This window comes from Lithobates pipiens, unplaced genomic scaffold, assembly GCF_037356315.1.
Source record: "Lithobates pipiens isolate NorthernLeopardFrog02 unplaced genomic scaffold, aLitPip1_a1.2 Scaffold_3, whole genome shotgun sequence".
Taxonomy (NCBI): domain Eukaryota; kingdom Metazoa; phylum Chordata; class Amphibia; order Anura; family Ranidae; genus Lithobates; species Lithobates pipiens.
In genome coordinates this window covers 228,651,018-228,939,375 of record NW_027507790.1, presented here as the reverse complement: position 1 = coordinate 228,939,375, position 288,358 = coordinate 228,651,018, and positions in this window count along the sequence as shown.

Genomic DNA, 288,358 nt, shown 5'->3' with positions numbered 1-288,358 from the left:
CAGCCAGTACAGGGGAACCCTAACCATAGTATTAGGTAGGAAGTTCTCTAAGTTTTCAGTATCCAGACTTAGAAAGAAGAACAGGATTCCCAGAGGTGACCAGCACAGGACTCATCGTGCAGGTGGGAGGCCTAAGTAAGAAATTTCCCCCTGGGAAAGCTGGGAGCAGGCAGGTGGGCTATCACATTCTAGACTTGACCTTACATTAGTCTAAAATTTGTTAGTAAATTTTAGTTTTAAGAATGGTCATTCAATTTTCTAATAATTGTTAGTAGGGTCAAATCAATGTTTATTTTCAACTGCAGTGAACATACAAAGAAGAAACAGAGAAATATTTTCCCAAACTAACACATTTCTCACAGTGAATGTGGATTCCGATCAAAAAAAGTCCATCCACTGCAAAATCAAATGGTGTGAGCAAACTTTTTAAAATGCCATTCTTCAAGTTATTGAATGCACTTATGCCGCGTACACACGAGCGGACTGTATGGCATACTTAGTTCGTCATACAATCCGACGGACAGTCCGTCGTACTTTCCACTGAACGGACTTGACCACACACGGATGCACAAACAGTCAGTCGAAAGCTTGCGCGATGACGTGTACAGCACGTACGACGGGACTAGAAATAGGAAGTCCAAGACACAGCAAAGCACCCTTCCGCCGTGTAAATCCTTTCTGGGCATGCGCCATTCTTACTCCGTCGAACTAGCATACTGACGACCGTACTGTCCGCTGAAACCAAAGTACGACGGACAGAATTTCGAAAAAACCGAAATACTTAGTACGCCGGACTGCACGCTGAAAAAGTCAGCTGAAGCCCACGCACGAGCGGATTGTCCGCTGAAATGTGTTTCGACGGACTAAGTACGCCATACAGTCCGCTCGTGTGTACACGGCATAACAAGAATTTTTCATGTGAATTTTCACACAAATGTTCCTATGAATGTTCATTTAAAAATCTAGTAGTATAAATTGCTTACAATTGGGAAAACGGCTCTCAACCTCTTACATAGGTGGTATTACACTTCAGTTATTTTTCCAAATGTCCCAGATTTAAGCTTTAGGGGCTGTCAATCCCAGGGTACTCTATATCATCACTACTGGTCCTTAGTGATACTGGTCCTTGATGTGTTCCTGCTGGTATGGCGTAAAATAAATGAGATTGCCTCTAAAACTTCTAGTCAGGCACTTCAATTGACCCCCTCTGTGTCTTCTCTTTATTCCTATCCCAAAGGTAATACACAATGAGGAGAGATTTATTTATACCTTATGTGTTGTGACTCTTTCTCTATTTCTTTGGTTCTGAGCCTAGTTAAGAGTGTAAGGGTCTTTTTTTATTTTTTTACTACTGCTCAAATATAATCATGTTATTTGTCATCTTGATTTATCTTATTGATGCTTTATCATTTTGGCTATTGAAGTCTGTCAACTTGAATGTGTTATGTGTACTGTATTTTATATCTACAAATAAATAGTTTGTAGACAATACAACTCTAGTAGTGTATAGTTTAAGGTGTATGCTTAGGGGGATGAAAGGACTCTGGGTCAGCCCTCTAGAGGTCATTCTACTGGTCTATTATTATTGTCCTTTATTTGTAACTTAAAGCTGAACTTGGCTACTTTCTAAAATGTGCCAGGGAGCACATGGGTTAAGTCCAACAAGGTGCATGCCACCTTGTGGAGTTATCTCTTTAATTTACATTTACTGTGCAGGAAGCTTAGCTATCACTATAATTCTGGCCCTCAGATGCACTCTGCCCAATTAAAAAGTGCCCATTCACAAAATACAAAGCCTTCTGTAAATGGACAGAGGAGGGGAGCAGTAGGCAAAGCTGCTGCTGCTGTGAGTGAAAGCAGCATCTAAACCTGTCATACAGGAGTATAGTGATACCTGCACTTCCAGCACTCAGTAAAACTGTTAGTTTTAAATAAAGTTTGCATGCACTTTGACTATAGTAAGCCAGTACATTTTAGAAGGTGGCTGAATTCCTGGTGTTTAGTATTAATAATGTGCAACCTACATTTGGAAGGCTGAATGAACTGCTTGTGAATATTTTACCTTTTATTTAGTAAAGCAAAGGCCATTGGCATCTATTATGTGGACATTTTGTCATTCTGACCACAGGAGAGATGAACTGGTGTATGGTGGACTGCAATGGAGTCCATTGCTCGGGACCTATACAAAGTAGGGACTTTACAGCTGCAGAGGTGCTGGATAGGCCAGAGAGGGTTATGTGCTGGGTGTCCTCGGATAGGTAGCATATGCTGAGAACCATTCAGGTCACATGCATCGTGGGCCGCATCAGCATTATGCTTGCCCTCAAAGGGCTGCTTATATCTATAACAATAGATGTCCAAACCACCCCACCCCTCTTGCCAAACCAATCTAGATAAAGGAAGGCCCATAGATGTGGTGCAAAGGCATTTGATACAGTTCCCCATAAACGTTTACTGTGCAAACTAAGGTCTGTCAGCATAGATCAAAGGGTGAGTACATGGATTGAAAACCAGCTACAGGGGAGAGTTCAGAGGGTAGTGATAAATGAAGAGTACTCAGAATGGTCTGGTGTGGAAAGTGGGGTCCCCCAGGGTTCTGTGCTGGGACCAATCCTATTTAACTTATTCATAAACGACCTGGAGGATGGGATAAGCAGCTCAATCTCAGTATTTGTGGACAATACTAAGCTAAGCAGGGCAATTATTTCTCTACAGGATGTGGAAACCTTGCAAGAAGATCTGAACAAATGAATGGGGTGGGCAACTACATGGCACATGATGTTCAATGTAGAAAAATGTAAAATAATGCATATGGGTATAAAAAACATGAATACAATCTGCTCACCAGGGGGTGAACCTCTGGAGGAATCTAGGATGGAAAAGGACCTGGGAGTCCTAGTAGATGACAAGCTCATCAATGGCAAGCTGTTGCAAGCAAATCAAACAGAATATTGACATGCATTAAAAAGGAGATCAACTCCAGAGATAAAACGATAATTCTCCTACTCTACAAGACTCAGGTCTGGCCGCACCTGGGAGTATGCTGTCCAGTTCTGGGCATCAGGATGTGCTGGAATTGGAGAGATTCCAGAGAAGGGCAACAAAGCTAATTAAGGAACTGGAGGATCTCAGCTACGGGGAAAGATGGCAAGCACTGAACTTATTCTGTCTGGAGACGCTTGAGAGGGTATATGATTTAAATTTACAAATACCTTATTAGTGACCCCCCAATAAGGATAAAACTTTTCCGTGAAAGGGAATTTAAAAAAAACACGCGGCCGTTCACTAAAATTAGAAGAGAAGCAGTTTAACCTTTAACTGCGGAGAGGGTTCTTTACTGTAAGAGTGGTAAGGATGTGGAATTCTCTTCCACAGGTAGTGGTTTCAGCAGGAAGCATAGGTCATTTAAAAAAACTATTAGATAGGCACCTGAACGACCATAACATACAGGGATATACAATGTAATACTGACATAAAAACACACACATAGGTTGGACTTGATGGACTTGTGTCTTTTTTCAACCTCACCAACTATGTAACTATTTAGCAATGATGGTTGCAATGCATTACTAATCTTTGAACAGACATTGCACTATTAGATGCGTATATGAACAGGCAGATCAGTGGTCCACAGCTATTTTATCGATGAACAAAGATCGCCAGCACACCCTATAAGAGTTGACTTTATTAGAAGTGTGGGAAAAGTTACAGTATGTTTAGACATTATGTTTGACTCAAGCCAAGCCACTGGGTATGCAAACTAATTCATATTACGCAGGGAAGCCAACTCCTGAGGAGTTTAGGATGGTAAACTATGCTTTACAGTTGTTCAGTATCTGAGAGAGGGAGATGAAAATTATTTATTACACTTTTCACACTGCTGTCCTTTCTGAGTTATTCATTTTCCAAAACCTGAGAGGGCAGTGGCACTGTTGGCTTGCGTACCTCCTAACCTTAGTATTTTCAGAATTAACTATTCACTGCAAATAAAATTCCCATATATTTCTATTGCAGTGACTACGTAATTCACAATAATGTTTCTTATAGATTTTCTTTTAAAATGTCAGATTTTTACTACCCATCTGGCATCTGGGCTCAAGCATGGGCATTGGCATTGAGTTAGGGACATTTGGAGAATGAAGTGGAAACTCACACCTAATGCAGAGCATACAAAGTAACATCTGTTTTTAGAACACCTACTTCTGCCAGGCTTTACGAGGGACCAATGGCAAACTATACAAATCCTCCAGGAGATTTTGATGAGCAAATCAGTTTTAAAAAGCCAAGCAAATTGTAAATGATAGATTCTTCTGAACATATGCATGCAATAAAGTTTGTAAAATGTTGATTACTAAACTGCAAATTCTTCACAAAGCAATTCTTTTCGGGAGAATCAAAAAGAGAAAGATCAATAATTGTTCTGATTAAGTCAGTGACTTGTGGAAAGATTATAAACAGATTGGGTACCAGGTGGCACTGGAGTTGTTTATAGCTTCAATATGGCACCCAAATAAAAGCTTCTTATCTAGAGTGCATAAATGGTCATCTAGTCACTGATTTCCAGTGTAAATGTGACTTCTTAATGGGAGTAATTAAAAAATAAACACTTAGCCATGGACCACCCATGTAAAGGAAGTTTACACCTGGCCACTGGCCACCAATGTAGAGAGCTTTTAGTGATTAGTGGAATGGGTATAGAAAAAACCTTAGCACTGCCACTGACCATCAGTTAAATCTCAGCACTTTGTTGGGGGTCTGGGGGGATACAAGAGGTCACTCCCCACTGGCCATCAGAAAACAAGGAACATTTTGTAAGGAGACATAAAAGGTCACCTAGAATGATGCACAAAGAAACAGGGACTATTATCAGTAACACAGTCAAAGCTGCTGGCCACCAATTGTGAAGGGGCCTTTTATTAGGGATGCAATATATTTGTCTTACAACATACAGTGCTGTGTTGTGGACACAAAGAGTTGGGGAGAGGCCTATCGCTATGTTGCAATGTGATCCTCTGACCAACAATAGAGCCAGGGCAACTTATTTGGGGGCTGATGGAATATAAGAGGTCTCTCCCCAGATGGCAAGTATGACTTGCCACAAATTTGTAGGAGTGTTGAATTGTAAGTCTGTTAACTTTCTGCACATTTTCACTGGCAAGTTGTACACTTGCGGAGCACTTGAAGCACAAGTTCTAGTTGACACTTTTTCAATTTGTATCAAATTTGTGTATCAAGTCTCTAGCAAGAACACAGTAAGGGCCGGTTCACACTGCGGGCGATGCGAGGCGACACCGACTTGCCTCGCCGCGACCTGCCGCGACCTCAGCGGCGATTTGCAAATGACTTCTGTATAGAAGTCAATGCAAGTCGCCCTGAGGTCACCCAGAAGTAGTACAGGAACCTTTTTTCTGAGTCGGAGCGACTCGAGTCGCTCCTCTCAGAACGGTTCCATTGTACAGAACGGGGGCGACTTGTCAGATTGCGGCGAGGCAAGTCGTGTCGCCTCGCATCGCCCGCAGTGTGAACCGGCCCTAAGAGTGGGTCTACAGCAAGAACTCTGCAAGTCTATAGCATGAAATTTCAGCCACAGTGACCCCTGTGGTGGTGTAGCGGAAGAAATCCCCTTTTTGGGAAAACCAGGAGCAACAAAGCCAGACACAGACTTCTTAGGCCGCGTACACACGGGCGGACTGTATGGCCTACTTAGTCCGTCGAAACACATTTCAGCAGACAGTCCGCTCGTGTGTGGGCTTCAGCGGACTTTTTCAGCGTGCAGTCTGGCGTACTAAGTATTTCGGAATTTCCCTAATTCTGTCCGTCATACTTTGGTTTCAGCGGACAATCCGCTCGTCAGTAGGCTAGTTCAAAGGACTAAGAATGGCGCATGCTCAGAAAGGATTTACACGGCGGAAGGGTGCATTGCTGTGTATTGGACTTCCTATTTCTAGTCCCGTCGTACGTGCTGTACACGTCATCGCGCAAGCTTTCGTCGGACTGTTTGGCTATCCGTGTGTGGTCAAGTCCGTTCATTCGAAAGTATGACGGACTGTCCGTCGGATTGTCTGACGGACTAAGTAGGCCATACAGTCCGCCCGTGTGTACGCGGCCTTAAGCCGCGTACACACGTGGCGGACTGTCTGGCCAACTTAGTCCGTCAGACAATCCGACGGACAGTCCGTCATACTTTCGAATGAACAGACTTGCCCACACACGGCACTTTTTGAGTCCGCCATACTATCCGCCCTACTTTTGAAATGAACGGACTCGCCCACACACGTGGAGGAAAGTCCACTCATTTCGTCTCCAGGTAGGCGGGGCCCGCGAAGGAGACATCGCTGACCCCGCCGCCTGGTATGGACTTAAAGGGGAACCCCAACGCCAAAAAAAATCGGCGTGGGGGTCCCCCCAAGTCCACAACAGACCCTTGTCCGAGCACGCTACCCGGCCGGCCAGGAAAGGGGGGCGAGCGAGTGCCCCCCCTCCTGAGCCCCACCCCAAAGCACCTTGTCCCCATGTTGATGAGGACAAGGGCCTCTTCCCGACAACCCTGGCCGTTGGTTGTCGTGGTCTGCGGGCGGGGGGCTTATCGGAATCCGGGAGCCCCCTTTAATAAGGGGGCCCCCGGATACCCGCCCCCCACCCTATGTGAATGAGTATGGGGTACAATGTACCCCTACCCATTCACCTGTGAAAAAAAGTACAAAAAAACAACACAGGGTTAAAATTTCTTCTTCTTCTTCTTCTTCTTCTTCGCACTGCGTGGCCACTTATATAGGGAGAAGGGGCGGTGTCACATGGCTTTATGTCACATGGGTTGGTCACATGGGTTGATGTCACATGGGGACTATGACATCGTAAGGGGGCGGGGTCACCATGTGACACCAACCCATGTGACATAAAGCCATGTGACACCGCCCCATTGTCCCTATATAAGTGGCAGCGGAGCACGTCCCTGGCATTCCGGCCAGAGAGATCGTCGAGGCAACATCTCCTGAAGAAGAAGAAGAAGAAGAAGAAGAAGAAGAAGAAGAAGAAGAAGGAGAACGGAAGGCGGCGGCGACAGAAGACCGGGCCACCGCCTGTAAAAGAGCTATAAGAAGGCGCGGTGGCCTGGCAGAAGAACCGAAGAAGGGGACAAGACCCCCGAAGTCGGGAGAAGAGGCCGGCGGCGAGGAAGAAAGCCGGACTCCTCCGCTAGCAAAAGAGCTACAAGAAGATAGCGGAGGAGTCCGGCGAGAAGACCCCCGAAGACGGAAGACCCCCGGAGCTGTGCAATAAAATATTTTAACCCTGTGTTGTGTTTTTTTTTGTACTTTTTTTCACAGGTGAATGGGTAGGGGTACATTGTACCCCATACTCATTCACATAGGGTGGGGGGCCGGTATCCGGGGGCACCCTTATTAAAGGGGGCTCCCGGATTCCGATAAGTCCCCCGCCCGCAGACCCCGACAACCAACGGCCAGGGTTGTCGGGAAGAGGCCCTTGTCCTCATCAACATGGGGACAAGGTGCTTTGGGGTGGGGGGGCCGCGCGGCCCCCCCTTCCCCAAGGCACCCCCCCATGTTGAGGGCACGCGGCCTGGTACGGCTCAGGAGGGGGGGGGGCTCGCTTGCCCCCCTTTCCTGGCCGGCCGGGTAGCGTGCTCGGACAAGGGTCTGTTGTGGACTTGGGGGGACCCCCACGCCGATTTTTTTCGGCGTTGGGGTTCCCCGTTAAGTCCATACCAGGCGGCGGGGTCAGCGACGTCTCCGTCGCGGGCGCCGCCTACCTGGATACCCGCTCGAAATGAGCGGACTTTTATCCGGGCGGGAAAAGTCCGCTCATTTCAAAAGTAGGGTGGACTGGCACACACACGGGCGGATTGTCCGCCGAAATGCGAGTCCAGCGGACAGTATTTCCAACATTCCGAAATACTTAGTCCGCCAGACTGCACGCTGAAAAAGTCCGCTGAAGCCCACACACGAGCGGACTGTCCGCTGAAATGTGTTTCGGCGGACTAAGTAGGCCAGACAGTCCGCCCATGTGTACGCGGCTTTAGGAAAACAGACTTTTTATTTCACACCGGCCGGCGTGACAACTCCAGCTCATGCTAGGTAGGCATATGCCTACATATAATGGCAATTACGTCACAGGCGATATATTTCCTTTGGCAAAAGTTAACTCTTTGTACATCTTAATAGCATGGCATAGACTGTTTGCAGAATTTCTTATGTCTTCAGCAGTTTGGCCTTTGCGGTTAACTTTGTCTGACTCATCAGTATGCAAGCTGCTAGCTGGTTTTGCAGAGCAAGAACATCCTGTCTAAGTTTCCCTAGTTCAAAGGCTACGTGGGTAAAACGTAGGCCGCGTACACACGATCAGACTATCCGTCAGAGGAGCCCGGCTTTCCTCTTCATCGCCGCCCGGGGGTCTTCTTCCGACTTCGGGGGTCTTGTCCCCCTCTTCGGTTCTTCTTGCCGGGCCTCCGCTTTCTTCTTCCAGCTCTTTTACTAGCGGTGGCCTGGTCTTCTGTTGTCGTCGCCGTCGCCTTCTCTTTTCTCTTTTCTTCTTCTTCTTCTTCTTCCTTGAGTTGTTGACTCGACGCTCACTCTGGCCACAATGACAGGGACGCGTTGTGCGGCGACTTATAAAAGGGACAATGTGTGGGGTCACCGGGTGATGTCCCCGCCCCTTATTATGTCACAGTCCCAGCATCCTCTGGGACTGTGACATCATAAGAGTCGGGGACATCACCCGGTGACCCCGCCCATTGCCCCTATATAAGTCGCCGCACAACGCGTCCCTGTCATTGCGGCCAGAGAGAACGTTGAGTCAACATCTCAAGGAAGAAGAAGAAAAGAGAAGGCGACAGCGACGATGACAGAAGACCGGGCCACCACTAGTAAGAGAGCTGGAAGAAGGAGCGGAGGCCCGGCAAGAAGAACTGAAGTGGGGGACAAGACCCCCGAAGTCGGAAGAAGAGGCAGCGGCAAAAGAAGACCGGGCCACCGCTAGTAAAAGAGCTGAAAGAAGAAAGCAGAGGCCCGGCAAGAAGAACCGAAGAGGGGGACAAGACCCCCGAAGAGGGGGACAAGACCCCTGAAGTTGGAAGAAGACCCCTGGGCAGTGACGAAGAAGAAGATACCGGAGGAGTCCGGCGAGAAGACCCCCCAAGACGGAGGAATAAATTTTTTTAAACCCTTGTGTGGTGTTTTTTTACAATGTACCCCATACTCATTCACATAGGGTGGGGGGCCGGTATCTGGGGGCCCCCTTATTAAAGGGAGCTCCCGGATTTCGATAAGCCCCCAGCCCGCAGCCCCCGACAACCCATGGCCTGGCTAGGTACTCCTGCGCTAAAAGGGAATATACATATATTTTATAGGTGCTGCATCCACTGTCAGGGCCAAACTGATACCCAGATGTGCGGAAGAAAGTAAAGGTAAGTGGTGTTGCGCTCCTAGAAGGTTATTTCGAATTGAGGTTCCTAGCAGATGCTGGTTTAGGGAAATATCGACTTAATAAAGATGGGTATTAATTGGGGTTCATGATGTAATTGTCATGTATCCAAATACCAATGGGTCCGGATAAATTACTGTCTGTTTTCAATGAGGTATTAAAACCAGATCAAATCAATAATAAAAAAACAGTAAAATTGATATAAGATCCAAAAGTATATAAAGAAGATATAGCTAGACAATAATTCTGTGCAAATAAACAAAATATACAGATATTGATCAGTGCCACTAATTAATGTGCAAAAAAGCAAACAAGTGCAAATGAGCAAATATATGGCAGGAATGTGCAAAATATGCAAAGTGAATAAATAAATATACAAATAAATTCCAGAGTGAAGTGTGGAGCTCTTATAGGGTCCACTGCGCAAAATAGTGCAAGTGTAGCAGTGTTTTCCAGGGACACTGAGTGATATTGCAATACTCTTCGGTGACAGTGTGACTTTTATAATGTGGCAAAAATCTTCAGTGTCACTGACACTCGTGGCTGTGCTAAATTGTTACCTTACTGCTGTAAGGTAAACAGCATGTAGAAGGGGGGGGGGGGGGTTTAGGCTCCTTCAAACTGTGGTATTCCTGCACGTCCCTATTGGGTATGCAGCAAAGCTGCAGTCGATATTTAGGGGAATGCTAAACCTACGGCCCTCCCGTTGATCCAGAGGAAGGTGAAAAACCCCCTGGCAGTGCCGGGCAATCTCACCAGTGGGGGAAAAATTCCTTCCTGACCCTCCGGAGGCGGTCGGAAGACAGCCCCTGAATGAAATCACTGGGGGGGGGTGGGGGGGGTGGGGTTGCGAGCTTGGTTGCGGTGACCCTGGTTAGCTGTGAGGTGGTCCGGTTGTGGTGGTCCTGGCTTGCTGTATCACCTGGCGCTTCTGGGGAGCGGTACGGTTGCTACATGCAGCGGAGTCTTTGGTATGGAGGGGCCCTACGGCCTGCTGGGAGGATGGAGGTGAGTTGTGTGGGCTGGGGCTCAGCCGCAGCCACCGGTCTACCTTGTCTAGCTAACTAGAACATTGGGGGCGACCAAAGGTGATTGTGGTGTTGCCCACCTTGAGACCGATGGGAAGGGGCTACCGGGTTCCTTAGGATTTGCTCCGGGGAGGGGGTCCTGGTAAGTAAATTGAATATCGGAGGGCCGGGTGGACCAAGATGGCCGCCGGACTAGGCCGGAGCCCCTGGCTAACCTAATCTCACGTCCCGACACCCGGTCCTAATGAGGGTCGGGTTGCGGGGGGGGGTCGATGGGCGTGGGTGCCCGGGTCTGCCGCAGCTCGAGGATGTGGTACGGGAGGAGCTGCCAGGCGGAGTGGCGGAGTGGTTGATGGACCAGACTAGGCCGGAGCCGCTGTGTTGCCTGAGCGCCATCCATTCCCTGGGGAGGGGGTGACACCATGTTTTACTGCACCGGGTGACACCAACCCTAGTGACGCCACCGGTTGAGACCGAGGCATCAATATTAAAATGACTTTCCTCATCTGTAATCTCTGTTGTTCCTTTACATCGGTATTTATATTATTGTAGGCGAGTACTAGAGACACTTATCATGGAGACTGAGAGACTGCTTCTATGTCACATGAGACTGCTAGAGACTCACGTAGGGCAACTGACAGCACCTCCAGACAGACTGGCCGTGGCACAGGAGATCTGAATTGACAGCCTCTGCTGGGTATTGATAGAGGGAGATGTGTGCTGTCAGTGTAGGGACCTGTCTGTGCCCCTCCCCCTCCTGTCCTCTGGGAGGATGAAAACCGTGAGCAGGACATCTTCTATCAATGATATATATTGATGTATGGTGGCTCCATCATCATCATCCTCACGCAGATACCCCAATCATCTCCACATGACACCCCCCTCGTACAATGAGACTCATCATCGCGAACCACTTCACATGGGTCATCTCATATCAGGAACCCCTTCACATGTGTCATCTCATATCAGGAACCCGTTCACATGGGTCATCTCATATCAGGAACCCCTTCACGTGGGTCATCTCATATCAGGAACCCCTTCACATGTGTCATCTCATATTAGGAACCCCTTCACGTGGGTCATCTCATATCAGAAACCCCTTCACGTGGGTCAACTCATATCAGGAACCCCTTCACGTGGGTCATCTCATATCAGGGACCCCTTCACGTGGGTCATCTCATATCAGGGACCCCTTCACGTGGGTCATCTCATATCAGGGATCCCTTCACGTGGGGCATCTCATATCAGGAACCCCTTCACATGGGTCACCTCATATCAGGAACCCCTTCACATGGGTCATATAATATCAGGAACCCCTTTGCAGGGGTCATATAATATCAGGAAGAATAAATAAATAAATAAATAGAAATTAATATCATACAATCCCATATAAACAATCCTATACTCAAAGTTGATCCAGAGGAAGGCAAAAAACCCCAGCAAAGCATTATTCAATTTGCTACAGCAGACTAAAAAATTCCCTTCTGATCCCCCCCGAGAGGCAATCATTTTCCCTGGATCAACTTTGCCTATAAATGTCAGTACCCAAGTATACTGTGCAATGTACATTTTGGAAAGAATCCAGGCCTTTCTTAAAGCAATCTACTGAGCTTCCCAGGACCACCTCTGGAGGGACTCTATTCCACATTTTCACAGCTCTTACTGTAAAGAAACCTTTCACTATATGGACCCCTTATATATTTGTACATGTTGATCATATCCCACTTAATCTTAATAATAAATTCAGTTCCTCTAATCGTTCCTCATAGCTGAGTTCCTCCATTCCTTTTATCAGTTTATTTGCTCTTCTCTGCACTTTCTCCATTTCCCCAATTTATCCTTTTTGAGCTTTTTTTCCTCAGAGAAAATGTGCAGGAACTCATCCCCCTCCCCTAGGTCATGCATATTCTTAGTCCCCAAGTGCATCATTTTACATTAAACTGCATCTGCCACATAGTCGCCCAATTAAACAGTGCATTGAGGTTGGCTTGTAAGTTGGAGACATCCTCTAAGGACGTTATTCTACTGCATAGTTTGGTGTCATCTGCAAAAACTGAAATGGTACTTTTAATCCCAGACCCTATATCGTTTATAAAGATATTAAGCGCTTCAACCCCCGAAGATTTTACCCCCTTCCTGACCAGAGCACTTTTTACAATTTGGCACTGCGTCAAATTAACTGACAATTGTGCAGTCATTCAACGCTTTACCAGGGCTTTTTTCTCAAAGAATAGATGCAGGAACTCAACCATGCCCACCACACACACATATCTGCCAAATGGCATCAAATAGTAGCTCTTCCCTCTGCATACAACACCCTCCCTCCACTGCCCTCATCTTCTCCCTCCTCCTTAAAAGCTCTACCATCTGTCATATGTCTTACCTTTGTTGCAATATTAAGCTGAAACACCTATCCAACTATAGTACCTCCCAGCATACTATACTATACTACAGTCACTTGAAAGGGAGATCATGCAGTAGGAGCATCAACAACTGGTCACCAGGGAAAAAACGGAGACCACAGAGGGTGCAGCCAACCACACACCCTCTCCTGCCCATGACTGCACTGAACCCTGGGTACCTGTTCTGTATCTCCCTTGTCCCTGTCCAGCACTCAGTGGGATCTGCGCAGAGAGATGATCATCCGTCGCTGGATAGCAAGAGTGGATTACCACCGCTGGAATCTTTTTTTTTTTTTTAATAAAGGACTTTTGCAACGGTGTGTGTGTCTTTTTTAACAATTTTTTACACTGTAACGCAGGTTTCTGTCCCCCTCTGGTGTAACGCAGTTTTCCGTTACATCAGAGGGGAGCGGAGTCACCTGCACGTCATTGGGGAATCCGGGCTTTCCCCTTGCATCAGAGGGGGGCGGGGTCAGGTGACGGGTGGCCCCGCCCTCCTCATATAAGAAGTGTCGGGCTGCCTGGATCCCCGCAGTGTCTCCGCCGGTGGAGACAGAGGATGGATGCGCTGCGCTGGAGGGAGAGATCACCCATCGCTGGATCAGATCAGCCATCACTGGACCCCATAGAGATGATCACCCATCTCTGGATAGCAAGAGTGGATTACCACCGCTGGAATCTTTTTATTTATTTTTATTTTTTTTAATAAAGGACTTTTGCAACGGTGTGTGTGTCTTTTTAAAAAAATTTTTACACTTTCTTTGTGAAATGGTAGAGTACATTTTTACCCCCCTACCATTTCAAACGGGGGGGGCAGGATCTTGGGGTCCCCTTGATAAAGGGGGTTTCCAGATTCTGATAAACCCCCACCTGCAGAACCCCACAACAACCAGCCAGGGTTGTGGGGATGAGGCCCTTGTCCTCATCAACATAGGGACATGGTGCTTTGGGGGGGGACCCCAAAGCATCCTCCCAATGAGGGCATGTGGCCTGGTGCAGTTCAGGAGGGGGGCACTCTCTCGTCCCCCCTCTTTTCTTGCGGCCTGGCAGGTTGCGTGCTCGGATAAAGGGTCTGGTATGGATTTTTAAGGGGAACTCCACGCCATTTTTTTTTAAATTTGGCATGGAGTTCCCCTTAAAATCCATACCGGACCTGAAGGGTCTGGTATGGATATTTGGGGGGAACCCCACGTCATTTTTTTTTTATTTGACGCGGGGTTGCCCCTAATATCCATACCAGACCTGAAGGGCCTGGTATTTGAATTTGGGGGAACCCCACGCTTTTTTTTTTTATAAATGACTTTCAATGACTGTTCTCTGTATTATGGGGAGCCGACAATTCATTATCGCCGCGAGTGATTTTAAATGACTTTTTTTCCTGCAGAAATTACACTTTGTGGAGTGACAGTTCTAAGCACGGGAAACATGCGCCCCTTCACAGGCATACTATAGACACCCCCCAGGTACGAACTTTAAAGGAGTATTACACTTTTATTGTTTCACTTTAAGCATTATTAGATTAGATTTCTCCCATAGACTTGTACAGGGTGTTCCACGGCTTTTCAAATTTGCCGCGAACACCCCAAAATTGTTCGCTGTTCGGTGAACAGGCGAACAGGCAATGTTTGAGTCGAACTCGAAGCTCATCCCTAGTGGTAAGCAGGGAGCAGAAGATCTGAGCCAGAGGTGGTGGAACTGAGATCCCCCTAGTTCCTGCTGAAAAAAAACCCTGGCTTTACCCAAACAAATTTGTGTCCTCATTTCCCCATAAATAGAGCTTTCTTTTGGTAGTATTTGATCATCTCTGCGGTTTTTATTTTTTGCGCTATAAACAAAAAAAATGGTGACAATTTTGAAAAAAAAACAACATTATTTTTTACTTTTTGCTATAATAAATATCCCCCAATTTTTTTTTTAAAGAAACACATTTCTTTATCAGTTTAGGCTAATATATATTCTTCTACATATTTTTGTTAAAAAAAATCTCAATATGCGTATTTTGATTGGTTTGCGCAAAAGTTATAGTGTCTGCAAACTATGGGAAAGATTTATGGCATTTTTATTATTTTTTTTTTTTTTTACTAATAATGGTGGCGATCTGCAACATTGCGATGGACAGATCGGAAGACTTTTGACACTTGTTTGGGACCAATGGCATTTATGCAGCGATCAATGTTATAAAAATGCACTGTGTAAATGTCACTGGCAGGGAAGGGGTTAACACTAGGGGGCAATCAATGTGTGTTCTAACTGTGTGGAGAAAGGATTGACTAGGAAAGGAGACATATAGATTTTCCTACTTGGTAGGAACAAACGATATGGCCCCTCTCCTCTGACAGCACAGGGATTTTGTGTTTACACACGCAAATTCCCATGCTGGCGCTCGGGTCCCCCGCCATGCAGCGAGCACGCATGCGCCCTCTGGTGGCCGAAAAAGGGTAGAACGTGGATTTCGCCCAGGAGAGCCATTGTGCCGCAGTATATCTGCGTGACATGGTCGGGAACTGGTCAAAAAGTAAGGGTCCACTGCACTGATCTGGCACGCACTATAGCACATACAGAATGTAATAGGAAAAATTATAGCGTCTGATGATCCAGGATAGCATAAATATGCTTGTAAATATCATTATCATTGTATGCATCTCTGCTCTGAAGAAGGGCGCTATCTGTATAGACCAAAACTATCATGCATTTGACACTGAATGGAATTTGAAATTTCCAAGTACATTTTAAGTGCAGCAATCCCATTTGATTTTCATTTCTATATATGACCTTTGGAAGGGTCTGATTGCTCAGCACTGCTACGTTTGGTTCGCGTGCACTTCACCTTCAACACTTGTGTTATATATATATATATATATATATATATATATATATATATACATACAGTATATATATATATATATATATATATATATATATATATATATATATATATACAGAAACATTTATATTCCATATACAAATATTAGTCAAGAGAATAGGAATGAGATTTCTGAATTCCTATATTCTATACCTTTACCTTACCTAGGCCTTTTAAGTTCTCCACAAACTCCAGAACTCTGAATATCCTGTCTCCTCTACCTATACCCACGCCTGAGAAATGCACCAATACAGAATCCGCACTCGCTTCACTGCTACAGTCACACAAACACAATTCACACCAAACTCTGCCACCCAAAATTACTGACTGACCGAGGTCCATCCAACATGCTCTATCATCCAATCGGTTGTTCCTCCAGGTCCAAGAGGAGATAGGGCTCCTCTTCCCTCGAGTCATCGAGGGGACCTGTCTGACTATTATCCCAAATCAAAAAGTAAAACTCTCACCTGTTCCTGATGTTGGAGCTCCAACAACCACAGTTTGGTTCCTGAGTCCGATTTTTTTTACTCTGACAAGGCGGTCCAGAAGTAGGCAAATGGGATATGACATAGCCTCCAAGATAAATAAGATTCTAGAGCGCTTGAGACCATGCTGCAACCCAAGAGACTAGCCTTCTGGACCAATCCTTGCAGGTCTGTGTTGGAAAGTTGTCTTGTTGTGGCAAAGTCCCACCTGGTATTCCTGGCCAAAATGCATCAGAGAAATGTAGTGGGAGAAATCAGCATTTGGGAAAACCAAGAGCAACAACACCAGACACAGATTTCTTTGGAAAAAATACTTTTTATTTCACACCGGCCGGCGTGACACTCAACTCCAGCAATGGCAATTACATCACAGGCAATATATTTCCTTTGGCAAAAGTTAACTCTTTGTACACCTTAACATATACATCTAGCATGGCATATACTGTTTTCAGAATTTGCTGTGTCTTCAGCAATTTAGCCTTTGCGGTTAGCTTTATCTGTCTGACTTATCAGTATGACAGTATGCAAGCTGCTAGGTGGTTTTGCAAAGCAAGAGAATCCTGTCCAAGTTTCCTTAATTCAAAGGCTGCGTGTCAGGGCTGGGCTCAGCCCTTCCTTCTCTGAGCTGGCTGCTCAGCTGTCGGCTAATTGCCAACTCCTATCTCTCCACAGTTACTCAGCTGATGACGATATCCTGCTTGTCAGTCCTGCCTACTTAAGCCGTCTCTGCCTTCACCTTAGTCAACATCACAGAGACACTCCCCTGCATTCCTGTTAAAAAAAATTGCTTGGCTGGCATCCCTTCTGTCTCCAGATCCTGCTTGCTGTTTTATTGCGCTCATCTCCGGCTCCCTGACGTTTGGCTTGTATGACTATCCGTTCCAGTTCCTGAACTCTGGATATGTTTTGACTGTTTTGTTCTATTTACTTTTATTATTAAACAAGTGTGATTTAACTGTACTTCTGTCTCAATCTGATTTCATGGTTTCTAACACTGCGTGGGTGAAACTTAGCGACAGGTGCCCCAAAGCTAAAGCTTGTCACTTCTCAGAAATATGCTATAATTTGCACAAGTAAAGAGAAACATATTTGCCATTTTGTCTTTGCCTTTATTTTGCTCTTCTTCTTCTTAGCCCCCTAACCCCTCTTACCACAATGGGATGACTATGGCACATATAGCTGAACCAGAACTTGCATCTGGAGTCTTGCACAATGCAGACTTGCTGCAATTGTGCAACAAACTTGTGAAACCTGGCAATCTAGCAATAGAGCAATGGTTTAGAAAGTCATTTTCAAACTTGCAGCACACCACATATATATATATATATATATATATATATATATATATATATATATATATATGTAAAAGGTCATCTACAATGAAGACCAAAGTAAAGGGAACTATTATCAGGAATGCAGTAGAAGTTGCTGGACCCCCAGAATGAAAGGGCTTTTAATACGGCTATAATATTTGCCTTTTACTAAAAAATGCACATTGTTGTTTCCCGGACAAAAATAGTTAAGAGTAGTTCTATCATTGTTTTGCCATGTGATCCTCTGACCAATAGTGGGATCAAGGCACCTAAAGAGGCGCTGGTAGTACATAACAGGTCACACCCCACTGACCATCAGAGAAAAAGGAGCTCTTTGTACAAAAAAGGGTCATCTACAATGACCACCAAATTAAAGGGGACTATTATCAGGAATGCAGTAGAAGTTACAAGTTAGGGATGCAATATTTGCCTCTTACTACAAATGCACAATACTGTGCAATGACAAAAATAATTGGTGGGGAGCTCTGTAAATATTTTTCAATGGAGGGCCTATGATTTGTAGTTATGCAGGCTAAAAGGTAAAAATGTCAGATTATTTTGGGAATCTACTGCTAGAACGAAAAACAAATGTGGTAAATGTTCACAATTCATTCTCTTTGTGGTGGGTGATTTTGTTTGACAATTACGTAATAGATCTTCTTCAAAGGGGAAACTTCCTTTAAATACCCCTTTGTAGTTTAATTTTACAATCTTGCTACATCAGGAAACTAAGATGCCAATGTAGTTAATGCATATTAAATAAAACATTTTTTTTTTACAAACCTACTGGATGGAAAATATGATATGGTAGATACATCGTTCAGTACAATCCTTTTTTTCTCTAATCCCAGTGTAAGAAATTCTTAGAAATGAATGAAACAAATATCCAAACTGGGGCACCAGCAAAGCCGTTTTGCAGAAGAAACACCAATATATTTGCCTTTATGAGATTCTTTGTTTATAACACTAAGTAAGGTTGTCAATCAATCATTTACACTGCAGCTGTGATTCCCTTCAATATTAGGACTGCCCCAGTACATAACCCTGACAGCAATAACAGTGGAGTTGGTAGCTACATACTGGGTCTGCCCATCTGCCATACCTCACTGAGTAATGAGTTTATTTTTCAAGCATCCATCCTTGAACTATGTGATAATAAAATTTCAACTCAAAAAATAAGCAAAGCCAAACTAAATCGCTGCTTACAAATCATGAATAAACAAACGTCCTCTTTCCCACATACAGAGCTCTATGTGTATGATAACCTCTATAGTCACGTATCTTCTTTTTCTCTACTCTAGACAGGATGGTGATAGCAGCGCAAATTATTCAATATAATATAGACCACGATTGATTAAAAGTATTGTAGAAATTCCTACTTTAAAGCAGAGTTCCACCCTTAAAATTAACTTTGCATTATTCAGCAGCATTAAACCTAATAAACAACATTTGGAGTTTTTTTTTTTTTTATAGTTTTTCACGTTTTCATGTCTGTTGCTAAGGGGTGCCTCGAAATCTGCCTCTTCCTCTCCCTGGCGCCTGACATTATTTCCCTTGGAAACCCGTGCTTGCTAGTGCTCCTGGGAGATGTGTGCCATCATTTCCCAGGAGTCAGTGGGCAGCGCCAAAGGCTGTAATTGCGTTACTTCAAAACCGGAAGTGACGTGGGAAAAAGGCGGATTTTGGCGCCATTTTTAAAATGGGAAGATAGCCCTTTGTTGCCATTCACATACATTAGATACAGAGCAGACAGCAGAAGAGAAGGACGTGCATTGAACGGCTCCATCTTTGATGTTTTTGAACAATTTCACCCCAATTTCTGATCTTCAACAACATAAAGTAAGTGCTGATAGCTTAGAGTTAGAGAGTTCTGGTTGCCCATTTTTTTTTTTTAAATGTTTTAAACATTTGTTAACTTTTTTTTGGGTCAAATTATTATTTCTTTAACGTGATTTAAATTTGATTATCTTTTAGCTGCAATATGTTTTCCTTATTATTTATTTTATTTTTTATAATTTTAAAAAAAAAAAAATTCTCTACCATGTATGTGCCTTTACTTATTTTTTAAAATTGTCTTTCTATTCATTTTTTTCCTAAATAAATGTATTTTTGTTTTTATATATTTTTTTATTTTTCTATTACAGATTCATTTTGATTCTGAATGTCAGAAGGCTTGGTCATTTTCATTAAAATAATCGTTTTTTTCATTTTCCAGGTATTGATTTAAAAAAATAACTACTACCTACCTCCCTACTACCTCCTCCCTACAAACTCCCTCCCCCTTAACACCTCCCTCCTCCCTACTGCCTCCTCCATAGTGCCTCCTCCCTACCACTTCCCACCTCCCTACTCTCTCCTCCCTCCTCCCACCTCTCTAAATTAAATTAAATTTAATTAAATAGTTTTTTATAAATCTAATACTATTACATAATTTACAATTAAGATTTTTTTTTTTTTATGTAAAATAATTAACTATGATCCATCCTGCTCATGCATTCACATCTTGTATCAATATATCTATTGAGATATTTCTATACTATTGTGAGCAATGCAAGAGGGGTATTTCTGTCAAATAAAATAATATCTTACCTGAGCTTCTCTCTCCCAACAATGTGCATTCTCTCTCTTTGTTTAGTTTATCTACGTTATCATCACAATGGGGTGGGCACTTCTGAAGATGCCGCCCATTGTGATAGCAACATCAGAAATGTACGGCGATGCGAGCCGTACATCCAGCGCATGCGTGAGAACGGGCGGTGCATGCTGGTCGCTCAGCTGCACCAGAGCCCGGAATATAGTGCTTGTGGGGTTCACATGCCCACAAGCATGATTGAAATTGCCAAGAATGAGGAATAAAACATGGCTTGCTCAATTAAATCGGCAATCGAGCAGCGATTAAAAAGAGAAATGTGAGTGCTATTAATACGTTTTTTTAAAAGATATTCATCCAAAAAAATAAATAATAATAATAATAATTTTTACCAATTGGAACTCCACTTTAAAGTACATGTAACTCCAACCGTTAAAAGTGCTTACTGGGAGAATTTCCTGACCTTTCCAGTGTAGCAACCCTTTAGCCCCCTATGTGCAGATAGGCTTGTAGGCAGGTGCAGTCTGTTTTCTCCACTGCAGGTGGCTCTCAACTGCAATGGCATTGCAGAGGGAGAGAAAGTTGAGAGGAACAAGGTTCTTTTATGGTTTCCTATGTCACCGGGGTAGCTTTCCAATTGAATGCTGGCAGCCCATGTGACACTGGTGGCTTAGGTCAGGCAGAGTCTATTTAGGACCCTGGCTCCCAGGCTTGGATCGCATCTTGTGTGTGGGCAGAGCCAAGACAAGCGAACTGTCTGTCAGGGACAGTGATTAGCACTAGGGAGAGGTTCCAGTAGAGTAGAGAAACTACAGGGACATGCCATCCTTCCCAGAAGCCTCCCCTCTTGGGTATTGACTGGCCAGGCCACATTCTGCCACTCAAGACAGAAGCTGTCGGCACACCGGCAACCTGCTGTTTCTACTCCACACTGTACATTCTGTAAATGCACCTGGTTGGGTTGTCTTCCCGCCGGGCTTGTGCATTACTGGGCTTCAACTTCAATAGAGTTCTGCTTTTTTGCAACTGGAATCTGAGTTTTTACTGTGGCCACATCCCGCTGCACCTACCCACAGGCTGACATTTCACCTCAGGGTAGAGTCCTTTATGTATAGTGGGGATGTGGACAGATGGCCATTCACTTTGGCATGCATAAGGAGTGTTTCCGTCAGTATACCGCTTCCTAAGTCTGAATATAGATATCAGATATTCCAACCACTCACAAGCACAAAACAAGACAACACTTGCTTAGCTGCTCAACATGGACTGATTTATTAGAACCAAAATGCCAAGTATTTATAATACAGTAGAAGACTAAAACCTAACCTAATTAGCATGAGCTAATTATCTAAATCAATACCCAGACTAGTTGACTGAGGGATAATACTTTTCGGCTCCTAGCTCACTAACAATTCAATAAACATTACCATAAACATCAACACAGGGTTAATTAGCCCAAACAACAATGTGTGGAATACTATTACAAGCCAGACTAGACTCATTTACATTATACAAGCCAACAGACAGGTGACTGGAGTTCATGACATTAGCATCCGACAGTGTGTGTCCCAACAGCATGAGGCAACACACATTATATATACATATATACAGCATTGAATCTGACTAGCACAGATTATAGTGGGGTTCTCATTCACCCTGTGCCCCTTAAAATCCAGGGCCCATAATCAGTCGGCAAGAAGCTCACATTCAGTCCTCTCAAAAAGCCTGTGTCCCAGCTAGGTCTGTCACACATTTCCCCTTTTGGCAGGAGACTAACACAGGAGGAGACCCCAGACGGGTTGAGTCCGAAGTTAGTCAGGGGTTCCAGTCCTCTAATGCTTGTATCCACACAGTACCCAAAACAAATTGTCCCAAACAGATTTTTCCTCACCCAGCCAACCTCTGCCTCTCTCAGAGAACATGCCTGATGCTGGGGAGAGGTGTGGACCGCCCCTTCTCCCTGGAGTCCTTTCAGCCACTGAAGAGAAGACAGGGTGGTTGGGCTCAGTCCGCCATGCTGTTGGGCATCTGGGCCAACTGCCCAGAATCCCTGGGGTATACAGGTGGAGACTGAAGTCCCATCTACCTTTACAGGAAATCTGTCCTCTGTTTGCTGTGGGCAGAGGCCAGCAGGGCTCTGTTCCGTTGTCAGCAGTTCAGCGGGGTGTAGGAGCTTCTCTACATCATCTGCTCCAGCTAACTGTTGGGGAGAGAGGCTGACTGCCTGGAACTCTGCAGTTGTTGCCGGTGCTGTGTAGAGGTTGGTAGCACTCTGCCCGGTTACTAGCACTTCTGCTGGTGTTCTGTTAGTGGAGACCACAGGCCCATCCACTGACACCAGATCAAGCTGCAGTTGTGAGGTGATGACTGCATTCTCTCCTTGGATCCTGATCTTCAGCTCGTGATAGACTGCCACCTCCTCACCCTCGGCCTGCAGAATTGCTGCAGGTGTGTGGCAGAGGTATTGGACCCTCTTTCCAGTTGCCAGCACTTCTCCTGGGGGTTTGCTAGGTGGTTCCTCCTCTACAGAAACGTCTATTAAATCCCCAGTCTCTGGAATTGCTAAAAGTGTGGGACAGAGGTCTTGGACCCTCTGTTCAGTTACCAGATCTTCAGCTGGAGAAGTTTGTTGCAACTCCATAGATGCTGCTTACAGAAAATCACATGTCCCTGTCAGTGTTGTGGGAGAAAGGCCGACTACCTCTTCTCTCAAGAAGGCCAAAGCCACTGTTGGTGCTGGGCAGAAGTTAGCAGAACTCTGCCCTGTTGTCAGAACTTCAGGTTTGGGGGCGACAATCTCGGGAGTTTCCACTGCCGATTCTCTGTCATGCTGCTGAACGTGTTCTAGCAGTTTCCTGTATGCCCTTTCCAGAAGCTGTTCCTTCCTTAACAAATGATCCAGATCAGGTTTACGCTCTGAGACCCCTGCAAGACCGAGCATAGCCTCTCTATATTCTCACACGTCCTCAAGGGTAGGTTCCCCTTCATCGCCAAACACAAAATGATCTGTAAGGCTCTCCAGGGCCTCCAAAGTCATATCCCTCCGGAGAGCATTCTGTTGTCTCCGCTAAATATCCCTGCTCTGCGTGCCAATGCAGAGCCCGATAATGATTGTCCAGCTCTATCTCCTGCTGGACCAGCCTGTCCAACTCAGTCACCCATTGCTTCTGGGGCCGCTCTCCCAGGAATGCCATCCGCAATGCCCTTTGGTCACTGGCCCATTGCTCTTGGGTTGGAAAGCACTTGCCCTGTTTTATACCAGCGAGCTGGAGGGCTCCAATCCAGAGCTCCACCCGAATCCGCTGCCTGAGTGCTAGGTATTCATCCTCAGACACAGTCCTGGTGTATGCTGAAAGGATGATCTGCAGCAGCCCCGGGAACTTTGATGCCAGGTCCATATCTCCGCTGGGGTGACTTAAGTCTGCTATCCTGATCCGTCACATTTACCATAAACCATAAACTCACAGGAGAGAAGATTAGGGCTCAGGGCACCCAAAGAATATGATAGACCCCAAGAAAAATCAGTCACCATCTTCACAGGTAGAGGTCCCTAAATATGAAACATTTATATGGAAGAAAACCACCTATAGATATGGTACTGGAAATCTTTAACACATCCCAATACAAAAGAGAAAATTGCAAAAGGGTGCCCCATGGATTTTATGGGCAAAGGGTAGTAACCAGAAATAGGAGCAACAAACATATAAAAAATACAACATTTATTGAGTACAAAGCAATAATAGCATTAATGCAAAAGGTATATAAAAACAAATTAGTCAGACTGAATAGTTACATAACAGCAAGATTCTGAGACACACAGTTGATCTCATGATAAGAGGCCAAACGATGTGCGTGTACAAAGGAGTCCCAAAAATTTGGAGACGGATCTGGCACATAAAATATGTCTATGTAAGAAACATGACATAATAAATACAAAAAGAGAGCCAGAAAAAATATATAGTAATATGAGCTGTATACATGCATCGCCATGGCATGCAAATGCATGCAAAGGGATGCATCACCGCAAGAGGTGACATAGTGTGGGCCTCCCACTCCCAGTGGGTAAGGTGGCCTGTGCAGCAGGATATCATGGCAGTGATAAGGGCAGTGGGATACAGGATCCATAAAGGCACTTACCTATGATTGTCGTTTAGTGTAGATATCCCCAATCTGGGACGATGTGTGGTCCTGGCTGTGCAGCAGCCAAGGACTGAGCTTACCTAGCTTATAAGGGCAAAGGGGTCCCAGGGTGTATGCCCAGAATATGGGCATGGTCCAATGGATCTGACTGGTAGGTGTCAGGTGATCCAACACAGGTGATGAGCTTTACCGATCACCTGTATACCAGGTGTGTGTCGAGACTCGTCTGGCAGACGATCCTCCAGCACAAGCGGCGTCCGGTGCTAACTGTGGAGCACGGCAGACATTGCGAGGCCGCTGACACGCTAGGTGGGTGGTGCATCTAAGGTCGGATGAAAGACCTCACTGCGTACGTGCGAATCAGCGTGAAACGCAGAATCATAGGTTACCAGAAAAGACTGAGCCCAAAGGGATGCCCCGAGATGTAAAAGGCACCAGGGGCCCCTGCGTTCCAGGGAGCCTAGGTGATGAGATGATAGGAAATAGTCACTAAACAATGAATTTCCAAAATACATGCGATGGAACAGGAATGGAGAAGATGAAGCCCAACCTGAACATTAAAAATACAAAAAACACTTTTCTGTTAAAAAAAAAATACAATGTTAATATGGATAACAAATGCATAACGTAATGAGAAGTCACTTTATCATGCATATTGAGCATGATTGAGAGGACCCTTAAATAAGATCAGGATCCTGAATTTCTCAAGCATGCAACTCAGTGGGACTGTGGGAGAGACACTAGGTTCCAGTTAAAGTTCTTCCCTGGTGCTCCTTCCCAGGATTGTTACCACCCTTTCTAGTTGCATAGTCCCATTCATGGAGTCAGGAAGCCTTCGTAGGTATTAATCCTTCATCCCAACATCTGCCTTTCTTTAGTGATTAGATCACGGTGTTGGTGTTAACTATGTGGATATAAACATGGGGTATATTCTGAATCCTGACACTCAGAAAAAAAGTGGCTTGGCTACAAATCACCTTCACAATTACAGAATAAGTCTAGCTGAATGTAACTACTACTGAATATACCATGATCTAGATCACAAGTCTCCAAACTTTCTAAAAAGGAGGCTAGTTTACTGTTCCTCTGACTTTTAGGGGCACCGGATTGTGGGCACTGGATGTAGAAAAGGTCCTGACATCAGTGGGAATAAACACTGCCCCATTTTTAGTGTCAGTGAGAGGAATCGTGCCCCATCGTTGGTGTCATTGGGAGGAATTGTACCCCACCATTGGTGTCATTGGCCCAATTGTTGGTGTCATTAGAAGGAATTGTGCCCCATTGTCGGTGTCATTGGGCCCAATTGTTGGGTCATCAGGGGGAATTGTGCCCAATGTTTGGTGTTATTGGGCCCAATTGTTGATGTCATTGGGAAGAATTGTACCCCATCATTGGTGTCATTGGGACCAATTACTGGTGTTATTACGAGGAATTGTGCAACTTTGTTGGTGTCGGTGGGAGGAATTGTGCCCGATCATTGGTGTCATTTTGCCCAATTGTTGGTGTCATTGGGAGGAATTGTGCCCCATCATTGGTGTGATTGGCAGGAATTGTGCCCCATCATTTTAGCCATTATGCCAGATTGTTGGTGTCAGTGGAAATAATTATGCCCCATCATTGGTGTCATTTTGCCTAATTGTTGGTGTTATTGGGAGGAATTGTGCCCCATCCTTGGTATAATTGGGAGGAATTGTGCCCCCATCATTGGTGTAATTGGCAGAAATTATGACCCATCGTTGGTGTAATTGGGAGGAATTGTGCCCCATCGTTGGTGTCATTGGGAAGAATTGTGCCCCATCATTCGTGTAATTGTGAGGAATTGTGCCCCATCAATCATGTAATTGTGAGGAATTGTGCCCCCTTGTTGGTGTAATTGGGAGGAATTGTGCCTCTTCACTGGTCTCCGTGGGTTGGAATTATGCCCTATTGAGGGTATCCGTGGATGAAATAGTGCCCCAAGGGCCTGATAATGGCAAGGGCCACATCTGGTTCCCAGGCCGCAGTTTGGAGATCACTGATCTAGATAAACGAGAACCTTCACAGATAATAAACACAGGTTTTCATGCTCTTGAAAAGAGATGGAGTTAATTAACACCTGGGAGAACCTTGCTAACTTTTGCAGTTTCTTTCTGCTGGTAAAAGCAAAAACTGCACATAATGTGTATGACAGGTTCTCCTGGCATTGCCCTCAAAGGGTCTAATTCATAAAATTGCATGCTAAAAGTGGCACATGTGGGAATATTACTTGGATCATTAAGGAGGAAACATTACATCAACTCATGAAATAGCTAACTTGTGCTGATTTACAATTTTCACTGGGAGAAGAGGCTATTTTTGGGTGTTAAGATTACTTTAGCATTTAATTTGCTGCTAGCAAGTTAAACCATTACTAATCCTACAGTCCAGCTAGGCTCTCATTTTAAGGGATTATTGCCAGACTTCCTTTTTATGTTACAAAAAATCATAGAAATTATATTTTTTAATGCTCAATAACTCATGAAGCAAAGGAACAAGAACAATAAGGACTAATTCACACTAGCAAGAGAGATAGAGAATATAAGAGAAAAGATAGATAAAGGTAATGACTGATGCTTTGCTGTAGCAAACAGCAAACAGGTTGACTTCTATTGCAGAAGTGACATGCAATGTCTTTTCTGCAATAACATAACCTACTTGCCTACTTGCTGTCATCTCTGGTGATGCAAACTGAGCTGCGCATGCTCAGCTTACATCACTGGGCCAGTCTCTGTGTAGTGAAATAATGGGCTAATGTGCATGCACAGGAATGACGTCATCCCCTTCTATCCAATGATGATTTCAATTTTCTTTCTGTCTTCAGTGAACTACAGAACATCTCCTCCATATATAATGGAGATGATTGGGGGGGGGGTGTTTTTGTCCAAATCAGAAGATTAGTCTGGGGTGCCAGCGCTGCTACTCCCTAGATACAGAATAGGGTCTATGAATAAAATATATGCTGAGATCTCTTAACCATCCACACAGGCACCACAAACATTTACAGTATTGTTTGTAATATAACTATCTACCATGATTAGTAAATGTGAAATCACTGCGTTGGTCTTAGAATGCGGAACAGCTGCTACTCATAAACCAGGAATAGTGTCTGAAAAAATAAAAATACAACTGGTGCGCTATTTCCTTATATAAATCCCCGTAACCACATACTACAAAATTGTGTTACAAGAAATGTGAATTCAATTTAAAGTGACCAGTGCATTATTGCAAAAAATGTGAATTCAATATCAAAGTGACCGGTGTATTGGAAATCTTTAGAGAAAGAAATTCAAAGAAAATTCCAAAGCCTCATACACACGATAGGGCTTTGTACAAACTTTCCCTTGGATTTTTGTACAAAGGGCGTTGGCCCTGAACTTGTATTGCATACACACAGCAGGACTTTTTCAGCCAACTTTCACCAAATCATGTGGTTTTTCTGCTCTTTACCACCACCTTTGGTCAACTTCTGTATGGTTGTCTGATCTTTTGCATTGGTTCTGAGCATTCCTGTTTGTACTTTGTACAAAAGTCCTATGGTTTTCTGTACACATGATCAGACTTTGCTCCATCGGACTTTTGTTGCCAGAAAGTTTGTCCGTTCGCACAGCCAACAAAAGTCTGTCCGATGGAGCGTACACACGGTCGGATGTTGCTCCAAAACAGCTAATTTGCATTTTTGTTGTCAAAAAGTCTGATCGTGTGTATGGGCCTTTAAGGTTCCCAAATGTCCTAAATGTCAATATACCAATGAATAAAAAATTAATACAAAAGACTGTGTATGTCAGGGGTGTCCAAACTTTTTTTCAAAGAGGGACAGATTTAATGAAGTGAACATGCCTTAGGGCCGACCATTTTGGGCTTGGGCGTGTTATTTGTATATATACATTATCTCACAAAAGTGAGTACACCCCTCACATTTTTGTAAATATTTTATTATATCTTTTTATGTGACAACACTGAATAAATTATACTTTGCTACAATGTAAAGTAGTGAGTGTACAGCTTGTATAACAGTGCACATTTGCTGTCCCTTCAAAATAACTCAACACACAGCCAATAATGTCTAAACTGCTGGCAACAAAAGTGAGTACACTCCTAAGTGAAAATGTCCAAATTGGGCCCAATTCAGCATTTTCCCTCCCTAGTGTCATGTAACTTGTTAGTGTTACAAAATCTCAGGTGTGAATGGGAACAGGTGTGTTAAATTTGGTGTTATCGCTCTCACTCTCTCATACTGGTAATTGGAAGTTCAACATGGCACCTCATGGCAAAGAACTTTCTGAGGATCTGAAAAAAAGAATTGTTGCTCTACATAAAGATGGCCTAGGCTATAAGAAGATTGCCAAGACCCTGAAACTGAGCTGCAGCATGTTGGCCAAGACCATACAGCGATTTAACAGTACAGGTTCCACTCAGAACACGCCTCGCCATGGCCGACCAAAGAAGTTGAGTGCACATGTGCATATCCAGAGGTTGTCTTTGGAAAATAGATGTATGAGTGTTGGCCTCGCAACATTGCTTCAGAGGTTGAAGGGGTGGGGGGGGGGGATCAGCCTGTCAGTGCGCAGACCATACGCCACACACTGCATCAAATTGATCTGCATGGCTGTCGTCCCAGAAGGAAGCCTCTTTGAAAGATGATGTACAAGAAAGCCCGCAAACAGTTTGCTGAAGACAAGCAGACTAAGGACGTGTTTTACTGGAATCATGTCCTGTGATCTGATGAGACCAAGATAAACTTATTTGGTTCAGATGGTGTCAAGCGTGTGTGGCAGCAACCAGGTGAGGAGTACAAAGACAAGTGTGTCTTGCCTACAGTCAAGCATGGTGGTGGGAGTGTCATGGTCTGGGGCTGCATGAGTGCTGCCGGTACTGAGGAGCTACCGTTTATTGAGGGAACCATGAATGTCAACATGTACTGTGACATACTGAAGCAGAGCTTGATCCCCTACCTTCGGAGACTGTGTCACTGTGCCAACATGATAATGACCCCAAACACACCTCCAAGATGACCACTGCCTTGCTAAAGAAGCTGAGGGTAAAGGTGATGGTTTGACCAAGCACATCTCCAGACCTAAACCATATTGAGCATCTGTGGGGTATCCTCAAATGGAAGGTGGAGGAGCGCAAGGTCTCTAACATCCACCAGCTCTGTGATGTCATCATGGAGGAGTGGAAGAGGACTCCAGTGGCAACCTGTGAAGCTCTGGTGAACTCCATACCCAAGAGGGTTAAGGCAGTGCTGGAAAATAATGGTGGCCACACAAAATATTGATACTTTGAGCCCAATTTGGACATTTTCACTTACAGGTGTACTCACTTTTGTTGTCAGCATTTTAGACATTAATGGCTGTGTGCTGAGTTATTTTGAGGGGACAGCAAATGTACACTGTTAAACAAGCTGTACACTCACTACTTTACATTGTAGCAAAGTGTAATTTCTGCAGTGTTGTCACATGAAAAGGTAGAAAATATTTACAAAAATGTGAGGGGTCTCACTGTTGTGAGATACTGTATCTATCTATCTATCTATATATATATATATATATATATATATATATATATATATATATATATATATATATATAGATAGATATAGATATATTATATAAAATTATAATAATTAATGGTATACACCAATGTTAATAATGACCTACAATAATCGAAAATCAATACTGTATAAAAAAATAATAAAATATTTACAAAAATGTGAGGGGTGTACTCACTTTTGTGAGATACTGTATATATTTTTTTTGGTGGCCACAATGAATCCCAGAGCGACGCTCAGGACTAAGGATGAGCTTGGGCGTGTTATTTGGATATACCGTATTTATCGGCATATAGCACGCACCTTCAATTTAAGAGGGAAGTTTCAGGTAAAAACGTACATTTTAAATAAAGAACTGTGAAGCAAAATAAGGATCAGTGCTCACCGCCATCCTCACCATTGCCAAGAATGCAGCCTCACCATTGCCATTAATGCAGCCTCTCCATTGCCATGAATGTAGCCTCACCATTGCAATAAATTCTGCATTACCATTGCCATGAATGCAGCCTTACCATTTCCATAAATGCAGCCTCACCATTGCCGTGAATGCAGCCTCTCCATTGCCATGAATGCAGCCTCACCACAGCCTTATCATTATAATCAATGCAGTTTTACCATTGCCATGAATGCAGCCTTACCATTGCCATGAACGCAGCATTACCATTGCCATGAATGCACCCTTACTATTGCCATGAACGCAGCATTACCATTGCCATGAATGCACCCTTACCATTGCCATGAACGCAGCATTACCATTGTCATGACTGCAGCCTCACCATTGCCATAAATGCAGTCTCACCATTGTCATGACTGCAGCCTCACCATTGCCGTGAATGCAGCCTTAACATTGTCATGAATTCAGCCTTACCATTGTCATGAATGCAGCCTCACCATTGCCATGAATGCAGCCTCACATGTGCCATGAAGGCAGCCTTACCATTGCCATGAATGCAGCCTCACCATTGCCATCAGTGCAGCCTGATCAATACCCATCTGTAGCCTCGGAGGGGACAGGGAGGGAGGGAGGACGAGCGCTAACAGATTACATACAGGGGAATCTCCTGTTTACATGGTGGCCTCTTTAATACAAAGTCCCGCCTCCTATGATAGACAGACTTCCTATTACAGACGCCGCCGAGTAAACAGGAGATTCTCGTCCCGCCCCTCCCAGGCCACAAAACATATATATACACACACATACAAATTACCAGGGGGGGGCACATTAAACCGGAACGCAGGCTGCAATTGGTCCACGGGCTGGATTTTGGACACGCCTGGTGTATGTGATGCTATCTGTCCAAACATACAAAGTTTGTATCCATAAACCTGAATAAATGGTACAAAATATCAAACAAAATTCATTAGTGGAACTTTTTGCGTTTTCATTTCAGCATGGATATCCCAGGTGTAGGGATAATACATCCATATAATTCTTAATTGGAGCTCCAAATTTTTGGAAATCATAGAAAGGGAGAAAAAAGCCTCAGTGTAAAACCATAAATAATTTTATTAAAATCTTAAAGGTTACCCTTACACCAAGGCAGAAAATTTAGGCATAAGAAGTTTAAAAGTCTGGCGGTGATGTTACTCGTCTAGCCAGTTGGTTGGCATTACAAAACCTCTCTGACTGACACGTTTACACACAAATGCCGACTTTTTTAAGCACACAAAATTAGCATGCATAAATTAACTTTGTTTGATATTTTATACCATTTATTCAGTTATATGGATACAAAATTTGTGTGTTTGGACAAATAGCATCACATACAGTCTTTTGTATTCATTTTTTATGCATTTGTTGGACACTTGGGATCCTTAGAACTTTCTTTGAATTATTTTCTCTGATTTCCAATGTACCAGTCACATTAATATTGAATTCACGTTTTTTGCAATGATGCACCGGTCACTTTAACCACTTGACCACTGGGCACTTAAACACCCTTAATAACCAGACCAATTTTCAGCTTTCGGTGCTCTCACATTTTGAATGACAATTACTCAGTCATGCAACACTGGACCTATATGAAATTTTTGTCCTTTTTTTCACACAAATGGAGCTTTCTTTTGGTGGTATTTAATCACCGCTGGGTTTTTTATTTTTTGTGCTATAAAAGAAAAAATACAGAAAATTCTGTAAAAAAATGAATTTTTTAAAATGTATAAAATTTTATAAAATTTAGCAGATTAGTAATTTTTTCTTCATAAATTTTGGCCAAAATTTATACCACTACATATCTTTGGTAAAAATAAGTACAAATTGGTGGATATTATTTGGTCTTTGTGAAAGTTTTACTCCTCTTTCACACGGGGCGGATCAGTAAAGATCCGCCCCGTGATGATCCGCTCGCTCAACGGGGATCGCTCCATTGTCCCCGCTGAGCCGGCTGCGGACAGGGTGGTCTCCGCACACTGTGCGGGGACCGCCCTGTCAGCTCTCCGCTCTCCTCTATGGGGATCGGACAAGCACGGACCGTGTGTCCGTGTTCATCCGATCCGCTCTGCAGACGGACAGAAAAATAGGATTTTCCTCCGTCTGCAGAATCGGACATTTGCGGAGGCGGACAATAGCGGGTGTCTGCGGATGCTCATCCGCAGACACCCGCTATCCCATAGGGATGAATGGATGTCCGTATTTCATCCGCAAACGGATGGATGAAATACGGACATACCATCAGCATGTGTGAAAGGGGCCATAGAGTCCACAAGCTATGGTGCCAATATCTGAAAATTGATCACACCTGAAGTACTGACGGCCTATTTCAATTCTTGAGACCCTAACATGCCAGAAAAGTACAACTACCCCCCAAATGACCCCTTTTTGGAAAGAAGACATTCCAAGGTATTTAGTAAGAGGCATGATGAGTTTTTTGAAGTTGTCATTTTTTCCCACAATTCTTTGCAAAATCAAGATTTTTTTTACTTTTTTTTTTTTTTTTTTTTTTTCACAAAATTGTCATATTATCAGTTTATTTCTCACACAGCATATGCATACCACAAATTACACCCCAAAACAAATTCTGCTATTACTCCCGAGTACGGCGATACCACATGTGTGAGACTTTTACACAGTGTGGCCACATACAGAGGCCCAACATGCATGGAGCGCCATCAGGCATTCTGGAGCACCCAGGACAATTCTGACATTTCTCTCCTACATGTAAAAATCATCATTTATTTGCTAGAAAATTACATAGAATCCCAAAACATTATATATGTTTTTTTAGCAAACACCCTGGAGAATACAATGGTGGTCGTTGCAACTTTTTATCTCGCACGGTATTTGCGCAACAATTTTTCAAATGCTTTTTTTTTGGAAAAAAAACAGTTTTGTGCTTAAAAAAAAATAAAACACAGTAAAGTTAGCCCAATTTTTGCATAATGTGAAAGATGAAGTTACACCGAGTAAATCGATACCTAACATGTCACTCTTCAAAATTGCACAGGCTCGTGGAATGGCGCCAAACGTCGCTACTTAAAAATCCCCATAGGCGACGATGTAATTTTTTTTTTTACTGGTGATATGTTTTGAGTTACAGAGGAGGTCTAGGGCTAGAATTATTGCTCTCACTCTAACGTTCGCAGCGATACCTCACATGTGTGGTTTGAACACCGTTTTCATATGTGGGCGGGACTTACGTATGCGTTCGCTTCTGCATGCGAGCACATGGGGACAGGGGCGCTTTAAAAAAAATATATATATTTTATTGTTAATTTTACTTTATTTATTTTAGTTTGACATTTTTTTCCCCAAAAATAAATTTTTTGATCTCTTTTATTCCTATTACAAGGAATGTAAACATCCCTTGTAATAGGAATATGGCATGACAGGTCCTCTTTACAGTGAGATATGGGGTCAATAAGACCCCGCATCTCATCTCTAAGCTGGGAAGCCTGAAAAAAAAAAAAGATTCTGGATTTGATCATATTGGCGAGTCGGTAGAAGCACCGGAGGGCGGCGGGAGGGGGGGTGTCTATGGCTGGGTATTGCAGGGTATCACCGACTATGGCTGGGTATCTCAGAGTATGGCGTTGCAGAGCATTGCAGGATATTGGAGGGTGTTGCAGAGCATTGCAGAGTGTTGCACGGTATTGGCGGGTGTTGCAGAGCATTGCAGAGTGTTGCAGGGTATTGGTGGGTGTTGCAGAGCATTGCAGAGTGTTGCAGGGTATTGGCGGGTGTTGCAGGGTATTGGCGGGTGTTGCAGAGCGTTGCAGGGTATTGCAGAGTGTTGCAGGGTATTGCAGAGTAATGCAGAGTATTGCAGGGTATTGCAGAGTATTGCAGAGTAATGCAGAGTAATGCAGAGTAATGCAGGGTATTGCAGGGTATTGCAGAGTATTGCAGAGTATTGCAGAGTATTGCAGAGTATTGCAGAGTATTGCAGAGTATTGCAGGGTATTGCAGAGTAATGCAGGGTATTGCAGAGTAATGCAGGGTATTGCAGAGTAATGCAGAGTATTGCAGGGTATTGCAGGGTATTGCAGAGTATTTCAGGGTATTGCAGAGTATTTCAGGGTATTGCAGAGTAATGCAGGGTATTGCAGAGTAATGGCAGGGTATTGCAGAGTATTTGCAGGGAATTTAGGGGTTAATTTTCGGTGAGCAGCGATGTGGGCACTGCAGATGCAGCCCACATCGCTGCTGACACCGATCTCTTCCCCCTCCGCTGTTCCGATCGGTACAGAGAGGGGGAGGGAGGAACCGGCGTCATAACATGACGCCGGTTTGTTTACAAGTGATCACTCCGTCATTTGATGGAGCGATCACGTGGTAAACGGCCGCTATGAGCGGGCGTTTACCGTGATCCGTGATGCGCCAGGTCCTATGGACCCGGCGGTCACGGATGCTCTAGAGTGCGCGCCCCAGGGGGCGCGCGAGAGCGGAATTCTGGGAGGACGTCATATGACGGCCTCCCAGAGTTAAGAAACCGCCCTGTAGCCGTCATTTGGCTATAGGGCGGTTATTAAGTGGTTAATATTAAATTCACGTTTCTTGTAACACAATTTTGCAGTAAGTGGTTACAGGGATTTACAGTGCTGTGCAAAAGTATTCACCCCACTTGGCTTTTTACCTATTTTGTTACATTACAGCCTTTAGTAGACATGTGCATTCGTTTTCATCCGAATGCATTTTTGTCCGAATTTCAGGTATTTTCGATATCGTTTTAACAAATGATAACAAAAGTGCAAAATCAGAAAAATGAAAGATCCGACATAAATAAATGCTTTATTTTCGTTGTGACAACAGTTCGTTATAGATAGGAGATTTGACATGACGCTGACAATAACAATCTGTGTCTATCGAACCTGTGTTCGAATGTGCCTAACCTTAAGTTAGTCCAGGATTATTCTACATAGAGAGAAAAGATTCAACAGAGAAAGAAAAGATCGCTGCTGGAATTGGGTGGGGGACGTAAAATAAAAATAATGATGATGATGAATGTTATTGGCTGATTGTAACCGAAGAGGAGGAGCAGTAAAATAGCTAGAACTAAGTACACACGTACAACCAACTTACTTTCACATACGATTGCTAGCAGAGAGAGACACACACACTGAATCATTTCAGAAGACAGTCAATCTTAGCTGGTCTGTTTGTCAGAGAACCTAAATTGTTTAGCAATTAAGCATAAGCACAGCAGCAGAACAATAGTGAAGCAAGCTACAGTTCAACTTAACTTTTTCATAATAATCTGCTGCTATTGTGTTAGTGTTGTGAACTTTATAGTGGTATTAGTGTTGTGATAGCCTCAGAGGCTGCCCGTGTTGTGGGGGGGAATTTATTATTATAGATTCTATATAATAGATTGAGATTCTATATACCATATCTTATTACCTGTCTGATCAGTGATCACTATCACCAGTCCATTTTCTGTTTGAACTATATACATTCAACATGAACGACAAAGATTAGACAAAGCAGCGAAAAACATACAAACGTTGAATCTTTGAATTATGGTGTCTGTCGAAATTTCTAAGAAGATTCGATGGAGCAGCTAAACTATACGGAGTCATACAGTTTAGCTGCTCCGTTGAATCTTCTTTGAACATTCAACAGACACCATAAGCTTTCAATGACAGATTCGACCTTAATTAATTTGGATTTTCGGACTAATGCAATTTTTAATAAAAAACAAAATAAACAAAAAAAAATTTCGGGAGTAACTAAATAAATGTATTTTTTCGGCCGAAAACGAAATTCCGAAAAGGAAATATTTCAGTGTGCACGTCTAGCCTTTAGTTCAATTTTTTTTTATCTGAATTATATGTGATGGATCAGAACACAATAGTCTAAGTTGGTGAAGTGAAATTAGAAAAATTTATACAAAAAAATATTTTTCAGAAATAAAAAAAAATGATAATTGGCATGTGCATATGTATGCTTTGTTATGAAGCCCATAAAAAGCTCTCGTGCAACCAATTACCTTCAGAAGTCACATAATTAGTGAAATGATGTCCACCTGTGTGCAATCTAAGTGTCACATGGTCTGTCATTATATATACACACCTTTTTGAAAGGCCCCAGAGGCTGCAACACTTAAGAAAGAGGCACCACTAACCAAGCACTGCCATGAAGATCAACAAACTCTCCAAAGAAGTAAGGGACAATGTTGCTGAGAAAAGTACAAGTCAGGATTAGGTTGTAAAAAAAATATCCAAATCTTTGACGATCCCTAGGAGCACCATCAAATCTATCATAACCAAATGGAAAGAACATGGCACAATAGCAAACCTGCCAAGAGACGACCGCACACCAAAACTCACGGACCGGGCAAGGAGGGCATTAATCAGAGAGGCAGCACAGAGACCTAAGGTAACCCTGGAGGAGCTGCAGAGTTCCACAGCAGAGACTAGGATGACAATAAGCCGTAAGCTGTAGAGTTGGCAGAGTGGCCAGAAGAAAGCCATTACTTTCAGCAAAAAAAAAAATGGCACTTTTGAGTTTGCGAAAAGGCATATGGGAGACTCTCAAAATGTATGGAAGGAGGTGCTCTGGTCTGATGAGACTAAAATTTAGCTTTTTGGCGCAAACCCAACACATCACATCACCCAAAGAACACAATCGGGACTGGGAAACTGGTCAGAGTTGAGGGAAAGATGAATGGTGCGAAATGCAGGGATATTCTTGAACAAAACCTGTACCGCTCTGTGTGTGATTTGAGGCTAGGACGGAAATTCACCTTCCAGCAGGACAATGATCCCAAACACACTGCTAAAGCAACAATTGAGTGGTTTAAGGGGAAACATGTAAATGTGTTGGAATGGCCTAGTCAAAGCCCAGACCTCAATCCAATAGAAAATCTGTGGTCAGACTTAAAGATTGATGTTCATAAGTGCAAACCATCCAACTTGAAGGAGCCGGAGCAGTTTTGCAAGGAGAAATGGGCAAAAATCCCAGTGGTAAGATGTGGCAAGCGCATAGAGACTTATCCAAAGCGACTTGCAGCTGTGATAGCTGCAAAAGGTGGCTCTACAAAAGTATTGCCTTTAGGGGGGTGACTAGTTATGCACATTGACTTTTTCTGTTATTTTGTCCTATTTGTTGTTCACTTAAAAAAAAAAATCTTTAAAGTTGTGAGCATGTTCTGTAAATTAAATGATGCAAATCCTCGGGGGGGTGAATACTTTTGCAAGGCACTGTTTATAAGGAAATAGTGCACCACTTGTATTTTTATCTCAGCTCCATCTAGTGGCCATAATGTGTGGGGTTTTTTTTGGGGGGGGGGGGGGGGGGTTGGAAAAAATACTGTATTATGGCTACTAGATGGAGTTGACGATCACCATCACGTTTTGGTGATGGTGTGAACGCTTAAGATATCCACAAGTTTTATACATAGGGGGAGACTTACTAAAACTGGTGCACACAGAATCTAGTGCAGCTTGAATGGTAACCAGTTTCTATGTTTTATTTTCAAAGTTTAATTGAACAATCTGAAGTTAGAAGTTGATTACTAATACACAGCTGCACCAGATTCTGTGTGTGCCAGTTTTAGCAAATCTCCCCAATAGACTCCTTAAAACAGAATTAAACTGTATCTGAAATCCACAAACTAAAGAGGCTATTGAATTAATTTTTAATATTCAAAGTAAACATACCAGTCCACCCATGATTCCATGTTTTATTTTGCTATGAAATCACTTTGAAAAACACCCCCTAGCTTTTCTAGTGGTGGCCATCTTGAGTAAGGGCAGATGCTTCATGTAGCATTTACTTCCTGGTATCCATGCAGGCAAGAGGGCGTGTTTAGCCCTCCTCCCCTCCTCCAGATGAAAGAAAGAAAATGCCTATGAAGACTCCTGAGATATATGACATCATTTTGGCCTAGGCCAGAAACCAACTGAAGAAATGTAAAAATGAAAAGTTAGAACAAGTAAATAGAATATACTTTCTTTTCTTTTTCTTTTATAAGGCTAGCAACATATGGATTAAAAGTAGGTAATGCCGATTGAGAGAGTTTAGTTCTGTATTAAGTAAGTGGTGTCACCGTAAAAGAGGAAGTATGTTACTGGCAGGATCACTAGGTGAAAATTAAGGAAGAAAAGTCTGAAAAGGAAAATGAATGGAGCCACCACATCAAAGGACTACATTTTTTTTTGGGGGGGGGGGGTGTAGATATAATTTAAGCACCCAAACCATATTTTTAATCTTTTTTGAAGAAGCAACTCTTCAATCCAATCCAGATCATATTTTAGTTTTTTTTTAAACCCTTTCTTCATGTTAAAAGCTGATGCTATTCATAATTTAATAACTCTATAAATATCATCCAGTTTGTCTGCTTTCTATGGGGTGACATGAGGATCAAGAGGTTGAAAATGAACAAACCATGAAACTGTTGCTTGACAGCAGAGAAACTATTAGCTTTAGGATGAGTCATTGATGGAGTATACTGCATGTAAAGGGAAACATTTTATTCTACCCTTTGTCCGCACTATATCCCTGCTTTGCCAATTTCATTATGCTGGCGACTAGGGATGGGCCAAACGGACCCCTGTTCGGTTCACACCAGAACTTTCAAACACCACGAAAGTTCGGACCCGAATATCAAACCCCATTAAAAGCAATGGGATCCAAATGTCAAAAATCTAAATTGTCCATTTTGAAGGCTTATGTGCAAGTAATTGGGCATACAATGGTTATAGAGGTCCGGGTCCTGCCCTGTGGAACATGTATCAATTAAAAAAAAAAAGTTTGTGAAAAACGTCATTTTTAAATGAGCAGTGATTTTTAGATTTTTAAAGTGAAATAAAGCATAAAAATGAAAAATTCCCTCCTATATAGTGCCGGGGGGGGGGGGGGGGTCCCCTTAGTCTACCTGTAAAGTGGAAGATCTGTACCATGTCTAGAATCTGCTTCAGCAATAAATGCATTTATAAAGCCCAAAAAAATAACATTTTTCCCTACAAGCTGCCTTTATTTTGCCCAGCAACATCTGGGGAGCCAGTGTGTATGATGAGGCTTTGAAGCATGAGGCTGCTCATGCCCCTTAAATTTGCAGAGGCTTGAGATGCAGACTCCTTGTGGTCACTCAGGATGACAGCATCTGAAACTGCTTCCTCCCAGCCACATACTACTCCCAAGAGCCTTGGGGCTGGAAAGCCATCGCTTACAGATTGACGCATGTCTTCCTCTTCTTCGAAGCCTATGAAAGTGCCAGAAAACTCCTCCTCACCCTCCTCTCCTCTCTCCTCTTGTGTATTCTGTGACATAGGAGTGATGGTGTCTACATAAATTGGGCCTTGAGGGGAAAGGAAGTCCTCCTCTGCTCTGCCTCCTCTGCCCTGTCCATAATGCCACGCAGAGTTTGCTCCAGCAGGAACACAACAGGGATTGTGTCACTGATGCATGCACTGTCACGGATCACCATCCTTGTGGCCTCCACAAATGATGACAATACAGCGCATGCATCCTTAATGATCAGTCATTGGCTTGGGAAAAAAAAGGTGAGGCGGCCTGAGGCTTTCGTCGTGCCATATTCGCACAGGTACTCGTTGATGGCCCTCTGGTGCATGTATAGTGGCTGCAGCATTGACAAAGTCAAGTTCCATGTGGTGGGCATGTCACAAATCAAGCGGTTTACAGGCAGTTGGATTTCCTGCTGGAATTCAGCCAACCGAGCACTGGCTGTGTATGACCACCTGAAATGGCAACAGACTCTTCTGGCCTGCTTTAGCACATCTTGCAACCCTGGGTACGTATTTATGAAACACTGCAATACCAAATTGAGGACATGTGCTAGGCATGGCACATGTGCCAACTTTCCCTGTCTAAGGGCGGACAGGAGGTTTGAGCTATTATCGCACACCACCATTCCTGGCTCCAGCTGGTGTGGTGTGAACCACCTCTGGGCCTGTCCCTGCAGAGCTGCAATAATCTCTGCTCTGGTGAGGTTCCTGTCCCCTAATTCTAATTCTAATCCCCTGACTCTGGGAATAACCCTTTGAAAGCTTAGTGGGTACCTGATGTTCATAAGACAATTCTGCAGAGAAGGGCATGGAGGTGGCAGAGGAGGGGGGGGGGGGTAGAGCTCACAAATCCTGGCATCATCACCACCAGCTGTATGGAGACGTGGGGGCACAGCAAGCAGCAGTACTGAGCTTTGTCCTGCATCCTTTCGAGTTGCAAGCAGCTTTACCCAGTGTGCTGTGAATGAAATATTTCATCCCTGCCCATGCTTACTGGCCCACGTGTCAGCAGTGAGGTGGATTTTACAGCTGACTGCCTTGCCCAGTGATGCCAGAACATTCCCTTCCACGTGATGGTAGAGAGATGGAACGGCCTTGCGTGAAAAGTAGTAGTGACTGGGAACCTGCAATTGTGATACAGCACATTGTATGAATTGACGGAAGGGGGCAGAATCCACCAGGCTGAGAGGCAGAAATTGAACAGCTTTAACAAGCTTTCATTTAGATGCTGGGCATGTGGGTGGCAGGGACTGTATTTTTTTCCGCTGCAGTAGATGGGGCAGGGAAATTTGCCGGTCACAGTCTACTGCTGGTGGTCTGCTGCTAGGACCGGGGACACCCTGTGCTATACCATCATCCCTGCCAGCGGAGGCTGCTGAGAGGTAATGACTTTGAATGAATGAATGAATGAAATACTTATATAGCGCACAATGCGAACTGAATCACCTCTAGGCGCTGTGGCGAGCTTTGATCATCTGCTAAAAGAGGAAGGTCTTGAGTTTTTTCCTAAAAGCCAGGTGATTTTCTTCCAGGCGGATGTTGATTGGTAGAGCATTCCATAGCCGAGGCCCTTGGACAGCGAATCTCCGATCACCCTTGGATTTATACCGGGCTTTGGGCACGAGGAGGAGGTTTTTGTTGGCTGATCGAAGACTGCGGTTTGGTGTGTAATGATTTATTTTCTCCATTAGGTATTGCGGAGCTTCTCTATGCACGCATTTGTGGGTGAGGCAAAGGGTCTTGAACCTGATCCGATTTTTTACGGTTAGCCAATGTAAGCTCCTCAGTGAAGGAGAAATGTATTCCCAGGGTTTTTTTCCTGTTATCAGCCTTGCCGCCGTGTTTTGGATCAGTTGTAATCGCGCAAGTTGATATTGTGGTAATCCTATGTAAAGCGAGTTTGCGTAGTCCAGTCGTGAATTAATGATTGTTCCAACTACCACTGCTTTGTCATTCTTTGGGATAAAAGGGATGAGTCTGCGAAGCATGCGCAGCAGATGGTGAGATCGACTGACTACAGATCCTATTTGCGCATCCATTGACATTTGTGCGTCTAAAATAACCCCGAGACTCTTCGCTTTGGTCTTTGGGGAGATAGTCTGCCCAAAGACGGTTGGTGGAGACCAGGAGGTTTTGGTTGCGGGCTTATGATTTGGGTGTAAGATAAGAAGCTCTGTCTTTGATTGGTTCAGCTGGAGGGAGTTGGTGGTCATCCAGTCCTCTATTGATTTGAGGCAGTTTTCAAGTTGTTGTTGGTGATCTTTTTTTCCATTGATCCGGAAATAAAGTTGCGTGTCGTCAGCGTAAGAGTGGAAGCAGAGATCTGAGCATCTGATGATTTGAAGGAGTGGGCGAATGTAAATGTTGAAGAGAACGGGTGACAACGGAGAGCCTTGAGGGACTCCGCAGGTGACTGCCCGAGTTTCGGAGAGGAATTTTCCTAGTTTCACTGTCTGTGACCGATTTCCTAGGAAGGACGCGAACCAATGGAGATCTATGTCTTGGACTCCGGCTACTTCTGTGAGGCGGACGAGTAGAGTATTGTGATCTACTGTATCAAACGCTGCACTTAGGTCTAGCAGTACGAGGAGACACGGCTCTCCGTCATCTGCTGCTTCGAGGGCGTCATCCCAAATCTTGAGGAGAGCTGTTTCTGTTCCATGACCCGGGCGGAAGCCTGATTGCAGCGGGTCCAGGAGTTTGTGAGTATCCAGGTGAAGTTGTAGCTGATGTACTACAGCTTTCTCCATGATCTTAGAAATGGTGTTGAGGCTTGTAATCGGCCTACGGTTGTTTGGATCCTGAGGGTCCAGGTTTGGTTTCTTGAGTAGAGGTTTGACGATGCCTTGTTTGAGGATGCTGGGAACAATCCCTTCGTGGAATGATCGGTTTATGAGGTGGGTTATGGTTGGAGCCACGATGTCGGAGCATTCTTTCAGTAGTTTTGTGGGGATGATGTCAATAGGTGAGGTACTGTCACGCAGTTTATTAATGATGTTTTTTGCGGTGTCTATACTTTGTATAGCAGGGACAGACTGAAGTGGGTAAGGTGGAGGAGGAGGGGCAGATTTATGCCCTTTTGTGTGGCTTTTAGGTGCTCTTGCCATTGGGTTGAGTGGTTGGACGTTAAATGCCTTGTTAAACATGTGGTACCCAAATGGCTGGTGTTTTTGCCATGTTTAATGTGCCTGAGATACAGTTTGCAGATAACAACAGTGTGATCTGCTGCAGAGGTGCTGAAAAAGGCCCAGACAGCTGAGCTTTGAGAGTGGGCCATGAGATAACAGCTGCAGAATGTGATGGAATAGGATGGCTGCTCTCTACTCTTTATTGATGTCAGCCTCCTTGAGGTTGTGCCACCTCGCCTTCAGTTTCATCCTCTACTCTATATGGCACCCAAGTCGCATCAGTGACCTTATCATCATCTCCATCGCCTCCATCTTCATCATTACCACTGGAGACAACTTGGCAACACGCTGCGGCTTGGGGAACATGAATGCCAATTTGTCTACTAGTGTTCCTCCCTCTCTCTAGGCTCATGTTTCTGTCACCCTCAACCTCAGAACCAACATCTGAATCCAGTAATGGCTGGACATCATCAAGGGCAAGTGGCTGACGCTGTGGTCAAATAACTCAGCTGACTCCTCAATGGCTGATGTTGGGGCTATGGCAGGAATATATGTTGACAAGGAGGCAGGTTTATCCACTCTGGCAACTGCAGGGGACTGCACACTTGTCTCCGCTTATGTGACAGAGGATGAGGAAGGTTTAGTAAGCCAGTCCATCACCTCCTCTGCATGCTGTGGCTGGATAACACGGGCAAACTCACTGTACAGAGGAAATTATGCCCTGCCTGAGGACTGACCACCACAGCCACCTTTGCCTGTGGACACATTTGTTGCTGACCCCTTACAGTGCCAAGGGAACATCTGCCTCTCCAGACATTATTGGGAGGGAGGGGCGGTGCTTATAAGCAAATCTGTAGGTGGATGCAATTTAATTAATTCAAAGGGGTGTTTGTTGCACTTTAATTTGAGTACTCACACTACACAGGCACCCTCCATGGATACACTATAATATACTGCAATATAATATAATAAATAAACTATGCTGTTGTGTTTATAATTGGGGTCATTTCTCAGTACCAACACTACCTATTTAAAGTTGTTCTTTTGCATAATTTCACCATGTTTGAATACCCAAAATAGAGGGTAGGGATGAGCCGAACACCCCCCGGTTCGGTTCGCACCAGAACTTTCGAACGGACCCCAAATTCGAACGAACGCTAGAACCCCATTGAAGTCTATGGGACTCGAACGTTCGAAATGAAAAGTGCTAATTTTAACGGCTAATATGCAAGATACTGTCCTAAAAAGGGTTTGGGGACCTGGCTCCTGCCCCAGGGGACATGGGTCAATGCCTAAAATGTTTTTAAAAATGGCCGTTTTGACGGGAGCACCGATTTTAATGACGATTAAAGTGAAAAAAAAAGTGAAATATTCCTTTAAATATGGTGCCTGTGGGGTGTCTGTAGTATGCCTGTGAAGTGCCACGTGTTTCCCGTGTTTAGAACAGTCCCTGCACAAAATGACATTAAACGGAAATAACACCATTTAAAACTGCTTGCGGTTTTAATGTTATATCTGGTTCCTGCAATATGGTTGAAAATCATTGAGAAAAATGGCATGGGTAGCCCTCCCTTCCCATTACCAGCCTATTTGGGTCTTGTACGCATATTAAGGGGAACCCTGTACCCATATTAAAAAAAGGAAATGCGTGTGGCCCCCAGGCCCTATATACTCAGAACAGCAGTATACAGGTGGTGCAAACAAGACAGGGACTGTGTAGGTTTGTTGTGTTAAGTTGAATCTGTTTGTAATTTTCAACTGGTAAATTTTTAAAGTGTAGCTCCAGTCAAAAAAACTATTTTTAAGCTTTTTGGAAAACATAGGGAAGGGTTATCACCCCTGTATAATTTGTTTTGTCGTCCATCTTTTTTCATCTCACTTGCTGTTGTCTCCTTCCGTTTGCAAGTAGGAGATGTTTGTAAGTTGGATGTTTGAAAGTAGGGGCCTGCCCTATATGCTCTGCAGAAATGGCGGAACAAGGTGTTGCTTTTGCCACAACATTGTAAGCCCTCAAAGTGACTCTTGGTGGGCGCTGGAGCGCCCTGCTGTGAATGATTATATCAAGAATTGTAATTACATGCCATTGTTGAACAGTGGTAGAAAAATTGACCTTTGGTGGTTGTGGTGCTGGTGCCACAACACTATAAGTCCTCACCGTTACTCTGGGTGGGCACAGGAAGGGGCCCTCCTGTGAAATATTATATCAAGAATTGTAATTACATGTCCCTGTTAAACAGGGGCAGAAAAATTTGGCCATAGGCACTGCTGCTGGTGCCACCACACTGCAACCTCTTCCATATACTCTAGTTTTATTGCAGGAATTAGCCCTGCTGCAAAGCATTGCATCAAAAATTGTACTTAAACGCCCCTGTTAAACAGGGGCAGAAAAATTGGGCTGATGGCATCAACCAGAACCAGAAATGTTCTTCCAACATATCAGCGGGGGAGGAAGAGGATAGACAATCAACATAACTGGACAGTCACTCAGCATCAGCATAGGCAGTCTTGAAGGGATGTGGTATTTCAAAAAAAATTATTCGGTTACATCAGCTTCAGGTGCTTGGTAGCTGTGGGTGATCCAAGACTGATTCATCGTGATGAAGGTCAGTCGATCAACTGATTCGGTGGACAGGCACACCCTGTGATCGGTAACAAAGCCACCAGCAGCACTGAAGGTGCGTTCCGAAAGAACGCTGGATGCAGGACAGGCCAGTAGCTCAATTGCATACTGTGCAAGCTCTGGCCAGTGATCCATCCTCAAGACCCAGTAAGCCAGAGGATTTTCGGTGGGAAAGGTGTCCAAGTCTGACCTTGCCCCTAGGTATTCCTGCACCATGTAAATCAGACGCTTGCGATGGGTGCTGGAACCGATCATACCTTGGGGCTGCGGACTAAAAAATTGTCTAAAAGGATCAGTCAGACGGCCACCTGCTCCACCGCTCCTTCTGACCGATGCCTCAGCAACACGTTGTCCAGGACCAGGAGTTTGTAACCTCCCAGTCTCTGGGAACGCGTTGCACAGACCTTTCTGCAAGGCCTCCCGGAGATGTCTCATCCTCTGCTCCCTCTGCGATGGCAAGATAAGGTCGGCAACCTTACCCTTGTACCGTGGATCAAGGAGAGTGGCCAGCCAGTAATGGTCCCTCTCCTTGATCCGAAGAATACGAGGATCCTTCCGCAGGCTTTGCAGGATCAGGGAGGCCATGCAGCGTAGGTTAGCTGAGGCATTCGGTCCGGAGTTCTCTGGGTCACTAAGGACAACATGTTCCGCAGCTACCTCCTCCCAGCCACGTACAAGTCCACGTGTTTCTTGGGACTGTAAATCATCCCTACAAGACTGCTGCTGCTGCTGCTGCTGCTGATGCTGAGTGCCAGCCTCCACCTCCATGCTGACACAATCATCCTCCTCCTCCTCTTCCTCCTCATCCTCTTCCTGTGTGATGGGTGGCACAGCAGGAACACTGTCTGGATAAAGGGGGCCTTGAGAGGCAAGGAAGTCCTCCTCTTCCTGCCTCTGTTCTGCCTCAAGTGCCCTGTCCATTATTCCACGCAGTGTATGCTCCAAGAGGTGGACAAGAGGTACAGTGTCACTGATGCATGCACTGTCACTGCTCACCATCCTTGTGGCCTCCTCAAACGGTGACAGGACAGTGCATGCATCCCTGATCATGCCCCACTGGCGTGATGAGAAAAAACCAAGCTCCCCTGACCCTGTCCTGGTGCCGTAGTCGCACAGGTACTCATTGATGGCCCTCTGCTGCGTGTGCAGCCACTGCAGCATGGCCAATGTTGAGTTCCATCTGGTGGGCATGTCACATATAAGGCGGTTCTTGGGCAGGTTCAACTCCTTTTGGAGCTCAGCCAGCCGAGCACAGGCATTAAATGATCGGCAGAAATGCACACAGACTTTCCTGGGCTGCTTCAGGACATCCTGTAAGCCGGGGTACCTGCCCAAGAACCGCTGCACCACCAGGTTAAGGACGTGAGCTACACAGGGCACATGGGTCAGTTGTCCCTGTCGGAGGGCGGAGAGGAGGTTGGTGCCATTGTCGCAAACCACCATTCCTGGCTTAAGCTGGCGTGGCGTCAACCACCTCTCGGCCTGCCCCTGCAGAGCTGACAAAACATCCGCCCCAGTGTGGCTCCTGTCCCCCAAACAAACCAGCGCAAGCACGGCATGGCATCGTTTTGCCTGCGTACTTGCGTAGCCCCTGGAACGCCTACGGAGCACCGCTGGTTCTGAGGACAGAGCACTGGAAGAGGCCATGGAGGAAGAAGAAGAGGAGGGGGTGGAGGAGAGAGGTGTGTCACAACCAATAGTAGCATTTTGGAGGCGTGGTGGCGGAACAACCTCCAACACTACTGCACCTTGTCCTGCATCCTTCCCAGCTGCCAGAAGAGTGACCCAATGGGCCGTGAAAGACAGGTAACGTCCCTGTCCATGTCTGCTGGACCATGAGTCAGCGGTAATATGCACCTTACCGCTGACCGCCCTGTCCAGCGAGGCAAGGACATTGCCTTCCACATGCCGGTAGAGAGCCGGAATCGCCTTCCGTGAGAAAAAGTGGCGTTTGGGGACCTGCCACTGAGGAACCGCACATTGTACAAACTCACGGAAGGGGGCTGAGTCTACCAACTGAAAAGGCAGCAGTTGAAGTGCTAGCAATTTAGCCAAGCTAGCATTCAACCGCTGGGCATGTGGATGGCTGGGAGTGAACTTCTTCCGCCGGTCCAGCAGCTGGGGCAGGGACATTTGCCTGCTATAATCGGACGTGGGTGTACCACTAGCAGAGTTCCCGGAAGCACTTGGCTGTGACACACCTAATTCTACACCTTCATTCCTCTCAGAGCAGGTTTCAGAGGGACTGAAGGTCTAGTGGGGTTGGAGATGCCAGCGGATGAGGAGCAAGGAGAGGTCCGCTTTGTTCTTTGGTGTGGGTCTTTGAGGTACGCTTGCCAATGAGCTGCATGGCAGGTCAACATATGTCTGGTCAAGCATGTGGTGCCCAAGCGGCTGATGTTTTGGCCACGTGAGATACGCTTGAGACATATGTTGCAAATAGCAGCGGTGCGATCTGATGCACTCGTCTCAAAAAAGGCCCACACCAAAGAACTTTTAGAATAACTCGCAGAGGCAGCGCTCTGCACAGGCGGAGCTCTGCGGTGTGATTCAGTCGGTGTGCTGCCCCTAAGCTGGCCCCCGGAGGGCATCCTGCCTCGTTGGACATGTGCCTCCTCCTCCTCCTCCTCCTCCTCCTCCTCCCTCCTTCCAGGCACCCATGTGGAGTCAGTGCCCTCATCATCCCCTCCCTCTTCATCGCTGTAGCAAACCTGGCAGTATGCTGCAGCTTGTGGAACATGACTGCCAGATTGCTGTCCTTCTTGAGCATCCCCTCTCTCTGCGCTCATGCTACTGCCTTCCTCTAGCTGAGTGTCATCATCAGAGCCCACAAAACACTGGGCATCCTCCTGGAGCATATACCCAACACTGTGCTCAAAGAGTTCAGGAGACTCCTCAGGAGGACGTGGTGGGTCTAGGGAAGGAGTCACTGATGATGACATTGAGAGGAGGGAAGACGATGCGTTGGCAGCTGCTTTGCTACTACCCTGAGACTGGGTGAGAGAGGATCAGGAGGATGAAGAGGGCTTGGTCATCCACTCTACCAAGTCGTTGGCATGTTGCGGTTCAACATGTCCAGCTGCCGAAAAGAAGGACAAGCATGTCCCATGGCCACGTGCTGATGACAATGCACCGCGTCCACGACCAGCACTGTTGTCTCTAGACACAGAGCCTGCTTGCCCTCTTTTATCGGCTCGCGCCTGTCTGCCTCTCCTTGCTGGCCTTCCAGACATGGTAATGGCCTGAAGGGCGTTGGGTAAAACAGCAGTTGGGTAGTGTATATTGTGCTGGAGGCACACAACACCCACTAACTCCTGCAGATGCCTTTATTATAGAACACCAGAGATAAAGGGGTATATACAGATGTATACTGTGCTGTGCTGGAGGCACACACAACTTCCAATAACTCCTGCAGATGGCAAGTGGTCTCAAATAGAGAACAGCTATGTAGGTGGATATAGCGGTATGTACTGGGTACAGAGCACACAGACAGCACGCACTATCTCCTAACACTACTGACTGCAAGCTCTATTATTAAAGATAGATCACTAGCTATATAGGTGAGGTGAATATAGCGGTGTATACTGCGATCAGGGCACGCAGACAATAACCACTACACAACAGCAAGATAGAAAATCGTCCGAAAACGATCGGTGTGTACTGTGTTGAAGGTACACAGAACACCCACTGCTTCAGACGCCAACACACTACATGAGGCCGCCGCGATGACGGCCTTATATAGTGTGGGGCGTGCACTACACAGCCTGAGCTATGATTGGCCACAGGCATCCTGCCTGTGGCCAATCATGGCTCTCCTCGCTGCTGGCGCTGCAATTGGCCAAGCATGCGGGGTCACAGTGCATGCTTGGCCAATCATGAGCCAGCAATGCACTGCGTCATCGCAGTGCATTGTGGGCCGTGAGCGCCACTCGAATTTGACGCGAACGGACCAAAATGTTCGGATTTCGCCGAACGGACGAACAGCCAATGTTCGAGTCGAACGTAAGTTCGACTCGAACACGAAGCTCATCCCTAATAGAGGGCTGGAAGAACTTTACGTTCTTAAGTTGCACTCTCTAAAATCAATCAATTTTTTAAAACTTTCTCCTAGTTAATCACCATATATCAATACTGCGATTATATACTTGAAACTGCACTAAAAATATTTTCCATCTTACTAATTATAATCCATATGCAAATCTATCTGAATATCAATACATGTAGAAAAATATGAAAATAAAAATAAAAATAAAAAATAAATAAAAATAAAAATAAAAAATATAAAAAAATAAATAAAAATAAAATGAAAATGAAATAAAAAATATTAATAATCCTCTATGAAACAATTAATACCAAGTTCTGCATCCAATCCATTTAGTTTCATAGTATTTAATTTAAAAATCGAGTAAGTTTCATTTCTTGATATTTCTCTCTGCATATTAGAGTTCCTCCAATTTCGGTTTATTTTATCCATGGCATAGAATTTCAAGTGCTGTGGGTTTCTATTATGAATATTCCTAAAATGTTTTGAAACTCTGGTGTTTAAACCCCTTCTTGATATTTCGAATATGTTCTCCGATCCTAACAGTGAGTGGTCTTGTTGTTCTCCCTACATACTGCAGTGCTACATTCCAATATGTAAGTCACATGGGTGCTGCTACAAGTGATACGTTTATCAATATTATATTTTAATGCAGTTGTGTTTGATTGGAAATCTGTAGTCTTCCTATTCCCTTTGTGACCCTACAGGGTTTGCACTTTCCACATCTATAGAATCCCTTATGGTCAAAGAAGGTCACCATTTTTTGGAGGGTCAGGTACATTCTTTGCAATCAGATCCCTAATTCTTCTTGCTATTTGAAGGTGGGTCATTACAAAAGATTGACCAATTATATTTTATTATTTTCTCTAGGGACCTGTATTCCGTATTATATCCAGTAAGAAATGGCACTTCACTGTTTTCCCTTCTTTCTTTACTTTTATTATTTTTCTTTTGCAATAAATTATTTCTGTTAGTACTTTCCACCTTCTCTCTGATGTACTCCAGTTCCTTTCTGTCATAACCTTTGTCCACAAATCTCTCGATTAGTACATATGTTTGTGTGAGATAGTAGCTTATCAAATCACAGTTGAGCCTGATTCTAATAAATTGGCCTTTGGGTATGTCTGTTTTCTACTGGGGATGGTGGCAACTACTTAAAGGGCTATCCCCATTCTGGTCTGTATCCTTGAAGTGTGTTCTGATGTACAGTCTTCCCCCATTCTTAAAAATCTCCAAATCAAGGAAATTAATGGCTGTGTGGTGTATACTTACAGTACATTTTACACCATATTTGTTGTCTCCTATATGTTTGATGAATAGGTTTAGATCTTCCTGGTTGCCTTCCCGGACAACCAAGATATCATCTATAAATCATTTATATACCTGCATGTGTGGCCAGCAAATCCAAAATATGCAAATATCTCCTAATTTTCCCATTTGTTAAAGTGGACTTCCAGGCTTATTAAAAGTCAGCAGCTACAAAAAGTGTAGTTGCTGACTTTTAATAAACAGACACTTACCCGTTCCATGGTCCAGCGATGTGGCCGAATGGGGTGTCGCTCCTCTCCCCCTCCTCTCCACCGGCGCCTCCATTGCCACTCTGGGCCGCCGGCCCTGACAGCTTTCGGCTTAACGGCCGGGCACGCACGGCGCATGCGAGAGTCGCGCTGTGCTCCCTGAGTGGATAGGCGATCTCCTGGGGCCTGTCGCGTGTCCCAGGAGATCGCCTAAGGGAAAAAGGAGGAGTCGCCTTGGTGGTCCCTGGGTGGAAGGAAGAAGTGGGACAGGAAGTCCCCCTCCTAACGAAGCCCTCACTCCCCCCCCCCCCCCCCAAAAAACGTACATGCCAAATGTGGCATGTAAGGGGGTGAGGACTGCTTAAAGCGTAAGTTCCATTTTTGGATGGAACTCCGCTTTAAGGAATATGTTGGCCACACTCGGGGCGTATTTGCTTCCCATACCCACCCCTTTATTTGCGTGAAGTATTTATGTTTGTGCCAAAAGAAATTATTTTCCATGGCCATCCTAAGACCCTCCAATATGAACCTTCTCTGTTCTAGCTTTAAATCTTACTGTTTTTTTTTTTAATATCCATGCTGCAACTGCTGCCAGGGCATCGGTTTATTTTACGCTGGTGTAGAGTGACTCCACATCTATGGTAATTAACACAGTGGAGTCATCCATATGTACCGTTTTAAATGTATTAATAATGTCCTTACTGTCTTTGATGGATGCCTGCCCTTTTCCTGCCAGGGGTTGTAGGAATACATCCAAATATAGCCCTAATCTGGAATGGACTGATCTAATTCCACTGATGATTGGTCTCCCTGGTGGTCTAGTTTTGTTTTTGTGTACCTTTAGGACTTGATAAATTACTGATACTTTTGGTGCTTCTGGTAGTAAGTACCTACCTTCTTTTTTTATAAATTATTCGGTTTGCAATCCCATTGTTTAGAAATTCCTTCAGTTTAATTTTAAGTTCCCTATTGGGGTTTTTACTTATGCCGCGTACACACGATCAAACAAGCGGGTGGAAAAGTCCGGCAAACTCAAGTCCGCCAGACAATCTCCCCATGTGTAGCCTCCGGCATACTTTTTTGACCCGAAAGTACGGCGGACTTAGAAGGCAGTGTTGCACTCCAATCTTCCCGCCAGACTCGCATTTCGGCGGACAATCTGGCCGTGTGTGCGCCAGTCCGCCGTACTTTTGAAATGAACAGACTTTTCCCGCCCGGAGAAAAGACCGCTCATTTCGAGCAGGTCTGCAGGTAGGTGGTGCCCGCGAAGGAGACGCCGCTGGCCCCGCCACCTGGTATGGACTTAAAGGGGAACCCCAACGCCGGAAAAAATCGACGTGGGGGTCCCCCCAAAGTCCACAACAGACCCTTGTCCGAGCACGCTACCCGGCCGGCCAGGAAAGGAGGGGCGAGCGAGCGCCCTCCCCTCCTGAGCCGTACCAGGCCGCGTGCCCTCAACATGGGGGGTGCCTTAGGGAAGGGGGGGCTGCGCGGCCCCCCCACCCCAAAGCACCTTGTCCCCATGTTGATGAGGACAAGGGCCTCTTCCCGACAACCCTGGCCGTTGGTTTCGGGGTCTGCGGGCGGGGGGGCTTATCGGAATCCGGGAGCCCCCTTTAATAAGGGGGCCCCGGATACCGGCCCCCCACCCTATGTGAATGAGTATGGGGTACAATGTACCCCTACCCATTCACCTGTAAAATAAAGTACAAAAAAAACACAACACACAAGATAAAATAGTTTATTGCACAGCTCCGGGGGTCTTCCGTCTTCGGGGGTCTTCTCGCCGGACTCCTCTGCTATCTTCTTGTAGCTCTTTTACTAGCGGAGGAGCCCGGCATTCTTCTTCATCGCCGCGGCCTCTTTTTCCGACTTCGGGGGTCTTGTCCCCCTCTTCGGTTCTTCTGCTGGGCCACCGCGCCGGTTCTTCTGCCGAGATGCTGCACCGCACCACCAGAGAGAGCGACGCTGCACCGCACCCCCAGAGAGAGCGACGCTGCACCGCACCCCCAGAGAGAGCGACGCTGCACCGCACCCCCAGAGAGAGCGACGCTGCACCGCACCCCCAGAGAGAGCGACGCTGCACCGCACCCCCAGAGAGAGCGACGCTGCACCTGCAGCGCCAGAGAGAGCGACGCTGCACCTGCAGCGCCAGAGGGAGCCACCCTGTACCCGCAGCCCCAGAGAGCAGGTCAGTGTCACTGGGCCATGGACACAATAGGAGACAGACAGTACTGGCATGGCAACAATAGGACTGGGACACTATAATATAAAGGGGACTGCCCCGTAAAAAAGGGCACTGTAATCATTGCAGTGCCCCTTTTTAGTGCAGTTCCCTTTATATCACAGTGTCGCTGCACATTACAGTGTAGAGCACCAACACCAGCCACCCCCGCTAATGTCTACCGAACCCCCCCGGTCCCTGGAAAGGTTGGCTGCTCAATCTAAAATGCCCGGGCCTATTTTTTTTGTCCCAGTCCAGGCCTGCCTGTCACCCAGTGCAGTGTTCATATATATATATTTTTATCACTGTACTGGTGTCATTTGTGACAATAATCAGTATTAGAGTACTTAGTGGTAAGCCCAGATATGTCTAGGGACCACCCTAAACCCCCCTAATAAATATTTAACCCCTTGATCACCCCCTGTCACCAGTGATCACCATATTAGTGTCATGGGTGACGCTGGTTAGTTAGTTATTTTTTTTATAGCATCAGGGCACCCGCCGTATATTACCTAAATAAAGGGTTAACCCCCTGATCACCCAGCGGGTGATATCAGTTAGGTTTTAGCATCAGTTAGGGCCAGTAGCGCTAACATCCACGCACGCACCATACACCTTCCTTAGTAGTATAATGTCTGAATGGATCGATATCTTTGATCAGAATAATATTAGTGTCCCCAATAGTTTAGTGTTCTCAAAAATGCAGCGTTAGCCGGATCAGCCCAGATACCTGCTAGCACCTGCGTTTAGCCCTTCCTCCCAGTCCAGCCCAGCCAACCCCAGCATACCCAAGTGCAGTATCAATTGATCACTGTCACTTTCAAAACACATAACTGCAGCATTCGCAGGGTCAGGCCTGATATCTGCGAACGCTAATGCCCTGTACACACAGTCGGTCATTCCGATGACAAAATCCGTCAGATTTTTTCCGATGGATTCTGGTCCAAACTTGTCTTGCATACACACGGTTGCACAAAGTTGTCAGAAGATTTGATTGTTCAGAACACGGTGACGTAGAACATGTACAACAGGACTATAAAACGGGCAGTAGCCAATAGCTTTCATTTCGTAATTTATTCTGAGCATGCGTGGCACTTTGTCCGTCAGAATTGTCTCGGATTTTGTTGTGGGAAAATTTTAGATCCTGCTCTCAAACTTTGTGCGTCGGAAATATCGAGTCACAATTTAGATGGGGGAGAGAGCCTGCTTGAAATTTAATAATTTGTTAGCAGTGAAGTGAAGGGATTCACTGAATATTTTCATTCTGTCCTCCCTTCATGCAGATAATACAGTCCAAATTCCTACGACAACTGGTGTTGTGGAGAAAGCCCTCTGTTTCCACAAATACAGCCTTAACATGGGAGGGTTGGACCTCAATGACCAGTTGTTTGCACCGTACCTAATTAATTTGCTTATAAGGCCAGACACTGGTATAAAAAAATGTCTGTATATATATATATATTCCAATTGGCTCTGCTGAATGCTTATGTGCTATACAAAGCTTCAGGACGAACTGGATCCTTCCTTAAATTCCAGGTAGAGATCATCACAGCCCTTCTGTTTCCAGATGGTACTATACCCCACCTTCCCAATGCAAATGCAGTGAGCCGGCTGCATGAGAGGCATTTTCCATATGTCTTCCCTGGTACCCTTGCCCAAAGAACACCCCAAAGAAGATGTTGTGTCTGCAGAAAATGCGGATTTAGGCATGACACCCACTTTTATTGTCCCTCCTGTCCTGACCAACCTGGTCTCTGCATCGGTGACTGTTTCAAACGCTACCACACACTAGTGAAGTATTAGCGTAGGGTGCAGCACTACACAGTCCTAGGGCACACTTACACAGGATCTTGAAAGATGAGATGGCCATCACATCACATTTCTATGTTTTATTGTATTTGCTTTTGCATTTATTGTATGTCTTATTGTTATATTGTAATGTTACTGTTTTATCGTTAACCGTTATTTGCTTAGCAGATACGCCATTCAGCTGCAGCACGGGTTTATTTATTCTGACAGCAACAGCGTTTGCTCTCTTGCGTGTGATATAAGCTTCTAAATGTTGTGCATATAATGTCAGGACAATACAAATTACCCCTTTTTGGAAAGAAGACACTATTTGCTGATAGGCATGTTAAGTCCATGGAATATTTTATATTTTGCCACAAGTTTCAGGAAAATTACTGCTTTTTTTTTTTCTTTTGCACAAAGTTGTCACAAAATGATATATTGCTTAAACATACCATGGGCATATGTGGAATTACACCACAAAATACATTCTGCTGCTTCTCCTGAGTACGGGAATACCACATGTGTGAGACTTTTTGGGAGCATAGCTGTGTGCAGGACCCCGAAAACCAATCGCCGCCTTCAGGCTTGCTAAGGGCGTAAAATGGTGATTTTATTTCCTCACTATCTATTACAGTTCCAAATGCTCTGAAATGTCCAGCAGCTCTCATTTCTTTTTAAAAATTAAGAAAGAAAAGAACAAAAATTTGATTTTTTTTTCTTTTTTCAATTTTCAAAACTTTGTGACAAAAAACAAGATTTGCAAAATACTCAACATGCCTCTCAGCAAATAGCTTGAAGTGTTTTCTTTTGAAAATGGGGTCATTTAGGGGGTTTTGTGCTATGTTGGCATTTTATGGCCTTCAAAACTGTGATGGGTAGTGGGGAATGAAATCAAAAATTTACGCCCTTTGAAATCCTGAAGGCAGTGATTGGTTTTTGGGGTCCTGAATGAGGCTAGGCTCCCAAAAAGTCTCCCACATGTGATATCCTCGTATTCAGGAGAAGCAGCAGAATGTATTTTGGGGTGTAATTGCACATATAACCATGTCACATGTGAGCAATATCTCATTTAGTGACAACTTTGTGTAAAGTTTTTTTTTGTAATTTTTCAATCACTTGTGACAAAAAATAAAATATTCAATGGGCTCAACATGCCTCTCAGCAATTTCCTTGGGGTGTCTACTTTCCAAAATGGAGTCATTTGGGAGGGGGAGTGTACTGCCCTGCCATTTTAGCACCTCAAGAAATGAGATGAGAATGTACCCTAGTTTGTAGACACTAGAACCATGGGCGTAGCATAAGGGGTTGCAGGGGTCGCAATCGCAACCCCGCCCCTAGCTTCAGGGGGCCCCAGCAGCCTCCCTGTCATATTATCATATCCTCCACAAAATCAAGCTCCGATTTGCCCTAGGGCCCCACAGCCACGGTCCAGTACTGGGCTTCTACTTTCCACAGTCCACACCCTCTCTCCTCATTGGCTGGGGAGAAACTGTAAGCCATTTCCTCAATGAAAATGTCCTCAATGGAAATGCACGAGGTGAGAACAGCCCAGCATGGTGAAGTGTCTGTGCTGTGTGCTGGCAACATGGAATGCTAACCAAGCTCATCGAGGCAAGAGAAGGAGAGTGCCGTCCTGTAGCCATGATGGGACCGATGTCACTGGTGAGGCATGACACTGCTCAGTGTCTCCAAGTCACCAGCTGGGATTCTCTGTGCCCCCCCCCCCCCACCCAGGGAGGTCTACTTACCCCACTTCCTTGACAACTGGGGAAAAGACACACACCTCCAGGAGGTGACCTTCCCCCAACACTGACAGAAAAACCTTCAGAAATTGCTAAAACAAATCACTTAACACCTGAAGGGCTGCAATCTCCAGGTTTTGTGTCACATAGCTTTGCCCTCCCAAATCTAAGTTGCCCCCTCAAAGCCTCCTAACCCCCCCCTCCACCCTGCATGCTATTCCCAGCTGCTGAGCTCCTTTCCCATTACAGCACTCTATACTGTTCCTCCTCCACAGGACTGAAATCACATTCCTTTACAACAAAGCCAGTTAGCCATAATCTGCACAGGGTGTATCTGCCTACTGCAACTACACTGCCGTTCCGACCAGAGAATTTCACAGGTCAGAATGACAACATAAAAGCCAGATACACCCTGTGAAGGCTGACAGACTGTGTGTAAAGGAATATGATTTCAGCCCTATGTAATGTGTGTGTGTGTGTGTGTGTGGGGGGGGGGGGGGGGGCTGTTTACAGTGCTGGGATGGGAAAGGAGCTCTGCCAAGTATCCTGCCAGGGGTCCCTGTGCTCTGATTCTCCAGCAGTAATCCCTGTCCTCTGGTGTAAAGAGGAACTCTGGGAACTCAAAACTCTTAAGCCCCTTTGAGTATCTTAGCGTGCAGCAGATGTATCTGCACACACATTGGAAGTAGTGGGGGGGGGGGGGGGGGGCAGATCAACTTTTGCATCGGAGGTCCTTACATAAGACAAGGGGGCACTCTTTACATCTGAAGTAAAAGAAATGTATCCTCCACATATAGAAAGGCTTCTTCCCAGTAAGAGCTGTAACAATGTGGAATACACTCCCTTAAGAACTAGTTCTGGCCAGCTCAGTAATTATAAAAAAAAAAAAAAGACCTGAATGCATTTGTAAATACACCAACTATAACTGGATACTAACATTTAGAGGTAATAACACCAGGGGTAGTTGATCCAGGGAATATGTAACTGCTTCCTGGGGGATCAGGAAGGAAGTTTCTTCCCCTACTGGAGCAAATGGGACCATGCTTCCTATGTTTTTTTTTTTTTTTGCCTTCCTCTGGATCGCCTTTGGGCAGTGCTGGGACAAGTTCATATAGAGCCCTGGGCCAACATGCCAAATTGCACCCCCCCCCCCCCCCCCAAAAGATGTATGAACATTTTGTGTGAGAAAAAATCCCCTCCCCGTAAAAAAAAAACTGACAGCTAATCTGCATGCTTTGTTTAAATCCTCTCATTCCACATCTGTCCCAGCACAACTCTCCCCTCCAAAAAAATGTCCCCTTCCAGGCACAAATCCTCTACCCCTCATACAGTATTTCCCCTCCAAGCACAAATCCCCCCCCCCCCCAGCACAAATCCCGCCGCTTGTGCTTTACACCCATGGTCCACTGATCATGGTTTGCAGACACCAATGCCAAAAAAATGAATAAAGTACATTTTGTTTTTGCAATATTGTTGCATTGATTTTTTGATTTTTTTTTTTTTTTTTACAAACAGTGCGATATGCCTTTAGATAAACATAACAAATGCCTAGTAGTGTTTTTTGTTCATTAAAAATCGAAATAGAAAATGTAAGTCAAGAATGAATCGTCTGTTACATGTTATGGTAAGAAATTGGCGCTCCTCGTAACAATGAAAGTCTCCTTCTAGCAGTAAACAGATTATGGATAATTATTAGAAAGTACACGATGAGCACTGCTGAGCTCTAACAAGTCGTGCACATTAAGGTAACAGGTGCAATGGGAGTACTTAAGATCCGACACTAGAAGTACAATTCTCATTGGGAGAACGTTGCCATGGGGCACCCTCCTCCTCCTCCGTACTTGAAAAGGACTTGAAAATCATAGCGTGACAAAGGCAGGGATCTGCTGGGAGACTCTTGGTGCAGAGCTGTAAATAGAGCCAGGGGCATTGCAGATGATCCAAGAGATAAACAAGGCTGAGCTCTGGAGCTGCGGGTTTAAGTCATGCCATTCCTGCCAGTAAATCTCTTTTACTTTGTTTATTTGAAATGATGTGAGCTTCCAGAAATTAAGTAATGGCACAGTGTGAGGCCTGTAAAGTGCACACCTGTCAGCCATGTTTGCCCAGGAAGCCATTTTGTTAGGTGAGAAAATAAACATGTAGCTGCTAATTTGAAACTGGAGCTGGGGAATAGTAAGCTATTGTAGGACTTAGTTGTAAAGGGTTTGTTTACAAGAAAACTCCTTGCTGCCCATAGCAACCGATCATTGGGGCCACTTCATTAACCTCTTTGCGCTGAGAGCACACAAATATGCAGCCTCTCAGAGGCTGGGTTTTGGCGGCGCTGAGCACCGTTATATTTGCATGCAATAGCACTGACAGAGTTGTGCCGAGAGGCACCGTTAACGGAAGCTAATGGAAAGCTCCTGTTTGTGATCAGAAGTTTTCCATTCATGTGACAGCCAATCACAGTGGTCACATGACTATAAGCCCTGCCCCACCTTCCGGCATTCTAAACCCAGTGGTGGCCCCTCCATACAGGGCACAGGGGCACCGCCCTCCTAACCCATGCGCTTGGTCCCTAATCTACATGTAGGGCGCCAGACCCATGGATTCAATGAGGTTTTTTTTTTTTAGAAGCACGTGATTAGAGACGGGGGCTTTAATTGGCTCAAAAAAAATGGTGGACAGTTGTCAGTTGACAGTTGTGTGACAATAGGGAATTAATATTCACTATTGCCTTCCTGATTCTTGTCCCGGCAAACCAGGAAGCTGGTCCTGAGACCCAATTGACCAGGGAATCTACGGACTTCCTGGCCAATCGTGTCTCAGTCAGGACACACTTCCTGTTCAGCCAGGAGGAGAAGCAATGGCCCGGCTCTTCCTTCCCCCTAACTCCTAAGGTCAGTCCATCTAACGCTGAGGTTGTGGTTGGGTTCTTGCAGTGATCACCGCCTTCCTGTCTGCTGTGTGTCTCCCGTGGGGTGGGGGAGGGGGGGTTCGCCGCCTTCCTGTCCGTCTCCCCTGGAGGGCTGTTAGTGTGCCCCCCAGCATATTTTACCAGTGGCGGCTGGTGCTCAAAATTTTTGGAGGGGCGCAAACAAACTGAAAAATACCGAACCCCCCATCATTTGCAGTCAGGGCCACTGGAGGTGCTCACAGGGCTGAAGGAGAAGTGCTGGGACCCCATGGGTATAGGGAGGAAGTGATGTCAGCTTGAAGGCGGACCACCTCTACATCTCTTCCAGCTCTGTGAGCACCTTCAGGGGCTATATTTTGCTATCATTGGCGGACCAGGACACCTATGTAGATTATTTTGCATGTGGCCAGAAATGTACTGTGAGTTCTAAAAAAAATGTAAACTGTCCACTAGATGGGAATCCCTAGATTAAGGGCAAAATCATCCTGGAGAATCCAGCCACAATAGTCCTATACCAGGAAAAAGACCCATTAAAGATTGAGCATAAATAAAAACAATAAAGGCACAGCGAGGAAGGGAAATGTGGAGCAAGGCTTCCCCAACCTATATACTGACCTGTAACACACAGTACATATGTGACAGCGTCCCTGTAGAGCCTGCAAGCTAATGCAGGCTCAGACCAGCTTATAAACCCCCCACCCGATCGGCGTGATGACGTAGCCGATGATGGAAGCAGACAGAACGGATAGCCACTGCACTTGTGCAATGTCCATACATAGAGCCTACAATACTCATAAGGCCATGTGCGACATTAATCGCCTCCCACGACCCTGTCAAACAACACACAGGGAGGGCGGCGGAGAAAGTGCGCAGTAAACCAATCAGATGAAAAAAGTTGGAAACAAAGGCACCAGTAGGGCAGATGACAACAGAGGCAGATGGAAATTAGTGGACATTTAGCAAATGTGTGGTCAAAAGGACGGGCTCAGTCTCCACAGACTGAAGCCCTTGGGTGTCCATACAGCCATGGGTGGTGCATAGGGAGGGAACCATATAGGTAAATCGACCACATCACACCATGCAGGAAGATGGGGATGACACCAGCGCACAAGTGTGGGGGATAGAGAAGAGGCATCCCAGAGGATGCAAGAGAGAAGATCTGAAAGACAGGCAGTGTATATGCAGCGCACCAATGCAGTGACCTGTAACCTGCTCAATTCATTCAATATCCACTCCAAACAGCAACAGCAAGCCAAGAGGACAAAGAAATAACTAAATATTGAGAAATCATATATATAATTATTCAAGATATTGTATCTGGCTAATAAATATGATTTACCAAAACAATATGATCTGTAAAAATGTAATTCATAGAGAATTATATCAACAAACGCAAAAATAATATATTAAATATAAAGAAAGTGTACAGACATGAGACATGAGACCTGAATTTGTCACACATAGACCAGAAAATTAAGGATGATCTATAGCCTTTAAACAGAGTGTCGCCATGACAGAAATTTGCGGAGGATGGTAAAGAAGAGTAATGAAAAAAAAAAAAAAAAGCGAGGAGGATATAATGATGACCAACAGATTCCAAAGCATCCAGAAAAAGAATGAACAGAACATCTAATTAATTAGTAGCAACATATAGTATCTAATATATATATATACAAAGTTTTGTGATATAATTCTTATAACAAAATAAATAAAGAGGAACTTGATCTCTCAAAAATAATAGTTGATTGATAGATTAGTAAATATATAGTAAAAAAGAAATGATTTAAAGCTGATATATTAATTCAAGCCAGGATATTTCATGGCGTCTAAAGTATGTATCCACTTAGTCTCCAATTGCAGCAGAGTAATATCAATTTCTCCACCCCGAGCACGTACAGGTACATGTTCCAGTGCGTAGGAGCGGACCACACTTGATTCAAAATAATGTTGAAGACCAATATGTCTATTCAGGGCTGTAGTACATAAATGCTTAAACAAAGGCATAATATGATCTTTGATTCTCTTGAAAAAGGGGCGCTTGGCCAATCAAACAAATCAATTTAGGCCAATATGTATTCTTCTACATATTTTTGGTAAAAAAAAACAAAAAAACAATAAGTGTATATTGATTGGTTTGCACACAAGTTATAATATCTACAAAATAGGGGATAGATTTATGGCATTTTTATTATTATTTTATTATTATTAATGGCGCCGATCAGTGATTTTTTAGCGAGACTGCGACATTGCGGCAGGCATATCAGACACCTAACTGACATTTTTGACACTTTTTTGTGAACCAGAGACATTATTACAGTAATCAGTGATAAGAATATGCACTGACATTGTACTAATGACACTGGCAGGGAAAGGGTTAACATCAGAGGTGATCAAAGGGTTGTTCCCTGTTTGTGATTACCAACTGTATGGGGGACTGTGCGACTGGGAAAACACACAGATCCATCTTCCTGCTTAGCAGGAAGACAGACCTTAGTGTCATCCCCTGACAGAATGGAGATCTGCCTTGTTTACATCGGTAGATCACTGTTCTGTCTCCACGAGGAACGATTGCGGGTGGCCGGTGGACATCGAGTCCACTGGACCTGCTGATTGGCTCCCACGCTGGCCAGTGGGAGCACGTGCACCCAGGAATGCTAGTGTACTTATCACCATACCAGTATGCCAATTTGTGTAGCTGAACCACCTTGCCGCAGTACATCTTATGGATAATTTCACGTACCGTAGTTTGGCGCTGTGACAGACTCACCCGGGACAGAAGCTTTTGGAGGGGACTGAATGTTAGCCTCTAGCCTACTGACTGTGGGCCCTGGCAGTTAAGGGAGCTACAAGCATTTAGGAAGATATTCTGTTATGTAAAGGGCATTATTAAGGAGGCAATGATGGTCTCTGCCAGCTTGGGGTGGTTGGTATATTGTCTCATTTTGTTGTGTACTTTTTGCTGGGTCGTTTGGGGTCTGGCTGTATTCCAATGTTCTATTGTGTCTGTCAGCCTTCGATAACTTTTTATGGGATGTGTATGTAGATTAGCTGTGAGATGCGAATTCCAACGGCTCTCACTGCTGATTGGACAGTCTACCCCGCCCGAAATGCAAAGGAGGGAGGGGGGTTGTCCAGAGTATTACCTGTGTACATGTGTTTTCACTAAACAGTCCATGTTCAGCAACCAAGCGAGTATTGTCTATATTTAGACTGGGAGGAAGCGCTATATGACGAAAGCACTAAAGTGGAGTGTAGGACGTTTCATTACAGCCGCCATTTTCCAGGGGCATGTACCCCTGGCATGACCCCACAAAACGCGCCAGCTGTCCAACCATTTTTCCCCAGGACATACTGCATTACTCTCCAGCTGGAGCAGATCTGTGTTGTTTGATGTTTTTACTTGGATGGGAGTATCCTTTCGTCCATGCGGAATAAAAAATTACCCATGGTAATGTACGAGGTAATTGTGCCCTCCTGTGTGTTTATTTGCAGATGTCCTCAGTCTTCTAGGTTGGATGGCAGCTAGCATTGTTTAAACTGCTTCATCTGAGTTCAGGCTTTCATGGACATGCCCCCTGCCTGTGACTGCACAGTGAAGGAGAAGCAGCATGGTGAGGAGCTTTCACATCGGCATGCTACTTGTCAGAACAGGAACCAATTGGCTCCTTGTACGTTTAGAGTACTTTACAGTGTTTTGTACCAAACAGAAGAACATCTGCTTTATACTGTACATGTGCAAATCACATGTTCCAAACATGCTCTTAAATAGCAAAAGCTTCATGTAATTGGGGTTTCCTGCAGTGCAGTTTAGATAGCCTTCCAGATTGTATACACAGCTGACTGCTTCCGAATGATTGCATAACATTACCGTAGCAGCTACAGGGTGGGTCTGATTAGCATGGTTCAGATACCAATCACTGACATCCCGTTATTGCTACACATTTACAAACAAAATGTATTCTTTACAATCAAGGTGGTTGACCCATACTTTTTAACAGCTGCTTAGATATTTTTCTGGGTGCATACTTATGGAAGCAAACCTTAAAACACGAGGCTGCCAGTGCTAACCTTCTCCTTCTTAAAGTGGAACTGCAAATATCAAGAATGTTTAAATACAAACAGTTAAAAAGAAAGTTCCTTCTGTAAACTGACTCCTTCCTTTATTCTGTGTGACTCAAAGATTGCACTGCTTTGTGTCCCCACCAGGACTGGTGCAAGGATTTTTGATGCCCTAGGCGAAACCTCATTTTGTCGCCCCCGTTGACTCCACCCCTGACCCCACCCCCTTTGCCCTGCCCATGTGACAGGAGGTGGCGCTTTACAGGAAGCATCGGCTCTGCTGCCTCTAGCGATGGCTCCGGTGCTGCACTGCGCCACTGATCACACTACCGGTCGGGCGGAACAGCTGCCTGAGACTAATTTTGGGATTGGCCAAAGCATTAGGTCATTGTGCATTCTTTGGCCAACCATCATACAGCAGCAATGCACTGCGCCACTAATCACACTACCGGTCGGGCGGAACAGCTGCCTGAGACTAATTTTGGGATTGGCCAAAGCATTAGGTCATTGTGCATTCTTTGGCCAACCATCATACAGCAGCAATGCACTGTGCGCCGCTCAAATTTGGCACAAACGGCCCATGTTCAGTTTTTGATGAATGGGCAAACAGCCAATGTTCGAGTCAAACTCATGTTCGACCCAAACAGAAAGCTCATCGCTATTCACAATGCATTTGTCCAATGCTTGCCGTGCCTTGCCTACATAGAAGGCACCACATTGACACTGCATGAGGTACATCACACCATGTGTTTTGCAAGTGGCAATATGCTTAAGGCAGAAATGTTCCCAGTTGGGCAGTGTAAATGAGGTCCTCTTGCCAATAGCCACACATTGCGAACAGGATCCACAAGGATAAGTACCCCAAGTCTTGCAGGGGTCCATCCTTGAGTTACCTTTGTATTCACTCTGTGTCAGCATTCCACCAATAGTCACAAAATTTCCAAGAAATGGATCTTCAGTCAAAATAGACCAATATTTTGTGAGGACACGAAAAGACAGGATCTCATCTTTTAGTCCAAAGGCAAGAAAAACGAGGATAATACCACTAGAATTATTCTGAGATATTCCAATGAATATAATCAAGTGATGTTTTAGCATTGCTTTTCGGCCACTAGCAGCTGAACACAAGGTTAAATGCGCCCATGTAGCGCTGCTGCCGAATCGGGCGCTTCAGCGGTGGTGCCCATTCATTTCAATGGGCATGGGCGGTGGAGGAGCCATGTATACATAGCTCCAAAGATGCTGCCTGCAGGACTTTTTCTAACATCCAGCACGTGCACTGCCCCAGTGTGAAAGCGTTGGGCTCTCACACTGGGGCTACAGGGGAGGCATTTTTCAGGCACTTTACAGGTCATATTTTTAGCCCCTTAGCACCTAAAAAACGCCTTAATGTAAAAGGGGTCCCACAGTCCTGTTTACACTTTGCTTTGCTTCAGCTTTTCTTCAGATTTGCTTCAAAAATTATACCCCATGTCTCTTTAGAGATCCTTCAAAACGTCTTTAAAGCTTCCATAGAAGTCTATGACAAAGCTTGCTTGAAGCACCTACAGTTTTTGAGAGGCTTTAATTCAGCTTTAGCTTCGCTTTGTTTTGGAGGTATTGTAGAGATGAGATAACAGCACACATATATAGGGTAGCTGCCAGGCTTCAAAAAAGCTTCAATAAAGCATCATCGAAGCACCACCGACGCATCACTGAAGCAACATCGAAGCACCACAAAAGCCTCATCGAAGCACCATTGAAGCACAAACACATCAAAAAAGCATGTTGAAGCAGTGGGCTCTTTAATGTGTTTGGAAGTTGAAGCAAGTGTAAATGAGCCCTTAGTGGACCTGTTGCAATCCCCTGCATAGGCAAGCCACAAGTTCCCTTTAAGGACAATTTTGGAACGTCTAAAAACGCAGACTGCTTTCAGCTATGGCTCCTCTGGAGCAGGACAATTCTAATAAATGAATGCTTTGAATTCCGCTTGATTGAACTTGTTACATTTAACACCACACTTACAAAACTAAAACGTGATCTAATTTACACTATAGAAAAAAAATGCTAATCTGTGGGTTATAAATAATCCGGATGGGGCATTTAAAGCAAGTACAAAATGTACAAATATCCCACTATGTCTAAGGACACCTGCACGAGAAAGAACAAGCGTATCTTTTTTTTTTTTTTTCATAAGGTCATCCAAGCTTAGCTGGCATACAGCACAATGTAATCCTCATTGGTTTTGCTTAGAGAGCACAAGGCTGTTTCCACAGCAACCCAGTTGCAGTTGCTACGGCATCAACTGGCTCATGCGATGTCAAGGTTGAAGTGAGGCCCGGTTTAAGTCTATAACTTAATGGTATTTACTTGAGCCTCCTAGACAGAACGAAGTATCAGTTGAGCAAGTAATACTTTTGGTTTGGCTACAATCCTAATGGTTGTAATCTGTGACTCCCCAATGGCTTCATGTACTCGTCATTTTTTTATTCTATCACGTGTGGAAGCTTTGGCATTGGACTCCAAGATCTATTTGTAGATACTAAGCAGCAGGAGGAAAAAGGAATTGCAGCAAACGTGATAAATGCCCAAAAAATATGTTGTGCTTTAATTAATATTATTTAATGTAGCATTGCTATATTCTAATATCTAGCTAGCATAATGAAATAATCATAATCACATATCCTAATAAAAAATAGTGCCAACATTTGCAAATCCCATGAAGTTAGTGCAAAGTCCAGTCTTTGGGCCAGATCACACCAGAACGTGGTGTGGGAAACCTGCGTTCCGTGGATGCTGGGGGCGGGATATGGGTAGAGAAGACTGGCCTATGTAGTTTGATCCAACAGAGAAGCTACCGTAGCTCAGATTGTTAAAAAAGTTCATGCTGGCTCCAATAGAAAGGTGTCAGAACACACAATGCATCGCAGTTTGTTGTGTATGGGGCTGTGTAGCCACAGACCGGTCAGGGTGCCGATGATTAGTGATGGCCGAACGGTTCGCCCGGCGGTCGTTTCGCGGCGAATTTCCGACTTTCGCCGTCCGCGGGTTCGAACGCCTTTTTCCGTCGTTCGCCCCGGCGGACTTACGTGTTTAATGTATACAAGAACTTTAACCTTTCGTGACACGTTTATCATGTGTTACAGGACAACCAATTGAGACATGACAGCTCATGGACACTTGGACATTCCCCCTAACCTATAAATACACCCGATCCGGTGGCCATTTTACATTCTTTCTTCTGTCACTGTAGGGAAAGGATCCTGTGTGGAGTAGGGACAGAGAAAACGCTAGCTATTTGGTACACAAAAGTTCTTTTCAGGACTGGTATAGGTGTTAGGTCAGCAGCCTGAGTTTCTTTTGTCAGTTTAGATAAAGGGACAGAGCGCTGTATGCTGCTATTTTAGGGACAGCTCAGCCAGATTAGTCTTTCTTCATCATCATCATCATCATCATCATTAGCTGTTACTATCAGGTCCACAAAAGAGCTGTTCCAGCTAATCGTTCCAGCCTACTCTTTTTTGCCAATTTGTATAGGGACAGGCAGGAAGCAGTGTGTCAGGCAGTGAGGATAATTTTAAAGACTTGCTGTTACTATTAGTTCCACAAAGGTTCTTTTCAGGACTGGTATCAGTGGTACGGTAATAGGCTTGTACACGTATAATATTCTTTCTTCCAAATATAGAAAGAATATTATACTTGACTGCTGCCCTTCTGCTGCAGTCTGCTAATCATTCACAACTCACTTGTTCCACAAAGCTCTTTATCAGGACTGGTAACTTGGTCTGTCTAGGGTGCTACGGTACATAGGCTTGGGTGCGGTACAGTCTGCTGTTCTGTAAGGACCGCTATCGGTCCACAATACATAGGGTTGCCGTGCACTACTGCTGACCGCTGCCCTATACTGCAGCAGTCCTTCATTGGTATAGGGACTGACGTACAGTCTGCTAATCACTAACACACAACCTGCTTGGTCCACAAAAGTTCTTATAAGGACTGGTAACTTGGTATAGGGTGCTACGGTACATAGGCCTGAGTGCGTTACAGTCTGCTGTTCTGTAAGGACCGCTATCGGTCCACAATACATAGGGTTGCCGTGCACTACTGCTGACCGCTGCCCTATACTGCAGCAGTCCTTCAGCGGTATAGGGACTGACGCACAGTCTGCTAAACACTAACACACAACCTGCTTGGTCCACAAAAGTTTTTATAAGGACTGGTAACTTGGTATAGGGTGCTACGGTACATAGGCCTGAGTGCAGTACAGTCTGCTGTTCTGTAAGGACCGCTATCGGTCCACAATACATAGGGTTGCCGTGCACTACTGCTGACCGCTGCCCTATACTGCAGCAGTCCTTCATTGGTATAGGGACTGACGTACAGTCTGCTAATCACTAACACACAACCTGCTTGGTCCACAAAAGTTCTTATAAGGACTGGTAACTTGGTATAGGGTGCTACGGTACATAGGCCTGAGTGCGTTACAGTCTGCTGTTCTGTAAGGACCGCTATCGGTCCACAATACATAGGGTTGCCGTGCACTACTGCTGACCGCTGCCCTATACTGCAGCAGTCCTTCATTGGTATAGGGACTGACGTACAGTCTGCTAATCACTAACACACAACCTGCTTGTTCCACAAAAGTTCTTATAAGGACTGGTAACTTGGTATAGGGTGCTACGGTACATAGGCCTGAGTGCGTTACAGTCTGCTGTTCTGTAAGGACCGCTATCGGTCCACAATACATAGGGTTGCCGTGCACTACTGCTGACCGCTGCCCTATACTGCAGCAGTCCTTCATTGGTATAGGGACTGACGTACAGTCTGCTAATCACTAACACACAACCTGCTTGGTCCACAAAAGTTCTTATAAGGACTGGTAACTTGGTATAGGGTGCTACGGTACATAGGCCTGAGTGCGTTACAGTCTGCTGTTCTGTAAGGACCGCTATCGGTCCACAATACATAGGGTTGCCGTGCACTACTGCTGACCGCTGCCCTATACTGCAGCAGTCCTTCAGCGGTATAGGGACTGACGCACAGTCTGCTAAACACTAACACACAACCTGCTTGGTCCACAAAAGTTTTTATAAGGACTGGTAACTTGGTATAGGGTGCTACGGTACATAGGCCTGAGTGCGTTACAGTCTGCTGTTCTGTAAGGACCGCTATCGGTCCACAATACATAGGGTTGCCGTGCACTACTGCTGACCGCTGCCCTATACTGCAGCAGTCCTTCATTGGTATAGGGACTGACGTACAGTCTGCTAATCACTAACACACAACCTGCTTGGTCCACAAAAGTTCTTATAAGGACTGGTAACTTGGTATAGGGTGCTACGGTACATAGGCCTGAGTGCAGTACAGTCTGCTGTTCTGTAAGGACCGCTATCGGTCCACAATACATAGGGTTGCCGTGCACTACTGCTGACCGCTGCCCTATACTGCAGCAGTCCTTCAGCGGTATAGGGACTGACGCACAGTCTGCTAAACACTAACACACAACCTGCTTGGTCCACAAAAGTTTTTATAAGGACTGGTAACTTGGTATAGGGTGCTACGGTACATAGGCCTGAGTGCAGTACAGTCTGCTGTTCTGTAAGGACCGCTATCGGTCCACAATACATAGGGTTGCCGTGCACTACTGCTGACCGCTGCCCTATACTGCAGCAGTCCTTCATTGGTATAGGGACTGACGTACAGTCTGCTAATCACTAACACACAACCTGCTTGTTCCACAAAAGTTCTTATAAGGACTGGTAACTTGGTATAGGGTGCTACGGTACATAGGCTTGAGTGCGGTACAGTCTGCTGTTCTGTAAGGACCGCTATCGGTCCACAATAGATAGGGTTGACGTGCACCACTGCTGACCGCTGCCCTATACTGCAGCAGTCCTTCAGCGGTATAGGGACTGACGCACAGTCTGCTAAACACTAACACACAACCTGCTTGGTCCACAAAAGTTTTTATAAGGACTGGTAACTTGGTATAGGGTGCTACGGTACATAGGCCTGAGTGCGTTACAGTCTGCTGTTCTGTAAGGACCGCTATCGGTCCACAATACATAGGGTTGCCGTGCACTACTGCTGACCGCTGCCCTATACTGCAGCAGTCCTTCATTGGTATAGGGACTGACGTACAGTCTGCTAATCACTAACACACAACCTGCTTGGTCCACAAAAGTTCTTATAAGGACTGGTAACTTGGTATAGGGTGCTACGGTACATAGGCCTGAGTGCGTTACAGTCTGCTGTTCTGTAAGGACCGCTATCGGTCCACAATACATAGGGTTGCCGTGCACTACTGCTGACCGCTGCCCTATACTGCAGCAGTCCTTCAGCGGTATAGGGACTGACGCACAGTCTGCTAAACACTAACACACAACCTGCTTGGTCCACAAAAGTTCTTATAAGGACTGGTAACTTGGTATAGGGTGCTACGGTACATAGGCTTGAGTGCGGTACAGTCTGCTGTTCTGTAAGGACCGCTATCGGTCCACAATAGATAGGGTTGACGTGCACCACTGCTGACCGCTGCCCTATACTGCAGCAGTCCTTCAGCGGTATAGGGACTGACGTACAGTCTGCTAAACACTAATACACAACCTGCTTGGTCCACAAAAGTTCTTATAAGGACTGGTAACTTGGTATAGGGTGCTACGGTACATAGGCTTGAGTGCGGTACAGTCTGCTGTTCTGTAAGGACCGCTATAGGTCCACAATAGATAGGGTTGACGTGCACCACTGCTGACCGCTCACCTATACTGCAGCAGTCCTTCAGCGGTATAGGGACTAAGAGTTTTGTCACAGGGTCATTTAAAAAATGACATGCAGAGGAAGAGGCAGGCCCTTCCGCAGGGGTGGTAGGGGTAGGGCAGGAGCAACAGGCTTGAGCCAAAGTGGGAAGTTGCAGAAGGTGCGTTCAATTACTTTAAAGGATGCACCAGACTTGGTTGAGTGGCTCGCTCAGCCTTACTCTTCTGCACCCTCCTCATCCTCTCGATCTGCACCCTCTTCTTCACTCTCTGCTATGTGCACCCCCAAAGACACTACCACCAACAACACGACCACCACCACCACCACCACATACCTTCCGCTTGAGTCACTGGAATTATTTTCCGATCCATATCAAGAGGACATTTCTGATGCGCAGCCACTCTTGGTATTGGATCAGGAAGAGGAGGTAGCAACAAGCGCTACTCAGCAGTCTGACGCCAGTACCCAGATCAGCCCAAGGAGGAGGTTGGTCCCCGGTGTTGCTGCCTACTCTACTTATAGCGGTGGGGAAGGTGACGTTGATGATGACGTGTCTAGTGATGTCACGTGGGTGCCCACAAGAGAGGAAGAGGAGGGGAGTTCAGAGGGAGATATGGACCAGCAGATAGGGAGGAGAAGCAGCAATGACTTACATTGCACAGCAGGGACAAAGCAGACTGCAAATGTATCAGGAGCGAGTCATCGACCATGTACGGTCACATCTGGCGCTCCCAGGACACCGGCACATGGCTCCGCAGTGTGGGCTTTTTTTAACGTGTCCGCTGCTGACAATAGCGTTGCCATCTGCAATCTTTGCAGTCAACGCGTTAGTCGCGGTAAGCCCAATACTCACCTAGGGACGACCGCCTTAAGAAGGCACATGAGCAGCCATCACCGAGCCCAGTGGGAGCAACGGAACACACAAAGCCACACTGCAGGCTCTCACCGTCCAGCCTCGTCTTCTACTTCTCCTTCTCCTCTCTCCTCACAATTGTCCTCCACTCCACCTTCCATCACGCCAAGCTCACATTTTTCTGCAAAAAGGCAGGCTTCCGTGGGCCTAATGTTTGAGCGTAAAAAAATGATGACGCCGGATAACCCTCTTGCCCAACGGTTGGCGGCTGGCTTGTCAGAACTCATAGCCCGCCAACTACTGCCATATAAACTGGTGGACTCGGAGGCCTTTCGCAAATTTGTGGCCATTGGAACACCACAATGGAAGGTCCCAGGAAGGAAGTATTTCTCAGAGAAGGGCATCCCAGAGCTATATGGCCATGTTCAGCGGCAAGTGAATGTATCTCTGGCACACAGTGTCGGTGCCAAGATACATCTGACCACAGACACGTGGTCTAGCAAACACGGGCAGGGAAGGTATATCAGTTTTACTGCCCACTGGGTGAACCTTCTGACGGCCGTCAAGCATGTAACCCGTGGCACCCGTGTAGATTTGGTTTTACCGCCACGGATTGCATGCAGGCCTGACTCTTCTTCTCCTCCTCCTACTCCATCCTCCTCCCTCTCCTCCTCAGCTGCCTCCTCCTTTTCCGCTGCTAGCGTCTCTTCCACTGCACCGCCCAAGCTCCCCAGAACCTATTCCACATGCCAGGTGAGACGTTGCCATGCCGTGCTGCGTCTGTTGTGCCTGGAAGCAAAGAGCCACACTGGCCCGGCACTCCTTTCAGCTTTGCGTTCACAGGCAGATGAGTGGCTAACACCGCTCAATTTGACAGTTGGTAAAGTGGTGTGTGACAACGGTGCCAATCTGCTTAGCGCATTGAAACAGGGCAAAATCACGCACGTGCCGTGCATGGCACACGTCTTAAACTTGGTCGTGCAGCGATTCCTTGTCAAATACCCTGGGGTCCAGGACATCTTGCGGCAGGCAAGGAAAATCTCGGCCCATTTCAGAAGATCTTACACGGCCATGGCTCGCCTTGCTGACATTCAGCGGCGACACCATCTGCCGGTCAGACGTCTTATTTGCGATTGCCCGACGCGATGGAACTCAACCTTCTATATGCTTGATAGGCTGCTCCAGCAGAAACGTGCAGTTAACGTCTACCTGTATGAACTCTGCGAAAGAAACGGTTCTGGGGAGCTGGGTTTTTTTTCACCGCGCCAGTGGCTGCTCATGCGCGACACATGCAGACTTCTGCGGCCATTTGAGGAGATCACCAAACTGGTCAGTCGCAGCCATGGCGCCATCAGTGACATGGTACCTTATGCCTTCTTTCTGGAGCGTGCATTGCGTCGTGTCATTGATCAGGCTGTGGAGGAGCAGGAGCGGGAAGATGAGGAAGTCGCAATGCTGGATGAATTCCCAGGGGGGGCTACTCTATCTGAGACAAGTCAACAACAGGAGTCTGATGAGGAGTCAGAGGAGGATGGTGCCGGGGCGGATGAGCAGGAGCAAGAAGAGCATGCTTTAAACCTTTCTGGGATCCCTGTTGTGCGAGGATGGGGAGAGGAGAATGAAGAGGACGACATTATCCTGGATGATGAGCAGGAGCCAGGCCACCACACCGCTTCCACTTTAGTGCAAATGGGGGCCTTCATGCTCCAGTGTTTTAATAGGGACCCCCGTATAAAAAGCATGAGGGTCAAGGACCAGTACTGGGTGGCAACGTACTTAGACCCCCGGTACAAACACAAAATGGCGGAAATGTTACCGCCGTCGCAGAGGGCTGTCAGAATGCAGCACTTCCAGGCCTTGCTTCGAGAAATGCTGCATTCTGCTTTTGCGTGCGCTGGCAGAGGAGCAATTCCCACTCCCAGAGAAGGATTTGCGGGTACCAATCCAACAGCGCCTGCAAGAAGAGGCCGGTTTGAAGATGTGTTGGTGACTTCGGATATGAGGTCATTCTTTCAGCCGACCCATCGACAGGTGTCATCCGGATCCAGCATCAGGGAACGCCTAGACCGTCAGGTGTCCGACTACATTGGGTTAACGGCCGATGTGGACGCTCTGAGGAGTGATGAACCCCTAGACTACTGGGTGGGCAGGCTTGACCTCTGGCCAGAGCTTGCCCAATTTGCAATCGAACTGTTGGCTTGCCCCTCATCCAGTGTCCTGTCCGAAAGGACGTTCAGCGCAGCAGGGGGGATTGTGACCGATAAGCGTACTCGCCTAGCTCACCACAGTGTTAACTACCTCACATTTCTAAAAATGAATGAGGCATGGATCTCGGAGGAATTCAACACATGTGATCAGTAGACCATGTATATGTCTATAAACAATTTTTGGAATCAAGCACACAGACCTTCTTAATTCATTTGGCTCACTTCCCTGACCCAAAAAAGCACACCGTACTATATGCCCCTACCCTCCTCTTTGAAGAGGTTGAGCGGTGTCATATTTCTACTGGGGCTGCTTATTATGAGGGGTTCCCACCATCCCTGTGCTGTGCTGACTTCCTCCTGGGTGTTCTTATTATGAGGGGCTCCCACCATCCCTGTGCTGTGCTGACTTCCTCCTGGGGGTTCTTATTATGAGGGGATCACACCATCCCTGTGCTGTGCTGACTTCCTCCTGGGGCTGCTTACGGTGCTGCTGTCAGCGCTGTATGTCACGGAGCTGCTGTCAGCGCTGTATGTCACGGAGCTGCTGTCAGCGCTGTATGTCACGGAGCTGCTGTCAGCGCTGTATGTCACGGAGCTGCTGTCAGCGCTGTATGTCACGGAGCTGCTGTCAGCGCTGTATGTCACGGAGCTGCTGTCAGCGCTGTATGTCACGGAGCTGCTGTCAGCGCTGTATGTCACGGAGCTGCTGTCAGCGCTGTATGTCACGGAGCTGCTGTCAGCGCTGTATGTCACGGAGCTGCTGTCAGCGCTGTATGTCACGGTGCTGCTGTCAGCGCTGTATGTCACGGAGCTGCTGTCAGCGCTGTATGTCACGGAGCTGCTGTCAGTGCTGTATGTCACGGAGCTGCTGTCAGCGCTGTATGTCACGGAGCTGCTGTCAGCGCTGTATGTCACGGAGCTGCTGTCAGCGCTGTATGTCACGGTGCTGCTGTCAGCGCTGTATGTCACGGAGCTGCTGTCAGCGCTGTATGTCACGGAGCTGCTGTCAGCGCTGTATGTCACGGAGCTGCTGTCAGCGCTGTATGTCACGGAGCTGCTGTCAGCGCTGTATGTCACGGAGCTGCTGTCAGCGCTGTATGTCACGGTGCTGATGTCAGTGCTCTGTATTACGGTGCTGCTGTCAGTGCTCTGTATCTCCTGCACCCTCTTGTTTGCCTACCCTGGTCCCTGACCTTCCCTCTCCTCCATTGCCTTCATTAGCTCCATAGTCCTGAATTGTCAGAACAATTTCCCAAATAAAAAAAAAATGCTTGTAGTTATCGATCCCAAATTCACCTCATACATGTATTATGCTATTGTCCAGGTGGTGGGACTACGTGCTACCCCCTAATAATTACCCCGTGGCCGCAAATTCGACCTAAAGGTTTGCGAAATTCGCCTCCCATTGAAGTCAATGGAGCCCGCGGCGAACGGTCGTTTTCGCGAACGTTTGTGTCCGTTCGCGTTTCGCGTTCGCGAAACGTCCCGTCGGAAGTTCGTCCATCACTACCGATGATGAGCCATGTCCACAGCCAAGAGCGCCTACAATGGGCATCAGAACTGGACCACGGAGCAATGGAAGAAGGTGACATGATTCAAGGAATTCAAGAATGGTTTGAGGAACACAACAAGCCTAAGGTGTTGACTTGGGCTTCATAAATCTCCAGATCTAAATCCAATCGGGCAACTGTGGGATGTGCTAAAAGTCCAATCCATGGAGGTCCCACCTCACAACATACAGGACCTAAAGGATCTGCTACTGATGGCTTGGTGCTAGATACCACCTTCAGAGGTCTGCATGTGATTGCTTAACCACTTGCCGACTGCCTCACGCCAAATTACGTTGGCAGAAGGGCTCGTACAGGCAAACTAACGTACCTGTATGTTGCCCTTTAAGAGGCAGCCTGTGGGCACGCGTGCCCGTGGCAAGCTCCGTGAGTCGGGTAGCGGACTCGATCGCCGCGGGGATGTGTCACAGAGAGGAAGAACGGGGAGATGCTAATGTAAATAAGCATCTCCCCATTCTGCCTCGTGACAGTGTCACTGATCTCTGCTCCCTGTGATTAAGAGCAGAGATCCGTGATGTGTCACACGTAGTCACGCCCTCCCCACAGTTAGAAACACTCCCCAGGACACACGTAACCCCTACACTGCCCCCTAGTGGTTAACCCATTTACTGCCAGTGTCATTTACACAGGAATCAGTGCATTTGTATAGCACTGATTGCTGTATAAATGACAATGGTCCCAAAAATGTGTCAAAAATGTCCGATGTGTCCGCCATAATGTTGCAGTCATGATAAAAATCGCTGATCGCCGCCATTACTAGTAAAAAAATATATATATTAAAAAAAATGGCATAAAACTATCTCCTATTTTGTAAACGCTATAACTTTTGCACAAACCAATCAATATGTAGAAGAATACGTATCGGCCTAAACTGAGGAAAAAAAATGTTTTTTTATATATTTTTGGGATATATTTATTATGGCAAAATATAAAAAATGTGTATTTTTTTTTTCAAAATTGACGCTCTTATTTTGTTTATAGCGCAAAAAATAAAAACCGCAGGGGTGATCAAATACCATCAAAAGAAAGCTCTATTTGTCGTAAAAAAAGGACGTTGATTTTGTTTGGGATCCACCCAATTGTGAGTTAAAGCGACGCAGTGCCGAATCACAAAAAGTGCTCTGGTCAGGAAGGGGGGGAAATTCTTCCGGGGCTGAAGTGGTTAAATGAGAATTGGATAAAAAAATTAAAGGTAATGCTAAAATTTCCAAAGTGGAACTGAACATAAGCACTATTGCCACTTATGAGAACGAATGAGATGAGTGTTACTCTGAATCGTGTGGGATATGCACATTCACTTTGGTGGTGGATTTATGGTGTATTATCTCCAGTAAGAAGCAACAAAGCACTTATTATGTGGCGCTTTATGGACTTTTATTTGAAGGACTTATTTTGTTTTTATATTGATATTTTTTGCTTGAATATTTTTATTTTAAATTTGCGCTACTGTGGAATATTATTGATCTTTTACTGATGATTTTTCAATTTTTTGGGTATATCTGCATATACAGTGTGTTGTATACATCTCACTTTGAATAATCACTTGACATAAGAACATTCTAGTTGCTCTCCCTCTCTTGGACCAAAGCCAAAGTAGAAATTTGAAAAGGAAAAGGAAGTTACAATGTTATCTTCCGTTCCTAAAATAAAATTAAAAAGTGAGATAATGATCTTTTATTTATATTTTACAAAGACTCAACAAGAGGAAAGTTTGTGGAAAAAAAAATGCCTTAGACTAGATAAAATCTATATCAAACACAACTAGTATAATGAAGTCAGTGCTCATATATTCTATATTATATCTCAATAGGATTATTATATTTTCCACAGAACTGGGCTGTGGTGCAGCAGTATATAGCATTACTACTGTCACACTCTGCAATGCATTAAAGTTAGGGGATATCACAAAATAAACATAACATACTGGACAGAATAAAAGAGGCTTTCTTTGGATGAGCATGGAATATAGGGACCTAAAGAGCCACCCTGCCATATGAAGGAAGCTAGTCCACAGTTGCATACTGGGCAGCCCAGATATTTTAAAGTTTAACATGTTAACAATGAACTTCCCTTATTTGCTCCCTTTAGGTCTTTTAAATATTCCAGGGGCATAACAGGGGTCACAATTGCGACCCGACCCCATGCTCCAGGGGGCCTGTGCATCTCCCCTGTGCACCAGGATAGGAGGGGCAGCTGGGGCGGCATATAGAAGAACCAATCCCCTTAATTTTCCTTGTGCAGCAACTGAAAGCCTGTTTCTCCTCCTCTACCTCCCACAGGCATTCAGTGGCTGTAGGAGAAAAATGGAGGGGATTGGTTCCTCTATATGCTGCTCCATCTATCCGGGTCACCTGTCTTCTGCTTCCGCCGGGCACCTGTGTGCTCCCCTTCCCCCCCTCCAGCAGGGTGTCAGGATGGAGAGTGGGTAGGGGACTGGTAAGCAGGGGGATCTATTGTTGTAGGGGGGGTCTAGTGTTGTTTGTGGATCTAGTGTTGCTTGGGGAATCTATTGTTAATGGCTGCAGAGGATCGTGCTTGGAGGTGGGTAGGGGGCGGAGTCAATGGGTGACTCGGAAGCGGGGAGTACCTGCACTGTCCTCTAAGAAAAAGAGCTGTGGCTTTAGGAAAGGGTGACAATACTGCTCCTCCATTGATACAGAATAATGAGTAAGCATTGTTGTCACCCCAGGAAAGGAATTTTGTTACTGGTGAGATCACAGGTTGAAAATAAAGGGAAAACTAACCCTATCTAAGGACTAGTGAGCTGCAATATATAACATTTTTGTTTTTTGGATTTAGATACATTTTATTAGCATTTTAAGTATATAATGTAATTTTGACAGGAGCTCTTCACTAATAAAAAGAACATTAGATAAAGCTATGGTTTATGGAAAAATGTTCTTAAAGCATATGTAGCGGGAGGGCTGCTCTATCACCTGTGGCCTTGCACCTCCCACCACACCCGCCGGCGGCAGCCGGGCTAAAGACTGACACAGGCAAGAGGGAGAACATACCTGTCAGTCCCTGCGGGGGATTTCTTCCCCCTCCCTCTTGTCTGTGGGAAGCGTGGCGCTCGCACACAGGCATCCACTCTTTCCCCTGCCTCTCCATTGGTAGAGAAGGGGAGCCAATCATCAGGAAGCAGCAGCAGAGAACCATGGGATATGAAGTCCCAGCACAAAGCCTTGCTGAGTCTTAAAGAGGCAAGACTACAAATCCCAGCTTGCACAGCAGAAAAAGAGTAGAATTGTTTATGAGCTCCAACTTGCCGGTGAACATAGCAAGGCCTTGCACTTTGTACACTACTGTTTAATATTGTTTAATTACTCTTAAAAGGGGACACTTTACGGATATCCATATTATTTTGCCCCCCTCCCTCACCCAGTAGAACTAAAGATATTGTAGGCCGGCCTGGGATTCCCTCTTTAGTAGTAGTAGTAATATTTACGGTAATTAATAGCTTTTTAGAGACACTCCTTTATTACTGTTTATTACTATATGTGTTGGTATCATTTACTTGCTGTTGCTAATTGTTAATCTGTTAATCTGACTTCTTTAACCACTTCAGCCCCGGAAGATTTGGCTGCTGAATGACCAGGCCATTTTTTGCAATTCGGCACTGCGTCGCTTTTACTGACAATTGCGTGGTCCTGTGTGGTTACCTCCTTTTTTTTTTTTTACACAAATAGAGCTTTCTTTTGGAAGTATTTGATCCTCTCTGCGGTTTTTATTTTTTGCACTATAAACAAAAAAAGAGCGACAATTTTGAAAAAACCCAATATTTGTACTTTTTGCTATAATAAATATCCCTTTTTTTTTAACAATTTTTTTCTCAGTTTAGGCCAATATGTATTCTTGTATTCTTCTACATATTTTTGGTAATACAAATCTCAATAAGTGTGTATTGATTGGTTTGCGCAAAAGTTATAGCGTCTACAAAATAGGGGATAGATTTATAGCATATTTATTTTTATTTTTTACTAGTAATGGCGGTGATCTGCGATTTTTATCGGCGACAATATGGCAGACGCATCGAACACCTTTGATACATTTTTGGGACCAATGGCATTTATACAGAGATCAGTGCTATAAAAATGCACTGATTGCTGTAAAAAATGGCGGGGAAGGGGTTAACACTAGGGGGCGATTCCTGTGTGTGTTTCTAACTGTGGTGGGAGAAAACTGACCTAGAGGAAATGATAGATCGTGATTCCTAGCTATTAGGAACTCACCATCTGTCACTCCTCACAGAACAGAACAGGAATTTGTGTGTTTTACACACACAAGTCCCTGTTCTGCCTCTTGTGCCCGCGATTGCTCGTGGCCGGCGGTCATCGCAACCGTCGGCCACGAGCATCAGCAACCCCGCAGTTCAGAGGGCGCGCCTGCTATCCCGCTTAAAGGAGCCAACGTATAGCTACGATGGCTCGCGGGATCGTGCTAACCTGCCGCAGTATAATGGTGGCCAGGCAAGCGGTTAAACTCTTTTCAGCTGAGTCTTGGCTGTTTGTTCATGACTTGGCTGACCGATATCCTTTTGAGTCCTTTCGCTGACTTAGTAAATTTGGGAGAACTTAAACAGTTGTACTGTGTCTGCGTGTCATTACTGTGGTATTCCGTTAATCACATTGCTAGGTGTGCCAGTAGGGGCTGAGACAATTCCTGTAACAAACGTAAGCGTCTCTTATGGGGGTAGCACTACAAATAAATAAAAAGTCTATATGAACAGATTTGTGTTCTTGGCTGTTTACTGAGTGGATCTATGTAGAATATTCCAGCAGTGACTCACATAGCGACCAATGTGAATAATGAAATTCTGGCACCCGTATATTGAACACATGAGTTACCACCCTAAAATGTTTTCTCTCTTTGCTTGGATAAATCATACCTTCTGTTGCAGGATTTGGAGAGCTGCATTTTTAATTACCTTAATTGCCTTTTAATTAGGACCAAGTTTAAACACAGTAACCAGCATGAAATCAAATTATACAAAAACGAGGCACTCTTTACACAGTTACCTTTTCTATGCAGACTGCAATGTCTCCAGTACAATATGTGTGTCATCATCACTGACCTTTTTCTGCAAAATGCTAATTCCCTGACTGCCGTGGTAAACCAGATTTGATCATTTAGTGATTAAGAATGAGGAATGAGTTATTTCAGTCAAATAGATTTTACTGTGAAATTACTATTACTTCTGCCATCAATAAATGCTATTACTGCTATCAGTAACATTTTGCCAAAGTAGAAACTTAGGGGTTGATTTATTAATCACTTTCAGACCGGACCATTTTGCTGGCTTAAGACCAGACCACTTTTTGTGATTCGGCACTGCGTCGCTTTAACTGACAATTGCGCGGTCGTGCAAACAAAATTGACGTTCTTTTTTTCTCACAAATAGAGCTTTCTTTTGGTGGTATTTGATCACCCCTGCGTTTTTTCTTTTTTGCGCTATAAACAAACATAGAGGGACAATTTTGAAAAAAATGCATTATTTTTTTATAATAAATATCCCCCAAAAATATATTAAAAAACATTTTTTTCCCTCAGTTTAGGCCGATACGTATTCTTCTACATATTTTTGGTAAAAAAAAAAAATCACAATAAACGATTATTGATTGGTTTGCGCAAAAGTTATAGTGTTTACAAAATAGGGGATAGTTTTATGGCATTTTTATCCATTTTTTTTTTTTTACTAGTAATGGCGGCAATCAGCGATTTTTATTGTGACTGTGACATTATGGCAGACACATCAGACATTTTTGACACATTTTTTTGGACCATTGTCATTTATACAGCAATCAGTGCTATGCAAATGCATTGATTCCTGTGTAAATGACACTGGCAGTGAAGGGGTTAACCAGGGGTTGGCAGTGTAGGGGTTAAGTGTTCCTAGGGGCGTGTTACTAACTGTGGGGGGCTGGGCTTTGTGTTAGGGAACACTGATCTCTGCTCCAATCACATGGAGCAGAGATCAGCGTCACTTGTTGCTAGGCAGAACGGGGAGATGCTGTTTACAACAGCATCTCCCCATTCAGCCTTCCCGTGAGACGATCGCGGGTATCCCCGCGGCTATCGAGTCCGGACTCACGGGGGTCCCGATGGAGGTGTGCACGTGATGGCAGGGCGGCATATAAAAATGGACGTACCTGTACGCCAATATGCCTGCCCGTGCTATTCTGCCGACGTACATCGTCGTGCGCCAGTCGGGAACTGGTTAAAGGCAAATAGACTGTGCATGTTACAAAGTGCAGTTGCACACTGTAAGAGCAGTTGCCCCAGAGCTTAGTAAATGAGCAGAAGCTCTGCTGACTTTCAGCAACCAATCATGTGCAAGCAAAAATGCTGTTTTTTTTATTTTCCTTGCATGTAATTGGGTATTCTTTGCGAAGTGAAGCTTTACCTCATTTACTAAGTTCTGGAGCAACTGCACTTGCAGAGTACAATTGCACTTTCCAAGGTGCACAGTCTATTGGCCTTTAGTAAATCAACCCCATAGACTTTTACTCATTGAGCTGCTTAGGCGATTTTTGCTTATAAAAAAAATAAAAAATTTCTTTATATAAAAGGGTTGTTTGTACCACTTTTTTTTTTTTTTTTTAGATGTGTTGTTTTCAAGTTAAAAACATTTTTTTTTCTAGAAAATTACTTAGAATCCCCAAACATTATACATTTTTTTTCTAACACCCTAGAGAATAAAATGGCGGTCATTGCAATACTTTCTGTCACACCGTATTTGCGCAGCGGTCTTACAAGCGCACTTTTTTTTGAAAATGTACACTTTTTTTTAATTAAAAAAATAAGACAACAGTAATGTTAGAGCAATTTTTTTGTGAAAGATAATGTTACGCCGAGTAAATTGATACCCAATATGTCACACTTCAAAATTGCGCCCGCTCGTGGGATGGAGACAAAGTTTTACCCTTAAAAATCTCCATAGGTGACATTAAAAAATTCTACAGGTTGCATGTTTTGTGTTACAGAGGAGTTCTAGGGCTACAATTATTGTTCTCGCTCTACCGATCATGGCGATACCTCACATGTGTGGTTTGAACACCATTTTCATATGCAGGCGCTACTCACGTATGCGTTTGCTTCTGCACGCGGGACAGGGCACATTTAAGAAAAAACATTTTTTTCTTATTTATTTTACGTAATTTTTTTTTTTTTTTTTTTTTTAAACAGTGTAAAAATAAAAACTATGTCACATTTATTCCTATTACAAGGAAATAGAAAAAAGCATTACAGGACCTCTTAAATATGATATCTGGGGTCAAAAAGAGCTCAGATTTCATATTTACACTAAAATGCAATAAAAAAAAAAATTGTTATTTAAAAAAAATGATAAAAGCAATCTCGCGGCGGGAGAGGGGCAGCCACAGAGACCACTTTTATCTTGTGTAGCGGATGACATTTTGGACAAAGTGTCATTCATGTGTAAATTTAGTTTTTGTCTCAGAACAGTAGTGGGGTTCTGAGGGTTAATTAGGTAGGTTAACTTTGACATCAGTTTGGCTGGGCTGTGTTAGAAGTTCTGCCTGGTCATGTGTACAGTGAGGTGCACATGACAAGCCAGAACCAGGCCTGGTTGGACGTTTTGGGTATCAGCCTTCTCTGAACCAATCAGTGGGTGTGCCGGGCCCCGCTGAGGAGTCTGGGAAGGGGTACTTAAGATGTTGAGGTCACGTTTTCAGTAGTAGTTCGTGAGGCCCGTGTGGTCTGTTCTTGTTTCCAGGAGCGGGGTAGCCCCGCGAGGGGTCCTGGTCACGGGGTGTTCGACATCCCGCAACATACTTCTGTCGGTTACCCCCAATAGACCCACCTGGTCTGGGGTAGGGATCCGTCTGTTCCCGAGTCTCGGAACCGGCTGGTCCGAGGTGCAGTAACTGAGGGAGGATTCAAGGTGCCCGGGTGTGCTCTCGGCTTGGAGGGGCACCGCAGCTTGTGTAAGTGACCGGTGGCGGACTCTTCGGAGGAGGGCTAACAAGTGGCATCTTGAGAAATGCCTGGTTACTGAGTTGGGAAGGACATTGACGAATCCACACTTTTTCCATTACTATCAAGGAGAGAGAACATTCCAGGTACTGGGGAAAAAGGTTCCTGTTCACTTTCAGTTACAACTTGTTCACGTTCAGAGATGTTACAAGTTTTGAATCAACATGCTGATTGCCATGATCTCTGGCTAGAGATCTGTTGAGCATTGAAGTGCCCAGCTGTGAGTGGCTACTCTCTGGGTGGTATTAGAGACTTTGTTATGTCCGCAGTTCAAGGTGCCTGAGTTCTTCACCCTTGCCCCCTGTTCCTATACAAGACTGTGTTGTGGGATGTTACCCCTGCAAAATAAAACCTTTCAAAAGGACTTTATTGGTGCCAACGTCCAAGTTGTTGGGTATCAACACTGGGAACCCCTAGACGTGGAAGAACAAGCTAAGCAGAGGTAACCGGTAAGCCCAATAAGTCAAGACCGTCCTACAAAGGGTTATGGCCGCTACACTTGTACCGGACCGCCATCCGAACATGGCGATACCGTGGTTATGGCAGCTAGCTGCTGCCATAAAAACGATATCCGTCCTCAAAGTGAGGACGTATATCGGCAGGCGGCGGTCTGGAAGTGGTTAATGTAGTTACTTTTTTTCTCATTTTGTGATCATTATGTGCCCTTTAATGCTGAGTACAGCGGAAAGTATGTCAGAGCTTTATACTGTACCTTTTACTAATTCGGAATGAAGGAAAAAAGTTATTTACTGGACATAAGCTCAGTTAAAGTGTTACTAAACCCAGGAGCCTGCATTCACTATATCTGGTCTCCCGTAGTACACAGAACATGGAAATGCAATTGTAGTAAATATAAACTGCTAAATACCTTTTCTTATCAGCAGTATATAGCAGTCTTGTAACCTCTATGAGTGTCTGGTTAAAGCTTGTAGAAGGAGGTTTCATTCTACTCTGACTGTCCTCTGAGACTCAAAAAACATAAGTTAGATTGTAAACATGTAACGCACTGGAAGCCCTGTCGCTCAGCACGCGCTTAATCGTCGGCGTGCATTCCACTAAAGCTGAGAGACAAACCCGAAGCTGGGACCTGGAAGTGACGTGACCCGAAGGCGCCTCGACATACGTTTAATAATGTTATGTCATCAGGAAGTGCTTCCTGATAATCTAAGATTATAAAACGTACGTTTCCAAGCATCAGGCGGTACACAGTAGGGCATATCACAGGGCATGGGGCACATTAGATGGTACACAGCAGGGTACATCACAGGACAGCGGGCACATAGTAGGGCACATGAGGAGATACACAGCAGAGCACATCACAGGCACAGGGGGTAGAGCATATCACAAGGCACACAGCAGGGCACATCATGGGGCACAGAGCACATCAGGCAGTACACAGCAGGGCATGGGGCATGTCTCAGGACACGGGGCACACAGTAGGTCTGACTTCCAACATTCCCCAGGGTCCACCCACTGGCCATCGGTTCCGCTCTGCAAACACCCTGCAACTGTGTGCAATGTATGCAGTTGCAGCATGCTAGTGTGGAATCCAAGGGGTTAAAGCAGGTAGTGAAAAAGTGATAAAATGCATAATCACTGCCTGCTTTAGTCCCTTGGTCACTGTGCTGCACAAAGTTGTAGGGTACTTGCAGAGCGGCCCCATTTACTTGAATGGGTCATGCTTGGCAGGCACTTTACCTGTTAAGCGTGACAGGGTGTATAATTCCTGTTGCAAAATGTACACACGGGGGGCGCCATGGGGGGAGGACACAGGGGGATGCCGTGGGGGGGACACATGGGGATGCCGTGGGGGGAGAGATTCCTGTGTGGCAGGCAGCATCTCTTTGATTTGGGGGTAAGAGGATTTGTCCTGGGGGGGGGGGTTGCTTTGGGAGGTTAGAGGACCTGAAATCCCCCACCCCAGCACAAATCCTCCCCCCCTCTCCCATTATGCCTCCATGTATGCTGTGCACCTGTTACTTGTCCCCCTGGTCTGTATCCATCCATACACCATAAACAGTGGCAGACCTAACATCATCAGCAGCAGTACAATGCCTCCCCTCCCCTTCTGTCTATGAGAACACCAGAGCCGAGGAGGGGGATTCTTGGTAGCTTGGCGTGGTGTGCAGGCTGTCAGCGGAGGGATGGAGGTGTCGACTGCCACAGAAGGGTGGCAGCCCAGGCAAGAGATGCAGGGAAGGTATCCTGGGTGCCCACACTAGCATGCCCTCTTCAGGCCAGCCAGTTACGGGAACTTGCTCTGGAATTTATCACCAATATGTCAGGACAGAGATACCAGGAGAGTCTTATGGGGCCTCCTGCAGTCCTGTTGGGGCCTGGGCCCCCTACATCTGTACTGGCTGCCATCCCTCCCCCCATGGCGGTGCTGCTGTCTCTAAACTCCTGTAAAAAGAAATAAAGTACACAGCCTTACTGGATGAGTGCAATAATAAGACTTCTCACGGTATGCTGCTCCCTGCTGGCCCCTCTTCTCTTCTTGTCTGTCCCAGGTGATCTCATGTCATCTACAAGCATCTGGGGTGGACGAGAGGGAAGGGTGGGCCAGTGGGAAGCAGCGTGCTGTGTCGAGGTATTATTACAGCTGCTTCCCGTGCTAGATTGCATGTGTTGCAGAGCCTTTCACGGGGCTCCCTAATGGCCCCTGCTCTCTAGCAATGTACACCAAACTAAGCATGTGCAGAGTACCCCCAAGGCTCTGTAATATCAGGATATGGATTGGGGACTGTGGAAGAAGGGGAGGATCAGAGAAGACAGGATCAAACAGCCATTTTACACAATGCAGAGGATTAAACCTTTAGGTTCCACAGTGAGTATACCAAGCATGCTTTACTGCATATGGTGTACAGCAGGCCTCCATGTTGCCATATGACATTTACAGAAAGATACAGCTATAGCCACAGGGCGCTCTGTGATCGCCAAATTCTTCGGACTCGGCTGATCACACAGCAGGGCAAAGGGCCAATCACAGTGGGCCCTTTACCACATGATCAGATGTCAGCCAATGACAGTTAAAGGTTCATTGGTCCCCTAAGTGCCAACCAGTGGTGCTAATCAGTGGCACCTCTCTGTGGCACCTATCAGTGCAGCCTCATCAGTGCCTCCTGATCAGTGCCCATCGGTGCCGCCTCAACAGTGCCACCTATCAGTGCCCATCAGTGAAGCATATCAATACCCATCAGTGCTGTCAATCAGTGCCCATCAGTGCCTCATCAGAGCCTCCTGATCAGCGCCCACCAGTGCTGCCTATCAGCGCCCACCAGTACCACCTATCAGGACCACCTCTCTGTGCCACCTATCAGTGCCACCCATCAGTGCAGCCTCATCAAGGCCTCCTGATCAGTGCCGTCTCATCAGTACCGCATCATCAGCACCCATCAGTGCAGCCTATCAGTGCCCATCAGTACCACCTCACCAGTGCCTATCGGTGAAAGAGAAAAATTACATGTTTGCAAAATTTTATAACAAAATATGAAAAAAGTTTTTTTCAAAAAATGTCAGTCTTTTTTTGTTTGTTTAGCAAAAAAAAATAAAAAACATGGTGTTGACTAAATACCAGCAAAAGAAAGCTCTATTTGTGTGAAAAAAATGATAAAAATTCCATTTGGGTACAGTGTTGCTTGCCTGCTCAATTGTCTTTCAAAGTGTGAGAGCGCCGAAAGCTGAAAATTGGCCTGGGCAGGAAGGGGGTAGAAGTGCCCAGTAAGCAAATGGTTAAGCTTACCACACACAGTCTGATTGTACACTTTGATCTACTAACAACTATGTAATGTAATTTGTACCTGCCTTATTTGACACAAATTGATTGGATAGTTTAATTAGGTCTGGTAGATTTAAGGTTGATTGTACAAAGATTGTGCAGTCAGATTGTAGCATGTATGGTAACGCTTTGACTAGTTTGTGAATTGAGCCAATTGTGTGCATTCTTCTTTTTTCCAGGTGGATGTTGCTGAGATTCCAGATGAGTCTAGATCAGCACGGACTATCCGAGAGCAGGTGATGTATCATGTATCATACATAGGGCTGCTTTGACTTGCTGCATTTTACTCCTCCTCATTGTTCTTTGCGCTGACCCGCTGAATAAACACACATTGAAACCTTTTTCTTCCATTTTAGGGATGAGAATGATTTGTTTTGCCTGGGTTTGGAGATTTATCCATGCAGAGAAACAGTTAATTTGCTTTTAGATCCCAGGGGAATACTCTGGTGAAAAGATCTGCACGCAGAATCCGATTGCTAATCAACACTATAGTCGCCAAGCGAGCAGTTTGGTGGCTTCTCACTGCTACATTAAACATAACTAGACAATTTTCTTGATTGCAGGTTGAATGCTCCGGTCCGGTTTAACCTGCTTGGATCATTAAAAATGCCTCTTTCATTATCTTCTATTGATCCCTTAAGCTTAGCAGCATGATACCATGCAGTAAACGTGATGTATGTTTGATTGCCGATGATGTCTGTTCATTTAACCCCTTCATGGCCAGGGCTATTTAATCCCTTAACAACCAAAGTTTACCATGTAGCGGGAATTGGATTGAACTGGGAATAATAATTATTATAATGGCGAAAATAATTATTTGATCCCCTGCAGATGTTGTAAGTTTGCCCACTTACAAAGAAATGAAGGGTATATAATTGTTATCATAGGTGTATTTTAAATGATAGAGACAGAATATCAACCAAAAATACATAAGAAACATGATACAAATTTTATAAATTGAGTTGCAGCTGAGTGAGTAAAATTATTTGATCCCCAAGCAAAACATTGCTTAGTACTTGGTGGAGAAACCCTCATTGCAGTTGGTTACCAGGTTTGCACACATCTCAGGAGGGATTTTGGTCCACTCTTCTTTACAGATCTTTTCTAAATCCTTAAGGTTTCTTGGCTGTCACTTGGCAACTCAACGTTTCATCTCCCTCCATAGATTTTCTAAAAGATTAGGGTCTGAAGACTCGCTAGGCCACTCCTTGACCTTAATGTGCTTCTTCTTGAGCCACTCCTTTGTTGCCTTGGTGGTATGTTTTGGGTCATTGTCATGCTGGAAGACCCATCCATGACCCATCTTCAGTGTTCTGGCTGAGGGAAGAAGGTTCTCATCCAAGATTTTACAATACATGGCCCCATCCATTGGCCCCTCAGCGCGGCAAAGTCAGCCTTTAGCTTTAGCAGAGAAACAGCCTCAAAGCCTAATGTTTCCACCTCCATGCTTGCTGTAGGGATGGTGTTCTTAGGGTCATAGTAAGCATTTTTCTTCCTCCAAACATGACGAGTTAAGTTAATGCCAAAAAGCTCAATTTTGGTCTCCTCTGACCTCAGCGCTTTCTCCTCTGAATCATTTAAATGTTCATTGCCAAGCTTCAGACAGACCTGTACATGTGCCTTCTTGAGGAGGGGGACCTTGCAGGAGCTGCAGGATTTCAATCCATGGCAACGTATTGTTTGGTGGTCCCAACTGCCTTGAGATCATTCACAAGCTCCTCCAGTTCTGGGCTGATTCCTCACTTTTCTCATGATCATCCTTACCCCATGAGGCAAAATCGTGTATGGAGCTCCAGATCGAGGATGATTGGTGGTTATTTTGTATTTCTTCCATTTGCAAATAATTGTTCCAACGGTTGTCTCCTTCTCACCAAGCTTCTTCCTGATGGTCTTGTACCTGCCTTAATCAGGTCTACAATCTTGTCCCTGATGTTCTTTGACAGCTATTTGGTCTTGCCGATGATGGTGAGGTTTGAATGGAAGAAAGAGATTCTGTGGACAGGTGTCTTTTGTACAATTAATACGTTGTCATTAGGAGCACCTTCTTAAATTGACAGGACTGATCTGTTTACAGCACGAGCACTTACTGTAGCCAGTTTGTGGGAGCCAGAATTATTGTTGGTTGGTAGGGGATCAAATATTTATTTTACTCACTGAACTGCAACTCAATTTATAACATTTGTATCGTGTGTTTTTTTCTGGATTTTTGGTTGATATTCTGTCTCTAGCATTTAAAATACACCTATGATAAAAATGATAGACCCTTAATTTTTTTGAATGTGGGCAAGCCTACAAATTCTGCAGGGGATCAAATAACTATTTTCACCACTGTACTTGAATGTTTTGTGCATTAACACAAAAATGATATATTTCTGAGAGGATATTCTTCTGTAGTACACCCTTCTAGAAGCCGCTGGTAAATTTGGTCCTATTTCCCTCCTCAGCCTCTGGCTGTACTGTACATAATGTTGGCTGCACTTCCCACATGGCTGGCTGTACTTCTGGCTGCATACTGAATGTCCCACAAGATTCCTAATACTGCTGGTGACTTGTACTCCCTCAGGAGGTTAAAAGCTTCACACTGTCTCCTAAGCACTGGGGGTCATTTACTTACTTAGCCATCGGAATACTGCTTGCCTCCTGCCACTATCCACCAGGCTCTTCCTAGTGAGGGAGATGTAGACTCACACCCCCTCAAGGACAGTTGGACTCCTTCACACCAACTTCATCCTGGTTCTCTCTTCTGAGCTTCCTCCTACCCTAGCTTGAACCCTGGACAATTGGATCTGCAATATCTGCAAATCCCCCCCCCCCCCAGCTAAGCCTAGCTGTGACTTTGGTGTCTTTATAAAGGCTACTCTAGCACTCCTGGGGTCTCCTTCTGCAGGACTGGACCCAGGAACACTGCACTCCATTGCCAAAACTATTTATGGGCTCTCCCTCCGCTTTCTGAGTACATCTCCACAGGGATTACTGAAACCCCATAAATAGCCCCATAAATATTCAGGCTGCCTGTTCTGCACTTCCTCGAAGACCAGGGGAAATAGAAGAACAGCAGGGTGTGAAACACTGAGCAGCCCCAAGCAACTAACCTCTGCTCCACCGTTTACAGAGGAGCTAAGCTAAATTTACCTAGCAGCCTACTCTTAAAGCTTGAGGGAGAGCTACACATATATAAAATTAACATTTTTATTTGTTTGTATGAATTAGGGAAAAATAAGTAGAAAATTATCATTAATTTTCTTAAAATTTCTTTTAAAATGTGTCAACAGTAATATTTATTACCCAGATAAACATTCTAGACATATTCTGTTTGTCATTTTGGATTTATCAGTTGGTCTCTAAATATGCATCATATATCAATTTACACAGTGTTCAGGATTAGTTGAAGCATTAACATAATTTTAAAAACTGTATTCAAAGGAAAAGCAATCTTTTTTCTTCTTTTTATATTTTTTGTTTTTTTGTTTTGATAGAGAAGGTAATGCCGCGTACCCACGATCGGAATTCTCGTCGGAAAAAGCTCTGATGGTTTTCCCATCAGAATTACGACGGAATTCCGCTCAAACTGTCTTGCTTAAACACGGTCACACCAAATTCCAACCGCCAAGAACGCGGTGACGTACAACACTTATGACAGGACAAGAAAAAGGAAGTTCAATACCAGGTAGCCAATAGCTTCCATCTCGTAGTTGAATCTGAGCATGCGTGAGTTTTTGCGTGTCGGAATTGCATACACACGAACGTAATTTCCCAATGGAAGAACTGAGAACATGCTATCAAATTTTTGCTGTCGGGAATTCGGCCAACTAAATTCCGATGGCGCATACACACAGTCGCATTTTCCGATGAAAAGCTCTCATCGGTCTTTTGCTGGCCGAAATTCCGATCGTGTGTATGCGGCATAAGAGTTAGCAATCCTACACCAATCGAAAGATTCTCCACTAAGTTTCTGGAAAATTTGGGCTTGCTGGCAGCATTTCCGAAATTCATCTGAATATTCCTCATTACTATCCTAGAGCCTTGCACTTATATATTACCTTGTTCCATTCTTTAGGGCATATCCCTAATTCATTCACCCCTGTCTAATAACTTGTCTATTGGTGTCCTTTTGTTAAGAAAATATTTGAGAATGTGAACACCTATTATCATCGTTATTGGGTTAAACTGCTGTTCTACTCCTTGGGGTCTATATTCCTGTAGAACCTTTTGAGAATCTAAAGCTAGTCAAGTTGTTTCAATGTATTGTACCATTTTAGGGTATTTACCCTCCTCATAGATCTGTCACGTTTGAATGACTTATTGAGTACCTGAGGTACTTTATTTCGGCTCTTCATTCTGTAACTGTTCATACCTTTTTTCAATAAAACTTTTTTTGGAAAAAAAAAAAAAAAAGAGTTAGCAATCCTGTCAAGTTTTACTGTTGTATGTGTTCCTACTGGAAAGGGTCACCCTATTCACCCAGACAGGAACCGATGGGGAATTCAAAACGTAGCGTTTGCTTCACTAGAACAGAAAAAAAGACCAAATCTTCCAATAGGGACATTTGTTGCAACTGTCACTTTGGAGAGATTTTCTCTTATGCCGCGTACACACGGGCGGACTGTATGGCCTACTTAGTCCGTCGAAACACATTTCAGCGGACAGTCCGCTCGTGTGTGGGCTTCAGCTGACTTTTTCAGCGTGCAGTCTGGCGTACTAAGTATTTCGGATTTTTCGAAATTCTGTCCGTCATACTTTGGTTTCAGCGGACAATCCGCTCGTCAGTAGGCTAGTTCGACGGACTAAGAATGGCGCATGCTCAGAAAGGATTTACACGGCGGAAGGGTGCATTGCTGTGTATTGGACTTCCTATTTCTAGTCCCGTCGTACGTGCTGTACACATCATCGCGCAAGCTTTCGACGGACTCTTTGTGCATCCGTGTGTGGTCAAGTCCGTTCATTCGAAAGTATGACGGACTGTCCGTCGGATTGTATGACAGACTAAGTAGGCCATACAGTCCGCCCGTGTGTACGCGGCTTTACTTCTTGTTGTGTCTATGAGGAAAAGTCAAGAAAAGCAACACAAAATAACCTGACATGGGTTTTAATCTTCCAGATTAAAAAAAACGTTTGGGATTTAGATACATGCTAATTGCAACATTGTATCTCAACTTTGTGTCCAAACAAAAATGAAACAAGGCGCAGCAGATGTATTGAGACTGCAGGAGGTCACAAAGCAAGAGGGTGCAGCAGGGCTGATCCGCATAAGGCATCGCGAGTAAATACAGCCTGGTATTTGCACATGAACCAGGATTAACTTAAAGCGGGAGTTCCGCCGTTTTTTTTTTTTAAAAGCCAGCAGCTACAAATACTGCAGCTGCTGACTTTTAAAATAAGGACACTTACCCGCCCAGCATGCCCGCGATGTCGGACCCCCGAAGCCGATCTCTCGATCGTCTCTCGGGTGCTGCCGCCGCCATCTTGGGTATGGGAATCAGGAAGTGGAGCCTTGCAGCTTCATTTCCCGGTTCCCTACTGCGCATGCGCGAGTCGCTCTGCGCAATAAGGATGGTCCCTGCTGTCTCTGGGATCCGTGTGTTTCCCAGCAGACAGCAGGGGACCTGCGGAAAGGGGCGTAGATTCTGCGGAAAGGGGCGTATATTCTGCAGATATCTATGCCGGAAGTGGGTGCAGATACCTGTACTGTACAGGTACCTGCACCCCCCTGAAAGGTGCCAATTGTGGCGCCGGAGGGGGGGAGGGTTCCAATGAGCGGAAGCTCCACTTTAGGGTCTTTAGGTGTAGGCCCCCAACAAGAAGACCCTGAGCTCTGTGGTAGGTAATTAAAGGATAAGTCCACCCTAACACTAAAGACATCTACAGACATCCATGATATAAGCCTAACCTATCTAGCCCTATAAAGAAGAAATCAGCATACTGTACATACCTTTTTTGAGGCCCATACGGTCTCCAGCGGTGAAAGCTCTGCAGAGGATACAGCAACGGCTGTGAAATAAATGGGAAGTGACATCACCCATAAAGTTACTATGGGGCTTCCGTTGTCAGATGTGTCCTCTGCACCCGCCTACACAGTGAATATGCAGATAACAGCTCAGCCTGGGATCGATTCGGAACGGCTTCAAAAAAGGTATGTACAGTGCCTTGAAAAGAATTCATACCCCTTGAAATGTTCCACATTTTGTCATGTTACAACCAAAAACATAAATGTATTTTATTGGGATTTTATGTGATAGACCAATGCCTCATACACACGATCAAACAATTCGGTGGAAATCCGCCGGACAATCTGCCTGTGTGTGGGCTCCGGTGGACTTTTTTTACCCAAAAGTCCGGCGGACTAAGAAAGTATTTTTGCGCCCTTCTTCAGAAACACAATGCGACAACTCACCTCCTTTTTTAAAGGCATGTTGGTGGTTGGGGGGGATTTCAACCTTGCCCTGTCCCCTGCGCTAGATTCCTCCTCGGGCTTCTCCTCTATAACCTATAGGGCACTTCGTGCCATCAAGACTCAACTTTCCACACTGACCCTTCATGATACCTGGCGGACGCTCCACCCGGCAGTTAAGGACTTTACTTATTACTCCCCCCCACACAACAAATATACGAGGATTGACTACTTCTTCTTGTCACAAGCAAATTTAGATTCCTTGATAGCAGCTGACATTGGCCCTATGATATTATCGGACCACCACCCAATAACGGCCACCATTTCCTTTCCCACTCGACCCACGAAGCCCTATACCTGGCGCTTGGACAACTCCTTGCTAAACGACTTGGTCATTGTTCATAAACTCAGAACGTGCCTTTTGCAATATTTCAAAGACAACGCGGCGGAGGAAATACACCCTTCCACTAGATGGGCGGCACACAAATGTGTGATTCGGGGGGAACTCATGTCCCTGGCAGCTCAGAAAAGGAAGGCTAGGATTATAGGTATAGACGAGTTGTCTAAACGCATTCATTTTTTAGAACAGAAACACAAGCAAACATTGGCTGAGAACACACTAGCTGAACTTCAGCAAACCAGAGAGGATCTTCTGGAGGAATTAGGGAAACCGATCAGACAAAAATATGTACTTATGCAAAGGAATTATTATGAATTTGGCAATAAGGCGGGAAAATTATTGGCTAGGGCGATCCAAAAAAAGAAAGCAAGGGCGACGATACATCATATCACTGACCCCTCAGGTAACAAAATAGAAACCCCTTCTGGTATTGTAGATCAGTTTAAACAATATTACTCAAAGCTCTATAATCTCTCACCCACCCACCAGGCAGGATCCCAACAGGACAGAAACCGGTTGATTTCAGACTTTCTGACGGACCATTGCCCGGGACCTATCTCTGGAGACGCGGCAGCTGACATAGACAGACCGATCTCTGGGGAAGAGATACAGGAGGCTCTTAAACAGCTAAAACCGGGCAAGAGCCCAGGCCCCAATGGCCTCTCAACCCTATATTATAAAACATTTTCTGAAACCTTGATCATTCACCTTTTAGACACCTTCAATAATCTCCCAAATTCGCCTGTAATGCACGCGGACCTTTTTGAGGCCCATATCACAGTGATCCCCAAACCAGGGAAGGATGAATCATTGGTGACCAACTACAGACCCATCTCGCTTATCAACGTTGACATGAAGATTTACGCCAAAATCCTAGCGAATCGCATACTCCCCTTACTCCCATCATTGATATCCCTGGACCAGGTAGGCTTTGTCCCGGGCCGTGAGGCCCGGGATAATACCTTAAAGGCAATCAGCATACATCAGTGGCTATCCACATCCCGTAAACCAGGCTTTCTCCTCTCGTTGGACGCGGAGAAGGCATTTGACAGGGTGGCGTGGGATTACATGATGGCAACGCTCTGTAAAATGGGTTTTAGAGAACGCACAATGCAATTCATCACTGCACTATACTCATCCCCCACGGCCAGAATTAGAGCGAACGGCCACCTGTCGGATGCCTTCTCCCTGTCCAACGGGACCATACAGGGTTGCCCCTTATCTCCCCTCATTTTCATCCTTACATTAGAACCCATGTTACATAAACTCCGACTGAACGAAGACATTAAGGGGATCCAGATAAACGACAAAGAGTACAAAGTGGCAGCATATGCTGACGATGTACTCTTGTTCCTTACGGAGCTGATCACCACAATACCAAATCTACTCCAGGATCTGGCACTTTTTAAATCAATAGCCAACTTACAGATTAATTACAGTAAATCGAAGGCCCTTAATATTACTCTTCCTGAAAACGTGCTGACACAATGCAAATTGAACTTCCCGTTCGGTTGGGAAAGACACGCTATAACTTATCTGGGAATTCAGCTCCCAACAAAACTGTCAGAACTCTACCCTCGAAACTTTTTACCCCTATTAAATGCTATCAGACAAGACCTACAAAATTGGACTAAACACACAATTTCATGGTTTGGGAGATCCTCGATCCTGAAGATGAATGTTCTCCCCAGGATCTTGTATCTCATGCAGACAATTCCGATCAAACTCCCTCATGCTTTTTTTGCCACATACAAAGCCCTAAGCTCTCAGTTTATATGGGCTAACAGGCATCCACGCATAAGATGGGGAAAGCTGACTTTGGCCAAATTGCAAGGCGGACTGGGAGTCCCCGACCTACAAAAGTACAATTGGGCATGCCAGCTAACCAGAATCGTGGATTGGCATGTTCACAGGCTAGCCAAAGCTTGGGTGGACATAGAAGAAACAGCCGCCCGCATCCCGATCAGATTTCTCCCTTGGCTGAACCCCCTTTCTATCTCACACACACTTAACTCCCATCCATTGATAGGGTTGACCTTACACACATGGAGAGCGGTGTGTCAAAAATTTTAACTCTCCTCTACTCCTGGCCCACTTTCCCCGCTAGAATACAACCCAGACTTTCCTCCAGGCATCCCTACACGACAGCCAACAGACCAGACACAACAGGATGTCTTATGCCGCGTACACACGGGCGGACTGTATGGCGTACTTAGTCCGTCGAAACACATTTCAGCGGACAGTCCGCTTGTGTGTGGGCTTCAGCTGACTTTTTCAGCGTGCAGTCCGGCGTACTAAGAATTTCGGATTTTTCGAAATTCTGTCCGTCGTACTCGCATTTCGGCGGACAATCTGGCCGTGTGTATGCCAGTCCGCCGTACTTTTGAAATGAGCGGACTTTTCCCGCTCGGAGAAAAGTCCGCTCATTTCGAGCAGGTCTCCAGGTAAGCGGGGCCCACGAAGGAGACGTCGCTGGCCCCACCGCCTGGTATGGACTTAAAGGGGAACCCCAACGCCGAAAAAAATCGGCGTGGGGGTCCCCCAAGTCCACAACAGACCCTTGTCCGAGCACGCTACCCGGCCGGCCAGGAAAGGGGGGCGAGCGCCCCCCCCTCCTGAGCCGTACCAGGCCGCGTGCCCTCAACATGGGGGGTGCCTTGGGGAAGGGGGGGCCGCGCGATCCCCCCACCTCAAAGCACCTTGTCCCCATGTTAATGAGGACAAGGGCCTCTTCCCGACAACCCTGGCCGTTGGTTGTCGGGGTCTGCGGGCGGGGGGCTTATCGGAATCCGGGGGCCCCCTTACCGGCCCCCCACCCTATGTGAATGAGTATGGGGTACAATGTACCCCTACCCATTTACCTGTAAAAAAAAACAAAACACAACACACGAGATAAAATACTTTATTGCACAGCTCCAGGGTCTTCTTCTTCTTCTTCTTCTTCTGCTCGGCCACTTATATAGGGACAAGGGGCAGTGTCACATGGCTTTATGTCACATGGGTTGGTGTCACATGGTGACCCCACCCCCTTACGATGTCACAGTCCCCATGTGACATCAACCCATGTGACCAACCCATGTGACAAAGCCATGTGACACCGCCCCTTGTCCCTATATAAGTGGCCACGCAGCGCGTCCCTGGCATTGTGGCCGGAGAGAACGTCGAGTCAACATCTCCTGGAGAAGAAGGAGAAGAAGAAGAAGAAGAACGGAAGGCAGCGGCGGCGGCGACAGAAGACCGGGCCACCGCCTGTAAAAGAGCTATAAGAAGGCGTGGTGGCCCGGCAGAAGAACCGAAGAGGGGGACAAGACCCCCGAAGTTGGGAGAAGAGGCCTGCGGCGAGGAAGAAAGCCGGACTCCTCCGCTAGCAAAAGAGCTATAAGAAGATAGCGGAGGAGTCCGGCGAGAAGACCCCCGAAGACGGAAGACCCCCGGAGCTGTGCAATAAAGTATTTTATCTCGTGTGTTGTGTTTTTTTTTTGTAATTTTTTTTTTTACAGGTGAATGGGTAGGGGTACATTGTACCCCATACTCATTCACATAGGGTGAATCGGGAAGAGGCCCTTGTCCTCATCAACATGGGGACAAGGTGCTTTGGGGTGGGGGGGCCGCGCGGCCCCCCCTTCCCCAAGGCACCCCCCCATGTTGAGGGCACGCGGCCTGGTACGGCTCAGGAGGGGGGGCGCTCGCTCGCCCCCCTTTCCTGGCCGGCCGGGTAGCGTGCTTGGACAAGGGTCTGCTGTGGACTTGGGGGGACCCCCACGCCGTTTTTTTCGGCGTTGGGGTTCCCCTTTAAGTCCATACCAGGCGGCGGGGCCAGCGACGTCTCCTTCGCGGGCCCCGCCTACCTGGAGACGCGCTCGAAATGAGCGGACTTTCCTCCGCGTGTGTGGGCGAGTCCGTTCATTTCAAAAGTAGGACGGATAGTACGGTGGACTTAGTACGCCGTATTAGTCCGCTCAAAAAGTGCCGTGTGTGGGCAAGTAGCCCATTCGGAAAGTCCGACGGACAGTCTGGCGGAAAGTACGCCAGACTAAGTACGCCATACAGTCCGCTCGTGTGTACGCGGCATTAAGAGCTAGATCTTTCTTTGAGAGGGGAGATTTAATCTCCTTCCATTCCCTCCCGGAAAAATTCCCAGACAGGCACATTCCCTTCTTCAATTACCTCCAGATAAAGCACTTCCTGTCAAGTACGCCTCTTAAGTCACAATGGAGTAGGGAACTCACACATTTCGAAGAAATATGCAACAGACAAGAACCACAAAGGCATTTAATCTCTGAACTTTACGCACTCCTCTTCCCTAAGGCAAACAGTTTAAATGAACCTGCCAATACCAGATGGGTAGAGGAGCTGAACTTAGAGCTAACACGGGAAAACATTCTGCTACATATACACAAGGGCTCTCGGAATGTGTCGTTCCAGGAGAACGGGTATAAACTTTACTCCAGGTGGTACAGAACACCAGACATGTTGCACAAATTTTACCCTAACACACCGTCCACGTGCTGGAGATGCAAGACTATGGAGGGGACGTTATTGCATGTCTGGTGGGAATGCCCCGGTATCCAACCGTATTGGACAGCCATACACCAACTAATTTCTAAAATAACAACCTATATCTTGGAATTTACACCTGCACAATATTTACTCCATCACGCCTCCATACCACAGAAGCAATATAGGAAATCCCTTGTCTTGCACCTTGTGAATGCAGCAAAAATGTGTCTTCCCATTCGCTGGAAATCAACTATCCCCCCCACTGTAGGAGACTGGATTCGTCGAGTGGGGTGGACAATGGAAATGGAAGAACTTGTTCACCAACTTAATGACACCTCGCCAAAGTTTACCACAGTTTGGGCCTGTTGGCTACATTTTCATGCATCCACAGAATGCAAGACATTGCTAGACGAGTTATAGCCTGACCTGAGAAAATAAATGCTCTAATACTGTAACGGTATACGCTTCCCCCAAGTACACTGAGTTCCCACTTAGGACAAAGCACCCCTCCCTCTCCCTGTCTTACCCCCTATACCCTCCCCACTATCCCTCTATCCTTTTGTCATCACAACGCTATGGAGTGCTATGACCAAACAGCTGTGAATAAGAATTAGCTGGAGACGTACCACATTGATGATTGGAATCAGTGGAGACGTATACTGGCGACAGGGCTCTTCTATGCTTGCTGTCCTGCTCCAGCTTTCCTTTCCTCTACTCTCACAGCATGAGCCCTGTAGGGGTGAGTGTAGGGGGATATGAACTACCTGTCCTCTACCTAAGTTCAAACTAGATATACTCCTACATTATACCAGTCTCATCTCACATATTTAGGCCCTATTTTGGGGCGGCTACCAGTTAGTTAATCTTACAAACTTAATCTCACAAATGTATCGGTTTTATACTTTCTGTTATCTGTTTCCAGCTTGGCTGGAGAAAGTTGTTTAAATGTCTCAGGGTTTGCTGTAGTGTTACTTTTGCATGTACTGATATATGAGACTATGTACCTCAGTAGGAAGAGATTGTACACGGTATTTGTACTTTGCATTATTGTTATGTGCTGGATTTACTGAATAAATCATATTTAAAAAAAAAAAAAAAAAAAAAAGTATTTTTGCACTTCAAATTTGTCCGACGGACTCGCATTTCGGCGGACAGTATGGCCGTGTGTGTGCCAGTTCGCCGTACTTTTGAAATGAACGGACTTTTCCTGCCCGGAGAAAAGTCCGCTCAGTTTGAGCGGCCTGGTACGGCTCAGGAGGGGGGGGGGGGCGCTCGCTCGTCCCCACCCACTTTCCAGGCTGGCCGGGTAGCGTGCTCGGATAAGGGTCTGATATGGACCTAGAGGGGGACCCCATGCCGTTTTTTCGGCATAGGGATTTCCCTTTAAGTCCATACCAGGTGAAGGGGCCAGCGACGCCTCCTTCGCTGGCCCCGGCTACCTGGAGCCGCGCTCAAAATGAGTGGACTTTCCTCTGCGTGTGTGGGCGAGTCCGTTCATTTCAAAAGTATGGCAGATAGTCCAGTGGACTTAATCCGCCGTATTAGTCCACCGCAAAAGTACCATTTGTGGGCAAGAAGCTCGTTCGGAAAGTCCGGCGGACAGTCCGGTGGAACCAATTGCCTTCAGAAGTCACCTAATTAGTAAATAGAGCTCTCAGAGGTTTGTTAGAGAACCTTAGTGAACAAACAGAATCATGAAGGCCAAGGAACACACCAGACATGTCAGGGATAAAGTTGTGGAGAAGTTTAAAGTATGGTTAGGTTATAAAGCGTATTCTTTAATACCAGTGTTATATTTTTCTTCTGCTTGCCTGCTCTTATGCATTAACACAGTAAAAAACACAAAAGGAAACATTTATTTTATTGCAGCAAATTCTTAGAAGTGATTTCTTTTTAGGCTTTCTCTGTTTTCATCTAGTGAGCCAGCCAGCAAGTCTTTTTTTTGTTTAATCTTTATTTATGAAAGGCAAGGCACTCCACCGGACTCAGTTCCTATCGAGAAATCCATTCGTGTGTATGCTAGTCTTACGGACAAAAACCGACGCTAGGGCAGCTATTGGCTACTGGCTATGAACTTCCTTATTCTAGTCCGGTCGTACGTCATCACGTTCAAATCCGTCAGACTTTGGTGTGATTGTGTGTGGCCAAGTCCGTTCATTCAGAAAAGTCAGCCGGAACTCTGCCGAAAGTCCTTCGGGAAGACCGTCCGACCTAGTCCATCGAAAAGTCTACTGTGTACGCGGCATTAGCCAGGAAGCTGAATTTGTATGTGTTTGGTGGAAGAGGAATGCTAAAGAAAACCCCTGTGTGGGTAAGCCTTGTGTTAAACGTGATCTTTATTGTAATAAAAATGGTCAAGAAAAGTCTTTAAAAAGAAGATATTTGAGAGAGTCTCTAATGTCCTACCATTTGAGGTTCGTTCTCATAATATAAATATGTTACTGTGTTTGGCCCTGCCACTATGGAGAAAGAGAAAGAGAGTGTCAGTTAGTGTCAGGTTGTCTGCCACAATATCTTAGTCCCGCTATAAGTCGCTGATCACCACCAATACTAGTAAATAAGAAAAAATGTAATAAAAATAAATGAAAATATCCCATAGTAGACACTATAACTTTTGCACAAACCAATCAATATCTGCTTAATGGCCTAAATTTATGAAGAAATTCATTTTTTTTCAAACTTTTTATGCTTTATAGCAGAAAGTTAAAATATTGTTTGTTTTTCTTTCAAAATCATCAGCCTTTTTTTGTTTATGGTGCAAAAAAAAAAAACGCAAAGGTGATCAAATAACACTTGAAAGCTCTATTTGTGGGAAAAAAAAGGACATACTTTATTTTGGGTACAGTGTCACACGACCACGCAGTTGTTAGTTAAAGTAATGCAGTGCTGCATCGCAAAAAATTGCCTGGTCATGAAAGGGGGTAAATCTTCCGGAGGCGACGGTCAAAGAGTTAAGAAGACTCCCAAATACGTCTGTAATGTGAAAAATTCAGCTTTACTCAGTCAATTAACCACTTAACAACCGCCCATTGCCGATTAACGGCTTCAGGGCGGTTGTTTAACTCTGAGAGGCCGTTAATTAACGGCCTCCCAGAATTCTGCTCTCGCGCGCCCCCTGGGGCGCGCACACAAGAGCATCCGTGACCGCTGGGTCCAGTGGACCCGGCGCATCACGAATCACGGTAAACGGCCGCTCATCGCGGCCGTTTACCACGTGATCGCTCCGTCAAATGACGGAGTGATCACTTGTAAACAAGCCGGCGTCATGTTATGACGCCGGTTCCTCCCTCCCCTCTCTGTACCGATCGGTACAGCGGAGGGGGAAGAGATCGGTGTCAGCAGCGATGTGGGCTGCATCTGCAGTGCCCACATCGCTGCTCACCGAAAATTAACCCCTCAATTCCCTGCAAATACTCTGCATTACTCTGCAATTCCCTGCAAATACTCTGCATTACTCTGCAATTCCCTGCAAATACTCTGCATTACTCTGCAATTCCCTGCAAATACTCTGCATTACTCTGCAATTCCCTGCAAATACTCTGCAATTCCCTGCAAATACTCTGCAATTCCCTGCAATTCCCTGCAAATATTCTGCATTACTCTGCAATTCCCTGCAAATACTCTGCATTACTCTGCAATTCCCTGCAAATACTCTGCATTACTCTGCAATTCCCTGCAAATACTCTGCATTACTCTGCAATTCCCTGCAAATACTCTGCATTACTCTGCAATTCCCTGCAAATACTCTGCATTGCCCTGCAACACTCTGCATTGCCCTGCAACACTCTGCATTGCCCTGCAACACTCTGCATTGCCCTGCAACACTCTGCAATGCCCTGCAACACTCCGCAATGCCCTGCAACACTCCGCAATGCCCTGCAACACTCCGCAATGCCCTGCAACACTCCGCAATGCCCTGCAACACTCCGCAACGCTCTGCAATACCCTGCAACACTCTGCAACACCCGCCAATACCCTGCAACACTCTGCAATGCTCTGCAAACCCCGCCGATACCCTGCAACACTCTGCAATGCTCTGCAACCGCCGCCGATACCCTGCAACACTCTGCAATGCTCTGCAACCCCCGCCGATACCCTGCAACACTCTGCAATGCTCTGCAACCCCCGCCGATACCCTGCAACACTCTGCAATGCTCTGCAACACCCGCCAATACCCTGCAACACTCTGCAATGCTCTGCAACACCCGCCAATACCCTGCAATGCTCTGCAACGCAGTACTCTGCAACACCATGCTCTGAGATACCCAGCCATAGTCGGTGATACCCTGCAATACCCAGCCATAGACATCTCCCGCCGCCCTCCGCCCTCCGGTGCTTCTACCGAATCGCTAATACGATCAAAGCCAGAATCTTTTTTTTTTTTCAGGCTTCCCAGCTTAGAGGTGAGATGTGGGTCTTATTGACCCCACATCTCACTGTAAAGAGGACCTGTCATGCCATATTCCTATTACAAGGGATGTTTACATTCCTTGTAATAGGAATAAAAGTGATCAAAAAAATTATTTTTGGGGAAAAAAATGTCAAACTAAAATAAATAAAGTAAAATGAACAATAAAAAAAAATGTTTTTTTTAAAGCGCCCCTGTCCCCATGTGCTCGCATGCAGAAGCGAACGCATGCGTAAGTCCCGCCCACATATGAAAACGGTGTTCAAACCACACATGTGAGGTATCGCTGCGAACGTTAGAGCGAGAGAAATAATTCTAGCCCTAGACCTCCTCTGTAACTCAAAACATATAACCAGTAAAAAAAATGTAAATCGTCGCCTATGGGGATTTTTATGTAGCGACGTTTGCCGCCATTCCACGAGCGTGTGCAATTTTGAAGAGTGACATATTAGGTATCTATTTACTCAGCGTAACTTCATCTTTCACAGTATGCAAAAATTGGGCTAACTTTACTGTGTTTTTTTTTTTAAGCACAAAACAGTTTTTTTTCCAAAAAAAAGCATTTGAAAAATTACTGCGCAAATACCGTGCGAGATAAAAAGTTGCAACGACCACCATTGTATTCTCTAGGGTGTTTGCTAAAAAAACATATATAATGTTTTGGAGTTCTATGTAATGTTCTAGCAAATAAATGATGATTTTTACATGTAGGAGAGAAATGTCAGAATTGTCCTGGGTGCTCCAGAACACCTGATGGCGCTCCCTGCATGTTGGGCCTCTGTATGTGGCCACGCTGTGTAAAAGTCTCACACATGTGGTATCACCATACTCGGGAGTAATAGCAGAATGTGTTTTGGGGTGTAATTTGTGGTATGCATATGCTGTGTGTGAGAAATAACCTGATAATATGACAATTTTGTGAAAAAAAAAAAAAAAGTAAAAAGAATCTTGATTTTGCAAAGAATTGTGGGAAAAAATGACAACTTCAAAAAACTCATTATGCCTCTTACTAAATACCTTGGAATGTCTTCTTTCCAAAAAGGGGTCATTTGGGGGGTATTTGTACTTTTCTGGCATGTTAGGGTCTCAAGAATTGAAATAGGCCGTCAGTCCTTCAGGTGTGATCAATTTTCAGATATTGGCACCATAGCTTGTGGACTCTATAACTTTCACAAAGACCAAATAATATCCACCAATTTGTACTTATTTTTACCAAAGATATGTAGTAGTATAAATTTTGGCCAAAATTTATGAAGAAAAAATTACTAATCTGCTAAATTTTCTAACAGAAACAAAGAAAAATTCGTTTTTTTACAGAATTTTCGGTATTTTTTCTTTTATAGCACAAAAAATAAAAAACCCAGCGGTGATTAAATACCACCAAAAGAAAGCTCTATTTGTGTGAAAAAAAGGACAAAAATTTCATATAGGTCCAGTGTTGCATGACTGAGTAATTGTCATTCAAAATGCGAGAGCACCGAAAGCTGAAAATTGGTCTGGTTATTAAGGGTGTTTAAGTGCCCAGTGGTCAAGTGGTTAAATGGGCAAATTATTCAGTATTGGCAATAAATACAAAGACTTTTCAAGCAACGGACTATTTTTCATGGCAGATTTGCATAGAAATTATAGCTTTTACCAGTAAAGCCCCACTCATTATTAAGTATCAGATTTGTAATGCATAGAAATGCTGTGACACTTTTGCTATTCATGATAAAATAAGCATTGTATCCATTCAATAATACTTTTACGCTACCAAAGCTGTGGATAATGTGGAATTAATATCGTATTCATGTAAAACAAATCTGTTCCCAACTGTGAAATACTGTAAAATAAATTTCTTTGTGCCCAATCCTTATAATGAAGGAAATGTGAGAAAACTATGCATAGTTGGTATATTGAGAGAGAATATATATATATATATATATATATATATATATATATATATATATATATATATATATATATTGTACCATTGGGGGATGTTTAACTCAGTGGCAGATGCCTTTTCAGTAAGTTCACAGCCAACAGGAACTTTCGTTTAAGGGCATGGTAGCCCACTTTTATTAAAAAGGAACAACATAAAGTTCACACATGCACTTGGTTGCCCACACAGAGGTTCTTCTGCCAAAAAAAAAAACAATACATGAAAAATGCCAAGCCACCTGGCTCTCTTCAGCAGCACTGCCACCTAGGCTTTACAATTCAGCCCTCTTGGCCTTATAACAGGGTTCATGCACAACTACTGTACCTCTTTTCAGCTTCCTTGCTGCTCAGGCCTTCCACTTCAGGCTCTTATTTGTCTCAGATGCGCACAGCTTTAACACACACAGTGTCTATCTAGAAAGCAGCCCCTCACTGCTCTGATCCTCAGACTTGGGTCTCTGGCTTTCTCTAGTGCACACCTGCACTCTCTGGACTCCTGGAGACCTCCTGTCTCTCTGGGTGGGGCCCAGAACCCTAATCCTAACTCTGCTATAAGCCCAGGACCCACCTGCTCAATCAACCAGCCAGACTCCTGGCTGTTCCAAAAACTCGGTCCCAGGATTGGAGATTCCATCCCACCCATAACGCTATGGAATCTCTGGGCTCCAGGTCCCCAAGTGGATTTTACAAACTTTGGAGGAAACGGATAAAACAAATTCCTCCACATTAAATACTCCTGGAGCCCCTCAACCTGCCTGTTTGAGAACCCTGGGCGACAAATACTAGGACAGGGAACTGTACTGTCACAATATATTGTGAGGGGTTAGCTCCGCAGCGGGTGTGTGTGACCCCCTGGATGGGTTCACAACACAAAATCAGGCACAGCAGACAGCGTTGTAGGTGCAAAAAACAAAAGATGTGGTTTATTCATGCTATATGCAGTGAAACATATAACAGCCAAACAAAAATAAAACATGAAAATAAATCCTGGTCAGCTTGACCTCTAATTACACACTTAGATTCCCTATCTAACAACTGAGTGCAGCCTTGTGCTGCACCAGTCCCTGTCTCTGTTGTAGAGGTTTGCCACACAGGCGTTAACTCACCGCACAGAACAGGTGTCACACTCCCCAGTCTATACAACACAAAACTGGTTCCAGGATGGAGCATCTCCCTAAGCATGCTGGGGTTTTATTGTAGAGGTCTTAATGAGCCCACTTACTTCAGCTGGGCTCATTAACTCTTCCCCTCTAATTGTAAAAGTCTGCATAAAGCCTGAATCTAGGGCACACATATTTCCCATCCTGGATACAACCAGGTGACTTTACTTGCGTGCTGCCACAATATATATATATATATATATATATATACATATACATATATAGTTTTTTTTCACTTAGGCAGGTTGAGGGGCTCCAGGGTGCTTGCCTGGATATTCACTTTCCTTAGAGGTTGGTAAATCCTGAATTGGGAACTAGAGTCTGAAGGCTTCGTAAAGACTTTGGAAAGATTAAGTCTCCAATCCTGGGTTCAGGTTTTGTAGACAACCAAGACACTGAAATGGGTGTGAAGCTTTTATTAGAGGTAACTATTGTTCCGGGCTCCACGCCGACCCCTGGTGCCCAGAAGAGGAGGCCTCTGTTCAGGAGTCAGGAAGGTCCTGCCTAGGAGACAGGTGGGAGCTAGAGCAGCAGGGATCTGCTAGGTGTATGCACAAAGTTTGTGTGGGACAGCTGTGGATACAGAGGGCATGAAGTGTGAGGCCAGAGCAACAGTGCAAGTGTAATGCCACGTACACATGAGCGGACTTTTCAACAGCAAAGGTCCGATGGAACAAATCCATCTGACAATTCGATCATGTGTGGGCTCCATCGGACCTTTGCTGTCGAAAAATCTGATGGACTTTAGAAATAGAACATGTTTCAAATTTTTTCGCCGGAACTCCGCCGGACCCAGTTCCTATCGAGAAATCTGCTCGTGTGTATGCTAGTCTTACGGACAAAAACTGACGCTAGGGCAGCTATTGGCTACTGGCTATAAATTTCCTTATTCTAGTCCGGTCGTACGTCATCACGTTCAAATCCGTCAGACTTTGGTGTGATTGTGTGTGGCCAAGTCCGTTCATTCAGAAAGTCCATATGAACTCTGCCGAAAGTCCTTTGGGAAGACCGTTTGACCTAGTCAGTTGAAAAGTCCACTGTGTACGCGGCATTAGCCAGGAAGCTGAATTTGTATGTCTTTGGTGGAAGAGGAATGCTAAAGAAAACCCCTGTGTGGGTAAGCCTTGTGTTAAACGTGATCTTTATTGTAATAAAAATGGTCAAGAAAAGTCCTTAAAAAGAAGATATTTGAGAGAGTCTCTAATGTCCTACCATTTGAGGTTCGTTCTCACAATATGAATATGTTACTGTATTCGGCCCTGCCACTATGGAGAAAAAGATAAATGACACACAAGGTTCTCAAAGCTGCAGATTGAGTGGCTCCAGAATGGTTGTTATGACCAGGGAAAACTGGGTTTTTGTTCCTCCCTGGGTTTTTGTGCTGCAAGAGTGAGCCAGGAGCCTAGTGTCAATTACTTTCGTGTGAAAAATGATGGTGGAAACCCCTGCGAGGGCAACCATTTTTTTATAGGAACATTTCCTTTGACATAAAAATGGGCCAACAAGCCCTAAACAATATTTTCTGTGTGGACTGAAATTATTCAAAAGCATTACACTTGAGCAAAACTCCATAATATCATGCTCTCTCTCTCTCTCTCTCTCTCTCTCTCTCTCTCTCTCTCTCTCTCTCTCTCAGTATGGGGGTCATTTACTATAGTGCAAAAAATGATCCTGCCATCCCAGAAAATATCACCCAATTAAGGCCAATTAAGACTTCAACTCTCAGAAACTGGGCGCTAATGCAAATGGAAAGCAGCGCTGTTGCCGGAAAACATGCTTGTCAGATCACATGTGCGGGAATAGTGGAAGTCAATGGGGCTCAAACCTTCAAAATGCAAAGTTCTCACTGAAGGCTTATATGCAAGTTCTTTGCATAAAAAGTGTATAGAAACCTAGGTCCTGCTCCAGGGGACATGTACCAATTGGATTTTTTTTTTTTTTAAACGGCCGTTTTTTCAGGAGCAGTGATTTTAATAATGCTTAAAGAGGGATTCCACCTAAAAAAAAATATTAAAAGCCAGCAGCTATAAATACTACAGCTGCTGACTTTTAATAAATGGACACTCACCTGTCCCGGGTTCCAGCGATGCCGGCAGCCGAGGCCGATCGATCGCTCGGCTCTCGGCTGCTGCCGTCACCATTCTAGGTGAGGGAATCAGGAAGTGAAGCGAATCGGCTTCACTTCCCGGTTCCCTACTGCACATGCGCGAGTTGTGCAGTGCAATAGGAATTGTCCGCGCTGTCACTGGGACCCGTGTGTGTCCCAGCAGACAGCGCGGCAGGACAGGAAATGACATAGACTCCCATGGGAGTCTATGCCCGGAAGTGGGTGTAAATACCTGTCTTTGACAGGTATCTCCACCCCCTCCCCCCTGTAAGGTGCCAATTGTGACACCGGAGGGGGGAGGGTTCCGATCAGTGGAAGTTCCACTTTAGGGTGGAACCCCGCTTAAAAGTGAAATGATAAAAATGAAAAATTCCTCTAAATATTGTGCATGGGGGGTGTCTATAGTATGCCTGTAAAGTAGCGCACCTTTCCCATGTTTATTACTGTAAAATTACATTTCTAAAGGAAAAAATGTCATTTAAAATTGCCCACGGCTGTAATGAATTGCAGATTCCTGGCGATATAGAGTAAAAATCAAAGAAAAAAATGTCTTGAGTTCCCCCCCACCAGTCCATACCAGGTCATTCAAATCTGGTATGGATATTATTATTATTATTATTATTGTTATTATTATACATACATAGCGCCAACATTTTACACAGCGCTTTACAATGTATAGGGGGGCCAACACAATTACAGTACAATACAAAAGGTACAGGAGGGCCCTGCTCATAGAGCTTACATTCTAAAGGGAGGGGGTGGTACAAAAGATAATAGCTGCAGAGATTGATTTCATGGGGGTGGCTTTTTTGGTGAATGGGTAGGGGTACAATATACCTGATACCCATTCACATGGGGGGGCAGGATCTGGGGGCCTCTTCTTAAAGGGGGCTTCCAGATTCCGATAAGCCCCCCACCCGCAGACCCCCACAACCATCAACATGGGAACAAGGTGCTTTAGGTGGGACCCCTACGTCATTATATTTAAATTTTGGCACAGGGTTCCCTTTAAAATTCATACCAGATCTGAAGGGCTTGGTATAGATTTTGAGGGGGACCCTATGTAAAAAAAAAATTTTTGCCATGGAGTTCCCCTTAAAGTCCATACCAGATCTGAAGGGGAGACCCTACACCATTTTTTTCCTTGATTTTTGAATAGCTGAATCTTTTGGATTCCACAACATAATATTATTCAATAATTGCATACCATTGCATGCATTTGAAGAGTTAAAATGATGGAATAAACCAAACTGATATGCATTCGCTAACTATGCTGCTGAGCACAATGTACTTTTTCAGGAAGGGATACCATTGGTAGGATTCAAATCCATGGCTTGAACCTTTGAAGGTAGCAGGGCATACCACTAAGCTATGGAGCTGAGCACAACCATACATAGAAAATACTATTACTAATGTTTGATTCTTTTTCATTCTATACAATAATGTTTTGCATTTGAGGCATTAATATTATGGTACCAACCATGCTCATGTGCCATTGGCTATTGGGTAGGGATGAGCCAAACACCCCTGCTTCGGTTCACACCAGAACTTGCAAACAGGCCAAAAATTTGTGTGAACACTGTTAAAGTCTATGAGACACGAACATGAAAAAAAAATCAAAAGTGCTAATTTTAAAGGCTTATATGCAAGTTATTGCCATAAAAAGTGCAAAAAAAGTTTTAAACACGGCCTTTTTTCAGCAGCAGGGATTTTAAAGTGAAACAATAAAAATTAAATATTCTTTTAAATATCGCGCCGGGGGTGACCTTAGTATGCTTGTAAAGTAGCGCATCTTTCCCATGTTCATAACAGTACTGCAGCAAACTGACATTTCTAAAGGAGAAAAATGTCTTTTAAAACTGCTCGCGGCTGTAATGTATTGTCGGATCCTGCCAGTATAGATAAAAATCAGTATTTTAGTGTGGGGTGGTCCGCTCCGAATCCATACTAGACCCAAAGGGCCTGGTATAGACCTGAGGCGGGACCCCATGCAGTTTTTTTTTGCAATTTTGGCCCGCAAAATGCATAGATGTGAACTAGTACCATAGGAAACCATGTTAAATGGATGGGAAAGTGTTTCTGCAAACTGCACTAAAAATTGCATAGGTGTTAACCTAGGATCAGGGCCAGTTCCCACTGGAGCGATTCAGGAACCCTGCAAATCCAGTTTCCATATCGCATACAACTCGCAGACAGTTCACATTGCCATATGCGAACTGCTGGGAGTGTCAGTATAAAGCTAATGACACCCCCAAATCAGTTTGCATATCACAGAGCGAACTGCAAATTCAGACAACACCCATGAGATAGGATTCTGCTGCGGACCAAAAAAAGGGTTATGTGTGAGTTTGGTCCGAATGCGATGCAAATTCAACCATACAATCTGTATGGCTGAGTTTGCATCACACAGACATCACATGTGATTTGCAGTACGGGGCAAATAACATCCGATGTCGGACAGCACAGCAGTGTGAACCGACTTTAAGGCCCCTTTCACACTTGTGCGACTTGTCCTGCGACTCCTGCGCCCATATACGGTGAGAGGCACAGCTCGGGGGAGAAGACCACTCAGAGCTATTTTACAATAAAGGAATTGTCAAAAATCAGCTATTGTACTTTGTCACATTTCACTGCTTTTTTTTTTGGTGAATGGGTAGGGTTACAATGTAGTACAGGGACTACTTTGAAGTTGTTGCAACTTGAAGTAGCACAGATATGAATAGTTATCATTGAGAATCATGGGGTACAACTTGTCATGCAACACGGAGGTCCAAATTTGCTGGAAAAGTTGCCCAAATGTGAAACAAGGAATATAAATTTTAATAGAAAGGAGCTCTCATTGATATTTGCATAGTCCTTACTGATTTACATCAGTAGAACAAATGCAGGAAGTGATGTGTGCACATGGGCCAGAAGCAAATGTGTGTTGTGGTAATGCCAAACAAATCAATGAACCCCACCCATACCAAATCTAACTACCACATCCACCCCCCACCAGGGCCGGCGCAACCACTAGGCGAAGTAGGCAGCCGCCTAGGGCGCACTACCACCTAGGGCGCAACCACGGCCTCTATCCAGTGTTCTCTCGCCCCCCGTGGTGTGCCGCTGGCGCCACCAATCCCCCATGTTTCCCGCTGAGCGCTCACACGTGTTTATCTCACAGCGCCGCTCCGGGACTCATTTGCTCCAGCCTGTCCCTCTGGAGCAGCGCTGTGTGTCTGTGTGAGTGCAGCGGAGGGCCGGGGCTCGGCGGAGGTGAGAGCATTGAGATGTCGGTCAGCTGACCTCCTGCCCGGCGGGGACATCGTGGAGGAGGGTGGACGGCGCTGGCCTGGTCCCGGCGGGGATATGATGGAGGCGGAGCGGGTGCATACACTGGCATGACACTGGCCCCGGCGGAGCGGGTGGACGGCGCTGGCGTGGACTCCTGAAAAATTCTGCGGAGGAGTCGGAGAGGCCCGGATGATGGTCCCTGAAGGCAGCATCAAAGAGCAGAGGTAAGGAGGAGCCGAGGAGGATGGATCATCCCCGATCTACATTGAGCTGTATGGAGGGGGTTTGTGTGTGAGTAATGCAGGAAGTAGGAGTCAGGTAGGTCAGTGTGATGTGTGTCAGTGTGATGTGTGTCAGTGTGATGTGTGTCAGTGCGATGTGTGTCAGTGCGATGTGTGTCAGTGCGATGTGTGTCAGTGCGATGTGTGTCAGTGCGATGTGTGTCAGTGCCAGTGTATGTGTAAGTGTATGTGTCATGCCAGTGTATGTGTCAGTGTGATGTGTCAGTGTCAGGGTATGTGTATGTGTCAGTGTGATGGTCAGTGTATTCGTCAGTGTATGTGTCAGTGTATGTGTCAGTGTGATGGTCAGTGTATGCGTCAGTGTGATGGTCAGTGTATTCGTCAGTGTATGTGTCAGTGTATGCGTCAGTGTGATGGTCAGTGTATGCGTCAGTGTGATGGTCAGTGTATGCGTCAGTGTGATGGTCAGTGCATGCGTCAGTGTGATGGTCAGTGTATGTGTCAGTGTGATGGTCAGTGTATGCGTCAGTGTATGCGTCAGTGTGATGGTCAGTGTATGCGTCAGTGTGATGGTCAGTGTGATGGTCAGTGTGATGGTCAGTGTGATGGTCAGTGTGATGGTCAGTGTGATGGTCAGTGTATGCGTCAGTGTGATGGTCAGTGTATGCGTCAGTGTGATGGTCAGTGTATGTGTCAGTGTGATGGTCAGTGTATGTGTCAGTGTATGTGTCAGTGTGATGGTCAGTGTATGCGTCAGTGTATGCATCAGTGTATGCGTCAGTGTATGCGTCAGTGTGATGGTCAGTGTATGCGTCAGGGTATGCGTCAGTGTATGCGTCAGTGTGATGGTCAGTGTATGTGTCAGTGTATGCGTCAGTGTATGCGTCAGTGTGATGGTCAGTGTATGCGTCAGTGTGATGGTCAGTGTGATGGTCAGTGTATGCGTCAGTGTGATGGTCAGTGTGATGGTCAGTGTATGCGTCAGTATGATGGTCAGTGTATGTGTCAGTGCCAGTGTATGTGTCATGTCAGGGTATGTGTCATGTCAGGGTATGTGTCATGTCAGGGTATGTGTCATGTCAGGGTATGTGTCATGTCAGTGTATGTGTCATGTCAGGGTATGTGTCAGTGTATGTCATGCCAGTGTACGTGTATGTGCCAGTGTCAGTGTGATGTGTCAGTGTGATGTGTCAGTGTGATGTGTCAGTGTATGTGTTTTCAGGGTATGTGTCAGTGTAGGTGTCAGTGTAGGTGTCAGTGTATGTGTCAGTGTAGGTGTCAGTGTAGGTGTCAGTGTAGGTGTCAGCGTGATGGTCAGTGTAGGTGTCAGCGTGATGGTCAGTGTAGGTGTCAGCGTGATGGTCAGTGTAGGTGTCAGCGTGATGGTCAGTGTAGGTGTCAGCGTGATGGTCAGTGTAATTGGCAGTGTAGGTGTCAGGTGGGTTAGTGTAGGTGCCAGGTGGGTTGGGGTAATTATCAGGTAGGTCAGTGTAGGGGTCAGCATGATGTGAGTAGTGCAGGAAGTAGGAGTCAGGTGGATTAGTTTGTGTCAAGGGGTCAGTGTAGGGGTCAGATAGGTCATGTGTAGCAAGGGCAGGGTAAGGTGGAGTCATGTGCGCAGCCGGGGGGGGGGGGCGGCAAAATTAGGTTTCGCCTAGGGTGTCAACGATCCTTGCACCAGCCCTGCCCCCCACATTGAGTAAGCACAAGAAATTATCCTAACCTTAGCCAGCAAATGAGCAGCACCTCCTCTTTGCTAAAGAGGGAGCTCGTCCACCTACAGTAGATGGAGATTCTGACCAGCACAGGAACTTCCGGGAGATTACAGTGACTCATTTCTGGGTCAGAAGGTGAAACCACGCTCTTTTGATCACAGCTGCGAATATTTGATCTCAACCACATTTAGAATTGTTTTTATTTTTGTTTATTTGCAGATATGCCAATCTGTATTTCTACATATAATAATATTTGAAGGTAAACTTAAGGGAGTTTGATAAGAAATAGTGTCCCTGGGATAGCAACAGGTGAATTACAAAGACAAAAGCCCAGTTTGAGCCCTGGTTCACACTGACGGCGGAAGGAAATCGTGCGAGTTCAACTGAACTCACAGGATCTCATTCCCGTTTGTCAGTTCTGACTGCAGGGGGAATTTCAGAGACATCTGTGCAGGTTTCTGCACAGATGTTAATAAAAATTGCACCCCAAAGTCGCCAAAAAGTAGTACAGAAACTAGTTTTAGAAATTGCGGCATCACACCAATTAGAACGATGTAATTGCCGCCAATTTGACATGTCAAATCTCACCAATTTGAACCAGGGCTGACACATACAACACTGCCTAGCCACCATCTGAATTCATTACCTGCAATTCTCCACAGCTGTTATATAGAAAGATTCCACCTTTATTATCTACTTGCAGGTGTGCTGAAGAGATTCGTTTTTTTTGGTGCACAAATACATATAGAAATTATAAGATATAAAAAGAAAGATATTGCACTTCCCCAAAACCACCACCCCCAAAACGAATTAAAAAGAAGAAAGAGAAGAGAAAAAAAAACACAACAAGCTCAATAGTGTACTTTTATTTTGCCAGCAGAAACAAAATTCTGTACATTCATCTACTAGCTTCAAAAAATAAAATAAAAAAATCTACAGGATACATGGTGCTACATTTAGCAAAGCAGTTAGCAATTGGGTTTTAAAGAGGAAGTAAACCCTGATGGGTTTACTTCCTCTTTGATTCCCTGCAAAGGTAAATCATAATGGACTACTATGTATCGCATAGTAGTCCATTATGTGTCACTTACCTGACACAGGAGCCAGCAAAGTCACCGCTGCCCCCTGTAGTTTTGAGCGTCCATCTTCTTGGTGGATCTCACTGCTCCGGCACTGTGATTCGCCGGAGCAGCGATGACGTCACTCCCGTGCATGCGCGCGAGAGCCAACACTCGCGGCATATCGCCGCGATCTGTGGCTTGCCCAGTGTAAACCCGTATAGGTTTAGGAGATATTAATATAGGCTTACCTGTAGGTCAAAGTGGTTTGTAAGGGTTTACAACCACTTTAAGAGCCATTGGAGCTTACAATCTAAAATTACAATCTAAAATTTGTCTAAACCTTACAGTGGACACAGCTTTACTGTCAGTGTGTAACGAGTAACATTTCATACTACAACTCACCCACCAGCCCACATTTTTATCTGCAAGATTATAGAAACATACTTAACAGTCATTATTCTTAGAACGCAACCATAATATCAAAAAAGGCATATATTCAAAATATAACACCCACCACCAGCCCACAATCCACACACATACTGTACGTGTGTATGTTCTGCTGGAAGCTGCATTTCTGTGCCCATGAGATCAAAGACAACAAGGTCAGCACATGCTCCCAAACCAAGATTGCATGGTCAGACGGGAACAATACACACAAAACATTGACAGCATGGCCACATAAATTCACTTTTGTTGGAAAAAATGCACAAGAATTTCAGCAAATAGCTCTAGTTGGCCGTTTCTCAATATGCACACTATCATTCCTTCTCCCCCACAAATCACAGCAAAAAAACCTGGCCTTCTCAGACCAAACTTTTATACACTTAATTTTTACACATGCGAGTGTCGCTGTAACATATTGTTTTTTCGCATTTATCAAATAAGTGCATTGTTTTAATGTGTTAATTTTTTCATATGCTGTGTTTTTTTTTTGGTCTGTAAAGATGCCTGTGTCAGTTTGGGTAAAGATTGTTGTGAGATGGAGAGTAAGAAGTGAAAGTGACAGAGAAAAATATATTTTACCAAAACATCAAAACATTCCACATTCTATCATTCTTAAAAACAAAATAGATTAAGTAGAAGTGACAATGTTGCAAAGGAAAATTTATTTCAGAGAAAGATACATATTATCTCAACATTAAAAGGGATTTATTTGGGGAAGTTACAATTGTACCATTAGAATCAATGGCTAAAACTTGCAATGGACTATAATAGTGCAGATTTTTACTCCCAAAAAAATGTTCTTTAACACAATGCTCATTTTGTATTTATTATAGAGCCCTGTAAAAAAGACATTGTAGCTAAAATGAGAGCTATTTGCAGGTCTGAGCATGCTCAGTTGTGTTGGCACCTAGTTGTAAAAAAACGGGGAATTTATCTCTTCTCAGACTTAGATATTTCAGTGTAGAAATCTCTTTTTCACACAGTTTAAAAGATTATCTTTAAATAATATACCGCATATTTCAGTACCATTTAGGCAATTATATCATGCTCTAAACATTATTTACATGTGCAATTCTCCATTTTTTAGCAGAGTAATGCCGCGTACACACGGGCAGACTGTATGGCCTACTTAGCCCGCCGAAACACATTTCAGCGGACAGTCCGCTCGTGTGTGGGCTTCAGCGGACTTTTTCAGCGTGCAGTCCGGCGTACTAAGTATTTCGGATTTTTCGAAATTCTGTCCGTCGTACTCGCATTTCGGCGGACAATCCGCCCGTGTGTATGCCAGTCCGCCGTACTTTTGAAATGAGCGGACTTTTCCCGGAGAAAAGTCCGCTCATTTCGAGCGGGTATCCAGGTAGGCGGGGCCCGCGAAGGAGACGTCGCTGGCCCCGCCGCCTGGTATGGACTTAAAGGGGAACCCCAACGCCGAAAAAAATCGGCGTGGGGGTCCCCCCCAAGTCCACAACAGACCCTTGTCCGAGCACGCTACCCGGCCGGCCAGGAAAGGGGGGGCGAGCGAGCGCCCCCCTCCTGAGCCGTACCAGGCCGCGTGCCCTCAACATGGGGGGGTGCCTTGGGGAAGGGGGGGCTGCGCGGCCCCCCCACCCCAAAGCACCTTGTCCCCATGTTGATGAGGACAAGGGACTCTTCCCGACAACCCTGGCCGTTGGTTGTCGGGGTCTGCGGGCGGGGGGCTTATCGGAATCCGGGAGCCCCCGGATACCGGCCCCCCACCCTATGTGAATGAGTATGGGGTACAATGTACCCCTACCCATTCACCTGTAAAATAAAAGTACAAAAAAAAAACACAACACACGAGATAAAATACTTTATTGCACAGCTCCGGGGGTCTTCCGTCTTCGGGGGTCTTCTCGCCGGACTCCTCCGCTATCTTCTTGTAGCTCTTTTGCTAGCGGAGGAGTCCGGCTTTCTTCCTCGCCGCCGGCCTCTTCTCCCGACTTCGGGGGTCTTGTCCCCCTCTTCGGTTCTTCTGCCGGGCCACCGCGCCTTCTTATAGCTCTTTTACAGGTGGTGGCCCGGTCTTCTGTCGCTGCTGCCGCCGCCGCCGCCTTCCTTTCTTCTTCTTCTTCTTCTTCTTCTTCTCCTTCTCCAGGAGATGTTGACTCGACGATCTCTTCGGCCACAATGCCAGGGCCACGCTGCGCGGCCACTTATATAGGGACAAGGGTCGGTGTCACATGGCTTTATGTCACATGGGTTGGTCACATGGGTTGATGTCACATGGGGACTATGACATTGTAAGGGGGCGGGGTCACCATGTGACACCAACCCATGTGACATAAAGCCATGTGACACCGCCCCTTGTCCCTATATAAGTGGCCGCGCAGCGCGGCCCTGGCATTGTGGCCGGAGAGAACGTCGAGTCAACATCTCCTGGAGAAGAAGGAGAAGAAGAAGAAGAAGAAGAAGAATGGAAGGCGGCGGCGGTGGCGACAGAAGACCGGGCCACCGCCTGTAAAAGAGCTATAAGAAGGCGCGGTGGCCCGGCAGAAGAACCGAAGAGGGGGACAAGACCCCCGAAGTCGGGAGAAGAGGCCGGCGGCGAGGAAGAAAGCCGGACTCCTCCGCTAGCAAAAGAGCTACAAGAAGATAGCGGAGGAGTCCGGCGAGAAGACCCCCGAAGACGGAAGACCCCCGGAGCTGTGCAATAAAGTATTTTATCTTGTGTATTGTGTTTTTTTTGTACTTTTATTTTACAGGTGAATGGGTAGGGGTACATTGTACCCCATACTCATTCACATAGGGTGGGGGGCCGGTATCCGGGGGCCCCCTTATTAAAGGGGGCTCCCGGATTCCGATAAGCCCCCCGCCCGCAGACCCCGACAACCAACGGCCAGGGTTGTCGGGAAGAGGCCCTTGTCCTCATCAACATGGGGACAAGGTGCTTTGGGGTGGGGGGGGCGCGCGGCCCCCCCTTCCCCAAGGCACCCCTCCATGTTGAGGGCACGCGGCCTGGTACGGCTCAGGAGGGGGGGCGCTCGCTCGCCCCCCTTTCCTGGCCGGCCGGGTAGCGTGCTCGGACAAGGGTCTGTTGTGGACTTGGGGGGGACCCCCACGCCGATTTTTTTCGGCGTTGGGGTTCCCCTTTAAGTCCATACCAGGCGGCGGGGCCAGCGACGTCTCCTTCGCGGGCCCCACCTACCTGGAGACGCGCTCGAAATGAGCGGACTTTCCTCCGCGTGTGTGGGCGAGTCCGTTCATTTCAAAAGTAGGGCGGATAGTACGGCGGACTTAGTACGCCGTATTAGTCCGCTCAAAAAGTGGTGTGTGTGGGCAAGTAGCCCGTTCGGAAAGTCTGACGGACAGTCTGGCGTACTTTTCCACCAGACTAAGTACGTCATACAGTCTGCTCGTGTGTACGCGGCATAAGGGTTTGAGCACGATTTGGTTTCAGGGAACTATAGTAAATTCGATTTTGGGAGTATTTTTTTCCAGTGCTATAGTGAATATTGTTTTAGCTCTAATTAAGGCTACTTTGCAATAATTAGCGCTGCAGTTCTATAGTAAATGACCCTCTATATCTATAAATACAATATATTTATACACACACCCACGTCCTCACAATAATCAGCATGGATGTTACACCACTTCCTCAAATTAAATCCCTCTAAAACTGAGCTTTTCCATAAAGATCAATAATACAACTATCAATCATTCCCCTCATTCCAGGATATTATTTGTACTCCTAGACTCTGACCTGTCCTATTGCCACCAAATCCAATCACTGTCAAAAGCTTGTAGACTTCACCTCCATAACATCCGTAACCACTAAGCTACTCATTCACTCTCTTGTTATTTCTTACCTGGACTATATCAACTCCCTGCTCATAGGCCTACCTCTATGCAGGCTTTCTCCCTTTTAGTCTGTGGGTTAGGTGCAGCGTTGTGCGGCAGGCAGGAAACACACAAAGTCCAAATTTGGCAGTAATAATGTATTGTAGAACAGTTCAGCAAAACAACAGGCCCAGCGGGAAGCACGCCAAACCCTAGCCACTTACAACTGAGACAGAGGTAGAAGATGCAGAAGATGCAGCATGGAAGATGCCAATATCGTTTGTAATGGAGGAGTGTAATGCGGCCTGGCCCGTCTACACCCAAAAGAGAAGTCTTCCTGGAAGATAGTTGTAGTCCCTACACTGTCCTTACTCTGGAACTTGTCTCTATGCCTAGTACTGTCCCTAAAAGATGGGGTTCCTTTCCATCACCAAGGCCGGGAGCCAGAGTCTTAAATCTTCCTGATCCAAAATGAAACACAGTTAACAACAAGTAATATTACAAAACATAATTAAGGCAATGGCAAAGCATTTCAAACAACAGATTTAGAGTACTTTGCAGGGTGTTTCCTGCAGTTAGGCCATGTTGGGCAGTGAGCCTCACTGTCCTTTTGTGGGGCCACCTTCAGAATCATCAACTTCTGCTTGTGCTTCCTGTTCCCACACAACCGTTTCCACTACAATTTCATTAAAAGAGAGGGAGGATTGTGCCTTTATTCATTCCTGTATGGCTCTCCTGACCGGACTGGTATACATCCCCACCACTAGAGGATCACTCAGTATCTTATATGAGGCACTTATATCCCCACAGCCTTGTATATCTTTCTTTAGCCATTTCCACAGATGAATGAATGAATGAATGAAATACTTGTATAGCGCACAATGTGAACTGAATCGCCTCTAGGCGTTGTGGCGAGCTTTGATCATCTGCTAAAAGAGGAAGGTCTTGAATTTTTTCCTAAAAGCCATGTGATTTTCTTCCAGGCGGATGTTGATTGGTAGAGCATTCCATAGCCGAGGCCCTTGGACAGCGAATCTCCGATCCCACTTGGATTTATACCGAGCTTTGGGCACGAGGAGGAGGTTTTTGTTGGCTGATCGAAGACTGCGGTTTGGTGTGTAATGATTTATTTTCTCCATTAGGTATTGCGGAGCTTCTCTATGCACGCATTTGTGGGTGAGGCAAAGGGTCTTGAATGTGATCCGATTTTTTACGGTTAGCCAATGTAAGCTCCTCAGCGAAGGAGAGATGGATTCCCAGGGTTTTTTTCCTGTTATCAGCCTTGCTGCCGTGTTTTGGATCTGCAGATATTGGAGGGCTATCACAAAGTGTATGAGACTTTTGCCCTCCTGCTGTCTGCAGAAGAAAAACCTATGTCTAGTTCCAGGACTGTCACATTTTCCCCAAATAGGCCTTCCAGGCATGCCACAATCTGTTCTAGGCTGGCCCGGGAAACCGCTGGTAGCTATATCACCACCTGACGGGCATCATCCTCCAAGGAGTTAATTGACAGCTCCACAATCAGCTGGGGCAGGGACCTGATACAGGCATGTGGCCCTCTCCAGGTTCTCCTCCCATAGAGAGATGATTCGACCCATTAAACATAGGCACCAGGGCCAAGTTCGCTCCTTATAGTGTCATAGTGGTCTCCACTACCTTTTCCGCACTTGCTGCAAAGAGAGGCATATCCTGCTGACTGCCACCAAGTGTGGTTTAGGTGCAACATTGTGCAATTGGCAGGAAACACACAGAGTGCAATTTTGGCAGTAACAGTGTATTGTAGAACAGTTCGGCAAAATAAAAGGCCCAGCAGGGAGCACCCCCGACCGGAGCCACTTAAAACTAAGACAACGGTATACCCACAATATGCAGAATGGAAGACACCGACATTGTCTGCCACAGAGGTGGGGATTGCAGCCTGGCCTGTCCACAGCCAAAAGGAAAGGCTTCCTGGAAGGTAAGCGTATTCCCTGTACTGTCCCTTCTCCTCTTGAACCTGTACCTATCTCTAGTACTGTACCTGACAGACAGGGTTCCTTTCCCTGCACTAGCCACTCTCAAAAATGAGCCAAGCTCGGGAGCCAGAGTCTTAAATAGAAAAATGCCTGACCCATGTTGGGCGCAAGAGTTACATGGGGTGTCAGCTTCCAATTGGATGGCTGCCTCAACCATGACCAAGGAAATCATAGAGGAACAGAGTTCATCTCAACTTCTTCCCCACCTGTATTGCCTCTGCAGTAGAATGCAACCTGCAGTGGAGAACACAGACTGCACCTGCCTACAAGTCTATCATGAATGCTGCTGCCAGACTCTTCTACCATGACGACCAGTGTCTGCCATCCCTCTCTCCGAATCCCTTCACTGGCTTCCGATTGCCAAGGGAAATAAGTTCAAAATACTAACAAAATGATGGGGTCTTAAATGATGTAGCACCCTGGGGTTTAGTTAGGGAGCTCCTCGCCAAATTTCCTGTCAGGAGTGTCTACTGTAGTTAATTACTAGGGATCTATTGACTTCTCCCTAAGTTTAGCCTGGTTGTACTTTCCTCTTATACCACTAGGTGACCAGGTACTTGGAAGTATTAGATTGAGAAGAACAACTCATGGCCAGGTTATGGGTATATGGGGTATCTCAGCCAATGGACAGGGGGTTTGTTGAATCCCTTGGCCTGCTGGGAGAACCTATATATTCGGGTGAGGTCAGGTGATCCAGGTTCTTTTGTGCCACCCAGACCACCGTCTGGGTGGATGTGTGTCATATGCTCCGGGCTGCTAGGCCAGAGACTGGGCCTATCCCGGGGGCATCATGCTGCCAGGCTGTTTGATGGCCTAATCAGACGTAAGAGGGCAGTGCAGGGTTGGGACTACGGCTTGCAGTCCAACCAAAAGTGACGGATCTGCTGGCTGGAGAATATGTCAGTGGTTCGGAGGTAGAAGGGAAGTTGTTGCCTGTACCAGGGACTACAGTGAGTAACTGAAGCAAGTATCGGAGCAGTATTCTTACCGAACGTGCATGGTGGGAATTCCGGAAACTTCAGGCGGTTATCAAGTCAGGGACCCAACCAGCGGAGGTGACGCTTGCAGAGCAGCCTTGTGTCTCAAGCTAGGGACTGACTTGATCAGCAGGGGGGAAACTTGTAGGTATCCGAAGTGCCAAACTAGGGACCCAGCAGGGAAGCATGGGTGACGCTTGAGGGAGATACCACTATAAAATCCTTAAGGAGCTCACAGGATTCAGAGATAGTGTATCAGAGGGTCCAGTGAGAGCCCAGGAGCTCAAGGGGCTGAAGAACTACAAGGTGAAGTTGTAGTACAGCTGAGAGAACTGTTACTTTGAGTTAGGAACTGCTTAAGTACTGTTACCATAGGAGACAGCAATCCTGGAGAAGTGGTACCTTGCTGGGGCTTTTCCCTGTTCAACTGTTCTCCTATTGAAGTCTTAGAGTCTGCCATTTGAAATTGCAACTACTTAAGGGTGTCCTGGGCCTAACCCTCTTTCCCCTACAAAATATAAAAAAGGGACTGTCAAAGAAATAAAACCTCTTTTACATTCAAGAAGTGTTTGGCGCCAATGACTATTATCACCTTTGCACCCACTATGCCCCACAACCCACCACATATTGAAGGATGTCAGTTATCTTTGGCCTTGAAGGTTCCTATTAGACTGGAAGAGGTCAGAGATTCTACTACAATAACATAAAGCCATTCAAAATCCTGCCCTGAACTACATCACCATTTATGCCTCAAAATATCACCCAACCATCCTCTCTGCTCCTCCAAAAGGCCTCCTGTTCTCTAGCTCTCTTGTCTTCTCTTCCAATGCTCATCTCCATGACTTCTCCAGAGCCTCTCCCATCCTCTGGAGCTCTCTACATCAATTTGTCTGGCTATCTCTTTCTCTGGTCACCTTTAGGAGATCCATGCAAACGCAACTATTAAGGGAAGCCTATCCAGCCTCCACCTAATAACTGAACTTTTAATTCTTTCATCAGCTCATCCCTCACAGTAATTACCTTTTGTACCACTTGCCCAACCCTATTGGTTTGTTAGCACTTATGAGCAAGACCCTCATAATTCTCTTGTATTTTATTGTTTTGTGACTGTACTGTTTCCCTTTATATTGTAAAGTACTGTGTAAACTGTTATACGCTATATAAATCCTGAATAATAATAATACTTTTTTTTTATTTTTTAGCCTTTATTTGACTTTGATATAATTTCGCTGTTTTTCATAGTAGTACAGGGTTTGGAATGAAGGGTGCTGGGCAATATGAATCCATAACAGTGACATGTTGGCCTGATGGCTCAGCCTGTAAAAATAATAGAGGCCATAATTCTGAGCTATGAATCCTGCACATTGACTTGGTAGTCTGATGAATCAGGCTGTAAAATGAATGAAGGAATGAAGGGCACTGTGCTGTCAAATGTAAACCTGGAACATAAAGCTCATGATGGCTCGGACTAGATGGACAGTGTATTTAAAGCCAAATAGTTGTCAAGGGTTAGAACCCCTGTCGTGTCTCTGCTCTTCTCTCTATTTGTCTTTGTGACTATTGTCACTGGGATATAAAGTGATGAGAAATTCAAACCTTTAGGGCCCATTAACTGGCCGTTTCTGGTCTAGTCTCTGTTTTGCCATAGCTCCTCACTGTTCTGGATTTCGGGGGACTGTCCCTGATTTGGAACAAAGTCTCTCTGTCCCTCTTTCCTCCTCATACAGTGGTGTGAAAAAGTGTTTGCCCCCTTCCTCATTTCCTGTTCCTTTGCATGTTTGTCACACTTAAGTGTTTCGGAACATCAAACCAATTTAAACAATAGTCAAGGACAACACAAGTAAACACAAAATGCAATTTGTAAATGAAGGTGTTTATTATTAAAGGTGAAAAAAAATCCAAACCATCATGGCCCTGTGTGAAAAAGTGATTGCCCCCTAAACCTAATAACTGGTTGGGCCACCCTTAGCAGCAACAACTGCAACTAAGCGTTTGCGATAACGTGCAATGAGGCTTTTACAGCGTCCTGGAGGAATTTTGGCCCACTCATCTTTGCAGAATTGTCCTAATTCAGTTACATTAGAGGGTTTTCGAGCATGAACGGCCTTTTTAAGGTCATACCACAACATCTCAATAGGACCACCATATTTTACTTTTGGTATAATGTTCTTTTTATGAAATGCAGTGTTCCTTCTACGCCAGATATACTTGGACACACACCTTCCAAAGAGTTCCACTTTTGTCTCATCGGTCCACAGAATGTTGTCCCAAAAGTCTTGGGGATCATCAAGATGTGTTGTGGAGAAATTGAGACGAGCTTTGATGTTCTTTTTGCTCAGCATTGGTTTTCTCCTTGGAACTCTGCCATGCAGGCCATTTTTGCCCAGTCTTTTCCTGATGGTGGAGGCATGAACGCTGACCTTAACTGAGGCAAGTGAGGCCTGCAGTTCCTTGGACGTTGTTGTGGGGTCTTTTGTGACCTCTTGGATGAGTCGTCGCTGCGCTCTTGGGGTAATTTTGGGCGGCCGGCCACTCCTGGGAAGGTTCACCACTGTTCCATGTCTTCGCCATTTGTGGATAATGGCTCTCACTGTGGTTCTCTGGATTCCCAAAGCTTTGGAAATGGCTTTATAACCCTTTCCAGACTGATAGATCTCAATTACTTTCTTTCTCAATTGTTCCTGAATTTCTTTGGGTCTCGGCATGATGTGTAGCTTTTAAGGATCTTCTGGTGGACCTTACTGTGTCAAGCAGCTCCTATTTAAGTGATGCCTTGATTGTGAACAGGTGTGGCAATAATCAGGCCTGGGTGTGGCTAGAGAAATTGAACTCAGGTGTGGACAACCACAGTTATAGTATGTTTTAACAAGGGGGGCAATCACTTTTTCACACAGGGCCATGATGGTTTGGATTTTTTTTCACCTTTAATAATAAACACCTTAATTTAAAAATTGCATTTTGTGTTTACTTGTGTTGTCCTTGACTATTGTTTAAATTGGTTTGATGTTCCGAAACACTTAAGTGTGACAAACATGCAAAGGAACAGGAAATGAGGAAGGGGGCAAACACTTTTTCACACCACTGTATGTCCCTAATTTTGACTGATTTTGTGTTGATTTTTTTTAGATTTAGTTGCATATAAAATTCAATTTGTTTATCTTTCAAAAATTGTTTCCCAGTGCTAAACCTTTTATCCATTTTCTAAGTTGCTTTTGTAAAATTCAAAAGCCAGTATAAAGGAATATTAGCAGTAATATAAAGTACTTGTGGGCTTTATTTTAGTTTTAGTTTTGATCACATGTGGGTTTAATTAATATTTTTTTTTCTCCTTAAAGGGGGCTTGGTGGGGTATGTGTCCCATGGGCTGGTGCTCTATTTTTTTTTTTTTGGGGGGGGGGGGGGGGGGGCATATACTGTAGTGTGAATGAGCTCCTAAAGTTGTCATTGGAAAAGGTGGAGAAAGAGAAGAAAAATGTTTTGGCTCTGGATACACTTCAGAGGGTGATTTTTAAGCACTTAAGGGCCAGAAGGTTTTACCCCCTTCATGACCAGGCCATTTTTTGCAATATAGCACTGCATTACTTTACCCGACAATTGTGCGGGCGTGGGACGCTGTACCCACATAAAATCGATTTTTCCCACAAATAGAGCTTTCTTTTGGTGGTATTTGATCACCTCCCCGGTTTCTATTTTTTGCACTATAAACACAAAAAGACTAAAACATTTTGAAAAAAAAAATAATAATATATATTTTTTGCTTTCTGCTATAATACATATCCAAAAAAAAAAAAATGTATGTAATAGTTTCGGTCAATTTGTATTCTGCTATATATTTTTGAGAAGAAAAAATCACAATAAGCATATATTGATGGTTTGAACAAAAGTTATAGCGTCTACAAACTATGGGATAGATTTATGCCATTTTTATTATTATTATTATTATTATTTTACTAGTAATGGTGGTGATCAGCAATTTTTAGAAGGACTGTGACATTGCGGCAGACAGATCAGACACTTTTGAAACTTTATTGGGACCAGTGACATTATTACACTGATCAGAGCCACAAATATCCACTGATCACTGCATAAATGATGCTTGCAGGGAAGGAGTTAACACTAGGGGGAAATCAAGGTGTTAAGTGTGCCCTAGGGAGGTGTTTATAACTGGGGCGGGGGGGGGGGATTGGACTGACTGGGAGTACAGAGAGACATCGATGTTCCTGATCACTAGGAACAGACAATCTCACTGTACTCTCCTGTCAGAATGGAATCTGCTTTGTTTACATTAGCAGATCCCCATTCTGCCTCTCTGAGGAGCAATTGCTGGTGGCCGGCAGACACGGGACGCCAGATGCACAAATCAGTTCCCCTGTTGTGGATACTGAAATCCTGATTTCCTGGCACTAAGTTAGTCATAGACTGGTGAGGACATAATTGACCCTGAGTGCGTTATTTGAGTTCTGGGGACATAATGTCAGACCTCCTCTTTGGCTGAGATGAGAAACCTGAGGATAACTGTCTGTGGTTCTTCAGAGGGTGGCACCCATGGGGCAGAGGGTCTCTGAAGCCACGGCTGCTATGAAAATCATGCATATATATCAGTCATCAATGGATTTAAGTACTGCGGATCAACCAAAAGGAGAAGGAGGGGGGATGGTGTGGGAATCAGAGGGACTGAGTGTGGGAACTGTAACAATATCACATACTGGATACACAAAAGCTGTAGCTAGTGGCCATGTTGTTTGGGAACCTTAGGGCAGCTATGACAGCTTGGTTAACAGTTTAACATTACAGAAAAAATCTGAACTTCCTCCCTCCTCCCTGGTGTTCAGGAATTCATAATTTTAGACTTCAAACGACTTGTTATCACATCAGAGAAAGCAAAACCAGGCTAGGTCTGTAAAAACAGCTAATGTCGGCCTGGCAGGATGTCCAGGCTTATCGTAAAACTGTCACCCTCTCCATTCAGAGAACCAGCAGACACCGGTCGTAAAAATACTTTAGTGCATACAAAGCTTAAACAGTGGAAGAAGTATGAAATGTCAGCATGTTTCAAAACTTCCAAAGTAATAATAGCACAGCTATAATATGGACATATATTTCGTTTCCTCAGATAATTTGTAACATTTCAAGTCCAGATACCTCTATGTCAGGGCATATGGAAAACCACTGGTACCCCTTATTCCTCCTAGGTAAACTAGACATTGGAGACATGGCATGTTTATATCTGTTTTAAAGGAAATATCACGCTGAACAATAATATGGATATTAGCTGTCTGTAAACACTATAGATGCAGAGATATGAATATGTATCACAAAGTGTACCTGGGAGATAGTCATTGTCAGGTCACCTGAGACCAGGTGTAGGAGTCAGGAGTGCACACGCTAAGATAGAGGACCCTAGGACTGACTGCTGCAGATTAAACCCAGGGAGGTTTAGGAAGCAGGTCTACTGGATCACAAACACAGATCCCAGTGGGAGCTAGAGCATAGATTCCTCAGGGCGCGGAGTCTAAGAGCCAGCAGGTGTTCGCCAGAGCCTCTAGTGGTGAAGATGGACTGCACTGCAGTCTGGATCCAGGTCATGGCCCCTAGCGTCTCACAGCTCACGCTCACGGTAGACTACAAGAGAAGGAAGCAGTAGGCTGGAACAACAAGGATAGTAAAGGGATAAGGCAGAGGTCAGGGAGACTAGCAGACAGGAACAGAGTACATGCCAAAGAAAAAAAAAATGTGTCGGGGACATGTCAAAAGGTTAGGATCACAAACAGGCAGGAATAATCAAGAACACGCCAAGGTCAGTAACAGGGACAAACGTAGAGCACACGGCAAGCAGGAAAGAGGAAGCCCCAACAAACAGTGAATACACAATGGTTGATCAGCAAGGTTGGCTTGCAATGCACAGGTAATATAGTGTTCCTAATTAGGAGCTGAGGTGGAGCTATACTCGGGGAAGATTATATAAGCAGTCAGATGAGGGTGGCTGGCCTCTAAAGGTGAACACATTGAAGAGAGGTAAGCTGACAAAGACACACATTATTGCATAACCATGACAGTCATGTGTGTAGACACCTCTCAATCAACCTTCTAAACAAGATGACCAGACAATTGGTCGCTGTCAACACCCCTTTGATCTGACATAAAAGAGGAGAAGCCAAGACAATGGTCAGTTCTCCTTTTACCATCCAAGCAGGAACATCTGCCAAGTTTGAGAACCGATTACCCAGCTCATCAATTAAACTCTGGTCAACCCTCGGACATTAATTGTAAGTATTCCCCAATTCTACCTCATTTCTTTGTGGCTGTATATTATCTTTATCTCTTTAAAACATCTTTTTTCTGTAAATGTTTTATTTGCACCAACTTTTACTTTTTCATAAGAAACCCTTATGTTGAAAAGTGTTAACCTTGTCGTTAAAGCTCTTAATGCAAGCTATAAATGAATCTGCCTCTTAAAGAGCGCTACTGTTGTAGAGTAAGGCCTCTGAGCAGACCTATCGGTGGTGGCAGTGTGTGTTGCAGACACGTATTCTAAAATTATAATTGGTATTGCTAAAATAATGAGTCTTCCCCAGTCCGTTCTTTTAAAATGGGGGTGGTGGCAAAGGGTTAATTGCATAATTAGCTCAGTGACAATAGCTCTCAGGCTGCTGTCACCCAGATTGTGGTCCCGCAAGCTGGAAAATCTTTGTGTTGGGCGCAGCTGAAAGTGGCATTGTTACATAAGTGACAGCGTGGTGTGAGGTTGGCCGGTCCTTCATCGTGGGTTAGTGAGGAGGGCAGGGATCGGACACCCGCGTTTGTCACAAGGACTGTTTGTGAAAAGAACACCTCAGGTTAGACATAATCTCAGATGGATTCATCCATATTTACATGGTACTTTACCGTTCCCCTTGGATCCTCAGTCCTCAGTCCATGTCCATCAGCCAACATTTTCCCAAGGAATATATCTTACTTCCATGCCAGTCCCACCTGGGACTTTGCAGTCAAGGCACTTCAGTGGGATGTAAGGCTTGGTAAGTTTGGTCAGTAGCGATCACTAGAGCATCCTGGCACTACGCATTTAAGCTAGTCAAGCCAGCGGCCAGGGAGACTCAAAAGATCCCACTCAAGATCAGCGGAATCCACTCGTGTGCTTGCCAAGACTATAGGGGATGAAGATGTGGCATCAGGGCGGTTATGATGTCAACACATTTCGCTGTGCGGTTGCGTAGCTTCTTCTGGACATCAGGTGGATATCCCAGGGCTCCTTTTCAATGTATCTTCAACTTTGATAGAGCCACCTCTATGCAATTAATTTAAAAGGAGCCTGCTGTGTTATATCGTACTGTGATCATGTTAAAGTGTTAGGGTCCAGGTGTGGAAGCCCGACTTGTAGGAGGAGACCTCTCTTACAACGCTGGTTCAGGAGCCGCTGGAATGGAGACAGCGGTCTCGAGAGCACAGTGGGTAGGAGTGCCTGCTGGATAGGACCGCTGGAGCTGGTAGTAGAGCAGAGGATCCTCTGGAAAGGCTGAGCGACTGGAGGTTGCTGGAAGGCTGAGAAATGCAGACAGTAGCTTCGGAAGCCGATCACTGAACAGGCAGAAGGCTGGAGCAGAGTCAGACGGTCCGGGTCAAGGTAAGTAGGCAGGTGGCAACAGGAGGCAAGAAGTGTCGGTAAAACTGGCAGAGGTCGGCAACGGAATCGTAGGCAGGAGAGGTAGCGAGGTCAGGCAAGCCGGGTCGGGTTCGGAGAAGGCAGAGAAGTCAAACAGGCCGGGTCGGTAACGGTAGCAGGTAATCAGGTTCAGAATCAGGTATTCAGGCACACAGGAGCTGAGACGAAACAGCGCCGCACCAGCGCGCTTGAGGAACCTTTAAACGTTCAGTGGCGGGAAGTAGCGCACGAACGCCACTCACGACCACGCGAACGAGCGCGCACACGAACGGCACACACGACGATACATACTAACGTGTAAACGAACGCGCACGCGAACGCGTACGCGAACGCGCAGGGAACACGCGTCGACGCCTGTGTGAACGCAGCTGTGCCTGTCTATTGCTGGTAAGTTCCTGACATTGCCCCCTCCCAAGGGGCAGTTCCTCTTTTCTGGATGGGCAGACAGGTATGCACGAATTAATCGCTTGGCATGGATATTGCTATCCGGCTCCCAGGAATTGTTCTCCGGCCCAAACCCCTTCCATTTGATCAAAAACTGAATACGTCCCTGTCTTCTTCTGCAGTCGAGGATGGCCTCTACCTCGTATTCCTCATTTCCATCCACTAGGATGGGCTCTGGAGGTCTAGTTCCTCTATCAGGAAAAGGATCAGGGACGGCAGGCTTCAGCAGTGACACGTGAAACACAGGGTGAATTCTAAGCGACTCGGGCAGGGTTAACTCATAGGAGACCTCATTAATTTTCCTCTTCACCGGGAAAGGTCCCATAAATTTAGGTGCAAGCTTCCTGGAAGGACAAGCCATTTTAATGTTATTGGTAGAAAGCCATACCTGGTCGCCCGGTTGTAGGGTCAGTTCCCCTCTTCTTTTCCGGTCAAAGGCTCTCTTACCGTCTGCCTGGGCCTTGGCCACTGCCTCCTGCAACACCCGGTTATTGTGGCTGAGGAAGTCCACTGTCTCCTGGACCGCTGGAACTGAGGTTTCTGAAAGAAAGTCAGGCAAAAAGGTTAAATGAAAGCCATAATTGGCGAAAAAAGGGGATTGACCGGTGGCCGAATGACAAGCATTGTTATAGGCAAATTCTGCCAAAGGCAGCAGGGGCACCCAATCATTCTGCACGAATGATGTGAAGCACCTAATATACTGCTCAAGAGTCTGGTTGGTCCTTTCTGTCTGCCCATTAGTTTGGGGATGATAGGCCGAGGACAGGGCCAGCTCAATTTTCAGGATTTCACACAGGGCCCTCCAGAAACGTGAGGTGAACTGCACTCCTCTGTCGGAGACTATATTTGCTGGAATTCCGTGTAGCCTCACAATCTCCTTAATGAATACGTGGGCAGTCTCCACGGCAGATGGGGTCCCTTTTAGGGGTAAGAAATGGGCCATTTTGGATAGCCGGTCTACCACCACAAAGATAGTCGAGCACCCCTCAGAACATGGGAGCTCGACAATGAAGTCCATGCTAATCATTTTCCAGGGTCTGTCGGGCACGGGTAAGGGTTTTAGCAGTCCCCAAGCCTGATTCCTTGGTGTCTTGTTCTGAATGCAAACGGGACAGGAGCTGACGTACTTTTCGCAAAAGTCCTTCAGATTGGGCCACCAGAACGTGCGTCGCACGAGCTCAAGGGTCTTACGGACCCCAAAGTGGCCTGCCAGCGGGTGGTCATGAAGAAGGGACAACACTTTGACTCGGACATCTTTGGGAACGAAAACTTGACTTCCCCTCCAGAACAGGCCGTCTCTGGACACTAGGGTGATTCCGGGGGGTTTTGAGGAGTCAGAGGATGCTTCCTTGATCAGGGAAAGTAGGTCTGACTGTAAAAGTAAAAAATTTCCGGCAGGCAGGATTGTATCAGGGACAGATGAGTCTTTGGGGTTGTCATACATTCGTGACAGCGCATCTGGTTTCACGTTCTTCGATCCGGGCCGGTACGTGATATGAAAGGAGAAACGTGAGAAGAACAAGGCCCAGCGGGCTTGTCGGGGTCTTAGTCGCTTGGCAGACCTTAGGTACTCTAAGTTCTTGTGATCTGTATATATTAGTACCGGGTGAGCAGCGCCCTCCAACAGATATCTCCATTCCTCCAAGGCAGCTTTAATAGCAAGCAATTCTCGGTCGCCCACGTCGTAATTTCTCTCTGCGGAAGAAATTTTCCTGGAGAAGAACCCCACAGGGTGCATTAGGTCCTTGTTGCCTCGACGTTGGGAAATGACCGCTCCTATAGCCACTTCAGAAGCGTCTACTTCGAGGATGAAGGGTAGAGACGGGTCCGGGTGACTGAGAATTGGGGCAGACGTGAAAAGTCCTTTAAGTTCTTCAAAGGCACTCTGGGCCTCCTGAGTCCAGCAGAAGCGAGAGTTCTGTTTGGTCAGTTGCGTGATGGGCGCAATTATAGCTGAAAAGCCTCTTATGAATTTTCTATAGAAATTTGCAAAGCCGATGAAGCGTTGTATGCCCTTCTTATCCGGAGGCGCTGGCCAGTCTAGCACAGCAGACACTTTCTGGGGATCCATCTTGATGCCCGTTGGGGAGATCACTAGTCCCAGGAATCGGATGCTCTGTAATTCGAATTCGCATTTCTCAGCCTTTGCGTAGAGTCGATGTTGGCGAAGACGGTTTAGGACCTTGCGGACATGTTCCCGATGCTGATCGAGGGAGCTGGAAAATATTAAGATGTCGTCCAGGTAGACAATCACAAATACATCAAGGAAATCCCTGAATACGTCATTAATTAGGTGTTGGAACGTGGCCGGGGCGTTGCAGAGCCCGAAGGGCATTACTAGGTATTCATAATGCCCAAATCGGGTCCGGAAGGCTGTCTTCCATTCGTGCCCGGCCTGAATGCGAACTAGGTTATAGGCTCCTCTTAGATCAAGCTTGGTGAATATGATAGCGGACCTCAGTCTCTGAAAGAGTTCGGGTATCAAGGGTAAGGGGTAGCGGTTCTTAACCGTAATCTTGTTTAACTCCCTATAGTCCACACATGGTCGGAGGGTCTGATCCTTCTTGGTGATGAAAAAGATTCCAGCTCCTGCTGGGGAAGTTGAAGGGCGAATGAACCCCTTCTCTAGGTTCTCGTCCAAGTAGGTCTTAAGTGCCCCCTGCTCCTTTTCTGATAGAGGGAAAATGCGTCCGAAAGGGATCTCGGCCCCAGGGAGTAGTTCAATCGGACAATCATAGGGGCGGTGAGGAGGTAGAGTGTCTGCTCCCTTCTTACTGAAAACATCAATAAAGTCGTGGTAATGCTTGGGTACAGTCCGAAGTAGATCTTGGTCAGAGTCTACACATAAAAGGGTGGCAGAAGGTTTGGTGGAGTCTGTTAGACAGTGATTCAAACAATAGGAAGAAGGAAACGTGACTTCTCTAGTAACCTAATTGATGTAGGGGTTATGGGCTTGGAGCCAAGGTATGCCCAGAATGATCGGGAACATTGGAGAAGAGATCACATCAAGGGTCAGGAATTCCTTGTGCAGAGAGGAGATGGTGACAGGCAGGGGAAGAGTCTCTTGGATTACCTTCCCAGAACTGATGCTGGACCCATCGGCCAGGAAAACTGAGAGTTCATGAGCCTTGCCTCGTAACGGGATGCCCTGTTGGCCAGCAAAGGTGGAATCAATAAAGCAGCTGCACGCCCCGGAGTCAATGATAGCGTTGACTGTCACCGTCCTTCCTTGGAGCTGTAGTAAAAGAGGAACAGCAAGGTGGGTTGAATTGGCAGACAATGCAGAGAGACTGGCAGAAGCAGGAGATAGACACTTACTTGTCTTGACAGGGCAGTTGAAGACATAGTGGCCCGAACCACCACAGTAGAGGCAGAGATTCTGCTGCCGACGACGTGCGCGTTCCTCCGGGAGTAAAGCAGGGCGCATTAGTCCCAATTGCATGGGCTCAGAGGTGTCAGGAGTCGTACAAGGCGGAATGGAGCTGGTCGGAGGCACATAACGGGAAGCAGGCATTGGGGCCTTTGCTGTCATCCAAACTGGGCGGCCTTGCTGAGCGGAGCGCTCTGATCTTCGCTCCCGGAGACGACGGTCAATCTGGATTGCCAAGGAGATCAGGGCCTCCAGAGTTTCTGGTATGCCAACTCGAGCAAGTTCATCTTTAAGCCCCTCGGATAACCCCATGCGAAATTGATGTCTCAAAGCTGCATCATTCCATTCCGTGTCTGCGCTCCAGCGTCGAAAGTCCATAACGTAATCCTCGGCCGGTCTGCGGCCCTGCTGGAGCGCAAACAGGGCAGACTCAGCCGTGGCAGTCCTTTGGGGATCCTCGTAAAGCTGGGCCATGGCCTCGAAAAAGGACTGCAGAGAGAAGGTCGAGACTGAATCTCCTTCAAGTAAGCGGTGGGCCCAGGTCTGGGGTTCTCCTTGCAGGAGGGAGATTACAAACCCTACTTTAGTAATTTCTAGGGAAAAAGTCCATGGTTGTAGGGCGAAATACAGTTGACAAGCGTTCCGAAAGGCCCGAAATTTGGTTCGATCCCCAGAGAACCTCTCTGGGATGGGTACCCTTGGTTCAGGTGGAAGCATGACAACAGATGGTGAGGCGGCAGGCTGTACTGGTGGGGAGGAAGGAGCAGGAGCCGCGTGACCGGTATCAGTAAGGTTCTGGACCTGTCCTTCAAGTCTGGCATAGCCATCCTGCAGTGATTTTACAGCTTGGGTAAGGGCCGACAGATGCGTGCAGATCTCCTTCATGGGAGAGGTCTCTCCTGCGGGCTCAGTCATGGCTGTTTCGTACTGTTAGGGTCCAGGTGTGGAAGCCCGACTTGTAGGAGGAGACCTCTCTTACAACGCTGGTTCAGGAGCCGCTGGAATGGAGACAGCGGTCTCGAGAGCACAGTGGGTAGGAGTGCCTGCTGGATAGGACCGCTGGAGCTGGTAGTAGAGCAGAGGATCCTCTGGAAAGGCTGAGCGACTGGAGGTTGCTGGAAGGCTGAGAAATGCAGACAGTAGCTTCGGAAGCCGATCACTGAACAGGCAGAAGGCTGGAGCAGAGTCAGACGGTCCGGGTCAAGGTAAGTAGGCAGGTGGCAACAGGAGGCAAGAAGTGTCGGTAAAACTGGCAGAGGTCGGCAACGGAATCGTAGGCAGGAGAGGTAGCGAGGTCAGGCAAGCCGTGTCGGGTTCGGAGAAGGCAGAGAAGTCAAACAGGCCGGGTCGGTAACGGTAGCAGGTAATCAGGTTCAGAATCAGGTATTCAGGCACACAGGAGCTGAGACGAAACAGCGCCGCACCAGCGCGCTTGAGGAACCTTTAAACGTTCAGTGGCGGGAAGTAGCGCACGAACACCACTCACGACCACGCGAACGAGCGCGCACACGAACGGCACACACGACGATACATACTAACGTGTAAACGAACGCGCACGCGAACGCGTACGCGAACGCGCAGGGAACACGCGTCGACGCCTGTGTGAACGCAGCTGTGCCTGTCTATTGCTGGTAAGTTCCTGACATAAAGGAAATGTTAACAGTTATGATGATAAACTTCATATTTCATTTTCGTTCCGAGTTCTGAGTGTAATGGCTTCAAAGATGATTTAGATATTGTATTGGCTCCAAAGACATGTCAAGGCAGTTTCTAACATTCTGTTCACAGAGCCATATATAGAATAGATTCATTAAAGAGATCATATCCAACCACTATATGCTGGTTATATCTTTGCAGACAGATGGACAGATGCAGCTATAAGGGAAAGAGCCAGGTGAAGTTGAGAAACACATAGAACAAACAGAATACAATACACACTGAACAGTGACCACACATACAGCCAGAAGTTGTATGCATAGATATACATAGTCCGGCAAGGAGAGTAATGTATATAGCATCTACATTGGCCATGTATATGTGTTTATGTTGATGAGTAGAGCACTAATAGTATATGAAAACCCCTATTATTGGGAACTGCCAAGAAGGCTACTATTGGGAGGTGGGTGATGGGAGGGAAGTTATTTTTCCAAGAAAATCTGCAAATGTAGTTCAGTATTAAGACCTTTTGGCATGAGTGATCTCAATCTGTATATCCACCACTTTTCTTTCTGTAGTAGTATCAGATTGAAATCACCTCTTCTTGGGGACAACTTCATTGAATAGATGCCCTTAACCTCCATGCCTTCCAAGCTGCCTTCATGAAATTGGGCAAAATGTCTTGCTAGAGGTTTGTCTTTTTTTTTTTCACTGATTTCATGCATATGTTCACCTATGCGTATCCTAAGCTGGCATTTTGTTTTCCCTATATGGAACTTGTTACAGGGACAAGTCAACATGTAGATGACTTTGATAGTGGCACAGTTTATGAGGTCCTTTATTTGAAAACTTTGTTCACCTGATGCATCATTAAATGTGTCAGTCCTATCCACATAATGGCAAACCTGCACTGCAAACGTCTCCCAGAGCATCTGCAAAGCGCTACCATAGACTTGAATGGGAAGCGTTGAAAGGCTTCCAACGCCACCTGACTCAACATGAGGCTCCTATTTTGAAGCAAAGCGACGCTAACGCTTCATGTTTTGATAATATGAGCAGCACTGTGTGCTGTTGTAAGAGAAGCCCAGTTGACAAGCATGCATTAGTGCGCAGGCGCGGGCATACCAAGGTATGCACAAGAAGAGGCATGTATTGGTGTATGCACGAGCGCATACAGGCGTGCGCACGCAACCATGTGCACGCACTGGCGAAAGTCATTTAAACCAAGCAATGACACACACACATTGCTGAGTGGTCTTTCAGCTTATTCCTGTTAACCTGTGCTTTGATCTGTTCCAGTTACCTGTGTTTGACACGGCTTCGCCTGTACCTGCCTTTGGACTTCCGCCTGCTTACCTGTGACCTCAGCTTGTGTTTGATTTTGCGTCTGTCTCATGCTCCTGTACCTCGCTGCCCGATTATGTACTGAACCCAGCCTGTATCCTGTCTCCTCTGCAGCCTCCTGTTCCTGTACCTGCTCTGCCCAGCTGTTTATGACCCACTGGCTTATGTTCCGGCAACACTTCTGCCTGCTGATCCAGTGACACGGTGTTCCAGTACCTGTCCATCGGGTTCCTGTCAACCCTCAGCTTGTGTCACCTGCTAAACCGGCCCTTGTGCCACTCTGTGTCCTTCAACTCCCTGTCATCTCTATCAGGGGCGTTGGACAGGAGGTGCAAGAGAAGCCCTCTCTACAGCTTGATCTCCATCAGGTACATAACAGCTGTCCATTGTATCATTTGTATAGGCATTTAAGGGGAGATTTTAATGCCAGTGTGAGCATAGCCTTAAATGGCCAGCTAGAAAATGATGTGCATTGGGAGTTCATTCAATCCAGTGCTGGGGTGGGTCAAGAATATACCCCGAGCTTCACATATGTAGCTGAGTGTGCATTCTAAATAGGATTGGGAACAGACAGGTAAGTTTGTTTTATTGCAGCAAAGACATAGCATGCTTCTTCTGCAATAAACAGCCTGCCTGCTCACAAATTTTAATTTGTTGATTTTATTTCCACTTTAAAGCTTTGTGAATTGAATCTAATATGCGGATAAAACAAAGAAGACAAACTTTTATTTTTTTTCATTATGGACTGTGCTGCTTTTTATGTAAAGAAGATTTATTGTAGTATTTGGAATCCAGTGTGTGTCCTTGCAGGGCATGACATCAGGATTGCCATGACCCATTTAGGTATCAGATGGAACTAATAGATTGCATTTTGATGGGTCTGACAAGCTGAGTCATGATTCAATGTCAGCGCTGTCACATAGCAGACATATCCTGTTCAATACATGGGAAAAGTTACTGCCCACAGCTGACTGATGGAACCAATTCTGTGCCCCGGGATGGGGCTGTGTGCTCCATTTTTAGCCTTTTGGATTCCAATAGATCAGTGAAGAGATTATATGAGCTGTACTGTTATCTGCCTTTGATACATGATGATAATTTATAACAAGAACCAAAGACACTGTCAGAGGGATGTTATAGTGATGTGTCTGCAGCGCCAGAATTTCTTGTTGCAAATGTCTCTTGTTACTATATCCAGGGCTGCTGTTAGAAATTATATGGCCCTGTACAAGCTACCTGACAGCCCCCCCCCCCCCAGTCACCAATCATTAGCGCCACAATATTTATTTTTAGAATATTGTTTGACGCAAGGTTTTTCTTTACATTTTTCAACGGCATTATATTAGCACAACATTTATGAAACATATTTCTGAAAAAATACGCACATACATAGAATTCATTATCAGGCAGATAATGGCAATACATTGCACAATATTTGGTAAAATATAAAATATGAGGTTTTTCCGGGTACATAGATACTGAATATGTCAAGTCTTAAAATTAATATGGGAAGTTCCTGCGCTGTCTGCTCAGTAAAATATATAGAATCAGAAAAAATAGTCTACAAAATCTACCATATAATCAACAATGTCTGCTATAACAAATGACAAAGCATAACAATAAAAGCTTATATAGTGCTGTGATTTTTCAATATTGCAATGATTCCTTTAAAGTGCTATCCATGCAGAAAAAGTTATTTTAAAAGTGCAATCCGTGCAATAATATATGGTAAAGGTGATGAAAGCTCTTGTACCCTCTTTCACTCTATGTAAAGATCGCCTGTACTGGTGAAATATATCTTTCATAGATGTGTCTTTCTGCTCTTCCACATGTCCCCAATAGTTAGACGTACTCATAGGATAAGAAATAGAGGATACATGATGTGATATTGTTTAACCACTTGCCACCTATCCACCGTCAAATGATGGCAGGACAATGCGGCTCTCATTCTGGGTGGACGACATATGACGGCCACCCAAACGGCCACTCCTGCATGCCCATGGGGGCACGCGGCGATCACGGTTGCGCCGTGTTGCTAGAACACGGTGCGACCCCAATCTCTGTAAAGAGCCGCTTACGCGGCTCTTTAATTATGTGATCGGCTGTGTCCAATCACAGCCGGTCACATGTAAACAAGGAAGTGCCGGTAATTCCGCTGTCTTCGCCTCACACTGACAGAGTGTGTTGTGAGGAGAGCAGATCAGCGGCATTTTCTCGCAGGGGAGAGTGAGAGATGTAATCAGGGCGCTGATGATCAGTAACCTGATTACATTAGAGTGCCACCAGTGCCAGCAACCAGTGCTAACCAGTGCCAGCAACCAGTGCCAACCAGTGCCAGCAATCAGTGCCCATTACTGCCATCAATCAGTGCCCACCACAGCCAGAAATCAGTGCCCTTTAGTGATGCCAGTCAGTGCTGACTTTCAGTGCCGCCTATCAGTGATGTCCATCAAGGCCCATCAGTAAAGCCCATCAATGACCATCAGTGCCACACATTAATGCCCATCAGTTCCCATCAGTGCCGCTTATCCATGCCGACTATCAGTGCCCACCAGTGCCAGCTATCAGGGCCTGTCAGTTCCACCTATCAGTGCCCACAAGTGCCACCAATCAATGCCCACCAGTGCCACTCATCAGTGCCATCTATCAGTGCTCATCAGTGCCACCTATCAGTGCCTGTAAGTGCAGAATATTAGTGCCTCCTTATCAGTGCCACCTCATCAGTGCCCATAAGTGCTGCCTCATCAGTGCCCATAAGTGCCACCTCATCAGTGCCCATAAGTGCAGCCTATTAGTGCCCATCAGTGCCACCTCATCAGCACTAGGGATGGCTGAACTGTTCGCCCAGCGTTCGGTTCACGGTGAATTTTGCGTGTTCGCGATTCGCCCGTTCGGCGGACTATTGCCGCTGTTCGCCCGGCGGACTTATGTGTTTACAGTGTGAAAGAAATTTGACCCATGATGACACATCCATCATGGGGTACAGGACAGCCAATAGAGACATTTCAACACATGGACAATTGGACATTCTCCCTAACTTATAAATAGACCTGATCTGGCGGCCATTTTACATTCTTTCTTGTGTCACTATAGGGAGAAGCTGCTGTGTGGAGCAGCGAGAGACTGCAGTGACACAAATCGCTAGCTATTAGGTCCACAAAAGTCCTTTTAAGGACTGGTATCATGGTATAGGTGTTAGGTGTAGTACAGGATATAGGGTTGAATGCACTGCTGTGCTAGTGATTGTTGCAGCAGCCTGTCTTTTGTCAGTGCAGAGAGGGACAGGACGCTGTGTGCAGCAGGGACAGTCAGTTTAATCACTAGCTGTTACTATTAGGTCCACAAAGGTCCTTTGTATGGTATAGGTGTAGTACAGTATATAGGGTTGTACACGTATAATATACTTTCTTCCAAATATAGAAAGAATATTATACTTGACTGCTGCCCTATTCTGCACCCTATTCTGCAGCAGTCCTTTATCAGTGTAGGGACTGAGGTACAGTCTGCACATCACTAGCTACTCGGTTCACAAAGGTCCTTGTAAGGACTGGTATAGCTGTACAATATATAGGGTGCTGGTGCACTGCTGCTGCCCTATTCTGCAGCAGTCCTTTATCAGTGTAGGGACTGAGGTACAGTCTGCACATCACTAGCTACTTGGTTCACAAAGGTCTTTGTAAGGACTGGTATAGCTGTACAATATATAGGGTGCTGGTGCACTACTGCTGCCCTATTCTGCAGCAGTCCTTTATCAGTGTAGGGACTGAGGTACAGTCTGCACATCACTAGCTACTCGGTTCACAAAGGTCCTTGTAAGGATTGGTATAGCTGTACAATATATAGGGCGCTGGTGCTCTATATCACGGTGCTGGTGTCAGTGCTCTATATCACAGTGCTGGTGTCAGTGCTCTATATCACTGTGCTGGTGACAGTGCTCTATATCACAGTGCTGGTGTCAGTGCTCTATATCAAGGTGCTGGTGTCAGTGCACTCTATCACGGTGCTGGTTTCAGTGCACTCTATCACGGTGCTGGTGTCAGTGCACTCTATCACGGTGCTGGTGTCAGTGCACTCTATCACGGTGCTGGTGTCAGTGTTCTATATCACAGTGCTGGTGTCAGTGCTCTATATCACGGTGCTGGTGTCAGTGTTCTATATCACGGTGTTGGTGTCAGTGCTCTATATCACTGTGCTGGTGTCAGTGCTCTATATCACTGTGCTGGTGTCAGTGCTCTATATCACGGTGCTGGTGTCAGTGCACTCTATCACGGTGCTGGTGTCAGTGTTCTATATCACTGTGCTGGTGTCAGTGCTCTATATCACGGTGCTGGTGTCAGTGCACTCTATCACGGTGCTGGTGTCAGTGTTCTATATCACAGTGCTGGTGTCAGTGCACTCTATCACAGTGCTGGTGTCAGTGTTCTATATCACAGTGCTGGTGTCAGTGCTCTATATCACTGTGCTGGTGTCAGTGCACTCTATCACAGTGCTGGTGTCAGTGTTCTATATCACGGTGCTGGTGTCAGTGCTCTATATCACGGTGCTGGTGATCATCTTCTACACCCTCTTCATAGCCTACCCTGACCTTTCCTCTCCTCCATTGCCTTCATGCGCTCCTGAGTCCTGAATTGTCAAAATTTCACATATAAAAAAAAAATGCTTGTAGTTGTCGATGCCAGATTCACTTCATACATGTGTTATGTCAGTGGCCATGTGGTGAGACTATGTGAGCACAGCTAGTAATTATTTTGTGGCTGGAAATATGATCTGTAGGTTTTCAAAGTTGAAGTCAATGGGGCCCGCCGCAAACTTTGCGGTTCGCAAACTTCCGGCCATCTCTAATCAGCACACATCAGTGAAGGAGAAAAATTACTTATTTACAAAATCTACTGACAGAAACTAAGAAAAACGTAGTTTTTCCAAATTTTTGGTCTTTTTTAAAAAAAAAATTAGGAAAAAAATAAAAATCCCAGCAGTGATTAAATACCACCAAAAGAAAGCTCTATTTGTGTGAAGAATGATAAAAAATTTCACATGGTTACAGTGTAGCATGACCGCACAATTGTCATTCAAAGTGTGACAGCGCTGAAAGCTGAAAAATAGCTTGGGCAGGAAGGGGGTGATAGTGCCGGGTAGATAAGTGGTTAAAAGGGTTGTATTACAAAATAATATCCACTCACATGTCGGTCTTTCATGACAAGCATATAAAACGCTGTGCAATCTGAAGTTTGCATTCCAAAATCCAAGAAATGGTGTCACTGGAAGTCTCCGTACCTAATGCATTTCAATCCACCCATCCATCCACATCAGAGGCTTAAAATTTCATACACCTGTTAAATAGTGATAAACTTTGGTATCCTATATTTTCCATAGATCACACTTTAAAAGCCCCTACAGGTCATCAGTTTAGAGTTAACCATAAATAATGGGCCAGATCTCACTCTGGCGTGTGCAGTGATTTGTGACATTTGGCACGCCTGACACATGCATTTGCATATATGTGGGGGTACGGCTTAAACATTTTTCAGGGGAGGGATTTTAAATGCTTGGGTGTAACTTACATTTTTTACTTTTATTTTTTTTTTACTTTTTTTTCATCACATATGGGGACAAAAAGTTTTTTGGCGACATGGTTTGTAAAAGCGATCCATAGCTGCCAGATTGTTTCCTTCTCACAGCCAAATAGTCAGATTTACAGACACTCGGTGAGATACTTTCTTTTATCTTTTCTTTCATCTACACTTGTGATTGAAGGGGCAGGACCCACAGGCCATTCCCAGCAGGACCCACAGGCCATGTCCATCTCCCAGCAGGACCCACAGACCATGGCCATCTCCTAGCAGGACCCACAGGCCATGGCCATCTCCCAGCAAGACCAACAGGCCATGGCCAGCAAGATCCACAGGCCATGGCCATCTGCCAGCAGGACCAACAGGCCTTGGCCAGCTCCCAGCAGGACCAACAGGCCAGCTCCCAGCAGGACCAACAGGCAATGGCAATCTCCCAGCAGGACCAACAGACCATGTCAAGCAGGACCAACAAGCCATGGCCAGCAGAACCCACAGGCCAGGGCCATCTCCCAGCAGGACCCATAGGCCATGGCCATCTCCCAGCAGGACACACAGGCCATGGCCAGCTCTCAGCAGAACCCACAGGTTATGGCCAGCAGGACCCACAGGCCATGACCAACAGAACCAACAGGCCATGGCCTGCAGGACCAACAGGCCATGGTCAGCACAGGACCTTATAGCCAGACAGGGTTGAGTGCTAATTCCTTCCTATTATGAGATTATGGGTGGAGAGATGGGATGTGGGGGTCAGCTGGGGGTGTCAGGGTCTCTCACCTCAGCTATGCTGATAGCAGCTCAGCAGGTCCTTGCATGGCCTTTTGGAGGGTGATGACAAATTCAAGTTGCAGGCAGCCAGCGTCCAGCCTGAGCCAGTCATGTGCGTCCCATGGCCAGCAGGACCCACAGGCCATCTCCCAGCAGGACCCACAGGCCTTGGCCATCTCCTAGCAGGACCCACAGGTCATGGCCATGTCCCAGCAGGTCCCACAGGCCATGGCCATCAGGACCCACAGGCCATGGCCAGCAGGACCCACAGGCCATGGCCAGCAGGACCCACAGGCCATCTCCCAGCAGGACCCACAGGCCTTGGCCATCTCCTAGCAGGACCCACAGGCCATGGCCATCTCCCAGCAGGTCCCACAGGCCATGGCCATCTCCCAGCAGGACCAACCGGCCATGACCAGCAGGACCCACAGGCCATGGTCAGCAGGACCCACAGGCCATTGCCATCTCCCAGCAGGACCAACCGGCCATGGCCATCTACCAGCAGGACCCACAGGCCATGGTCCCGTTGGTCCTGCTGGCTATAAGTTAGGTGGCCTTGGGGGAAATTTTCACCCTGCCTCCTGGCCCAGCCCGCTCCTGTTCAAAGGCCAGTCCTGCAGGACACGGCTGCTAACTGGAATGGCGTTCCTGCTGTGGAAAAAGTACAGGGACACTGTTCTCATATGTTCCTGCAGGACTTAAGCCCTGGATAAATTATAGTGCTTACTGTTGTCATACAGAAATATTTCTAAATACAATTATTCCACTCACAAAACCCTGTGATTCAAGCAACAAGCTAATGCAATAGCCCAAAGTGTTCATCAAAGTGCTCTACTCACCATGCAGTAATCCAGTGTGTTCTCCACACTGATGTGCATCAAATCTGCTGCTCACCTTTCAGAAAGGTGAGCAGAAGAAAAAGGTTTTAAGAAATAGGTTGATGAGAATGTTTTGATTTTTTGGTGATGTCCACACATAAATTGCTTTATGCCACTAGGTGTCCTCTGTCCTCTGGACTGAATAACATCATTCGACTTGGAAGACTGGGGACTTACTGTGAATGCAGGGTGTCATGAACCCACCCCATTCTAAAATTAAAAAGTAAAAAAAACTCTGAGCACGTAGATAATTGGAGTTTACAGCCAACCCAAGCAGATGTTTTAGGTGGCATTTTCAAGATTGCAGAATGGGCAAAATACATTATTTCATCATGTTTTCCTGCTCCTTTGAACAATACAGACTGCATTTCATGGATTCATGGATTCAGCTAATTATGCTTGAATGGAGTTCATTTTGGAAGCTGTTCAGCTATACAATGAGGGGTGTTTTTACTAAAGGCAAAAAGACTGTTGCAAAGGGAATTTTTACCTTGCAAGAGATTTTTTCCTTAGCCTAGTGATTAAACTGAAAAGACACTTTGCAAAGAATACCCAATCACGAGCAAGCAAAAGAGTATTTTTGCATATACATTATTGGATGATGGAAGTCACCAGAGCTTCCCTTCATTCACTAAGCTAAGGGGAAAATCCCTTGCAAGGAGAACAACCCATTATGCCTTAGTAAATCAACCCCTTAAGTGTCTGAAAAAATAGAAATCGTGCAGCAGGAGTGACTCAGCCAATGGGAAGAAAGTGACATACCCAGATACAGGTGAGATATGGGGGATCAACTTCCACATACCATGTGGTCCACTGACCCCCAATATAAGAGGGCCACTTTCCATTGACAACCCTATGTAAGGGGGCCACTTTCTACTGGCCCTCAATGTAAGGGGGGGGGGCAATTTTAACTTACTCCCAAATTAAGGGGACTAATATTCAATGATGCCCAAGGTTATTATAATTAATATTTGTATACAAGATTTATATAGCGCCAACGGTTTGTGCAGCACTTTACAATATAAAGGGAGGCAGTACAGTAACATTACAATGAAATACAAGAGGTTTAAGAGGGCCCAGCTCATAAGAGCTTACAATCTAATAGGGTGGGGCAAGTGGTACAAAAAGTAATAACTGTTGAGGATGAGCTAATGGAAGTAAAAATTCAGTTCTTAGGTGGAGGTGGGATAGGCTTCCCTAAAGAGATGAGTTTTCAGGATCTCCTAAAGGTGGCCAAAGTAAGAGATAGCTAGACAGATTGAAGTAGAGACTTCCAGAGTATGGGAGAGTCCTGGAGACAAGGAGACAAGCATTGGAGGAAGGAATTGATTTCTGCTGGCCCCTCATGTTAGAGAGACAATTTCTATTAAGCCTAAATGTAAGGGGGGGGGGGGGATTCCACTAACTCACATGTAAGTAGGCTGATTTCACTACTGACCCCCCACTGTAAGGGTCCTTTTCCACTTACTCACAATGTAAGCCATTATTATTAGTATAATTTTATGATTACTGAAAAAAGCTTTGTAGTACATAAGAGTGTCAAATGTTAAATATTCTTAATTTAACTCTACAGCCTTATTGGTTGCACTAATGATTATATTGATTTATATGATTTATAAAATCATTTTTAGCAGGCTCTTGAAGACCTGAGCATTATCTTAGTGGTTCCTCCAAAGCTAGTCTAGGATATACACCCTTTCTTACTCATCATTGAGAAATGTGCAAATTTACTGCTAATTTATGACTAATGACCTAAAGTACATGTTGATCTCTGTACTGAAACAGAGCCTAAAAATGGCATCTGTACAGTCATGTTAAATGAATGAATAGGAAGTAGCACACAGATGGGCCTGGCACACATAGTTATTTACATTTTTTTATGGTGCTGTGAACATCCCCTGAGAGCAACAAATATGACTCCATTCCATGGTGGAGCCTTATATATTCAACATTCATTACGACTTCACTCTAGAGCAGAGAGCCTCAGTATTATTTAGTCTCCAGCGCATTGTAAGCACTTCCTCCCAGAATGAATCGGAACTGGCATCTTGGAATAATTCATAGAGTCTGGGAATTCACAGCATCTCTGCTTCATTTGGAATGGAAAAAAAAGAGCTTTATCTGGGAATTGTAAGCGGCTGATGTGGCGTTGTATTGAACCGAACCCACAAGGGCGACATGCAAAAATTAAAAACTAGACTGTGCTAAAATAATGATTTTATCGGGAGTTGTTGATGGTAAACAGAAAGCAAAATTACAGAAGAGAATTGGGAGCTGTGCAATCTCTGTATAATGCAGCACTCTGGATGACCATAATAAATATTCCCCAGAGCTGATGCTTTTTTTTGTGCTGTAGGTTGTAATTTATATAAGAACTTTTAAAGAGAAAGTAAACCCTGATGAGTTTACTTCCTCTTTCATTCCCTGCAAAGGCAAAGCATAATGGACTACTATGCATCGCATAGTAGTCCATTATGTGTCACTTACCTGACACAGGAGCCAGCGAAGTCACCGCTGTCCCCTGTAGTCCAGCGCATCCATCTTCTTGGTGGGGTCTCGCAGCTCCGCCGCTGTCATTCGGCGAAGCCGCAATGACGTCACTCCCGTGCATGCGCACGGGAGCCGACGAGCGCGGCAGCTCCGTCGTTGAGAATGCCGCGCTCAGTGCGCCTGCACGCTGCTGTCTACGGCGCATGCGCCATAGACAGCGGTGCCTGTCTTCGGGCAAATATCTCCTAAACCGTATAGGTTTAGGAGATATTTCTTGGACATACAGGTAAGCCTTAATCTAGGCTTACCTGTAGGTCAAAGTGTGTTGTAAGGGTTTACAACCACTTTAAGCCCAACTCCACTCCAGACAAAACTTTTTTCTTTTCTGGAGCTGTTAGCCATAATGAACTAGTTTGCACATCATATTATCACATGACATTTGTAGGACTTAAGCCTCCAAACCCCATCTCACCTTAATAAATGACTGGACTAGGTTTTTGGAGTGAATGGCCATCCGGCCTTAATTTATTAACAAAATATACTTTAATTGAATATCATAAATAACTCTTTTTAAATAACTGTAAACATTCCCAACCCTTTTAATCGGGTCATAGGTAAAACATCATGAACACACTGGTCACTGCGAACGACATCCCAACTTTTGACCTCTTGACCTCCCCTGTCTCGGAGGCTATACCCAAACCATTGTAGTGACCTACCCCTTTTAACCCCTCGTAATCTGGAAGTACCATTAACCACCCCATCCCATGGATGGGTACAACAGTTTTTCTAACTGTACCTCACATTACCTCTTCAAAAGCCCCAAGCACCACCTAGCTCCCCACCAGGATAACCCTACCCGCACAGATCACTCCATAACCCAGGGAGGGTGGGTTTTTAATCTTTTCCTCCTCCTCTCTCCGAGTAATGGCATGGCACGCTGCTAACACGTACCATTCCGTGGCTCCGCCCAACGCCCCACCCACCCCAGGCTCTTAAAGCGGCGCTTTAATGCACTTAACACGGCGACAGTGCTGTCCAGGCACATGTCATGCCGTCCCTGCAATGACACCCCTTCAGTGTTAGCTGCGGGACTCTCTTGACATTTGTAGGACTTAAAGCGGGACTGTACTGCGGAAAAAATATTAAAAGCCAGCAGCTACAAATACTACAGCTGCTGACTTTTAATAAATGGACACTCACCTGTCCCGGGGTCCAGCGATGCCGGCAGCCGAGGCCGATCGATCGCTCAGCTCTCGGCTGCTGCCGCCACCATTCTAGGTGAGGGAATCAGGAAGTGAAGCGAATCGGCTTCACTTTCCGGTTCCCTACCGCGCATGCGCGAGTCGCGCAGTGCAATAGGAATTGTCCGCGCTGTCTCTGGGACCCGTGTGTGTCCCAGCAGACAGCGCGGCAGGACAGGAAATGTGTCACGACCGCTCGGGCACCCCGGTCCTATGCAAGAGACTTACCCGTAGAGTCCCGTCGTGGAGAGGCCGTCGTTTCCCTTTGACGCGCGCTAAAGCCAACGAACGCACTCGCGTCAACCCGAACGAACGTGCACGCGCACGTGGGTCACGAACGGGAGCACGTTCCCTTGCGAGGACGCGCTGACCCGTCGTACGTCTGTTTGGCGCCCTAAGGCCTTCTTTAGTCACTGGCTCCCTTCCACCCGTGCTGTCCAGTCTACAGCGTGTCCGTGATCTTGTTGTCTGAATCTGTACCCGTTACTCTGGTTTCCTGATATCCGGCCTGTTCCTTGACTCCGATCCCTTGCTGCCTGCCTACGACCTCTGCTTGTCTGACCACGTCTCTGCCTCATCCCTTGTACCTCGCTGACCGATTCCTGCTGACCCGGCCTGTACCCGATACTCTCGTTTCTGCTTACCCATTGGGTTCCTGGTGCCTCCTGACGACCACCTGCCCAGCAGTCCATCCACGGGTGCCTGCCCGCTACAGTTCAGTCCTACCAGCTTTACCTACTCGCTGTCGGTGCCCAGCTGCTCATCTGGACCAGTCTCCATCTGCCAGGCACTTGTGCCCCCTGAACTTTTGAATACCTGTTCCCCATCTCCAGGGGTTCATTAGCCAGGGGGATACGAGGGGCCGATCCCTGCATTCCAGGCTCAACAACTAGGTACGTGACAGTACTGGACAGCCATGTCCGAGCCTGCGCAGGGAGCCTCCCCCATGGATGAGCTCTGCCATCATCTGGCCGGCCTTACTCAAGCAGTTAAGAGTTTGCAGGAGGGCTACGGAAGACTGGAGGAACAAGTTCAGGCACTATCTGCCGCAGCACCAGCCGCTCCAGGGGCACATGCCCCACCTTCAGTAGTCATGCTGCCACCTGAGCCTAGGGTCCCAACCCCGGAACGATTCTCGGGAGACCGAAACAAGTTCAGGGCCTTCCGCAACTCATGCGAACTTTACTTTGCTTTGCAACCCCGGACCTTCTCCCTTGAAGCGACGAAGGTGGGATTCATCATCTCTTTGCTGACAGATGAACCTCAAGCCTGGGCACACCGTCTGTTGGAGCGGAAAGACCCATCTCTAGACTCTGTGGATACCTTCTTTCAGGCAATGTCCAGACTCTACGAGGACCCCCAACTCGCTGCAACCGCAGAAGCAGCCCTACGTGCCCTGCAACAAGGTCGTAGACCAGTGGAGGACTATGTATCAGAATTCCGGCGATGGAGCGCGGACACAGAATGGAACAACGCGGCCCTGCGCTACCAGTTCCGCTTGGGTCTCTCCGAGGCCCTGAAAGACGAGTTGGCTCGTGTGGGCATCCCCGAGACATTAGAAGCCCTGATAGACACCTCCATCCAAATCGACAGGCGTTTGAGGGAACGCCGCCAGGAACGTTCTTCCGCAGCTACTCGTCCAATCTGGATGCTACCACGGGTGCCTAGTCACCCAACTCCTCCTGCTCCACCCGCATCCACATTGGACACCCCGGAACCCATGCAGCTGGAGCTACTTCGCCCGTCCCTGACCCCGGAAGAACGCCAACGTCGCCGGGTCAACAACCTTTGCCTGTACTGCGGGGAGCCAGGGCACTTCGTTCGTTCCTGTCCAGCTAAGATACGTAAGTGTCTCCTTGTTCCACCTGTCCCCTCATCTGTATTGACTGATAACCCTTCTCATCTGGCTGTTCCTGTCCTCTTGCAGCTCCCAGGAAGGACTATCCAAACCCACGCGGTTATTGATTCCGGGGCTTGTAGTGGCTTCGTCGACTCGTCCTTCGCCCGAAGAAATAGCATTCCCCTCAGACCAAGAGAGAAGGGGCTCTCGGTATACCTAGCTGACGGGTCTACCTTGGGATCAGGACCAGTGATTCAGGAGACTAGCCCCCTACCCGCTGTCATTGCCGGAACTCACCGAGAACTCTTGTGCCTGGACGTCATTCAGTCTCCTCTGTTCCCAATCATCCTTGGTATGCCTTGGCTGAAGGCACACAACCCGCGGATAGATTGGATCACCGGAACCATCGAATTTCCTTCAGATTACTGCCTCCAGCATTGCAGCCGGAACCCCGATGGGGACTCCTCGGTTCTTCTCTGTTCAGAATCCGATGACGAAACCCGACAAGCGGTACCCAAGGAGTATCACGCCTTCCTAGATGTCTTCAGCAAAAAGGGGGCAGAGACCCTTCCTCCCCATAGGTCATATGACTGCCCAATAGAACTGCTCCCGGGGGCAGAAATTCCCTTTGGAAGGATCTTCCCTCTTTCCGAGTCCGAACTGAGTGCCCTGAAGTCATATCTAGATGACAGTCTAGCAAAGGGATTTATTCGGCCCTCCACCTCCCCGGCGGGCGCTGGAATTTGCTTTGTAGAAAAAAAGGATCACTCCCTACGCCCATGTGTGGACTATCGGGCCCTGAATAAAATCACCATTAAAAATCGTTACCCCCTGCCGCTGGTACCTGAACTTTTTCAAAGACTGGGGTCCGCTAAGTTCTTCTCTAAGTTGGATCTTCGGGGCGCCTATAACCTCGTACGTATCAGGAGAGGTGACGAGTGGAAAACTGCCTTCCGCACCCGCTTCGGGCATTACGAATACTTAGTGATGCCATTTGGATTGTGTAATGCCCCGGCCACTTTCCAGCACTTTGTTAACGACATTTTTAGGGACTATCTAGATTTGTTTGTAATTATTTACCTGGATGATATTTTAATTTTCTCTTCCACCCTAGCCATTCATCGTGAACACGTGAAGAAGGTACTGACCCGTCTCCGTCTCCACGGCTTGTACGCCAAACCTGAAAAGTGTATTTTTGAACAGCAGAGCATCCAGTTCCTCGGCTTGGTCATCTCGGTAAGAGGAGTAGAGATGGATCCACAGAAGGTCTCAGCAATCCAAGACTGGCCTGCTCCCTCAGATAGAAAGGGAGTCCAGCGGTTTGTGGGCTTTGCTAACTTTTACCGCAAGTTCATAAGGGTTTTTTTCTGCTATTATCGCTCCCATTACCGAGCTGACCAAACAGAACCGAAGGTTTCGTTGGACTCCAGAAGTACAAAAGGCCTTCCAGTCCCTGAAGAATCTATTTGTCTCAGCCTCGGTCCTGAAACACCCCGATCCTGCTTGAAGTTGACGCTTCAGAAATAGCAGTCGGAGCAATACTCTCCCAGAGGCAGGGACCCAAGTCCCTACTCCACCCGGTCGCCTTCTTCTCCCGCAAGCTATCAGAGGCCGAAAGAAATTATGACGTCGGAGACCGTGAGTTATTAGCCATCAAGTCCGCACTTGAAGAGTGGCGCTACTTGCTGGAAGGGGCTACCCACCCAATCTTGGTCTATACAGACCACAAAAATTTAGAGTACCTGAAGACAGCTAAGAGACTTAAGCCTCGTCAGGCCAGGTGGGCTCTCTTCTTCTCAAGATTTGTATTCCATGTCACCTACCGTCCCGGATCCAAAAACACCAAGCCGGACGCTTTATCCCGCATGTTCAGCCAGCCGGAGAACTTGCCACCTACCGATACCATCCTCTCTGCTGGGAACTTCCTCCTTCTCCAGGGAGATGTGATGTCTCAGCTTAAGCAGGCGTCCATAGGCGCTACACCTCCATCCGGTACCCCGTTATCCTCCAGTGATGGCCTTCTATGGTACGAGAACAGGATTTTCGTCCCCCAGGCAGCTCGGACACTGGTTCTGGCCTCCTGTCATGACCACCCCTTGGCTGGCCACTTTGGGATACTCAAGACCCTGGAATTACTCAGGCGCACCTTCTGGTGGCCACAGATGAAGGACGACTGCAAGAATTACGTACAAGCTTGCACCACCTGCATCCGAAGTAAAGGCGACAAGTTAAAAGCCTGGGGTCTACTAAGACCACTACCCGTTCCTGACAGACCGTGGAGGATGATCTCCATGGATTTTATCGTTGAACTCCCCCCTTCCGAAGATCACTCCACGATTTTCGTCGTAGTTGACCGACTTACCAAGATGGCACACTTCTTGCCCATGAAGGGCACCCCTTCAGCCGCGGAGACAGCTAACATTTTCATAAAGGAAATTGTGAGGCTTCATGGCATTCCTGCCAACATCACATCCGATAGGGGGGTGCAGTTCACCTCAAGGTTTTGGAGGGCACTCTGCGAAGCATTGAAGATTGACCTTCGCCTATCCTCAGCCTACCATCCGCAGACCAACGGCCAGACCGAAAGGACGAATCAAACACTGGAGCAATACCTTCGTTGTTTTTCGTCCTTCTCTCAAGACGACTGGGTCTCTCTTTTGCCAATGGCGGAGTTTGCGTACAATAACACTGTCCACTCGGCCACCAAGCAATCCCCTTTCTATGCTAACTTTGGATTCCACCCGTTGTTCCTGTCTGGCGACCTTCCTGAGTGCCCAGTGCCAGCGGTTCAAAAGAACCTGAATTTCTTTGAAGAAAACAACAAGCTTCTGCAGGAAACTCTGGCCAGATCACAGGAGCGCAGTAAAGCAGTCTTCGACCGAAAGAGGAGAGGGGAACTGGACCTTAAGGTTGGGGATCGGGTCTGGCTGTCTACCCTGAATCTTAAGCTCTCCTGCCCTTCTAAGAAGTTGGGCCCAAGATTCATAGGTCCTTTTCCGATCAAGAGGAAACTAAACGATGTTGCGTTTGAACTCAAACTTCCTGGATCTTTCCGTATCCATCCAGTTTTCCATGTGTCACTCCTCAAACCCACAGTCACGGACCCCTTCACTGACAGAATCTCCAGCCCTCCGGAGCCCGTGTTGGTCAATGGGGTGATCGAGTTTGAAGTGGAAGCCATTCTGGACTGTAGAAAAAGACAGAACCAGATTCAGTTCTTGGTCAAGTGGAAGGGGTACGGACCCGAGGAAAACTCATGGGAGCCAGAAGCCAATATCCACGCCAAGAGACTCATCCGTGCCTTCAAGAAGTCCTACCCGAATAAGTTGGCCAAGTTAGGCATCCGGAGGCTGCCCCTTGGGGGGGAAATGTCACGACCGCTCGGGCACCCCGGTCCTATGCAAGAGACTTACCCGTAGAGTCCCGTCGTGGAGAGGCCGTCGTTTCCCTTTGACGCGCGCTAAAGCCAACGAACGCACTCGCGTCAACCCGAACGAACGTGCACGCGCACGTGGGTCACGAACGGGAGCACGTTCCCTTGCGAGGACGCGCTGACCCGTCGTACGTCTGTTTGGCGCCCTAAGGCCTTCTTTAGTCACTGGCTCCCTTCCACCCGTGCTGTCCAGTCTACAGCGTGTCCGTGATCTTGTTGTCTGAATCTGTACCCGTTACTCTGGTTTCCTGATATCCGGCCTGTTCCTTGACTCCGATCCCTTGCTGCCTGCCTACGACCTCTGCTTGTCTGACCACGTCTCTGCCTCATCCCTTGTACCTCGCTGACCGATTCCTGCTGACCCGGCCTGTACCCGATACTCTCGTTTCTGCTTACCCATTGGGTTCCTGGTGCCTCCTGACGACCACCTGCCCAGCAGTCCATCCACGGGTGCCTGCCCGCTACAGTTCAGTCCTACCAGCTTTACCTACTCGCTGTCGGTGCCCAGCTGCTCATCTGGACCAGTCTCCATCTGCCAGGCACTTGTGCCCCCTGAACTTTTGAATACCTGTTCCCCATCTCCAGGGGTTCATTAGCCAGGGGGATACGAGGGGCCGATCCCTGCATTCCAGGCTCAACAACTAGGTACGTGACAAAATGGCATAGACTCCCACGGGAGTCTATGCCCGGAAGTGGGTGTAAATACCTGTCTTTGACAGGTATCTGCACTCCCCTCCCCCCTGAAAGGTGCTAATTGTGACACCGGAGGGGGGGGAGGGTTCCGATCATCGGAAGTTCCACTTTAGGGTGGAACCCCGCTTTAAGCCCAGTATAAAGTATATCCACAAACCTTCCGCCCATGACCGTCACCCCTCCTCCAAACCCCATCCCACCTTAATAAATGACTGGACTAGGTTTTTGGAGTAAATGGCCATCCGGCCTTAATTTATTAACAAAATATACTTTAATCAAATATCATAAATAACTCTTTTTAAATAACTGTAAACATTCCCAACCTTTTTAAACAGGTCATGGGTAAAACATCATGAACACACTGGTCACTGCGAACGACATCCCAACTTTTGACCTCTTGACCTCCAGACGGAATCCCCTGTCTCGGAGGCTATACCCAAACCATCGCAGTGACCTACCCCTTTTAACCCTTCCAGGTTAACCCATCGTAACCTGGAAGTACCATTAACCACCCCCATCCAATGGATGGGTACAACAGTTTTTCTAACTGTACCTCACATTACCTCTTCAAAAGCCCCAAGCACCGCCACAGCTCGAAAGGGATAAAGCCTTACCCTTTCGAGCACTTCTAAATTCGCAGCCCTCGCTGAATGCCCTCTTGAAGGCCTAAAGCCCACAAGTCCGTGCCTACATCATTTAAGTGGACCCCATCGCTCCTCAAATACCGCCAGGTGTCTATTTCCAACTCCCTATGTCTTATCACAAGACCCCCATTTCTAATGAAGAACCTGCTCACCTCTTTGTTCAGTTTCACCCTAGCTTGGTCCACCTTCTTATCTGATAACGCCCATCTCTATGACAACCTACCCACCATGTTGGACCAGACCATAACCATATTAGGATAAGCAGATTTTAACCTAAAAAAAAATCACATTTTATATCCCTAATGAGGTCCCTCGTGGAGGTTTTTTCTCAAGGCGAGAAAAAACCTGTGCACCTTGCCCACCACCCTGTTTCATTGCATGCCAGGGACCCCGATCCACCGAACCTGTGCTTCCTGCCTGGGTATGCGGAGTTGTCTGCCGTTCGGCCATATGTCCGCTTTCTTCACACCCCAAAAAACGTAAGAGTGGCCCAAGATCCACACCAGGCCCACTTCATAACCTGCAGATAAAATTGGATTAACTCACAGAAACCAAGAAACAGTAAGATTACCTCTAAGCTAGCAATTGCGGATGGACATACAGTTTAAACCTGTCGGAATCCCACCGCCAGATTCTCCTGACTGCCTCGGCACTCAAACTTGCCCTAGACGCCTCCATAGCCGTCCAGCAGTCGAAAACTCTCTGGGTGCACCAGCAGCAATTGGAAGGCCAATTCCCCATCAAAGTCCCCCGGCCATACCGCCAGACCCATGCGACAGCCGCATCAAAGGAAGTGTACGTCTCCGCACACTCCTCCGGAGAAATGGCATAGTTAATGGAATGACTAGTGATGGATCAATCTGAACTTATTAGGCTCCTTCTTAGGAACCACCCCCAGCGGCGAAACCACCAAGTCTGAGAGAGGTGCCTCCCGGGAAAAAGGGCCAGCCATCCGGCTCAATGCGACCTCTTTTTCCAATTTTTCTGTGACAACAGCTGAGTACAGCCGCGTGGACTTTACATTTTTCGCCAGGGGTGGCACAGAGGTCAACGAACAAGGGATCTTGAAACCAAAAGTAAATCCATCTTCTAGTAGGCATGCACCCATCCAGTTGGGGTATCTACTGAGGAAAGGCAACATCCTTTCCACCTGCACCGGAGTCATCCCTCTTGTGCGCAGTATCCCCGGGACGCCCTTTTCCTTTTTTGAAGCACTTGGCAAGAGCGTGGGATCCCCCTGCAGCCGGAACACGTGTTTGAATCGGCAGTTAGCCCCAAACTTGCACGTGCCCTCGTTAAATTGCCATCAGAAACCCCAATGTTTTCCGGTCGGCTGTCCGGAGGTTGCTGAACCTCCAACCCCCGGCTGAAAAAATTGGCTAGGAGCCCGCACCGCCGTCATTAGCTTCATCCACAGGCTAATGTCCTTATGATCCCAGCGAAGCGATGGTCGGACCGCCATTCTCTGCCTGAATTGTTCATCATAACGGAGCCACGCCATCCCTCCGTACGTCCTCTGCGCCTCGCTGATGGCTTCTAAGTAGACAAACAGCGCCGAACAGTGCTCCGGCGTCTTCTCTCCCACGACGCTCGCCAATATAGCAAAGGCCTGAAGTCAATTGCCAAAGGTACGAGGAATCAACCTATACCTACGCTTCTCCTCGTCCTCCTTCTTCCGCTCCTCCGGCTTCAACCTGTCCAGGTTGAACTTTTCCAGTGGCAAAAAGGTGAAGATTTTGACGTACTCACCTTTCCAAATATCGTGCTTCACTTCCTGCTTAAGATGCGCCCCCAACGGTCCTTTGAAGCAGACGTACACCTCACTCTTTGCCGTGTCCGCTAACCGCACCGAGTCCGCGCTCTTTTCAGTAGGCTTGCTCCCCCCGGACGCGGTGCCGGCCGAAGTCGTTGGCACCTCAGAGGCTGTGCCCCCACCGGAACTAGCCACCGACAGCTGCACCCCAGCAACGCCCCCAGCCGTGGCCGCAGTAGGCCCAGGCACCTGAGGCCATGCTTGGGTCGGCCCACCCGAACCCTGAGAATTACCCCGCAACAGCAATGCCTGCAACAAGGAAGAAAAAGAATTAGACGAATCACACTCACAGGGCTGCCCAGGAACGGGCCTCACAGCTGCCTCCTGCGGACCCACCGCCGACAACCGCCCCTGGTCTTCTCCTCCGTCCGACTCTGACAACTCGCCTTTGGATCTGCCTCTGTCGATTTCCAGCTCCAGGCGTAGAGTGCGACTCCCAGACGTGCCCGCTCCCACGGTCAAGGGTCTGCGGTGCTGATATCGGGATTCCCTCTGCCTCTGACCACAAGCCCTGCTCCCGCGCCTCAGTGAAGGGGTCCTGTGCCTCCCATCCACCCGACTCCTCACCGCCTGTGTCTCCGTACCAGCTCCCCCAGCCTCCTTCCCACTGTTCCATCCGCCTCTAGGGTGCCTGGGACTGGGGGCCGTGCCGGCTGCCTGGTCCCCCACCCGCTGGACCTCATGCCCACGCCGCCTGTGCTGGCTGCCGCCCTCCGCCCCTCTTGCGTCTGTTAGCCGCCCCCTGCATTAGCGGTGTGCCATGGGTGCCAATCCCTGAGCCGTGCCAGTCTCCCCCAGTGCGCTTCCTGGCCCCTCCTCCTCGCCCCACTCCGCCTGGCATACCTGGTGTCCCCCCCCTGGGATGGAGGCTGGGGTCTCCGGTTGGTGCGTGGACGCCACTGGTGTCTCTCCTAGGCGTGCCTGGCACCGCTCTCTGGGGCCCCCCTGGGCCGGCATCTGGGCTGTACCACATGTGCGGGTGGGATTGCGGTGCCTGAGGTGCTGGCATTGTTCCCCCGACGGCCGCTGTGCCCCCCTCCGTCGCCATGGCTGTAATCTGCTCTTGAAGCCATGCGCGCCCTGGCTAGCCACTGCCGCTCTGAGTTGCGCCATAAAGCCGTCCTTTGCTGCCATTGCTGCTGCGATGTGAAGCGGAGCGGGAGGGTGCGACTAATCTTTTCCTCCTCCGCCCTCCGAGTAATGGCATGGCACACTGCTAACGCGCACCATGCCGTGGCTCCTCCCCCCGCTCCGCCCACCCCCAGGCTCTTAAAGCGGCACTTTAATGCACTTAACACGGTGACAGTGCTGTCCAGACACATGTCATGCCATCCCTGCGCTGACCCCCCTTTAGTGTTAGCTGCGGGACTCTCTTTATGGCAGAACTACCTGTCAAATTATTATCCCTTCCAGTGCTGCAAGGTCAGCACTCATTCTGATCATGGAATCTTCCATCTTCTCCTGGTCTTCTGGGTTTGGACTCTTGTTTGGCTAGGCCATGATGATGTTAATCCCGTCCATGGGAGTCAAATCATGGTGGCACAGAGTGGTTCTGTAAATGTTTAATGAGCTGCTCATGCACGACTCAGTGTACATTAACGCTAACAGGCAGGGAGAAGCAGCTAAGACAGAAATGACCAATAGGGTCTCCTCTGTCATTAAAAAAAACTACCTGTCAGTGTTTTTTTTCTAGGTTCAATTCCGTTTTGAAGCAGTAGATGTTTTCAATAAGGTGTGATTATCCTTAGGCATCTCTCTCAGGAGTGGTCAACTCTTTTGCTCAAATGGTGGTTGGGTGTGCATGTGCCAAAAGCAGAAATTATACAACCTATATTCCAGATTTAATTTAATTATTAATACTCTTGTAACCCTGTTTCTGGGATTTGAAACGACCCCCCAATGATGCAATGATGATGCACTGGACTGATAATTAGGAGGCTCCTGGGGGGGTATCCTAAGAAAAAATAGGGGCTTAGGCAGTCACTGTTTAATTGCATGGTTTAAATGGGTAGGCAACCTTTTAGATGTTGAACCCTACCTGGACAATATGGAGGAAAATCAAAGATCCCTGGGTGGCGTTGCAAAGCCTCCAATAAAAGCACATAGTGGGGTTTATTTACGAAAGGCAAATCCACCCCTTCTTCACTCACAGACAGTGAAACTAAGAAAATTCCTCTCTGAATCCTGGGCAGTCACCTGCGGAGTCCCTCAAGGATCACCTCTGTCACCAGTTCTCTTCAACATTTACATCCGCCCACTCCTCCAAATCATCAGATGTTCAGACCTTAGATTCCACTCATACGCTGACGACACGCAACTTTATTTCCGTATCACTGGACAAAAAGATCACCACCAACAACTTGAAAACTGCCTCAATTCAGTAGAGGACTGGATGACCACTAACTCCCTCAAACTCAACGAATCAAAGACAGGGCTTCTAATCTTACACCCAAATCATAATTCCGTAACCAAAACCTCCTGGACTCCACCTACCGTCTTTGGGCAGACCATCTCCCCAAAGACCAAGGCCAAGAGTCTCGGGGTTATTTTAGACTCACAAATGTCAATGGATGCACAAATAGGAGCAGTAATCAGTGGATCTCACCATCTGCTACGCATGCTTCGCAGACTCATCCCTTTTATCCCAAAGAATGACAAAGCAGTGGTAGTTGGAACAGTCATTAATTCACGACTGGACTACGCAAACTCGCTTTACATAGGATTACCACAATATCAACTTGCGCGATTAAAACTGATCCAAAACATGATGGCAAGGCTAATAACAGGAAAAAAAACCTGGGAATCAATCTCTCCTTCCCTGAGGAGCCTACATTGGCTAACCGTAAAAAATCGGATCGCATTCAAGACCCTCTGCCTCACCCACAAATACGTGCATAGAGAAGCTCCGCAATACCTAGCTGAGAAAAGAAATCATTACACACCAAACCGCAGTCTTCGATCAGCCAACAAAAACCTCCTCCTCGTGCCCAAAGCCCAGTACAAATCTTAGCCCTTGTACACACAGTCAGATATTCCGTCGGAATGTGTCCGATCGGAGAGGTTTGTCAGATATTCCGACTGTGTGTGATATGCATCGGACTGTTTCCGTCGGAATATCCGTCGGACCAAATTTTCCAACTTGCTGTAAATATTTTCCGACAAACTGCTCCGATCGGACATACTCCGATCATGTGTAGAGAATTCCGATCGGACAAAGTGCCACGCATGCTCAGATCAAATTTGTACATCAAAGCTATTGGCTACTAGCCTGAATGTAGTCCCATCGTAATGAAATAACGTCATCACGTTCTGAGCGATCGGATTTTACGACAACTTCGTCTGACCGTGTGTATGCAATGGTTTCGGACAAGATCCGTCGGACAAAATCCGACGGACAGAATCCAACGGATTTGGTTGTCTGAATCTCCGACCGTGTGTACAAGGGCTAAGGGGGATCGGAGATTCACTGTCCAAGGACCTCGGCTATGGAATGCTCTACCAATCAACATCCGCCTGGAAGAAAACCACCTGGCTTTTAGGAAAAAACTCAAGACCTTCCTCTTCTAGCTGATGATCAAAGCTCGTCACAGCGCCTTGAGGCGATTCAGTTCACGTTGTGCGCTATACAAGTATTTAATTAATTTATTCATTCAGAACTAACTCATTCATTTATTTTTCATGGTACTGGTTCCTTAACAATAAATTATACTTGTTAGCCAAACATGAGTTGATGCCCTCAGGCATGAAGGTGTCTTCAACCCGGATATTCAATATGCAGAATTCTTGCTTCCTGCTTGCATAGAAAAATTAATAGGGTTACTTATCATTTTACATTCATGTCACTTTCAGGATTTTCTGGAAACTTTTGTTATGCTGTGTTAGTGCTCCATTCACCGGGCACCAAAAAACTCTAGTAAAAAAACACTTTTGTAGATGTAAACCTAGTTACTAAAATCTTATATACAGTGCCTCCAAAAAGTATTCATATCCCTTGAAATTTTTCACATTTTGCCATATTACAACCAAAAACATAAGTGTGTTTTATTGGAATTGGTATGTGATAGACAGACACAATGTAGCACATTATTGTGAAGTGGAAGTAAAATGATTTTCAATTTTTTTTACCAATAAATATCTGAAAAGTGTGGTGTGCATTTGTATTCAGCCCCCTTTACTCTGATAACCGTAACTAAAATCTAGTGGAACCAATATACTTCAGAAGTCACCTCATTAGTAAATAGAGTCCACCTGTGTGTAATTTAATCTCAGAATAAATACAGCTGTTCTGTGAAGCCCTCAGAGGTTTGTTAGAGAACCTTCAAGTGAACAAACAGCATCATAGAGGCCAAGGAACACACCAGACAGGTCAGGAATAAAGTTGTGGAGAAGTTTAAAGCAGGGTTAGGATATAAAAAAATATCCCAAGCTTTGAACATCTCACGGAGAACTGTTCAATCCATCATCCAAAAATAGAAAGAGTATGGCACAACTGCAAACCTACCAAGACATGACCATCCACCTAAACTAACAGGCCGGACAAGGAGCCAAAAGGCCCATGGTAACTTTGGAGGGGCTGCAGAAATCCACAGCTCAAGTGGGAGAATCTGTCCATAGGACAACTATTAGTCATGCACTCCACAAATTTGGCCATTATGGAAGAGTAGCAAGAAGAAAGCCATTGTTGAAAGAAAGTCATACGAAGTACCATTTGCAGTTTGCAAGAAGCCATGTGAGGGGCACAGCAACCATGTGGAAGAAGGTGCTCTGGTCAGATGAGACCAAAATTTAACTTTTTGGCCTAAAAGCAAACTGCTATGTGTGGTGGAAAACTAATGGGCCATACACACGATCAGATTTTCCAATGGGAAATGTTCGATGTGAGCGTGTGTATGCTCTATCGGACATTTTCTGTCAGAATTTCATACTGTTAGAGAGCAGGTTCTCAAAAACTTTGTTGTCCGAAATTCCAAGCATGTGTACACAAGTCCGAGGCACAAAATTCCACGCATGCTCAGAATCAAGTACAAGACTGAAGCGATCGATCCCCTATGATGGGAGATAGCACATGTTGACATTAGGCATGGGATCAGGAGGGAAATCCACATTTTCACTCCCAAATTGTGTGCATGTTCAAAATTTGGCTTTTACAGGGGTGACATTACCCCATCTGATGAAGGAAAAATAAATACAGTTAATTTTATACTAATGTCACATATTGCCTTCAATTTATCCAAGTTGAACTTTTTAAATTCCTGAGTTGTGTATGTTATGGTTTTAAACATGCCTGGTTAACCTAAAAAAGAATTTTTCTACTGTCAAACATAAAAATGTTATACAACAAAGATTTTGGTTTGTTAACCACTTGACCACTGGGCACTTAAATCCAATTAATAATCAGACCAATTTTCAGCTTTCGGTGCTCTCACATTTTGAATGACAATTACTTAGTCATGCAACACTGTACCCATATGAAATTGTTGTCCTTTTTTTTCACACAAATAGAGCTTTCTTTTGGTGGTATTTAATCACCGCTGGGTTTTTTATTTTTTGTGCTATAAAAGAAAAAAGACCGAAAATTCTGTAAAAAAATGAATTTTTCTTTGTTTCTGTTATAAAATTTAGCAGATTAGTAATTTTTCTTCGTACATTTTGGCCAAAATGTATACTACTACATATCTTTGGTAAAAATAAGTACAAATTAGTGGATATTATTTGGTCTTTGTGAAAGTTCTAGAGTCCACAAGCTATGGTGCCAATATCTGAAAGTTGATCACACCTGAAGTACTGACGGACAATCTCATTTCTTGAGACCCTAACATGCCAAAAAAGAACAAATACCCCCCAAATGACCCCTTTTTGCAAAGAAGGCATTCCAAGGCATTTAGTAAGAGGCATGATGAGTTTTTTTAAGTTGTCATTTTTTCCCACAATTCTTTGCAAAATCAAGATTTTTTTTCCTTTTTTTTTCACAAAATCGTCATATTATCAGTTTATTTCTCACACACAGCATATGCATACCACAAATTACACCCCAAAACACATTCTGCTATTACTCCAGAGTATGACGATACCACATGTGTGAGACTTTTACACAGTGTGGCCACATACAGAGGCCCAACATGCAGAAGCACCATCAGGCGTTCTGGAGCACCCAGGACAATTCTGACATTTCTCTCCTACATGTAAAAATCATCATTTATTTGCTAGAAAATTACATAGAATCCCAAAACATTATATATGTTTTTTTTTAGCAAAGACCCTAGAGAATACAATGGTGGTTGTTGCAACTGTTTATCTCACACGGTATTTGCGCAGCAATTTTTTACGAAGCATGTTTTGTGCTTTAAAAAAAACAAAACAGTAAAGTTAGCCCAATGTTTTTGCATATTGTGAAAGATGAAGTTACGCCGAGTAAATAGATACCTAACATGTCACCCTTCAAAATTGCACACGCTCGTGGAATGGCGGCAAACGTCGCTACTTAAAAATCCCCGTAGGCGACGCTTTAAATTTTTTTACTGGTTACATGCTTTGAGTTACAGAGGTCTAGGGCCAAAATGATTGCTCTTGCTCTAACGTTCGCAGCGATACCTCACATGTGTGGTTTGAACAGCGTTTTCATATGTGGGCGGGTCTTCCATATGTGTTTGCTTCTGCATGCAAGCTCACAGGGTCAGGGGCGCTTTAAAATTGTTATATATTTTTTTATTGTTCATTTTACTTCCTTTATTTTAGTTTGACATTTTTTTCCCCAAAAGTAATTTTTTTGATCACTTTTATTCCTATTACAAGGAATGTAAACTTCCCTTGTAATAGGAATATGGCATGACAGGTCCTCTTTACAGGGAGATATGGGGTCAATAAGACCCCACATCTCACCTCTAGGCTGGGAAACCTGAAATAAAAAATAAAAAAGAACGATTCTGGCTTTGATTGTATTGGCGAGTCGGTAGGAGCACCGGAGGGTGGGGGGGGGGTGTCCCCTCTCACCTCGTGTAAGAATGATCAAGCAGCAGAACAGCTGCTATGATCATTCTTATGGTGTAGGGAATCGCTCCCTGAAAAAGCTTAGGCGTCAGATATACTCGCACAAAGTCAAGGATGTCATATGACGGCCGGCGGGCGGGAAGTAGTTAAATTGCATTTTTTTTTTTTAACACAAAGTTGTCCATTTATACAATATTTCTAACACATAGCATGTACATAGCAAAAATGACACCCCAAAATAGATTCTCCTACTCATCCTGAGTACGGCGATAACACGTGTGTGAGACTTCCACAGCCTGGCAACATACAGAGGCTGAGTACAGCCGAGCATGGCTGAGCATGGCCGAGCATCACCAAGTATGGCTGGGTATTGCAGGGTATCACAGAGTATGGCTGAGCATGGGCGAGTATGGCTGGGTATTGCAGAGTATCATTGGGTATGGCTGGGTATTGCAGGGTATCACCGACTATGGCTGGGTATTGCAGGGTATCACTGAGTATGGCTGGGTATTGCAGAGTATGGCTGGGTATTGCAGGGTATCACCGAGTATGGCTGGGTATCACGGAGTATGCCTGAGCATCACCGAGTATGGCTGGGTATTGCTGGGTATGGCAATTTATGGCAGAGTATTGGCAGGGTATTGCAGGCTATTGCAGAGTATTGCTGGGTATTGCAGATTATTGCTGGGTATTGCAGAGTATTGGCAGGGCATTGCTGGGTATTGCAGAGTATTGGCGGTATTGCAGAGTATTGGCAGGGCATTGCTGGGTATTGCAGAGTATTGGCAGGGCATTGAAGAGTATTGGCAGGATAGTGCAGAGTATTGGCAGGGCATTACATAGTATTGGCAGAGCATTGCTGGGTATTGGCAGAGTATTGGCAGGGCATTGCAGAGTATTGGCAGGGAATTGCAGAGTACTGGCAGGAAATTGCAGAGTATTGGCAGGGCGTTGCTGGGCATTGCAGAGTATTGGCAGGGAATTGCAGGGTTAATTGTCGGTGAGCAGTGCTGTGGGCACTGCAGATCCAGCCCACAGCGCTGCTGACACTGATCTCTCCCCTCTCACTGTACCGATCAGTACAGAGAGGGGAGGGAGGAACTGGTGTCATAACATGATGCTGGTTTGTTTACAAGTGATCGCTCCATCATTTGACGGAGCGATCACGTGGTAAACGGCCACGATGAGCGGCCGTTTACCGTGATACACAGGGTCCTGTGGACCCGGTGGTCATGGATGCTCTCGAGTGCGCACCCAAGGGGGCGCGCGAGAGCAGAATTCTGGGAGGACGTTATAGTATGTCCTCCCAGAGAACCCTTGTCTAATGCACATGTGAATGTGCTTTGAGTAAAATGTTTTATACTCAACAATGTGTGGCTTCTTCTTTCAATGCTCAATACCAGTTTTTGTAGTAAGTTGGTGTAGTTTACAGTGACAATGGGGGGGTATTTACTAAAGGCAAATCTACTGTGCAAGTGCACTTGTAGTGCAAAGTGGATTTGCCTTTAGTAAATAACCCCCACAGTGCTCTAAAATTTGCCCCAATAACACCACTTTAGGGACTCAAATCAATTAAATCATGGAGCTGAAAGGGATGATTATTTTTATCATTAATGCATTACATACATTAACAACAAAAACAAGGTGTAGCAGATCCACAACATAATAATATTTATATGAAGAAGAGATTGTCACCTTGCGCGTCAAAGAAATTATGTTTGCACTATTGAAGAAATGGTCCAAAAAATTACATTGGAGAACCTAGAAGACAGCTAAAAGATACACAGGCAGTAAATCAAAGGAAATATTAGTTCAGTTTATCAAAAAATATTTATTTAAAAAATGTTTCACACATTAGCTGGCAGATCAATGGCCCCCCTACCCGCAAAGTACTCAACATACTTCTGTCTAACTTCGTGGGCTCTTTGGGGGGGACAAGCCAGGACAGCCAGGTTCAAGTGCTGTCAGAGTTTTATTTTGAAATCCAGCCTCAGCCCAAACTGAGGCCACATATGTTGTTGCATTTTTTTGGAGGTAATTGTGGAGAATGCAGCAGGCAAGTACAACATGGTTCAGTTTATATTCCACCATGTGGATTGCTGTCAGAAATATGCGGAACCGGCTGGCCATTATTCCAAACACATTCTGCACAACTCTTCTGGTTCTGGCCAGCCAGTAGTTAAAAACTCTCTGGTCTGGTGTGGGTCCTCGTGGGGAACTGCCGCATCAGATGGTCTCCCAGCCCAAACGCTTCATCAGTTACGAAACACAAAAGGAAAACCAGCCACATTGTCTTCCGCAGGTGGCAAGCCCAAGCTGCCATTCTGAAGCCATCTGTAGAACTCCGTCTAGGCAATGACTCCACCATCTGACATCCAGCCATTCTTCCCCACGTCCACATACAGGAACTTGTATGTCGCCGACACCACCACCAACATCACAATACTTTTCAACCCCTTATAATTCTAATAGTATGGCCCGAGTTGGGGGGTGGGACGACGTGGAGGTGCTTCCCGTCGATTGCCCCTCAGCAGTTAGGGAAGTCCCACTGCTGAGCAAACTGGGATGCCACAGTCTGCCATTCCTGTGGGTTTGAAGGAAACCGTGGAGTCAAACAAGAAAAAAAAAATTGTACTTTTGCATATAACATTGCAAGCAGATTAGACACAAACATTCTTGGCCAACATAATTATAACATTTATTGAAATTAATATTTAAAGACAAAAGTATAAGGTCCACTTATCAGATTCCCCACCCCCCTCTGATGGCCCATTGTAAAAAATTAGGGGGGGGGGGGATATTTTGGACAGGTAACCCTCTCCACTTCATTGAGAGCTGAATGCATAAATAATGTGTGTTACTTTGGCCAGCCCCCTTACTTACTATTGGCAGCCCACTGGACAGATAAGAAGTATCATAATACAAAAATATGAATGCACACTGTACTAATCGATTTTTACATTCTGCAATTACCTATAAAGATAATAGGAGAACAAAACTTTAAACCATTTGAAAGTATTCAGGCAGGCCTTTGCACTACATGCTTTGGTGAACTCATCCATAATTCAATTCATTTCCAGGGGAAGAGAGAGCCGGCCAGATCATCAGAGAGCAGGGAACATCACTGTAACAGCTTTCATTTGAATTGCGGAGTGTTCCCTGCGCTCGCCGTCACCTGTCCAATGCCGGGACGTGTGAAGTATATCAAAGTACCCAGGCCAGGGGGCAGGGCTGTATGTGATGATGAGTGTGGGGAACACTCTGCAATTCAAATGAAAGCTGTTAAAGCGATGTCCCCTTCTCTGATTGTCCAGCCGGCAATCCTCTTCCTGTCCTCTCTCTTCCCCTGCACAGGTGAAGCTGCATTGATGGACATGGGTGAGGCTGCACTGATAAAGTTGTTGTTAATATGTATTATTATAACTTAATTCTGCATAAAACATTTAAGTGTAATTTCATGTGATATTTTATGAGGGCGTAGTTAGGGGTGGAATTAGGGATGGGGCAGGGTAGGGATTGGGTGGGGCAACTGGTGCGAGCAACCCTTAAGGCCTGGCTGGTAGCTCAGGACTTGAAATTTTGAGCCCTGCTGTATATATATGAAAATCAATCAATCCTGATGTACTGACGGCCTCTCTCATGTTTTGAGGACTGAAAACGCCTGAACAATATAACTACCACCAAATGACCCCTTTTTGGAAGATAGACAGTCAAAGGTATTTACTAAGAGGCATAGCGAGTTTTTTGAAGTTGTAATTTTTTTGTCACTATTTTTTTTGAAAATTAAGAAAGGAAAAACAATTTTTTTTTTTAACATACTATCACCGGAGCAGTGCAGCGTTATCATATAACAGGTGTGGTGGTGATCAGGGACACTGACTGGTGACAGTATGTAAAAAAAAATCAAAAAAAAAATCACATTATTTATTTTTATTAAGATCCTTTTTTTTCCCCAGAGCAATACAGTGTTACCATAGTAACACTGGGGGGGGGGGGGGGGGGGTGATCATTTTTTACACATTATGATTGTTTATACTAGTGAATTTCACTGGTATAAGCAACCATTTTTATTGGATAAAACTGATTCTTTCAGTGTGTATTGATGTGATTAACTGTGATTGGCCATAGCTAATCCCACGGTACAGATGGGCTGTGATCGGCCCTGTCTGTACCATGTGATCACTGTGACCAATCACAACTAGCAACACAATTCTAGGCAATGAATGGCATGAAAGGAAGCCACCCATAGTATACAGTTGTCATGTGATCTGCTGTGCTTAATCACAGCGATCACATGGTACGGGCAATAGGCTGGTCCACTGATCAGTCATCGCCTGTGTCCGATGGACACAGCCGGTGACAGATCACACCGCAGCCCCTGCCTCATCCAGCAGGACATCATATGATGCCCACCTGGATCAATGAAAGTCCCGTCCAGCTATCATTTTGCCATAGGCCTGGCTGGACTTTCATCGATCCAGGTGGGCGTCATATGATGTCCTGCTGGATCAGGCAGGGGCTGCGGTGCGATATGTCACCGGCTGTGTCCATCGGACACAGGCGATGACTGATCAGTGTACCAGCCTACTGCCCATACCAGGTGATCGCTGTGATCAAGCACAGCAGATCACATGACAATTGTAAACAATGGATGGCTTCCTTTCATGCCATCCATTGCCTACAATTGTGTTGCTAGTTGTGATTGGTGGGCATCATAGTTACATAGTAGGTGAGGTTGAAAAAAGACACAAGTCCATCAAGTCCAACCTATGTGTGTGTGATTGTATGTCAGTATTACTTTGTATATCCCTGTATGTTGTGGTCGTTCAGGTGCTTATCTAATAGTTTTTTTTTTAATTATCTATGCCCCCCACTGAGACCACTGCCTATGGAAGGGGTTTCCACATCCTTATCGCTCTTACAATAAAGAACCCTCTACGTATTTTAAGGTTAAACCACTTTTCTTCTAATTTTAGTGAATGGCCACGTGTCTTTTATTAAATTCCTTTACTTGGAAAAGTTTTATCCCTATTGTGGGGTCACTAGTACGAGAACAAATTCAGTGCTCACAACCTTTCCTCATAACTAATATCCTCCAGACCCTTTATTAGCTTTGTTACCCTTCTCTGGACTCTCTCCAGTTCCAACGCATCCTTCCTGAGGACCGGTGCCCAGAACTGGACAGCATACTGGACAGGTGCGGCCGGACCAGAGTCTTGTAGAGCGGGAGAATTATTATTTTATCTCTGGAGTTAATTCCCTTTTTAATGCATGCCAATATTATGATTGCTTTGCTTGCATCAGCTTGGCATTGCATGCCATTGCTGAGCCTATCATCTACTAGGACCCCCAAGTGCTTTTCCATCCTAGTTTCCCCCAAAGGCCCCCACCCATCCCCTCCCACCCCCCACGTGTAGATTGCATTCATATTTTTGCCACCCAAAATGCATTATTTTACATTTTTCTATATTAAACCTCATTTGCCATGTAGTTGCCCACCCCATTAATTTGTTCAGATCTTCTTGCAAGGTTTCCACATCCTGCAGAGAAGTCATTGCCCTGCTTAGCTTAGTATTGTCCACAAATACAGAGATTGAACTGTTTTTCCCATCCTCCAGGTCGTTTATGAATAAATCAAGTAGGATTGGTCCCAGAAGAGAACCCGAGGGACCCCACTTTCCACCCTGGACCATTCCAAGTACTCCTCATGTATCACTCTGGAATCGCCCTTGTAGCCAGTTTTCAATCCAATTAATTTCCATATGATCTGGAACTGGTTAAAGGGGTTGTAAATCCTCTTGTTTTTTAACCTTAATGCATCTTATGCACCTAGCAGTGACTGGCCCCCCTATTTTACTTACCTGAGCCCCATATTTCCCTTGATGGAGATGTGCTGTCTTTCTCTCTGTGGGCTCTTGATTGGATAGATTGAGGGCAGCACAGCCATTGGCTCCTGCTGCTGTCAATCAAATCCAATGACGCAGGGGCCAGGGGTGAGGCCAAGTCCAGCATTTGTGTCTATGGGCGCAGATGCTTGATTCGGCAGCACGCCCGCAAGGTAACCCCCCTGGGAGAGCACTTCTCCTAGGGGGGTTATCTGATCTGGGGAGGAGCCGCGAGAGCCCCCGGGGGAACCCAGAAAACGAGGTACATATGATATGTTTGTTATTTTAAAAAAAATGAAAAAAGAGGGTTTACAATCACTTTAAAATGGTATTAAACCCAAAACAAAAATGTTATATATTGAAGCTTACCAGTCCTTAAATGTGGTGGTTGCACGTGTTTTCTTATTTTAGCAATGGAGGCTCCTTTGAACAGCAGCATTGTCAATCTGGGGGGGAAGGGTAATGTTAGACCAACAGATTTAAATAAGTATGACCAACAAATTAAAGCTGAACTCCAGCTAACACTTTATAAGCAGTTACAGCAGACAGTTTGTTTTTCCTTTTGGGATAAAGGCTTTAAAAGCTAATCATTGTAATCACCCCTGTCAGTGGTAAAGGGTTTGTCTCAATCCTTTAACTGTCATTTTTGCTAGACAGCTTGGTTTGTTAAATGAAGTTGAAGAATACAGACTTAGGCAGGCCATACACGGGTCAAATTTTCGAAAGAACTTTCTTTCGAAAATCTTATCTAAATATTTTAATTTGCATTTCGCACCATTAGTGGGCTGCAGCAACAGCCGATTTTCGTGCGGCAATGAAATTTGCGTAATTGGATATGTTTGGAATTTTTTGAAAAACTAACGATTTTCTAATCAATGATGGGAGAATTGTGCATGTGCAAAAGAAAAGAAAATTCCTGGCCACAAAAATTATTTTCTTTAGCAACATGAGGTGAAAGTGAAGGCTTGGCTGGCCGAATTTTGACATCAGTGGTGGAACCATCGGATCACAAAACGCACAAAATGTATGACTTTCAAAAGAAAATTCTTTCGAAAATTGGACCATGTATGACCAGCCTAACTGGACAGAGAAGCCAGTGAAAATAAAGGAAAAAAACTAAAACAAAGAAAACAAATGCAGCCAACTTGTCTAAGAATTGACAAGCTGCAAAATAATACACTTTTGTATTTGGGTTTTTTACCGATTTAGGCTTAAAAGACCCTTTGGGGACCCTTTGTGGACTCCTGTCATGGATACCATTGTCAGTCAATTGGAAGTGTCCATGTAATCCAAGAAGCAATGTGGGCACTGCTCTTATGTGCCACAGCCATACAGTATAGCACAGCAGTGGTGTGTGGATCACAACAGTGTCTACCTGATATTTTATTTGCCAATATACAGTATATGATTCGGCTGTGTTTTACCTGTTTGGCTGTTTACTCTTCGACAGATTTCCTTGGCAGAAGAATTTCATGCTGCACTAAAAGATTTACCATCTCTATGGTTGGGACATCCTTGTCACGACAATATTTATTACCCTCATCTTATGCATAGCTGGTTATCCCCTTTGAGATTCTATAAATATTTCTATGAAGATTTTCCTTAAGCTTCCTGTTCCATTAAGTTTTCCTCAACTAGACCGCAATTATAAATATTTACCAGAGGTAAATTCTTGCATCAGGATTTCCAGGTTGTTTTCTGCAGGAAAAACAAGAATGTAGGAGGAAAATAGTAACTCAAATACCTGTGGGAACATACAGGCAGGCGGTGTGTGTAAAGTTGGAATTCCCGCTGTACCAAGGTGGACTCCTAAGGGATTTTCAATCCCTGAGGGAGGAATATGGTTTATCAAATGTTTTGTTTTTTCAATACCTACAACTTAGGCACGCCATCTCAGCACAAGCTACAAAATCCAAATGGGAATTAACTAGACCCTCAATACTCACACAACTAGTAACCTCATCGTCTAGGAAAGGTCAGATATCAACTATCTATGACTCCCTAATAGCGCAGGTATCCAAGACCATGACATTCAAATGCAGGACGGGCTGGGGAGAAGATATAGGTCATATAACAGATGAGGAATGGTCTTATATAATGGAGAATGTACCCAAGGTGTCCCTCTGCTCTTCCCAAAAACTCACACAACTATTCATTACACATCGAACTTACCGTACCCCATATAAACTACACACATGGCACAGAAGAGATGACCCTTTCTGCCCTCGTTGCAAGGTAGATAACGGTACTCTTATCCACATGCTCTGGAAGTGCCCGAAACTTCAAAGGTACTGGTCCGAAGTAATTAACTCTATAAACAAAATATGGAATCTTACATTTGCAATGGACCCCAAGCTGTGTCTACTGGGATGGTTGGATAAGGAACCATATACGCCACACACATACATAGCCATTCTTAGGGTCCTGTTTATTGCCAGAAAACGTATAGCTAGAAAATGGCTTTCGGTGTCACCACCAACACACACGGAGTGGGTTAATGCCATAAACGTCACCCTATTGAAGGAGAGGTTGACATACCAACATAGAGGCAACCCAACAAAATTTGAAAAAATATGGGACCACTGGTTGGAGGTACCTGGTTTAGCCCCCTTCCAACTAGTCAAGAATAGAGTACTTGGTGGCAGGACATAGACGCCCGCCCCCTCTTATGAGGAGGGTGGCTGTTTATACTGGATGGGTAAGGGATGAGGTGGCGACATTGAGACTCAGAATGTGGATCAGGCTGAAACAATATTTTTGATTAGAAGATGTCTTGCTCTGCGGTGACGAGTTATATGGTTTAAGTAGTTATAAGATAGTTATAGATTAACACTGGGAACCCTCCCCCCAATGTTTGGGTCGGAGTGGGGGTACAACACACTAAAAGGACACGTTTACAGGAAACGGAAATACACAAACAAATGGTAGATGCATGTATATATATGTAGAGATTTGCCATATTAAATTGACTGTAATTTCACATACAATAATGATGCTGGAGAAGCAGATCCAACTGTACAATTAGATAACAATATGTCCTTTGCAATGCTACTAGATGTATGTTTTTTTTTTTTGTTTTTTTTTTTTTTGTTTTTTTGTTTTTGTTGTTTAATGGAAGAGTTTCTCTCTTCCTTTGCTTTCTTAATAAAAAAAAAATCTGATTTAAAAAAAAAGTTGGAATTCCCACAACAGGCAAACTATCACCAATCCATGGAGTGAAAGCAGGTGCCAATATGGTGGACCCATGAGGTGCCAAAAACTCGTTCTCATAATTATTACAGATACTTGTACAGTGCCATCAATTTACACAGAACTGTACACTATATTGTCAGAAGTATTGGGACATCTGCCTTTACACACACATGAACTTTAATGGCCTCCCAGTCTTAGTCCGTAGGGTTCAATATTGAGTTGGCCCACCCTTTGCAGCTATAACAGCTTCAACTCTTTTGGGAAGGCTGTTCACAAAATTTAGGAGTGTGTCTATGGGAATGTTTCACCTTTCTTCCAGAAGCGCTTTTGCGAGGTCAGGAACTGATGTTGGATGAGAAGTCCTGGCTCGCAGTGGCCACTCTAATTCATCTGAATCTGATTCAATTTGTTGCTTCCTTCATGAACGAGGAAAAGGGGGAGGTGACAAAGCATAGAAAATTCCTTCTTAAAAATGAGGATGTGTTAAGCACAGATGTGATTTTGTCCAATTTCCAGCAAAAAAATTTTTTTTTTTTTTATTAGGTTCTACAACACAAAAAAAAAGAAAAAGAAAGAGTAGAGGAAATCTCTCCAAAGTGGGAGAAATCCTCTCTTATGCCACGTACACATGATTGGAATTTTGGTTGGAAAAAGCTCTGATGGTTTTCCGGATGGAATTGTAACGGGATTTCGCTCAAGCTGTCTTGCATACACACGGTCACGCCAAAATTCCGACCACCAAGAATGCAGTGACGTACAACGGAACTAGAAAAGGAAAGTACAATAGCCAGTAGCCAATAGCTTCCGTCTTAGTTGAATCTGAGCATGCATGAGTTTTTGCGTGTCGGAATTGCATACACTCGATGGGAATTTCTGATTTTTCTTTTTTTCTACCTGAAAAATTGAGAACTTGCTCTCAATCTTTTGTTGGCGGAAATTCGGCCTGCAAAATTTAGAAGGAGCATACACACGGTCACATTTTCTGACGAAAAGCTCTCATCGGTCTTTTGCTGGCCGGAATTCCGACCATGTGTATGCAGCATTAGAGCTGACTTTCACTAGCATTGCTCTCTGAAGAGCGATCTGTGTTCCTTGCAAGTTTGGGGCTGCATTTCTGTAAATGGAGATTTGGGGATTTGGTCAGGATCAATAGTGTCCTCAATGCTGACAAATACAGGTAAATACCTGTCCATACCATATCCATCATGTCATACCATCAGATAGACGTGATTGGCCTCAAATGTATTCTGCAACAGGACAACAACCCAAACATACAGCCAACGTCATTAAGAACTATCTTCAGTGTAAAGAACAAGAGTCTTGGAAGTGATGGTTTTGCCCCCATAGAGCCCTGATCTCAACATCATCTAGTCTGTCTGGAATGACATGAAGAGATTTGAGGCAGCCTACATCCACAGAAGATCTGAGGTTACTTGTTTGGAACTTGTTTGCCGAGTTTCTTCAAAAACCGTGTGCAGAAGAATTTATGCTGTTTTGAAGCCAAAGGGCAGTCACACCAAATATTTATTTGATTTGGATTTCTTTTCTGTTCATTTACTTTTCTTTTTGTTAATTGATAAAAATAAACTATAAACACTTCTATTTTTGAAAGCATTCTTAATCCAAAAGAGTTTTTATTTATTTATTTGTCAAAAGAAAGCTTTATTAAAGCAGTGTTCCGCTTAAAAAATATATATATATATATAAAAGTCAGCAGCTACAAATACTGCAACTGCTGACTTTTAATAATCAGACATTTACTTATCCCAGGGTCCAGCGATGTGGGGGATCGATATCGGGCGGCGCCGGCATTTTAACTGTGGGTCTTCATAGCCGGGCACCCACTGCACATGTGCGAGCCGCGACTGGCCGCGCAATCATCTGAGACCTGTCATATGTCCCAGATAATTGACAAGAGGGAGGAAGGAGAGGCAATCTCCCTTCCTGTGTTGTAAAATTTCCTGCGACCCATGAAATTCGCTCACCCCGTCACTTCCGGTGCGGCTCCGTCACTGAAACAGCTGACGGCGGGCCTGTACCACGCATGCGCCAATCCCCTGCCATTAACAGCGCATGCGCTGTATATTTATTTTCACGGTGGAGAAAAATTCTAGCCTCGAGTGGGCGGAGACTTGCGGTTGGGTGGGTGGAGCTGAACAGAGGGTTAGAACGTCAGCAGCAGCCCTGCCCACCTCAAGATTTTCTTCACTGGTCAAGAAAAATTATGGCTTCAAACTGTATTAGCGCATGCGCGGGATATTTGTTCAGCGGTCGACCAAAATTATGGACTCAAGCGGGCGGAGACTTGCTGGGAGGGAGAGATAGAGCGGAGCTTAGAGAGGGGGGCGGAGCTTGGAGAGGGGGGCGGGGCCCCGTGCATAGCACTGACTACATATACAGTACATTGTTCTGCCAATAAATACGCCTCACTGCGCCCAGAAATCGCAACCTCACTGCGCCCTAAAAATTGCCGCCTCACTGCGCCCAGCAAACACCACCTCACTGTGACTAGAAATCGCCGCCTCACTGTGCCCAGCAAACGCCGCCTCACTGCGCCCAGCAAACACCACCTCACTGCGACCAAAAATCGCTGCCTCACTGCGACCAGAATTTGCAGCCTCACTGCACCGAGCAAACGCCACCTCACTGCGCCAAGCAAACGCCACCTCACTGCGCCCAGAAATCGCCACCTCACTGCACCAAGCAAACGCCACCTCACTGCGACCAGAAATCGCCGCCTCACTGCGACCAGAAATCGCCACCTCACTGCGCCAAGCAAACGCCACCTCACTGCGCCCAGAAATCGGCACCTCACTGCGCCCAAAAAATGCCGCCTCACTGCGACCAGAAATCGTCGCCTCACTGCGACCAGAAATCGCCGCCTCACTGCGCCCAGAAATCGGCACCTCACTGCGCCAAGCAAACGCCACCTCACTGCGACCAGAAATCGCCACCTCACTGCGACCAGAAATCGCCACCTCACTGCGCCAAGCAAACGCCACCTCACTGCGCCCAGAAATCGCCACCTCACTGCGCCCAAAAAATGCTACCTCACTGCGACCAGAAATCGCCGCCTCACTGTGACCAGAAATCGCCGCCTCACTGCGCCCAGAAATCGCCACCTCACTGCGCCAAGCAAACGCCACCTCACTGAGACCAGAAATCGCCGCCTCACTGCGACCAGAAATCGCCACCTCACTGTGCCAAGCAAACGCCACCTCACTGCGACCAGAAATCGCCGCCTCACTGCGCCCAGCAAACGCCACCTCACTGCGCCCAGAAATCGCCGCCTCACTGTGCCCAGCAAACGCCACCTCACTGCGCCCAGAAATCGCCGCCTCACTGTGTCCAGCAAATGCCACCTCACTGTGCCCAGAAATCGCCGCCTCACTGTGCCCAGCAAACGCCACCTCACTGTGCCCAGCAAATGCCTCACTGTGCCCAAAAAATGCCCCTAACTGTGCCCAGCAAACGCCACCTCACTGTGCCCAACAAACGCCACCTTACCATGCCCAGAAAACGCCTCACTGTGCCCAGCAAACGCCTCACTGCACCCAAAAAATGCCGCCTTACTGTGCCCAGCAAAAACCTCACTGTGCCCAGCGAACACCGCCTCACCGTGCCCAGCAAACGCTGGCTCACTGTGCCCATCAAACGCAACCACTGTGCCCATAAATTGCCGCCACTGTGCTATCAAACACAGCCACTGTACCCATCAGTTTTTTTTTTTTTTTTTAAACACATTGATTGAGCTGTAGCCTCCTCCATGGGGAAAATGGGGCCGCCAATATTTGGGACTTGTCTCATCATGCTCTCCTCTCCTAGTCTCCTTTTATTGACCCTTATGGCCAATAGGGAAGGAGCGGGCAGGAAGCTGGGTGGGGACCTGGTAAGAGCCACCATCTCTTCTCCCTGACAGGAGAAGAGGGGGGGGGGAGTAGCAGGGGAAACCTCTGACAGCCCGCAGCTCGCCTTTCTCCTGTCACAGCACCGCTGAGTTCTCTGCTAGACTGAGCAGGGAAAAGAGCCAAAGTCACACTACACTTATGGGGGGGCTTGACAGCACCTTGATGGTGTCACCCCATTGGTGGTTGGTACCTGGGTGTGGGCTGCTCGCACCCCAATAGCAACGCAACTGTGCTGAATTTAAGATCTGATCCCTGATTCCAGGGGGGGGGCACTTGACCCCCCTTGCCCCTACGTGCCTGACCCGCCCATAATCATAATGTGCAAGTATGCCATGCACATTACTTGCATCCTGTTATCAGAGGCCAGTGTATGAAGTCTGAAGAAGTACCAGAGCAGCCTTTTTCACTAGCCGGGGACGGTGAAGAAGTGGGAAAGCTTCAGCAGAATCAAGTCAGGGTCCCAGCGGGTAGCGTGGGTGAAGCTTGAGAAGTATACCACAGGTTAGCTTTGGAAGAGCTCAGGAGATCCAGCATGGTTAGGGTCTTGGAAGTCTAGTGAGAGACTGGGAGCTCAGTGTGAAGATCTACAGTTGGATACTATGAGATGTGAGAGAAGATCTACAACGGCATACTGTGAGTTACATGTGCAGATCCATATTGACTGCTGAGAGTTCAGTTGGTATAGGAGACAGCGGTTGCTACAAGATGCAGATTACTGCATTCAGCTTAAAGGCCCTCATTCTGTTTTGCTGTCTGCCTAGTTGTATTTTTGTCTGCCCAGTTTGCCTTAATTGCTATTGCATTTGCCTGAGGGTGTCCTGTGCCCTAAACCCTCTCTCCCCAACATTCTTGTTAAGAGAAATAAAAACTCTCTCTCTGTTCATTTTTACAAAAAGTGACTGGCACCCAATCTTTTCATCCTGCACCACACCCACTATGACTTGTAACCTGCACCCTGAGGAGGAATGTCAGTTCTTCCTGGCTCTGGGGGTCACCATTAGGCCTTTGGAAGTCAGGAAGACCACTACATTAAATACTTTCCTGTCTATTTACTAATGCTAGCAGCATAAGGATCAAAAATTGTCAATGTTGGTAGAGAGAGTGAAGTTCCACTTTAAGATTTGCTTTTTTGTCTCGGCAGCTTAAGCTTAAAGTGGGGTACCCCCTAAAAAAAAAAAATTAAAAGTCAGCAGCTACAAATACTGCAGCTGCTGGCTTTTAATAATCGGACACTTACCTGTCCCGGGTTCCAGCGATGCGGGGGAACGAAGCCCCCCCCCTCGCTCCCCGCTCCGCTCGCGGCGCCGTCATGCATACTGTGGGCACCCCGGCTGTGGCTTCACAGCCGGGCACCCACTGCGCATGCGCGAGCGGCGCAGGGCGCCGTGATACGCCGTACAGTCACCTGGGACACGTGACAGGTCCCAGGTGAATGTGCGGCGCGAGGGGAAGTGATGTCACCAGCCCGGGCAATGAAGAAGGCAGACTACGAGGGACCCCCTAGCAACCGGTATTTAGAGGTGAGTAAAAATTTTTTTTTTTGCCAATTATTTTTTTTTAATTTTTTTTAAGAATTTTAAGTAGTTTTATTTTTTGGGGGGCAACTCCACTTTAAAGAGTTGGAGGAGGAGTGGGTGAAGGGACCCCTTTTGGCTCCCAAGCACAACTAAACACAACACCTGAACTCCACTGGCTGTTTCCCTTACTTACAATGCTGGCGCCTGCACCCAAAGCCGATTAAAGATTTGGCTCAGGGTGCTGAGATCGCACGATCCCTGTTCAGGTTAATGTCCTTATATTAAAAGTCAGAAGCTACTGTATTTTTAGCTGCTGACTTTTATTATTATTATTTTTTTGCAGCCAAGTCCCAAGCCTCTCCAGGCCTAATGGTGACCGTCAGAGTTAGGGACAGCTGATATCCTTCTGTGTAGAGTGGGTTATGAGGCACGGTAGGTAAATTTAAGGTAGATTAATGGGCACCAGACACTTCTTGAATGCAAAGAGATTTATTTTCTCTTAAACATAACTGTGGGAGAGAGGGTTAGGGCCAGGACACCCTTTAGTAGTTGCAATGTTAATTAGCAGACTCCGAAACTTCTATAGGTGAACAGCCATGCAGGGAAAAGTACCCAGCCGGACACCACGTCTGCATTTGTGGAAACGCTGTCTCCTATGGCAACAATCTTGAACAGTTTCTAACAAAAGTTTTAATGAACTCTTTCACTTCCGTCAAAATCTCCTTTTTAGATCTTCACTCAACTGAGCTCCCAGTCTATCACTTAGACCCGCTGATCCATCATAAACTCAGCCTCACCATGGCCATAATCTCAGCCTTACCACGCCCATAATCGCAGCCTCACCGTGCCCATAATCGCAGCCTCACAGTGCCCATAATCGCAGCCTTACCATGCCCATGATGCAGTCTCGCCATGCCCATAATTTCAGACTTACCATGCCCATAATCGCAGCCTCACCACTCCCATAATGCAGTCTCACTGTGCCCATAATCGCAGCCTCACCATGCCCATAATTGCAGCCTCACCGTGCCCATAATGCTGTCTCACCATGCCCATAATCGCAGCCTTACCGTGCCTATAATTTCAGCCTCATTGTGCCCATAATGCTCTCTCACCGTGCCCATAATGCTGTCTCACCGTGCCCATAAGGCTGTTTCACTGTGCCCATAATCGCAGCCTCACGGCGCGACCAAAGTTTTCACACTCAGCTCTGAGACACACAGCGGGGGATGCCCGCAGACTGTGTGTGACGTATAGTGGAGGAGGAGGAGGGAGCGGAGTGGAGCGCTGCAGCCACAGCTTGGCCCAAAGTGGCCCCAACACAGGCAGCCTACCGATCAACAGAATTTTGATCGATCAACAAAAATTAACGATTAATCGAGGAATTAATGGTTAATTTCCGCAACTCTAAAAAAAATTATAAAAATGAATAGATACTTGTAGAGTGACCTGGTAAGTGAATGAACAACACATGTCTATATATTTACAAAAATAAATAAAGTCCACCACGTGATAATTCAATTAACAATGGAGCAACATGTCTGAAGCAACGTATCCAAAAAATCTTCAAAGGTAAAGTGATTGGGAAAAGCTAAATGAATGGCAATCTTGTGCAGACACCACCACCAGTTGTAAGGAGGCTTACCAGAGCCGATGGACTTAAAGAGGCATATACCACTTAAGTCAGCCAAACATGTAGCGATAAACTTTATATATGGTATGGTGTCATCAACGATCCAGATATTTAAGGCCACAATGAAAACTTGGAAGCCGCACTGGTCAGCAGTTGATTTTCAACACAGGTAGGTTCAGGTTGAGAGAGGAGCCACCAGAGATATTTCTCATGTCCATATGTTGAAACCCAGAAATAAAACACAGTTTCACATAGTGTAATTCCGTATGAGAAAGGTTTTATTAAAAGAAAAGGTAAAATTGAACACTCATATCTTCTGTAGTAATCAAAGGCATTCAATGAACAAAGACAGGCGCAGTAGTAATGGTAGCATTCAACCCAGATATGACACATGTCCACCCAGACAGCCGTCCAGGTGGCACAGAACCCCGAGCACCTGACTCCCCCCAAATAAATAGGTTCTCCAAGCAGGCCAACAGACCCAAGAAAATCCCTGCCCATTGGCTGCGACACCCCATTCATTCCTAATCTGTCCTTGCTATGCCCTTGTCTTATCTAATGTCACGAGATACCCAGCCACCTAGCGACAGACGAGAGACCTACTGGGGAAAATGATCTAGTACTTGGGCTGGAGGTTAACCCCTTCCAGCCCAGCCTATTGTCAAATGACAGCTGGGTGAGACCTTCATCATTCTGGGGGGGATGTCATATGATGTATTCCTGAAACATGCCTTGGCATGATCCATCACCAGCTGTATAACTGATGTCACCACAGCCAATAACTGATCAGTGTACCAGCCTGCTGCCAGTACCATGTACCATGTTAAATGAAGTTGAATAATACAGATTTACTGGCCAGAGAAACCAGTGAAAATAAAGGAAAAAAGCTTAAACAAAGAAAACAAATGCAGCCAACATGTCTAAGAAGATGCAAAATAATAAACTTTTGTATTTGGGTTTAATACCGGTTTAGGCTTAAAGGACCCTTTGAGGACCCTTTGTGGACTCCTGTCATGGACATCATTGAAAGTGTCCATGTAATCCAAGAAGCAATGTGGGCACTGCTCTTATGTTATAAAGCCATACAGTATAGCACAGCAAGGATGTGTGCATCACAAAAGTGTCTACCTGATATTTTATTTGCCAATATACAGTATATGATCCAGCTGTGTTTTACCTGTTTGGCTGTTTACCCTTCGACAGATTTCCTTGGCAGAAGAATTTCATGCTGCACTATGCACTGGTTGATTGGTAACAGTGATCACATGGTAGATTTGTAATTTGGTAATTTTAAAGTGTGACATGTTAGGTATCTATTTACTCTGCATAACATCATCTTTTAAATTCTACCAAAAATGGTGTTATATATTGTGTTTTTTTGTATTACAATTGATTAAAGTGTATTTTTTCCAAAATAACTATTCTGCAGAAATACTATTAAAAATTTGCAATGACCACTATTTTATTCTCTAGCGCCTTGTTTTGGGGTTGTAAGCTATTTTCTAGCAAAAAATAGAGATTTTTACTTGTAAGCACAAAGTGTCAGAAAAAGTTTATAGTCTTCAAGTGGATAAACATCTCCATAGTGAAAATGTAAAAATTGCTCTTGTCTTATCTGAAGTTGTTAAAGTGTTAAAGCATAAGTATGAGAAAAATAATAGAATTATACATATGACATAGTCTCTCACTATCATTAAAGTGGTTATCAAGCCCTATGAACAAAAACTGACCATTGTTTTTTTTTTTTTAACTTGAAATAATTTTTATTGCATTCTCATGCAAATAACAGAAATAACAAAGATATCTATTTTAAGTATAAAACAATCAAATGTAGCAATATAAATATTGCATAACTTTACTCAATCACTAAAGTATGTCCTACACACGAGAATGGACAAATGTTACAAACTTAAAGTGGAGTTCCAGACCCCCCCAAAAAAAAAATGTAAATTTAACGTATTTGTAGCTGCTGACTTTTACCATAAGGACATTTACCTGTCCAGGGATCCTGCGATGTCGGCCCCCTGAAGCTGATTCATTCAATTGGCTCAGCTGCAGGCCCCGGATTTGCAAGTAAAGGAAACCCGCAGTGAAGCCTTCAGGCTTCCCAGCCAGTTTCCCCACTTCGCATGTGCGAGTCATTCTGCGCTCTGAATGGTCCCATCATCTTCTGGGACACACACAGGTCCCAAAAGGCAGCGGGGGAAGGAGGGGCCGATGCAAATGTTGAAACGACGCACCTCACCATGGTGAGGTAGGACAGAAGTCTTGCTGGAGAAGAACAAAAAAGGTCAAGAAAAAAAAGAAAACGATATCCAAAAACGAGGAGTGGTGGGGTGCTCTATTGTTAAAGCGGTTCTTCACCCTAAAGGGGAAGTTCCGCTAGTATTATCCCTCCCCCCCTCCGGTGCCACAATCGGCACCTTTCGGGGGGGAGGGGGGTGCAGTTACCTGGATAATCCAGGTAACTGCACCCACTTCCGGCCAGACCGCCGCATGGCTCCGCCCACCGCCGCATGGCTCCGCCCCCCCGTTGTGTTCTGGGAAACACACAGTTCCCAGAGACATAGCGGGGAACCAGCGCAGCGCGACTCGCGCATGCGCAGTAGGGAACCGGGCAGTGAAGCCCTCTTGCTTCACTTCCCGATTCCCTGACAGAGGATGGCGGCGGTGGCTGCAGCGAGACGAGCGATCGCTCGTCATCTGCCGCCGACATCACTGGAACCTGGGACAGGTAAGTGTGATATTATTAAAAGTCAGCAGCTGCAATATTAGTAGCTGCTGGCTTTTAATATTTTTTTTTTTTTTGTGCAGCTCCTCTTTAAAGACCTAGTTTCATTTTAGCCTTGAATTCCTCTTTAACAAACAAAAGATGACTCCCTGTTTACCCCAATGGGGACTAGCTGTAAACAGGCACAATGGAATACTATAAGAATCAAAAACTGACCATTGTAAACACCCATGGCAGTGTTATATAGTTTATTTCACAGCATGAAACTGCCATTTTTGCTGGACAGCTTGGCCTGTTATATGAAGTAGAATGGTATTACTGGCAGGATTGGCAAGTCATAATACTTTGATACATGGAGACATCAAATCAGAAATGCAGGTGTGTTAATGATATTTACAGATTGTATTGTATGTTTTTTTTATTGCCCATAGTTCCATTTTAACTCATGTTACATGATGATACATAACTCAGTACAGATGTTTTATTGCTTTGATTTCCTTAAAGAGCATGAATGGTATACTTTTCCTACTTCATGTGTACACATTGATGCAACTCTTGCTTAATATAGCTGTGACATATGTTGTCTCTGTATAAGCAAAAGATAATAATTACATTTTAGTCTAGTTGCAGAAGTCTGTTAACTGTATTGAAACTTGGGCATCTGTGTTTTAGATTTTTTTTCTTCTTACAAAAATGTAAACCCTTGTGAATGGTGTAGGACTCCCGAAATTATATATATTCTTAGATATTCTTCTTTTATTACATTTCATTCTATTATCTTGTACTATCACTTGATATTCTGAGAACAGTAGCTTCCATGTAAATATTTTGTTCTCTCTTTTTCTGTTCTTTTACTTAAAGCGCAACTCTACGAATTAAGTAATAAAAAAAAAAAATCTACCCTTGTAGTGGGACCCTCCACATGGCAAGGTTCAAATGCTTTGTATGTCTAGGGTGCCAGAATTAGGAGTAATACCCTATTCACTTCTCCTATAGGCTCCTTAGATTCATGCAACCACTGCAGTGCTGCCTCCTCTCTAAAGTGCTCTTGGCTGCAGTGGCACTCCTCTATTATTTCATGGTTAAGAGCCCTGCATTGTGTGTGATGATGCCAAGAGACTGCCCATAGACTGCAGCCTCAAGGAGAACAGGGCAGTGTTGGAGTGAAAGATAGGGTAAGAAAGCTTGCATTTCCCTGTACCCTCTAAACATAACAAGCATTCAACCTATAGGTTCAACTTTAAATACGAAAAAAAAAAAAAAAGTAATGTTCAGGGCTACTTACTATCAAGAAATGTGCCTCTCCTTGTCACACTTTAGGGGCCTTATTGGACAAATTAAAGGAGGTAAGAGTAAAAGGATAAGTGCATTTTCAACCAACCATATACCGTATCTCACAAAAGTGAGTACACCCCTCACATTTTTGTCAAGTGTGTCTTTCCTAGATTCAAGCTTTGGGGTGGGAGTGTCATGGTCTGGGGCTACATGAGTGCTGCCGGCACTCCCCCTCCTGCAGGGTCTTTCTTGGCAAGGCCAGATAAGACACCTTGGGGTCATTTACTATAACGCTGGGACGTACTGGGCCCTATTACATAAAATAGCGCCCATTTTAGGCAATTAAGATTTCAACAGGCGAACATGCAAATGAAAAAGAGCGCTATTAGCAGCGAACATACGTTAGTAAATTTGGAAATCAGTGCTAAATTAGCGATTACATGTATATGCAAATGCAAATTTCTACTAAGTTATTATATAGCAGTGCACTGCAACTATGATCCATGTATGTGAAAGAAACATTTTTATGTGAGATGTGCTCCTATAGATGTGCATCTATTGATGTATATTGCAATTAAAATTCCTATTTTTTTTTTCTCCTTCATTTGCTAACAAATGCAGTAATGAATGATTATTACAGAGTAATGTCTGCTATTCTGTAAAGTTACATGTATTTAACATTTAGGTTACCTATTTGTTGTATGTTGTTTTTTCATGTTTTTATTTTTTATTTTATTTAGGTGACTATAAAGCGGTAAGTATTTATGTTCATTCTTTAATCATACTACACTATTATGCAGGTCTTGGTGTACTTAGCACAATGGCTTGGTGGTCTGCTCAGCTGTCTCCACAGCACTCATGGTATGATTTCATATCCCAGCCAACCTACCATCCACCAGCTCTGTTTATTTTTTCAGTGCACAAGCGAATTAAAATAAACAAAGAAATGTAAACTGCCCGTTAGCTAGTGTGTGGTGTTTGGAATTCCACACCATAATATTACATACCATTGCATGCATTTGAAGAGTTAATATAATAAAATCAGCCAAATTAAAGTGCATTGGCTAATTGGCATTCACCTATTTTCAGCATATGCTGCGTTGGCTAATTGGCCAATAGTAATTTTCCTTTTTTCACCAATGCAATCTTTTAGTATCTCCAACCCATGAGTCGTTTGAAGCCTGAGTTTTTCAAGGTAGAAGCGCTGATCACTAGCCTATTGGGCTTAGCAGCATCATACATAGAAAATACATTTACTAGTGTTTGATGTTTCTTCTCCCCGAGCCATCTCTCATGCCGCTGCCCTCTTCTCCCGCTGCTGTGTCCTTCCGCACAGCTGTTAAATTAAAAAGCCACTCTTCTTATGTGGCGATCTTATGTGGACATCTGATGATGTCACCCGGCTATGCAAGAGACGCCACACATCGGGTGAAAACACAGCGGAGGAAGACCGTCACAGAAGAGTGGATTTTTTTTTATTAGCGGGTAACTGGCGATGTGGAAGAACACAGCAGATGGAGAAGACGGCAGCAGCAGGGGAGAGAGCTCTGGGAGAAGACAGCTCGGGGAGGAGATGGCAGTGGAAGAGACAGCGGCAGGAGAAGACGGCTTAGGGAAGAAGACAGCTTGGCAATATGTTACAATAAAGGACTTGTCAAAAACCGGCTATTGTTTTTTTTACATTTCACTGCTTTTCTTGGTGAACGGATAGGGATACGATGACCGACAACCACCAGGCAGGATTGCCATGAAGAGGCCCTTGTCCCCATCAACATGGGGATTAGGTGTTTTGGGGGGCACCCCAAAGCACCCTTCCCCATGTTGAGGGCAAGTGGCCTGGTACTGTTCCGAAGGGGAAGATGCTCACCCGTCCCCGTCCCCCCATCCAGACCTCCAGGTTGCATGCTCGGATAAGGGTCTGGTATGGATCCATACCAGACCTGAAGGGCTTGGTGTGTACTGGGTGGGACCCTACAAAAATGTTTTCCTTGATTTGTAGAATTCCACACCATAATATTATTGAATAAGTACATACCATTGCATGCATTTGAAGAGTTAAAATATGGAATAAACCAAACTGATGTGCATTGGCTAAATATGCTGAGTACAAAGCACATTTTCAGGAGGTGATACCATCAGTGGCATTTAAACTCATAGCTTAAATCTTTGAAGGTAGCAGGGCGTACCACTGTGCTACAGAGCTGAGCAGATACCTACATAGAAAATAAATTTACTAATGTTTGAGTCTATACAATAATGTTTTGCATTTCAAGCATTAATATTATAATAACAACCATGCTCATGCTGATGTGGCATTGGCCAATAGGCGTTCGCCTATTTTCAGCATATGCTGCTGTGGAAACAAAGAAAGCTCGATTTGTGTGAAAAAATTATAACAATTTTGTTTGCATACAGTGTTGTATGAGTAATTGTCATTCAAAGTGTGAGAGCACCGAAAGCTGAAAATTGGTCTGGGCAGGAAGGGGGTATAAGTGCCCTGTAGTGAAGTGGTTAAAGAAAAGAAAATTAAACCCAATCAGTTGCCCATAATGATTAAACATCCCCACTGCCTCTTTAGGCAAGGAGTAATATCCCAAATGCATTAATCAATCTGTTCCTTTTAGGCTAGATCCACACTTCCCAATTTCTGTGTGTTGCATTAACTCACACACATTAACGTGCATTGAATTGAGGCAGCTAACTCGTTTTGAATGGGCTACCAATGCATAGGAATTCCAAAAATGGGACATGCAGCATTTTGACATAGACACAGCATACCACAAAGCATGGCAGTGTATTACTATGCTTTGTGATGTACTGTAAAGCATGTTTATCAGAGTTGCATAAGTGCATTGGGATGCCATTCAAACGCAATAACACACATAACATGCATTGCAGTAGTGCACGCTATTGCAAAGCTGTGTTTCACCCCTAAGTACAAATAGATTTATTTGTATTTAGTACTGAGATTTATCCTTTCACAGCAGTAAACTATGAACTCTTGCATTAAAGAATTAGCCCCCTTTTCAGTGGCAGCTGTTGTTACAGTCGGAGAGGGGGGATGCAGCAAACAAACCACCCGACCCCCCCTCCCCCACCACATGTGGGTGGTACTCACGCAGTCGGGCTCTGGCTTGTGTGTTGGTGCCAAGGCAGAGCACTGAGAGTTTGCTAGAATGAGGACACCCATCTCCCGGACCTCCCCAACACATCCCCTCTGGCTTGTGTGTTGTGTGTGTTGGCGACAATGCAAAGCACTGAGAGATCACTCTGATGAGGATAGCCATCTCCTGGGTCTCCCCGTACATCCTCTCCCGGTACTGGCCAAGTTGGTCGCTTCTCCTCTTGGCCAGTCTGGAGAAAATAAAAGAGTTGTAACATTGCAACCAATCAGAATGTGAGAATAATATCTCTAGGAAATGGAAGGTGAAGCCTGGTTATTCATTATGGGCAACTAATCAAGTTTAATTTTCTTTTCTCTAAACATACTCACTGACTCTTCTTTAGGCAAGCAGTCATTTCCCAAATAAAATAACCTGATTGCTCCATTTAGGCTGGATCAACCCTTCCCAATTCCTGTGTGTTGCGTTAACTCCCGCACGTTAATGCGTTGTGACACACATTTACATGCATTGAATTGAGGCAGCCAATTTGTTTTGAATGGGCTACCAATGTATAGGAATTGACCAAAAATGGGACATGCAGCATTTTTTTTTAACACAGCATACCAAAAGTATGGTAGTGTATTACCATGCTTTGTGGTGTGCTTTAACCAATGTGTGTTGGAGCTGCAAAAGTGCATTGGGGGGTCATTTGGGTTGCCACCTTATCCCTTTAAAATTTAACACATATTAATTACACAGGTTCTGTGGCTGATTAAGGTGGTAATTAAACTCACTTGGTGCCTTATCTGCATTAAATTTATATGTGCTTGATTTTAAAGGGATAAGGTGGCGAGCCTAGGTGCCGTTCAAATGCAATAACAAACAAAACGTGCACTGCATAATGCACACTATTGCAAAGCTTTAGTGATATTATTTTTAGGAAACCCTGACTGGTTTCTATACATTACTATATTTTGCACATAGTTTTGCATTTTGCACTACCCCCTCTCTCTTCCAGGTCAGCCCTTATCTGAGTGATGAAAATAAAGGGCTAACATTGTTGGACTCCATGTAAAATAGTGACTGTGGATCTTGGTAATCTATTTATTGTGCCACAAGGCAATTCCTACTAGCAGAGTCAGCTTTAGTCCTCTGTGCTGATTCTACAGCTTTATAGTTCATTTTCTTGGGTTTGCTGAATCTAATTTACAGAACTCCAGTAAGAATAAATCTTGCCAATAAACTCACATAATATTAGTTTACATTTTTTTTTTGGGGGGGGGGGGGGGTTTGTTTGTTTTTTATGAACATGGAGAAAAGGCATGAAGAAAAAATGTTACTTTAATTTTTAGAGGATTGAGTTGCATCTCAGGAACAAATGCTATCATTATAATGGCTGATGTATATCTGTAAATTCTTCATGTTTTCTGGACAAACTGTTCTTTGTTTTGTCATATATGGATGCTTTACTAAGACATCGATTTTTAAGGCTGAAAATAATTTCTACAATGTTGGCCATACACGTGTAAGAGAAGGTTGCATCCCCATGGGCCGGTGCACCGCCACAATCCTTCAAAGTAGCATCTTGACACTACTTTGTGAGGACATTAGCACAATTCTGCCCAGAGGTCCACTTTATATCTTTATTCCACTTACTCACTTACAGAATGACCAAGTCCTGTCTTTTCTTCAGCCAGTGACCAGGTCTATTCCTACCTGCCCTGACACATGTACTCCATAGCAATTTGAGCAAATAATGCTAAGCATGTCATAAACTCCACCAGCCCTCTCCCCTCTTAGGTTTACACTCTCCCCTCTGCACCTTAGTTGATTCCCCACTAGGGAACACAGGGAAGCCTGATTTGCAGTCCAGGCTTGGTCCCAAGGTGAGCCCTCTACTGCAGAAAGCTCTAAGATGGAGATCAAGCTACTAGGTGGGGAACATGAACTACAACTGTTCCCTCACCACCAGCACTCCTGTCACCCACCAACATCATCATCAGTCTACTGCCAGCTGGCTGATACTGCTTCTTTACACCTTAACTATCATCGTTAACGTTGACTGTGATGTTTGGTTACATACACTTAACCACAAGGGTTAACTTGATCACACCACAAGGGTTAACGTGGCTTCACTCACAGTTTTTATGGTTTTTTTTCACTGAGCCCTTGTACACACGGTCGGACATTCTGCCAACCAAATCCGTTGGATTTTGTCCGACGGATTGTGTCCGAAACTGTTGCATACACACGGTCGGACCATGTTGTCGGAAAATCCGATCGTTCAGAACGTGATGACGTTATTTCGTTATGACGGGACTACATTCAGGCTAGTAGCCAATAGCTTTGGTGTAGGAATTTGATCTGAGCATGCGTGGCACTTTGTCCGATCAAAATTCTCTACACATGATCGGAGTATGTTTGTCGGAAAATATTTCCAACAAGTTGGAAAATTGGGTCCGACGGATATTCTGACGGAAACAGTCCGATGCATACCACACACAGTCGGATTATCCGACAAAACGGTCCGATAGGACACATTCCGTTGGAATCTCCGACCATGTGTACAAGGGCTTAGGGAACTAAGTAATTGCCAGACCATTGTTCCTAATTTTTACTGACAGTTTACTGACTAGAATGGTACCAGATGATTGGAGAAAAACCAATGTAGCACCAATATTTAAAAAGGGCCCAAAATACATACCTGGGAATTACAGACCAGTTAGCCTAACATCAATAGTATGCAAGCTTTTGGAGAGGATGATAAGGGACTATATACAAGATTTTAGTAATGAAAATGGTATCATTAGCAGTAATCAGCATGGATTCATGAAGAATCGTTCTTGACAAACCAATCCATTAACCTTCTATGAGGAGGTGAGTTGCCAGCTAGATAAAGGAAGGCCCGTAGACATGGTGTATCTGGATTTTGCAAAAGCATTTGACACAGTTCCCCATAAACGTTTACTGTACAAAATAAGGTCCATTGGCATGGACCATAGGGTGAGTACATGGATTGAAAACTGGCTACAAGGGCGAGTTCAGAGGGTGATGATAAATGTGGAGTACTCGGAATGGACAGGGGTGGGTAGTGGGGTCCTCCAGGGTTCTGTGCTGGGACCAATCCTATTTAATTTATTCATAAATGACCTGGATGATGGGATAAACAGGTCAATCTCTGTATTTGTGGACAATACTAAGCTAATCAGGCCAATAACTTCTCCGCAGGATGTGGAAACCTTGCAAGAAGATCTGAACAAGTTAATGGGGTGGGCAACTACATGGCAAATGAGGTTTAATCTAGAAAAATCTAAATTAATGAATTTGGGTGGCAAAAATATGAATGCAATCTATACACTAGAGGGAGAACCTCTGGGGGAATCTAGGATGGAAAAGGACCTGGGGGTCCTAGTAGATGAATAGGCTCAGCAATGGCATGCAAACAGAATATTGGCATGCATTAAAAAAAGGATTAACTCCAGGGATAAAGCAATAATTCCCTACTCTACAAGACTCTGGTCCAGCTGCACCTGGAGTATGCTGTCCAGGAAGGATGTACTGGAAATGGAGCGAGTACAACGAATGGCAACAAAGCTAATAAAGGGTCTGGAGGATATTAGTTATCAAGAAAGGTTGCAATCACTGAAGAAGAGGCGCTTGAGAGTGGATATGATTTCAAGTTACAAATACCATTTTGGGGACCCCACAATAGGGATAAAAACTTTTTCCCAGACGGGAGTTTAACAAGACACGTGGCCACTCACTAAAATTAGAAGAGAAGAGGTTTAACCTTAACCGGTTCCCGACCAGCGCACGCCGATGTACGTTGACAGAATGGCACGGGCAGGCATATTGGTGTACAGGTACGTCCAATCTTCAATGCCGCCCTTGCATCGGGAGCGCGCCGGCGGCGGCGCGCTCCCGCGCTGTTCGGGACCCCTGTGAGTCCGGTCGTGGGACCCGCAGACTCGATCATCGCAGGCATACCCGGGATCGTCTCACGGGATGGCTGAATGGAGGAAATGCCGTGTAAACAGCATTTCTCCATTCTGCCTAGCAACTAGTGACGCTGATCTCTGCTCCATGTGATTGGAGCAGAGATCAGTGTTCACTAAATGAAAGCCCAACCCCCCCACAGTTAGTAACACACCCCTAGGAACACTTAACCCCTACACTGCCACCCCCTGGTTAACCCCTTCACTGCCAGTGTCATTTACACAGGAATCACTGCATTTATATAGCAGTGATTACTGTATAAATGACAATGGTCCCAAAAATGTGTCAAAAATGTCCGATGGGTCCCCCACAATGTCGCAGTCACAATAAAAATCGCTGATCGCCGCCATTACTAGTAAAAAAATAAATAATACAAAATTATTAATAAAAATGCTATAAAACTATCCCTATTTTGTAAATGCTATAACTTTTGCGCAAACCAATCAATAATCGCTTATTGTGATTTTTTTTACCAAAAATATGTAGAAGATTACGTATCGGCCTAAACTGAGGGAAAAAATGTTTTTTTATATATTTTTGGGGGATATTTATTATAACAAAAAGTAAAAAATAATGCGTTTTTTTCAAAATTGTCGCTCTATTTTTGTTTATAGCGCAAAAAATAAAAGCCGCAGAGGTGATCAAATACCACCAAAAGAAAGCTCTATTTGTGGGGAAAAAAGGACATCAATTTTGTTTGGGAGCCACGTCGCACGACCGCGCAATTGTCAGTTAAAGCGACGCAGTGCCGAATCGCAAAAAGTGGTCTGGTCTTTGACCAGCAAAATGGTCCAGTCTGTAAGTGGTTAAGCTACGTAGAGGGTTCTTTACTGTAAGAGCGGTAAGGATGTGAAATTCTCTTCCACAGGCAGTCATTTCAGCAGGAAGCATAGATCATTTAAAAAAACTATTAGATAAGACCTGAATGACCATAACATACAGAGATATACAATGTAATACTGACATAAAATCACACACATAGGTTGGACTTGATGGACTTGTGTCTTTTTTCAATCTCACCTACTATGTAACTATGTAAGGATCACAGCCTTCCTTCCTTACTGACAGAACAGCGATCTGCCATGCTTACATAGGTAGATCGCTATTCTGCCTGTCTCCTAAATGATCGCCGGGTGCCGGCGGACATCGAGTCCGTTGGACCCACCGATTGGCTCCCACTATGTCCAATCGCAGTGGAAGCAGGTCGCGGGTAGCGCGCCTGTGTACCCCAGACCTGGAAGTGCAGCATGTACAGGTATGTGATTCTGCTCAGAGGAGCCGCCGCCCCAGCAGTAAATGTATGTGGAGAGGTCAACAACATGTTAACTGAGCATGTTCAACAGTTAGCAAACCAAACATTGTAGCAAGGGGAAGTAACCAATAATGTGCTTGGGGCTCAACTCAATACTTGAAAGCCAATGGAATTGTCACAGACATGAAACTGGTTTAGATTAGAGTAGTAGTAAAGGTGTTTTTTCTGTTTATATGATGTCACCGGCACATACCCACAGTGCTCTCAATGGACAGCATGCCATCCACAGAGAAAGCCGTGCCACAGCCATGACTCCAGCACGGGAGTGACATCATCGTGGCTCAAGCAGTCACATGGCCGGAGCCCACAAACCCAAAAGGAAAATTGGGCAAAGATTGGAGCCCTGCCAGCAGTGACAGCGCGTCACTGAAGTGCTTCACTTTCAGGTAAGTCTTTGATAATGTGCATGTATGCAATACATACTAGCACATTATGACATTAATTTATAGGGAGAAGATTTATTTTTTGGTGGTTCTCTACAGCTTTACTTGAGAATATGCAAAAGTTTGCAGCTCAACAACTCTACCTTAGCAATAAGGGTAGCAAGAGAGTTAAGAAATAATGTTCCTGAATCCTGAGGCTTTGCGAGGATCCTGACCAATGATATTCCTTCTAGGTTTCAACCCAATTCTTGAAGGCCAATACAATTGCCAATGGCGTGAAACTGATTTAGATGACCAGAGCATGTGCAACAGTTTGCACCCCAATAATTGTAGGGTAGCAATAAGAATAGCGGGAGGGGTAACCAATAATATGCTTGGGGTATGAGGGGGTCTTGATGTGACCGTTTGCTTCTAGTTTTCAACCCAATTCTTTAAGGCCAATGGAATTGTCAATGGCGAGAAACTGGTTTAGATGACCAGAGCATGTGCAAAATTTTGCAACCCAATAATTGTAGTTTAGCAATAAGAATAGCAGGAGGGGTAAACAATATTATGCCTGGGACATGGGGGGGGGGGGGGTCCTGACCAATGACATGCCTCTTTCCTTCTAATTTTCAACGCAATTCTTGCAGTTCAATAAGAGTAGCAAGGGAAATAACTGTTAACAGTTCTATTCTATTTCTGACTGCACCTTAGAGTAAAGTAATTTGGATGGTTTAGGAAGGTGATTTTTTAAAAGCTTTCTCTGTGACAAAGCAATTTGCTTTATACCATAGGAATGCCACCCCAGGTAACATACACATTTGTCATGATCCTCAGGGCTACACGCTATAGCTGAACCTTTTTTTTTTTCTGGTAACCAGAGACAGGGAAAAGAAGAGAAAGATTAGTAAATCAGATTACATAGCTGCCCTCAAATAAACAGCGGCCCTAGCATTGTATATTTATTTCAGCAATGCGAAACTAATACTGATACTTGAGCCGTTCCTGAGTGCTTTCCCTGCAAACATGCAGTAGCTGTCGGAGGAGAAGTGATGACTGATACAAACTTGAATCAAGTTCCTGTTACAGAATGAATTGCGCAACATGCATACACTGACTGGGAGACAGAAAAACGTGTTACGTGTCCAAAGGTTCTCATGTACTCCCAGCTGGGGTGGCCCTGAAACATTAGATCACTGGTTCTTTAAAAGTTAAAAAGATTTGAGGTCAGCTAAAAGGTTAATAGGAAAAGGAGTCACTCAAGTACTGGCGGACAATACCATCCAAAAGTGCTATAAATATTACAAGAGTGGGGGAGGTAACTGCACTTTTGTTGAGAAATAAACATTACTAGGGTAACCCATTTGTATACCAGATACGTAATACCTTAAACCTCCTAAGCATATACCTCTGAACAAATAAGGAATGACACCAATCTGGAGAAAATTTGGCCGGTTAGCCATTTATTAACGAATGAAACAATTAACATTTCTTAAACAAAAATAATACATAATCCAATACCCGTAATATAAAAGGTTGCCGGTCTTAGGAGGCACCAAATAACTAAATTCCAATTGTGTATCAACGTTACGAGGACAAACACACTTCACCACCGATACCTCCTTGTTACCATTTCCCCGTTGATCCACCATTAAGTGAGGATCCCATAGAGGACACCATACCTTAGATGGGTCACCCTATGAACCGTTCCAAAAAATGTTACCGCTTCCAAAGACCCCAACCGCCACTGTGCACTGGTGTAAAACCTTACACCTGTGGGCCCCTCCACAAATGTAATGCTCTCTGAATACCATCTTGGATGCCCAGAAATTACGGGTTTGTCCCTATGGTATTCAAGTGGACCCCATTGCTCCGCAGATGCCACCAGGTATCCACCTTAAGATTATGGTGTGTGACAACAAAACTACCATTGCGCATAACAAAATGACTAACCTCCTTATTGACCTTAATGTGCACCTTGCTTAGCTTCTCAACTGACCTAGCAAAATGCCAAGAAGTACAGTCAATAAAATCTGACCGAGTGCCCCAAGATCCACATGAGGCAAGCAGCAGAACCTGTTAAAGAAAGATATCAAAGAGAAACATGGCAGAACCAGATACAACCACCACCAGCATGAACAAAAAAGACAAATAAACATAAAAGCATACTAGATCAGTTCAGGATGTACATACAGTATCTCACAAAAGTGAGTACACCCCTCACATTTTTGAAAATATTCTATTCTATCTTCTATCTGAAGAAATTACACTTTGCTACAATGTAAAGTAGTGAGTGTACAACTTGTATAACAGCGGACATTTTCTGTCCCCTCAAAATAACTCAACACACAACCATTAATGTCTAAACCGCTGGCAACAAAAGTGAGTACACTATTAAGTGAAAATGTCCAGATTGGGCCCAATTAGTAATTTTCCCTCCCTGGTGTCATGTGACTCGTGTGTATTACTAGGTCTTAACCACTTGACCACTGGGCACTTAAACACCCTTAATAACCAGACCAATTTTCAGCTTTCGGTGCTCTCACATTTTGAATGACAATTACTCAGTCATGCAACACTGGACCTATATGAAATTTTTGTCCTTTTTTTCACACAAATGGAGCTTTCTTTTGGTGGTATTTAATCACCGCTGGGTTTTTTATTTTTTCTGCTATAAAAGAAAAAATACAGAAAATTCTGTAAAAAAATGAATTTTTCTTCATTTCTGTTATAAAATTTAGCAGATTAGTAATTTTTTCTTCATAAATTTTGGCCAAAATTTATACCACTACATATCTTTGGTAAAAATAAGTACAAATTGGTGGATATTATTTGGTCTTTGTGAAAGTTATAGAGTCCACAAGCTATGGTGCCAATATCTGAAAATTGATCACACCTGAAGTACTGACGGCCTATTTCAATTCTTGAGACCCTAACATGCCAGAAAAGTACAAATACCACCCAAATGACCCCTTTTTGGAAAGAAGACATTCCAAGGTATTTAGTAAGAGGCATGATGAGTTTTTTGAAGTTGTCATTTTTTCCCACAATTCTTTGCAAAATCAAGATTTTTTTTACTTTTTTTTTTTTTTTTCACAAAATTGTCATATTATCAGTTTATTTCTCACACAGCATATGCATACCACAAATTACACCCCAAAACACATTCTGCTATTACTCCCGTGTACGGCGATACCACATGTGTGAGACTTTTACACAGTGCGGCCACATACAGAGGCCCAAAATGCAGGGAGCGCCATCAGGCGTTCTGGAGCACCCAGGACAATTCTGACATTTCTCTCCTACATGTAAAAATCATCATTTATTTGCTAGAAAATTACATCGAATCCCAAAACATTATATATGTTTTTTTAGAAAACACCCTGGAGAATACAATGGTGGTCGTTGCAACTTTTTATCTCGCACGGTATTTGCGCAGCAATTTTTCGAATGCTTTTTTTTGGAAAAAAAACTGTTTTGTGCTTAAAAAAAAAAAAAAACACAGTAAAGTCAGCCCAATTTTTGCATAATGTGAAAGATGAAGTTACACCGAGTAAATTGATACCTAACATGTCACTCTTCAAAATTGCACAGGCTCGTGGAATGGCGCCAAATGTCGCTACTTAAAAATCCCCATAGGCGACGATTTAATTTTTTTTTTACTGGTTATATGTTTTGAGTTACAGAGGAGGTCTAGGGCTAGAATTATTGCTCTCGCTCCAACGTACGCAGCGATACCTCACATGTGTGCTTTGAACACCGTTTTCATATGTGGGCGGGACTTACGTATGCGTTCGCTTCTGCATGCGAACACATGGGGACAGGGGCGCTTTAAAAAAAAAATATATATTTTATTGTTCATTTTACTTTATTTATTTTAGTTTGACATTTTTTTCCCCAAAAATAAATTTTTTGATCACTTTTATTCCTATTACAAGGAATGTAAACATCCCTTGTAATAGGAATATGGCATGACAGGTCCTCTTTACAGTGAGATGTGGGGTCAATAAGACCCCGCATCTCACCTCTAAGCTGGGAAGCCTGAAAAAAAAAAAAAAAGATTCTGGATTTGATAGTATTGGCGAGTCGGTAGAAGCACCGGAGGGCGGCGGGAGGGGGGGGGGGTGTCTATGGCTGGGTATTGCAGGGTATCACCGACTATGGCTGGGTATGGCTGGGTATCTCAGAGTATGGCGTTGCAGAGTATTGCGTTGCAGAGCATTGCAGGATATTGGAGGGTGTTGCAGAGTGTTGCACGGTATTGGCGGGTGTTGCAGAGCATTGCAGAGTGTTGCAGGGTATTGGTGGGTGTTGCAGAGCATTGCAGAGTGTTGCAGAGTGTTGCAGGGTATTGGCGGGTGTTGCAGAGCATTGCAGGATATTGGAGGGTGTTGCAGAGCATTGCAGAGTGTTGCACGGTATTGGCGGGTGTTGCAGAGCATTGCAGAGTGTTGCAGGGTATTGGTGGGTGTTGCAGGGTATTGGTGGGTGTTGCAGAGCATTGCAGAGCGTTGCAGAGCATTGCAGAGCGTTGCAGGGTATTGCAGAGTATTGCAGAGTAATGCAGAGTAATGCAGAGTAATGCAGAGTAATGGCAGGGTATTGCAGAGTATTGCAGTGTAATGCAGAGTAATGCAGGGTAATGCAGAGTAATGCAGGGTAATGCAGAGTAATGCAGGGTAATGCAGGGTAATGCAGAGTAATGCAGGGTAATGCAGGGTAATGCAGAGTAATGCAGGGTATTGCAGGGTATTGCAGAGTATTTGCAGGGAATTGAGGGGTTAATTTTCGGTGAGCAGCGATGTCGGCACTGCAGATGCAGCCCACATCGCTGCTGACACCGATCTCCTCCCCCTCCGCTGTTCCGATCGGTACAGAGAGGGGGAGGGAGGAACCGGCGTCATAACATGACGCCGGTTTGTTTACAAGTGATCACTCCGTCATTTGACGGAGCGATCACGTGGTAAACGGCCACGACGAGCGGCCGTTTACCGTGATCCGTGATGCGCCGGGTCCTGTGGACCCGGCGGTCACGGATGCTCTCGAGTGCGCGCCCCAGGGGGCGCGCGAGAGCAGAATTCTGGGAGGACGTCATATGACGGCCTCCCACAGTTAAGAAACCGCCCTAAAGCCGTTATTCGGCTATAGGGCGGTTATTAAGTGGTTAAATGAGAATGGGGTGCAGGTGTATTAAATTTGGTTTCATCGCTCGCATTCTCTCATACTGGTCACTGGAAGTTCAAGATGGCACCTCATGGCAAAGAACTCTCTGAGGATCTGAAAAAAAGGAATTGTTGCTCTATATAAAAATGGCCTAGGCTATAAGAAGAGTGCCAAGACCCTGAAACTGAGCTGCAGTACGGTGGCCAAGACCATACAACAGTTTAACAGGACAGGTTCCACTCAGAACAGACCTCACCATAATTGACCAAAGAAGTTCAGTGCACTTTCTCAGCGTCATAGCCTGAGTCTTTGGGAAATAGACATATGAGTGTTGCCCGCATTGCTGCAGAGGTTGAAGGGGTGGGGGGGGGGGGGGGGTCAGCCTGTCAGTGCTCAGACCATACACTGCACACTGCATTAAACTGGTCTGCATGGCTGTCGTCCCAGAAGGAAGCCTCTTCTAAAGATGATGCACAAGAAAGCCTGCAAACAGTTTGCTGAAGAAAAGCAAACTAAGGACATGAATTACTGAAACCATGTCCTGTGGTCTGATGAGACCAAGTTAAACTTATTTGGTTCAGATGGTGTCAAGCGTGTGGTGGCAACCAAGTGAGGAGTACAATGACAAGAGTGTCTTGCCTACAGTCAAGCATGGTGGTGGGAGTGTCATGGTCTGGGGCTGCATGAGTGTTGCCGGCACTGGGGAGCTACAGTTCATTGAGGGAACCATGAATGCCAACATGTAATGTGACATACTGAAGCAGAGCATGATCCTCCCTACCTTCAGAGACGGACTCGCAGGGCAGTATTCCAACATGATAACAACCCCAAACACACCTCCAAAATCACCTGCCTTGCTTAGGCAGCTGAGAGTAAAAGTGATTGACTGACTAAGTATGTCTCCAGACCTAAACCCTATTGAGCATCTGTGGGGATACTCAAACAGAAGGTGGAGGAGTGCAAGGTATCCAATATCCACCAGCTCCGTGATGTCATCATAGAGCAGTGGAAGAGGACTCCAGTGGCAACATGTGAAGCTCTGGTGAACTCCATGCCCAAGAGGGTTGTTAAGGCAGTGCTGGAAAATAATGGTGGCCACACAAAATATTGACACTTTGGGTCCAATGTGGACATTATCGCTTTTGTTTCCAGTGGTTTGGACATTAATGGCTGTGTGTTGAGTTATTTTGAGGGGACAGCAAATTTACACTGTTATAAAAGCTGTACACTCACTACTTTACATTGTAGCAAAGTGTCATTTCTTCAGTGTTGTCACATGAAAAGATACAATAAAATATTTATAAAATGTGAGGGGCGTACTCACTTTTGTGAGATACTGTATATCTTAAGCAGTTCCCATCTGTTAATGCGCTTCAAAACAGATTCAGCCAAACCCCACGAGTGGCTTTCGTAGCCACCCCGATGCAAAAGGAGTGTAAGGAGTAATTCTGAGCATAGAAACCCGCTGCAGTCAGGCAACACCGAAATACAGATACAAAACTGAAATTTCGACAAGGCAGATCGGTCCAGATGCATCAGAAAGGTGCCTTCCCACTGCGGGTGAGAACGCCCAAATTCCTCTACCACAGCAACTGTAAAATAGGGGAACCCACCACTCTGTAAAGGCGCAAATACCTACCTCTCCCCACCTGGTCAGTCTTTGATTGTCTAATGAATAGAACCAACGAAGAATTGAACCAACTCACCTAACTCGCCAGCAGCCCACCATGCACAGTTTTAGAAGGACACACCACAACTCCTGACAGAGAATAGGATTTTTTGGTAAGGGGTTATTAAAGTAGCCGTTCACGCTGACTTCATTATAACCAACCCAAACCAATAATTGATGCTTGGTCTATACCGGTATTTTATGTATAGAGAAAGAGAAAAAGTGAATAATAATAAAATGAACACATGTTTAATAAATACAAAAAGGACAAAATACAAGGTATCATAAATAAAAACATAATACACCCCAGCATCTTTTTACATATACAGAAAAAGAGTTCAGTTCTGAACCAGAACTGAACTCTTTTTCTGTATATGTAAAAAGATGCTGGGGTGTATTATGTTTTTATTTATGATACCTTGTATTTTGTCCTTTTTGTATTTATTAAACATGTGTTCATTTTATTATTATTCACTTTTTCTCTTTCTCTATACATAAAGTACCGGTATAGTCCAAGCATCAATTATTGGTTTGGGTTGGTTATAATGAAGTCAGTGTGAACGGCTACTTTAATAACCCCTTACCAAAAAATCCTATTCTCTAAAAATTTCTGGATGATGGTACGTCATATTTTGTCTATTCCTATTTCGAGGCTATACTCTTAATTCCTTCCAACTCCTGACAGAGACTCTTTAACACGTGACCAGCCATGTCCAATGACAGATGCGAGTAGAGGAGAGCCGATCAGCTGCTCTCCTGACAGGGATTGTCTGTGCTGATTGTTTATCAGTGCAGCCCCCCTCAAGTGCCCGCCCAGGACCACCAGGATGCAGCCAGGACCACCAGGGATGGCCACCACACTGGAACACCAGGTATGCCACCCTAGACCACCAAGGAAATGCCAATCAGTGCCCAAGCTGCTGCCAATCAGTGTAATTTAAAAATGCCTGCCAGTGCCAGTGATGTAAAAGAACCAGCCGGCAACTCCATAACATCAAGCGCATTTATTTTCAAGCCTTCACAGTGAGCACAGTCAGTAGCAGTGCCAGTGATGCCTATCAGTGAAATTCAGTGCCAGTACCCGCCATCAATACCTATGAGTGCCCATCAGTGCCACCTATCAATGCCCATCGGTGCTGCATATAAGTGCCACCTATCAGTGCTGCCTATCAGTGCAACCTATCAGTGCCCATCGTCAGTGCCCATCAGTGCAGTTTTTCAGTGAGGGAGAAAACGTACTTAGTTACAAAATTTTATAACAGAAATAAAGAAAACCTTTTTTATTTCAAAATTTTCTGTCTTTTTTCATTCATTTAGCAAAAAATAAAAACTGCAGAGGTGACCAAATATCACCAAAAGAAAGCTCTATTTGTGGGAACAAAATGATGAAAATTTAGTTTGGATACAGTGTAGCATGACTACATTTAAAAGTGACAGCGCTGAAAGCTGAAAATTGGCCTGGGCAGGAAGGTGCGAGCGTGCCCTGTATTGCAGTGGTTAAATAATACAGAGTTACATTGTGTATCAAAGAAGAAACCTTTTAGACCCTAATCTGTGGGCTTGTAATGGGTGTATAATGTTTTGTATAGACAGAGGAGTAGGCTTTTTACTGAGTAGTCTGGATGATTCATGTACTCCCGAGCTTTTAAATGAAACCAAGCAAAACTGGCATTTTATAACACAAACCCCCACTGCCACAGAGAGCGTAATAGACACTTATACCTTAATTAACTTTACACACAAGTGTCTATTTTATCTCTTCTGAAAAGCTTTGCAACCAACAAAAAAGTAAAAAATAAATAAATCAATAAATAAATAAAAGTGGATAAATGAACCTTTAACCACTTCAGGCCCGAAAGAATTTACCCCCGTTCCCGACCAGAGCACTTTTTGTGATTCGGCACTGCGTCGCTTTAACTGACAATTGTGCGGTCATGCAACGTGGCTCTCAAACAAAATTGATGTCCTTTTTTTCCCACAAATAGAGCTTTCTTTTGGTGGTATTTGATCACCCCTGTGGTTTTTATTTTTTGCGCTATAAACAAAAAAAGAGCGACAATTTTGAAAAAAACATTATTTTTTACTTTTTGCTATAATAAATATCCCCCAAAAATATATACAAAAACTATTTTTTTCCTCAGTTTTGGCCGGTACGTATTCTTCTACATATTTTTGCTAAAAAAAATTGCAATAAGCGATTATTGATTGGTTTTGCGCAAAAGTTATAGCTTTTACAAAATAGGGGATAGTTTTATGGCATTTTTATTAATATATAGGTATTTTTTAAATGACGGCGATCAGCGATCTTTATCGTGACTGCGACATTATGGTGGACACATCGGACATTTTTGACAAATTTTTCGGGACCATTGTCATTTATACAGCAATCAGTGCTATACAAATGCACTGATTCCTGTGTAAATGACACTGGCAGTGAAGGTGTTAACCAGGAGGTGACAGTGTAGGGTTAAAGAGGAAGTAAACCCTGATGAGTTTACTTCCTCTTTCATTCCCTGCAAAGGTAAAGCATAATGGACTACTATGCATCGCATAGTAGTCCATTATGTGTCACTTACCTGACACAGGAGCCAGCGAAGTCACCGCTGTCCCCTGTAGTCCGGCGCATCCATCTTCTCGGTGGGTTTCGCTGCTCCGCTGCTCCGCCGCTGTAATTCGGCAAAGCCGCAATGGCGTCACTCCCGCGTTTGCGCACGGAAGCCGCCACACACGGCATATCGCCGTTGATGGCGGCGCGCTCAGTGCGCCTGCGCGCCGCTGTCTACGGCACATGCGCAGTAGACAGCGGTGCCTGTCTTTCGGCAAATATCTCCTAAACCATGTAGGTTTAGGAGATATTTCTTGGACCTACAGGTAAGCCTTAATCTAGGCTTACATGTAGGTCAAAGTGTGTTGTAAGGGTTTACAACCACTTTAAGTGTGTCCTAGGGGCGTGTTGCTAACTGTGGGGGGTGAGGCTGTGTTGTGCACATCACGGATCTCTGCTGCAATCACAGGGAGCTTGTTTACTATAGCATCTCCCCGTTCTTCCTCCCCATGAGGCGATCACGGATATCCCCATGGCGATCAAATCCACGGGACCCGCAACCCGACTCATGTAGCTTCCCGCGCGCCCCCCACCGCCTCTTAAAGGGCAACGTACAGGTACATGATTCTGCCTGTACGTGCCCTTCTGCTGACGTATATCGGCGTGAGGCGGTCAGGAAGCTGTTAAAAAAACAAAAACAAATGTGCATTTATTTATTATTGGGAGCCCGGAAAGCATTGAACCCACGGTCAGCAGATCGTAGGTTCACTGCAGGGCTCCTGCAGACTCTAGGGAGTTGGTTTACTAAAGGCAAATAGACTATGCACTTTGCAAAGTGCAATTGCACTCTGCTTGAGCAGTTGCTCCAGAGCTTTGTAAATGAGCAGAAGCTCTGCTGAATTCCATCGTCCAATAGTGTGCAAGCAAAAATGCACTTTTCTCCATTTTCCTTGCACGTGATTGGTTATTCTTTGCAAAGTGAAGCTTTACCTCATTTACTAAGCTCTGGAGCAACTGCAAAGTGCACAGTCTATATGCCTTTACTAAATCAGTGCCTGTGTGTAAGATGTCTGGCCGTAAACACTAATGCCACATACACACGATCGAATTGTCCAGCAGACTCGGTCCGCCGGAGCACAGTACGCCGGACAATTTGATCGTGTGTGGGCTCCAGCGGACTTTTTCATTGTAAAGTCCGGCGGACTTAAAAGTAGTTTTGACTCAAAATTTGTCCGCCGGACTTGGCTTTCAGCGGACAATCCGTTCGTCAGTGTACTAGTCCGGCAGACTAAGAATGACGCATGCTCTGAAGCAAGTACGAGAAGGAAGCTATTGGCTACTGGCTATTGAACTTCCTTTTTCTAGTCCCGTTGTACGTGCTGTATGTCACCGCGTTAGAAATCGCCAGACTTTTGGAGCGTCCGTGTGTGGCCAAGTCCGTTCATTATAAAGTCCGAAAATTCGTGTGTACGCGGCATAACAGGAAGCATCTCGTTGTTCATGTCCTTGGTACAAGTCAAGAATCTAGCCCTAAGGTGAAATGTTAGCCCCCTGACCTTTGGGGGTCCCTAATAGGCACTAGAGCAGGGTTTCTCACCCAGAGCTTCATGGAACCCTAGGGTTCCTTCCTTCAGAGCTTGCTAGGAGTCTCTTTGAGCAATGAGCAATTTCTGCTCCTGAGATAAGTTCCCACTGACACCATTGATCCTTTTAACTATCTGTAAGGGGGTATTTCTTCCCAATGACCACAAGTGTAAGGAGCATTCTTCCCACTGACCATCACACTAATGTATCATGAGTTGTAGATAAAATCATTTTTATCAGAGATTCCCTGAGACCGGAAAGTAATTTCAAGGGTTCCTCTGTGTTGAAAAGGTTGAAGTAGGCTACTCAAGATGGTAAGGGTGTTCTACAGGTGTCTTTCATATCTGCCTGGAGTTCAGCTTTAATGGTTCGGTGCTATCAGTAAAGGTCAGGGTAATATGCTGGAAGTGTATGACAAATATTGAGAATAACTATTAATACTCATGTGATACTAAGGTAATTGGTATTTCATCACTCTTATAATTTAAGTGGAACTGAAATCATACACATAACAAATTCTCTCAGACAAAATAAATAAAAATGCAAATGACATATTATGAGTGTATGCAGTATCCGTCTTTGCTGCCACTATTCACATCTGCTCTCTCTGGCTGAGCCAACGGAGCTTAGTATCACCACTAGGGATGGATTTCTGCTAAGCTAACATAGGTCATGGCCTGGTAAGGTAGGGATGCCAGGGTGGAACACAGCCACCCACACATCATATTGCTGAATGAAAGTCACACACTCTCATTTATAACAAAAGGTTTCAGATTTCTTTTTGGTAAAATAATACATATGTAGCAGGGTCCCTTGAGGACTGCTTGGATTTACCTGCCCATCTGCATCACCATGACCCTGTGAACCTTTCAACCCACCTGCACTCTGGGTTACGACATCTTTTCACAAGCGCAACCTTTAAATGACGCATCACACAAGTCCATATATTTATGTTAACTCAGCTTTTACTGAAGTAGCAAAGAAGTATTCGTTTGTTAGCCCCCATTCACACCTATGTGAATTAGATGTGTGTTTCCCCGCATATCTAATTCGCATAGTAGGAGAATGTGACTGGCTCCCTATGGAGCCGGTTCACATATCTCCAGGGCGGCTGCGGAGCGCACTGCAGAAAAAAATGTGTGGGTCTTTGGCTCCGTTTCAGGGCCGAATTCAGGCATAGAATCGGCCCTGATTCGTTCCTGAAATGGAGAACAGGGACGCACAGCACTCCTGTGCGTTCTGCAGCGTGTTATAGTGTGAACCCAGGCTAAAGGAGGGCAATAAATCAACCGAGTTCTGAATAACAGCACAGTTTAAGAAACTGTTTAACAGCAGGAATATATTTATATATATAGTATAACACACACATATATCTACAATGGTGTACCACCTGTAGCATGACCTGAAGGACAATGGCTGACTAAAGCCTCATACACACGATAGGACTTTGTACAAACTTTCCCATGGATTTTTGTACAAAAGGCGTCGGCCCTGAACTTGTATTGCATACACACAGCAGGACTTTTTCAGCCAACTTTCACCAAATCATGTGGTTTTTCTGCTCTTTACTGCCACCTTTGGTCAACTTCTGTATTGTTGTCTGATCTTTTGAATTGGTTCTGAGCATGCGTGTTTGTACTTTGTACAAAAGTCCTATGGTTTTCTGTACACACGATCAGACTTTGCTCCATCAGACTTTTGTTGCCAGAAAGTTTGTTCATTCGCACAGCCAACAAAAGTCCGATGAAAACCGGAAAAGTTTGTCCGATGGAGCGTACACACGGTCGGATGTTGCTCCAAAACAGCTAATTTGCATGTTTGTTGTCAAAAAGTCTGATCGTGTGTATGGGCCTTAAGGGGGTTATTTACTAAAGGAAAATGCAGAGTATTGGCAAGGTATTGCAGAGTATTGATACTGATAGGGTATTGCAGAGTATTCGCAGAGTATTGCAGAGTATTGATACTGATAGGGTATTGCAGGGTATTGCAGAGTATTGGCAGGGTATTGCAGAGTATTCGCAGAGTATTGCAGAGTATTGATACTGATAGGGTATTGCAGGGTATTGCAGAGTATTGATAGGGTATTGCAGAGTATTGATAGGGTATTGCAGAGTATTGATAGGGTATTGCAGAGTATTCGCAGAGTATTGCAGAGTATTGATACTGATAGGGTATTGCAGAGTATTGATGAGTATTGGCAGGGTATTGCAGAGTATTGATGAGTATTGGCAGGGTATTGCAGAGTATTGATGAGTATTGGCAGGGTATTGCAGAGTGCAACTTACACACTAGTGACTAACCTGGTAGAGAAGGAGAAGTAAACTGGAAAAGTGCAGCGTGTGGCCCCAGGAGGCCAGGACTGACTGGCACTGGGTAGAGGGGAGGAGGGGGGGGGACAGTCCGGAACTCCGGATCCAAGCAGGCGCGCAGCGTGTGTCAGCCTGCCCACTGACTCGCGCCAGTGCGTGCCCACGTGCACGGCCGAAGTCATGTGACCGGTTGCTAGATGCGGAGCGGCCCCTGCCTAGCAACCAGTCACTCGGCGGCTGAGGAGCGGCGGCGAACTACGCGCTGCATAGCCTCAGCCCTCAGGCAGCTAATGGGAACGGCGTTCCCGCTGTGGGAATAGTACGGGAACGCCGTTCCCATGCGTTCCCGCAGGACTCGAGCCCTGCCCTTCCATGTTTGCATGCTCTAGCCGCTTGAATGGCTGAGCTGAAATGAGGCCACTACTGCGCATGAGTCACTGCCACTGTGCAGAGCTCTGAAGGAATGGCATCAGTATGCCATTCCTTCATAATGCCCGCGCCGGTGATGGCACTGACTGCCGAACAAGCAAATATCTCCTAAACTATACATGTTTAGGAGATATTCATTTTACCTACAGGTAACTGTGGACAGTGTGAGTACACACCCAATGCTTCTCTTCTGATGTAGACCATAAACACTCCCCCTCTCCACATTTATTACATGGGGGGAAGTTATGATCGCTTAGAAAGGAGAGATTTAAAAGGCAAAAGAAGCCATTGGGGGTTATTTACTAAAGGGATATCCACAGGGGGTTATTTACTAAAGGGATATCTACTTTGCACTGCAAGTGCACTTGGAAATGCAGTCGCTGTAGATCCGAGGGGGACATGCAAGGAAAATAAAAAACAGCATTTTAGCTTGCACATGTTTGCATGAGAAAATCAGCAGAGCTTCCCCTCATTTCAGATCTACCCCTCAGATTTTGAGCGTCTACACTTCCAAGTGCACTTGCAGTGCAAAGTGGATTTGTCTTTTATAAATAACCCCCATTGAGATTTTAGTTCCCTGCACAAAAAGATACAAGGCTACTGGATTCCTATCAGGCTCAACAGGGAATTATTCTTTATTGGAAGCAAATGTTCTTAATCTGACAAAAAGAAAGCTAATTAGGGTTGCCACCTGTACGGTTTTGACTCGGACAGTCCAGGGTTTGCATCTTGTGCCCAGGTTTCGTCCACATGAAACCCAGACACAATGTACCTCCAGTCCGGTCGGGTAAATCTGTCCCAGTGCAGTGAGGGAACTCAGTGGGGTATCCTCTGGAATTCCTGTCAGCTGCGCCTTGCTCTTACTGTTCTGTGTGCTCTTTGTTCTGCCTTCTCCTCCGCCAGCACCTGCTACCCTCCCGCCCAACTGAATGATCTGCTTTGCAGTCATTGGTTGCTAGGATCGCCGGTGTCCTAGTAACCAACGACACTTTTGCACAGTGCACATGCCATTTTACACTCCACTTCCCAGCTCCGCCGCCTAACTCCAGCTAGCTCCCAGCCTCCCACACGCTCACTGGCTTTCAGTTGCAGCAACTGCGGAGTCCCTCCCACCGCTAAGGCATTAGAAAATCTTATAGAAGAGGGCAGGGGGTGCTATTATAAGGGGGTGATCTCTATTGAATTGAGGTCTCTAAAGGAAGGAGGGGGTTAAAAGGGCACTGTGTGTGGGAGATGCTGACTGCTGATCTAATGGTGATCAACCATTAGATCAGCAGTCAGCACCCCCCCCCCCCCCCATTAGAGAATCCTATTATATCAGATTCACCTTTTATTAGCTCTCCCCCCTTACAGACCCCCGTTAGATCAGAGTGCCTTTATAATAGCACCCCCTTAGCGACCCCCTTATTAGATCAGAGTGCTTTTTTTAAATTGCTGTGCACCGTTAAAGTGTTTGGGTTTGGCTTGAAGAAAGGGCAGCAACACTAATGTAGCCAAAGACTGGTAACTATAAAACGTTTTTTTCCTTGGGTAGCTATTATGTTGGTGGAAGCACCAGCCTGTAGCAGCTGAGACTTGGTTTGCACTTTTACACTATATCAGTCAGCTTTCCCTTAGAAGTGATTTACAGCCACCCAATCACTTCTATACATCGGTAATGCAGATAACCCTCTCCTCCCCCACTATGTGCCCAAGGTCACCAGTCCCTCCTGGGTGCCTAGGACCTCCAGGGTGGGTGTCAGTATAGAGAGCCGTGCAAGATCAGCCTTATGAACCTGAGAGTAGGGATGAGCTAAGGATGATCTGAGTTTGGCCAGAACCTGCAGACCCAATCAGCTGCCGCCATGGATTTCCCCATCCCACGGCTGCACCTAACAAAAGGATGGGGATGCTGTTGACATCATTGACCTAATATGGTCACATGGCCATATTTGGACAATATAATTAACCAAATATGGTCATTTCAGCTCATCCTTATTTGAGGGGAGTTGAATGTAGGAGACACCGTCAAAAACATGTTGAATTTTTTTTTCGGCCGGGTCACACCGTGCCCACATATGAATCGCACAGGCACACATTGTGCATCCCTGTGCGATTCACATGCAGTTCTGTGCAGTGTGACTTCAGCCCATTCATTTTGAATGGGCTAAAATTGCACCGCACCAAAAGCACTGCAACCAGGTACAAAAGCACTGTGTGATCCAGTCCGGGCAAACACACTGCTTTGAGACCTGCATTTGGGATGTCATTAACTTTGTATTGACACTGACATCTGCTGCAAATCGCAATTGTAGTGCATTTTGCATAAGGTGTGGATCGCACAGGAACGCACAGCGGCCATGGTGTGAACCGGGCCTTAGGACTTATCTCCTGCATTCAAGATCTTCAAGTCATTAATAATTTATATTGAAAATATCTTTACTAGTTGCTCTCTATTCTGTATGGAATCTCTGTATCACAAATGTGGATGTTGCATATTTTTGCAGCAGGGAGTTAAAAGATGTCACTTTTTTCAGGAGAAATTATTTTAGTCATGCAAGATGACTAGAATCACCCCTGGCCAACTGGCAAGATCTGCTGGCACCAGCTTGTATTTCACATGCTGAAAGTTGCATAATGTTACATCCGCACTTTACAAAAGTGCTACAGCACCCTCTAGGGGTCACTTGACACTTCTCTATTGATTGGTAATAATAGACAGAGATATAAATAAAGTATTTAAAAGGGAAGAGGTGATTTAAGAGTCCAGGAATTTGCTGACTACCCTTTGTTTTACAGTCCTGTAAAAACCCAAACTGAAACAATGGGGTTTTGCTTTACAAGAGTTAGTGTCCACAGACACAGCTGTATAATTTGGGCAGTAAACCTTCACCCTGAAAAGAAGGATCAAACTTTTTGGAAAGTTTAATATATAGTTTATCTTGGAGGCCTTTCAGAAGAATAGATTATTTTTCTAAAGTTGCTTGGATTGTCTTTGCTTCAACTAAAATATAAAAGTCTTATACCATCTGCTTCACGCCAGCAGAAATAACATACTGTACATGAAAGGCGCCCCATCATAAAACTGTGGGTGTTTTATAAAGACGGGATCAAAGAAAAGAGACACCATGCACTTGCTGCCAATTAGATTGCACCTTTTATATGAAGCAGGGAATCTGGTTACCATAAACTACTAACTTTGTTTCTAGTTTTCTTTTTTTTTTTTTATTGTTTCAACATACAGTGTCTAATGCAATCATTTTTTTTCCTGAGGTCTGTAAAAGTAAAGAGCAAGTTCCCCTTTTCAAACATTCCACCCTCTGCAGTGTACTTCTCAGCGATACTAGTGTAGTGCCCCCTCCGTTTAGGAAGGTACTTAGTGATGTTTTTTTGAGAGAGTAGGATGTAGATGTAGCTGCCATAACCTTTTGCTGTGCGGCCTTGACTTATTGGGCTTACCGGTTACCTTCTCCTTGCCTGCTCTTCCACTTCTAGGAGTTCCCAGGGTTGGTACCCATCGACTTGTACACTCACACAGATGAAGTCCTTTCAAAAAGGTTTACTTTGCAGCAGGGGCTGACTGACAACTCATGGGGCCCCCGGGCAATCAGAGATTATGGGGCCACACAGTATACACACACACACAGTATACAATCACACAGTACACACAGACATGTTTCTATTGGCTGAGAAGGTACTGGAGAGGTGGGGCAGCTATGTTCTCAGGATTTATAGACCAAAAGGATGTCGGCAAGGGACATTTCAAAGACAGATGTAAAAAAACACAATTTTTTTACATACTGTCCCTGGTTTTACTTAGGCTGGCAACCCTGATGGGGCCCCCTAGTGGCATGGGGCCCTCGGGCAGTGCCCGAGTAGCCCAATGGTCAGTCGGCCCCTGCTTTGCAGTAGAACTTTCACAAACACAGTCTCTTAGGGAACAGAGGGCATGGGTGAAGAACTTAGGCACCTTGAACTGCAGGTTTAGCAAAGTCTCTATTTCCACCCAGAGAGTAGCCACTCGCAGCTGGGTACTTCAAGGCTGAACAGATCTCTAGCCAGAGATCATGGCAGTCAGCAGGTTGACTCAAAAACTTGAACAATCAACTGAGGGTATACGGGAACCTTTTTCAAACCGTACCTGGAACGTTTCCCGCTTCCTTTGTGGTACTGGAAAATTGTGAATTCGTCAATGTCCTTCCCAACTCAGTAACCAGGCACTTCTCAGGATGCCACTTGCCGGCCCTCCTCTGAATCCTCCCCCGGTCACTTCCATGAGCTGTGGTGTCCCTCCAACCCGAAAGCACACCCGGACACTTTGAATCCTCCCTTAGTTACTGTGCCTCGGACCAGCAGGTTTCCGAGACTCTGGAACAGACGGATTCCTACCCCAGATCAGGCAGGTCTATCGGGCCTCTGTTAGGAACATGTTGCAGGGTGTCGAACACCCCATGACCGGGGCCCCTCACGGGGCTACCCCAGTCCTGGAACCAGAACAGACCCCGTGGGTCTCACGAACAACTCCGGAACCCTGAACACGTGACCCACACCTGTTTAAGTACCCCTCCCTGTCACGTACCTGGTGGTGAGAGCCCGGAGTGCAGGGAGCGGCCTCTCGTAAGCCTCTGGCTCGAGACCCCCTGGGAGTGAGAACAGGGGTTCTGGAGGGCAGAGGGCACAAGTGCCAAGTCCGTGTAGGTGGGCCTGGTCCAGGAACTGGCGTCAGACAGCAGTGGAAGAAGACAGGTGACTCTGGAACGGCTGGAGGTCAGCAGCTGGCAGCAAGCAGGTGGGCACACCGGAAGGCTGACAGGCAGGCGGCAGGCAGCGGTGGTCACAGAACACGGACTGGAACAGCAGGCAGAAGTGGGGTAAACACAAGCCGGGTCGTCAACGGGCTGGCAGCAGAGGTACCGAAGGAGAAGGCAGAAGAATAGTCAGGAGGTCCGAAGGTCAGGGCTGGCAGCAGGCAGGATAATCAGGAACAAGCCGAAGTAGATCAGAGACAGGAACAATCAGGTAATCAGAGGCAACTCTCAGGAACGCTGTAGACAGGACAGCAACGGGCCACTAGAATGAATCACTTAAGAAGCCTTCTGGGCGCCAAGGGCGGTCGCACGGCACGTCCGTTCGCGCCCACGTCAAACCGTGCAACCGACCGTGACCCCGCGCACCCGCGTGCGCACGTTTGCAACCCTGCGCACCCGCGTGCGCCCGATCGTACCTGCTCGCACCCGCGTGCGTCCGTTCGCGCTAACGCGCGCCCGGGAAGACCTATCAGCGCTCAACGGACCAACATTGTGGGTAAGTCTTCCACGGGCTGCTGGGACTCGGGACCGACCATGACATTGCCCCCCCCCAAGGGGCAGCCTCCGGATGCCCAATTGGGCCATTTTACCAGGATGGGCCCTTCTGAAGGCGAGAATCAATCTTCTGGCATGAAGGTTGGATTCAGGTTCCCAAGAATTCTCTTCAGGTCCGTACCCTTTCCACTTTACCAGGAATTGGACTTGATTCCGTCTACGCCTGCAGTCCAAGATAGACTCCACCTCGTACTCGACTTCACCGTCGATGACCACAGGTTCAGGTGGGACAATTCTCCGACTGACGAAGGGGTCCGGGACGGCTGGCTTGAGTAACGCCACATGGAATACGGGGTGAATCCGGAATGACTCAGGCAATTTCAGTTCAAAAGCTACATCGTTAATCTTCTTTACAATAGGGAAGGGACCCACAAACCTTGGCCCCAACTTCTTAGTAGGGCAGGCCATCTTCAGGTTCAATGTGGAGAGCCACACCTGGTCCCCAACCTTAAGTTCAAGCTCCCCCCTTCTCTTCCTGTCAAAAATGTCTTTATTATGACTTTGGGTCTTTGCCATGGTCTCCTGCAGAAGCTTGTTATTGGCACTAAAGAAGTCGATATTCTCCTGGACTGCTGGTACCGGGCTTTCAGGCAGGTCTTGGGACAAGAATGAGGGGTGGAAGCCGTAATTGGCGAAGAATGGAGACTGACTAGTGGCAGAGTGGATGGAGTTGTTATAGGCGAACTCCGCTAACGGGAGCAAGGAAGTCCAGTTGTCCTGGGAAAAGGACGAGAAACAGCGTAAGTATTGCTCCAGCGTCTGCTTCGTCCGTTCTGTTTGCCCATTGGTCTGTGGGTGGTAGGCCGACGAAAGACAGAGATCAATCTTCAAAGCCTTGCAGAGTGCTCTCCAAAACTTGGACGTGAACTGCACACCCCGATCCGAGATAATGTTTGCGGGGACACCGTGCAGCCTCACAATCTCTTTAATAAAAACCTCAGCGGTCTCTGCAGCGGACGGGGTGCCCTTCATCGGCAGGAAGTGGGCCATCTTGGTTAGCCTATCCACCACCACGAAGATTGTGGAGTGGCCTTCTGATGGAGGAAGCTCTACGATGAAATCCATCGAAATCATTCGCCAAGGCCTCTCTGGAACAGGTAATGGTTTCATCAGACCCCAGGCCCTGGACTTGCTGCTTTTATTACGGATGCAAATGGCACAAGCCTCCACATACCTCTTGCAGTCGGATCTCAGCTGGGGCCACCAAAAGGTGCGCTGGACCAACTCGGTGGTCTTGAGGGCGCCGAAATGGCCGGCCAACGGGTGGTCATGACATGCACTGAGGACTGGCACCCGAGCCTCCTGGGGGACAAAAATTTTGTCTTCATGCCAGAGAAGTTCATCTTGGGTCAAGAGTGTGACATTAGGTGGAGGAGTGGCACCAACGGAGACTTGCTTAATCAGGGACAACAAATCGGCCTGAAGAAGAAGAAAGTTCCCTGAGGCCAGGATGGTATCCGGATGTGGAGAGGTCTCTGGCTCATTGTACATTCGGGACAGGGCGTCCGGTTTGGTGTTCTTGGAACCCGGACGATAAGTTATGTGGAACAGAAACCTGGAAAAGAAAAGAGCCCATCTGGCCTGGCGTGGCTTCAACCTCTTGGCGGACTTCAAGTATTCCAGGTTTCTGTGATCCGTGTAGATGAGGATTGGATGCGTAGCTCCCTCCAGTAGGTAACGCCATTCCTCGAGGGCCGCTTTAATGGCCAATAGCTCTCGATCTCCGACATCATAATTTGCCTCAGCTTCAGTTAGCTTGCGGGAGAAGAATGCTACTGGGTGCAAGCGGGCCCTAGGCCCATGTCTCTGGGAGAGAATCGCCCCAACCGCGATCTCAGAGGCATCAACCTCTAAGATATAGGGCCGGGTTGGATCAGGGTGTTTGAGGATGGAAGCCGACACAAATAAGTCCTTCAGGGTAGAGAAGGCTTCCTGAGCCTCTGGAGACCATTGAAACTTCAGACTCTGCCTGGTCAGTCTGGTGATGGGGGCTATAATAGTAGAAAACCCCTTAATAAATTTCCTATAGAAATTTGCGAATCCCACGAAACGCTGGACCCCTTTTCTGTCAGTGGGAGCGGGCCAATCCCGGATAGCGGAGACCTTCTGAGGTTCCATCTCGATGCCATCTACAGAAATTATCAGCCCCAGGAATTGAATACTTGATTGCTCAAAGGTACATTTCTCCGGCTTGGCGTATAACCCATGCAGACGAAGTCGGGATAGCACCTTCCTGACGTGCTCCCGGTGTTCTGCCAGAGAAGAGGAGAAGATCAGAATGTCGTCCAAGTAGGTAATGACGAACAGGTCTAGGTAGTCCCTGAAAATATCATTGATAAAGTGCTGGAACGTGGCGGGAGCGTTACATAAACCGAAGGGCATGACAAGGTACTCGAAGTGCCCGAAGCGAGTACGAAAGGCAGTCTTCCACTCGTCGCCATCACGGATGCGGACCAGATTGTAAGCCCCCCGGAGATCTAGATTTGAAAATACTGCCGCTGACCCCAGTCTCTGAAAAAGCTCCGGCACAAGTGGTAGGGGATAACGGTTCTTGATCATTATTTTATTAAGGGCCCGGTAGTCAACGCAGGGGCGCAGGGTCTGGTCCTTTTTTTCTACGAAAAAGATCCCTGCTCCCGCCGGTGAAGTGGAGGGACGAATAAATCCCTTCCTGAGATTATCGTCCAGGTAGGACTTCAAGATCACCAACTCAGTCTCTGATAGTGGAAAGATCCTCCCAAAGGGAATTTCTGCCCCAGGAAGTAATTCAATGGGACAGTCGTATGGCCTGTGAGGGGGTAAGGTCTCTGCACCCTTTTTGCTAAACACGTCTAGGTAATCATGGTAGGCAGCAGGTACAACTTGGCGGGTTTCTTCGTCAACTTCCAGACAGAGCAAAGAAGAAGAAGAGGCCGGGTCGGTTCCCGACAGACAGTGTTGGAGGCAGTAAGGTGATGGAAATCTCAGCTCCCCGGTGGTCCAGTCAACAAGGGGGTTATGTGCCCTCAGCCAGGGCATGCCGAGAATGATAGGGAAGAGAGGAGAAGTGATAATGTCCAGACAGAGTAATTCTTGATGGGTTCCGGCAATAGTGGTTAACAGGGGCTGAGTCTGCTGGGTAACAGGTCCGGACTTGAGGGCGGAACCATCGGCCAGATGTATAGAAAGTCCCCTTGCCCTGGGCCGAAGTGGGATGTTATGTTTAGAGGCAAAGGTTAAGTCCATAAAGCCACTGCAAGCACCCGAGTCAATAATGGCGTTGGTCTGGACGTTCCCTCCTGGTAGCTGCAAGGAAATGGACACAGTCAAATGGGAGGCAGCACTGGGACAGTCTAATGTAAGGGCAGGAGAAACGAAGAGGGACTTACGGAGCTTAGCAGGGCAATTGCGCACGAAGTGTCCAGACCCACCACAGTAGAGGCAGAGATTTCCTTCCCGGCGGCGCTGGCGTTCTTCAGGCGTTAAGGAAGGCCGGAGTAAACCCAGCTGCATGGGCTCAGGGAGGTCTTGACTGGTCGTGGTGACAGCAGGAGGGGTGAGATGAGGAGAGCTGGGGACTCGAGGAAGCATCCATATCGGACGAGAAGTGGTTGAAGACCGCTCCAGGCGGCGTTCTCTCAGCCGTCTGTCTATTTGGATTGCCAGCTCCACTAAGGCTTCTAGAGTCTCTGGAATGCCCACTCGGACGAGCTCGTCCTTCAACGGTTCCGATAGGCCCATCCGGAACTGATAACGTAATGCCGCGTTATTCCAGTCCGTGTCAGAGCTCCAGCGTCGGAACTCCGACACGTAGTCCTCTACAGGCCGGCGACCTTGCTGCAGCGAATGCAGGGCTGCTTCAGCGGTGGCGGTTAGCTGTGGGTCTTCGTATAACCGCGACATGGCCTGGAAGAAGATGTCCAAGGTTTCAAGGGAATGATCCTTCTTTTCAAGTAGACGGTGGGCCCAAGACTGAGGTTCACCGGTTAGCAAAGAGATCACATAGCCCACCTTGGTGGCCTCGAGGGAGAAGGTCCTCGGCTGTAGAGCAAAGAACAGTTCACATGAGTTCCGAAAAGACCGGAATTTCCCTCGATCTCCGGAAAATCTCTCGGGTGTAGGCACCCTGGGTTCGGGTGGCAGCATTACTACAGCAGGAGTAGCAGAAGATCCGGAAGAAGCAGGAGAGGAGGCGGACAGGGCCTGGACCCGTTCCTCCAGTTGACTGTAGCCCTCCTGTAAACTCTTCACTGCTTGAGTGAGGCCTGCGAGATGGTGGCAAAGTTCGTCCATTGGAGATGCTCCCTGCGTGGGCTCGGACATGGCTGTCCTGTACTGTCACGTACCTGGTGGTGAGAGCCCGGAGTGCAGGGAGCGGCCTCTCGTAAGCCTCTGGCTCGAGACCCCCTGGGAGTGAGAACAGGGGTTCTGGAGGGCAGAGGGCACAAGTGCCAAGTCCGTGTAGGTGGGCCTGGTCCAGGAACTGGCGTCAGACAGCAGTGGAAGAAGACAGGTGACTCTGGAACGGCTGGAGGTCAGCAGCTGGCAGCAAGCAGGTGGGCACACCGGAAGGCTGACAGGCAGGCGGCAGGCAGCGGTGGTCACAGAACCCGCGTGCGCACGTTTGCAACCCTGCGCACCCGCGTGCGCCCGATCGTACCTGCTCGCACCCGCGTGCGTCCGTTCGCGCTAACGCGCGCCCGGGAAGACCTATCAGCGCTCAACGGACCAACATTGTGGGTAAGTCTTCCACGGGCTGCTGGGACTCGGGACCGACCATGACACTCCCAGACTCCTCAGCGGGCCCTGGCACTCCCACTGATTGGCTCCGAGAAGGCCAATACCAAAACATCCAACCAGACTTGGTTCTAGCCTGTCATGTGCACCTCACCATTCGCATGACCAGGCAGAACTTCTAAACACAGTCTGGCCAGACTGGTGTTAGGCCTACCTACACAATTACCCCTCAGAACCCCTACTGTTCTGAGGCCAAAAACTAAATTTACAGGCGTGTGACATTTGATCCCAAATGTCATCCGCTACATAGAAATAGGTAAATTTGGCAAGGCTCCTATTCTTTGCTAGGCCTGGTTGATTATTTGGGGATGAAAGTGTTAGTGTAGAATGGGGTGTGACTGGCTACAGTTGGGCTCAAGGATACCTCCTCTGCTGGACAGTGGGTAGGACTGGAAAGAGAGGAAGGACTGGGGCCTGAGTGGCAGGAAACCCATGTGAGAGAAGGGACCAATAGTCAATGTCTTTGGTCAATGGGTGCCTCTCATATAAAAAGGGGGGGGTCACATGCTCAAAGGGGAAAAAAAGCAAACAGAGGTGCGCAGGAGGGCTGGGGTGCCGGGGGTTCAGAGACCCCGCAGCCTTCGGGTGGAGGTTTGAAGGCCTGGGGGTTCAGAGACTCCAGAGCTGGATGACCGGAGGAGAAGGAGTCTAGGTTGGTCCACATCTGGCCCCTGGAGTAAAGTCACCATGTAGAAACCTAATGAGGACCAGGCGTCCCATGCGGAGATGTACATCAAAGGAGGAGGAAGTAGGAGTCAAGCGGATGGAAGAAACTGGGAATCGGCTTTCTGTGAGTAACATGGACTGTTGATTGGGAGTGAGCAAAGGGAGTGCAACCCAGTGGTGCTATTCCGTAACACGATGTGTGTCCAAGGACTATAGTGTTATACATTTTCCAGGACTGATGGAGACTGGACGGCAAGAGTCATGGAAATAGGCAGTGTGGCCTGTGACTCTGAAGTCTAACCTCAATGCATTATTCAGAGTGATGCTGGTCGGTCTATAAGGGAAATGTCCAAGTTCTGAAACAAAAGATGAGAGCAGGATGGAGTCACCAGGAGTAAATTGTAACATGCCAATACGATAAGAAAACGGGGCATCTCATATCATCCATTTAATTGTTCATTGATTTACCCCAGAATAAAACATTATAAACTTTAAAGTTGTCTGGTGTTCTGGAATTGCATGGGACAGGAAGAATGGGGCTAACTGACAAAAAGGTAATGAACAACACTGCAGCTCCCAAGGGGGTTGTGCGCTACACTAGCATATCTTTGAGGACAGTGTCCATCAAAGGCTGGTTCAAAGTGGGGAATGAGGTGATTGAATCGGGCAGTTCTTGGTGTCATCCCCTGAGTCTGTTACAGGGCTCATTGCTGGGCTGCATCCAACGCCATCCAGCCGTAAGTTAGCCTTGGCCGGGCTCCCTGACGGTGAGGAGGAAGGGAGGGATTGCCAACTGCTATGGGACTCATTATGCTGAAGTGATGTGGCCATTGTGTGAGATTTTGGCTGATGTATGTGGGCGGGGGTGGATGAGGATCCGGCGCCATTTTGCCTACCTCCATGCCGCGGTGTGAAATAGTCCGTCAGCCGTTGGGGTTTGGGTGACCCTTTTTCGCTTATTGATTATGGTCTCCAAAGGTGCCTGGATCGGATCGCCAGCTGGAATGATCAAAAACAGAGTCTTTTCTGCCATTTTGAGCCGCTGTGTCCCTGAGGATACCGGAGCTCCACTGCTATACTGCCATCCGGCTCTGCTGCAGGCCTCACCCCCAACATTCCACCTTCTGCCCTTGCCATCAAAATTTCAAGTAGAACGTTAAACTCCAAGTGATTTGTTTTACTGCCTCCCACAGCTAGCCTTGCAATTACTGTATTTATTGGTGTATAACATGCACCCTAATTTTAAAAGGGAAGTTTCAGGAAAAAAACAATATTTAAAAAAAAAACATCAACTTTGAAGCAAATTAAGGGTCAGTGCCCATCAATGTTCATCTGCAGCCTGATTATTGTCCTCAGTGTAGCCTAAATAAAGTCCTCAATGCAGACTCATCAATGCATCAATGCAGGCTAAATATTGTCCTCAATGCAGCCTGATTATTGTCCTCAGTGCAGCCTGATTATTGTCCTCAGTGCAGCCTGATTATTGTCCTCAGTGTAGCCTGAGGCCGCGTACACACGGGCGGATTGTCTGGCCAACTAAGTTCATCAGACAATCCGACAGACAGTCCGTCCAACATTTTAATGAACGGACTTGACCACACACGATGAACAGACAGTCCGTTGAAAGCTTGCGCGATGACGTGTACAGCACGTACGACGGGACTAGAAAAACGACGTCCAATACACTGCAATGCAACCTTCGGCCGTGTAAATCCTTTCTGAGCATGCGCCATACTTAGTCCGTCCAACTTGCCTACACACGAGCGGACTGTCCGCTGAAACCAAGTTTGGACGGACAAAACCAAGTTTGGACGGACAAAATTACGGAAATTCCGAAAGACTTAGTCCGTCAGACTGTCCGCTGAAAAAGTCAGCTGAAGCCCACACACGAGCGGATTGTCCGCTGAAACACGGTTCAGCGGACTAAGTTGGGCAGACAATCCGCCCGTGTGTACGCGGCCTGAGTATTGTCCTCAGTGCAGCCTGATTATTGTCCTCAATGTAGCCTGATTAATGTCCTCAATGCAGTCTGATTATTGTCCTCAGTGCAGCCTGATTATTGTCCTCAGTGCAGCCTGATTATTGTCCTCAGTGCAGCCTGATTATTGTCCTCAGTGCAGCCTGATTATTGTCCTCAGTGCAGCCTGATTATTGTCCTCAGTGCAGCCTGATTATTGTCCTCAGTGCAGCCTGATTATTGTCCTCAGTGCAGCCTGATTAATGTCCTCAGTGCAGCCTGATTAATGTCCTCAGTGCAGCCTGATTATTGTTCTCGATGCAGCCTGATTATTGTCCTCAATGCAGCCTGATTATTGTCCTCAATGCAGCCTGATTATTGTCTTCAATGCAGCATGATCTCCAGATCAGAGTCCTTGACACCAAAGGAGGTTAGCTTTTTAGAGTTAGTTAACATTACTCCTCCATCGGAGTCGAGAAGAAAGAGGCTCCAGGACTCTCCATTTGTATCCATAAATTGAATCATTAAACATAAAAAGAGAAATAAGGAGGAGAAGAAGAGAAGTAAATTATAGTAAATTTTATTAAAATAAAACAAGGAAGGGGAGGGAGGTGTATGGGAAGGGGAGGAAAGGGAAAAAAGAAAGGTCAGGAATCCAAAGTAGGAGTAATTTCCCTTGGCCTGTAATTTCCCTGTCACCCTGCCCAGCCTTTGCAGAACTTGCTGGGACAATATAGATAGATCGATCGATCTATCTATCTATCTATCTATCTATCTATCTATCTATCTATCTATCTATCTATCTATCTATCTATCTATCCACACACACACAAACACTCCGTTTCTCCTCCTGCACATCACTTCCTCTCTAATGTTCCTCCTCTCTCCTCCTGCACATCTCTTCCTCTCTAATGATCCAGATATTGCTAGCACATGGTGATTAGGCCTGACACTGGCTCAACCAGGCCTTAGTAATTGCCTTTTTCTGGCAGGGCCCCCAGGCCCCTATAGTGTAGCAGATAGAAAGTTATAGTGGTAGCTGTTTTACTTTTGATTACTAAGCCCAGTAATCCATCTTCAGGCCCTGCCAGCCCTCCTGGCTGCAGCTGCCCTTTGCCACTGCCAATGACACCGCAGTCCACATCATTGGCTCTGCACCCATCCCAGACTGCATCCTCCCAGTCCTCTCAGGCGTGCCTCCCCAGTTCACCTGACTGTGCATGTCACCAGCCCTCTCATGGGTGCGGCCAGTTGTTCCTCTCCTTGGAGACTTGCCCAGCAATGCTCTCTCTTGCTGTCCTCTCTTGCTCTTCCGGTGCAGAACCTTCACAATTTCTTGAAGGGCTCAATCTGCACCCGAGCCCAGGCCCAATGTCACCCCCCCCCCCCCCCCAAAGGTCCTGACAGCCTAGTAGCCTAGCATTCCATCTCCAAGCTCTGAACAGCTCAAACTCCTCCTCAGTTGGGCTGACCCTGGGTATTTAAGGAGGCCTGCCCCCTGCCGATCCAAGTTGGGGATTGGTCAAGGCTCCCCAGAACACCCCAGGCAGCTCCACCTCTCCTCTCCTCCTCTCTTTCTAGAATCCTCTAGAAAGAAGAGGGAGGTGTCAGTTTTATGCTGCCTGAGAATCATCAGCTGCTACCCTGAGCCACTCCCAGCCCAGACCAAATCAAACAGGTCTGGCTGCCAGCCAGGCCTGCCTAAATTTACCTACCCTGCAAAAAAAAATATCTCACAATAGCACCTACCTATCTAGAGGGTGCTACATTTAATTTACATGGCTGAAGGTATACATTTGTGTCAGAACATTGCGGTACAATTGGTAAAAATCCCACATTTTGACAACAGTTGACACCTTTAGCCATATGAATGAAATGATCAACACCTATGAAGCCTTTTTGACACCAAGGATTGTTTTACGTAACTAGAACTAGGTGGTTCTACAACTTTCACCCTTCTCATCCTGGTCTTGGACCATAATATCAGCTTTTCCATGGTGATTGGTTAAGGTGTCTGTGATGTTTGTGGATATAAATGTGAGGGAATTTTTGAAAAATCACTAGAACTGAAGAAGGGGCTTGGATAATCTACAAAACATCTTCAACATTACAGAAAAGGTATAGTTGAATGAGATTGCATCTAGATATACCATGCCCTGGATGAATGGGAACCTTGACAGATTTGGCTTCAGAGGCTCCATAGATACAACTGTGAAAGGCCCAGCAGTAAAAGGTTTACTTTGTCAGCATCTGAGGTCTATACTTGTACTTTAAAACTTGATGAACAGGTTAGGAGATTGGCTTTTGACCTTTGTTCTAAAAGAGCACTTATCCTTTAACCTAGATTCATGGCATGGTGATTTACTTCATCAGCAAAAATACTTCTTCAATGTGCTGATGAGCATTTCAGATGAGGGTGGAGGACATCGGATACCAATCAGTCCTGAGCACTAGCACTTACACCCAACTGGTTATATAACGATGATCGTTGCATACATGTAAAATACATTTTTCCTGAACGTCATACCTCTAATATATGTAAATGCATTCCATAGCTACGTGTGAACACAGACAGGCTGATCCTCTAAGTAAGCAATTGCCTAGCAAACCATTACTCTTGAATAGCCAATCAGGTTATAGGGACATATTCCAATTCTAATGTTCAATTCATTAGATTTCTCCACATTCCAAAAATAAAATGGGGAAAGTAGACCTACCTGTTTGTGTTCACACTTAAAGCATCATTGCCATCAGTTAAAGCAGAACTCCAGTCAAATAATAACTAAATAAAAATGATTAGCACTTTAAATGAAAGAAAAAAACACTCTCTTTGCCTTCTGGTTGTCTCTAATCTTCTGGTGGGGGAGCTACCTAACATGAAGTCGGCTTTTAAATTGATCAATTGGTAAGTCAAACAGGATTTCCAAAAGCAGTAATATCTTTTGTAGCACCGTCGTAGCTAGGTTGCTAGATAAATTTAGTTTTTGGGCTCATTCTGTAAAAAGACAACCCCCAGACCACATATGTCAAGCTGGGCCTCGTCATGTGGCCCTCGCATCCAGTTGTACAGCCGCTACATGGCTGAATTCCATCTTGCCACCTTTGGCTCTCACCCTCAGCTCCCATTCCCTGCTGTCACTTGTAAGAACAGAAACATTCTGTGTTTACAAGGAACAGCTTTGCTCAGCGGCTCCCGGATCTAACAGATCCCTGCATGGGCTCACGGAGGCCAGATCTCCAGAGAGAGAGAAAGAGAACGATCTCCCTGCAATGTGCACTGCCTACTCAGTGAGGTACTAAACCGGGCCAGGTATGAGAGAGAGATGCTTGGGGGGTGAGTTGCACACCCTGCACTCTGTAGACAGCATACCTCTGAATTCTGTACAAAGCACACTCCTGAAAGTGGCACTCTGTATGTAGCACACCCTACACCCTGCATTCTGTACATGGCACACCCTGAATGCTGCATTCTGTACATAACACACTCCTGAACCCTGCACACTGTACCCCAGATACAATGGGCCCTGTAAGGGCAATCATATTGCTGATGTGGCCCCCAACAAAATTGAGTTTGACACTCCTGCCCCAAATTGTATATTGGAGCCCGAGTGAATGGGCTGTTTCTTGGGTGACTGGTGGCCTCTGTGCTGCTTGGGAAAGAACCAGGTAAATTCAGCGGCCCTTGCGGGGTTAGCACTAAATTTTATATTAAATTTACTGTATTTCACTCAAACATTTATTGGCATAAGAAATGAAAAACACAGTGTGTGGAAGATTTATAAGTTAAGCCTGAACCAATAAAACATTTAAAGGATAAGTTCACCTTTCTACAAAAAATAATAAATGTACATCTTTTTGCAGGTAAAAAAATGTGCATTTATTATTTATTGTAGTAGGAGCATATAAAGCATTCTGTAGCGGTACCCCTGTAGGGGCTGCTGAGTGATGTGGCCCCCCTGTCACCCTGCCCAGCCCAGCATTCACTTCCAGACACTCCAACACAATGAACAAGTCCATCAGCTTTGTTTTTGTATTTTATTGAGGGATTAGAACTTGGATAGGTTTAAGGACTTCATGGGATGCCCAGAAAATAATTTTTGCATGGTATGGGACAATTCAGATATTCTGCTTCTGCACTACACTTGCTGCAAACTATCTCTCCTTCTCCCTCCAGCACAGTTCTTTTGGCTCAGCTAGCATGTGGTTGGGTCTAACTTTGGTTTCAGTCAGGCCTTAGCAAAGTTAGTTATTACAGGCAGGGACCACAGGCCCCTTTAGTGTAGCAACAATAATAGAAAAGTCTTTAGTGTGAGCTGACCTTTTTGGTAGACTACTGATCCCAGTCAACCCTTTGCAGACAGCGAACAAATACTCTTGTGCACATGTGTGTTGATCAGGTGATCTAAAGTTCAGGGTAGATAATGTCTCAGGCCTTTCTGCCCTCCAAGATAGGGGTATTCTAGCTATCAGAAAGAAAATAGAAAAAAGAGGGCGCACCAGCCTTCTGCATTATCCTTTGATATGTTTATTAAAGGAAAGAATAAAAGCTACTCACAAACATATGAAAGGAACCACAATATAAAAACCTTTAACTTGTTGCAATCCGTCTAATAGTAGGAGTCTCCAGATGACGAGAGAGAGGACATAAGAATCACTGCTGTCTGCCATGTTTCAAAGGGATACCTTCTTCCTCAGAGTCTACAGGCTTCACGTATACCTTCAAAACACGTCAGCCAGCAGCGATTCGTATGTCCTCTCTCTTGTCATCCAGAGACTGCTACTGTTAGACGGATTGCCACAAGCACTTTGCAGACCCTGACAGCTCTGCCAGCTGCAGCAGCCCGACTTTGCCAGTACCATCACAGTCTCTCCTGCTGGCTCTACATCCATCTCAGACTGCACACTCCCAGTCTGCTCTGGAATGCCTCTCCCAGCTCTCCCGACTGTGTCTGCTACTCACCCTACTGGAGACTTGCTTGGCAGTATTCCCCGCTGTCCTCTCCTGCTCCAGCTCAGGGCAGCCCTTGAGTTGTATGGGGTTCCTGTTCAGCTCTGAACCCCTGGCTTAAGCCCCCCCCCCAGACTGGGGGCTCCCCAAAAATTCTACTGCTACAGCCTGATGACATCACCTCAACCTAGGCAAACCTCCTGAGTGGAGCTCATGGACTTTCTAATGATAAAATGGATGGCGTTCTTCAAAAATGTTGCTGTAAATTGTAACATTATAAGAAACAATTCATGTATGGACTTGTAAAGTTACTGAACCCTGCTTTTGATCATGGTGATGCAAATATGGGGCAGACCCAAACACATCAAGGCTCCCACAAACTCCTAATGTTCTTAAAGTGGGGTTCCACCCTAAAGTGGAACTTCCGCTCATCGGAACCCTCCCCCTCTCCGATGTCACAGTTGGCACCTTTCAGGGGGGAGGGGGTGCAGATACCTGTCTAAGACAGGTATTTGCACCCACTTCCGGTTATAGACTCCCACGGGAGTCTATGCCTCTTCCTGTCCCGGCGCGCTGTCTCTAGGACCCGTTTGTGTCCCAGCAGACACGCGCCGGGACAGGAAGAGGACCATTCCTATTGCACTGCGCGACTCGACAGTAGGGAACTGGGAAGTGAAGCCGCAACGCTTCACTTCCTGATTCCCTCACCTAGAATGGCGGCGGCAGCAGCCGAGAGCCGAGCGATCGATCGGCCTTGGCTGCCGACATCGCTGGACCCTGGGACAGGTGAGTGTCCATTTATTAAAAGTCAGCAGCTGTAGTATTTATAGCTGCTGGCTTTTAATATTTTTTTTTTCCAGTGAAATCCCTCTTTAATGCAGCGTGTGCACAAACAATAAATTATTATTGGTGTTTGGCCTTTTCAGATTCAGAAGCAAAGTTTAGAGGTTATATTAAGAAAATTAAGCAGCTCTGTCATCATAAACTATAGAAATATTTTTTTAGGTGTTTTTTTGATGTCTTCTGATGTTGTGGAGCAGAAGTTCACTTATCTTTCTACGGTTTAGATTGACAGTCAGTGTCATTTGAAGCCGGTGCCATGTTAGCTGTGTGCAGTTGCCAGACGGCACTTAAACTACACAACCTTCCAGGTTCTACATGAAAATCCTTGCTGAGTGATTTGCAGATTTGCAGTCAGCACTTCATCATTGTCCGCACCAGGTGGGGGAAATGGTTTGGCCTCCATTCAAAAAGCTCTAATCACCTACAGCCAGCTCGGTAACATTACACTGTTATTCTACTTCTTCCAGCAACTTTCTCCCACAGCAAAATGGAATTCCAAGGCAAAAATTTGCCACTCTATTCCTCACTATGGTCTAACTTCCAGTGCATGCTTGTGTATCACATATCTCCCTCAGGGATTTTCTCTATATGAAAGCCAGGCCTGCGGATAACATTGCGTTGCTACAAGGGGGTTAAGGATTTAGCAGCGAATATTGGATGCATATAGATAATATACATCAAATTCCTTTAATACTCAGTGATTTCCTTTTTCTTGCCTACAACAGCATATTAAAGGGAATGTATGTTTTAAATATTAGTTTTATTTCTTTATTATATTCACAATAAAAAACACATTTAACTTTTTTAGTCATAAAAATATAAAATATTTAATATTTTCAGGCTTGAGATGGCGCTCAAATTTTTTTGCAGATGCCAGCATGTCCTGTCTACTCCCGACATGCCAGGATCCAGCTCCCCTACTCCACTGTGGTTTACCACCAGCTTCCTGCTGCCTGGCCTGGACATCCTATTGGCTCCACTGCTAGCAAGACCAACAGGCACTCGTGGCGCTCTCCGCTCCTGCGCTACCTGTCTACTCTATCAGGGTCCCCCAGCCAAAGGTGTGAGAGGCCATCCTTAGGACGTCAGGCTCTCCACCGGGTATGTGACCAGGTTCCTTACCATAGGGACTTGCTGACTTCACCTTAAAATGATTATAAAAATGTGTGGCCACATACCTCTTATCATACATTTTTTTCTGGAGAATTCAACAGATTTACACTCACCATGTTACAATAGTTTAACCACTTCAATACCAGCCACTTTCACCCCCTTTCTGCCCAAGTAAATTTTCAGTTTTCAGCACTGTCACACTTTTTTTTTTTTAAATCAAGTAATTTTTTTTCTTTTATTTCCAATTTATAACAAAACTCAAAACACACAAAACATTTCCACCAACCGACCAAACCAAACAACAAGAACAACACAAAAACACATTCAAGATTATACTTTGACTGTTACTGAACCTTTTATCACATCAAAATCAATGATTACATTCTCTGTACAGGTTAATGACTATATAAATCTAACCATTTTATTCAATCTGATCACTACACCTTAACAACATATACAGTATCACACAAAAGTGAGTACACCCCTCACATTTTTGTAAATATTGTATTATTTATATCTTTTCATGTGACAACACGGAAGAAATGACACTTTGCTACAATGTAAAGTAGTGAGTGTACAGCTTGTATAACAGTGTAAATTTGCCATCCCCTCAAAATAACTCAACACACAGCCATTAATGTCTAAACTGCTGGCAGCAAAAGTGAGTACACCCCTAAATGGAAATGTCCAAATTGGGCCCAAAGTGTTAATATTTTGTGTGGCCACCATTATTTTCCAGCACTGCCTTAACCCTCTTGGGCAAGGCGTTCACCAGAGCTTCATAAGTTGCCACTGGAGTCCTCTTCCACTCCTCCATGATGACATCATGGAGCTGGTGGATGTTAGAGACCTTGCGCTCCTCCACCTTCCATTTGAGGATGCCCCATGGATGCTCAATAGGGTTTAGGTCTGGAGACATGCTTGGCCAGTCCATCACCTTTACCCTCAGCTTCTTTAGCAAGGCAGTGGTTGTCTTGGAGGTGTGTTTGGGGTCATTATCATGTTGGAATACTGCCCTGTGGCCCAGTCTCCGAAGGGAGGGGATCATGCTCTGCTTCAGTATGTCACAGTACATGTTGGCATTCATGGTTCCCTCAATGAACTGTAGCTCCCCAGTTCCGGCAGCATTAATGCAGCCCCAGACCATGACACTCCTACCACCATGCTTGACTGTAGGCAAGACACACTTGTCTTTGTACTCATTACCTGGTTGCTGCCACACATGCTTGACACCTTCTCAACCAAATAAGTTTATCTTGGTTTCATCAGACCACAGGACATGGTTCCAGTAAGCCATGTTCTTAGTCTGCTTGTCTTCAGCAAACTGTTTGCAGGCTTTTTTGTGCATCATCTTTAGAAGAGGCTTCCTTCTGGGACAAAAGCCAAGTCACCAATTTGATGCATTGTGCGGCATATGGTCTGAGCACTGACAAACTGACCCCCCCCACCCCTTCAACCTCTGCCACAATGCTGGCAGCACTCATAAGTCTATTTCCCAAAGACAACATCTGGATATGATGCTGAGCACGTGCACTCAAATTCTTTGGTCAACCATGGCAAAGCCTGTTCTGAGTGGAACCTGTCCTGTTAAACCGCTGTATGGTCTTGGCCACTGTGCTGCAGCTCAGTTTCAGGGTCTTGGCAATCTTCATATAGCCTAGGTCATCTTTATGCTATGTGCTATGTTGAACTTCCAGTGAACAGTATGAGAGAGTGAGAGTGATAACACCAAATTTAACAAACCTGCCCCCCATTCACACCTGAGACCTTGTAACACTAACGAGTCACATGACCCTGGGGAGGAAAAATGGCTAATTGGGCTCAATTTGGACATTTTCACTGAAGGGTGCACTCATTTTGAGGGGACAGCAAATTTACACTGTTATACAAGCTGTACACTCACTACTTTACATTGTAGCAAAGTGTCATTTCTTCAGTGTTGTCACATTAAAAGATATAATAAAATATTTACAAAAATGTGAGATGTGTACTCACTTTTGTGAGATACTGTATATACATATACAATTGTCCCCCTCCAAAGATCTATCTCATTGTTAACTTTTCTCAATATCTTTAATATGTTCACCTGAGTACGTAACTAAGTTGGAAACTAACCACCAGGACTACATTTTCAAAAACTTCTTAGGGCTTCTCCTATGTTTATATGCTAATTCCTCCCATTTTAGATTAAGATTAGCCATTACACTATTGTTGGTGGAGAGTTTGATATCCATTTTTGTAATACGAAATTACGGGCTATATACATAGATCTTAACCACATCACATGTATTTCAACCGGGAAAGTGTCTTCTGGTACAATCCCTAGCAATGCTATTTTTGGGTTAGACTGTACCTGTGTAGAACACAGGGTATTCAAAGTATCAAATACACACTCACAGTAGAAATGCAATTTGGGACATCGCCACAGCATATGTATAAGTGTACCCATATCCAGGGCCGTCTTTAATTTTGATGGGGCCCTGGGCAAACATTTTCTTGTGCCACCCCCCTCCATTCAGAGACATACAAAAAAATAGCAGACTCAAAATCAGTTTACTGCAGCAGATCATGCAGCGATTGCAATTGTTTGCCAGAGGTTACAGCCTATCCTTACCACTCACTGGCTGGTTGCTAAAGGGTTACAACACATAATTTCTGCTTGACGATTGGTTGCTAGAGGTTACTGCACATTATTAGCGCTCACTGATTGGTTGCTATAGGTTAATGCACATCATTACCGCTCACTGAGCAGTGGAGCAATCCCAAATAATTTAGCAAGTAAAGTGGCACATTAATACACATACTATAGGAGAGGGTCAGAGAGTGCAGACATACTGCAGGAGATTACCAGAGACTGCAGACATACTGCATGAGAATACCAGACTACGGACATACTGCACAAGATTATAAGAGACTGCGGACATACTGCACACGATTACCAGACTTCGGACATACTGCACAAGATTAACAGACAGGGGACGTACCAATCACACCAAAGTCCGATGGATTAGACCGTGATGACGTACGATCGGACTAGAATAAGGAAGTTCATAGCCAGTACCCAATAGCTGCCCTAGTTTCGGTTTTCGTCCGTCGGACTAGCATACAAACGGATTTTTCGACCGGACTCGAGTTAGTTGGAAAGATTTGAAACATGTTCTAAATCTAAAGTCCGTCTGATTTTTAGACAGCAAAGGTTCGATGAAGACCACACACAATTGAATTGTCCGACGGATTAATTCAGAAAATTTTCGGTCTTTTTTCTTTTATAGCGCAAAAAATAAAAAGCCCAGCGGAGATTAAATACCACCAAAAGAAAGCTCTATTTGTGTGAAAAAAGGACAAAAATCAAATAGGAGTAATTGTCATTTAAAATGTGAGAGCACCAAAAGCTGAAAATTGGTCTGGTTATTAAGGGGGTTTAAGTGCCCAGTGGTCAAGTGGTTAAAAGCTTTTGCTGCATTAAGAGACAATATAGCTCTATTGCCCAAATTTTCAGACGGAACCTGCAAATTGAATGAATCCAAATTGATCTATATGCACTATGTTATATATTACTTTCTCCAATCCAGTAGCTAACACTTTTGCCAATAGCTTCACGTCCGATGTAAGTAATGATATTTGGCTATATGATTCTGGGTTGTCAGGAATCTTATCAGGTTTTAATAGAACTATAATAATCGCCACATTCATAGAGGGAGGAAGATGACCACACTCCAATGCTGAATTAAATACCTCTAACAACTCTGGCAACGAATTAGCTCCATAAACTTTGTAGACTTCTCCTGGTAACCCATCTGCATCTGGGAATTTATTGTTAGACATACTGGCAGACGCAAACTGGAGTTCCTCTAGTCAGAAGTTTATCCAGCGTCTCCCTGTCAGCTGCAGACAGTTCTGTTAGCGTAATGGAATTAAGAAAAAGTTGCAATTCAGTCTCTTCCCCTTTCCCTTTGATACTATACAAGTTTTTTTTTATAAAAATCAAGAAACACTGAAGATATCTCTGCAGTGGTACGTGCAATTCTACTACTTGTGTTGCTGTTTTTTGAGCTTTTACTATTGTTGCTAAAAGCTAGCCCATATTTTCCCCATCCTCAAAATAAGGTTGCTGAAGAAAAAAACGTTTCTATTCTGCTTTTTTATGGAAGATATCGGCATATGCCTGTTGTTTTTATATCCACATCTGTTGAGCTTCTCTAATAGGATTCGCTATATATTGAAGTTCAGCCTTTAGAACAGCCTCAGCCATAGAACCTTCCCAAGCCCTAGATCTTTTTTTAATTTTCTAAATTTAAAAAATAAATAGGCCTCATCCCATACACATCCCAATAAATCTGCAAAGATACAGTGGGCTTGTTAACAATACCATAGGCAGAGATGTCAAGCAGAATATTCTCCTTTGAAGGAAAAAGGTCAAACCAATAAGGGTTAACTTTCCACAAAGTGCAAGTCTGGGCAGAACATAGAGTTAACTTTAGAACCAATGGGGAATGATTGGACAACCCCCTAGCTGCTTAAGTCCCTTCAGATATTATTGGCAACACCGCAGAAGTACTTAACACAAGTCTATTCTAGATAAGGCCATATGAGTGCTAGAGAAACAAGAAAATTCTCTGGCATGAGGATGTAACATTCTCCATACATCTATTAGGCCAATCTCTTGAACATAACCAGGAGGTACTTGCAGAGGTCACTTGTCCCATAGCCGTTCCATATGTATCTAAGCAATGATCAAAATAATTATTAAAGTCCCTTACTATTAACCAGGGTGCATCAGTTTTATCAGAGGTAAAATTCAAAAATTCTTTAAAGCGCAAGTCCATCCAAAAAAAATTGAAAGCCAGCAGCTATACATGCTGCAGCTGCTGGCTTTTAATAATAGGACACTTGTCTATCCTGGAGTCCAGCGATGTCGGCACCGTAGCTGATGTTTTCACCATTGCGGGTAAGGGGACCCAGCAGTGTAGCCTTGCGGCCAGAGGCGTAACTAGAAACCTCAGGGCCCCGGTGCAAGAAATTAGGAAGGGCCCCCCCCCGAAAAGCATGATTTTGATACTATATTTTTTTCCATGGTACAACAAAGTAAAACATTTCTGTGCAACCTGTGTCCCCAGTGGAACCTGTGTCAGCAGTGCAGTGGTGGTCCTGGAGAGGGGTGGTGGTACTGGAGGGGGATGGTGGTACTGGAGGGGGGCTGGTGGTGGTACTGGAGGTGGGTGGCGGTGGTGGTACTGGAGGGGATGGTGGTCCTGGAGAGGGGTGGTGGTACTGGAGGTGGGTGGCGTTGGTGGTACTGGAGGGGGATAGTGGTCCCGGAGAGGCGTGGTGGTGGTACTGGAGGGGGATGGTGGTCCTGGAGAGGGGTGGCGGTGGTACTGGAGGTTGGTGGCGGTGGTGGTACTGGAGGGGGATAGTGGTCCTGGAGGGGGATGGTGGTCCTGGAGAGGGGTGGTGGTGGTACTGGAGGAGGGGTGGCGGTGGTACTGAAGGTGGGTAGCACGGTGGTGGTGGTGGTACTGGAGGAGGGGTGGCGGTGGTACTGGACATCAGGATCCCCAGATACCCCCCCTTAATTTAGGGTCCCCAGAGAGCCCCCCTTACTTTAGGGTCCCTAGACAGTCACCCCCCTTAAAGAGGTTTCTCTGTACCTTGCTGGACTCCGCCGTGCACCTTGGCCCCCAGCAGATCTCTGTACCCCCCCCGCACCTGGGGGGAGGCAGCGATCAGCAGCTCTATGATGTTGATGGGCGGCGGGATCTTCCTGAGTCTCTGCACACACTGGAGAGGAGTCAGCACGGCTGTGAGTGAAGAGCGTGTCTCATGTAAACAGCAGCACAGAGACACCGGCACTCGGGAGTGAAGTTTCATTTTCCCTTGTCCTCTCGCAAAACACACAGCTGATCCTGCTCCCCCTTCGGCCCCCCCTCCCCTCCTCTCCTCTCCTCTCCTGTGTTCTCCGCGGGAAATGTGAGCTTGTTAGCTTCACACCTGAATGCCCGCGGAGAACACAGGAGAGGAGAGGAGGGGAGGGGGGGCCGAAGGGGGAGCAGGATCAGCTGTGTGTTTTGCGAGAGGACAAGGGAAAATGAAACTTCACTCCCGAGTGCCGGTGTCTCTGTGCTGCTGTTTACATGAGACACGCTCTTCACTCACAGCCCTGTGGATAGCAACCACGCCGGGGCCCCCCCACAGTGATGGAATTCCAGGGCCCAGTCGCAACTGCGACTGTTGCGACCCTGATAATTCCGCCACTGCTTGCGGCTTCACGCCGGGAACCCTACTGCGAATGTACGAGGCCCGCTCCTCTCTCCTACTGGTCTGGCAACAGGGGGAAGAGGAGGGATGAGGAGGGAGCCCCGCAGTGATGTCATGGGACATGTCGCTGACTCCCAGAAGTGGAAACATAATACCTGCCAAAGACAGGTATCCTGTCCCCCCTCCCCCCGAAAGGTGGCAATTGTGGCACCGGAGGGAGAGAGGAGAAAAATGAATGGAAGTTCAAATTTTTGGTGGAACTCCACTATAATTACCTCCAATGAATATGGGGTTGGTACATATACATTAGCTAACACATAAGACTTTCTATACATTGTACAATATAGGAAGATATAGCGCCCTCTGGTGTCTGTTTGTACCTGCCTGCAGGAAAAGTCAACATCATTTGCTATCAATACAGATACACCCCTAGAATATGTAGTATAATGCCGTGTACACACGGTTGGACTTTCCGGCAGAAAAATTCTGACGGAATAATTTCATCAGATATTCCGATCATGTGTGGGCTTCAGCAGATTTTTTTTAGAAAATTCTGACGGACCTAGAAATAGAACATGTTTTAAATCTTTGCAACTGAATCAATTTCTATTGGGAAAACCGTTCGTCTATATGCTGTTCCGACGGACCAAAAACAACGCAAGGGCAGCTATTGGCTACTGGCTGTTGAACTTCCTTTTTCTAGTCCCGTCGTTGTACGTCACCGCATTCTAAATGATCGGACTTTGGTGTGATCGTGTGTAGGCAAGTCCGTTTCAGCGGAACTCCATCGGAGTTTATTCTGACGGAAAAACTATTGTCTATTATAACGGTGTATGCTTCAGGTAGTTTAACTTGTATATATTTAAAGGAGTCTCCTGCAGGCAGATAATAGACGAAAACTGTTTCAGTGTAGTAAACATTACTTGTCTTTTCACTGAGTTGCCAAGCCCCCTTATATTCCAAGATACCAAAATGTGCATTAAAGCCGACATATTGTAATGATTTCAAGTTTAAATTCAAAATCTTTAAATAGCCCTTATAATTAAAGGATGTCATTTTGAAAAAGGTCCGATTAATAAGAGGTACCCACTTCAATAATATCATCAGGCAAAAGCCCCTTAAAATTCTTTGTGACAAAAAGGTTTCCATATTCATCATACTTTTCTGGTGCACATATTTGGCAAATCTATAAAAATAAAAAAATACAAAAAATAAAAATACAAAAACTTGTACAAAACTCACATAGGGTATTAAAAATGCACAATTCCCCTCAGTAGCCATGATACAAGAGGATATATATATATATATATATATAAACACATCGCCATCTACACATTGTGCCTTTACTCTAATTACCGTAACTATAAATTGATCAAAGCAAAAAAGAAAAAAAATCCTGTGTTCTAATTTAAATTCGAAACACATACTAACAGTAGATTAAAAGGATTGTAAAAATTTGATGAAGGCTTCTTAGGCAAAACGCATCAGTGTGTGCCCATTTTACCAATAAAGGACCTTTATTCAAGAGCATCCGAGTTGCCAGCCCTTTTTGATTCAAGTATTGTAAAAATTACAGGTCATCCGGTAATTGTTGAAAAATAAAAAATAAAAAAAAATACAAATTGTTTATCCCCGTGGGAAAAAAAATACAGAGTCCAATCCATAATTTACTGCACTCTCGCCTCCGGCTCTATATATAGTGGATCTGATTAGGTCCCAAATATATACACGAGAAAAATAGAAATATAATGGATAAAAAAGAAAAGAAAAAAGAATAAAAAAAAACTGCCACACTTTGAATGACAATTCATCATCACTTCATGCAACACTTGGGTGGAGCGACGCACTGACGTCAACAATTCCCACGTGTCCTGGAAGGAGGGATTTGTTTGTTTGTGTGCCAGCCGACATACCAAACTTAAGGCGCAATTAATCAGCAACACTATAAGTGCAATATTTCACATTTTAGAAAACTTTTAAAAGCTTCTTACACTATGTGAAGCAATTTGTTTCTTTGGAGATATTCCTGCATTTTATAAGGCGTGATCCAGTGCGAGAAGGTTACCGGATCCGGAGAAAGGCCCTGGCTGGGTGTTAGGCCATAAGCGCAGACGACCCCTTGTAATGAGAGGGGTCCACAGGAGCTGGTAAGCAAGTTTTTTTAGCCGTTGGTGGAGGCGTTGATGCACACGATGACTAAAGGGTGGTGGTTGGTGGAGTCCGATACCAGGACTATATGAGACATATTATGACAACACCTGTGGACTGTTTTTGCCATTTTGATTTGAATATTACTGTTATTTGTTTGATTTAGTGCAATTCTATATTTTTTATGTTTAATTATTTAGTCTGTAGGACAGTTATTGCAGTTAGTGTTCCCCAGCTTGGAAACACTAACTGCCTTTGTCAAGGTCATGGTAAGTGAAATGTTGGTACTGCAAAAGGAGATTAAAATTTCACTTTTAATATCAAGTGAAAACAAAAATCAAGTTACCATTTGGCCGCATATGAATATTAGTTTTATATCTCACGAGTATGTTAAACATTTCACATTTGTGACTTACATTATTTTTACTAATACTAAATAATAACTCTTTTTAGATCTGATTGTAATTTGAACAGGATCGAAATCTAAGCTCATGGTTTTTACATTTATAGTGGAAGTCTGGTCTAATCTTAAACGCGCTTCCATGCCAATTCTAAGTCCTATACTAACTAGCCTGTAGAGCAAAGATGTGTATATTTACTGTACCTATTCCCTGGGTTCTCCAGTCTGGTCCTATGATCAGCTCCCTGGACCAGCTTCAGTGTAGAGGCGGGATAGCCGACAACGTAAGCCCCATAGTAAGCTTATGAGTAATGTCACCACCTTTGCATTGCAGCCATTGTTGACGAGCTCTTCTTGCCCCTGAAGCCAGCCACTAGGGGGATCACGTGATTCCTGGGCACCCAGGGAATAGGTAAGTATACACATCTTTCCTCTACTGGCTAGTTAGTATAAGAATTAGAATGATGGTGGGAGCAGATTTCAGATTAGATAGGTTAAGACCAGACTTCTACTTTAAAGTGTAATATATAGAGAGCTTTTCCTACAGTTTAAGAAATGGCATGTGGAAAGGTTTGAACCCTGGTGATGTTTTTATTGCTGTTTGTGTTTCTGCTGGGGAGATTCACCTCCTTTATTTCTCCTGTGGACCATTGTCAGTGGGAAAGAAAGTGATGGAAAATGCTAAATTTTACAGACATCACTGGAACCAGTGGTGGAAATCTTACAATGGGGACAACTTTTCTAAAAAGGGACATCAGCTCACTTTAGGGTGCTTTCCTCTCACTTCCTGTTGTGTCTCTGGTACAGAAATTGAAGAGAAATCTTCTCTGGGCTATAGTAAAAACAAAAACTTGACAGGGGTTTTCACCATTACCTATACCTACACTATCGAAAAGAAAAAGAAAAGAAAGGGCTAACCCTAACTGTGGCAGATGTGGACGCCCACAAAGATCTCCTATCCATCTCTTATGCCTTGTACACACGGTCGGAGAATCCGTCGGAATGTGACTTATCGGACCGTGTCGTCAGATAATCCGACTGTGCGTGGTATGCATCGGACTGATTCCGTCCGAATCTCCGTCCAACCCAATTTTCCAACATGTTGGAAATATTTCCCAACCAACTGGGCCGGTCGGACCTAATCCAATCATGTGTAGAGAATTTTGATCAGACCAAGTGCCACGCATGCTCACATTCAAATTCCGACACGGAAGCGCTCGTTCAGGTAAAACTACTGCTCATAAGCGATATAGCACATTCGTCACGCTGCAATATTAAAAATTCATTCATCAAGCACATTCTCTTGATCTTTAACAATGCTGCAAGAACCAACTTCTTTTGATGCTCATAGTCACACACACTTCTCCCGAACGGATTTCATTACTCTTTTTTAACCATTTCAGCAATACAATTTTAATTTGCGTCACATCTACACAATGTTTGATTTTGTTTTTTATTTTTTGGATGTTTTTTGGGGGGGGGGGGGGGGGGGATTCCCTAAAAATCTCCTTTAAAGACACTTTGCTCATTTCTCCTTATTTTTTTTTATTTTTTTGGGTGTAAACTTACAACAACATTATTGTATTTTTTATATTTTCTTTTTTAATCTACAGGAGGTTGTTTAGTGTTGGTACCCCTTATTATTTAGTTCACTTTGTATTTTGGAAATGTACCTGCCTGCTCACAAATAAACTGTACTTTTGGAAGGAAAACACATTACACAAGTATTTCATCAAAGAAAAAAAAATGTATTTTGTTCGCTAGAAAATAAAACTAGGAACGCAGCACTGGAGTAACTTCTTAACTTTGGTGCAGCCTTTGGCCCCCAGGGCAGACATGACTAAATGAGATATTAAAAAATTGGTGGCCTGAGGAGTAGATATCTCAGGAAGAGAAGTCTGGTCCCGAAGTCCTAGAGAGCAGGAAATTCAGATGCCATTTCTGTCCCCAGGATGTGGATCTTCAAGAGGCTGCATCTTCTGGCACACCTGACTCATCCCAGGCCATCACTCTCTGGTCTTCCTTTGTGACTTCCCACCAGGCATCCTTCCAGGCTGTGGCTGGGCTCCTGTAGCTGGGGCAGGAGAAGGAGGGCGTTGGTGGACCTCCTGGCTGCCACTTGCCACAGCCTCCCCCCGACTGAGGTCATCCTGTGTATGAAAAGGGGACATAGTTTTAGTTTTTTGATCATCAATCACAACATTTGTGCTCCTGGCTTTTGCTAATTGAATGTTACCAAATAGAACAGACTATCATTCTGAGACCAGCATTTTTCTTTCCCGTCCCAATCATTTTTGGACACGACTGTCTATTGAAATGTAAACCACTTAAAATGTCAACTTACTGATCAATAAGAACTAGAAGTAAGTAAGTAAACTAAGAATCTAGTTAACATCATTAAATGTAACACAAGAAATATGTTCAACAATGCAATACCTGTCTCAAGCTGGGCCCCACCACATGGTGCTGCCTGGAAGGCCCAGGTTGGACATCAGAAGCCTCAGCTGGGGGTGAAGGATGCCTTGGAGGAAGCCTGGAGAGTGGTGGCCTGAGTGGTGGCCTGGGTACCCCTTGGTCTACCAGAAAATGCAGCCTGTCAAAGTGCACCATCCTGGGGTAATAAACAGCATCTGGATCTCCTGCTCTCAAGGACTCCAGGTGCTTCTTTCTCTCCCTGAAATATGTAGGCTTCATGGCCACAATTTTGCGATTCAGATAGGTCATGTCTGCCGTGGGGACCCTGGTCTGCAACAAAGCAAGCAGTTTCTCCAGTGCTGTGTTCCTCTTTGATCTGTCATTATGAAACTTGTTGTGGAACTGCCACAGGCAGGGCATCTCCATGTACAGTTCTATGAATAGCCCCATAAAGTTGGCATTGTTGAATGGATCCATTTTGTCTGCAAGACACAACACAAGACAAACCCTCAAATACTAATAATGCAATTAAAATCCCTCCTAATCTTGTCCCAACATTGGCCTAGATACAAGCAGTCTAGTCTAGTGAAGCACCAAGTTAAAAATGTTACCTTTGTTTCCACGTTCGCCGCGTCCGTGACTCACACTCTCCTACCAGATCGTACGGACGATACACATGTGTTGCGTTTTATATACAGTGCGCATGCGTGAAACTCCGCCCGCCCCTGATGTTCTTTCCAGACTATTCCCCGCCCCTTCGCTTCCCACACAGTGGGGAGAGCACATGGCGGAGAGAACGCAGGTGCGCACTAATAGTTCCACTAACGAGAAGGAGGGTGAGGAAAGCCCGGAGCCTGAAACGTCCCGATCCAGGAAGACAAGATTTAAGGCCTCAAATATGTCTTTTGGAGAGATGTTGGAGATGGTCGACATATTGAACAGGACCGACTATGATGGGAAGTTTGGAACTTACCCAAACCCAAATATCAGAAAGGCCAAGATCATGAATAAAGTTGTGAAGAGTCTTCTGAAGAATTTTGGGGTACGCCGATCCAAGGATCAACTGAGAAAACGCTGGTCAGACCTGAAACTGAGGGAGCACGAGCAGTACCTAACGATCAAGCGTGTTCTTAAAAAAAGTAAGTAGTTGTCGTGTATTCATATCATTATTCTTGCTTACATACATGCTCCATGTGCTTTGATTTCATGTTGTGCATTTTAAAATGGCCACTTTCAAGGTCATGGTTTTGTTCGTTCGTATGAATCATCGTTCTGCAGGGAAGTATTCCAGCTTAACAAAGTGTCCCCAATAATGTTCTCACCTTGTAACTCGGCCCAAAAACACAATTGTACAACACTTCCAAGCAATGTTTCAGATTCCTATTTCTGCCCTCTGTCTGCTAATTAATCTTTGTTTACATTCTCATAGGGGAGAGAAGACTCGGCAAGTATGAGGACACCAGGGACCATGAGGACACCAGGGACCACACCACTCCCAAAGAAGGGCAACTTTCAAAAGTAGAAACAGATGAGCAGGAGCAGGAGCAGGAGGAGGAGGAGGAAGGAGAGATCGTGGAGGTTGGACAAATTGTCACCACAACAGGTGAGTGTCAGAGAACACAGCTTCCGGTAAGCTCATCAATGTATATCACCATATTTGGATTACATGGTGTCTTTGTTTGCTTTGTTTTCTAGGTGATGTGGAGGAAGATTCCCGTTTTACCAGTGAAAGTGCCCAGATCTTGATCAGGGAGATAATGGTGTGCAATAGGGATTTGGAAATTGTACAACAAAACATCAATGATGTTAAAAATAAAATGAAGAACATCATTGATGTTTTGAGGAGAGTGTGAAAACTAAAAAATTAGATAGGGTTTTATTTTTGATTTTTAACATAAAAATGTTGTAGTTTGCATAATTAAAAATTTGGAAGATGCACAGAGTGTATAAACATGCGCTATCTCCCATCATGGGGGATTAATGTACATGTTTTGTGTAAAGTGTCTGAGATGAAGGGGTTGCAGCCCCAAAGCATGTACAATTGATCCCCCATGATGGGAGTTAGCACATGTTGACACACTGTGTGCATCTTTCAAATTTGGATTTTTCAGGGGTCACACCCCATGTGATGAAGGCAATATCAGCCCAGTTTGTACATACTCAGGTCTGATATTGTCTTCACTTTTCCAAGTTGAACTTTGTAAGTTCCTGTGTTCTGTATTTTACGGTTTGATACATGCCTGTTTACACAAAAAAAACAAGTAAAAAAAAAAAAATTATTAAACTGGGTTTTGGATACCCAAAATATCTTGGTTTGTTGTAAAAACCTTTAATAAACGCACATATGAATGTGCTTGTATTAAAAAATTGAATTCTCAACAATGTGTGGCTTCCTTTTTCATTGGGCTTAAATTTTATTTGTAGTCAAATTTAAGTTTGTGCTGAGAAGGAGTGTGATTTAATAAAGGCAACTCCACTTTGCACTCCAAGTGCAGTTTCAGGTGTACTTTTGCAGTGCACTTGTAGTGCATAGTGGATGTGCCTTTAGTAAAAAGCACCCACAGTGATGTGTAAATTTGGACAATCATGCCATTTTCCTGCCATGGTGCTGAAAATGAGCACGATTTTGGTCAGTAATTCACTACATATATTAATTACAAAAACAAGGTGTGTGTGTAGCAGACCCACAACATAATAAGATTATCTGAAGAAGAGACTGTCCCCTCATCTCGCTCTGAACTTGGGTTTGCACTGTTGGTGAAAAAGGCACAACTTTAATAAAACTGGCAAAGTGGGAGGCCACAGTCTGCCATTCCTGTGGCGTTGAAGGACACTGTGTAGTGACACAAGAAAAAAAAACTAGTAATTTGACAAATCAACATTGCATGCAGATTAGACACCCACATTTTTTGGCAAAATTAGTATAACATTTTTTTAACTGAGTATTTAAAGCCTAAAGTATAAGGTCCCCTTATGAGAGTCATAACCCCCCCACCCCCCCCCCCCTTCTGATGGGCCCTTGCTAAAAATTGAGGGGGGATGTTTAGGACAGGTAACCCTCCCCACTTGATTGAGAGCTGAATGCCTAAATAATGTGTGATACTTTGTGAAGCCCCTCCTTAGTTACACTATTGGCAGTCCACCGGACAGGTAAGAAGTGTCATAATAACAAAATGGAAGGACATTTTGACATTCTGCTATTACATAGCAAGAAAATTAATGTGTTTAAAAAATAAAAAAAGCATTTGAAAGTATTGAGGCAGGCCCTTACACTACATGCTTTGGTGAATTTGTCCATAAATGTGATCATGATAAAGGTATTTAGAGTGTGTATTGGGTTGGGTCAAGTCATCACATAGAAGATTGCTATCAGCTGAGGTAGCAGTTGGGGAGAGGGGGGTTCCTAATGAGTTTGGCACAACTCCAAAAAAACAAAAAAGGTCACTTTGCATGAATTGAAGCACACACATCACATTTGTAGAGATTTTAGGGGGTGTTTAGGGGAAAGCAATACTATGGAGCTGCCAAAAGACATTGTTAAGTGACTAGACTAGGGGCCAAGAAGAGCATGGTGGGGAAGTTAGTGAGGCAAATCTGCATGAGGACAAAGGGGCAGAGCATATGAATTAGAGCATATTGCAATGATGGTAATTAGGGAATGAGGAAAGAAATGCAAGACATTAGCAATCATGAAATACATAGAATGTGATGTTTAAGGCTAAAACTTAGCATAATATAGTCCTTCTGCAGGAGCTGAATGATGGCAGAACAGGTCTCTGGAATAATGATCCCCAGAGCCTGGGGGGGAGATGCCTGTAGAGAACTTGAGGTCCTGAAGGCTTCTCCCTGTCGCCAAATAGCGCAACGTGGCGATGAGCCTCTTCTCCGGAGTGATGGCTTGCCGCATGCAGGTATCCTGCCTGGTGATATAAGGGGTCAGCAAAGCCAGCAGACGGTGAAAAACGGGGTCCGTCATATTGAGAAAAAGCAAGAAATGATCAGCATTATTCTCGCAGATCTCGCGGAGCAAAGGCATGTGGGAGAACTGGTGACGCTGGCGCAACCAATTCTTGGTCCACAAACGCCTCCTCTCCCTGTTCATGGACCGGGCTTGTGTCAAAGTCAAAGTAAGAACCCCAACACGAAGCCCCTGCGATGAGTACGTAGACGAAACATGTTTGGAAAACGGTCGGCTGGTCAGAACGGACACCAGAAAGCACCGATAAACAGCAAGGCCTGAAAGGACGACCTGAATAGCAGAAGCAAGCAGACAATAAAAAATGCCTTTCAAAGCGTACTATACCAAGATATAGTCCACAATGAGAAGCAAATACTTAATGACTGCACGCATTGATTATCAGATATGCAAAGACAAGCACAAACTGAAGAGCGGTAGCGATCTGAATCACTAATCTGAAAAGCGCAAATCGTCTCTCACCAAACTTCTACTAAAACACGAGATCAGCAGAAGGAGCCCAAAGGGTGCCGGACGTGGTGCTGAACTTCCTTTTTCTAGTCCCGCCGTACACGGCTTACGTCACAGCGTTCTTGGCAACCGCAAAATCAGACAACTTGGCCCGACCGTGTGTATGCAACAGTTTCGGACACAATCCGTCAGACTAAATCCGACAGACAAAATCCGACGAATTTGGTTGCCAAAATCTCCGACCGTGTGTATGTTGGCTTATAGTGTTGCCCAAAATCAAAGAGATTACAGAGTAGAGGTCGTGGGTACTAAAAACAGTTTACTAGGTAATAATCTTTCTGCGGAACCATTTAGATGCCTTCTGAGGTAGTTTGACACCTCCAAAATCTTACAATTACTCTTTGTCGAGCTTTTTTTTTGTGGCCAGCAGACCGATTGCCTTAAAATGGACCTCACCTCACCCACCTACTCTTTCTGAATGGCTCTCTGAACTTAATAAGTGTATTTCCCATGAAAAATATACTTATTACTTGCATAATGCCTAGGAGGAAATGTAATGCCATATGGTCTCAATGAATATAATACCCCCCGCCCCCCCCCATAACCATTTTGTTTCTGCCAGATAAACTAAGGTTGTTCTTGCAAAGATCATAGGGTTTTTATACCTCAGATTTTCCCTAACTGTAATGTAGAAAGTTGCCTGCCTACTGCCCTGTGAGAAGGCATGATTATTATTCGTTTCTGTCAATGGTTGTCTTTTAACCTTCTTTTGCCTATGTCCTGCGAAGCAGTGTGTCCCTATGAAAATGCTTGTAGAGCTTACCCCCACAGGAGCCACTGGTGATGATGGGTTCTCTGTTCTGCCATGACTGTTAAAGCTACTTGGCCCCCACTGACACACCTGCTTCTAGGTTGGAGTTGCTCACACCTGTGTAACCGAAAAGTTGCTACCACTTTATCAAAGTACAGAGAAAGTAGGCAAAACAACTGGTGGTAGTTTAAATGAATGTGGTTAAACCATACATAAATCGATGAACAGGCAATCAAACAAGTTTAAAGATGCTGAACTAGTTAAATGAGCACTGACCTATAAGCTGGCAATAAATTTAACTGTAGCAATGTTAAACCAAATTCCAACTAATGCAAACAGGGTTAAAGTATTGGCATCAACTAAACTAAGAAAATAAAAGTTCTTGTGTGCAGACCACACATATAGCCAAAACAGCAGTTGGGCATATGCTTTCCTGATAAAGGGGCACAACTGGAGGTACTAATCATTAATGTTGGCTAGCTTCCATTGGCGTTCTGTAGGTGGTGCACATGTGGCTGTCCCTTTCGGTGTATGCAGTAGATGGCTAGTGGTCTGTTGAACAAGGAACAGTCTCTTAAAAGTGTCAATGTTGGGAAAAACACAGATGGTCAGCTCATGCACCCTGGTTTGCAAAAATCCAGTACAGATTACTTGACGGTCTGCAGTCCCCTGGGTTCCGGAACGGCAGGAGAATTCTTGTCATCTCAGTCCTTTGTTCTCTGGCAGGTGCCCAGACCCCAGTGATGGGTCTCTACTTGTCCAGGTCCCTGCACACAAGAGCCTCACGGTGGCTTAGTCTCTTAGCACTCTGGTGTCTAAACACCTCATGCAGCAGGTCCTCACTCTTGATCCAGGCTCTGGACTTTGCAGAGGAAAACACTGACAAACTCCTCTTCTTACTTCAGGGAATACTGGGTATTTTAGTTCAGAACCCATCTGCTCCACAACACAGTGCCTCCATAAGGCTTTAGTTCCAGCATGATCCAGCATGATTGCATCACCCAGATGGAAGGGGGTGCACCATCGCTGCTGCTGGGGGGTGAGCAAGAGACTACATATAGCTTGCAGCACAACCAACAGTTAGAGAGGAGAAAGGCATGGTGCATTCCACTCCTTTGGTTACTGTACAGCGAGGGGGGGGGGGGCAACTGGGGATTTTCACACAGAGCCAGCTCTGCCTTCCAGCCACATCCACTGTGTCCTCAGGGCAGAAGCAGGAGGAAAGGGAAAAGGAGCAGGCACAGGACACATCCCGCTCCACTCACACAGATCCCAGCATGGGCAAGCAAGGACTTTACAAGCCAACAGGCACCCAGCTACACATTTTTTTAAATAAAAAAAGTTATTTTAGAAAAAAAGTTAGTGATTGTAAAGTCTATTTTTTTTCATATAAAAATAACAAACATGTCATACTTACCTGCTCTGTTCCAGTTGATTTGTACAGAGCAACTCAGATCCTCCTATTAACGGGTCCCTCTTCTGTGATCCTTGTCCCTCCCTCCTGTCGAGTGCCCCCACAGCAAGCAGCTTGCTATGGGGGCACCCAAGCTGAGTCACAGTTCCCCGTGTTCATTCAGACACAGAGACCCAACCCAGCTCCACCCCTCTCTCACAGGATGGCTGACACACTCGTGGACATCGTTGGACAGAGAGGGACCTCAGGTAAGTGTTAGAGGGGCTGGTGGGGGGGGGGGGGGGCTGCTGTACACAGAAGGCTTTTTATCCTAATGCATAAAATGCATTAAGATAAAAAACCATCTGCTTTTACAACCCCTTTAAGTTTCAGCTTTATAAATACTTATTATAGATAACATTTCACTAAAGAGTCCACATTTTTGTTATGTGGGTCTTTTTATTATATAAAAATAAAGCTCCAAAATGTTATTGCGTTATTGCACTGATAGATTGGAAGGAAAAAAAAACACTGGCACAAGATAATGGGGTGAAATTGTACATATCAGAAGCAATAAAAAATTTCCTGCGCTATAAAGAAACAATCAAGAAAATGTGTATACAATCAAGTAAAGACAGAAAAAAACACTCAAATGGTATGAGTCTCAGCCCTTGTACACACGATCGGAGATTCCAACAACCAAATCCGTCGGATTTTGTCCGTCGGATTTTGTCCAACGGATCTTGTCCGAAACTGTTACATACACACGGTCGGACAAAGTTGTCGTAAAATCCGATCTTTCAGAACGTGATGACGTAATTTCGTTACGATGGGACTATGTTCAGGCTAGTAGCCAATAGCTTTGATGTAGGAATTTGATCTGAGCATGCGTGGCACTTTGTCCGATCGGAATTCTCTACACATGATCGGAGTATGTCCGATCGGAGCAGTTTGTCAGAAAATATTTCCAGCAAGTTGGAAAATTTGGTCCGACGGATATTCCGACGGAAACAGTCCGATGCATACCACACACAGTCGGAATGTCCGACAAAACGGTCCGATAGGACACATTCCGACGGAATCTCCGACCGTGTGTACAAGGGCTAATGGTGAGTCCGTAAGTGAAGATTCAAAGAAGTTCTAGAAAGTAAAGTATTACATCAATTTCTGTGCTTCAAAATCACTCCAATTAGGTGTGACAATGGTAGATATGATTAGTGTAGCAGCAGGTGAATCGCTGCAGTGCTCCTTCACCATATATATGGCTGATTACCAGAGAGAGTGGACTCCAAATTATAAGAGTCACAAGCGCAGTATAGCAAGATATCTCTCAGGATGAAGACCCCTAGTCACTGGCTTCATTCTGGGTATGGACACTCTCTCATAGGCATTCAGAATAATAGTCACCCAATCCAACTAATGCCACGTACACACGATCAGACTTTCTGGCGGACCAGAGTCCGTCGGACAATTCGATCGTGTGTGGGCTCCGGCTGACTTTTCCTTCCCCAAAGACCAGCGGACCTAGAAATAAAACTGGCTTCAAATTTGTCCGCCGGACTCGGCTTTTAGCGGACAATCCGTTCGTCTGTATGCTAGTCCAATGGACTAAAACCAACGCTAGGGCAGCTATTGGCTATGAACTTCCTTATTCTACGTCATCACATTCGAATCCGTCTGAATTTTGGAGTGATCGTATGTGGCCAAGTCCGTTCGTTTGAAAGTCCGGCTGACCTCAGCTGCAAAGTCCGTCGGATTGTCCGCCGGACCAAGTCTGTTGAAAAGTCACTTTCGTGTGAACGCGGCAATACTGTAGCATGGGTAAAAAGTAAAATACTTATACATAAAATATATATACACTGGCACATGACTTTCTTGGGGTAAAGGTATTCATTTGTTTCCACCTTTGATAAAACTAGATAGTTGGAATGAACTTCAGCTGAATATCAGATCCTCAAAGTTCACGTTAGAACATCCATCTTACACAACAATCAAAGAATGCATGTTCCTTCTTAAAACCTATGCAATCTAATACAAAACTGGTTGCATTTAAGTCAAAACTTTTTATTCACTATTATATGTTATATAACCGGCTGTCATTATTGTGCAATGTGCTTGACACACAATTCTTTTTCAGTTGTATACCAACTTTCTCAGAACTGATAAATAAAAATACAATGTGTCATTTTTATTGTAGAAGAAAGAACACGGCTCTATATAAAGTGAATCTTTGACTTTCTGCAAACAATGAGCCACAAGCCTATACTGTCAAAGCTAAGTTTACTTTCAAACAGTGGCGGCTGGTGAAGTTTTAGGATGGGGGGGCGCAAGACCCCGCCCCTCCATGGTTGGCCCCTCCCGCTTCTCATAAGCCACACCCCTTATAGAATCCATATCATATACCAGGCTGCACATTATATACACCGGGCTCTGCACATCACATAACAGGCTGGACATTATACACCGGGCTCTGCACATCACATAACAGGCTGGACATTATACACCGCGCTCTGCACATCACATAACAGGCTGCACATTATACACCGGGCTCGTCATTGATAAATGACATTAATCCTTATTAGACATGCATGTTTTATGGGCTGGGGACATAGAACAGCCTTGACACAGGAGTTTGTACCTGAACCTACAATACCATGCCTGACCCGAAGCAGAGACAGAAACCTGCAAGGCATGGTTCTCCGGCTTATGTGATGGACTCGGCATCCCAGGGGAGCTGGCTGGTTTCTGTAGTTCTACAGGAAATTAAAACTTCCTAAACATAACCTACACCAAGGGCTTGAGATCAGATGGGGAACTACAAGTCCAAGCATTGCTTTGCAGGTGCAGTCTATCATAGACACCCAATATCCATGACCCCCAATGTGTTCCCACCATAGGAACACAGTCACCCCACAGACACCTGATGATAGAGAGCGGTCCTACCTTTCTGTGCAGCTCCAGATGGAGAGAATCCTATAGCCGAGACAAGTAGCAGAAAAACCAGCAAATGTCCAGATTGTGGCTCCATCCTGACCAGCAGCCATCTCCAGCCCCAGACTGCTGCAGCCCCTCTTCTTACACAGCGGTGTTCTCCGCTCCTCTCCTGCACACCGCTCTACTCCTCTTACTTCCTGTTTCCTCTCTCAGGTGAAATGGGAGAGAGAAGACAGGAAGTGACATCTGAGTCAACTCAGATGTCAATCAAACTGCCCGCCCGGCCGTAGTAACAATACTACAGCGCCGGGCGGAAACTACTCAGCGCTTCAGAAAGCGCACTGAGGCGGGCTAAACGCCCGCAAATGAAGCGCCACGCCTGCAATCTCATGATTGCATTGGCGTGGCCGTTCCCATAGTGCACTGTGACCGGCGCTCGAGCACAGTGCACTTCCTGAAAGAACTTTTTTTTTTTTTTAAGGGGGCAGTTTTAAAACTTTTTTTTTTTTTATTACATTTTTTTTTTTTTTTTTTGTGACCACACAGAAGGGGGGGGCGGCGCCCGGGCGCCCCCTATGGACGGGCCGCCACTGCTTTCAAAGTTTATATAAAAACAACCGCGCTTAGGCAACAAAAGGGCAATAGGTATGCAGCCTACCCTACTAGGTCCCTCCAAAGGGACTAGAATGTAAAAAAATATATAGCTACGTATGGGCCATTGGATGCCTAACCTGCCTCTACCCTATGCTAGAGAAGAAGCTAGCTAGAGAATCTCAGAGCACAAGGGACAGCAGTTAATTAAAGGGGTTCTGCACATACACTCTGTTTTTATAAAAACAAAGTTTACTGCAAGGCACACACTGCATACAATCTGTAGCATAAGTTGACCAGATTTTTTTAATTAAATCTGGGGACAATTTTTTTTTTTTATTGGCAAATGGTAAACTATTTTATAAGCATATTTTCCTCAAATGATATATGTACTGTATGTGATACTGTATGTGCTATGTGTTTATGGAATGGTTGTATGATTATATATGTTCTCACATTTTGTCTATGAGATAAAAAAATATATATATACTTCTTTGATTTTTTTGAGATATAATTACCAAATGTTATAAAGATAAGATAGACAAAAAACAGAGTGCAAAGTTCAAGAGTGCGCTACTTACAGAATGCAGAGTTCAGGAGTGTGTTACATAAAGAATGCAGGGCTATGTAGCTCAGACCATTCTACATAAAGAATGCAGGGCTCAGGAATGCACTACATAAAGAATGCAGGGCTCAGGAGTGCACTACATAAAGAATGCAGGTCTCAGGAGTGTGCTGCATAAAGAGTGCAGGGCTCAGCTGTGCCCATCAATGCAGCCTGACCAGTGCCCATCTATGCATCCTCACCAGTGCCCATCTATGCAGCCTCACCAGTGGCCATCTATGCAGCCTCACCAGTGCCCATCTATGCAGCCTCACCAGTGCCCATCCAATGCAGCCTCACCAGTGCCAACCCAATTTAGCCTCACCAGTGCCCATCCAATGCAGCCTTACCAGTGCAAGGGATTAGAGAGAAGAAAGGAAGAAGAGAGCTGGCCGGATCATCACACAGGCCGGAATCGCCTGATATGACAGCTTTAATTTGAACTGCTGGGCGTCCGCCATCACACAAAGCCCTACCTCCTTGATCGGCTCCTACCTATGATAGACAGCATATGTCCCGGCGTTGGACAATTGTGCTGTCTATCAAAGGAGCCAAACCAGCAGGCGGGACGTTGTGTGACAGTGGGCGCCCGGCGATTCAAATTAAAGCTGTCACATCCTGCGATGCTGGCCTGACACCCTTCAGTGTGGGTGGAACCCGAGACGGACTGCCCCCATTTGGTATGCCACTGGCTTCGGCACTTCCCCTCTCCCTCAGCACCCACCCAGGATCATCCCTGCACCTAACACCACCTCTGTCTAAACAAAGTCTGGACAGACTTTCTCTGAGAACAGTGTCCTCAGTCCAGAGACTGTCCCCAGAAACTGGGGATAACTAATCGTCCTACTGTAGACCTAGCTATCTGGCACTGTGCATGTGAAATAATAACAAGAGGATAGGGAGATTTCTGTCACCAGGTTTCAGATGCATGCACAAGAACCATGGGCAGCTACTGTTAGAACTATTAGAATACAGGAACACTTGCCTAATAGTTTCTGCTATTCAGGATGAAATACAGTAGCAGCAGCTCCTGCTTGGATGGTCATGTAGTCCAATTCTGTCTCTACTTTGCAGAAACTTCCCTTTGTAAGATATCACTTTCCTCCAGTTAGGGTTTCTAACCCAGCTAGTAGGTACAGGAAGTACCTGTTTTTAACCCAATAACTCTGTGATAGGTAACAAGTCACAACAAATACAGACACTAGAGGGAAGCAGTTCTCTACAATATTTAATTTGTTTAGTGAATTAGTAATGAGGGGTACTATGTAATCCGTAATCCTTCATGTAGGGGTAGGGCTGGGTATCTGTGGGCTTCCTCATTTAAAAGGAGCTTCCAGATTTAAATTAGTCCCCACAACTGCCCTTCAGGTCTTTTGTGAATCTTGAGTGAAACAAAACCCAGAAATAATTGTTTTGTTGAAGTCACCCCCAAATTCTATATTTGATGTGGATTTTAAAGGGGGGGGGGGGTGCAGGGAAAAAATCAAGGAAAAAAGTGTGAGATTCTCCCAAAAATCCATACCAGAACCTTATCTGAGCATCCAGGCTGTCAGGCCAGCAAAGGGGGGCAACGAGTATGCACCCCCTCCCTTATAAACCATACCACTCCACAAGGCCTCATTATATAATATATAATATGTACGGGTTTCTTGCCAGGGGTACAATGACCTCTTCCCCAAAACCCTGGCCCAGTGGTTATTTGGGTCTGCGGGGGGAATGGGGTAATCATTCACATAAAAAATGCAACTGGAAATCCATGCAGCCAGTGCAGCTGACTGCCTGTCATTGGTTTTAACAACATCTGCATCCTGCACAGGTGAAGGCAGCCCCTTGCACGGTTGTACAGATCGGTACACACATTTGAATTATGCATTACATTGACCTCTGCTCCTCTTCACTACCTTGGGGGGGGCACTAATAACCCACTGTGTTTAAAACAAGCTCAAAATATATGTTTTTGTCTTGTTAAATGTGTTAATTAAAGTTATTGTAAACCCTTGTCTTGTAAAATAACCCATTCAGTTCAAAACATTTGTGTATAGATATAAAAAAAAATGTAAATACCTTTTTTTCCCTTTTTTCATAAGTGATTACATTCCCTCTGTCCTCATCTGCATAAAAGCTGGGGGGAGCAGAAACATAAGTACACTGACCTTCCAAGTGAATGGCTGTGCAGAGTGGGGGGGGCAGGACAAGTCTGATCATTGGAGGAGAGCAAGCTGAGTTCTCAACATACAGTGGTGTGAAAAAGTGTTTGCCCCCTTCCTCATTTCCTGTTCCTTTGCATGTTTGTCACACTTAAGTGTTTCGGAACATCAAACCAATTTAAACAATAGTCAAGGACAACACAAGTAAACACAAAATGCAATTTGTAAATGAAGGTGTTTATTATTAAAGGTGAAAAAAAATCCAAACCATCATGGCCCTGTGTGAAAAAGTGATTGCCCCCCTTGTTAAAACATACTATAACTGTGGTTGTCCACACCTGAGTTCAATTTCTCTAGCCACACCCAGGCCTGATTATTGCCACACCTGTTCACAATCAAGGCATCACTTAAATAGGAGCTGCTTGACACAGTAAGGTCCACCAGAAGATCCTTAAAAGCTACACATCATGCCGAGACCCAAAGAAATTCAGGAACAATTGAGAAAGAAAGTAATTGAGATCTATCAGTCTGGAAAGGGTTATAAAGCCATTTCCAAAGCTTTGGGAATCCAGCGAACCACAGTGAGAGCCATTATCCACAAATGGCGAAGACATGGAACAGTGGTGAACCTTCCCAGGAGTGGCCGGCCGCCCAAAATTACCCCAAGAGCGCAGCGACGACTCATCCAAGAGGTCACAAAAGACCCCACAACAACGTCCAAGGAACTGCAGGCCTCACTTGCCTCAGTTAAGGTCAGCGTTCATGCCTCCACCATCAGGAAAAGACTGGGCAAAAATGGCCTGCATGGCAGAGTTCCAAGGAGAAAACCACTGCTGAGCAAAAATAACATCAAAGCTCGTCTCAATTTCTCTACAACACATCTTGATGATCCCCAAGACTTTTGGGACAACATTCTGTGGACCGATGAGACAAAAGTGGAACTCTTTGGAAGGTGTGTGTCCAAGTATATCTGGCGTAGAAGGAACACTGCATTTCATAAAAAGAACATTATACCAACCGTAAAATATGGTGGTGGTAGTGTGATGGTCTGGGGCTGTTTTGCTGCTTCAGGACCTGGAAGACTTGCCGTGATAAAAGGAACTATGAATTCTGCTGTCTACCAAGAGATCCTGAAGGAGAATGTCCGACCATCTGTTCGTGTACTCAAGCTGAAACGAACTTGGGTTCTGCAGCAGGACAATGATCCTAAACACACCAGCAAGTCCACCACCGAATGGCTGAAGAAAAACAAAATGAAGACTTTGGAGTGGCCTAGCCAAAGTCCTGACCTGAATCCTATTGAGATGTTGTGGTATGACCTTAAAAAGGCCGTTCATGCTCGAAAACCCTCTAATGTAACTGAATTAGGACAATTCTGCAAAGATGAGTGGGCCAAAATTCCTCCAGGACGCTGTAAAAGCCTCATTGCACGTTATCGCAAATGCTTGGTTGCAGTTGTTGCTGCTAAGGGTGGCCCAACCAGTTATTAGGTTTAGGGGGCAATCACTTTTTCACACAGGGCCATGATGGTTTGGATTTTTTTTCACCTTTAATAATAAACACCTTCATTTACAAATTGCATTTTGTGTTTACTTGTGTTGTCCTTGACTATTGTTTAAATTGGTTTGATGTTCCGAAACACTTAAGTGTGACAAACATGCAAAGGAACAGGAAATGAGGAAGGGGGCAAACACTTTTTCACACCACTGTACAGTAGATCGAGAACTGACCATGGTGTGTTCCCCTGCTTAGTGTGGTCAGATTTTAACCACTTCAATACAGGGCACTTACGCCCCCTTCCTGCCCATCTCCGTGTTTACATGTGACCAGCTGTGATTGGACACAGCCGATCACATGGTTAAAGAGCCATGGCCACGATCGCCACGCTGTGCACCCCCAGGGGCGTCTGAGATTGACCGTTCATATGACGTCCACCAACAACGAGAGCTGCACCAGGGATTTACACAAAGGAAGCAATACAAAGAGAACAGGATAGGTTTTCATACAACTACATGGTACATTAAAAATTTGGTTTTGAGTTTGCCTCGAGATTTAAAAAAATAAACAAAAATGAAAGGTACCATCATCCAAGACTATTTATATACAAATAGAAAGGAAAGTAAGGACAGTTGCTGAAGCTTTCTTGCTACATCCACAAAGGGAAAATGGACTATCTCGGTACCAATGAACAAAAGTAGACTTAAGATAGAATAATTATTTATTACATATAAAACACATGATTACAAAAATCTGAAAACATGAAGGGGGGGGGGGGGGTTAATACAGTATACAGGTACTTGTAGACTTCCAAATGGTTTGTTGATTATAGAAATTGCTCACAGATTTATACAATCCTCTACGAGTTTCGTGGTCAGGGGACCGCTTCTTCAGGAGGATAAATCTATAAAATAAGTAATGTATATTAAATGCTACACAACAATGAAAATACATTTATATTAAACACCAGAAGCCAAGTATACAATATAAAATACAGCAAAAACGACATGGTACAGCAGGCACATATCAGGAATATGAAATGATGGGTTCTATACCAGCCGTGAAGAACACACATTCCTGTCCTTTATTTTCACATATGTCTCTGCATACAAGCAATTGATTGTCAGGTCAAGCTTTGAAGGTTTATAATAGGACTCTGATGTGCCTTTCTATAGTAAATGTTCCCCATTGTCAGTAACAGAGGAGTCATTGATGTCTTTCCGCCAGTTTGATAATGTCTTAATTGGATGATTCACGACAGCTAGTTAACTTGCCAGTAATTTCATGCTTGTTCTAAACATGTGAAAGCGTTTAGTCAGCCTAATTAATGTAGAATAATTAGCAAACAGAAATCTTGGTGAATATCAAGTTGATTGATGGAAAAAAAAAAAAGCAGCAAGTTTCTTTTAAGCGATCGTAGGCACATGCAGTCTGTATTCTCCACTGCAGGTGGCGCTCACCCACAGTGGCAATGCAGATAGGGAGGGAGTTGACAGGAACTTGGTTCCTCTATGATTTCCTTGGTCACAGGGAGGCAGCTATCCCATTAGATGCTGGCGCCCCATGTGACTTTGGTGGCCATCTTGGGTCAGGCAGACTCTCCAGGGTTAAACAGGCAGCGTGGAATCAACGTATAGCATGCCACACCTTCTGAAAAACAATATATGGTGGGCACCAAGGGCTATCACAAGTGTGAATGAGCCCTTAGGGGGGTATAGTTGTTACCACAACATACACTACATTGCCAAAAGTATTGGGGCATCTGCCTTTACACACACATGAACTTTAATCGCATCCCAGTCTTAGTCCGTAGGGTTCAATATGGAGTTGGCCCACCCTATGTAGCTATAACAGCTTCAACTCTTCAAGGGAAGGCTGTCCACAATGTTTAGGAGTGTGTCTATGGGAATGTTTGATCGTTCTTCCAGAAGCTCATTTGTGAGGTAAGGCACTGATGTGGGACAAGAAGGCCTGGCTCACAGTCTGCTGTCCATTGAGTTGAGGTCAGGACTCTGTGCAGGCCATTAAAGTCCCTCTACCCCAAACTCGCTCATCCATATCTTTGTGGACCTTGCTTTGTGCAGTGGTGCACAGTCATGTTGGAACAGGAAGGAGCCATCCCCAAACTTTTCCCACAAAGTTGGGTGCATGAAATTGTCCAAAATGTCTTGGTATGCTGATACCTTAAGATCTCCCTTCACTGGAACTAAGGGGCCAAGGCCAACCTCTGAAAGACAACCCCGCACAATAATCTATCCCTCCACCAAATGATTAGGACCAATGCACAAAACAAGGTCCATAAAGACATGTCCTGACCTCAACCTGATAGAACCCCTTGGGGATGATTTAGTCCACACTCCTAAACCTTGTGGACAGCCTTCCCAGAAGAGTTGAGGCTGTCATAGCTGCAAAAGATGGGCCAACTCAATATTCAACCCTACGGACTAAGGCTGGGATGCCATTAAAGATCATATGTGTGTAAAGGCAGGCATCCCAATACTTTTGACAAAATAGTGTATGTACAGCTCTCCTTTAGTATGTTCTCCTTTAGGTGGGTGGTCAGGGCATGGGAAAACTGCAGTTCAAACAACTGTTTTTACTGGCCACTTGTGTGAATGAAGCCCAACTGTTACAACTGCAGATTAATTACCACTTAACTAAAACAAATTATTATTATTTTTTTAAATTAGGCATTTACATTTAAAAAAATGTAACTAAAGACGCATGCGCGTAGCTCCCGGGAATGGCAGTGTGATATCAGAGCTCCATCCCACTATGGTCCTTCCAGACCCACAGTTGCGAGCAACCGCCACACACAAGGACCCCCCGCACTCTACAGCTAGCAGGGACACCCAGGAACACCCTTATGTCATCGGGATCAGTCAGGAGGGACCTCACTCGTCAGCCAGGCTTCATTTCTGAGGCCCAAGGACATTCCAAGATGGCGCCAGCACCACAGCACGCTCCGGAGGACAGGGGAAAGGAAATGGAGGAGAGTGCAGATCCCGCTCCACCAGAAGCCTCACCACACAGCCCTGCTCCTGTGAGCAGGGCCGCTGATAGGGCAGTACAACCAGCCCTGTTGTACCGGGCCCGGCCAGCAGGGGGGGCCCGAGCAGCTTTTAACTTCTAGCTAAAAAAAAAAAAAAAAAAAAAAAAAAAAAACGAAATAACTATATTAACCTGCACCCACTTGATTACTAACATATATAAGGAATATATATTCATTTCCTGGGCCCCATCAGGTTACCAGAGGGGCCCAGGAGGTGAAAGCAGAAGAGGGACTTTTTTTCTATTTTCGGGTGCAGGGATACAATGCTGTGCCGCATGCTGTTCTCAGTATACCTGCACAAACTAAAGTTCTTCCTGCTCACTGTATGCCTCACCGGCAGATGGATATTACTGTTATACGGCTCCCTTCATCCAGTAAGTGCTGCAGCTTGAGGGACTTATCACTGGGACGGCTGAGACAGACAGAGCAGCAGGAGTAATCTGGACAATGGCAGTGGTGCACAGGCAAGCAGTCCCCTGCACACACACACACACACTGACAGGTCACACTATTGTAGCATGTGCAGTCCCTAGACTCTGTGTGCTCATGGTTATTATCATTATGATGATCAGGGCACAGTAGGTGCTGTATGGCTCTGTCAGTGTAACATGGCTGTTGGGTGCTGACTTTCCTGATATATGACTGTACTGTGTGTTACAGACTATAACTCAGCACAGCCATAACAAAGTCAGCATCACACAGTCATGTTACACTGACAGAGCCACACAGCACCTGCTGTGCTCTGATCATCATAATGATAATGACCATGAGCACATAGTGAGATGCTACTTTTACACATGTGATGGGGGAAGGGACAGTAAAAATACATAGCCAAGCTGCATTTTTACCACCCCCAAACCACTCTCCTTTCATAACCTTTCACCCAAGCTTTGCAATTAGGTCCTTTTTCATGCAGACCTGATTGAAAGCTCCGTATGAAGACACAAACTGAATGGGCACAGATGTCAAAACACTGACATCTCTCCCATTCAGATGCAGTTATGATTGGTGGGGCGCTGTAAATGTTAAATGTTCCAGCTCCTGCCTCCTGCCCTGACAGCGTGGAGGCAGGGGTGGGGTTATGGGCGGAGCCAGGATGGGTTGTGGGCGGGGTCAATGGGGCCCCGTCAGGTAGGCTGTATGGGGCCCCATGATTTCTAACAGCGGCCCTGCCTGTGAGTACACTTCTCCCCACTGTTATCACCCCAGCTTCCACTGAATCTCTCCTGGAGAGAACACTGGATGAGCTGCTGCTCACTCCTCTGAGATGCATGGAGGCAAGTCCCTCTGTCTCCATCAATATGGCACAGTCCTCCCCAGCAATTCCAATGAACTTTGCAACCATGATGAGCACTTTTTCTAGGATGCTCTCCAAAGGGCTAGCGCGAACAGCTTCCCAAATCACTTAAGCAATACACACAGACCACCAAAACCTTGGGTCCAGAATAGATGTCATGGAAAACAAAATGGATCAGACAGTTTCTAGAACCAACCAAAACACAGACTGTATACAGGACTTACAAGACCGCCTGGATACAGCCATATCCAAAATAGATGACTTGGTGACCTGCTCCAGGCGATAACATTTTCGCATAAGAGGGTTTCCCGAGTCCATCAAAGATGTGAATGCTGCTGTCCACTCATTCATCTGGGACCTCATCCCTGGTATCCCAGCACCGGTTGGAGCTACAAAGTGCTCATAGAGCTCTCCACCCCCCTCGGTCAGATGGCCTTCCTAGGGACATAATTGTCAGGACACACTTTTACAGAGTTAAAGAAAAATTATGCAATTTTCCAGGGATGTAGAAAAACTGTCCATTCAATGCCATTCAGTCCAAATCTTTGCTAATCTCTCCCCACTCACCATCCAGCAAAGAAAGTCACTAAAACTTCTACTCCATGTCCTGGCTCAAAAGGCAATAAAATACTGGTGGTCCTTCCCGTTTTGACTATCCTTTATCTTCAAGAACAAAACCCATGGCTTTTCATCACTTCAAGAAGGGGAACATCTCCTGCTCCAGATGGGCCTGATCTCCCAAGACCAATCATTGACCTCACGTCTCACGCATACAGGATTCACCAAACGCCCTTCGACACCTAGTACGATTGTACTGGTCTGGCAGAAGTGGCAGTCTAAGAGATCCAAAGACTCTTACCCCCCTTGATTCTTCCTCCTTGGAATGGGAGACCAACTTCTCTTATTTGGCCACAGTTTTACTCCCCGTAGGAGGAACTCTTGTCCTCTGGTCTATTTGTTGAAAAGACCCACAAGGATATATTTTTTGTCTATTGCCCCCATTTATGCCTAGGGTCATCTCCATCTTCTTTATTTTTGTTTTCCAATAACATGGTTTATATCCCTTTTATAGCTGGACATGTTCAAGTTACTGAGATTTGGTTTGTAGATTTGTGAGTTTACTTAAATTTATTTAGGAAAGACAGGGCACTTTGATAATTAGCGAGTGTCCGAAGTCACAAAAGCTCTTTGACTTAAGCTAATCTTCATTATGCTTACTTATACTTGGCTGTTATTGTTTGGAGAATTATTTTTGGGTTCCCATGGGAGCCTGACATCACTTGCTAAACATATGGGGACTCTGCCTCTGGGGATGGGAAGTTTGGAGGAAAGCCCCACTTTAGGGAACCCTCCGATCTTCCCTAAGCCCAGGGGAGACATCCTCAAACTGGGGCGATTTTCATCTCTCATTATCATCATTATTTCCCCCTAAACAAATAGGGGGGTGTCGTGCTTAGTAATCTCCTAATATGGGCTTCTGGTCGGGCTAGGGCAGCAGCAATGCTCTTCCCTCTGCCTCTACGTGGCTGATGTTCACCCACATGTCGGTAGAGGCTTGTTTGCCATATAGGCAAATGTTGAGGTTAATTCAGGTTATGGGAGCAGGCCGACCTGCTACCATACATAGGTACCAGTGGAAGTCCACGGAAATCTTTTATTGAGTTTTTACTGAGTTACTGCCTGTCTTGTTCCATTGCTCCAGATGACCATAATCCTGGGCCTATTCATATAGCCTCTCACGAGGTCCAGGGACTGAAGTCCCCCTTTCAAAGATGCAAATACTTTCAATATTCTCATTCCCAACAGACTGATGTTCTCTTTTTGTAAGAGATGCACTTCCCGAGGCAATTCCAACATAAATTCATCCATCCCAAATATCCCCAATTTTACTTAGCCAACGCAGAAGATAAGACTAAGAGGGTAGGAATTTTCTTTTACAAAAAGGCTAACTTTTCCTTATCTCAGGAAATTAAGGGTCCGGAGAGCAGATATTTATTAATATCAGGCTCGCCCCTAACCGAGGTCAAGCACAATTCTTTTCCACCATTATGTCTGCCATCTCCCGTCACTTATTGGGAACAGTGATAATGGGGGGGAAACTCTAACATTACATTCAATCAGATACTAGACAAATCCGGACAAAGCAGTAATATTGCCAAGCTCATGCACTCACAAGGGTTAGGGGATAGTGGATATCTGGAGGGAACTTAATCCACACTCAAAGGATTACACTCACTTCTCAGCACCACATAAAACCTACACGAGAATTGATGATATTTTCATCGCAGCCTCAGCCATCCCATCGGTTACCAGGTCATCTATTAGAGATTCCCCTTTATCAGTCCATTCAACGGTGCAAATGCTCATTACAAACATGCAGGGGCATGATGGCATATTTCATTGATTTCTCAATGAGTCTATACTAAGCACTCTGGTCCACTGCACAATTTTGGAAAAAGACAGTGTGGAATACTTCCAGGTTAATGATGATGGGACAGTCTCTCCTGAGACACTCTGGGCAGCCCATAAGGCTCTGATGAGAGGTAAAATCATCCAGCTTGCCTCTAAACTCAAACGTGAGCGACGGGCAGACATTAAAAAGCTGAAACAAGAATATCCACAGGGGCATTCACACAGAATCCACAAAAGATTATGGTCGAGTTCCATGGATTCTACTCCATACTCTACAGGGCAAACAAGGCACTTAAACCCTCCTATGTAGCAGACCTCCTAGAGGACATCTCCATTCCCAAATTAAACAAGGACCACAGGTCAAACCTAAAGAAACCCATAAGCAAAGCTGAAGTATTAGAGGTCATTAAAAATCTGCTCCGGGACCTGATGGATTCTCAGCTTGTTACTACAAGACATTTAGATCCTCCCTCTCCATGTATTTGACTCATTTTTTTCAACTCCCTCCGGACAGGTTCCAAATATGATGCAGCGGCTAACATGGCTTATCTATCAGTCATTCCCAAACCAGGGAATGATAATTCAGAGTTCGACAACTACAGGCCTATTTGTTTGATCAATAACAATCTTAAAAGTTTGACTAAAATATTGGCCAATAGACTTTCCACTTTTATCAGTGGTTATATACACAAGGATCAAGTGGGCTTCATACCCGGCAGACAGGGGTCGGATCAAATACGTAGAGCAGTGGATGTCATTTTACATCTGAGAGCGAATTGGGATGGAGGTAGTCCTCAGGAAGGATTTTTGCTTTCAGTTGACCTCCAGAAAGATTCAGACTACATTAAATCAGAAACTTCATCCTCTCACAGTGGCGTTCTAAATCAGACCCCCCCCCCCCCCCCCATATGTCACAGCTTATGTGCAGTGGTGTTCTGGAGCCCTGGACCAAAGGGATGTTATTTCCTCAATTTACACAGCCTTGACAAAGACCTCAGAAAAAACCCTCCTACGCACTAAGTTGGGAAAGGGACTTGGACTTCAGCTGGAAATTCAATACATGGTATAGCTTCTTCAGTAGGTCATTCAAAGGAGTAGTGAATATCTCGCTAATGGAAGCGAGTGTAAAGTTGTTCACTCAATGGTATCGGGTCTCCTCCCGATTAGCAATAATCTTTCTGGGTTCCTCTCCCCTTTGCTTTAGGGGATGTGGCCATGTTGGTACTCCATCTCATACTTGGTGGGAATACCCGCACATTAGGGGTTTTGGGAACAAAATCTATTGTTTGCTGCACAAGATCACTGGCCTTGCAATCCCCAAAACCCAGAAATTGTCTTGCTGAACAGCAAACCACCCGAATGCTCGAAGCATCTCCTAAAACTCATTCCCTTTATACTGCTATCAGCCAAAATTACTTTGGCGCGAGCTTGTAAGCAATTAAAGATGGGATTTCAAGTCTTTTTCCAGTGTGCGACTATCCAGAGTTTTTTCATGCTTGTTTGCTCAGTGTGTGTGTGTAATGGTCAGCACCAGGGGCTCATCAATAGGAGACAGAACTTGAGTCCTCGAGGATTACTTTGGAGCGGTGGTTCATCCTTTCTATCAGATTTCATGGTGCTCATAGGGATCATGAAAGATTTGGATTTTTTTTATAACTTAACCCTGACTTATACTTCTCAACAGCATTGTCCCTTACTTGTTTGGAGAGTTCCTTGGTCTTCATGGCAGTGTTTGGTTAGTGGTGCCTCTTGCTTAGGTGTTGAAGCCTTTGGGGCCTTTCAAAAAGGTGTGTATATGTAATCAGATCATGAGACACTTAGATTGCACACAGGTGCACATCATTTCACAAATTATGTGACTTCTGAAGGTACCGTATATACTCGAGTATAGGCCGACCCGAATATAAGCCGAGGCCCCCAATTTACCCCCAAAAAACTGGAAAACTTATTGACTCGTGTATAAGCCGAGGGTGAGACATGGCTGTCCATCCCTGTGTGTCCGTCCATCCCTGTGTGTGTGTCCGTCCATCCATCCCTGTGTGTGTGTCCATCCATCCATCCATCCATCCATCCCTGTGTGTGTGTCCGTCCATCCATCCCTGTGTGTGTATCCATCCATCCATCCATCCCTGTGTGTGTGTGTGTGTGTATTCATCCATCCATCCATCCCTGTGTGTGTGTGTGTGTGTGTGTGTGTGTGTGTGTATCCATCCATCCATCCATCCATCCATCCATCCATCCCTGTGTGTGTGTGTGTGTGTGTGTGTGTGTGTATCCATCCATCCATCCATCCATCCCTGTGTGTGTGTGTGTGTGTGTGTATCCATCCATCCATCCATCCATCCCTGTGTGTGTGTGTGTGTGTGTGTGTGTGTGTGTGTGTGTGTGTGTGTGTGTGTGTGTGTCCGTGCAGCCTTGTGTGTGTGTCCAGCCTACCTGTGTCCCAAGCCTCCGTCCCGAGCCGCCGTCGTCCCGAGCCTCCTCCGTCCCGAGCCTCCTCCGTCCCGTGCCTCCTCCGTCCCGTGTCGTGCCGATGGATCGCCGCTCCAGGATCGCCGCTCTTCTCGGCGGCCATTCTACAATTCAAAAGCCGCGCCTCCGCCTCCGCCTGTGATAGGCGGAACACTCAATTTCCCAGCAGCCTGTGTTCCGCCTATCACGGACATCCTCTCATACTCGTCCGTAGTATGAGAATGAACGGATGTCCGTGATAGGCGGAACACTGACTGCTGGGAAATTCAGTGTTCCGCCTATCACAGGCGGAGGCGGAGAAGGAGGCGCGGCTTTTGAATTTTAATGTCCGCCGTCTGTCTGCTCGATACGCTGATCGAGCAGTCAGACAGCGGTGACTCGAGTATAAGCCGAGGGGGCACTTTCAGCCTCAAAAAAGAGGCTGAAAATCTCGGCTTATACTCGAGTATATACGGTAATTGGTTGCACCAGAGCTTTTTATGGGCTTCATAACAAAGGGGGTGAATACATACGCACGTGTCAATTATCAGTTTTTTATTTATGAAAAATAGTTTTATGTATATATTTTTCTAATTTTACTTCACTAACTTAGGCCGCGTACACACGCGCGGACTGTTCGCCCAACTTTGTCCGTCCAACAGTTTCGGCAAACAGTCCGCTCAAACTTAGCATGGACGGACATGGCCACACACGACGGACGAACAGTTTGCTGAAACCGTGCGCGATGACGTGAACGGCACGTACGACGGGACGAAAAATACGACGTCCTATACACTGCATTATAGCTTTCGGCGTGAAAATCCTTTCTGAGCATGCGCGCAACTTTGTTTGACGAACAAGCCTACACACGGGCGGACTGTTCGCTCAAACAAGGTTTCAGCGGACAGTTTTTCGGAAATTCCGAAAAACCTTGTCCGTCCAACTGTCCGCTGAAACTGTCCGCTGAAAGCCCACACACGAGCGGACTGTCCGCCCAAACACTGTTCAGCGGACAAAGTTGGGCGAACAGTCCGCCCGTGTGTACGCGGCCTTAGACTATTGTGTTCTGATCCATCACATATAATTCAGATTAAAAAACACATTGAGCTAAAGGCTGTAATTTAACAAAAGCTGGGCTGCAGCCAGATAGGTTGCCTTTCGAATTATAGAAAAGGAGCTTTAGAAAAATGAGAAAACAGTAGTGAAAAAGAAAAGATACATGATGCCAAATAGTCAATAGGCATAAGTAAATAGTGACACACAAGGGCAATACTCAATAGAATTTGAATCACTTGGTGAAAGTTTAATAGATACTTATACTTTCTGTAGAAACAAATATGTTCCCATAATCGAGTTTCCATTCCACTGAAACATAAATCAGGATACAGTTTGTCCTGATGTTAAGAAACTTGAAATATATCTGTACCTGACAGAATTCTCATTATTGTCTGGAAATGATCTTCAGCTGGGGGAAGCAAGACATTTAAAATAGTACAATGATAATGGTTTTTAACATCATCAATTATCTACAGAAAACATTCCAACCAAGGCTACCATTTCATTTTTTATTATTTATTTTTCATTGTATTCCTTTTTTATAGCTGTAATTCATGCGACTCAGGGTTTTTACTTATTGTCTATCTTTGGTTTACACTTCAACGCCTGGTAATACCTGCATGTTGCAGGGTGGACAAACAGCCTTATAGGGTCTAGAGCAGGAGTAGGCAACCTCGGCCCTCCAGCTGTGGTAACACTACAAGTCCCAGGACCCTGAACGTCACAGGCATGACTCTTAGGCCCTGTACGCACGGTCGGACATTCCAACTACAAAATCCGTCTGATTTTTTCCGACGGATTTTGGGCCAAACTTGACTTGCATACACACGGTCGCACAAAGCTGTCGGAAAATCCGATCGTTCAGAACGAGGTGACGTAAACCACGTATGACAGGACTATAAAGAGGGAAGTAGCCAATAGCTTTCGTCTCGTAATTTATTCTGAGCATGCGTGGCACTTTGTCTGTCGGAATTGTCTACACACGATCGGAATTTAAATAATTAAATTTTGTTGACGGAAATTTTAGATCCAGCTCTCAAACTTTGTGTGTCAGAAATTCCGAAGGAAAAAGTCAGATGGAGCCCACACACGATCGGATTTTCCGACAACATGATTTTTTTAGTCCTCATCACCCAGGGCTGTCAGCTTCCACATCCCCCACTGACTTACTGGATCATGAGAATAGACCACTGGCCAGAACTTGCCTAGTATGCTTTTGAGTTGTTGGGCTGCCCTGCAGCAGTGTGCTTTCAGAATGGGCATTCACTGCTGCAGGAGGTTTCGTTACTGATCATAGAATGCGTCTGTCCACAGACTCCATGGACCATTTGACTTTTATAAAAATGTATCAGTCCTGGATTACCAGCTATGATGCCAATGTCACTAATTAAGTCTTTTTGGGATGTGGAATCTTTGCAGGACTTCATAGGCTGCCTAGCTTTGAAGGTGTTCAATCATTTGAAGAATGGAAGAATGTTTTTGGTATAGGTTTCATGGGCACAATTAACACTCAAAGACCAATTTTTGTCTGTTTGACAGGTGCATATCATTGCAATTTTTTACAGCAAGGCCAATTCTTGCTTTCATAAAGATTACCTCTATAGGGTTACGGTGGGAAGGCACCATCAATACACAAAGACCATTTTTTTATGCACCCGTTACTTCTATCCGAAGTCAAAGTGACACCAGAATGTACCCAAAAAATCTCTAATCTTGTTCCCAGTGCACTGCATTGTGGCCTCAGCTTGCAGGGAAAATTTCTTTTTTTGGGCTTTTTAAATGCAATTATTGCTACAGCAGATTCTAGACAGGGTACAGATCTGCCACTTTACAGGTAGACTAAGGGGATCCCTCAAGCACTATATTGGAAGGAATTTTTCATTTTTATGCTTTTACTTTAAAAATAAAGAAATCTCTGCTCATTTAAAAATGAAATTTTTTACAAACTTTTTATTTTTTGATACATGTCCCCCAGGTCAGGACCCAAACCCTTATAACCATTGTATGCCTAATTACTTGCATATAAGCCTTCAAAATGGGAACTTTTGATTTTTGAAGTTCGGGTCCCATTGACTTTAATGGGGTTGGTTATTCGGGTCCGAACTTTCGCGGTTTTTGAAAGTTCTGGTGCGAACCAAACAGGAGTCTGTTCAGCCCATCCCTACTCTTCATTCCCTGGGTCTTTAATAACCTGTGAATACACTTAAATCCTTTCCCCCAAGAAACTCAGACCAGACGATTCCTTAACCAGTAACCAGTTTCTTAACCAGAAACTGCATTTTAGTCTGCCATAACACTATTCCAGGCTTCCTCAGGACACACGAAAATGACCTATAGGTAAGCCTATAATAAGGCTTACCTATAGGTATAGTAAATATCTCCTAAATGTGCACCGTTTAGGAGATATTTACTGCGCCGATAATGTCATCGGCGCACGCGCTGTGAAGAAACAGCCCTCTGAGCCGTTTCTTAACTAGCGAGTGCTGTAACTGCCGACTCAAGCGCGCATGCCTGAGAGTGACGTCACGTGACTCCGGCCAGTCGCAGAGCCGGAGTCCACGGCCCCCGGAAGGAAGAGGAGCAAAGATTGATGCGGCCTCCAGTGGGGACAGCGTGGACTAAGTTTGCATGTAAGTGCCACATAATGGGCTAGTATGCGATGCATACTAGCCCATTATCCTTATACTTTGCAGGGAACAAAAGAGCAAGTAAAACCCATCAGGGTTTACTTCCTCTATAAGCAGCAAAGCCCATGTGGACTGTGTACTGTCTGTTCTGTAGGGCTATATATGCAGAATTTCTAACATTAGTCCATCCCTACAAGTAAGTGTAACTCGATCCCACTAAATGAAAACTCTTCTGTTACTCTGACTCATATAGCGACACAGGTTGTCCACACTGTTTTCCTCCCATGCACGGACAGTCATAGGGACTGGTCTCCTCCTCCATAAACCCCTTCAGAAGCAGGAAGTGAATCATGCAGGGGAAGGCACATCTCTCACTGCTGGGACACTTTTTTTTTTTAATGTTTGTTGCACAGATGTTAAAATGTACCTGAAGATTACTTAAAACCTCCAAAATATTATGGGGGCAATTCGGTTCAATTCAATTTAGTATCCCATCAAGCTCACACCAAAGGAGTCAGTGCTTGCACCTGATTGATATACCAGAGACAGGTATACAAATCAGTTGGAGCCTGGCACTCCATCTTTAGTGCGCTGTCTCGTTCCATGGCCACTTCACACGTTACAGGCCTTAGCAACTGCCATTTGCAGGTAGGGGCCATTGGCCCCTTTAGTGTAGCAACAAATAGTGAAAGGAATGTATTTTAATGCTAGCTGTCCTATGGTGGACTACTCTCCTCTTCAGGCCCTGTCAGCCCTCCTGACTGCAGCTGCCCAACTCCACTTCCCACGACATCACAGTCTCACCTACTGGCTTTACATCCATCTCAGACTGCACACTCCCAGCCCTCCTGGCTGCACGCCGGTTGATACCTCCTCGAGACTTGTCCGGCAACACTAGCTCTGGTTGTTTTTCTCAGCCCCTCTCTGTGCCTCCTGTCCAGATCCTTCTTTGTTTCTCAGATAGGCTCTGACTAGCACCCCAACCTCACAGGCCCAAGGTTACTCCCCCCCCCCTCCATAAAGATATGGATGTGTGGGTTTGGGTAGATGAACTTGATTGACCTGATCTCAATCCAATAGAACACATTTTGGGAGGAATTAGAGAGCAGACTGTGAGCCAGGCCTTCTTGTCCCACATCAGTGCCTTACCTCACAAATTAGCTTCTGGAAGAATGGTCAAACATTCCCATAGACACACTCCTAAACCTTGTGGACAGCCTTCCGAAAGAATTGAAGCTGTTATAGCTGCAAAGAGTGGGCCAACTCAATATTGAACCCTACGGACAAAGACATTAAAGTTCAAGTGTGTGTAAAGGCAGGTGTCCCAATACTTTTAACAATATAGTGTGTATCTGGTAAAGTGCAAATCGGTGTTAAACAAAATGCATGAACCACAACAACAGTAATGATAAACAGTATTGGCATACATTTCCTGCTACCAGTATGCTAGGTTTCTACAGTGCACTCTGGGGCTGACTAGACTATAACCCAGATCTACCATAGCGGTGCCCCTACTTCTATTGTCAATGAGGAGTATATGTGGATGGGACAAACCATTTAACACTGGCAGGGATTTATAAAATTATCAGCTTTTATTTATTCATGTAAACCTATTATCCCAAAAGGAAAAAAAACTGCTCTAACTGATTAAGTGTGAGCTGGAAGTTTGGCTTCAATGTGTTAGTGTATCTAAATCTGCTAATAAATGTAATACTACCCTGCCCCTGAGATTGACAATGCTGCTGTCTGCTGTGCCTTCTGTGTTCATTCATCCAGAGTTGTGTCCCACTAATACAGGAGGTGTATTACTGGCCAGATCACCAAGTGAAAACAGAGGAAAAAAAGCCAAAGAATACTGATACAGCCATCACATATAAAGAAGTTGTAAAGTCGGAAGGTTTTTTATCCTAATGCATTCAATGCATTAAAGGGGTTGTAAAGGTAAAAGTTTTTTCACCTTAATGCATTCTATGCATTAAGGTGAAAAAACATCTGACAGTGCCGGCGCCCCCAGTCCCCCCCCCCCCCCCGTTTTACTTACCTGACCCCTCGAAAGTCCCACGCTCGCCTCCGACATCCTCTTCGCCGCTCAGCCTGGCCGCTGATTGGCTAGAGTGGATGGATTGAAAGCAGTGCAGCTATTGGCTCGCGTTGTTGTCAATCACCTCCAATGATGCGGCACGCCGGGGGCGGGTTCAAGTAATACAGTGAGCGGCTATAGCCGCTGGCTGTATCACGGGAGCACGCCCGCAAGTGCTTCTCAGCATTCGAGGGAGCTCACATGAACGTGAGAAGTACTTGCGGGGTGAAGCCGAGACAGCCGCCGAGGGACCCCAGAAGAGCAAGTTCGGGGTCATTCTGTGCAAAACAAGCTGCACAGTGTAAGTATAAAACGTTTGTTATTTAAAAAAAAATAAAAAATTCCCTTTACAATAAAAAACCTTCTGTTTGCAGCAGCCTCCTTAGCCACCCCCTGATTACTTACCTGAGCCCCATCTCTCTTCAGCAATGTCCACAGGTGTCTTAATGGATACATGGATCCGTGACTCCACTCGGGTGCCCCCATAGAGAGCTGCTTGCTGTGGGGGCACTCGACAAGAGGGAATGGCCAGGAGTATAAAATGTTTGTTATTTAAAAACAAAAAACTTTACAATCACTTTAATGATTGGTAAGCTGTAATATTTTACACTTTTGGTTTTGGGTTTAATTGCACTTTAAAAAGGATGTCTGTCTTTGAACCCTCTAAAGGTCTTCTATAGCCTTATTGTCATTTATTTACCTTGCAGCATGAGACATGCTGATCTTTCCAGACTATAAATTCTTATTTACGGGGGTAGAAATGATAACTGCACCAGAAAACAAGCAAAACACAAAGATTTATAATATGCCTGTGATCAAAGCTCTTTGCTTCAGTACATGACCCACAGCCTCTTCAAATTCTAGGAAGTTAGAGAGGGACATTAAAATATTTTCTGTGCATGCCAGCAAATCCCACTGCATAGAGGTTGCTCACTTAATGAGATGTTACTTATAATAAAGTGTCAAAGGGTCAGCAATGGCCTGAACTGTTGCCATGAGTTTTATTCGAGGAAAAGAATGATCAATTCAATATCTCCATTAAAATTGTTGAAAAGTTCTTTAGACAAGAAATGTTACCGTTTTGTCTCTTATTAGATATAATTGCTTTGTATTGTTTCCGCTACTGTGGCCAGAATTTGTTGATCAGTAGTTCCACTGCATTGCTACATTGCTTCAACTTTTGCTTTTAATAAGCATATATAAACAAAATATATATATTTTTAACCCCGTCAGTTTTTTTTGTTCTCTGTGTCCTTTTAAAGTGGTAAAGTGGTAAAGTGGTTTCCTGTAGTGGTAGGCTACAGGAAAGCCTATAATAAAGCTTACCTGTAGGTAAAAAAAATATCTCCTAAACCTGTATGGTTTATGAGATATTCCCCTCGCAATGCGCCGCTGACTGCAGCGGCGCATGCACACAGGGGATTCTCGGCTGAAAGTCCAGCAGACGCCGGACCCTGCCGGAAAGAAATCTCCCACGCACTTGCGTGGGAGTGACGATATCGCGGCTCCGTCCACTCACAGAAAAATCACAGAGGGAACATGTCAGCTCCCTTGGTGTGGATCGGGCCAGATGTCGGGGCCTCGCTCTAAAGTAAGTATTTCATAATGAGCTAGTATGCGGTGCATACTAGCTCATTATGCCTTTTCCTTTGCAGGTGAGTAAAAAAAAAAAAAAAACATCAGCGGGTTTACTACCGCTTTAAGACAGATCTACCCACTCGGTCTCTCCTGTCATATAAGCTTCCCCCTGCCTGGCAGCTGTCATGTACATTGAGCGGCACATGCGCAGCTCAAAGAACATTTACGGGCTCGATATGTGTTGTGGCAATGTGACTCCCATGCGCATGCGTGGGAGTGACATCATCACGTCCCAGCCATTTAAGCGGCTGAAGGCATGGAACCTGGAAGAATAATGGAAGTGCCTGAGGCTCACTGGATATTTTACGCCACAGAGCTGGGGGGTTTCTTTGGCAAGTAAGCCTGCCACAATGTGCTAATACATCTGGGGGCCCTTAAAAATGTTTATATATATATATATATATATATATATATATATATATATATATATATATATATATATATATATATTTTTTTTTTTTTTTTTTTTTTTTGGATGCTGCTAACACTCATCCACCTTACAAACAGCTCAGTGTCTGCTACCCCTCTCTGCCAATCCCTCCATTAGCTGCCACTCGCTCAACAAATTAAATTCAAAATACTAACAATAAGTTACAAAGCCATCCACACCTCAGCCCCCAGCTACATCACTAGCCTAGTCTCAAAATACCAACCTAATCACCCTCTTCGTTCCTCCTGCTCTCTAGCTCCTTCATCACTTTCTTCCATATCCGCCTCCAGGACTTCTCCCGAGCCTCGCCCATCCTCTGGAATTCCCTACCCCAATCTGTCAGACTGTCTCCAATTTTATCCACTTTTAGGCGATCCCTGAAAACTTTCCTCTTCGGAGAAGCCTATCCTGCCTCCATCTAACAACTGCACCATTTTCTCCATTAGCTCACCCCCCACAGCTATTACCCTTTTGTATAACCTGACCCTCCATCCTAGATTGTAAGCTCTAACAAGCAGGGCCCTCTGATTACCCCTGTATTGAATTGTATTGTAATTGTACTGTCTGCCCTAATGTTGTAAAGCACTGCGCAAACTGTTGGCGTTATATAAATCCTGTATAATAATAATATTGGGTAAATTAAGTATTGAACAAGTCCCCATTTTGTCTAGGTAAATATATTTCTAAAGGTGCTTATTGACCTGAAATTTTCACCACATGTCAGTAGCAACCCATGCAATTCATACATACAAAGAAACCAAACACACAAGTTCAGGAATTAAGTTATGTGTAATAAAATGGAATGACACAGGGAAAAAGTATTGAACATGCTAACTGAAATGTATTTCATACTTCATACAAAAACCTTTATTGGTAGTGATGCCTCCTGTATATAGAAACTAATCACATGCATTGCTCAGGTGTGATTTTGGCTCATTCTTCCACACAGTCTTCAAATCTTGAAGGTTCCGTGGGCCTCTTCTATGAACTCTGACCTTTAGTTCTTTCCATAGATTTTCTATTGGATTCAATTCAGGTGATTTGGCTGGGACATTCTAGCAGCTTTATTTTCTTTCTTTGAAACAAATTGAGAGTTTCCATGGCTTTGTGTTTGGGATTATTGTTTTGCTCAAATGTCCACCCTCGTTTCATTTTCATCATCATTCTGGTAGATAGCAGCAGATTTTTATCAAAAATGTCTTGGCACATTTTTCCATTCATCCTTCACTCAATGATATGAAGTTTGCCAGCACCGTGTGCTGAAAAACAGCCCCATACTATGATGTCCCCTCTTCCAAACTTCACTGCTGGTAAGGGGGTGTTTTTGGGGTGATGTGCAGTGTCATTTGACCTTCAAACATGGTGTGTATTATGGCATCCAAAGAGTTTAATTTTGGTCTCATCTGACCAGACTATATTCTCCCAGTATTTCACAGGTTTGTCTAAATGTTGTGCATCAAACTTTAACCACTTGCCGCCCGCCCTATAGGCAATTGACGGCGGCAAAGTGGTTTCATAATCCTGACCGGACGTCATATGACGTGATCAGGATTATGAGCCGCTGCGCGCCCCCGGGGGCGCGCATCGCGGCGATCGTTGTTGCGGGGTGTCAGTCTGACACCCGGCAACTACGATCTCGGTAAAGAATCTTCGACGGAGACTCTTTACCATGTGATCAGCCGTGTCCAATCACGGCTGATCACAGTGTAAATGGGAAGAGCCGGTGATCGGCTTTCCCTCACTCGCGTCTGTCAGACGCGAGTAGAGGAGAGCCGATCGGCTGCTCCTCTGACAGGGGGGGTCTGTGCTGATCGATTATCAGCACAGCCCCCCCCCGAGGATGCCCACACTGGACCACCAGGGACGCCACCAGACCACCAGGGAAAAGGTAATAAAGGTCATAATCCTCCCTAGACCACCAGGGATGCCAGTCAGCACAATGGGTGCCAATCAGTGCCCATAATGGATGCCAATCAGTGCCCACAATGGGCATCACTGATTGGCATGCATTATTGTTTGGCACTGATTGGCATCCATTACTATAGTATAACATCGATACCGCCTATGAGTGCCCACCTGTGCCGCCTATGAGTGCCCACCTGTGCCGCCTGAGTGCCCACCTGTGCCGCCTATGAGTGCCCACCTGTGCCGCCTATGAGTGCCCACCTGTGCCGCCTATCCATGCCCACCTGTGCCGCCTATCCATGCCCATCCGTGCCGCCTATCCATGCCCATCCGTGCCGCCCATCTGTGCCAGCTATCAGTGCCAATTTGTGCCACCTATCAGTGTCCGTCCGTGTCGCCCATCCGTGTCGCCCATCCGTGTCGCCCATCCGTGTCGCCCATCAGTGCCGCCTATCAGTGCCACTTCATTGGTGCCACATTGGTGCCCATCAGTGCCGCCTTATCAGTGCCCATCAGTGCCGCCTTATCAGTGCCCATCAGTGTAGCCCCATCAGTGCCCATCAGTGAAGGAGAAAACTTACTTATTTACAAAGTTTTGAAACTGAAACAAAAAAAAACTTTTTTTTTTCAAAATTTTCGGTATTTTTTTATTTGTAGCGCAAAAAATAAAAACCGTAGAGGTGATCAAATACCACCAAAAGAAAGCTCTATTTGTGGGAAAAAAATGATAAAAATTTCATTTGGGTACAGTGTAGCATGACCGCGCAATTGTCATTCAAAGTGCGACAGCGCTGAAAGCTCAAAATTGGTCTGGGCAGGAAGGTGTTTAAGTGCCCTGTATTGAAGTGGTTAAACAAGCTTCAACATGCTTTTTCTTCAGCAATGGAATCTTGCGTGGTGAGCCTGCATACAGGCCATGGCGGTTGAGTGCATTACTGATTGTTTTTTTTTAAACAATTGTATCTGTTAATTCCAGGTCTTTCTGAAGCTATCCACAAGTGGCCCTTGGCTCTTCCACAACTCTTCTGATAATTATTTTCACTCCTCTGTCCCAAATCTTGCAAGGAGCACTTGGTCATGGCCAGTTTATGATGAGCTGTTGTTCTTTCCACTTCCGGATTATGGCCTCAACAGTGCTCACTGGAACTTTCAGAAGTTTAGAAATCCTTCTGTAATCAATGCAATCACTACGTTATGAAACAATAAGGTTGCAAAGGTCTTGAGAGAGCTCTTTGCTTTTACCCATCATGCAATATTTTTTGGTTTCTCATTACCTTGCTAATGAGAAACTTTTTTATAGGCCATCAGTTGAGACTGAACAGCTGAATTTAATTTACACTGACAAGGGGCAGGATTGCTTTCAAATTACTGATAGATTTCAGTTGGTGTCTTGACTTTCCTTGCCTTTTTAGATCTCCCTTTCTTCATGTGTTCAAAACTTTTTCCCTGTGTCATTCCATTTTATTACACATAACTTATTTTTGACCTTATTTGTTTTGGTTTCTTTGTATGTATGGATTGCATGGGTTGTTTACCGAGATGTGGTGAAAATTTCATACCACAAGATTTTCCTTTACTTCCTGGCCCAAGACTTAAGAACTTAATAAGACATTAGGAAAATAATCTTTCCCAATAACCGAGAAGCCAGACAAACAAAGGAGGTGCAGTGGCATCCAACCCTTTAACGATAGTCTCCAACTGAAGGCAAGAAATATTTAACATGACAGCAGCCAGAGTCAATGCCCCATAGCGGGGGTCAGCAACCAGTAGATCACAGCCAGGTGAATGATAAATCATAGTCTGGGCTTGCTGACCCGCCATCCCAGAGCATCAAACAGAGTGCAATGCAGAGGGACTACTTGAAAAAGTTGGAGCTGTAGTAGGAAGCAAGAGCCACATAAGCTGATGCCTCCTCTGTAGAGCCAACTCCCGTCACATGCAGAGTGATACCAACTGCACTCCACCTCTTATCCCGGCTAGAAGTCACTAGAGTGGTGGCAGCAGCAGGAAAGAAGAGATTTTCAGGTCAACTCATATGATTGCAACATGGTAGTATGGCAATTAGAGGTTTAAATCAGGTGTGAGGAGCTGACACTGTGCCCACTGCCCAGTGAGCTTTGACTTCTCCCATGTTGTTCAGATAGATATCCACCTCTTTAAGTTTGCCTACCCCTGCCCCATAGGGATCTGGCAATATTATAGTTACTGCTTATAAACATCTATGTATCAAATGCCACCAAAGCTCAAATCCCAAGCCACAAACTGCCTGACTCACCACATAGATAGTTTAGTGACCATAGCCCTGCCATCCATGCTTCAAATAAGCGTTGAGGCAGGGTCCATCTGCCTCACTTATATGTCTGACATCACTGGCAAATTATGCGCAAGCTTTTTTCCACCGCACATGAGCAAGCGCCAGATGGATATGATGCATTTGTGCGTCACAACCATCTTGGAACATTCAGATGGAGAGGGTCAAGAGGCAAACACCCTGGATCAATTAGGGTAGAGACGGGTGCGGGACGAGTCCCTGCCCGCCAGGAATGGGGACCCACAAAGAGGGGGGAAGACAACTGATGCACTTGGCACTCTGGGCAATGGTACCCACCTCAAAACAGAAATGGAAGCAAACCAAATTGAGTGTTACCATACTGAAAGGGGAAACACCCCACGTGCCCGTACGATCCTCACTCCCCCAAATGTAAAGATAATACAGCAAAAAGGAATAAAGAACCAAGAAACACATAAATAAAAAAAATAAACAACATTAAGAAATACCAATACTGCATAAAAACAAGTATAAGAGTATCCGGAGCATACTGGATGCCCTGTTAGGAGAATACCTGTAATGAGTGGACACCAATGGCCAACAACGTCAGACAAGCGAGAGATAGGACAGTCTGAATAGCTAGTCCTATGATCAGTGTTGGGGTCACAAGCCAAGGTCGGTGCAGAAGAGAGTTTCATAATCGAGGTCACAAGCCAAGGTCGATGCAGGAGGAAAGTTTAGTAGACTTATATAGGAAGTTCTTGGGATGAAGGACAACAATGAATTCATATTTTAAAGGTATGGCTTAAAGCTCATTTCCTCATTTAGGCCATGATTTTTTTTTCCAAAAAAAGGTTTATTTTATTTATAGAAACAAACATAGTAACATGTAATATTGTACAGAAATATCATACATGAACAGTACATTAAGCAAGGAGCAAGGTATATCTCGGTACATTGTCCCACTGACCCCATGTAAACCTTAACAAAGAGAGAAAAAAGGAGACCCTTGTCCCACCATTGCATACATTCTGTTTAGAATGCTTTATAACAGGTGGAGTTGGCCATACAAGTGTCATCAATGTTGTCAATGTATGACATAAGTTAACACCAGTGGGTGGTAGGTTAGTTATGTTTCAGGGAGGTCTAGGGTGAGATCTGTGGGGGGTGTCTTCAATAGTGCTTTGTACGGGTCATGTAGTCGGTCTGTAGGGGGTACGACTTATAAAAAGGTAGTTATGAGATGTGCGGGCTAACAGGGATGAGGGAGGGAGAAGGTGGAGAAGGAGGGGAGAGGAGAGCAGGAGGTAATTTCAGGATGGGGACTAAGGTATTTAGAGACTATTTTGTCTGCCTTGAGGAGGTTTCATTACCTCCCTATTCAGAAAAGTGTTGCGCTCCTTACGAAGGATTATTTTTATATACAGTTTGGTATTAGAAATAACAGGATTTGTTCATAAGTAATAAATATTCATCAGTTTAACTCTCCAAATAAAGTGCTAGTGTGCAGAGTGGGTATACTAAGAAATTCTAAATATTACCATTCATATTAATTAGCATACATTTTTTAAAAGGGATATGAGCATTTACCATAACAAAGTGTTATCGAGCAATAAAAAAATGTAGTACTATTAAAAAACATACATACGACATGTGCAATATTACGCAAAGAAGGTAAGTAGTATTCCTACGTGCAAAAAATGTGCAAAGTTCTCAAAGTGTGTGGATAATTAAGAACATGACTATCCAACATAGACAAAAAATATATAAACAAAATTAAATTAACAGGCTGGGTGTATAGAGTCTCTAGTGCAATATTGGATGCTCTTTAAGGTCCAGTGTGAAACAATAGTGCAAGTGTGCAAGTGTTTCACAGGAACACTGTGTGCTGATATACTGATATCGAGTGTCACTGTGCCTTTAAGTGCAAGAAAGTGTCTTCAGGGTCACTGACATCCGTGGTTGTAATAAATGATTACCTTACTTCTGTAAGGTAAACAGCATGTAGCGAAGTTAGGGGGAGGGGTGAATCCCTTCGGATCGGTCTGTTCCTGGGCGTTCACTCTGTGTATGAAGTAAAGCCAGGGGGATCCTTTCCTTTACTTCCACTGGACGATTGTTTTCTGATCTCTTAGATCACTTAGATCGCTTAGATACTCAATATATCAGGGTATAAAAAGGATAAAATAGGCCTACCATCGTGCAGGATGTTTGAATAAAAAGGTTGAAGTTTATTTAAATAAGACCATAAAAACTCACATTTCCATGTGTAAGTTGGATAATGTAAAAACGAGCGCCGAGCTCGTACCTGGGCATCTTTTCCGGTGTCAATTTGCCTCTCGTATCCTACGTGTTACGTCACAACACGCGTGACTTTGACTGGGATTTCCCAGTCGAGTACCTACTGTACATTACCTCCCTATTATCTGCCTAACCTTATGATGTTTTCCTGAATATCTCATAATCAGTCTAGTAGTGGGGGCCATGGACCTAGGTTTTTTGGGTTGATGGATAGGTCTGCTTCCGTCTTGGGCTTTTACATGGGACTAGGCCCTTTTGAGACAGAATCTACTATAACCACAGTTGAGGAGGTGATGTTGAAACGTCTTAGCCTCAATCTCAAAATCTTCTGGTTTAAAAGTTTCTTTTGATTCACAAGTAGTTGGCTATATGGAATGCTATTGATTAAGGAAGTAGGGTGTGAACTGGCAGCTTGCAATATAGTATTGCCAGAGGAAGACTTTCTAAATAAAGTGGTGTGTAAAATGCTGTGATCCTCATTAATAAGGATGCTAACATTTAAAAATGCAAGTGATTGTTGATGACATTTCATAGTGAACTTAAGATTGAAATAATTCTGCTCCAAAATCCTCAAAAAAACAAACAGTCAGTTCCTCTCTGGTGCCAGTCCACACCATAAAAATATTGTCTATGTATCTATGACAAATTAGCACCAATTAAAATGCTCATGTAACGTTACATCAAAAAAGAGGTTTTGCTCTTACCCCTCCAGGTACAGGTTTGCATAAGAGGAGGCACAACGGGTTCCCATGGTGACCTTCTGCACCTGGAGGTAGTGGGAGCTCTGAATCATAAAGCTATTGTGAGACAATATGAATTGTAATAGGCTAAGAACAAATTTATTATAGGGATCCGCAGACATGTCTCTCTGGGAAATGAAGTCTTCCACAACTCCAACCCCCTTTTCATGGGTAATGGAATTGTAGAGGAACTCCACATCAATTGCAACCAGTGATGAATTAGGCGGTATAAAAATACCATCCAAGAATTTGAGGAGTTCAATTGTATTCTGTACATAGGAAGGTAGGGCTAGGTTGTGTGGACGTAAGTAATCATAGAGAAACTGATGGGCAGGTTCTGTCAGGCACCCATTACCCGAAAAAATAAGCCTGCCAGGTGGTCGATTTATACATTTATGAATTTTGGGTAGAACAGACAAAGTTGGGGTTTTGGGATTGCACACATTAAGAAACTCCCAAGTAGATTTGTCGATCAGGCCCTTGGAATAGGCTTGACCGATAATGTTTAAAAATGTAGATTTTGTGGTTTCTACATAAGATGCTGGAACATCTATACCACTCCTTAGTCTTAAGAATTGCAAGTACCACGGATTCGTACTGTGTTAGGCTAGGTTCACACTATTGCGATGCGGGAACGCCGCGAATCCGCGGCGTTTTCCCGCATCGCATACCTCCCGCCGGCAGTTCACACTGCCCTATGCGGACGGCTGGGGGTGTCAATGTTATGTTAATGACACCCCCAGATCCGTCGGCATATCGCAGTGCGATCTGCCGACTCGCACAGGAATCGGATCGCATGGTGTGAACCCCCATGCGATCCGATTCCGTTGCGGACCCAAAAAAGGGTCCTGTGCGAGTTTGCTGCGGGACAGCTGCGAGTTCAGCCATACTATCTGTATGGCTGAACTCGCAGTGCTACGGAGATCGGATGTGATTTGCTGTGCGAATCACATCCGGATCTCCCCCCGCAGCAGTGTGAACCCAGCCTCACATCCATTATGACTATGTTCCCCACTTGTCACATGGTTTTATAATGATTTGGTAATTTTGTTTTAAGGTGGAGAAAGCCACTGAATGAGCCTCAGAAAGATTAGCGATACAGGAATGACACTAGTTGGTCTTTTCTATTTATTTTACCAATTGTTGGGTGAAAGCCCAAATATTGTGATTTCCTTGTAGCAAAGGAAAAGGTTTGTGACTAATACACTGAAGGGGGGGGGGGGTGGATGTGGGCTGCGGCCAAGAGGCCCGAGTCCAGAAAGACTGCACTGGATATCTTACCAACCGCAGACTCAACAGAGTATTCCCCTCCTCCCATAACTCCATCAAGTCTTCCAAAGCTTTCAATTGATTAAGGGAAAATTCCTCCCATAAGGGTTGTTCAATGTACTTTTATTTATCAAATTAAGATTTCTCGTCATAAAGGACCTTAAATAATAATCTTTGAGCAAAGAGATGGACATGCTTAATGAAATCAAAAGAGTCAAGACCCTGCTCAGGACACAATGTGAGGCCTAAGCCTAAACTCTGATTTTGTGGCTCCATTAATTCAAACAAAGAAAGATTAATTGCTTCAAATTGGGTTTGTTTCCATCCTGCTTGGATGGAATGTTTTCTACATTGAATACTTGCTTGGGATCTGATGTGATATTGGGTGCGAAAATGGGTGCTGGATGTAAATCCCCCGACACTGGGTTCAAAATTGTTGTGCTTTCCTTGGCCTCGGAAGGTGAAGTGGGAAGTGCAGTGAATGAAAAAACATTAGTGCTCGATGTTGCGGATAACAGGCCCGCCTGAGGACGTGAAAAACAAGTGTGCTTAGAAATTAGGGACGGTGAAGAACGTGAGGTGTGCCGTGATAAATCAAAATAAGATGTGCATTTGGGTGCAGAAAGGTGAGTACCAGTGACTTTGTTTTTTTCCCTTTCTGTGACACATGAGTCAAGTGTCTCGGACATGTCGCTGCAACCTGGGTGGAGGAAACAGAGGAGAGAGAACATACATCAGAATCATTTGAAGTGTGAATCAATGGGATATTAGTCCTTCTTTTTCTATTATTGAACAGTGTTCATTTATAGGCAGAGTTGGAATTATATGCTAATTTATCCCCCAGGAATTTTTTTCTTTTGTTTTTAAAATGTCAGCCACAAAGGATTCCAAATGGGTTTGCTATCCCACATAGTGGTGTAGAAACCGGAATTGCAGGGGGTGGGTTCCTGTGCTTATTCACTTCTTCACTGTATATTTACACTAAATAAAATTGGTGACTGGATGCTTTGAAGCCCTCACTGCAGACTTGCACAGTGAAGCTACAGAGCTGTTACTTCTCCATACTTCTCCATACATGCAAGTAGTAATTTAATTTTGCGTCAGGCAATTACATGAGTATACTGTCAACTAACAGAGTACTGAGATCCACTCATGTAATTGGCTGACCCCAAAGGAACTGAGTTTATATCTACACCATAGTTACACCAAGCTACATTAGGACAATGTTAATGGATCAATTAATGTAGCATTGGATTCTGGAAGGAAACACTAGGATCACCTTTATCATCTTGGCCAGTATTGATCTTTTTTCACAATAGCTTACAGCAGGTGTAGGCAAACATCTCACTCCAGATGTTGCAGAACATCATGCCTCTGCCTTTGGGACTTATGCTTGTGGATTTCAGAATCTTACAATGCCTCATGGGACATTCCACAACATCTGGAGGGCTGAAATTTGCTTACCCCTGGCCTACAGAGTAACTAGATCTACACATATACATGCCTATGGTGTGATTTTACATTTACACCATAGTTATCCAGCATTATTATAGGTCATGGTGACATGGTTGTAGTTGGGGTACAGCATGTGCAGTGGCAATAATTCACACAGGCGGGTGCAATGTAAAACTTGTATGGAAATAATGCAGCAACAGTTCACAACAAACCTGGTGAGATGGCTTCCCAGACAGGTGCACTTTCAGTTTCTGAAAGCACGAAGAAACAGTTTCTAGCCAGACTGGCAGCATCTGCAGAGAGGAAGTAGAATGCAGACTGGCCATTTTGTGCCCAATCAGGGAGGTGTCCAGAAGAGATGCGACCCTAAGCTTTCCCTCCTCCTCAGGGACTCCTTCTCAAGCACTTGTACTGTTCCTCACCGAGAGGGTACCTCTACCTATTCTACCAACTCACCAAAAACGCATGAACCCTGGGAGTCCATGGTACTGGATGAGATAGATGGGCCCTGCATGCTGTTGTCAGCAAAGTCATCAGGCTCTAAGTGTTGGGAGGCCGGAGACTCAAGTAGGATGGGTGGTAGAAATCCAGTAAGGGGGAGCTTCATGCACCATAGTAAAATCTGCAACATCAAACACCCACCAGTCATTGGCAGGCCTCTTGGAGCAGTCACCCACTAACACACAAGGTTTCAGCATGTTCTGATGCAATCTCTTTTTCATGGGGTCAGGCCCCTCTGAGACTAGCTCATAGACCAGAGTAGGTGGGAAAGGCTACCCTACTGTCCAGTACAGGGTGAAATCCCACTTGGTCTCCAACATGCTTCATTAAGAAGACTCTTTTCCACAGCTCCGGAAGTGGTAGCTTCTCCCCATTCGGGCCTACAGGTGTGACACAATCCATTCTAAAGTAGCCCACTTGTGTTCTGGGACTGCCATAACCGAGTGGTGGGCATTGGCCTCTAAGATGTTAATGGCCAGTTCCGCCAGGTCATGACCTGGTATAGGTGCATGGCACTCTCCAGTCTCTCCTCCCACTCTGCCAGGCGAATTTTAGAGCCCTTGAACTTCGGCATTAGGGCTAAGGCTGATCATAATGGAGCCATGCTGGAGCTCAGTCCTCCTTCTGCAAACTTCATGCAGCTAAGGCCTCTGGTGGGAACTGAACCCAGTACTTCACCACTGCAAGCCAAACGCACTAACGACAATATTTCTAATTATATTTTAATGTTCCATGGCCTGTGGTTCCATAGAATAAGCTGGGCAGCAAACAACTATCTGAACTATTTGTACTGTAACATTATGTCATATATGCAAGTGACAAATAAATATTCTGAGAACAGAAAAATACTGAGAGGAAATTAAAGGATAAATGGATCACATGTTGGAAAATTTAGGCAGGTGCGTTGGCAGTCTCCTGGCAGCTGCTGAACTGAGAACATACATAATATATAGAGAATATTTATGTTTTTCCCTCAGCTTGGTGAAGCTTAGAACACCAGCCAGATATACTACAGAAACAGATCTATTTTAGGTAAATCTGATATCTCCACATAAATGTACAGATTAAGAGCATGACATTGCACGGTATATGCAAGTACATTAATGTAGCGCTACCCCCATAGGAGCCGCTACTATTTTCCCTTATTTCAACTCTTCAGCCAGGAACACAACGTATGCTTGTTTCTTCAATGATCAGTCTAGGGGTTTTGGTTGTCTTTGGTATTTTATTGTAGAACTTGGATAGGGAGGGGGTGTAGTGGGATACTCAGAATTCAACTAGTTACATTGAGGATAGTGTCTTCCACTTAACTGTGGATTTCCTGCTTGATGCACTGTGCACTCTTGAGCAAGTCCTCTACAGGGATAATGGATTGTTGCTCTTCAGGATACTAGCCAGTATCCTCCTTCTGCTGAACTCAGTAGCTGACTTTCCAAGCACAGAGGGGAGTAGCCAAAGCTCCAGGCCCCAAGATCTTTACAGTCTGTACTCACAAGATCTCTGGACCGAATGGTAGCCTCTCTGCAATCTTCCAGCAACCACTTCAAGTGATCCCAGACAGATCTTCACAGGAACGGCTCACCCTCAGTCAGCTCTTCAGAACACTTGGGCCAGCACTCCAAATTCCAGGCCTCCCACCGAAGGTTCCAGCAGCCCCTCCTCAGCTGGACTTTGCTTTCCAGGCAAAGACCCCCTTCCTGTGTGTTCCACCGAGTATAAATACCCTTCCCAGCATGCATAGAGGCAGCATGCATAGAGGCTGCTATGCTAGTAGTTGGCTGAGATGGCATCCATGTTCATGCTGCTGATCTGCATGAGTCACTTTTGTTCATCCAGCAACTTCAAAAAGTTGCCTAGATACCAGGGTCAATTTAGTCAATGAAAAAGTTTTTGTTAAAGTTTTCATCAGTGGCATTTTTACAGTGATGAAAACTAAATGAAACAAAAAGTCCACATTTTCGTCCACTGGTGAAAACTATGACATAAATCTGATCCGTTTTCGTTAACAAAGAAAAGGGGATGAAAATGTGAGGCAGGGACGTTTACGCTTGTGAACTATGGTTTTCACTGAGTTGCACGTGCATCCGCAAATCGCTCCCAGCCAATAAGTTCCCAAGACAACTGCCAGAGACCTGAGAGTGAGAACAGCACTGTGCTATACAGGCCTCCCAAGCCCCAACTCCTGATGAGGCAACTGCGCCGACAGGCACCCAGAACAGAGCAGACTATGAGTGTACAGTAATAACAGTTGTGGTGCATTACAATTACAGCAGGACTGAGGCCTCCCCTCCCCTCAGACCACCGTCTGTCCAGACTGAGCATACAGTGCAATTGTGCATTACAGGCCTCCTCTGACCACTGCCAGTGGCATTCAGGGCACTGTGGATTATAGGCCATCCCTCAGATGAGCACCATCCAGCACTCTGCAGCATTACAGGCCTCCTCAGACCACCATCCAGAGCACTCTGCATCATTACAGGCCTCCGCAGACCACAGTCCAGAGCCCTGCACAGCATTACAGGCCTCGGACCACCGTCTAGAGCACTGCACAGCATTACAGGCCTCCTCAGACCACCATCCAGGGCACTCTGCAGCTTTACAGGTGCCCTTAGACCACAGTCCAGATCACTGTGCAGCTTTACAGGCCTCTTCAGACCACTGTCCAGAGCACTGTTCAGCATTACTGGCCTCCTCAGACCATCGTCCAGAGCACTGTGCATCAATATAGGCCTCCTCGGAGTGGCTAAATCTGTATCTGTGAGTTTGTTCAAACCATAATACCATAAATAATAACATGGTATTAGATTTTTTTTTACTTCAGGAGTATATAATGAGTTTGGAAATTCTAGATACATTCTTAAATAATGCATTACAATTTAACTAAACACATTAGATTTTATTTGTCTAAAATTATTTTATTTGACTACTGGAGATTTTAGTCAATGACTAAAATGGGCCTAAAACTAAAATGGAATTTTTGTCAAAAACTATCACTAAAATACTTGCAGAAGTCTAAAATGGGAGAAAAAATAAAATGCCATTTTAGTCTTATGACTAAGACTTATGCCCCGTACACACGATTGGAAATTCCCCAAGCAAAAGTCTGATGGGAGCTTTTGGTCGCATGCTCGGAAACATCAAACTTCACTTTCTCGGCTCTTTGTAGTGTTGTACGTCACCTCGTTCTTGATGGTCGAAAGTTTAGAGAACTTTTGTGTGAACGTGTGTATGCAAGCCAAGCTTGAGCGGAATTCCGTCGGAAAAACCATCCAAGTTTTTTCCAACGGAAAATCCGCTCGTGTGTACGGCCCTTTTCACACTGGGGCGGTGGGTGCATCGGCGGTAAAGTAGAGCTATTTTTCGTCTGCAAGCCGGGAGCTTTTACCCTCCTGCTAGCATCAGAGAAAGGGTTAAAACCATTCGCAAAGGGCTGCTGCAGCAGCGCTTTGCCGGCGGTATAGCCACGCTGCCCATTGATTTCAATGGGCAGGAGTGGTGGAGGAGCGGTATACACACCGCTGATTTACTGCTCCAAAGATGCTGCTAGCAGGACTTTTCTTTAGCGTCCTGCCAGTGCACCGCTCCAGTGTGAAAGCACTCGGGCTGCAGGCGCTATTTTTAGCGATGTATCGCCTAGAAAGCGCCCCAGTGTGAAAGAGGTCTTAAACTAAATCGAAATTTGCTGCCAAAATTAACACTGCTGGATACAAAGGAGTCAATACAGAAACAGCAGCACTGTGAAACACACGGGATTCCCTAGCTAATAATGTAGCTTTCCTGTTAAGCAGGAAAGCTATTATGTTTTGCCTCACAGTCTCCTGTTAAGCAGGAGACCACACTATACTACATGTGGCAATCTTGAGGAGGCCAACTTTTCTTTTTGGATGCCAATATCCTGCAGGATTTGAGTGACCATCTTGAATCAACAAGTTTTACAAAACTTCACCACAGGATGGCACTGTGGGAATCCAAAAAATAAAGCAGTGCCATGTCCTGAACATTAGTTTTAAATAGAGGGACAACAAGAATGGACTTTATAGGCACCAATTATAAAAAATATATACAAAGTTTTTATTTAACAAATATTACAAAACACACATTTTTTATATAATAAATATCACTCAGATATAATATATATCTGCGTGACCATTGTGACACAGAAATGCTTAAACAGCAGTTTCTGCCTCATTCGGCTCTCCCGCAGTTTGAGAATAGGTCAGGGAATGAGTCCCACTTGTTAGGGAGCGAGTAGGAACAATGCTAAGGAGAGGTACCTGTTAAGGAAGAAAAGAGTAGGTTTCTTCTTACAGAGTATCTCTGATGCTAGCTTTCTGGCACTGCCTCCCACCATCAACTGGCTCAACTACAAGAAGAAGGGATCTCAGAATGACCCATTAATCTGGATACTAGCGTCAAGGAAAATGCTCCTCAAGCAATCTGTGATCTTTAGACTCAAATTATATCGCTAATGAAAAGGTGCCTTGTTCACAGTCATTACCTTCTTGAGTAAAGAAATGTGTAACCTGTAACACATACAGTATGATGCCCTCAAAGTACACCTTGACAGCCAGACACTTAGCATTTTCAGATGTGGAGAATGATCATTTCTCCATGTTTTCTTAAATAAAAAATAAAAAATGTGCCTACTGCTTTTAATATATATACATGGGGTAGGATGATTGACACTGAATAATTGATGGACACTGAATAATATGATGATGAGAACTGAATAATTCAGCTTCGAAATCCACAATGTATTCCCCTTCCAGCTGAGCTGAATTTAGACTCCTGCGTTCCGACTGTAAAAAAAAAAAAGGTAGCATCTGGAAACTCCCAAGAGCCAATTATGGTGCATTAGGCAGCACTGATCTCTTGAGGCTTATTTTACTTAATAACAATTTGTGTTCTTACGTTTAAATGCAGAAGAACTTTAATCTTGCAAGTCTGTATAAAGAGCAGAATAATACGTAATTATGGAAAGAATCTAAAACTAACAAATACAGACATAATTAACCACTTCCATACCGGGCCTATTTTGGCACTCCTCTCCTACATGTAAAAATCATATTTTGTTTGCTAGAAAATTACTCAGAACCCCCAAACATTATATACGTTTTTTTTTAGCAGACACCCTAGGGAATAAAATGGCGGTTGTTGCAACTTTTTATGTTGCACGGTATTTGCGCAACCATTTTTGGGGAAAAAAACTGTTTCATGAATTAAAAAATAAAGCAGTTAGCTACATTTTTTTGTATAATGTGAAAGATGAAGTTACACCGAGTAAATAGATACCCAATATGTAATGTTTTAAAATTGTGGACACTCATGGAATGGCGCCACATTTCGGTACTTAAAAATCTCCATAGGTGATGCTTTAATTTTTTTTACAGGTTACCACTTTACAGTTACAGATTAGGTCTAGCGCTAGAATTATTGCTCTCACTCTAATGCAAGCTCCGATACCTCACATGTGTGGTTTGAACAGTGTTTACATATGTGGGCGGGACTTCTGTGCGCAAGCTACTGGGGACAGGGGCGCTTAAAACATTTTTGTTTCTTATTTTACTTTATTTTTACACTTTCTCTTTTCATTTTTTTTGTTATTGATCACTTTTATTCCTATTACAAGAAATGTAAACATCCCTTATAATAGGAATGGTGCGTGACAGGTCCTTTTTATGAAGAGATGTGGGGTCAATAAGACCCCGCTGTACTTACCTCTGTGGGTGATGAGCTGTCAGTTCCTATGCAGCCAGTGTAGTGGTACAGGACCAGTGTAGTGGTACAGGAAGGACCAAATGCAATCGCTCTGCTTAATCCTGAAAGCTTAAAGTAGGAGAAGAGGAGAAGGGTTTTGGACAGCTATACAGATTGAATGGGCACTTACTGCTCATCACCCACAGAAGTAGGTTCCCAGATAGCAAGCATAACTTTGTGGCAGTGTTGAATTGTGGGTCTTGTTAACATGCTGCACATTTTCACTGGCAAGTTGTACACTTGCAGAGTACTTGAAACACAAGTTCTAGTTACACTTTTTAAAATTCATCCACAGTGACCCCATGTGGTGGGATGATTATTGTACATCATAACTGAAACAGAACTTTGCAGAATGTTTGCTGCAGTCATATAATGCTGAACTTGGCAAGTCTGGCAATAAATAGCTTAGCAAGTAATTTTTAAACTTGCAGCTCAATTGCTTTTTCTCTGAAAAATGTGAATATACACTTTAAAGCAGAGGAACAAAAATGTAATATATTGCAGCTTACCATTTGGAGGTTTTAGGCGTTATTTGTGTAGCTGGGTGCCTTGCAGTCTGTGTGATCCCCCTCTCCCCCACAGACAGACTCGGGAGAAGACCGCTGGCTTTCTGTGTGCTCGATTCCCTGCTCTTCCAACCCCCACTCTGCCGGGGGTCTTTTTAAACAGGGGGCTGTGTGTGCAGCAGCTGTCTCTCACTCTGAGCTTTCCCATTATGCATCTTCAGAGCAGCTCTGTTTATGATCTCAAACTCACTCTGCCTCCATCCTGGCAAGCAGCAGAGGGACCTATCAGGTAAGGCTGGAGGAGAATCCTAGGACATGCAGTCCACTTGGGAGCGCCGCTCACTGAAAGTAATGGGGCCTGAACTATTGCCCTCACTAGACCCCACAAAAGAAGGTGAAGGAGGAGAAAGAGCTGCATTTTTTCAGGCTGAAGAGGACACAGCTTCCTCTTGACATGAGGGACATTGCTGTCCAGTGTGCATCACCACTGCTGCATAATGGTGGCCTGAGCAGAATCCAGAGTGTTGAGCCAGAGGCACCTAGGTTCAGAGCAGAGAGTGGACTTATTATTGTGTGTGGCTGGATGATCATGTACTTCTGTGGAGATTTACTGTCAGCTGAAAGAGAGACTGAGCCTGTTAGAAACTGATCATACAGACATCTAGTGGTCTTATTGCTGCCTGCGGGCTTGACTGGGACTATTCTCATGTGCACCATCTATAACAACTGGGCCCCAGTGCTAGCCAGCTGAAAAGTTAGGACTATAGAGTGTCCCTTTGCAGCTGCTACACAGAGATCATCATCTATTGCTTATGCTAAGTGGTACCTTTGAGGGGACATTGTACCATATCCTAGCCATTCTTCTAGAAGGTACTCTAGACTAGTTATAGTATTACTATTCACATGGCAGTTAATGCTTATATGCACTGTTTATTGCTGACTTTGCTGATGCATGAGTTAATCCCAGTCTAGTGGTACAGAACTCTATTCTAAGTTACCTTGGAATAGTGATCATACTATCTAGCGAACTGTGTCTGAACCTAACTTCTGTTTTTTAATTTATGCTCAAACCACCATTTATTCTAGCCATACAAATACATTGAGTTACCGTATATACTCGAGTATAAGCCGAGATTTTCAGCCCCTTTTTTTAGGCTGAAAGTGCCCCCCTCGGCTTATACTCGAGTCACGCAGATCGGCGACCATTCCACTATTCAAAAGCCGCGCCACCCTGTCTGTGATAGGCGGAACACTCAATTTCCCAGCAGTCAGTGTTCCCCCTATCACGGACATCCGCTCATTCTCATACTACGGACGAGGATGAGAGGATGTCCGTGATAGGCGGAACACTGACTGCTGGGAAATTGAGTGTTCCGCCTATCACAGACAGAGATGCGCGGCTTTTGAACAGTGGAATGGCCGCCGTCTGTCAGACGAGGAGGAGAGGTGCGGCGCGGCATGGCACACAGAGGCTGCAGAAGGCAAAGAGACAGGTAGGCTGCGATGGACACAGGGAGGGACGGGACACAGGCATGGACGGGACACAGGCATGGACGGGACACAGGCATGGACGCATGGACGGGACACAGGCATGGACGCATGGACGGGACACAGGCATGGACGGGACACAGGCATGGACGGGACACAGGCATGGACGCATGGACGGGACACAGGCATGGATGGGACACAGGCATGGACGGGACACAGGCATGGACACAGGGATGGACGGGACACAGGGATGTAACAGTAGCTGCTGCATGTCTCACCCTCGGCTTATACACGAGTCAATACGTTTTCCCAGTTTTTTGTGGTAAATTAGGGGCCTCGGCTTATATTCGGATCGACCATACTCGAGTATATACGGTATTTTACCACTAAACGGCCCTGTGCCTATTTCCTGGTGTTAATTCACAGCCAAGTTAAAGGTATCTATACTAATGGTCTTGCAGTAACTTTCATTTAAACAGATGTGTTAGAGGGGTTGAGGTGCTTCTTGGAGGCACAGAACAGCGAACCCAAATTACCATGTGGCTTCCTTAGACCCCTTTCACACCAGGACGTTTTGCAGGTGCTATAGCGTTAGAAATAGCGCCTGCAATCTGCCCTAAAAAAGCTGCACCATTGTTTGTAGTGTGAAAGCTCGAGGGCTTTCACACTACAGCAGTGCGCTGGCAGGACATCAGGGAAAAGTCCTGCCAGCAGCTTCTTTGGAGCAGTGAAGGAGCAGTGTGTTTACCGCTCCTCCACCGCTGCTCCCCATTGAAATCAATGGGGCAGCGCTGTAATACCGCCGGCAAAACGCCGCTATTGTGGCGTATTGCCTGCGGTTTTAACCCTTTCTCGGCTGCTAGCGGGGGTAAAAGCACCCCGCTAGCACCCGAAAATTAGCGCCTTTTTACTGCCCACGCTATGGGCGGTGTGGCATGAAAGGGGTCTAAGGTGGAAGTGCTACATTTTTGAACTGGTTATGCTGCCAGTAACACACTTTCTGTCCGAGATTGACAGCTTTCCCAAACCTTACCTTATCTATGAAGAAACAACATTTTCACCGTAGGACTGCCCTACAAAACACCAACTCCCTTCTCCATAACATAGAGAGGAGGAATTTTGTAATGGTCAGAGGGTCAGAGATGTCTGGGAACAATGTACCAGCACAAGCAAAGAGCACAGGGAGTTATTAGCCTGCAAGATTTCTTGCAGATGCATCAGGTTCTTTTTTCAAACTTATCAAACAGATATAACAAACTAAAAGTTGTTCTTTACCAGAGGTACCACAAGGTTCCTTTATATGGTTATAATCAGAAACTCAGAGAGGTCCTAAAACCTGGTTGCACATTTACAAGAATCTACTTCTTTCTGACTCAGATTCTTTCTGGCACACCTTCCCACCTGCTAATTTTTAAGGCAGGGCAAAGGGGTAAGCTGCCATGGGCCCCATCATTGTTGTGGGGCCCAAAGCAACCTCCTCATACTTTCCAACTATGCCAGTTTAAACTCCCTTATCCCTTGAAGTTTTAGTCCCATGCTGTGTCCCAGTATCTCATTGTAAAGTCCTGTTGCTACTGCCCAGCTCTATCCTATTGCCATGTACAGATGACTCACCTGCAGACCCTATGTTTTCATGTAAATAATCTGCATTGATATGTAAATAGTGGCAGCATTATATGTAAATACTCGCGGACCGCATCATTGCTATGTAAATAGAGGTGGCATTCATATGTATATCATGTCCCCCTGAGCTCATATCCACCATCACTTCTGCTGAATGCTGCCCACTGGGGAGGTAAGGGGACATGCTTGAAAGTCATGCCTACAACAACAGTAATTAAGCCTACCATCAGCCTGTTCTGAAAAGGTAAGCAAATTGGGGTGGAACACCTCTTCAAAAGAACATGGTGCCACAGCACCCTGAATTTTGGTGCATGTGAATACGCACATCTCAACCAGTGCATGAGGGTGCCATTAACAATTAATGGCACTTCTGTGTATCTGCTAAAGTGCAGCATGTTTCTGTGATGTCAGGAAAGCGAATATTCATGTATTCCCGACACACAAATGTGAACACAGGCTAAATGTCTCAGTTAGGCCCCTTTCACACATGCTGATGGTATGTCCGTATTTCATCCATCCGTTTGCGGATGAAATACGGACATCCATTCATCCCTATGGGATAGCGGGTGTCTGCAGATGAGCATCCGCAGACACCCGATTTAGTCCGCCTCCGCAACAGTCCGATTCTGCAGACCGAGGAAAATCCTATTTTTCTATCCGTCTGCAGAGCGGATCGGACGAACACGGACAGACGGTCCGTGCTCGTCCGATCCCCATAGAGGAGAGCGGAGAGCTGACAGGGCGGTCCCTGCACAGTGTGCGGAGACCGCCCTGTCCACAGCCAGCTCAGCGGGGACAACGGAGCGATCCCCGCTGAGCGAGCGGATCTTCACGGGGCGGATCATTACTGATCCGCCCCGTGTGAAAGAGGCCTTACATTGGTGATCAGTGTAAATCTTCTCATTACACTGGGGCAGTGTACAATCCTTTCATTCAAACTATTTTCCAGTGTGAAGGTCCCCCTTACATTGGTGGTCAGTGTAAATCCTTCTTTACATTGGTGGTTATTGTGAATGCTCCTATTACATTAATGGTCAGCGTAAATTCTCATTACATTGGTGGCCAGTGTTGAAACTCCTCTTTATATTGGTAATCGTTTAAAAAAATCCAAACTTGCATTTATGGTCATTTTCGAATCCTCACTTACATTGATGGTCCATGTAGAAACCCCCTTTAAATTGGTGGTGAGTGTAAATCCCCCTTACATTAGTGGCAAGTGTAGAAATTCCCTTTTATTGACTGTTGATGCAAAAATCCCCCATTACATTGTTTGTCAGTGTAAATTCTTCATAGCATAGGGGATTAGTGTACATTTCCCTTTACATTAGTGGTAAGTGAAGAATTGCCCTTACACTGGTGGTCTGTGTAAATCCCCCCTAACACTGGTGGTTAGTGAAGTGTCACCTTACATTGGTGGTCAGTACAAATCTCCTTGACAATGGTTGTCTTTGTAAATTCCCCCTATATGGAGGTCATTGTATATTCCCCCTTACATGGTTGGTGTAAATGCTCTTATTACATTGGTGTCAGTATAGAAATCCCTCTTTTCTATTAGTGGGTGGTGTAAAATCCCTCGTTACATGGTGGTCAGTGCAAATTCCCCCTCACATTGATGGCCAGTGTAAATCCCCCCTCACATTGGTGGTCATTGTAAATTCCCCATTACATTGGTAGAATCCCCCACTATATACTTGCCAACAATT